Source organism: Xiphophorus couchianus, chromosome 2, assembly GCF_001444195.1.
Source record: "Xiphophorus couchianus chromosome 2, X_couchianus-1.0, whole genome shotgun sequence".
Lineage (NCBI taxonomy): Eukaryota > Metazoa > Chordata > Actinopteri > Cyprinodontiformes > Poeciliidae > Xiphophorus > Xiphophorus couchianus.
This window is the reverse complement of record NC_040229.1, coordinates 11,231,190-11,505,490: the sequence shown is the minus strand read 5'-3', so window position 1 is coordinate 11,505,490 and position 274,301 is coordinate 11,231,190. Positions and strand designations below refer to the sequence as shown.

Here is a 274,301-nt window from a genome sequence, read left to right as displayed (position 1 = left end):
TTCAATTTTCTTTTACACTGCATTTCAAATCTAGGATTGTATATAAATGTGAGTCTAGGGGTTCTTGACAAACATTCAAAATTTGGCTGATTTTAAAATTATGACAGGATTAACTCTAAACTTGTCATGATCATAAGGATGTTAAGATTTACCTCCAGAGTTGTGTCTCTGTTTTTATATTTAACTCTGGGGGAAACTCAGACATGATATGTGCATGTAATGAAAAGATCTTCATTATTGGACCTATTTTTGTAACTTGTATAGCACTGCACTTGAAGCACAGATTTGCACATCAATAACCATTTGCACACAAGAGGTTTTAACGTTTTATTGAATATTTTAGCATGTAGCTTTTTGTTCCAGGCTCTGCACAGCTGTTCTTCATTGAGAAGTGAGGTGGTTGCCTGTGAGGGGAGGATAATTGCTACACAGAGCAAAGACGGGCTGCTGGTCGGTAAAACTTAAGCAAATGTTTGTGTAGAATCTGTTAAGTGTGATTGCAAAAGTGATGTGGAGGTGCTAAGATAAAATGACTCACCTGTTTTTTTTCTGCATCTGCCAAGGGGTTCAGACAATTTTCATGTCTTCTTCTTCCTGTTGATTTTTAATGGCAGGTGACACCTAATGTTAAGATGCATTATCGCCATCTACTGAACTGGAGTGTGGACCAGAGTATTTGCCCCATCTTTTCTTTCTCTCTAATCCTAAACTAAATTCTTATATGCAATCCTTTTTCTTTCAAAAATACTATAAGTGCTTTGTTTATTTTATTATGTTTAACTAAAATCTTATTCATTCTTAATGTCTCCACATCATATTTCCTACTTTTATGTTTCAACTTTTCTCTACTTACCCTTTACTTTTCACAATAAATTATTACATGTTCTACTGTCTCCATGTCCAGACCACACTCACAACTACCTGTTGGATGTTTACCTAGCAAATATAAAGTTTAGTTTAATCCTCTATGTCTGAGCCGTAACATTGTCATTACTACTTGTTCATTTCCTCCAATTATTTCCATATTACCTACTTTCTTCTGGATATGAAATACCATTTTTAGGTTCTGGCATAAGTCGTGGAAAAGTGGGGGAGAAATGTTTGCAGTGTTTCATAATGGTGCTTATAGTGTAGGGATAAAACAAAATGTTTATCAAAAGTAATGTGTGTTTGTATTTGGTAAAAATACATTTTACTTATATAGGTGTAAATTGTAAATTGGTGACGTCCCCTATGAACTAAAGTTGCGTTTTGGGCAGCTGAGACTATTTAATGCTGCAGTCGTATCTTTGCTGTTCTAGAGGTGAAGAAATCTTAGCTGCTTCCTCACTCTGCCTTCATCTACACTGCAAATCCAGCCGCAAAAGGCTGCCTTGTTACAATGCACAACAAGAATAGAAAAGGCAAAGCATAAAACCTCTTAGTACTTTATTCTACATAACTGTGGAAAAATGTTTCTCAAATTGGCAGTAAATGAAAGGATTATTCATATTTAAATAATACCCCACTTGTTTGTATAGCGCAAGCAAATATACTTTGTAATTACACAGAAATGTAATATTAAAAAAAGAATTAAACAGACATAAGTAGAAATGAGCCTTTTTATGCCTTTATAACTTCCGTTTGATTTTGATATCTGAGTCTGATCTTTTGTGTGAGCCTTTACTTCCTTACTTAATATTTCCCCCATCAGCTGTTTGCATATTAAACAGGATGTCATCTTTGGAGGCAACACTTTCCCAGAAAAACACGTCAAACCCCACACTGGTTTTTGGTTACTGTCACTCTGTCACTGCATGTGTTTTCTTTGCATAAACGCAAACAGAAACCTACAGACTGACGCACAGCAAACACTAAGTCTAGTTGGCACAGAAATGTGAAGTTGATGTGTATTTCTTAGTGTGTGTTTGTGTGAGAAGAGGGTGGAAAATTTAAACAGTAAAGTAAAGAAGTGAATACTGCTTCCTTAGTAATGACGGAAAGAAAAACGATAACTGAGTTCAAAGCTATCAAGGCAATGACAGAGACTGATCCTGGTCATGGTGATACTTTTCCATGTCTGATATTTTAGCTCCTTGTGTCAAACTAGGTTTTTTTTTGTTGTTTTCTTTTACTTTTTCCTTATAGATCTGTTCAAGTTTACATATAAAAAGTATGGAAGCAGGTGTATAAATCTGTAGGCTATTTTTTTATTATCTTGCTTTTCTTATATTTCCTTTCTTTTTTAATATTTCATCAAGGATTTTTGATTGTTCTTTGCATCTTTATTTTATCCCCCCCCCCTTTTATTTAATACTATGTGTACCTGAATGTGTTCGTTTTGACTGTGACTTAAAATAAATATCTTCCTTATAAAGTATTTAAAAAATAAAATATATATATATATATATATATATATATATATTATTCTATTCTGTTCTACTGAAAGTCAGAGGCTTGAAGTAAAAAAAATATATATATATATGTATTTTTTTTTGTTTTTATATATATTTATATATATAAATATATAAAAATATTATGTATTAGATATTTATATATATATATATAGATATATATATATCTATCTATCTATATATATATATATATATATATATATAAAAATATTATATATATATATATATATATATATATATATATATATATATATATATATATATATATAATTCTATTCTATTCTGTTCTACTGGAAGTCAGAGGCTTGAAGTAAAAAATAAAATAAAATAAAAATGTACATGTATATGTGTGTGTATAGACAACATTTCTAACCATCTCACCTCTCTCCTCCCTGTGAAAATCACACATTTTGAATAGAAACAATTATTGGGACACCCCGGTTATCTCATGAACCAGAAATAAGAGTTTTTATTTTTATTTTTTTACATTTCAGTGAAGCTTCTGTTGCTAAGTCGGCCTCTGCAACTTAGTTTATTTTGTCAGAGGTGGTGGAAGGTAAATAGCTTGTATCAACACAGATAGATCACAAACCGTGCTGCTTTCTGTCTCATCTGTTTAAATTTAATTTAACAAACCCAGGTGTCCTCCTTGAATAAACACAGAATGTGTTCTTACTGAGAAAAGGACTGTCCTTCTTTGCCATCCACCTGGGAGTGATCCAAAGATAAATTTACCTTTGGAGGTTCTCTGGAACATGCAAGAAACTTGTAGTTTTACTTTTGCTGCCAAAACTTCCCATATCAATGATTAGATAAACAGTCCTTAGAAGATCAAATTTCAAGCTTTTACAATGTGAGGTTATGGGGATGAGGTAACTCCATGATCTAATAAAATGCTGCTTAAAATAATTAATAGCTCTGTTTACAAATCCAGCTTGTGCACTAAAGTTATTTTGTTTCACTCTCTTGTGGTAGGTATTTTGTGTTATAAACAACAAAAATATTGAAACTTTTTGATCCAGCAGAATATCTTATAGGATTCAGGGCAATAATGTGATAATCAGTTTTTTTTTTGTGTGTGTATAGAATTTTATTTTATAGACATTCAGTGAAAATTACAGTAAACTGTTTGTCTCTCAACGTAGTAACACTCACATCTGCACAAATTGTTTCTTTCACCTTAGCTCTATCAATAATACACATCTTAAAAATGCCTTATATTTTGATATGAAACAGCAGCTATAAACAAATGTTCTAGCACTGAGTGAGGAGGCCATGAATAATACCATCAGTGGATTAAAGCCCCACGAACACCATTTATTTTTGGATACCTGGATCATAGATGAGTCTTATATGAGATATTTGAAATCAAAACTAAAGATGCACGTCTTTATATGAACTCCAATTTACCTCAAAGACTGAAAAAATACTATAAGAGCTCACATAATGATGTGGTGTTACACAATCTGTGCTTCTTGCAAGGAAGTACAAGCTGATACTAAATCTAAAAGCAAACCAGACCGAGTAGGAGCTTGAGCTGGTTGGTTCTGGTTTGTAATCCTGCTCTTTGATTATTGCTTAACAATCATCTGCTGGTATTTGTCAGTGGGACTAAAAAGAGTTTAGATACACACATGATAAATGCCCAGGCTTAATTGTGAACACAACAATTATCTTTTACTGCTGGCTCAGAAAAAATGGTGTTATGAAAGGGATGAATTTGTTATATTAATTGCTGAATTATTTAAGAAGTAATTTCTGCATCATGATATATGGTAAATTGTGCATCTGCTGGACAGTATTTTCAAGTTTGAGTAACAATTTTGTGGAATTATTGACATTCTTTGTTTGCTGAATTATTATTTTTTTATTTCACTTAGAGCTTCTTAGAAAATTTGAACAGGAAAACGTGTTTGTCCACGTGTTAGTTTAATTTATCAGACGGCAGGCTTACCAGCTACCACGTGATCTAAAGGCAAACACACTGGATTGTCTGGGAATGCTGACAAGGAGTAAGGATGCTGTTCCCGTCACGTAACGCTTTAATGCTCCCATGACATCCCGTCTGCGCAGACATGATTTGGTGGCTTTTGTTTTACCTTTTTTTCCACAGTAAAACGGATACGAAGACTCCACATAACTATCTATAACGAAAGCCTATCCTGGAAAAGAGGCAAGAGGATTCTCTTCATTTACATTGATTTTTTTTTGTTGTTTTTTTTTATTTTGACAATAAAAATTCAGGTGGCATTTTATGAGTGTTAATATTCTTGTCAAATCAGCTCTGTCATCTGACTCTAATTTAATTTTCACAAATATCTAAAAGTGTCAAAATTCTGAGGTTCAAATATCAAAGAAAAGTTAGTAAATAATCTCATTTTTGCAGAGCCAGGGAAACTTTATTCCACACTGCATGCAGCTTCTTGCCATCCACCTCTTGAAATATCTTTACACGCTGTATGATCATGTTTGTTATTTGGTCTTAAGAATTTGCTGTGTCGCACGAGAGACAAATAGTCACAGTCATAATTTACAATCACTTATTTTATCACTTAGTGCTATTCTGTCATGTCAATTAAAAGAACTGAAAACATATTCTGTATACTAATTCACCCAATATCTGGCAAAATATCTTACTTGTTCATTAAAAACAATGTAATTCAAATGAAAATGAAAAGAAAATGTTTACAATTCTCATATAGAAATGACTAAAACTGAGTGAAGTGCAATAAATACTTTCTAGTTATCCCAGTTAAAGTTTTTTATGTGTTTATCCATCTTTTATCTGGACCTGCTTGCAGGTGTCGTCATATTTTCAGATTTTATGGGAAGATACCAGGTACTTTGTGAGAATTCACACATGCACAAGTAGAACATGCAAACTCCATGCAGAAAAATCCCAGGGAAGGATTTCAACCAAGGACCTTCTTGCTGCAAGGCTGTGCTACTAACTGTACAGCTATCTCTATTAGTTAGTAGTTAGTAAAATAGTGTTGACAGATGGGATTCTATATAATTTTACATGGTTTAGAGAATTATGCCAAAGGTTTTCTTAAAGCTTTTAGTTAGACAATGTAAAAGCTGCCATGAACACATTTTTAGTCTGCTGATTGCACCATATAAATGTATGTGTATACTTGTTTTTGATCTGTGTCTTTTACTATGGAAAATAAAAAAAATTAAAAATGGACAAAAATTGCATTGTATTGTATTGTAAATTTTATTCTATTTTTCCAAAAATAGTAATTGTCATACGAAACTTGCTCCTATAAAGAATTTGAGAAATACATTCTGGCTAAAATACGAAGAAAAGTCTTGTACAAAGTGAAAAGAAAGTTAGTTGTTTATCTAACCACACACCACTAGATGGCAGTATATTGCATCACTTTAGGTCAGACAACTGCACACCTCATCCAGAGGTCATGCAGCTCATGGGGTTTTTTTTGTCACTCAAAAACCGCCCAGTTAACAGCGATTTATATATAAATAACTTAGATTTCTAAATGTTCTCATCAGTTAATTAAACGTTTCCAAATTTCTTTGAAAATTCTGAACTTTCCTGCAGCTGGAGTGTTTAAAATGGCTATACAAAAAGTGTTGATGAAATTGCTTAGTCTTCCTTTCCACTGCGTATTTAAATTATGTTTCCCAACCCATGGTTTTAAATTTAGACAAAAAGGGTTGGACTTGATAAGACAGTCTCTGACTTTATGATGTAAAATAATGACAGTTCCACCTGGATTCAGGCAGCCTATTCTAGTAAAATCATTTTCCACAATTCTATCCATTGTGTTCCTATAATAATCCTTTAATCATTTTAATTTACATGTAAAACTTCAACATTGACTGTCCACAGTTTTCAAATTGAACTTGCATGTCTTAAATTCTTCACCATAAATACCACCACTGTGCTTATTTCAAATCTTCACATAATTTCTACCATGATTTTATTTGATGCCAAGTGAAATTAAACTACAAAGATAACAAAGACATGAACTGAGTTGCATATTTTTATTTGATTAGTTGATAAATATTCCACTTCAGTGGTAAATTACTTTCTAACATTGCTAGAGCGGTGCAAGAAAAAACACTTCTAACATTCAGTATAGTTATGAAAGACGACTGTCTCAGAGCAGCGTGGAACTTCGTTTTCTGCGAGCAGACAGCCCTGCAGTTGTGCACTCTGTCTGGCCGCAGCTGCACTCCTCCACATAAATGTAGGTGTAGGTGAGCTTGTCTCCATTCAAGCACAGCAAATCAACGGTGCGATTGGAGGAGCGCGTTTCCTTGCAGCAGGAGCAAGAATGTTCCATAGCAGCTGCCGCTTCAGAGTACCTGAAATGAGACAATAAGAAATCTAGCTCTATATCTGCTTTCTGCATTGTTTAAGCAAATAAAAAAATAAATCTGTATCATTCTTACTTAGTGAATGTGTTGCAAGATCCCTCACAGTACGGTATTTCCACTTCGTGTTCAGACTGACAGCCATGGTGAAAAACTCGAGTTTTCATGCTCACCAGTTTGCAGGCTTTGTTTATCTCCACACCTTTTTAAAAAATAAAAAAGACTCCTGATGAGTTGGTTTTAATTTCGTGGTGTTTATACAGTTGAAATTAAAATGTCATACTCACAGGTTTTACAGCACCCATTTGCAGCTGTTTGAATTGTGCCCTGAGGATGAAGATGTACATTAACAAACACTTCAACTTCTACATGCTTTGAAAACAATTATTCCAGATTTTAAAGTTGGTAATAATACATACAGGCTGGCAGTTACTCTCTTGGAAAACTGGGCAAATGATGTGTGAACTTAGGGCTGTTAGTGTGTCCCCACTCCTCATACAGGTGTAGTGTTCACACAAGTTTTCAGGCGGTGACCAGGTTTCTCCTTCCTGCAGATCAGCAGACACAGACATTAAAACAATGTGCTGCTTTGTGCTAATAAAGAACCAAAAGAGATGATCCAACTCACATTCAAGAGATGCATGGTACCATCTAAATTCAGGACACATTGTTTCTGTACACACTTCCCACAGCAGTCATAATCGTTAGTTTCCACATATTCATATCCCTTAAACCAAAGAGAAAGTTAAGCTCAGCCTTGAAGTAAGCACATTGTATTGTGCAGACTGCGTGTGAATTATTTTATTTTATTTTTTTCTTACCGGCTCACAGGTTTCTTTACATTGTTGAAACACACACACTATTTTAAACAGACCGGATTTTGGGTCGACCTCATTGCTGCAGGTACAGTCCTGGCATGCAGTCACAGGAACTGAGGAACCAGGCTGACCAAGAGAAGGATTGTGGTTTAATACATCAGAGAATTTATTAAAGCTGGGTCATATGAGACATTCAAATGACGGGTCTGGTTCTTATTTACCTGGTATTCAACATTCTTGTGGACACAAACTCGCTTAGGTTCTAAAAAGAGATTGGCAAAAATAAAGGTAAATTATGAGAAGTTGAAATTATGAGAATAAAGTTATATGTCAGGATTAAAGTGTAACTATTAAAGTAAACCAATACTGGTGACTGTTGTAGGGTCGACCTGCAATAGTCAGGCTTTGTGTAAATAAGCAAGTAACTTTATACTCCAAGAGTGGGAATTTATTAACAAATTATATCTCTTTCAGCATATAAAAGTAGTGTGGATGCACACTCTTTTAGTGTTAAGTTTAGTCAGCACTCAGCACTATCAAAAATCCTAATGCTGCAGTAGTTTCAGCTTTTCAATTTAGTTTTAAAATATTTCTGACTTGTTCTCAATATTATTTTAACAAAACAGAGTTTAAACTTTTTTGCTTAACATTTAACGTTTTTTGTACAATTTCTGTTTTTCCTTAAGAATTTTAATTTTATTCTTGATATCAAATGTCAACATTATACAACATATTTTAACTTTATTTTGCAACAGAAACAAAAACAAATTTAATCCACCGGAAAAAAATAAATAATTTCTGTGGATTTTTTCCACATTTTTGGATTTTTTTTTCTTCTCAGAAATGTAGACCATCCCTCCAGGTGATCCTCCACTATCGGACCCTTCAAACAGTCAACCAGCATAGAACCTGAACTCCTTTCCTTCTCTCCCTGTTTCCACATTTATATCACAATAAGATGTTAAATCTTGACAACTGTACAGATCGATAGCCCTCTGTTTTCTTAAATCCCACATTTTCCATATTTGGTGTGAATCTGTTTGTTTTATTTAATTTAATCCCAAATTCTTATAGTCTACTTGTTGTCTTTTTTTAATGGTTTGATTGAATAAACGTTCAAACTGAACTCACCACATGTATGTTCTGGACAGCATTTTCCCTCTGGAACACTGATGACTGGTTTGTATCCAACTGGACAGTTCATGCTGTTTCCTGGGCATCTGTTCATGTCGCATTCTATGTAAGACGAAAAAAAGTACAGCATTCTGTGATAAATAATAGTTCAACAAATTAGTCAAAAATGTGAATTGATGACAGGCGTCTTACGACAAATGTAAGCATAGCAACAGGGGTCCGCAGGATTGGTTTGGTTCACAACAACAAACCCTGGATCAGTGCAGTTAGCAGTAGGTGGTGCTGGGCAAGTCTTTGGTTTGCAAATCACAGTTTTGGTAGACTCTTCACAAATGCAGTCCTGGCATTTGTACTCAAACCTCTCATCAAACTGAAAGAGTAAACCAAAGTTGCTCGGTAAGGAGGCAGTAGCATTTAAGATTTTACAGACAGTAAGCATAAGTAGTCATTTTGTCTCACCTCTCGAGGAATGCCTTCAGGATCGAGACATCCTATTGACAAATACAGAGCAATCCAGTATTTATTTGTATTTGACTGACTGAGCAAATTCAATCCAGTTGTAGAATTCTGGGAGATAACTGCTACTTACCACACTTTTCAACACATATTCCTGAGTCTTTGTTGAAGAGTTTCATTCCATCAGGACAGAAGCAGCCCTCAGTAATAAACTTTGTGGTTGATTCATCGGCACTGAAAAAATGAAATTACAATGTTCAGATAAGAATATTATTTTACTGGCTAAACAAGCTTTAATGCCACTTTTTGTTATCAGGAAGTGTTTGGAAACATGCAAACATCACAATCAAAGCAAATGTAAATCTGTGTGACAACATACTTGTCTTCACAGGTGGGCTGTTCTGCAGGGCCACAAGGTTTATAAACTTTGTCTGATGGACAGTCAGTAGCTGATGGAAACAAAACGACCCCCAAACTTAAAAAAAAATTGGTAACACAGTGTACAATATGTTTTGTTGTCCTGTATGTTGAGTGCTAAGTAATGCAAATATAAAAATACTCTCCCAATTCAATCTGCATTCTCAGTAGAAATAATATGACGAAGGCTGTCTTACCACATATTTTGGTGTGGTTTCTCCAGCGGATGCAAATTCCAGCCTGAGCACAGGCAGCAGCATAAGTTTGCAAACTTGTGCACTCTACTGCAGGATTCGAAACATGGCAACTATCATAAACACAACCTCTGTAGAAATTGTCAGGGGAAACCAATGGATGACATTCTGCAAAAACACTGAAAAATAAAAATAAAAGCAAAATTAAGTCATTTAGTCTTATTTAAGAAATAATTTCCTGGAGGGCTAAGAAATAATCAATGCGTCATGACATGCCTACCTGCTCTTCAGCAGATCACAAATGGACTCTGGCTTGCATGGAGTTGGTTCTAGGGGTGGTTCAGGAACTTGAGTGGGTACTACAGGTGGTGTTGGGCAGTTAGGTTGATAAATGTCATTTGCTGGCCAATAGTCTGCCATCACTGCACAATTTTCCAGCAGTTCGCCTGTCGGCAACTTGCAGTCATCAGCCTGATTGTTGGTGCATGTCCCTAACAAAGATTTTAAACAGTTACAGTTAATGTCAAGCCTAAAGACTGACCAAAGTACAGATTTGAGAGAGATTTCTTACCACAATGACCCTCTGTGTTGCTTCCAAAGTACTGATATGGCAGGTTGACACTAAAGCCAGTCATTCCAAATGTAACTACCACATTTAGCACAGGGATCTCATAAACCAAGTTAATACCAGAACTCATAATCTTAATACCTTGTTGTGCATAGGGTAGCTTCAATTTTTCACCACTTTTCATTACCTGAAAGTATACAATAAGGAAAGACAAAAAAACTATAATGCATTCAGGCGAAAATTATATATTGGCAATATTCTGATGACACTTGTCAAAGATATCATGTCAAACGAGTTAGAGACAACTGAGTGTTGTCTTCTACAAGAGTTACCTCTAATTGTGGAGCTCCGACAAGGTTATGATTGATGAGTGTGACAACTTGAAATCCATATGCTATAATTATCGATCTTGGACAAGAAACGTCTTCAGTGGGATCACAAAATACATTGTCAACATAGATCTTCAAATGATATTTTGCTTTGATCTCCTCCATCAAAACGTAAGTACAATTTCCTTGATAACTGTAGTATAACCCATCAAATGTGATGTAATGAGGATCTCCCCAGCCTTCGCATACACCTAGAAAGCAAAAGTATACAACATCAAATTCCAATACACTTTATTGATCCCAAAGGGAACTTAAATGGTTTTGTAGCTCATTTAATTAAAGAGTTATTGTAGATGGTGAAGGGTGTGGGCAAGGACTATCTCTGTAGTGGTTTTTATTACAATTAATTTGAACATATTGGATTAAAAAAGACACTTAAATCCATCAGTGCATATAGAATAACTTACAGTCACAAACATATTGTTGGCAGCAGTGGTACTCATCATACGCAAGAACTGGTTTCTTTTCATTGGCACAAGTTATGTTCTGGAGGGGTGGACACTCATATGGAATTATTTCAATTGTGTTGTTCTCAATGCATCTGGCCATAGTGCAGTTGCACAAGAAGAAGGTCTCATTTTGCTGTAGACAAAAATAAGTGTTAAAAACAACTAGCTATACATATTTGGGTATTCAGAAAAACAAATATAAAAAGGTCAGTGCAAATAACTAGAAAAAAATATGCTTCAGAAAAATCTGAAATCCAATACTAATTTGAGCATGAATTAGATGTAAAATGTCTTACAACAACACCCCAATCCTCACACGTGGGGGGTGTGGGAGTGGGAGTGGGTGTCAAGGTTGAGGTAGTTGAGGGAGTTGAGGTACTCCCACACATTTCAGTGTTGTTATGAATTTCACAAACATCAGAACAAATCATTGTGAGACAAATGCCTGATCCAATGGGGTACATTACAAATATTTCATCCCCTGAAACAGTGGTAAAAAAAAAAGACAGTTAGAGTTCTAATTATAATATAAAGAATAAACAGAAGAAAAAGCTAAAATTATTCATTACCTGGCTGATAAACTGAGCCATTAAAAACACAGGAGCACTCTGTAGTTGTTTTTGTTGTAGTTGTCTCTGGAGTTGTCGTAGGGAGAGTTGTAGTTGTGGTTGTGGGAGGCTCTGTAGTTGTCGTAGTGGGAGGTGCAGTTGTAGTTTTTGTGGTTGTAGTTGGCTCTGTAGTTGTCGTAGGAGGAGTTGTAGTTGTGGTTGTGGGATACTCTGTAGTTGTTGTAGGGGGAGATGTAGTTGTGGTTGTAGTTGTCTCTGGAGTTGTTGTAGGGGGAGTTGTAGTTGTGGTTGTAGTTGGCCCTGTAGTTGTCGTAGGAGGAGTTGTAGTTGTGGTTGTTGGCTCTGTAGTTGTCGTAGGGGGAGTTGTAGTTGTGGTTGTAGTTGTCTCTGGAGTTGTTGTAGGGGGAGTTGTAGTTGTGGTTGTGGGAGGCTTTGGAGTTGTTGTAGTGGGAGTTGTGGTTGTGGGAGGCTTTGGAGTTGTCGTAGTCGGAGTTGTAGTTGTGGTTGTGGGATACTCTGTAGTTGTTGTAGGGGGAGATGTAGTTGTGGTTGTAGTTGTCTCTGGAGTTGTTGTAGTGGGAGGTGCAGTTGTAGTTTTTGTGGTTGTTGTTGGCTCTGTAGTTGTCGTAGGGGGAGTTGTAGTTGTGGTTGTAGGAGGCTTTGGAGTTGTCGTAGTGGGAGTTGTAGTTGTGGGAGGCTCTGGAGTTGTCGTAGTGGGAGGTGCAGTTGTAGTTTTTGTGGTTGTTGTTGGCTCTGTAGTTGTCGTAGGGGGAGTTGTAGTTGTGGTTGTAGTTGTCTCTGTAGTTGTTGTAGGGGGAGTTGTAGTTGTGGTTGTGGGAGGCTTTGGAGTTGTCGTAGTCGGAGTTGTAGTTGTGGTTGTGGGATACTCTGTAGTTGTTGTAGGGGGAGATGTAGTTGTGGTTGTAGTTGTCTCTGGAGTTGTTGTAGGGGGAGTTGTAGTTGTGGTTGTGGGATACTCTGTAGTTGTTGTAGGGGGAGATGTAGTTGTGGTTGTAGTTGTCTCTGTAGTTGTTGTAGGGGGAGTGGTAGTTGTGGTTGTAGTTGTCTCTGGAGTTGTCGTTGGAGGAGTTGTAGTTGTGGTTGTGGGAAGCTCTGTAGTTGTTGTAGGGGGTGTTGTAGTTGTAGTTTTTGTGGTTGTCGTAGGCATCGTTGTTGTGAATGTTGTTGTTGTTGTTTGACATACTGGACAGCATAATCTGAGTTTGTAGTTAAAACACTTTCCTGGGCGCTTTGGCTGATCTTCTTTTTTACAGATTAATCCAAAGTCTTTATGACAATCTACGACCTGCTGAGTTTCATTCAAATACTCCTCAAAGTCCATGTCTGGTAAAACTACTGACCTACATTCAATATAAAATGGATCTTTACATACAGTTTGACCACTGTTTGTGATGTTTTCATAGGTTTCCCAGTCATTTTTGTCTGTGATTGGGTCATGCACATTATACCAGTCAGACCACTCACAATTTGTTGGAAGGCATGGAGTTATGACAGAAGTTGTGGTAGAGGGAGGTGCAGTTGTAGTTGTTGTAGGGGGAGTTGTGGTTGTGGTTGTGGGAGGCTCTGAAGTTGTCGTAGTGGGAGTTGTAGTTGTGGTTGTGGGAGGCTTTGGAGTTGTTGTAGTGGGAGTTGTAGTTGTGGTTGTGGGATACTCTGTAGTTGTTGTAGGGGGAGTTGTAGTTGTGGTTGTGGGAGGCTTTGGAGTTGTTGTAGTGGGAGTTGTAGTTGTGGGAGGCTCTGGAGTTGTTGTAGTGGGAGGTGCAGTTGTAGTTTTTGTGGTTGTTGTTGGCTCTGTAGTTGTCGTAGGGGGAGTTGTAGTTGTAGTTGTGGGAGGCTCTGGAGTTGTCGTAGTGGGAGGTGCAGTTGTAGTTTTTGTGGTTGTTGTTGGCTCTGTAGTTGTCGTAGGGGGAGTTGTAGTTGTGGTTGTAGTTGTCTCTGTAGTTGTTGTAGGGGGAGTTGTAGTTGTGGTTGTGGGAGGCTTTGGAGTTGTCGTAGTCGGAGTTGTAGTTGTGGTTGTGGGATACTCTGTAGTTGTTGTAGGGGGAGATGTAGTTGTGGTTGTAGTTGTCTCTGGAGTTGTTGTAGGGGGAGTTGTAGTTGTGGTTGTGGGATACTCTGTAGTTGTTGTAGGGGGAGATGTAGTTGTGGTTGTAGTTGTCTCTGTAGTTGTTGTAGGGGGAGTGGTAGTTGTGGTTGTAGTTGTCTCTGGAGTTGTCGTTGGAGGAGTTGTAGTTGTGGTTGTGGGAAGCTCTGTAGTTGTTGTAGGGGGTGTTGTAGTTGTAGTTTTTGTGGTTGTCGTAGGCATCGTTGTTGTGAATGTTGTTGTTGTTGTTTGACATACTGGACAGCATAATCTGAGTTTGTAGTTAAAACACTTTCCTGGGCGCTTTGGCTGATCTTCTTTTTTACAGATTAATCCAAAGTCTTTATGACAATCTACGACCTGCTGAGTTTCATTCAAATACTCCTCAAAGTCCATGTCTGGTAAAACTACTGACCTACATTCAATATAAAATGGATCTTTACATACAGTTTGACCACTGTTTGTGATGTTTTCATAGGTTTCCCAGTCATTTTTGTCTGTGATTGGGTCATGCACATTATACCAGTCAGACCACTCACAATTTGTTGGAAGGCATGGAGTTATGACAGAAGTTGTGGTAGAGGGAGGTGCAGTTGTAGTTGTTGTAGGGGGAGCTGTGGTTGTGGTTGTGGGATACTCTGTAGTTGTTGTAGGGGGAGTTGTAGTTGTGGTTGTGGGAGGCTTTGGAGTTGTCGTAGTGGGAGTTGTAGTTGTGGGAGGCTCTGGAGTTGTTGTAGTGGGAGGTGCAGTTGTAGTTTTTGTGGTTGTTGTTGGCTCTGTAGTTGTCGTAGGGGGAGTTGTAGTTGTGGTTGTAGGAGGCTTTGGAGTTGTCGTAGTGGGAGTTGTAGTTGTGGGAGGCTCTGGAGTTGTCGTAGTGGGAGGTGCAGTTGTAGTTTTTGTGGTTGTTGTTGGCTCTGCAGTTGTCGTAGGGGCAGTTGTAGTTGTGGTTGTAGGAGGCTTTGGAGTTGTCGTAGTGGGAGTTGTAGTTGTGGGAGGCTCTGGAGTTGTCGTAGTGGGAGGTGCAGTTGTAGTTTTTGTGGTTGTTGTTGGCTCTGCAGTTGTCGTAGGGGCAGTTGTAGTTGTGGTTGTAGGAGGCTTTGGAGTTGTCGTAGTGGGAGTTGTAGTTGTGGGAGGCTCTGGAGTTGTCGTAGTGGGAGGTGCAGTTGTAGTTTTTGTGCTTGTTGTTGGCTCTGTAGTTGTTGTAGGGGGAGATGTAGTTGTGGTTGTAGTTGTCTCTGTAGTTGTTGTAGGGGGAGTGGTAGTTGTGGTTGTAGTTGTCTCTGGAGTTGTCGTAGGAGGAGTTGTAGTTGTGGTTGTGGGAAGCTCTGTAGTTGTTGTAGGGGGAGTTGTAGTTGTAGTTTTTGTGGTTGTCGTAGGCATCGTTGTTGTGAATGTTGTTGTTGTTTCACATACTGGACAGCATAATCTGAATTTGTAGTTAAAACACTTTCCTGGGCGCTTTGGCTGGTCTTCTTTTTTACAGATTAATCCAAAGTCTTTATGACAATCTACGACCTGCAGAGTTTCATTCAAATACTCCTCAAAGTCCATGTCTGGTACATCTACTGACCTACAATCAATATAAAATGGATCTTTACATACAGTTTGACCACTGTTTGTGATGTTTTCATAGGTCTCCCAGTCATTTTTGTCTGTGATTGGGTCATGCACATTATACCAGTCAGACCACTCACAATTTGTTGGAAGGCATGGAGTTATGACAGAAGTTGTGGTAGAGGGAGGTGCAGTTGTAGTTGTTGTGGTTGTTGTTGGCTCTGTAGTTGTTGTAGGGGGAGTTGTGGTTGTGGGAGGCTCTGAAGTTGTCGTAGTGGGAGTTGTAGTTGTGGTTGTGGGATACTCTGTAGTTGTCGTAGGGGGAGTTGTAGTTGTGGTGCTTGGCTCTGGAGTTGCTGAAGGGGTTGTTGTAGGGGGAGTAGTAACCTTTGTTGTTGTTGGTGACTCTAAAGTTGTAGTTTCCATTGGAGAAGTTGTTGTTGGGCTTGTTACACATGGTTCACTTGTGCGTATCACAGTTGTATTAATGCAGATTGCATAGTAGCACATTCCCATGTTGTCAGTGACATTGTATATCACATCATTATCTTCATATATTGTCCCATTGTACAAGCAATAGGCACATTCTTCCACACAGGTCTGATTCTTCTCATCAAAAATTGGCTTATCTTCTGGGCATACTGGATAACAACCTGTAAAAAGCACATGAAATATGTTGTACACTACATAGACACAATGCTAAAATAAAAATTGGATCTTGAATGGTATTCTTACCCTCCAGATTAGGTATCGGGTTGTTACAAATTCCTTGTGGGTTCAAACAGGTCTTGTAACAAGGTGTGTGGCAAGGGCTGTAGTGCCATGTACAATCATCTGGGTTGTTATAGTAATCACAAAAAACAGCTAAAAATGAAAGCATAGCAGATGTCAGTAACATTCGGAAATGTTAAAAACAATGTGATACATTTCTTAAAATTACCTGGATAAAGACAATATAATTTTATTGTGGAAGATAAAATTCACAAATCATTGAAGAATATTTGATCTTGTCTGATTTGAATAAGATTTTTAATTAAACCAATTTTGAACTGAAATATATATATTTTTAAAGTGTTTACAACCTTTATAGAAACTTTAATTTTTGTTTTCCGTATTGTTTGATGGAATTATCATGTTTTAGTCAGATGTTAAGTATTGATTTAATATTCCTGAGAGACTGAGATTAATCATCCAGTATGTGTCTCTGAAGCAGAAGCAATAGAACGTACAGTAGTACCAAGATCTCAACTAAGAACCTATACCAATAATTCAATTATGATTCTAGATTTATTTTTCCCACAGTCCTAGTTTGTCACTCAGGAAGAGTGAGGCAGGTATCACAGTTGGACAATGGAGAAGAAATGGGGATTGTAAAAACATACTGTGGCCCCGATGGGACAGCACATAGGGTAAAAATCTCATGCAGGGTCCACCTGACCCCTCTTAGGGCTGTTGGAGGGTTAATCAACAACAGGTGGCTTTCTTTATTTCACAAACACATAGTTGATTAAAAACACATTTGAAAGCTTGTTCACTTTCTTGTCTGCACAAAAAGCAACTTTAATGTGTGTACAAAACAAGAATTAGGTGTTCTTAATTCTTCCATCAACAGGTTCAAATCGCAGACACAGCCTCAAATACATACTTACAAACCAATTTCATTAACATTTGTGAAGAAAATGTGCATTTTTTATAGTCATCATTGTGCTTTTGGGATGATTCAAATGCGATACTTTTTATTAAAAGAACTGTACTCTTCCATTAGTAGGTTTCTTGACACTTTTCCAATGCATATACACAGATCTGTGCACCCAAATTAACTAATTTAAAAAATTGGTACTATTTCTGACAGCAAACATATATCAGGAATTATTTCAGAAGACTATTGATCGCTACAAGTAGAGTGACGTCTCTCTGCAACTGGACAGAGAAGGTTCAACAAAGTATTAAGAGATTCCAAGTGGACCTTCCATTTTGAAGCACAGCACTGGAAATCCAGTGATGCTGAAATTTCCCATTGCTGTGTGGATTGTGCCCAGTGGAAAATCCTCTAGGATTGACAACAAACCTTGATGTATTTCCTGAAGCTAAAATTGAATTGTGTTTGTTCTTTCACAAAATAAATTGTATAAAACTGTGTTCAATGTCATTATTTATTGTTTCATCATTATTTCATCCTACAACAATGAAATAATTGAAATCAATACCCATTAATTATCAAAATTATGGGTACTTAGCATGTTTTAACAAGAAATAGGTAGAGGCATTGGAACTAAGTCTTAATTTATTAAGAGGTGGGTTGTAACTAGTTACATTTACTGAGGTACATTTACAAGATAAAATTTACTGTAGCTATTGGAGCAAAATTAATGTATACAAAGCTTTCACTGTATATGAAATGAAATGATGTATGTCTTAAAAAACAGAATAATTTAAATCTAAATGTTTTGAACCAAACTCCAAATTTTCACTTTTGAGTACACTTTGTAAGGGAACACAATTTACATTACACGTAAGTATAAGAGTCATTCGTTAAAATTCAAGGACTTCTTCAAAATTCAACAGTCTTGTGATAGATATATTCTTTAGAGATAAAGTTTTGAGTAAGAGCCTAAGGACGTTCATGCTGAAATTATTACATTTTCAAAAATAAACCTTGTTTTTTGAAATAAGGTTTCAAAAATAATGCAAGCATTTCATAAGTGAGTAGCTAAGGAAGAAATGCTTTGTTTATGGTGATGACAAGCAATTTTAAAGCCATTTCGACCAAAGTCTCTGCAGAGATGAACATGGTGCCACAAAGACAAAAGCATCATTTTAATCAAAGAGTGTTATATTTTACTCACGGCAAATGTCTGGGGTTCTCCAGCTAACACAAACTCCAGCCTCATTGCAAGCCTGAGCGTAGGCTGCGACAGCTGAGCAGAAACACTCACAGTCTCCTCCAGTGTCGCAGGCACACGAGTCTTTCACACAGTTATCATAGAAAGGCCGGGGATCAACCTGTTTGTTTACAAAATAAAACAAACCAATATAAGAAAATGGAGCATGTTTAATTTTTTTATTGCAAAAAACAGAACTAAATTATTCAGACCTTATAGTGGCAGTCTTTGAATGTCTCCCCTGTTACGATGCTGCACATCATTTTTGCCCATTGATGTCTCATCGGTGCAGCTACACAAGAATCCACAATCTCTTCCTTATCTGGGCAAGTGCTCTGAACTTTCCAGCTGTTTGCAAACTCTAGAGGGTTGCTCACTACCAGCTGACCCTGGGTGGTGAAGTCGTTCGGTCCATTTCCATCAAAATTTCCACACAAGCCACACACTGAACCCTGTGCAAAACAGTCACACCAGGCAAGTCATTTGTCACAAAATACATTTTTAAAGAAAATGTGATATCCATTTGTAAAAGATTCCTGTCATTCTTAATAAATATTGACTGTTACTCACGCTGTGCTGGGGCTCCAGAAGGATGCGAACAGCTGTTTTTCGATCCCATATCACCGCCAGACCAATTTTTGATTCTACTACCAGGTACAAGCCGACCCTCCTTATTCTGTACTGAATCAGGACGCCATGTCCCAGATCTTCCTCTACGTATTTACCCTTCATTAGTTTGATTTCTGTTCGCTAGAACCCAAAAGAGATTTCTGTTTCAGTAGCTATTATTAACATAACATAACCTCTTTCTTGCAAATAGCTCTGAAATGTAATATTCCACTGCTTTAGGCTCAGAAATATTCTGTCTGGACTTACCCCAAGTTGAATTCTGACAGTTTTGGAGCAGGTGGTTCCTGAAGAGCCACAGGGTACATTTTCTGTAATAACTCCAAAGTTGTTCTCAGCTGTTTTGTTGCCACATTTATTCTTAAAAAGAAAAACTTACGTTAAGCATTCAGTGTGTGTGTGTGTGTGTGTGAGTAATAATCTCCAACAGTCATTAATTTTATTTACCGCGACAGCGATGTAACCACATTCACCCTGAAATCCATATGGCCTTTGATCAAATGTGTTGTAGTGCCCACTTCCATAAATAATGCAGGAAGCTGGGCATTTTTTCTCAGTGCACTGCCATTTTCCACTTTTACAATTGCTAGATTGCAAAGAAATTGTGATAAATTGTTGAATAGTTTCTAAATAAACTGCAAAGTAACATTGTAACAACTTGACATTGAAACAAGGTATACATTATACAAATTATAATTGTATTTCAAATATGGGCTTACCAGGTATTGCACAGGTTAGGAATCACTGCTCCGGGAGCAAAAATATGTCCGTTATGCTTACATGGACAGTCAGCCTCTTTCACACAGTTCCCTTTGCCGTCTTCAAGAAGGCCTTCGGGACACCGACAGCCAGACTCACACTCTGTAAAAACCTAGGAGGGGAGAAAGATTGTAAGAATTTGAAACAAAAAACCTTTGCCATTTTTGTTAAATTTGTTTTCATACTATAAAAACACTTGGAATTTACAATTTAAAAAAGACAATCCACAGATATCTCAGAAATAATTATTGGATAAACTCACTGAGGCTCAGTGGCTTTAATAACATCTACTCACACATTCATCACTTTCCAGATTCGAACAAGCTTTAGCACACTTTAGTCCAAGTTCTCCTGCGGTCGCAGAGGAACAGTTGAAAAAAACCTTTGGATAAGGACACACTATAACAAAAAAAAGAATCATTTTACTTTATAGTCAATCAACCGAATAAGGGAGAGGAGAGTAGAAACAAACTAACATGACACGCGGCTTCTCCAAGAACGACAATGAAGTATTCCATTATTGCACACACTAGAAGAAGACATTAAAAATCCTGTAAGGTACATGAAGGATATTATGATAAAAACTGACAGATACCACAAATTTAGTTTTCATTTAATCACCAGTGCTCATCTCTGATGTTGATGGATGTCCCTGGATTAATGTAATTGTCATTATAGAAGCAGGAACATTTTTCCACTGGAACACAAAGGCCATTTTCATTCAAGTAGAGACCCTCAGCACAGGAGCAGCCGTCCACAGGCAAGAAGTCCGAGGTGCAGCTCTGCTGCTCCGAGCTCAAAGACCTGCATGTCAGCTGGCATCTCTGATGTGTGTAAGAGAAGGTCTGAGATGCTGGGCAGCTCTTTGTGTCTGTATCTGTTTTGTGGATTACAAGAAGATAATTGCTTAGAATTTTCATGTCTTACAAATGAGGGCGATAACACTTTAATAATCATTATTCACAACATATAAAATGATGCTCTTACCACACACATTCTCTCTCCAGTTTGTCAGGAAAACTCCCTTTTCTGCACAAGCTCGAGCATAAGAAGAGAAGACGGCACACAAACACGCCTCGCTCTTCTCACAACTACAGGTGGAGTAGATACATCGCTGCAGGAGACAGAAAACACACTCAGAAAAATGATTGTTCCACCAAATATAATAAGTGGTGATTACTGAAAATGAGCATTATGGCTCTTTGTCCAGGTTGCACAGCATTTGGGGCGCCTCAATTAAGTTTTCTATCAATTATTTGTATGTCAAATCAATCCTTTAATGTTTATTGTCAATCAAAACCTAAAACAAGGTAAGTGCCTTAAGAAAATATGAGTGGTTGAAGTCATTATATGCTCCTTTTGATAGAGCACTTCAGTGAAGGGTTACCTTACTTTTAGTGAGGAATCAGGACTGTGTCTGGTTCTCTTTAGATCAAAATCTAAAATCCCCAGGCATGTCAAATCTGAACTGGATATTTCTACGTATAATGTACAGATCATCCTTAAAACACAGGTAGACATGAAAAAACCTTTATTTGTTAAAAAAAATAGCAGTTTTAATGTTTACTCTGAACTATCTTAGCTTGTTGTTGGGTTGCAGAAGATCAAGAGCAGCTGCTAAACGTGATAGAATTTTTAAAATATTTTTTTATACCTTGTGAAACATCTCGGGATCCACCACCGATCGGCACTGGGCAAAAGCACTGTCTGGACTCACAAGTAAGGCGCACCAGTGTTTGGCATACATCTCTAAAGGGAAGAGGGGGGAGAACAATAGTTTTAATTTCAATCTCTACAGCTGAACTGTTATTTAAAACATAAGACTTGGCAACTAAGAGCAGACCATAACTTTCAAAGGAATAAAAAATCCACAATTGTTAGTTACCATTTTCCAAACTGAGGGAACATGGATCATCAAGTCTTTCCTCAGTGTCTGAGCACATGAGGTTAGCCTTCCAAGAGTTGCTGAAGGTCGCTGCAGTTCCCTCCACGATCCCCTGAGGAGTCTTCATTTCATCACTCAAGATCATGTTGAAGTTCCCACATAAACCTGAAGACATCAATTATTTTAACTTTTTGAAAAGAAAACTGAAGAAAAGATGTAGAAAAGATATTTTTTAGTGTTTCTCAGGGGAGATAATGTTGACATAATCAAAAATATCGGTGTCTTATATTAGACTCTAATTTCTGTTTAGCAAATGCACAGTTGTAATCTTTTTGTAGTCAGCTCCAAGCTGTTATTTTAGACACTGACTAGTGATGGAAGTTGCAAACAATGTTTTACCACCAGCATATAAACTTTTGTTGTTGAGACAAATGAGCATGCTGATGCTCAAAACTCACCACGTGTCTTTGATCTGTAGCTTTGCTCCAGACTGATGTAGACTTGCATGAGAGGGACATGCTGGATCTGAATCTGCAACCCAAATCTGGTCTGCAGCATGATGTGAAAGGATGAGGCGTGGAAAATGTCGATGTCTCCTAAAATAAACAGATTAATATAATCTCAGACTTATATTTAAATGGAACCTGGAAGAATACTGTTTAATTCAGACTTTTTGATGGTCTGACCTACCTGATTGGTACGGCAAAGTGACAGTCTGCATGTTCTGTTGAACTACACCATCAGAGGTGAATGATAGCACCTGAGGAAACAAAAATGAGTCAAATAAGTTTTCACAGTTTAATCTTATTAAATGGTTATGTTATTTTACTCACGCTATTTCTGTCATTGTTTAGCAGGATTTTAAGAGACTTCAGACATGTGTCAAACTGTTGGTGAGCACAAGGCACCAGCTGGGCCAGGAGGGTAAAGTTTGGGCTCGCTCCGTCCTAAAATATACATTGAAATCACAATTGAATAAAAAAAAGAAAAAAAAAAAAAAAAGTCTTATCTTGCTGCACTAAGCATGTTATTGAATTGCTCATTTACCTTGCTTTCCACCTTTGCCAGAGTGTAGTAACAATCCCCATGGAAAGTGTAAGTTTTCCCATCAAAAGTAGTGAAATATGAACCTTGTTCAACTGCGCACGTAGCCGGTGTTTCTAGAGTGATGCAATCCCACATTCCCTCAAAGCATGTGCTGAAATAAAATATATATTTATAGTTAACATAAAAGACTTTAATTTACACATTCTGTATACATGACTAAGCATCTGACATACCATTCCTCTTGATCTTGTCGGTAAACCTCTCCAGGGCTGTAGATTTTGTCATGCTTGCACTGACATTCAGACTGAGGAATACAGCCTCTCTCAGAAATATCATCAAACACCGTTCCTGAGGAAAGGCATTTTTTATTTCAGTGGAATTTTATTTAAAAAATCTAGACCGATCAATTAATCTAAAATGTTATATGAACTAACCAGAAGGACAGAAGCAGCCGTCCATTTTGTGGTCCTCACAGAGTGAACTTGTGTCCTGATGTGTGCAAGTATCCATGCAAGGGGAACCGCTTTCTTCATACACCATGTTGTAAGGGCATTCTTTGGCTGTGACAATGAGTTGTGAGAATTAAGATAGGCGAAGAAGGGTTTTAATTTATGTGTTTTTATGGAAAAAGTGAATTTAAAGCTTTTCTTATTTTTGTAACATTAGGCACTATAAATGAATTAATGGCAATGTAATGCAAAAAATGTCTCTACAACATTTTGATTGACCTGACTGAATATGACATTTTTCAGAAAACATGTTTTTGTTTCACAAAGTTTTTAACTGAAATTTTACATTTATTTCTTACTCTGATAATTCCAGTTAACAGAATCTCGCCACATCATATCCAAAAGCTACAAAAAGACTGACACTCTTACCACAGAACTGAGTTGTCCTCCAGTTGGGAGGCTGTCCTCCTGCATGGGAACACTGTCGAGAAAACTCAGACAGCGTGCTGCAGGCACAGAAGTCATTGGTATTGTTCTTGCAGCCACACATGTCCTTTACACAGGCCTGGATGTAAACTTCAGGGTTAATCAGTTTAGTGCATGAGCTCCAGGACTCTGACAAAAACATGTTTTCACAGACAGTTAGCTGTAGAGAAAAAGAAAAAAGAAAAACAGGAGTGAAGTTAGCTTGTGGGTACTTATTAAAATGTTATAAATGTGCAGGTATTAATTGAATAACAAACTCACAAATTCCTTGCAGGAATCTGAGACAGTCACATCCTCCAGTAATTCCTCCTCATAAGGGTCCTCGCACTCATCGTTTGGGTGGTGGGCTTTGTATTTGTTGCCAAACTCAATGGGGCTGATTTTACGATCTGTGAGCGATCAGATCAGATCAGACTGTCATAATACAGAATCTAAAAGAATCAACTCAGACTAAATCACCATATACATACCATGAAGAATGAACTCATTGTATACTGGGACACCATTGAAGTCTCCACAAAGTCCACAAGTTCGGTTTGCAAAGTCAGCATCAATTTCCACCTAAAACATGTACAAAAAAAAAGGTCTAAAACTAAATCTTTTAGTTCTAGTTTAAAACTAAAACTCTCTACAAAAAAAGAGTTCTAAAACTAAATCTTTTAGTTTTAGTTTTAATAAACTAAAACTAAAACTTTATTAATACCAGAAATACCATTGCAAAAAAAAAAAAAAGACAATAGATCATCAATGTGCTAAAAAATGACCAATAGAATGTAAAATATTCAGATTAACTGAACCTAATAAGTTGCCTTTCAAAGGAAACACCAACTATCATTGGAAAATAGTACATTTGATTATAAATCTTCATTTGTTTGAAAGGTAGGTTTTTACCATCACAGCATCTTCTCCATTCCACATGACAGTGAACCCAAGTTTGCTCTGAAACTTGATGTAAGCAGCATTATTTTTCACTTGCACTCCTGCCTTGTAATAAGGTAGAGGGACTCTGGTAAAAGAAAACATTTAATAGACATTTGATTTTGTTTTTTACTGTGAGACCAACATATCTGTGGCTTTTTCAGCTTTAGCTCTTCATTTTACTCACTTCTCATAGTTGACAGTGACCCAGCTCTTGCTGATGTGAAACAAAAGTTCATTGATGGTGATTGCCAAGTAGCTGATGGTCGGGTTTCCGTCCTTTTCTGCTTTCTTTATGTGCACTGAGAAGAGCTGATAGGAGTCGTGGCAGTTGGAGATCAGGTTGTATTCACACATGCCGGGAAACTGGTACACATCACCATCAAAGGTCTTGAAGTGATCTCTGCCCCATGTGCTGCAGATGCTGCTGACATGGTTGGAAACTAAAAGAGGATTTCTAATTAAATCTTGAAACTCTACACTCAGTTGAAAGTAGAAACAAAGAAACCAATAAGACATCCATGAAAATCTTCACTGTGTTTTTCTTCATCAGAAAATCATTCCTTTGTGTGTAAAGTTGGAATCTTACCCAGTGTGGTTTGGACCTCAGAGAAAGTGGTGACAGATAGCACAAGGAAACTCCACAACGCAGATCTCCACCTCATGATTGCCACTGTGGGCTCGCTGTCATCAGCACTAGAAATGGTCAATCGTACCTGGCTGCCATTTAAATAGACAGCAAAATTTCTTTGTTCACACCCTCTGTCCAAATGGGACATGAAGTTTTACTGCCAGGTCATGGCAAACATTTGCATGACTGTCTGACGCCTTTCAAAAGTCCAATATAAATTATTCTTATATACTCCTCATCTCTTTATTGAACAAATATAATTGCCCTTTATGTAGGAATATTTTTGAAACGGAGATGGAGTCCAATAAATCTCTTTGACTGTTTCTGTTTCTTTTCTAAATGCACCTTACATTGCAAGGTTAATAATATCACAGGGAAATTACAACAGAAATACAACTTAGAAAAATGCTAAACTGGGTACATTCAAAGGTTATTAACACTAAAATAAGTTATTTAATTAACTTTTAGTATGAAAAACGTTGAGGCCGGAACAGAAATTTAACCTGTTGACTCGTAAAAAGGATATATCATGACCCCTGATCATAAAAGATACCTAAGTGACCTCATGATGATAGATGTTGTTGTCATGTTCAATTATGTAGCCACATTTCTTTATGATAAACAATGCGTAGGTTATAGAAAATTATTTAACATTTTTTAAATTTTGAAAGTATGTATATACTCAAATGTGCAGACTTTCAAAGAGATTTATCAGACTCCATGCCTGTTTTGAAGTAAGATTCAATGAAACAGTGAAGGAGAGAATTGAGCAGCACCCATCATATTTCATTAGACAACTAAATTTATGGAGAACATAATTCAGAGTTCTCAGAAGATAATAATTGTTTATGATTATTTTCTACATTTCTGAAAGCTTTATGCAATTCAAAACAGCATATGTTAATGGTTTAGGCCCATGGTTATAAAATAGTTTGTTTACTTGGATAGACAGGAAGTGAAAAGGGATGGAATAAAAAATTGTGATACAAAACCTGACCTGAACCAATTCTGTTTAGTCTCACATCCTTCTTCTTTGTTAAACCCCCAAAATCGTGTTTTTTTTTGTTTGTTTTTTTGACAAAAGTCACAAAAGTCTGTCTCAGTGCATTCAATGAAAGAATGGATGGTTGAATAACACAGAAGTACGTCACCAGAAGTTAATATTTGCTCTCTTCTAGTTATAGTACCCATTTCATTATCTTAATTGTGTTGAACTATGAATGGACCAGGATGCACTTCTGAAATGACAGAGCTGCATCCTTGATTGTCATTCCTGCAGTCACGTTTACATGAATGAGATCTGGCATTGATCTTATTCCAATGTAATCACTGCACTTTACTGACCTTGTCTTTCCTCGTTTACCTCCTCGTGCTTTCCAAAGTTTTCTTTCATCTTACTGCATGTTTCTGTGTGTTGTATTGAAATTTATTTCAGTCATTTTTAACCTTTCCATTCTTTCAGGTGAAAAACACACAATGCTTAAGAAAAACCAAAAGAAAACAAATACCAACAGAAAACAGCACAAAACCAAAAACTAAAACTAATACAGAAACATATTATAAACAATATTTATTTAAATTCCTGTCAAAAGTAAGAGCACAAAATGACTGAAAAAATAGAAATGGAAGAATAAACTTTTCATATCTACACATTTTGATTTGTAAAGCATTATCAAAATAAATCAAAATAGCAGAATATTGGGACCATGCTTATAGAGTGACAGCCTTGAGCTATAATAGGAGTAAGTTGGAAGTTCTCTGTAAAATTTTCCTACTTTTCAATTTAAAGTAAAGTTATTTTCACGTTGGAAGGCTATATGTTTAAAAGCAAATACAAAACTAGCTGGTATGTTCTCAAATATCATCAGGTTTAAGCTCCTCCAAGTGCAAACAGGGCTTTGAACCACTCCCACACCAGGACAGCTGTGAAATGAGAAAGCTCTGTAGTTATTACTCTGCTGTTGATTGAAGGAGGATGTTGCCCACTCTGAATTATCTCAAGACAGCGTGGATTACACGCAGTACTTCAACATTTGTGTAATGATTGTTGACAATACTGTTTAACCTCCAGGACTTGTCATCGTTTCCCATAAAACAACATGCGTCAAAATGCAGCCTGGCCTGAGATGCCCGGAAAATTCAATACAGTGGACATCTGCTGCAGTGGTTTAATTTCAGCTGGTGGAAAATATTTGATCTTATTAGTGTCTATCAAGATGAGCAATGATAAATTAAAGAACAAAAGTTAAACTGTGAACTTGCGAAAGTTCACAGTTTCACAGTAACTGACTGTATGGTGCTACAGTCAGTTAATGTCTAATGTCTAAATCAACTAAATACAGGTACTTCAGTCAAAACATTGACTGAAGTACAGTGTGGCTTATTTTCTTCAATAATTGCATAAAGTAGGTCAAAATTTGACACATTTTAGTGGAGTTAACTGCAAGCGCTGAATGTAAGGTTGTGTTATCCAAGCTTAATCAGTGTTTCATCTGAATAATCCTAAAACAACTCAGGTAACACTTACTTAATACCTAAACTATAAGTTTTGCTACTGCAGAGCTCACACAGTCTGCTTAACCCTTATTCAACGTGTGAACTTCCACTTTGTGTCCAGAAGTGAACACAGGCTGCAGCTCACAATACTTAATCTAAAGATCAATTTCACATTGGGTCAACTAAACATGTTCAACAAAAACACAAAGAGTGACACTGAAGGATGAGGTGAGAACATCTTGCATTATCAAATTTATTCTGAACGTCTTATAAACTTTCTACTACCATGTAAATGCTGTTTTTGTTGTCAATCACTAAACAGAGTGAGTTAGTAAAAAGAGATATTCACGTCCACAGACTGAATGGACAATACATTTCTATTAAAAGAGGTTGGAAACATAAACTATGTCTGAACTCCTATAGTTGCTATCAAACAAACTGAACAGTTTGTGTCATGATACTTATGTTTGGACTTTTAACTTCAGTTATGGTAGTTTCTTATATCTTGCTATTTTATGTAATTCCTTTTCATTATTCAGAGGTCAGCAGTTCTTTTTAAACAATGAGAAAGAAGACTTGAGTAAGCCCTGAGGAGGACCTGACACTTCCGCTTTCTACCTACAGGGGGCGATATCTGTTTCGCATTCAAGTTCTCAACCACAACAAGATTAGACGCGCATGCGCAGCCAATGTGACCATCTTACATGGAGACTGTTTGAAATTGAGCGGTGCTGCAATTTAAAATCTTCTAAAACTTTAATGTAACGTTAAATAACCAGATCTCTTTGCTCAGAACGGTCCCCATGGGTAAGTTTAAACATATCATGTTTATATTTGACACTTAATGTTAAACTACTGCCTGTAGGAGCGACTTACGACGGCAACTAGCTTAAATATGTCTAGTTACCAAATGTGAATAGTTTCTGAGGCTTAAGTAGCTAAAATCACGTGGTTTATAGGCGTCTAACGTTGGATTATTCTAATCGACGACATATTTATGGGTTTAACAATATACTTTTCTAACAAAACTAACAGGAAAAGAGCTCTGAAACTGATACAATAACTTTCATTGAGGTAATATTTATTGCAGGAATACTTCGGTGGATCTGTTTTACTATTTAACACGTAAACGTTTTAGAAACTAATTTATTTGTATTTTAGCATTAAAATAATAGCTTAATACTGAAGGAAAGTCTATATAATATTCCTTAAACATTCGTGCTTCTCTGCTACGGCAATGATCTTTTAAGTCCGCACTAACAAGATTCATTCATATTGAAAGGCTCTGTGATTTATATTAAGCGTCTCTGTTTATTTTAAGACAGCGGTGCTGATGGTGCTGAGCCGGAAGAAAATGAGAGATCGTCACCTCCAGCCGGACTCCAGTCTCCTCATATGGATCGCAACCCGTCGCCACCCCCGGACCAAGCTGATGGAGACCAGGGAGAAGATCTGGATGCCATTGGAGACACCGTTTACAGCAAGCACTGGCTTTTCAGCACGCTGACTCGACTCATTCAGGTAGGTGGACTGCCTTGCTAAATCATGTTTCTTAATCACTAACTTTTAGTGTGTCTTAAGTTTAGGACTAGCAGATAGAAGGCCAACATAATCTAAGCTAAAGTTGCATTTGGAACATACAAAATAGGATTTTTCTTTTTTTAGCAACAAAACTTCATCCCGGGCCAAAAATCTCTTGAGTTCCCTTTTTTTGCACACACTTTGAAGTTATTTGGAGCATCCTTTCTTTTTATGCACTGCCCCTAATATGTAAATCTCTGTAAACTCACACTGTTTTACAGATGGTTACAGAGCATTCAGAAGAGAACTCAGAAGATCAGATGCAGCTCTCTGACGATGAGGAAGAAGATCTTTGCAAAGTTTGGGATATGGCCATGGATAAGGTGCAGTATCTACCTTACTTGAATAGCCATATTCTGCTGCACATTAAACTTAAAAAATGCTTAAATGCATTTATGAACTTAATTGTAAACATCTCAATTCATTTGTGCCTAAAATGTAGATCTGTTGTAAAGATTGTGGATATTAAAATTAAAGAAGATTTACATCAGGAAACGTGGAATTAAACTGGAGTTTGCAGATCTGCTCTCACAGTGCATTTAGCTGTTGAATTTATAGGCATGATGTAACAATAATCCAGCTTTAATATTTGCTGCTTATGACCCTAATGCATGCAGGACGTGGCGGGTTTCCTACAAGAATTCAAAGCTGCTGATATCCTTCTTGGAGTCATAGCCAAATCTCGCTGCCCACGTCTTACAGTGAGTGAAATACTTTTCATTTATGCCAGATTTCAATCTTAAATGATCAATAAATGTTCCTGTAATACCAGTACTATGAGTAATGTTTTTATTTCAACTTTCTTACATAATTAGAACAATTATGTCTATAATTTTTTCTTTCTCCAGGAAATTTGTGTAGGAATCCTTGGGAATATTGCTTGTTTTCCGGACACATGTGCGACTCTCAGCCAAAACGAGGATTTGGGGTGAGTGGTAACTAAGATCTCAAATTGCTTAATAAACGCAAATGCTCCTGCTATGTTTCTGATATCTAATGCAATTCCCTGGTGTGACCACAGTGCTGTGCTGTTGCTTCTTCTGGGAGATGCTGATCCCCCAACCCTTCTAGAAACCAGCAGGTATGATTTTAATCTTCCCTAACTAATGAAAATCAGGAACTAAGAGAGTGACATTAATTCCTCTCGTTTTGTTTGCAGACTGCTATTGACCTGTTTGTCTCAAAAAGACTTCTGTTCCCTGTGGCTTCAGCGAATACAACAGCAGACATCTGTGTGCTCCAGCCTCTGTTTCATCATGAGCAGTTCTATTAACAGTACTCTACTTTCATCTTATGCTTTCTATTTATTTGCTGATTACTTGTATTTGTTAAAAAAAACTTGCATTTTCTTGCAGCACTGTGATTTTGATGTTTTTTTCTTTGACTTTACTGTACATATCTGTTGCCTGCTTTCTAATTTATGTTTATATGCATTATCCAGCTGATCTGCTGGAGAAGGTGGGAGAGCTGATCGACAAACTGTTTGACCTTGATGAAGAATTAATGAAGTGCTGGATCACATCTCAGCCGAGTGGTGAGAAGGAGCGAGATGGGGATATCAATCTGGATTTGAGCTTGTGTCTCCTTGAGGCAGCAAAGCAACTCAGGTAGGAAAGGAGTGGTATCCAAGTTTTGCACCCGTTCCTGACAGATCTGATGCCTTTCATTGTGTTGCTAACATTTCCATTTCTGTATTTGGACATAGAAAGGTTCCACAGAAAAATATTGACTTTACCTTTTAAATATATAGCAAAAATAAAGAGGAGAGAAGCAGTGGCTAAGAAAATGCTGGCATGTAATGCCTTTAGGGCAGGAAAAGACCTAAAGATTTGGCTCGTACTCCCTTCCTTGTCAACTTCCAGCCAACTCACCAGCTGTTGGGAAGAGCTGTAAAAATTACAAACAGGATCTGGTCACTACCTGACTTCAGTTGAACCTTGTAGTATTTGGACCACAGTGATTGATACACACACAGTGCTGTTCAGACATTTGCATGCTCTGGTTATGGTCATGGATATATTAATAATTTGGCTCTTTTGAAGACATTGAGATGGGTTTTAACACTGGCTGGATATTTCACCTCTTATTAACATTAACAGGCTGCATTTAAAAGTTTTCTTTTACTCAGCTGTATTTTTCCTCAGTTCTTAAATATAAAAATCAACAGGAACATTGTTCATATGGCCATAGATAAGGTGCAGTATCCATCAGGATCAACTGTTGATCAGGTTGGGTCAACAGATATTTACAGAAATGTTAATTGTTGTGCATTGTCCTTGCCAAATAAATTAATAAATAAATAAACCATCTAAAATGTTAATGAATGTGGATGAAGAGGAGTATGTCAAACATGCTCTTATCTCTACGATCTTTGGAAAGTGGCATTGCAGGAGAATAAATCATTTCCTAGCGCAGCGAGACATGTTCAGTTAGCATCAGGTTTGTTTAGTTGTTTTTTTTCTCTTTGAATCAATTAAACCATCATTTTAAAATTGTGTTTTGTATTTACTAACTTTATCTTTATTTGAAGTTGTGTTTTCAACCTGAACCAGACTGGTTCAAACACATATTAAAATCCCTTAATTTGACAATATGAGCTTCACTGCATGTCTTTCCCTTCTCTTTTTATCCTTCTTCACAACCAACTACTAATGAATAAATCCCACTAGTGTTACAAAAGCTGTATTTTTTTTTTAAAAAGCTGATTTTTATTTGTAGCATGTTAATGATTTCACTATGCAGTAACAGACCTGTCTTTTGGCAACAGCTTCAAAAAGCCACATTTATCCATCCATCCATCCATCCATCCATCTTCTTCCGCTTATCCGAGGTCGGGTCGCGGGGGTAGCAGCTTCAGAAGGGAGGCCCAGACTTCCCTCTCCCCAGCCACTTCTTCCAGCTCCTCCGGGGGAATCCCGAGGCGTTCCCAGGCCAGCCGAGAGACATAGTCCCTCCAGCGTGTCCTGGGTCTTCCCCGGGGCCTCCTCCCGGTGGGACGTGCCCGGAACACCTCACCAGGGAGGCGTCCAGGAGGCATCCTGACCAGATGCCCAAGCCACCTCAACTGGCTCCTCTCGATGTGAAGGAGCAGCGGCTCTACTCTGAGTCCCTCCCGGATGACTGAGCTTCTCACCCTATCTCTAAGGGAGAGCCCAGCCACCCTACGGAGAAAACCCATTTCGGCCGCTTGTATCCGCAATCTCGTTCTTTCGGTCATGACCCAAAGCTCATGACCATAGATGAGGGTGGGAACGTAGATCGACCGGTAAATCGAGAGCTTCGCTTTTTGGCTCAGCTCTCTCTTCACCACGACGGACCGGTACAGCGCCCGCTTGACAGCAGACGCTGCGCCAATCCGCCTGTCGATCTCCCGCTCCCTTCTTCCCCCATTCGTGAACAAGATCCCGAGATACTTAAACTCCTCCACTTGGGGCAGGACACCCCCCCTGACCCGGAGAAGGCACTCTACCCTTTTCCGGCTCAAGACCATGGCCTCGGATTTGGAGGCACTGATCCCCATCCCGGCCGCTTCACACTCGGCTGCGAACCGATCCAGCGAGAGCTGCAGATCACGATCTGATGAAGCCAAAAGGACCACATCGTCTGCGAAAAGCAGAGATGAGATCCTGAGGCCACCAAATCGGATCCCCTCAACACCTTGGCTGCGCCTAGAAATTCTGTCCATGAAAGTGATGAACAGAATCGGTGACAAAGGGCAGCCCTGACGGAGTCCAACTCTCACCGGAAACGAGCCCGACTTACTGCCGGCAATGCGGACCAGACTCTGACACCGGTCATACAGGGACCTGACAGCCCGTATCAAAGGGCCCGGTACCCCATACTCCCGGAGAACCCCCCGCAGGGCTCCCCGAGGGACACGGTCGAACGCCTTCTCCAAGTCCACAAAACACATGTAGACTGGTTGGGCGAACTCCCATGCACCCTCCAGGACCCTGCTGAGGGTGTAGAGCTGGTCCAGTGTTCCACGACCAGGACGAAAACCACACTGCTCTTCCTGAATCCGAGGTTCGACTATCCGACGGACCCTCCTCTCCAGGACCCCTGAATAGACCTTGCCAGGGAGGCTTAAGAGTGTGACCCTTCTATAATTGGAGCACACCCTCCGGTCCCCCTTTTTGAACAGGGGGACCACCACATTTATGTGAAGTTCCATTATATTGATCTCTATATTTTCACAGGTCTGAGAGTCCCAATGGTCTGGAGGTTTATCTTCACATCTTCCAACTTCTCACCACTGTAGAGGAGGGCATTCAGGTTTTTGGTAATGTTTCTTTCATCAGATTTCAGTCTCAAGAGGTTCAAGGTTTAAACGTCAAGTTAAAAAAAACTAAAAAAAAACATTACGTCATTGTTTTCCCAGCGGCACCTGATGGACCTGGCAAATCACTGTGGGAGTTTGTTAGTGACGTTGTGTGCGAGGACCTCTGTCAGCCAAATGATCTTCCGGTTGTCCTGCATGAGCAGAAAAGCATTTTAATTCAGGCGTTGTCTGTGCTGCAGGCTCTTTATAGATGCCAGAATCTGTGGTGCAGCAGAAACGACACCAGTAAGTTTCCAAACATTTCCACCTGCTTCAACACTTTTAAGTCTTTTTGGACTGATATCCCAGATCGACTTTTACTCTTCATATAATTTTAACTTGTTTGTTTTTTTCCCCCCATCCAGGCCTGTCTCTGATTGGGTCAGTCTTTCGGGTGTGCCAGCATCAAAGCGAGTCCAAAAGGGAAGATTCCAACAAAGACGAAGCAAATGATGACCAGCTGCAGACTCTTGCAGAGATTACCTCAGAGTTTCTAGCTGACATTTGCCTTAATATTACAAAGGTAATCTCACAGACCAATTAAACATTGCCATTTTTTCTATTATCATAGACGTATAGCTGTATAACTGTAAATGATCTCGTGTTTCTGTACTGTTTCACTGTAGGACACGGTGGCAGATTTAATAAAGAATGACGACCTGACACAGAAAACCTGTCAAGCAGCTGCAGCCTGTTTGCTTCCCAATTTTAAGACTTCTGTAAGTTCTCTCTTCAGACATATTACTATTTGAACTTTTCTTTTTTTTATGAATTGATCTTATTTCATTTCTTTGCTATAATGTCTGCAATCAGCTACTGTTACAAGCACAGATTGATATATCATTCTCAATGCGCAACAATATTATCAAACTGACCAAAAAGGAGTGTTTAAAGTTTGATGTTAATAAAAGCCAGATGTAATGTAAACGAGTGTCAGATGACACTGAAAGTCACTTTAATGTATTTGAGTGAAAACAGTACAGGTAAGTGTAAAATTAAAATTTCAGTTTAGGCTTATTTCTAACAATTACACAGGTTGGAGAAAGATGTCACACAGGCTTTTCACGTATCTTACCTTAAGCATTTCTTGGAATAAACTTTTGTCCCACAAGATCTGTTTTCAAATTAATGGAAAATTGTGCAAAAATAGATTTTAAATTCTCCTGTACAAATAACATTAGTATGATGTAAGTAAAAGCCTCTCCTGTTTTTGCTATTTATATTGAGAGGTTTTCTTTTAGACCTGCTGTCTAATTAGTCTGACAGTCTGTCCCACCACACCACCTCCTGTGGAAAATAAACATGTTATTTCCACCCTTCCCCTTTTCTTTTCTTGTACAGTTTCAGCACCTGCAGGCTGCGTTGTCAGAGGCTGATCCTCAACTGGCAGACATGATGAGGACACAGTTTCCTGTCTGAGGCTCCTGCTGATCAGTGTTAGCTCTCACTCAGTCTCCTGCTGCTTTTTATAGCAGCTAGTCTTTCCTCTCCAAATATTTGTATTTCCATGCGATAGACATTATCATTAATGGTAAACTTTATCATTTCTTTTGATAACTTGATCTATGATTTGCTTATCTTGGCAAAATTAAAGATCCGTACATGCTTTACAGTTTTTAATTATTTTTTTTATTAAGATTATATGTGCCCTGTATTGAATCATTGATGTAATGATGTGATAAAATTTTTAAAGCAAACAGTAGGCCAATATGATTTCAGTCAAAAGTACAGGACACCAAACACACATCCTTGTTTTTTGGGGGGTTTTTTTGCTTAGTTGAGGATTTATAATGGCGACTGACACTTTTATTGACACCCTTTGTTTAAAATGTTTTTGCTGGAGCATAAACTTGCATTGAAAATATTGGAAAAATCCAAACTTTTTTTGGAGCATAACTACAGAGAAGTGGGGGAAAATAAATCCAACATCTAATAATTCTTCTTTTAACTCAATCGATGTAACACATTTGGTGGTTTCTCTAACAATTCCTAAAAATATAGATGTATACCATTAACTGTTTTTATGCTTTTTAAAATTGGATCTTAAAAGACTAACTTTTTTCAAGGTTATTTCTTTTCACCTATTTTTACAAAGAAACGTCCATGTCTCCAAGCAGCAGTCATAACTGAGAAATGATGTTGTTGCTTTTATTGCAGTAAAATAACATTTATTTTACATGACCAAACAAAGATCATCTAAGATGACATTAATAATTGGTAGAAATGTTCTTCTCCACCTTTTAATTTGTGTGTCACAAAACCTAAAAATAAATGTTTTTTTATAGCCCGGTGCTCATTATTTACATTCATGTTTCAAACAATAAATGTTTGCCAGGTGCATTTTAGAAGTGTACATTTCCACATAAGACAAAACTGCGTTGAGTCACCTTTTTTAAGCGTATGAGTAATGATGCTGATGACGAGATCAAGTGTTTACCAAAGGGTGACAGTCACTTGGTAAGAATAAAAAACAAAAACAACAGATGAAAGGCTTTGAGCCTGCAAACAATAAACTCATCTGGTTTCCAAATGAAGCGTTTCGCTCACTCATGGAGAACAGCCCAGCAGCCTGCGTACTTCCAGCAGGCTCGCCAAGCCCCCTTGAATATAGCAGCTCTTTAATTAAAGCTGGGATTGATATGTAGAACACTCTTTCTAATGGAAATCCCTGGGTGGTAATGTTGGATGTGAGAACGGAGGATCATCCTGTTTTTTGAGGGGTGGGTGGTGCAACATCTCTCTGAACACCTCTGCTCTGACCTGTGCTGCATGCAGGTCACGACTGTCGTCATAAGGAAAAAATACCAAGTTAGAGCTAATCATGCTTGGTCTTTCACGACGGCTTGTGCCCAGTGACGGATACTCTCCTGTCTGCAGGCCTTGCTGCCAGGCAACTCATGTCACAGAAAATCACAGTTGAAGCCCAGATGTTTCCCACTGCCCTGCCAAACTTCGTTGTCTGCCTGCCAGTCTTCTCAGCAGCATGATGTAATCTGACTTCATGAAGGTAGCTATGTGTCCTGTGCATATATCTTACACGTCACTAGCACTGAAATGACTTGGATGTATTTGATGCTAATGTGAAGTGTCATGTATGAAGTTTCCTTTTACCTCACACCCAAAGGATTCACTGTTTTTTGAACAAACAAGAATTTTCTGTTGAATTTGATGAAAATTTAAACCCTGTTAGAATACAAAGTGTCTTGCCAAAACTATTCATACCTTTGAACTTCACAGCCACAAACTTAATTGTGTTTTAGGGACTGAGAATTGTTTTTTCTTCGTTCTTCCATGCAAAAAAAAAAAAAAGCTTTTTGTTCATTAACATTTTAGACCAAACATCTGAAACCTTCACACAACATCTGGATTTATACATTGATAAATTACACAATTAATGAATTGAATTATTAAATATATCAAAGCAATTAGTTTCAGGTAATTTTATTTTAGGATTACTAAAGTGCGATGAATATGCCATGATTTAAGGTTTTTGTTTATGCAATTTTATTATTTTTTAAATTCTTTAAAATCCATGTCTCCTTTGTGTTTATAAAATAATAATATGTGATAATAAAATAAAAGTAAATCTTATTTACATAGCACCTTTCTCAGACAGGAGTCGCAAAGCACTTCACAGTAAAAATATAATGAAATAAACATCTAAGAAATACATCATAACACATAAGTGTCATAGCAAACCAGGGACCAGTGAGGCTAAAATGTTTAAAATGATTAAGCTGCTATGCACAGTAACATTGCACTGCATGTCACATACTTTGTATATATTTAGATAATTAAATTCTAACTTTCTGGCTTTTGAATATATTGAATACAAACAAATAAAACAAAAAACTAAATAAATCTGTTTTAAAACAATTTCCCATAAGATCCAGCCTGTCCTGAATGGAGAAAAGTTTTTATAAATGTCCTATTCTTCGCATGTCCTCCCCTGATCCTGTGGTGTCAGTTGTCACACGTCTCACAGGGAGGACAGGGAATACGTGTGGACTTTCACGTAGCCTCTCCTTTGATTCGGAGGACTCTCCCATTCACAAGCACCTGCATGGAGAAGGCGTGTTAACAAAGACACATGATGCTAGTGGGTGCAACCAAAGCCCAGTTCGGCTCATTTCCTGAGTTCCCCGCCCTCCGTCTCTTGTCAACAGGCTCACAATGAAACATTCATTTTACGTAATCTCCCAAACATCACATGCTCAGACCCTTACCACTTGTAAACACAATGCTAATATTTGAATTTGTCTTAACAGCATGCTCTACTTTTTTTCTGCTGGCTTATCGGTTGGAAAATTATAATAATAAAGTGCACACCAATTAATCTGTACAAATTGTGATCTATGACTCAGCAGTATTTTTTTTTACAGTTATCAGCATGTTTTAATGTGTGCCAAGCTAAAAAAATGGTTAACTTTGAAAGAGTCAGCATCCTTTCTAAGCTGAACATCATTAAAAGTCTTTGAAAGTGACACTTATAAAATTATTATTAAGGGTCCTGCTTAAAAAAAAACTGACTAAGAGTTACTTCCAGAACAGTTATCACCAAGATGTAGGCACCTATAAGTATCCTTTTAGGCGTGGTGTTTTTGGGTGAAGTAAAGAATCATTTCTCTTTCAAACATGGTGTCTGCCCGTGACATCTGCTGCGCTCCTCCTGAGCGTCGCACTAAGACGTTAGCAAGGTTGAGCAATCTCCAACATGCTTTTCTTAACTGTGATTGGTTTGTAGTAAAATTATGTTCTTTCTGCTTCTGGATATTGGCTACAGTGTCACTCACTGGAATATTCAGAATTTAGAAACCGGTTTGTGCAGAACAATCTAAATCTAAATACTGGCAGTTTTTAGCTGATTTCTTGACTTTCTATGCCATTCTGCATTTCCTGTTCTTTGTGTGTTAAATGCCTGTACCCTGTTCCACGTCCTTACATAAAGCTAAGCAATAATTTGCTTTGATGTGTTTGAGTGTGTGTATTACTTTGGTTGCTATATCTGGTGTGAATTTTCTAGAAATACTTTATATTTACAGTAAAAAACATTTACATTGTAAATGTTTGTGTTACCAGCTAATAACACAAAAGAAAAAATACTGCTTTGTAAAAATATTTTCTTTTTATTACATTTATAATTTCTTGAACTGAAGTATGTGCAATAAACAAAACACACTATAAAAATACTGGCATAGACAAATATTTCTTATGTTAATAGCTCATTAAAATATGTTTCAGTGAGCATTAGGTAGCACTTAGAGGAGTTTTTTAAGTACCTGGATGTTTTTAAATCTAGGAACATCTTTTTATACTATCTAAGGATTATTTTGAATGTTGCAGGTGTTTATAAGGCGCGGTTCACCCCCTGTCCTTGTGTACACTGATGCCTTTCACCAATAGCCAGTAGCAGATGCTGCTGTTTGCTCTGCATTGACAGACTAGGGGCTAATTACAGGGGAGCATTCCAGTCACAGGAAGTGTGCACAAGCTGACTATTCACTCTTCTGATTAGTTAGTTATGTAATCAGGTGAAGGACTGGAAAACTATTGATGTGGAAGAAACCTTAGATATTTGGAAACTTAAATAATTGTGATGGGACAACAAGATCAGATGCCCTGAAGAAGAAGAACCGTGGCATACTGCTTTTGAAACAGCCAGTTACAAAATGCTTAGATTATTTCAAAGCTAAATGCATGAGTATTATTACCCCATAACTAAAACTTTATAATGCTATTTTTTTTAACAAAGCAGTATGATAAAGCTGGACATCTCCATTAGGTTAGAATTTGTGTAACTGTTAACCTTGAGTATCTTTTTCTCTTGTGTCCTGATAAATTAACATTTGTTTAATTACAGCTGTGTTAATGCCACCAGTAAGTCTCAGTTAAATATCTTTAGTCATAAGTTGTAATTTCTGACTCCCTGTAGCGTGTTTGAAAAGAGGAAACTGTTTTTTTAAATTATCATCTTTTATTACACATCTTCCAAATGCTCAGTGAGAAGCAGCTCACTTTTTGGCTTTATTAACTCTAGTGCTTACTACCATGGCAGAGATTAGACAGGGAATTGTCGAGCGGTCTGATGATCAGACACTGTGAGTAAATCTGTCTGATTGGAGTGAACAGAACTGGGACAGATCGGCCAGCCTGAAGCTTTAACACACAGAGACACACATGTGAGGCTTGGTCTGTCCCAAACCTCACACATGAGCCTTGTTTTAATGATGCTGAATTTTAAAATGCCTTATTTTGTCTACAGAGCTTTTTAAAATCAACGTTTGGCTTGAGGGCTAGGTTGTATTGCAGCAGTGACATGAAGGCAGGATTACTGATATGGTCTGATGCCATAGTCCCAGCAGGAGATGAATGAAGTGTGTATTACATCTGTATTTAATTTCAGTAATAATCCCTGTTACAATCTTTATTGCAATATCAATGTCTACTAAATTACAATTTCAAAAATCTGCTTGGAGTCAATATTTGGTCAGACTTTGTGATTCCATGAGTGTTGATTGTGGAAAACAAGAGTAGTGAGGAAAATGTCATATTGCAATATTGCTAAAGTCATGCTTTATAATCCTAATTGCAATGTGGAGAACAATAACAGTTACTGTCTATTTATTTGGTATTTTTTCAATGCACTCTACAAGTCAATTAATACATTTATTTTGCTAAATATTTTGTACCATGGAGTGGATAGGTGTTCTTTGAATAATCCAAAATTACACAGTTAAAGTATCACTAATGACTGTATCCTTATCTCAAGTGGACACCATTGCTTTTCACCTTTTCAATTACTGTCAGCATCCCCACATCCTGATGCTGCCACCACTATGTTTCATGGTTGGGATACCGTTTATGGTTGATATGCAGTGTTTTCTGTCACAAATAGCATTTTGAATATAGGTCCAAAAGTTACATTTTGGTTTCATATGGCCACATGATCTTTTCCCACATGTTCGCTGTACACTGAACACTGATTGTAGTAAGCTGCAAATGAGATTTATTTTGGTTTTATTTCAGTAATGGTTTTCTTCTTGGCACGCTTCCCTAAAGGCCAGAATTGTAGTTATCATGTCAACAGACTCTCATCATCACGATATTTCATCCATCCATTGTTTTCTCCCACTTACAATCCAAATCACGTCATCGAGGTTACAGGTCCAGGAGGGAAACCTGACATCCATCTCCCCCATCTCTGCGGGCTCACAAGGCATTCCTAGGATGGGCTATTATAGTTTGTCCATTAAGTACTGGGTCTTGTCCAGTTTGTTCTTCAAATAGAATGTGCTTGGCAATTCTCCAAAGGAAGCCACCCAAGAGGCATCCTGATCAACTTCCACTGACTCCTTTTGATGTGGAAAAGCAGTGACTTTACTCCTCACCACTCGCCGCCCTGCAGACATGCAGCACTCATTCTGCCTGCTTATATCCGGGATCCATATCTCATGACAAAAGGTGAGGGTCAGAAGAAATTGGTACTTACTTTATGTCTCACCTCTTTCTTCCTCATACAGACTGGGGAATGCTATAATCACAATATCACATGACAATAAGCATAATGCAATGTCATAACAGCTCCAGCTGCAAATAAGTAAAACATAAATCAATGTACATATTTGAAAACATTATGCTCTATGTTTATTTAATCAATTTAAAGTATATTTTGCATAACAAAATGCATTAGGGTAAAGATGGAAAGCTTTTCCTAATAATTATCCTAAGGTATTTTTTGAAAAACGACTGCTAAAGGCTAAAATGTTGCAACAAGTGTACCACCTTAAACCTTCACTTTTTCTGTTGTCTTGAGGCATAAGAATTACCCTATTAGTGAACAGATAGCTTACACTTTTAATACTGTTCAGACACATTGAGAAAAAAAAACACTTGCTGTAGCCATACTTCTGTACTGTGTATTTTAAGCTGAATGAGCCATGACATACAGGACATCTTGGGCTGAGATCTGATCCAGACTCTTGAACAATCAGAGAAGATCAAAGACATGACCAGAGCATCTGCATCAGAGACGTCACATCTGTGAAAATGTAGCAATAAGTGAGTTTGATAGAGCTTTACCCTGTGACTAAGGTTAATGAAAACCACGGCACATTAGTGCATCCTGAACCCAATCAGCTCTCACTGGGCTTTGTCCTCACAAGATTTCTAATAACTACTATTAGAAAGATATAGTCCATCATTTAGTTTTGTATTTGTATAACTGGACTTGTGAAGTGTATAATATTTGCAAGTTTCTGTAATATGTTAGATTGATCCTCAACATCTCTTGATAAAAGTCCAATGGAGAGCCACTAATGGGATAATTAAGTTTGGACATGTTTCTTATTAAAACGCAGCAGTCTTAATTCATTCAAAATTTACAAAAGATCAACATTATTATTGTTACGAACGCCATAGACATTTCACAGAACATTGGTCAGTCTATCCAAATACAGCACAAAGGCTCTGTAATCAAATAAAACCAAAGTTGAGCTTTTTGACCTACATGTGAAAATGAAGTGTGGATAAAAAAATAATGATGAGCATTATCCCAAATACAATGAAACATGGTGCAATGCTTTTCTTAAGTCAGAGACAGGGAAGTTGATCAGATCTGATTCAGAGATGGATGGAGAGAAATACAGAGCAATACTGGAAGAAAGACTGACACAGGCTGCAAAAGACATTGAACTGAGGAAGAGGTTCAACCTGCAGCACAACAACATACAGCCTGAGCTTCAGTGGACTGGTTTTATTGTGTTGTAACGGCTCAGTCAAGTAATCGGTTTACTCACACTTCTATATGGTCTAAAACATGATGTCAACATCACAATAAATTATGTAATAGGTGTTGACACGCTTATGAGGAGAACAGAATTAATTTCTCTTGTGGGTTCAGTTCTAGGGGAAGTACCCTTGACTGCCTCCTGGGTTGTGTAAAGCATCAGCTCATATCACGAGTGACACGGAGCAGACCCACCTGATACAAAACAGCATGTAAATCAGCCATATGTATCAGTACATGAGAGCTGTGACCCAGCGAGAAGCTAAAAGTGCCTTTGTCCTGTGTGTAAGGCGACTAAAGCTTAGAGTACAAGAATTGTTATCTGTTTAAAGTAATTAGATCTTATACGCTCAATGCTCCGTCATCTCGATCCTGCCGGCCAAAGCCACTGAGACCCTTTTCACTAATTGTGTTGACCTCATTATAAAAGGGTGTTAAAGAGAAGAAAACAGGCAGATTATGTTTAGAGGCCAGGAGAGCTTACAGAGCAGTGGAGGAGATTTTTAAAAGAGGGGGCTGTTTGCATCACTTGAAGAAAATCAGGTGGGCTACACTTAAATCCTCTTACAACCTGATGTTTTCTAAGGGATCAACAAACGACATTTTAAATCCTTTTGTGAAAATGAAGCAGTTTGAGCACAAACATAAATTACAGATACAATTTGTCGTGTTTCATGTTCAATATTAGTGTAAGCCAAACTCCAATGAATTCAGAAAAATATGAAAATTGCTTCCTTATCTCACAATAACATTGTACTTTCATGTCCACTGCAAGACAATTGAAACACAAACTTTAACTTTTATCCTTTCATTTCATCCTTGAGGTAAAATTTATATTCATGACTGATCTTTCTGATGTCGTTTCAGACCTTTGGATGGAAAAAAAAAGACATTTTTCCCCCCAATGACGTGGGAGGCGCTGCTCTTTTTCCATTTGCTGCCGTGGGGCAGATTATTGCCCCCACCTGTGTCTCTGTGTGGTTAAATAGCAAAGTCCGCTGCTTCTCGGGGTTAAAGAACCTCCCCTCCCCCCATTAAAAAAAAGAAGGCGTAGGCTAATTTAGGTAATTTACTTGAGTAAAAACTAGATAAAACCCCTTAATAAACCGGAGCACTTTAACATGTACTCGAATAAGGTGGAAGGGCCACGCAGAGGACGATCGTTTGACTCTATGAACATTGGCTTTGAGGAAAAGCTACTCAACAATGAGGTAAGAAAAGTGGTATGCAATTAAATTACACAATTTTAAAATGTTGCAGTGTTGATTCTTTGACATGTTTTCCGGTGAGACATTGATGCACGGACCAAAACCATAAGACTTTTTTATTTTATTTTATTTTTTATTTATTTTATTTTTATAACTTTTACTTTAAGGAATCAACTTTTGGACAGTCGATTCGTTTTAATCTTTTACTTTGCGCAGATCAATTTAAGCCGTTTTGTATTGAAATTTCCGTCAAGGTTTAAGCGGGTTAAATGCATTTAATAGGTTAATAGAAAAGCAGAGAAATGTGCCGCTATTTACCTTAAGTATTCAATGTCCGCACGTGGAAAAGACACGTTTCACATTAAGAGATGTATTGTGACACGCATGTGCGCATGTGTAGCAGCCGTGTCTTATAAATCCAAGCATACAAAGTTTGTATTTTTATTTTCTTTATAGAAATGTATTCCAATACTCTTCTTTCTGAATGGTGTCAAAAAACGTGATGAAAACACATTTAAAGCACAAGTAATGTAATTCATCTTTATTAACGTTTCAGCAACTTGAACTTGAAGTCTTGATAAGCAAAAATGTTAACAAAAAGTTTATGTTTAAGCTGTGATATATACATTTTCCCTTAGCAGTTTCATCTCACTTCCCAGTTTTCAAACGGGCGATTAAAAAAGCGTTTGATGAGCTTTCAGCACGCAGGGTGCTAATAATAGGCTTCCCCGCTCTCTAAATGAGATTGCTGTAAGGCGATTCTTTGAGACAGAGACAAGTTCATCCTCGTTAAACCGAGACGCAAAGAGTTGACCCCTGTCCAGCGTCCTGATCCAGTCTCCCATGCACTAATGCTTTGTGGGACGATAAGGACCAGGGTGAGCGGAAAACTGCTCTGCCGCGCCTTTTACACCATGAACGAGGGAAGAAACATGGTAGGAAGAGATTAAGTGAGGTCGTTTTTACTTTTTCTTGCAGCTGATCTCCACCTGTAATCCTAATGCAAAAATCCGCGTGAGAAATATAGAATTTCTTGCAAATAATTTTGGTTCTGAATCGCATCGTAACTGCCTTTGAATGTCAATTAAAAAACGCTCCAGTCAATTAAATTAGATTAGTTTTGCGCTGCCGTCTCGGAACAATCTGACAGGATTAGGTGAATTTTCCCCTGGCGTGTGCAGCCATGCGTCAACGTGAGAGCGCTGTCCAACGTGCTGAAATGGACAGTGGCGCCGCTCAGCCCAAACTTAATCCTGTCGACATTTGCGGCTAACTTCGGTGTGAATTTCTAAGAAGAGCATATTATTACTTCAAAGTATTTACCCTTCAATGCCTCCAGCTTCGACAGTCTTTGACTCTTACTTCTTCTGGTGCGAGTGACTCACGCACATGAGACAAGATGTTCGAAGGATTTTTCGGATCGCTCGATGCTCTTAAGTGATTAGAAGTTGTGCATTCACGTCATTACACGCGCTAAAGCTTTGGTTCGAGCGTAACATGCGTTTTCGGGAACACAGATTCAAGAGCTTACCCATCTTTGGTTTCGATCCACAGATAAACAAGTCAACCTTCACAAAAATCGAAGAAAACACAGAGAAGAATTCATCCGAGAAAGGGAGAGCAACGATCATCTTCTCCCTGAAAAATGAAGTTGGAGGACTTGTGAAGGCTCTCAAACTCTTCCAAGTATGAGCGATTTTTTAACAATATTTCCCTTTTTTCAATTTAGATTACCTTTTGAACAGTGAGTGAGACATCAATTGGTTTTGTGACGTTGATGCAAAAATGAATCAGCATGATATGCTTTTTTTTTTTTTACTGTTTCTTGCAGGAAAACCATGTCAACCTCATACACATTGAATCCAGAAAATCCAAAAGGCGCAACTCTGAGTTTGAAATTTTTGTGGACTGCGACAGCAACCACGAACAACTGAACGAAATCATCCATCTGCTCCGGAAGCATGTGAATGTGGTGGACATGGACCCTCCAGATAACTCCTGTCTGCTTGAAGAAGGTAAAGACAGAGGAGCAAACGTCTAAAGTGTGGCAAGGTTTTTTTAAAATCTGTTTCAAGTGCATTAGAAATTAATTCTTTGACATCCTCCCAAATTCTTTTCAGATATGTACGATGTACCTTGGTTCCCAAAGAAAATATCCGACTTGGACAAGTGTGCTAATCGTGTCCTGATGTATGGATCTGAGCTGGATGCCGACCATCCGGTACAGTATCAGACTACTGAATGGTTTTCAGAAGGTAAACCCTCCGAATTAAGGCACAATCTTATAAAGCTATGCTTCTCATTTCCAGGGTTTTAAGGACAATGTCTACCGCAAAAGACGAAAGTATTTTGCTGATCTTGCCATGGCCTACAGACAGTGAGTTTCTATATATTCAAACAACTATTTTAAATATATGTAGCTTTCCTAGAACTTTGAGGGTAGTTACTTAGCAGGTTTACCGAATAGGTACTTTCATTAAACTTTCCAACTACTTTCACAGAACTAAGAGGTTGGTTTCCAAAACTTACAAAGTACTTTCATTAGATTTTAAGTGAAGATGTTGGCTATTTTACATGACTTTATCAGGTTCTTTCAAATAACTAAGACAAGGTGCTTCCCTGGTACTCTCATTGAATTTATTGTTTAATTTCCTGGAATTTAATGGACAATTTCAAGTAATTTGGAGCTTATTTACAATTTCCATTAAATTACACTTCTTATGAAATTAAATGGAAGTTCCTTGCACTTTCATGAAGCTTTGTATTTACTTTCCAGAACAAGCCAGGGACTTTCCCAGACGTTAGCAGATACTTTGATGAAACCTAAAGGTTTCTTTACAAAATTTCTGGAAAGCATTTGGTGGGTTGAGTAAAGCAAACAGTAAAAATTAACCAGTAAATTCCCTAAAAGCATCACCAAAGCTCATGGCACAGACTGGTGGGTGTGTGGGAAGTTTTTGGAAAGCCGCATCAAAGTTCAGAGAAATCATGCGCAACATTAGGCAGCCTGTTGTTCTTTTTCGTTTAATACTTACAGAATTTTGTGTTTTTCTCCAGTGGGGATCCCATCCCTCATATTGAGTTCACAGAGGAGGAAGTGAAGACTTGGGGTGTTGTGTACAGGGAGCTGAACAAGTTGTACCCCACCCACGCCTGCCGGGAATACTTGAAGAATCTGCCACTGCTGTCCAAATACTGTGAATGTCGGGAGGATAACATCCCTCAGCTGGAGGATGTCTCCCGCTTCCTCAAAGGTAATTTTCATTTAAACCATCTTCAATCAAACCTTAACGCGTCATTATTTACAGATGTAGTCAGAAGCATTTTATTAAACCATCTTTTTCAGAACGAACTGGATTCACCATCAGACCTGTGGCAGGTTACCTGTCCCCACGGGACTTCCTTGCTGGTTTGGCCTTCCGGGTTTTCCACTGTACCCAGTATGTGCGGCACAGCTCTGACCCCCTGTACACGCCAGAACCGTGAGTAGACTTATCTGTTTTGTTTGAAAATAAATTGCTATTGCAGTAGGGATAAATATTCTGTTATTTTTCATCATACAGGGACACATGCCATGAACTGCTGGGACACGTTCCGCTGCTAGCAGAACCCAGCTTCGCCCAGTTCTCTCAGGAGATTGGTCTTGCTTCACTCGGGGCCTCGGATGATTCTGTTCAGAAACTGGCCACAGTGAGTTTCTCGTTTTCAGCCAAACCTTATTAAATGTTCATTGTTAAATTTTGCTGTTGTAACTTCTTATATTTTTCTATGTTTCAGTGCTACTTCTTCACAGTGGAGTTTGGCCTATGCAAACAAGAAGGGAAGCTGCGAGCATATGGAGCGGGCCTGCTGTCATCAATCAGTGAGCTTAAGGTAGGAAACATTACGTCAAGATCATAAAGAGTGCAACCTAATTCAAAATCTTATTTCTGACATCATTTGGTTGGAAAAGGTTTCAAATTTAACATAATTACAACATACAGTATTGTCCATTTGACTATCTACATTTGATTAACACAATTAAAAGACATTTTTATTGAACATAATGGTCCAAATGCAAGCATTAACGTAGTTCCAAGCATTTTCATCACATTCTTCTTTTTCTTATAGCATGCGCTGTCTGGAAATGCAAGGATAATGCCTTTTGACCCCAAAGTAACAAGCAAGCAGGAATGCATCATCACAACATTTCAGGATGTTTATTTTGTGTCAGACAGTTTTGAGGAAGCCAAAGTCAAGATGAGGTTTGTTCATTTGTTCTTGTTTTATAATATTGCATCATACTGAGGATAAAAATTATCTTGGCATCTTTGCATATATCCAAGCATGCAATTTTTTTTTCAGGGAGTTTGCCAAGACCATCAAGCGTCCCTTCACAGTTCGATATAACCCCTATACTCAGAGCGTAGACGTGCTGAAAGACACTCCCAGCATCAACAGTGTGGTTGAAGAGCTCCGGCACGAGCTTGATATCGTGGGTGACGCTCTCAGCAGGCTCAACAAGCACCTGGGCGTCTGACTGAATGCTGTTCAACTGAAGTTAGCCGTCTCCGGCTCATCCACACTCACCATGTGACACCCAGCGCTGCTGTAGAGATGTCTGCTTGTGTTTTTGTGACTAAAATGAATGTGCATCACTTTATGGATAAATTCTCTGTTGTTCTCGCTGCATGGTGTATTGCTAAAACTATTTACAGGCGAATTAGATAGTCGTGTTTAACTTTTAACCAGTAAGTTCCACAAACCCAAAGAGCTGCTTTATCTGACGCACCAGTTTTGCTTCCATTGTGTTGAAATCTGTATCGCAAACACTCTATGTACTTTCAATTTTTTTTTTTTCAACATTTCCTGTTGTTAAAAAAACACTTAAACGGATTCTTCCTTTTCAATTTACTCTGGTGTGTAATTGCCCATTTTTTGTAATTTATTTGTTTTTTCTAGAGAGATCATATATCTTGCTTTTGTTATTTTGCTCTCTGTGTCCTCTGTTCTGTGTGCTGTTTGAAGGAAATTATGAAAGATAAAACTTTAACTCACCAGTGTTATAAGAATGCTTTCATGATTGATTATAACAGATTGACCTGCGTACACAGCTTGTTTTACAGTAATGCTTTTGAATACTTCTTCCAAATGTGACTACAGTTGTAATAGTCTGGAAATCCAAACATTATTTTTCTACTGTAAAGAATTATAGTGAATAGGTGTAGGCTGTGTATAAAACTGAAAAAACCCTCAATAAAAAGTTGGATTGTGTCTTAAAATGTGTGTGTTTTTTAATTGAAATCCAGTGCTGTAGACATATTTATTCTTTAAACAGCATTAAAGTTAAATAAAGCAAAACCTAATCTAATCTATTGTTTCCTCACCCATCCTCATGATCAGTTTTCAAGAGATCTCCAAGGAATAAAGTCAAATAATTATGAGACAGTTTTATTTCTCAGTTTTTTGTAAGATTTTCTCTCCATTTCGAGGTGTCCAATAATACCTCGACTATCAAAATCATTCTTAAATCCTATCAGATTATTTAACTGATAAAAATTTGGAGATTATTCTCATAATCTACAAACACAAGCAATAATAGGTCCCCATATTAGTATTGTTGAATTAACAATGTAGCTTCAACAAATTTACAGCTCACATTTCAATAATAAGCGTCTCTAAACATAAATACAGAAATAGATAAACTCTTAATCATAGATAAAGGGAACATTTGAACTCATTATTTGTATATTCGCCGGCTGAAGTTCACAATTAACTGATTTGTTCAGAGCGTGCCTGGAAATTGCGACAGTGCCGTAAACCATGTCTGGTTTCCAGCTGGGTGTTCCATGGAAACACATTCACGTCTTACGTTTTGTTTATATGCCTGGGTAAGTTTGTTCTCCTTAGAAATAAACGGTGTGACTTGTGTTTGTCAGATCGTGTGCTTATGTTAAATAAAGTACTCACTTCCGCCGAGTGACGTGACACCTTAACGATTATATTTTTAAAACTTTTACTAAGGTTAGCCTAACTAGCTCACAGTTTACTTGCAACAACCACCCAAACAGATGCCGTGTATGGATAATTGGAGAATATTTGACGACACGAATTGTTTGTCTTCTCTGTTTAATGTGTTTTATATATGCGTTGTTGGCTTCAGGGAGCCAACAGCTACGGTCAGCTGGGACAGAGCCATGTGGAGGACCAGTGCGTACCGCGGCTCTCCTTCCTGCCCTGCTCGGCTCTGCAGGGCAGGACGGTCCGTGTTGTGGACGGAGGAGGAGGTCATTCTGTGGTTCTCACCGGTGAGATTCTGTTTGTTTTCACAGAACTCATTTAAATCACTGACAGTACCGAGTTGTGTGAGGAAAACTTTATGAGGTTAAATGGACCCCTCTGCTGGATGAATAATTGAACTGCAGTTTTTTTTCCTTTTCTTTTTAAAGCTGATAAAACAAATAATGCCACAATAAAGGGGAGGAAAAAGTTGCTTACTCTTTATGACGTCTTTATATTACACTCTCCAAAACTGCTATGCTCTTATTTAGCAGTTCAATTAAAGCATAATACATCTCACAGCTTTCTGTTTACAAGCCTTGAATGTTTTACACTGTTTCTGTATGATTAAATCACATCATAACTCAAAATTATGTCCATTTAATTACTTTTTTTATTGGACTTGATCCAACCACAAAAGACATGGAACTCATGTCAGACTTGTAACCAGCAATTTAAAATTTTGTTTGACTTGAGAAGGTTTGAGATAGTGAACAAAATAAAAAGTACCTTTTTAAGACGTGACTTTTACACACCCTCTGAAACATTAACTTTATTAATTTACTGCTTGATAATGCTAATGACCCATTATCTCAGCTCTAATGAAACAAGGTATTATCTCAGTAGGAAACTGATAAGATGGTACTGCAAAAAAGGGCAAACACTACTAAGTTAATGTTTACTGTAAAATGCAACGTCAGCATTTACTGCTAATAGCACTGGCTGCCTGTTCTAATGACATAATAAATCCACCTTCTAAGAAACATACATATATTTTGGAAATTATTTACTGTTGCTCTGATGGTAAATTACATATTCAATCATAGCTCCTCTGTTTTTACTTCAGATTTCACATGAGATGAAGGACTTAAGACTTAATACTAACCTGATTCCACCTCAGTGATAACTTTAAACAAGGATTCACATTTTGAACAACAAATTAAACAATGTGTGGGTTATTCTCCCTAAGAGTTTTGTTGCTTTGTTCTTTTTTTTGTTAAGCAGAGAGTGGAGAGGTGTTTGTTTGTGGACAGAATGACAGAGGCCAGCTGGGACTTGGTCATAGTACTAACGTCTTAACTCTTCAGCTCTGCCCCGTCTTGAATCACAGAGTCGCAAATGTAGCCTGCGGCTGGGATTTTACACTTCTTCTCACCGGTGAGCAGAAAACGCTACTCAGAAGCCGCATCTCAACAGCAAATGGTTCTTTTAATATTTGATGATAGATCTGTTTACTCATGTAACTGCATGAATATTCTTGCCAAATTCACAGAGAATCAGTTGATATAGTATTATATAGTATTGATAAATGTTGTCTGTTCATTTTAACTATCTCATCTCTTAAAATAAAGACAAATTCATGAAACTTGGCTACTCTGTCTGCAGGTTGAAACTGAAGCAGAGCAAAAAACACTGGGTGTTAAATCAGCATTTCCATATTTCAGTGATATTTCACCTGAATTAGCTACTAGTTCTGCATTTTACGTTTTTGTTTTAATATTTGACTCTTCCTTGTAACATTTTGTCTGCTAAATAGAAATTATTGATGTTTTTTGTCATTGCACTGGTTACTGGACTAGACTTGTCATGACTTTTATTCCTCCAAGCTAAGCAAAATGCTGCAGGCAGACCACTTACATAATTTAATAAGCTAGCTCATGATGCTCATATTTTATACCGGGTATTTTGGCTACGAGTATATTTTAAGATATGTTTAAAGAAATTTCCATTGTAATTGCGACTCTTTGATTCTTTTAGCAACCAGATAAAACCTTTTTTGCTTATTCAGAATGTCTATATTTTATTGATTGGGACTTTCATTCTGTCTCTGCAGAGATTTGTGACTGTATGTCTGTCAAAACATACATCTGTTTTACTTGCCTGCCTACTTTTTTTTATTTTTCCATTGTTTTTTTTTTCTCTCCAGATTCTGGTCAACTATTTGCATGTGGTTCTAATGCATTTGGACAGTTGGGTGTTGGACAGACAGTCACACACTCTTCTGAGCTTCTAGCTGTTGAGGTGAGTACATGTTACCAGTGTGTTGTATTTTTACGTGTATCTAATTAAGTTAGAAGATAAGTAAAAATAACATGTATTTCTGTGTGTAATAAAGGTATAAAATTATGACATGCTATGTATACTTCACATGAGATGTACATATACATAATTTCTGCCTGTTTTAGAGTTTTATAAACGGCACTTCCTCTTTTTCTGATCTAATTATTATTGTGATGTTTGTTGTCAGGTTCTTAAAGAGCCAGTAGTGAGTGTAGCAGCAGGACTGAGACATTCACTCGCCGTTAGTGGTAAGGTATCCCCACATGCTGTCTGTCTTGTTTTTCTGTGTTGTAATTTAATTTAACAGTAAAGCCAAGGATCCTGTTTTTTTGTTTAACCGTCAGCCTCGGGCTCCGTGTATCAGTGGGGAACCGGTCTTTTTAATCATGCTAAGAGAGCGCTCAGTCCCCACCCTGTTCCGTCACATCTGAACTCCAAACTTCCCTGTCCGGTACCAGGTAACATGCACTAAGCTGCAATGGTGGAATGAATCATTTTCATGTGACACGTGTTTGTACCCAACACTGCAGGTCTCGGCCAGAGGAAAGCACAGCTTGTAACAGCAGGTTCAGCACACTGTGTGTGTTTAACAGGTAGGGAACAAGAAATCTGTGCTAATTAGCTTAAACTAACAAGCAGAAACTAAAAAAATATTAAGGTTTTGTGTTGTTAAGTACTCTAGTGTTTGTTTGAACATGGAAATATGGTTTATAGCTCTTAAAACACAAAATCTCTGCCGCTCTCAGATCCCCAGGAAAGTCACGTCACACATTTTTTGTTCGTGCTTAAAATTAATAAAATACCTAGATATGCCAATCTGGGGTTCTGAAAGTCAAAAGTAGTTATAAAAAGCATGAGAGTGACTTTTTATAACACCGCAAACGACTTTTAAAATCAATCCAAAAAGTCACTGGGAGTCAGTTTGAAAGTGGAATGAGAGTTTTGTTAGCTGTGAGTTTTGAATAAATTGCAGTGATGCACCATGTTTTATTTTCCTTTTAAAGACTAGAAGAAAGAGTTTTACAATATTTTTTTTGCAGGTCATAAAAATCACTGCATTGGATTGGGAGAGGGACATTTTATTAACGTTCTTTATGTAAAGGAATTCTGTCTTAGCGTCAGTTCTGAGGTTTGAATCATACATAGCACCATAGTTTAGCAAAACTCTCGGTAAGTGCAATGCCAGTTCACTTGATTTGGTATAAAGTTTGTCTCTGTGTGTCCCCGTCTGATAATCAATCATTCATGATAGGATGTGTGTGACTTTGTTTTTATATGCTGAGCCTGACCTCGCATCTGTCCTGGAGTTAGTTGACAAATGATTCAGTTGCTGCTCTGCCTTTGTTTTTTTTTGTGGGGGGGGGTTGCAGAAGAAGGTGAATTATTCCTGTGGGGACGCAATAAACATGGCCAGCTGGCTACAGCGGAGCCCTTTCTGCCCTCTCCCACTCTGCTGAATCGATCTCTGCTGAAGGGAGAGAAGGTTATGGGTGTGTGCAGCGGCTGGACGCACGTTGTTGCTCAAACAGGTACAAAAGGGGTAGAAGCTCAGCTTGTGACTGAGATACTCACCAGGAACAGGATAGCTTGGAGACCTGCTATGTTTTAGCTACAGTCATGTGAAAAAAAATAGGACGGTCCATTAAATATTCACTTCACATATCAAAGTCTTATCTCATTTCTCATTAAAAAAAGGGATTTAATTATAGATAAACGCCAAAAATCAACCTTGTTTTAATCAGTAGACAAAAGATATGAACAATAAAGTGTTTTCGAGCCGAGGAAATTATTAGGACATCCTACTTCCTGATAGCTAGTGCTTGAAGTTTGATAAATTTTGAGATGTTAGCAGGGTTCCTTGGATGGTCAGAACATTTCAAGTCACCCCTTAGCATCTCAAAAGGATACAAATCTGAGCTTTTCATTGCATTTCAGATAAAAGATAAGTAAAATATTAATTTATTTCACAGAGAGAGGCAGAGTATTCACATGGGGGAGAGGCGATTATGGACAGCTTGGTCGATCAGCCTCAGTCAGTGAGAACGAAGAGATGTTGATGGGAATCAGGAAGGATTGCATCCCTCTTGAAGTTACATCCCTCTATGGAGCAACTCAGGTGAGATACTGTCTGCAGCATCTAATTGTCTTTGTATCTGCCTAAATGACCTAAATTTAAGACTTCACTGTTGAGAGTCTTAGTTTTGTATTGTATTCTACAAATTAGATTTGAAATGTCAACAGCAGTCCAGCAGGGGGCACCAGCCAATCAAAGAGAAAACAGTTGCTGTTGTTAATGTCAAGGGAAAATTATAGTGATTTTGTGCATAGAAAAGACGGAGGTCATTATTTATGCATCGGGGGGAGGACAACTGCTTAATGAAGGGTAAACATCTCCTCTCCCATAAGAGTAATTGATAGTGAGGATCAGGGCCTCAGCAGTTAACCTACGGTCTGAATGGCGAAGGCTTTGTCAATAAAGTTGATGTCAGGGACGGGCAAGGGTAAGTGCTTGATCCTTCCTCCACTGAGTACAGATCGTTGCAGCTGCACTGACCCGTGCCAAACAGGGATTACCTTTTGTGTGTCTCTGTTTATACGCATAGTGAAAAGCGAGATAAAATAGCTGAATGACCCATAAATCTTTTAGCCTCGCCTCCCCATTTTAAGCCCTTTAAATTCTGACGAGCTGAATTATGAGACACAAAAACATACGAGGAGGAGCAAATTGCTCAGGAATCAATATTTGTTTTTATGTGTTGCCTAAGGTGTAGATTTTATCCAAAACAGAGCCCTCTCAATGCAGTTCAGCCTCTGCTACAAACACAGGACTGTTTCAGCAGCGCAGCATTAGGTAATTACCATATAAATATTTACACATTTCAACACCAGTCAGTGCTGTGAACAGGGAGGAGAGAAAAAAGGTGTTAGATCTGCATCTTTGGATTCAGCAGTATAGCTATGAAATGACAGCATTAACTCCTTATTTTACTTGTGTGATGAAGGTTATTAGGCTAATCTTTCCATTACATTTTTTTATACTATAAAGTGCAAAACTATAAATTCAACATATCTAAAAAAAAAACTATTAACTTTATCGTTTTTTGTTGCATCTATTTCCATGCATCCAACTTAGCACAGTGGCTCTCAATATTTCTGTGGTTTCAGTAGAGCTGGGCAATAAATCAATTTTAACAATTTATAAAACTTTGGGCTTTTGAAGATTTAATTTTTGAAAAATCAATTTTTTTCCCCACCAATGCTGCACTTATGTTTTAAATGGTTTGCTTTTATTGTGGATTTCGAAATAGTTGATTTAAGGTAGCACAGATGCCAAAAAAGCAGTGAAATGGCCGTATAGATCGCTCTAATAATAGAAAGCCAGCAAAATGTTCTCTTGCTGCCAAACATTTCCCACTCACTAACAGCTGGCATGAAGAAGAGATAGTCGGTGATATTATCTGTACCTGGTTTTAAAGTTAAACCTGACCTGTGTTTATTTTAACTGTATTTATTTTTTTCTTTACAGATTGTATGTGGATCTGAACACAACCTTGCCATTGTAGGTGAGCATGTTCTCATTCAAACAGTTCAGATGTTTTCAGAAATTTTTGTTCTGTAAAACATTTTTTTTACAACTGTGCTGGAAACTAAAGGAAAGGATGAACTATAGTAGACTGAGAACATTTATGATGATTATGACCATATAAATTACCATTTATGTGGTCATTTATCAAAAGAGGAAATGAGTGTGGATATTTCAGTAAGACGGTAATCCAATATTATAAGATTTATATCTTATAATTTTGGAAAATGTCTTGTATTCCAATATTTCCAATAGTACTTTTTCATCAATATTAAAACAAGCTCATATTTCTTGCTGAAAAGTTACTTGTAAGTTAGTTTGTCCTATTTCAAGTGTACTAAAATATTTGCACTACAAACTTTGACCAAAATTACACTGTAAAATTTTGTGTTTTTGCAGTGTAGAATGGTCTAAACTCTTGACTTGTATACAATTATATTATTATTATTATATTATTATTACCAACAAATGCATTCCATTCTCTATGCCATTCCACAGTATAACACAGAACTTAATTTATGGATTTATTGGTGATTTTTTTACATATGTGGATTCCTTCAGATGTTTGCAACATCTGGTGTGAACATAGAAAGAAAAATATTGACATGTTCAGTTCTCATTTTCCACGTTGTAAATCATCAGGTTACAGACACAGAGCCTCATTCTGTCAAGGATTTGAATGATGACGTGTAGCCCTGCTGTAAATACCATTTTGTGTCTAAATGACTGAAAGCCGGCACTTTAACAGATTCACAAAAGCCATTAAAGTTGCGTATCTCATGTCAGAAAAGAGCTTTATTGGTTTCTGTGGCTGAAACACGAGACGTCTCTGCTGAACCGACATGACTGCATAAAGGATAACGTAGACACAAAGGTGAGCAGAACCTTTTCCAACCCGTTCTTTCTACGGTATTAAAGAATTAGTATGAGACCTACCTAATACATTAGAGTCAAACAGCAGTGTAAAAAAATCATCTTGGTAAAGCAGCAGAGATTTTTTGGGGTCAGTACTTTGCTTCGTGGCCTTTCATCAAGAAGTAATTACAGCATAGATAGATGGATATCATTGACAGAGGCAATTACCCAAACAGGCCTAACAGGAACGATATTAACCACACTCACACACTCACCCCCTCACGCCCACACAAAACCATTTACAGGCAAATGTTATGAGAGCAATTTCCTTCAGTCCACATAAATGAATGTAAACAAAAACAGCCTCTTGTAACCACTAATTAAAAAAAGACACCTTGACGTCTAAATTAATTTTAAAACTTATTTTCATTTGAAATGGGGACTTTTGGACCAGCAATCAGCAGTCTAGTCCCTTTTCTTCAGGTAAGATGCTTCTGACACTATTTTTGGTTCAGGAGTGTCTTAAAAGAAGGAATTTGTAGTTGAGTCCTTACGTCTGTGTGTGCTGTGGCTCCTGAAGCTGTGATGCCAGCTGCAGACCACGCCTTGTAAATCTGCCCCAAACTCTTGAATGGGCTGTGTTACAATCCTCTTATGGCTGCGGTTTTCTCTGTCGCTTGTTCTCATTTCTCTACCACAATCTTTCCTTCCACCAAACCATTAACAGGAGCTTCTTTAGGAATGAACTTTTGTGGCTTACCCTACTTTTTAATGGAAATAACATTCATTCCCGTGACAAAAATCCACGTTTTATTTTGATTTTTTCTCATAAACTGAATCTTGGGTTTAACATTAAACTGGAAGCTGCAATCATCAACATTAGCAAAAAAACAATCTGTGTAATGAATCTTCACATTTTTAATTGAATCACTTGCATAAATTAACTTTTTAAAGACACTTTGATGCCTCTGTATTGTACATGCTTCACAAACCTCCCCTACTTTGCCATAGTTTCAGCAAGCAATAAGAAACATTTTGGCTGTAAAATCCTTCACATTAAATTTTTAACACTGACCCAGTTTTTTACATCAGCATGAATAAAAATACCACAGAACAACTCAGAAATGGAACTACAAGATTCCGTTAGAAAGGTGACTTGAATGTTGCCGGTGTTGCTGCAAACATCCACGCGACCAGCCGTCAGCTTTCTCACCAAATGTAAAAATAACAAGCATGGGCGAGGTTTAGCACATTGTTACGGCTGTCCACAGTAATCATTGATGTGAGAAAGTTTTGCTCTGTACTTTGTGAAGTTCTTCCAGAGGGATGAGAAAGCATAACATGTAGAAGAAGAACTTGTGTGAACCTCCGACTCTTCGTGATCTCTTTTTTTTTCCTTCTTCTTCTTCCTCCTGTCTTGAGCGTGGTGGCAGGAGAAATTAAATAGCAAAACAGGATTGGAAGCCCAGACCTGAGTGCTGCTATTTCTGGAGCTGAAGTAGGTCAGGCGGAAGAGAATAGAGAGCATTGCACGCTGTTTGTATCTGTTGCCTGCTCAAACCCATGCCCATTTGCACCTGAGCGAGAGGTCTCCAAGTATGAATTTCGTCATCGTTGGTCAGAGGTTGGCGATAGGCCAAAGACTCTGTGGGCACAGCTCGTCCAATCTGAGGAAAAATTTCAGTGATTACCTAAGCTTAACATGACTACTTATAGTATATCTTTACCTCTATGGACTCATGCAGCTTTGGCTAGAAAAGGTGCAGCTGTGGTGCTGTGTCACTGTTAAATTTCTAAACTGCCAAAAATGAAAACCAGTGGCCAGATTTTTTCACTTGGAAGTGGCTCACGGTTTGCGTTTTTTATATATTTTTTTATTCTCATGTTGCGCAGAATACTGTGCAGACACTTTGTTGCCATGGAAACACTGATGTGCTGTCCTCTCGTCAGTGCATCCATGAATTAAGCAGCGAGATGAGGTTTTATTTTCCTCACTGTGACACTTCAACACGTGACGTCCACTAATACATCGTCTTCAGCACCTATAAACTCTAAGACATGCTAAATGCGCTCTACTTATGCATCCATGCACCGTCTTAAAGGCACGACTACAAGTGCTTCTGCAGCCGTATTTGGCAGCGTCACACTGACATAAGCTTCTGGTGAGTTATCCTGCCCTGTTAACTGGTCAAAGCACAATGCGCCTGTTAGGAAAAGCCAAATCGGATTCTTCAGAGACAAAACACAGAAAGACGAAGAGACCAGTCGACGGAACAAATGGAAAACATGGACACACACACAACTGCAGCGAACGGCAAGCGCTCCAAGACGTGCTACCCCTGAGAAAGCAAGCTCGCCTCTGTTGCCACGACAACGGAACCTATTAGGTAACTGTGTTGCCATGGCACGTGTCTCCTCAGTGATGCAGACCTGACCACACCCACTGATGAGCTCTCCAGCTGTGAAGCGCAAGGGAGGCTTTTATTGCAGACCAAGTGTCAGCATTTGGAGATCAGAGAAGCTCTGTACGTGCAGGGGTGTGGGCGTGTGTGTGTGTGTGTGTGTTTCTCTTTGTGTAGCCCGCCTGTTTTCTTTTTTGTTTGTTTTTTTTGTTTGTTTTTTATTCCCTGTTGGTGTCTAATTTTAGCCTTTCCCCTCTGTGTCCTCCTGTCACTGACCAAACGCGGCTCTCTCTCTGTTTTCAGGGGGGTGCCTCCTGTCGTGGGGCTGGAACGAGCACGGGATGTGTGGGGACGGTTCACAGGCTGATGTCTTTCATCCTCGGCTCGTTTCTGATCTCAGGCCTGTTGTCATTGGCTGTGGTGCTGGACACTCAATGGCAGTGTGTGGTGTGACGACGAGTTTAACACAGAATTCTGTCCACACTTGGGAAGAACTGGAGCATAAGCAAAGTTCCCCTTTCACTGAGTAATAGGTTTTGCATTTTAAAAAACTACCTCAGCTACTTGATAAAGTTTTCATGATTGGTGTAGTTGAACACGGTTTTTTAGAGCAGCCTAAGTTAATGAAATAAAACTTTGTCAACCTAAGTCATAAAATGATTTGCACATTAATTAATAAATGCATAAACAAACAACATGTAATTTCATAGTGCATTGCTTTGCATCCAGCAGAAATGGAAGAAATTACCAGATCATCACTATTTATGCATCAAACCATAAGACCATAATCTATTTTTTAACTCCAAAAAGTGTATTAAGAGTCTATGTTGGTGGATTGTATTTACGGATCAAAAAGGATGAAGAGTGTGTTTTTCAATTTGGATACAGTTAATAATTAGGGAAAAATATTATTCAGTATGTAATCTGCCAATCAAGGAGAGGTTACTCAGTTCCAGTCTCTGAATTATTGATTGATTGATGAAATGGTTCTCTGCAATTTTTGCCTCCAAAAATCTACTTGTTACATTTCAGATTTATCATATACATTTTTCTGTTTATCATAGGCTTGATTTATATTGAATCTTTTTTTTTAGTCATCTGTTTGTTGATTTGAATTGGTGTATTAGTGGAAATGTGTATTTTATTTATTTATTTATTTATTTTTACTTCAGATGGCTAAAAAAAATAAAAATAAATCAACACTCACTGAATACTGATTATTTCTGTGTTTTTTATTTATCACTATTTCTGTACAAGTCTGAACTGTATTGGTCAAAAAACACACAAAACAAAAATCTCTAAACAACAAACCAATAAAAACGATAACTGAACACCTCACTGAGATAAGTAGCCACAAAATGCATGGTGTTCAAAAACACACACTCTAAGGTCTCACTAAGTAGCACACATTAGTTGCCATATTTGTCATGTTGGTTCTCTTTATACAATAACCATTGCTTTCTTTACTTTCCTTTTTTCTCTGTTGTTAAACGTTGACCAACATACCGTTCTCCTATTTGTACTCAGCCAGCCTGCAGCTTGCTATTTTTGGCAGATTTAACTGAATTCACTCAGATCTCAAGAGGTTGTTGGCAGTGTGTTTGCAGTTGTTTGGTAAGAAGTTGGTCCCTTTTCACAAACTTTTCCACATAAACATTGAATTGACCCTTTGTGCTCAAATGGTGGTCCTTTGAGGGTTTTTTTTAAGAGGTATACTCATTGCTTTATTGTAGAGGTTGATCCATACAGGGCTCCTTATTGCATCTGTAATTTTGAGCATTAATTTCAATGGCTGGTGACTTTTAAATTAAAATGTGCATTAGGTGGTGATGCACTGTAATTCCCCTAAATGAGAAGAATAATTTGCATATTAGAGGCACTTGTCCAAGTTGATAACAGTTTGGCCTTTGTTGGTATTACATATTACTATCTGTATGCACATATGTGTACAAGAAACAAAAATAATTCTACATGATTGTCAATTAAATCACAGCTGCACTACATAACATTAACATGATGTAATGGCAAAGTCGTACATCCTACAGCGCCGTAAAAAGTGTTTGCACTCCTTAAACGTTTTTATGTCATGTTACAACCACAAACATAAAGGTTTTTTTAATGTAATTGTGCAAATTTATCACCTAATTTTGAAGGGAAAGCAACATATTTTTTAATGTACTTTATAAATAAAAATTTGAAGTTTAGTGGCCCTAAATGAAATTAACTGCATCCAATTGCCTTCAGAAGCAAATAAATTATTTATACATAATTTTATTGTAGTATAAATAGAGCTTTGAAGGCCCCGAAGGGTTTTTAGATAGCATCAGCAAACAAACATTAATATAAAGGCCAAGGAACAAACTAGAGAGTTCAGGGATGACATAGTAAAGGAACTTAAAGCAGAGTTAGGTTATAAAACGCAGAGAGCAAAGTCTAGTCTGTCATCTAAAACAGGAAAAAGTACGCCGCAACTACAAACTGAGCAAGACATGCCTGCCCAGCTAAGCTGACAGGCCAAAAGAGAGAGCATTAATCAAAAAAGCAAGAGGCCTGTGGCATCTCTGGAGGAGCTGCAGAGATCCACATCTCAGCTAAGGAATGTCTCGACAGAACAACTATTAAGTTGGCCTTTATTGAAGATTACCATGACGAAAGGCACTGTTGAAATAAATTAACAAGTTCTGCCTGTAGCTTGCCGTAAACCATGTTGGGGAGTAGATAAGACTATTACGTATCAAACGATACCAGAAAATAAAAATATTATTGTTTTACAGTCAAGATACTTTTTTTGTGTCAAAGAAATTACCTGGGACCAGATTTTTCTCTTACTTTGTGGGACATAAAACGGTGGCCCCACTTGTTGCATTAAGGTAGCACTGTTTTAAAACTGCCGTCTGTCAGCAGGATGGGTAACAGCTTGTTATGCTCCCAGTGATTTTCTGTAAGGAACAGGATGACAAAAAAGTTAAATATTCTGAACACTAAAAACTTTAAAACAGTGACTAAATTTACTAAGGCCTTACACATTTATAATTTTGTTCAGAATTGTTGTCTGTATCAAAATCAAAATAGTTATGGATAAATAAGAGGCTTTATTCCTATTGCAGTAATGATGTTGAATCACTTTTGCAATTTTGAAATTATTTGTTTTTTGTGTCAAATACTAGGCATTTCAATAATAATGTACATTTTTGTGTGATACTGTAAAAGTGTTATATTTTTACTCAAGATTGTGATATTGTGAGAATCTTTTTATGAGCAAATATGCAGAAAAGGGTTCTTTGGTAAGATGAGACCAAAACTGAAGTCCCTGGTTACATTTAAAAAGCTGTTGCTGAAAATTAATACAGGAAAAAGCCATACACACACCTTACCCACCATGAAAGACGGTGGTGGCAGCATTATGTCGTGGGGATACTTTAGTATTTAGCAGGGGCAAAGTGGTCAGAGTTAGTTTGGAAGTGTGGTGGAGGTTCACCTTCCAACAGAATGACGACTTCAAACCTAACAAATGCAATGGAATGGTTTCAATCACAGCGCCTTGAGTTAGAATGGCATAGTCAAAGTCTGGACTGACTTTATGTCTTTCAAAATTCTAATTACTTACACTGTCGTTTCTGGTTGCAACAAGGCAAAATGCGACGTTTATAGGGTATGCATACTTTTTTAAGGCACTTCAAATTGGCTGTCTTTGTCCTTCAAACTAGTACAACTATAATACTTACGGTCTTAAGTACTTTCAATTCCTTACGCCAGAGCTTGCAATCCAAATGCGTCATTTTTATCAAGGTTATAGTGATGCTTTTAGAAAACAACAGTGGTTTCTTGTGAATATTATTTTTTTGATGCCTGAAAATATATCAAAGAAATGTTAAAACTCCACTGGTGCAAAACAGTGCAAAACCCTACAAAGATATGACCGTGACAGTGCAAAGTTCATTATTTCTTTTCAACTGTTAAGACTGGCTGACATGACAATTGATAGGTTTTTTTTTGTTTGTTTGTTTGTTTTTTTCTGACACGGGTGTGACTTAAATCTGGAGCAACATTTTTTTTTTCTTTCCAACAGAAGCAGCACACAAATATTTGATGGTTGCTCAAAAACATTGGAACGCACAAATTCAGCACACACAAAGCATATTTACAGGACTGGCACACAGCGAAAAATAGGCACACAAATTACAACACAGTAACCAGTCACAGATACTGAGCTACATAAGGCTTGACAACAAAACTTCCTCAGTGCTACATCTATGCTGAGTTTGTGATGTACAGGTTGTCACTGTCACACCCATTTAAAAATACTAAGTTATACACACATAAAAAAATGCTACAGCACTATCAAATGGGTGATGGGTCATTATGGGTCATACACATAGTGGTTGGTACACCATGGTTCATAACACAAACTGACTCTGTTGGTTGTCTGCTCCGGTGCTGTCGTTGGTTCTCTATAAACATATAAAAAAACAATAATAAAAATAAATTATTACACAATTCTATGTAAAATGGTGGAAATGATGGCGATGATGGAGGGTAAAGAAAATGTGCTCCGTTAGTTCCTCATGGTAAACAATAGGTTTACCATGCGTTCCCATGCTTCAGCCAAGGCGTCAGACATCAAAACGGACCGTCTGAGTGCATCGGTTGGACTTTGAAGTCGGTTAATAATGAACATGCCCAATCATGCCACTCTCTACAGCTCGATGTAGAGTCGTTTGGTCATTGTCATGCGTTTGGGTATTTTCCATCATGCTCTCACAGTCACCCCATTTTTTTGTCTTTATTTATTCATTTTCAGCTCTCTTTGCACATAGTCAGAACATCGATCCGCAGTTGAAAACCTCAGCGGTAAAGCCAGTGGGAAAGGAAAGATGTACGTATGCATGTGCTGCTGCTGAAAAAAAAAAACAAAGTCTGAATGCTTGTTGTGTATAAAATTTATTTCATGCAATGACTTGTATTTACATATTTTATTTGAATGCTTTTTTTTTTTGCATAAATGTAAAATACATGCATTTACCTTTCCCCAAATAGACCCACATCATGTTTCCCCCTACCCTGCATTTGAATTGCATGACCATAAAATTCACCTGCATCTCTTCACATCAAATCTACACAAATATTTTTTTTAAGCATAGAACGTTCATCAATTACCACAAGAGACATGACTCGAAATGTGAAACAATGCTCAATTCAGAATAGAAACAAAAGTTGGATGACTTCTTACAATTACCTTAGCTTCTTTTTTCTTACAGAAATAAACATTACTGATTGCTCTACATAGAATTTAATAAAGTGCCCTGAAAAGACTTGTGCATAAATGTTGGGACGGTATCAATACATGTAGGAGTATTGATCAGTAGACAAACACACAGCAGGATTCCTTGTGATATCTGATTGTAACTTGAGACATTTTGGCTCTGTAGAGTTGCTTGGTCCCCTTTTATTTTTGTGCTTTAATATACAACAAGATATGAGAAGTATAAAATCATTTTTTCCTTCATCTCTTTTTCCAGCTTATCTTCTTTTGCTTGGTGCTGAATGTTAAATTGTAATATCACTGGTGTGTAACAACAATAACCAAAGAGGACATTAATTTGATTAAGAGTATCGGGGTGGAGCTAAAAGTGCCTATTTAGGAAATAAAGTGGCATAATGATGCTACACTGGGAACATTTGTTTAATAAGATGTCAATTTTTACTGACTTTCTCTCTGCTTTACTTGATATGAAAACACCATTGTTTTACAGGCACATCTTAATAAATACTTCTAAGAAATTTAATTAAAAAGTGAAATATACAGTATGTATATATTAATTACACACAGAACTATATCTTTAAAAGCATTTATTTAATGTCCTTTTAATGAAATACAATTTATATCTATTAAAAAAACTAAGCTTAAGTTTGTTAGAAAATCTGAATATCAAAAAAGACCAATAAAAAAAATTATTTTTATAACTGTCTAGTGAAAATACTCACTTAACACTTTGGTTCCTTTTGCAGGAACGTTTGCATCAACGCATTGGGGCATGGAGGCGACCCACTGCTGAGGTAATAAGGAAACCAGGATGGCTTTAGTAGCATATTGGGCCAGGTGTCTCTCACCAATACACTGTAGGTTCTTATTGGTATTATTCACCACTATAACTAACCCCAACAGCCTTCACTCAAAAACCGTCCATGTATTTTACCAAATACAAAAGTAGTGACCCATATCATGCTCTGATTGTTAAGAATAGACGAAAATATTTTTATTACACCACAAATTGTGACATTGAATGACTTTGTTTTGTGACAAAAATGTGCAAGATCCTTATGTTTTAGGATTGCAATGCTTAACAGATCACTTTCTATAAAATTCAAACTAATTTGTTCATTAAATTAGGATATCGAATGTTTAATTTATTGCCGAGCAGGTAAATATAACCCAATATTTAATTTAGGCCGGAATTGCAAAAGATTTGCTTTGTGAGATTTAGATCTAGTGAATTTTCTGACAGATCCAGCACCACAGGTGCCACGTCCTGCCGGAAAATTTAATCTGCACTTCTTTAAAGCTTGTCAGCTGAAGGTAGCATGAGGCTCTAAAAGTTCCTGGTAGAAAAATACTCTCACTTTGGACTCTATAAAAGCCAGCAGATGACATGGCTCCCAAATCATCCCTGTCTGTTGAAACTTTACGTCCCTGTCATCCCTGTCTGTTGAAACTTCACGTCCCTGTCATCCCTGTCTGTTGTAAATATCCCTTTTAAATGGGTATTTAAGAAAACAGATTTTCTTTTCTTTCAACTTTTCTAATACACAACCTTCTGTGAAGATCCAGTTTTTTTGTTAGACCTCTGTCGGCTTATTTGCCCGACATGTCTGTCTACTGGACAACTGTCTTGTAAGCAGTCCTTATAATTATGAAGGACAAAACATGGCTCATTCTTCACATTTTCTTTTTTATTGGTCTTTTTTCCAGAAATAAATGCTTGAAATATATGCATCTGGATGCAATTAGTCTATATAATATGAGTTTCACTTTTTGGCTTCAGTTAATAAAATAAATAACTATTTAATTTATTGAGGTGCGCCCGTTTATCTCATGAGTCCTGCATCAGGTCAAGCAGCACAGCAGTAGCAGAAGTTGCTAAAGAGTATTTACAGAGTTTAAAAACCCTAAACTACCAGTAAACACTGTCATATAAAATAGCATTTGTTGGCTTTGTGACAAATTTGTTCAAGTTAGACAACTCTGTGTTAGCTAGAGACCCCGGTCAAATGAGAAGGAAAATAAATGTATAAAGTTGGGGAAAGGCAAAGAATGGTGGCTACATAAAAATCTCTGCTATGACTGAGTCTCTTGTAAAGCTGTCTTGAAATGCATAAGAATGACGAAGCTTAGGAAGCTTTTAAATTCTTTTTTTTTCTTACAGTTACTGCATTACAATTAGCTTCTGGTTGAACATGATTTATCATGCAGTCCATGCAAATTAACAGTTTCAGTTCTGTTGAAATTAAATGTATCCATCACTGGCATCAAAGGAATTGTCATAATCTCCATATTGCATTGGACATTGTGAACATTGCGTTCAAATATGTATATTTTTAATGGCCACTCAGTTAACATGGAGTCTTGTCTGGATTGCACTTCTGCATGAAAACGTCTCTACTTTGCAACACACAAAGCACTTGACAGTTGCCTTAACAGCTTTTGGATATGTTTCAAAGCAATGAGTTAATTTCCAGCACACTATCAACAGAGGTTACATCTCATGAAAAAAATATATATATTTTTACAAAATTCAACAACAACAAAAAAAAGCAAATGAGATCAAACTTATTAGCAGAAGAGTATGAGAGATCAAAAGCAACAGAGCAACAGGCAATGATGTCAACACAGGAAAAAAAAGAGGAGTTAGCCTGCAGTAGAACAGTGCTTCGTCTGCAGCTCAGGTGACCCATGCAGAGTGGCATGTGCCAATGTTGACTACTTTAGGATATGATGACACACCCAAGTGTATCACTTGGGAAGTTTAAGTTTAAGCACAGTTAAGATACATTGTTCCAGGGAAAAGAAAAACCAAAACAAACAAAAATGAGAAGAAAACAAAATCAGGAGCGAAGGCAAAAAGTGTCAAAGCAAAGTCTGACAGGAGAGATAAGAAGGAGAATTGTGGACTGGCCTTCCAATGGCATTGTGTCTGCTACGCAACCATGCTACATAATGGATGGGATGGGAGAATGTGAGTGCTGCATTAGACAGGGTGGGCTGCAGGGCAGGGCGGACACTGAGGACACTCCAGAGGCATCCCCGCTCATGCCAGACATGCTGTTAAGGCTCCAAGGCTTTTCATAACCTTCAGTTGGAAAACAGAGAACGTTCTGAGTACACTGCAGCACTGGATCCATGACAGAAGGTTTTCTTTTTTTACTTTTTTTTTGGTATTCATCACTTCTTACACTACACCTGTTGCTTTCTTGTTTTTGTCTCCAAAGAAACAGGTCAACACAGACTTGAGACAGATTATTATTCTCCATGCATTGAGTGCATCAGGAGTACAACAGCATGCACCGGGTGGTACTGGAATGGTTTGGAGTAGAACACTGTAACAAGACAGAACAATAGGCACCGTGGGCAGGAGGTCTACACTTGGCTACAAGCAGAATTTCATTCTGTGTGCCAGTTACTGCACACAAACTTACATCACCTTCGAGAGGACTGTTTTGAACTTTTTGTCATTTAAAATATAATTTTAAATTGTCTTAAGCTGTAATAATGATAATATTAATAATAATAATTCACTTTTTGTGTTGTGCTCCTTCACCATGCTGATAGCACCCATCAGCAAGACACTTCATGCACCGTAATGGTCAAGAGGAATGTTCTTGTAAGTCAGAATCCCACACATTACTTATCATTAAAACACATAAACGTACATGATACACATGTAGCACGAAAAATACTCTCCTAGCCATATAAGACGACACATCCTAGATCATATAAATCTCAAAAATAGCTTTCTTACTAGTAAATAAATAGGGGTATTACATTATGCATGGTATAAAAAAATATATCTTATGTAGATGTGGATTATCCTTGACGTTTGTGGGGATTGTGCCTGTGTGTGGGTTGGAATTGTGTACAATCTCCAGCAGGATGATTGAGAAAAAGTGAGTGGTGATGTTTGCTGTGTGTGTGTGTGTGTGTTTTGGATGTGCATGGAAAAAGCTGATGCGACAAAGGAGCATGTCATGTCTATTGCCTACAGGGTGTCAGTGTCTTGGGGGGGCCTGTGATTGGCTGTTACTGTACGTACCCCTCCTCACTCTGCCCCCCGTGTGGTTGGGGTGTTCAGCCGTGGTGACCAAGAAGCAGGGCCGCTCTCGCTCGCTGGGGCTGAAGATCTCCTCCGGAGAAATGGCCTGGTCTATGTGCGGGCAGTCTTCGTTGGCCAGTGCTGCGTTAGCCGCTTCGCCGTTCAGCTTGGAATCTTAAAATAATGAACAAAATTTTTTAAAATGAGAAGATGATGATGTTAAGGGCAACATTGTTTTAGCTATGACCTATTCAGGGTCCAAATAGGAATTACCCTGCAACATAATGGTGTTAGTATACAGTCCCTTCCAAAGGGGTTTTTACCTTTTGAACGTTTTGTCATTTTGACCAATTGAAAACTTTTGTAATGTTTAGAAGTATTTTTAATAATAACCCAACACAAAGTAGCACATCATTATGATGAAAGAAAATCTTTTTTTTTTTCAATTTATTTTAAGATTTTAAATATAGAAAGTGTAACATGCACTGGATTACTGTAACACATGAAGACATCTGACCCTAAAACATTTCATTGTAACGTGTCTTTGACTTGTCCATTGGGGACAAATAAAATGTTATTAAATTGAATTGAATTGAATCATCCTGCTTGAAGGTGAAACTCTGCCCCAGTCTCAAGCATTTTGCAGCTGTTAATAGACTTTCATCCAGGATTGCCATGTTTTTAACTCACTCTTCTGCTTATCAACTTTGACCAACTTCCCAGTCCCTGAAAAAAAGCATTGCGGAAGCATGATGCTTCCATCACCGCATTTCAACATGTGAACACTGTTTATAGAATGTGTCAAGTGATCGTTTTCCCCTCAAAGTAATAAAAAAAGAAATTTTGGCAAATTAAAAACTCAACTTTGGTCTTATTTCATTCACACATTTGCTGTGTCCCTTTTACAAACTACAAAGAGGACTTCTTACAGCTTTCTTTCAACAAACATCTTTTTGCTCTTCCATTAAGTCTCAGATGTGTGCCTTTCAGCAAGAGTGCATGCTCATATCCTGGTAGGTTTGCAGTTGTTCTGTACTCTTCAATACTTTTTAGAAGGAAAAAATATTCCACCGCTTTGGTTACTTCTTATTACCTAAACCAGCTTCAAACTTTTTCATCTGTCTGCTGTGTTGCTTGGTGTTTGGGACACTAGTTGCTCACAAAATAGTTGTATTTATACTTAAATTATACAAAAATGTACTCACTGAGATGATTGGTTTATTTTGCAGTTTCAGAAAAAAAGGGACTGAATATGTTTTTACAAGAAACTTTTCCTCTTTTTATTTGTAAATATTAGAACCCATAACTTTCTTCCACTTTGCAGTAAATTTGTGTTTTTCTATCACATAAGAAACAAACAAAATACCTTAAAGCTTGTTGTGGTGACACCGGTTTTAAGACGCCTTGAACAAAAGTTCAAGGTGTCTTAAAACTTTTGTAAACAGCAGCTGCTGTCTGGTGTTTACCTTGAACTGCTGATGTAATTCATCTCTGGCAAAGACCAATATATCTCAGCGCTGACATCACCAGAGGGGCATTAAGTTGTTCCAGCATCTACTAATGGTTGTACTTAACATTACAACTACATCCTCTCAGTCTTAAGAGACATAGAGTATGAGTCACTGCATTAGGAAGTGCAAAATCAATAGCAAGAATACTCAGGGTCTCTTTTATTCTTTTATCAAAAGTCAAATGGGCTTTTTATTTCATACTGCATTCCATTGATTGTTTTCAGAATTGTGTTTTTTGCTTAGTCTCATGTCTGAGTCAGCAGCTGACTGAAGTACATGATCAGACAGCAAAACTGCTAACTAGTGAAATGGCTATTTCTACAGGAGCAATCAGCTTCAACAACAGTACATGAGAGGTTGTGTTTTGCTTCTTACTTACCTTGAAATTTGATCTCAAACACATCATCGTGGGGTATAGGGCTTGGATGCTGGGAGCTGATGCTGGACTTACAATAGTTAGGGGAGCCTGGTTGGGGCGCTCTGGGGATATGCCTGTTTTTTTTCTTTGGTAGTTTCTGTTTAGCCATTGCCAGGGAGTAGTACATTCCAAAGTTGTTGACAATTACTGGTACTGGCATGGCGATGGTCAGCACACCTGCCAGGGCACACAGGGCTCCAACCAGCATGCCAAAGGTCGTCTGAGGGTACATGTCTCCGTAGCCGAGGGTCGTCATCGTCACCACCGCCCACCAGAATCCAATTGGGATGTTCTTGAACTGTGTATGCTCACTGGCTCTCGGGTCGTTGGGGTCGGCTCCAATGCGTTCTGCGTAGTAGATCATTGTGGCAAAGATGAGGACGCCAAGAGCAAGGAAAATAATGAGGAGGAGGAACTCGTTGGTGCTGGCCCTCAGAGTGTGACCCAGAACTCGCAGCCCCACGAAGTGACGGGTTAGCTTGAAGATACGCAGGATCCGCACAAAGCGGACAACTCTCAGGAATCCCAGCACGTCTTTCGCTGCCTTGGAGGACAGCCCGCTGAGGCTTACCTCCAGGTAGAAGGGCAGGATGGCCACAAAGTCGATGATGTTGAGCGCGTTCCGAATGAAGTCAAATTTGTTAGGACAGAAAGTTATTCGCATCAGAAACTCAAAAGTGAACCACACAACGCAGACACCCTCGATGTAGGTGAGGTAGGCCGCCGTCTCTGTCTCCTGGTATGTGCTCACCACCGTTTCATTGTCCAGCACTTCTGTCTCGGTGCGGTTCACAATCGGGTTGAAGGCTTCGTGGGTCTCCAGGCAGAAGGTGGTGATAGACACCAGAATGAAGAAAAGCGAGGCCAGAGCGATCCACTGAGAGGGGGAAAAAGATAAAAGGGATGAGAGGACGATGAGCACAGTATCACAGGCAATGTAATCAACCTTGATGGGTTAGCAACTATTTTCAGCAGGATACAATGCAACTCAATCTATCATCTATGAAATAACATCTCTTTTGACTATGACCAGATGTCAGTTGATGTTATCTCTGTTTTTCCTCTTTAAGGGGATGATCTGGATAAACTTCCTGTTCCTCCTCTTGCTTATGCTGAGGCTCAAGGTCATGGCGTTTTTATGAGTGACCTATATATTGAATTATAAAGAACCTGCAGCAGCTGGAACAGTAGTAACAAACGGGATATTTTTGTTAACCCTCAATCTTTAGCCTGGGCTTCTCCCTTCAACACAACCACTACTGTAGGTCTTGCCTGCACAAGGTCACACTGTCCTGAGGACCAGCTCCTGAGAGTCACCGAGAGCTGGGAGAAACCCATAATTCACCTAATGGGTAAAGAGTACTTCAACCTTCATTATGTATTGATTAGATTCTCAGATTTCATCACATTTAGGTTGTCAGAGATCTGGTGCATACAACATGAGCGTAACAGCCGCTCTCTCTGGGGTACATAGTGGAGGTCTTTCGTCATGGTGTTTTCCTCATGTTATCTCCATCCTATCATGCTGTGCTGGTTTACAGCAGGTGTTGGTCAATTCACCTCTTTATCAATTTATACTTTTTAATTTTTAGTTGTTTCGTACCCAACTGTTTTGCATAAAAAATGGATCTATCTGTTGCAAGACATGCATCAGATCAGGCCTCCTTTGGGGATATTTTGTACCTGCTTTGGCTGTCCATGACTTCAAGTATTTTTTTATATTGTCCTGACAGTCTACTGTAAGGAATTACTTTAGAAATAAACAGATACATAATGGTTTACATACAGGATTAGGAAGAAGCTAAGTGGCAAAATAAGGGTTTGTCCTACTCCACATGGTGTACCGTTATCTTAAAGCGGGAATAAGCATCCTCATCTTAAGTGAGGTGACTGGACAGGAAGTGTAAATAGGAAGAGAGGCATTACTATTCCATGAGTTGCAAAAGTGGGATCAATAGTTGCTTGTTTGCTTGTAAAAATGCATCAAAGTCAAGCTTTGTAGTACCTCTCAAACTAATGCATGGGATTGTTAAGTAGAGTGAAGAAATAATGAATGACTTTAGGGAAGGTGTAAGTTGAATAAAAAGGGAGCAGGTCTGGGCATGCATCCTGTTGAGCAAAACAAACACTGCTCTCCCTGGCAGTAGCATCCATTCACAGAGAGGCCGCCGCGCAGCACAAGATGGAAAACAGGCTCTCATTATAACATCCTCATCACCAACGAATCATTGCACTGAGCTGAGGAAATCACTGCTGCTTATGAAAGTCTGCTTCCCTTCCAAATACTAGGATAGTGGCTTAGGGGGACTCTAGGTGCTGACTTCAGATTTAGGTTGTGTCAACAGCAGGACAGTGCACATAGAAAAGCCAACTTTGAAAATATTTGTAGAATATTGCATAATTTGTTCAGTTGAGTTCAAGTCGTCTTTTTGTAGCTTCAATTCAGAACAAATGTAATCTCAACGAACTTTGCGAGACAAATGCTTCAGTCCAAATCCATGTAAATATAAATATAAACATATAGAGAGATTCAAGTTCAGTCATATACATTCCAATAAAATTCAGTAAAATTCAGTTTATATGCTCATTGTTTAAGAAAAGCTCAGTGCAGTCATGGACTTCACAGTTTTTTCTTGATGTTATTAAAATTTTGTGTCAGAGCTCTGAAGCGATAAAAAGTGTTAGTGTTTTCTCTGATTGCATAATGCTGTTTTGTCCACCCCCTCTACACTGTGTTCCATAATAAGTCAGATTTAACATCCCTGCCTTCTCCTTTAAAGTAGCCTGTTGTTTTTCATTTGAATCTCTTCAGATGCCCAAAATTTTCATAATAGTAAACTTTTTTGCAGCTCAAATTGGGTAGACAATATCAGTCAACAAGCTTTAGTGTGATGAAGCTTTTTTTTCTGATAAGCTTCTTTTATTTAATTTGCGAATGCCTCCAAACATTCAGTTTGCTGAATATCCCACCTTCCAAACAAAGAAACAAGCGTTGCATCTTAGTGGGCCGCCCCCTGAATTATGCGTCTCTGACAGTAAGGAAGGAGCGCAGTCAGTGAAAAGACAAAAGACATTTTCTTTATTAATAATTCTCCCTGTCTCGGAAAAACCACAAGCCTACTATGCAGAGACAGGAGCTTAGATCCACTGTGTATAGAGTCTGTAATTAACTCTGAAGCTCACATCTAATTAATCTTGTTGCCAGTTTTGGTGGCGCTCTGTCAATCTTTGATCTGTTTTTGTCAGACCTATTGTTAAATGTAGGACAGTTTTAGGATTTTTTGAAATTCAGGAATTTTTTTCCCCCTTCATTAAATGATTATGTTGTAAATGGCACACAGTTAGGTTACACTGCTGTGCCCAAAGCCTAAGGGGTTAGAACTTGTCAATATAGACTTCCTTTAAAGCAGCTTGACTGTTTACACCAATCAGGTTGGTACAGCTGTTCAAACAGCATGCAGCACAGCGGTCCTTTGTAGGGGCTCTGTGGCCTTTCTGAAGCATCTGAAAAGCTGGTTGTTATTTCATTTTCACCAACGTGGGGCATTGTGCCCAGATGGAAAAGTGCCCATAACAAAGACTAATAATGACACCTGAAAGAGCAACCTCATTTTTGTTTGGAGGTCTGCCACAAACAATTGGTTGGTGCCAAAGAGCTGGTGTCCTTATGTGGAGCTGACCTATATAACTGGGGATCCTTCTGTCCTGGAAATAACAATCTAAAGACCTGTTGGAGGCTCAGCGAGGTTCTGCATCTCTCTGCTGGAGGAGTTTGGAAGCTATGATTTGCATCCAAATCAGTTTTCTGCAGAAGATATTTTTGTTTTCTCTCTCTGCTCTGTCTTTGTCATCGGCCTGCTATGGAAACCCCAAGGATTACAAAGCAAGGTCATAAAAAGCCTCCTGAACTCATCAATTTCTGTTGTGCCATCACAACAGCAAAGGCAAATTAACAAGTGTTGTTTGTACGGTTCTGACTGGTTCTGTCAAGAACAGAGGCACATCCACAGAGTTACGTGGCAAGACGATTGATCATCTTTCAATAAATCACTAAAACTAAATTATAACAGAATTTTAATTTGGGTTTTATAAGTTTTATTATTCTGTTGTCACATACAGGGAAATGTGGAGTAATTGATTGAGAAGTGGCATGCTTTTTAATAGAAGTGGAATATTATCAAGGTAAAAATAAAATAAGCTTGAAAAAAATAAATGAACAAATAATGTAGGTTAGTTGATTGATTGGTTTCCCTCTGTTTTTAAGTCCATAATTGAAAAATAAGAACAGATAGCTTTTCAGACACATTAACACTGAATAGCACAGGAAATATTGATTAACAATGAATTAATTCATAAAGTGCCATTGAAGATATAGAAGGTTATAAATTAACCATATAAAGTGCAATAATTAAATGTGGTAACTCACTCCCTGCCTTTTTTTAAATGATAAAACAAATGAAATAAGTGTTTGATAAATTAATAAACAAACTTGAAAACTTGTAACTCAACTTGATGAAAACTTACTGGTGAAACAGAGGCACTAATAATCTTGTGGTGGACACATCAAAACTGTAAGCTTTAAATTTTAATTTTATTATGCTAGTAGCATAATAAGATTTGGAAGATTTGGTTACTTGAGAATTTAAAACTGATATAATATTTATTTTAATTAAAGGAATGAAAGAAATGTAAACAACCCTTTCTGCCCCGGGGGTCTGGATGCCCTTTATCCCTTTTACCCTCCTATATCTTCGTCACGCTGATTCTGATTTCTACAATCAGAAATCAAGACAGATTTCTGATTGTAGAGAATTAGGCTTTATTTACCCAGGACCGCTTCAAGAAGGTGACCAGTTGGGGGCCACTGATAATCTTGGGATGGCACAACAAAGCCAAAAGCCAGAACAGAATTTCAGGAGTTTTGTTTTACTAATAGAATATGTAATGGATGAGAAGCCGGACCATAAAAAATAATAGATATTTAAAAGAGCCTGTGGGAGTCACAGTAATAATTTCAGCTTAAATAAACAAATAAATTTAGCAGCTCATTGAAACATGAATGGTCTTATCTGAAAGTCATTAATTATGCATGCAGACTGTCTGGCTTATTACACTGCAACCCAATTCAGATGAAACTAGAACAACAATAACATGGTAAAAAAAAAAAAAAAAAGAGAAGGAAAAAAAACACTCACCCTGGCATATTTTGAAGAGTATGGATCCTCGAACAGAGCCCAGACCCGTTTCTGCCAGCGGCTCCACAGGCTGCCACTCCTCACATCAGGTGAATCCCCCTGCGCCAGCCTCCTCGTCATCTCATCATCATCCTCATGCTCCGGCTCTGGCTCCGGATCCTCGCTCCCCAGGTCTAACAGACCCCCTCCGCCGAAACTATCAAGGGCCTCCTCTGCCTCCCGGTGCTGTCGATAGGTCATCCAGCAGCATGGCTCCACGTCTGTCTCATCGATGCCCCAGAAGGCCAGCTCCTCCTCATACAGCGGCCCGCAGACGTCGGCTGGGCAGTGCAGTTTACCCGTCCTGTAGTAATTAAGGATGTGTGCAAAAACGCCCGGGTGGCGGTCGAAGAAGAACTCCTCGATCTTGGCGTCATAGTCGAAGTGGTTGGGCGCATCAGGCTCGGCCAGCCAGGACAAGCGGGTTCCAGGTAGGGTGCGCAGGGTACTGCGGTATGTCTGATGTCTGATCCCTCCTACGTTTATCACAATGCGATCCTTGTCGTCGCTCAGGCCCATCTCGTCCCTTAGGCATTTCTCCACTAAGTTCCCCTCATTGCAAAGGTCAGTCTAGATGTACCTTTATAACGGCGCACAGCAATTACGCACAAAGCAACCAGTCGCCAGTTGGGAGGAAATCAGGGTTGTTTGACATGTATTCCCTCTATTACCGTGTATTCCTTACCAGCACCTGACATGCACCTGGCTGATTTTAAACTGTTAACATTGCCAGGCTCTGCTGAAGGTATAGAATCGACATACAGAATGAGTGCAGCCAATGGAATCACATTAGGAATGGACGTCAGATTGCTCCCAGATCAGAGATGTGCACGTATAAAAAAACAAAACACAAACAACAACAGTTTCCAGATCGGGTCATTGAATCCAGCAGGTCGCCTGTTGTTCGTGACTTTCACAGCAAGGTGACTGCGGTGGTGCTGAGCGGACAGCGTCTGATGGAGACGCGGAGCTGCCTCCAGACTCACCTCCTTCACGCTCAGCTCAGCCCGCTCCCTCTCCGCGCTCTTTGGGCGACGCCACCGCTACACACCGCCGCTCTTTGTCTCAGCAGATAAGATCAGAGCGCAGATCTTCACCGCTGTCATTCATGCATGATCAGGATGAAAAATATCCCAGTCAGATCAAAGGGAGAACGGTCCTCTTCTCAGATCTGTACACCAGACCAAATAAGGAGAATCGAGGATGAAGAGGGCGATGAGCCTCCTCAAAAAAACGCCCAAACTGCCTGTTATTCACACCGAGCCTCTCTGCTCCTGTTTCAAACCAGATTGAGCATGCCCAGTGGAGGAGCTTACACTTACAGCCTATGAAAGCTGTCAAGTCTCCTCTCAATTAAAGATATTGAAGTAGTCTTATAGCTGCTCACTTTTTCTAATTTGTCTCACTTATCCTTGTGGTCGGAGAGCAGCTCCCACAGCCCGTAGGGAAGCGCCGTACATCCTGCTGCGCAGCTGTCTGCAGAAGGTGTGACCCTGGAGCCACAAACGCGCAGATGCGCCTCTAACACCACAGATCACAGATCACTTACCTTCTGTGGGATTTAAATAGAAACATATATTAGGCTTCAGACTGCAGATCTACATCAAGATCACGAACCTCACTAAGAGCAGACGGTCCATGCAAAGACTGAAAATAATTATGTTTAATATTTGAATATAAAAATATGCGTTGCATTTATTCTGAATAATTACAAGCCTTCTGCTTGAGATTTATTTGACAGCAGAGGGCGCTATATTTGCATTTGCAAAGCATCTTCACTAGTATCAACAGAATCCTTTCTTTCTTTCTTTCTTTCTTTCTTTCGACTTATTTTCATTGTCCTGTAGGAATTAACAATTTTGAAAATGGCGGAAACTGTAAACACTGTCTTCCAGTTCTCTTGTGGTTTCACATATTAGTCCTTAACAGAGGATCTAGATGTTGGGAAACAAAGAGTTTTGTTGTTGCTATTTTTAGAACACATTGCGTTATATTTGGATTTTATGTGATAGACCAGAGTAGAGAAAATACAAATTAAGGGAAAATTATGCATGGTTTTAAAAACATTTTCAGAAAAAAGTCAGAAAAGTGTGTCATACGTATGTATTTAAGACCTTTAATTTATAGGAAGGTGAATGGCTCTGGAAGGAAAAGATGGAGAAGGATTAAATAAAAAATACATTGTAGAGAGTGGCAGAGGTTCACCTTAATGTTGGACAATGAATGGATCAGATCCAAGCGATTCCGTGTGTTCAAATGGCCCAGTGGTCAAGTTCCAGTGGTCAAGTTCCAAACTTGACCACTGGGTCACAATGGATAATTTGTGACAGGCATTTGAGAATTGCCAGTCTGACCTGAGTTGAATCAAGTCAAGTCAGACTGGACTTGACTTGAAGAAGAATGAACAAATATTTCAGTCTTTGCATGAGAAAGTTTTGTAGAAGAAAACACCAAAATACTTGGAACTGTACTTGCACCAAAAGGTTATACTTAAAAGTAACCACTTTAAAAAAATAAATTTAATAAAAGCTATACACCTCTCATTCTACCCATAACTGTGCTCTGCTTTGTGGTGATCCACGTAAAACCCTAATAAAATACAAATTTATGGTTGAGGCGAAATGTAAAAACATTCCAGATGTTTTTGCAAGCCACTCGATATGTGACACTTTTAACTGGATAAATCTGGATGAATCTAACTTGCATCTGGAATCCTAACCCTGCTGAAAGGAAATGGGGCTCCCTCCCTCCACACTCTGTTTTCCTCTCTGCCTTGTCCTGTCTGCTGCACTTGGTGGGCAGATCCCCGTCTCAGTTTTCACTCTTCGTTATGAAGGAGGAGTTTTCTGTTTTAGCTGGCTCGAATAAAATCTGAGTGATCCCTGAAAGTAGACTTTGATTTGAGCAGAAGGACAAGCAGAAAAGAAGTGGCAACAATGGCTGTGGCGGGCTGTACGAAATGCATAAAATATATGTTATTCTTCTTTAATTTTATTTTCTGGGTGAGTCAATCTTACTTTACTTTTTTTTTTTTTACATTTTTGATGTTTGAGTTGTTTAGTTTCTCTTGCTTTTTTTAAACAGAATGTTTTCTTACGATTAAATTTTAATTCCTTGATATTTGTATTTAAACAGATGAGAGCTTTAAACTTTGAGAACTACTGTACATCCTGTGCTCACAAAGAGCACAGGATGTAGTGAGAAAGAAAAATTTATTCATACCTTGATCAGACAGAAGATGGAAAAGCTCTAATTTCTTTTGTCAACAGTTACTTTCAGAAGTAGAGGAAGTTCATTAGAAAGAAGTTTGTTGATGACTCAAAGGCAGGACTACCAAAAGCTGGGAGGGAATCATTCAGGACTTCTCAGTGGGATGAGATTCTTATCATCTCTCTTTCTTATAAACTCTCCTTAAAATCCGTCATTGTTGTTTCTTTAGGTCAAGATCAGGAAGAACACAATAGATACAGAGCTTCATTTCGAAAATTAAACAACAGATTTGCCCTTAGTACGATATAATAACACTGAAAAACACTTAAAACTGACCAATTGATCTGATTTTTGGAGAGAGTTTTGCTTCAAACCTCAAAAATGTCCAAGATCTCACCATTTCTGGTGATTTCAACTAATTTTTCTATGGGAACTTACTCTTAAAATATGTTCAAATACATATGGGTTACAAAAGAAAACATAGCTTTATTATTTATCTGCCAAATTATCCTACACTGATATTCACCTATAGGTCCTATATTGAAGTTTCCATTTGGAGCATACAGCAGCAGTGCATTGTTTAGATGAGCAAGGAGTCACCACATCCTGGACAGGCCGCACTTGATTGGCTGTTTCCTCTGTTGGTTTTGCCGCTGTGCCCGTCTATGTGAAAGCTCTTGAGCCCCGTCTTCCTTGTTTGGCAATTTTTCACATTGTGACTTGAGTTTCCTGTTTCTCTGGGAACAATGGTGACCAGTCAGGTGGGAAAAAAGAGAGAGATAAGAATGGGGGATAGATTTCTTGATATAGCTTGAATATTGGCACAGACATGCAAACAATCCCAATCCACCAGTTGGCTTTTAGGATAAAATGTTGATAGATTTTTTTTTGGTTACAGAACGGCAAACAAGGCAAATTTAAAAAGATAAAAAAAATACTTATTTGCTTATTTGGCTGCAAACAATGCTGTGAGGGCACATTCTGTGCCACAGGTCACTGAGGTGTCAGGATGTCCTTTCTTCTTTCAGACCTCAGCTCCACAGGGGAGTTCAGCACAAAGGGAGAAAGAAGTTAGAAGACAATTTTGAACGTTTGCTTAATTCAAGCAAATGTCATTGTTTGTATTTTTCTGTATGTTCATACGTGGCTCTGATCTTCCCTCAGGGTGTCGTTACAGTAGGCAGATAAAATGTGAGACTGAATAATTAAAGCCTGTTTCCTTTTGCGCCAGCTGGCCGGAGGTGTGATCTTAGGAGTGGCCCTGTGGTTACGCCATGACAGTCAAACCAGCAACCTCCTCATACTTCAGTTTGAAGGCCAGCAGGCGCCGAGCACCTTTTACATCAGTGAGTATCCACCACAGTAAAACTGCAACTAATTTATGTTCTAGACCAACACAAACAGGCACGTATTCTTTTTAAATAAACATCTTAAAAGTCCAGCAAGCCTTCACAGTTAGACCCATGTACTCCAAAACCCCTAAAGGAAATCTGTTCACAGCACTTATCAGATATGTAAAGTAAAGTAAATTGTGAATAAGACATACTCAAAGTGCTTGCAACAAGTCATAGGCATTTATTTTGTGCAGTGTTGCATACATTTTTCACCAAGACCTTGTATTGATGAAGGGAAAGCTCTGTGCAAAGCCTTCTCTAGAACATCACAAAGATCCCCAGTAGGGTTAGGGTGTGAACTCTGTGGTGGCCGATCCATGTGTTCTTCTCACTGAACCACACGTTGATAATTTTAGCACAATGAAGCTTGGAATTATCATCTTAAAATATTCTCGTGTCAACAGGGAAGAAACAATCCCCGGATGGGATTAGACCTCGTAATGTTGCTGAACTTTGACCTGACTAACTGCAGTAACCCCATATGACAGCATTGCCCCCACAGGCTGCAACAATAGACACCAGTAATGATGACTGCATCACTTAATCTGCCTCTTTTCTTATCCTGATGATGAGCCCATCACTCTGGAAGAGGGTAAATCTGGACTCATCTGGTCACATGACCTTCTTGCGTCGCTCCAGAGTCCAGTCGTTGTGCTCCCCAGCAGATTTCCTCCAGTTAGCCTCAATGTTTAGTGATGTTCTTATGGCAACAGAGAGTGCCCTTCACATTCTGGGTGTGAAAATGCTCTTACTTTCGTAGCTCTGAGTTCTACTTTTGTTTCCACCAAATGTTGATCACAATCATTCAGGAGTTTTTCTTCATCGCAGAAGAAGGTTCCCCACTGTCCTTCCAGTTTTTAGCAATGTATTGTGCAGTTCTCAACCAAATTTTAGTCGCACCTACAATCTCCTTAGATGTATTCTCTGCTTGGTGCCAATGATTTGACTCGTCTTAAACGAGCTAAAATCTTTTCCATGACTACAGGATGCATCTTTCCACACTGTTAAAGAAATGAAAAGTAACTCACTGTATTAGCCGGGGTTAATTAACTTGTTACCAGCTGGAAGACAGTTTTCCATGCAGCAACTATTTGCTCATTTAAATTCAGGTGGAGACTTTTTTGTTGCTGTTTTGGCCAGCGAGTGCCAAAATTATTTCCTGCATAATTGGTGAAGTTATCTGCTTGACAGGAATGCTTTTCATAAATTATAGGTTGTGCTCTTTTCATTTTCACACCAACGCTGTTCTTATTTTTTGTGTCTGGAAACCTTTCCTTAAGGCTGAATTTGTCTTAGCTGTAAGCTAAAGGATGAGATGATCAGCAGGGGGCAGAAATACGTGGGGGAGGGGCCAAGGCCTTTTTCTGGCATCTTATGAAAATGAGTTTAAGTGCTTAGATGGCACCAGTAAATATTCCAATATATTATGTTTAATATGATTGTTAATTATTCCTAAAACATAAAACAAATGGTTGAAGTAAAATATTCATTAATTAAAATGTAACATCACATCAACAATTTTTATGTGTAGTTTGATGAGCTTCTCAGATTGGCATCCCATTGGAATAGAGGGAAGGAGAAATGAATGTAAGCCTTGGAATCATTACTACAAAATCACTTATGCAGTGGTTACATAAAAAAGTTTATTACTATTCATTTTGAAATGTTTTACTGGAGGCTAAAACACCCCTCATCATTTAGTTGATCTAAAAAAGTTTACATCTAATAATTATGTCTTTATTTTAAATTGTTAACAGAGAGAAAGAGCTGTCTTACTACAGCCACCTAAAATATATAATTAGAAACGTGTGGGCTGACTCGACCTCTCACAATAGGAAACAGGACTTGCGTATTTCCGCGTCTTGCCTTAAGAGTGGTTACAACCAGCTTACACTCAATCCCATGACCTCACCGTAGGTGATCATTTCTGAATTAAAAACTTTTTATATACATGTTTAGGTTCTGAGTCTCCTTCAGTCTCTTTGGGTGATCATTTGATAGCAGCCAGATGCTTCAGACAGATGTTGCAACAGATGTGGAGTCTAGAAACACTGCCTTTGAGAGTGGTGCAGAGATATAAACATGAACTGTGCCTTCTGTTGCTCACTTTTTCTCTGTATCTTATATTTCATCTTGTGGCAAATGCTCTTCAGTTTTCTTCAGATCATACAGTGTGTATCTTGTTGCCATCGTTCACTGGTCTCAGCTCCCTAAAGAGTAAAACATGACATGATGTAAGTATTTCAAAGCCCCATGATCTTGGTTTTGCTGCGGCGGTGAACTCCAGTAAAACCATTAATTTACATCTGGGCTCCTGCTGTTCTGCCATACTTACCCCCTCCGTAAGTATATGGGACAAAGTCAAACTCAAGCTTTTTATAGTGGAGAGGAGGCACTCTCATGATTTTAAAGCAGTGGCGGCAAGGAAGGCCCACCCAGGCAAGATCAAGGGAATATTTCATTTCTTTAGCCCTCCCTTCAACATACGCCCTAGCATAATTCAAATAATCTCATACATGTGCACATTATCCCTCAAATTAGAGTTTGAAGTGGGTGTTTTTTTAGCTTCCTAGCACACCAAAGTGGTATTTATGTAAGACTGGAAATACACACGCTCCCACCTCTGCTGCAGCACTTGAGAACCTTACTGGTGGCAGTTGTCTGGTTTGTGCCACAGCCTCCGACTCCTTCATAGTTGAACTTTTGAGCTTAGCTTGCTGTGAGGAAAATGAGAAAAATCCTCATAATGCTCATGTTTGTATTATACACATAAACTCAGAGCCAGGGAATGAGAAGCTCTGCATAGACACTAAGAACAAGATATTCATCATTAAACTGCTCTTCTGAATATCAGAGATCCATTTGCAAGCAATAAAACGCAAATTAATGCAACAGACTTCTTGTGAAACTTTGGTTTATTCAGTCAATCAATCAAATATTGTATTTATTAAGCATGTTTTGAAAACATCTAGATTAAAGTTGATTAAAATAAGATAAAACAGTTAAAAAAAACACCAACAATGAACAAACTAAGAAAAGTGAAACTGTAGAGCTAAACGAGATGCACTGATGTTCATTGTGTTGTGTGGACACATTAAATTTAATTCAAAATCAGTTCAAAAATACTTTATAATTTCAAAATGAAAATAATTCTTGGTGCAATTCATACTATAAAATGTTTCCTCAAAGAGTTCTTGTAGGTTCTGATGGGTGTGGCCAGGAAGGATCTCCTGTAGCAGTCTGTCTTACAGCATATATGGAGAAGTGTCTGACTGAAAACACTTTTTTACTGCATGACAGCCTTACAAAGAGGGTGCTCAGGATTGTCTATAATTGTGATTCCCCTACATCCTGCAGAAGAGGCTCAATTAGTCAACAAAGTCCACCAGTGTGTAACTTCTCTAACAGGAGAGTTTAGAGCCTACAGTTCAGTGAAAATAGTGTTGGCTGCGTAATGCTTTGGGGATGCTGTTTCTCACCATGGACTGGAAAGCAGGTCAGAGTTCATGGAAAGATGAACAGAGAAATGGAAGTCCTGGATGAAACTTTTCAGATTTTAATTTATTAAAAACATTTTGAAAACCAGCTGCTTTTTGCTTCCACTCTACAGTTGTGTTCAGTCATGTGAATATTGCATGCAAACTTAACCAAATATTTTGGTTAAGTTTCTAGTTGTAATGTGACAAAATGTAAAAAAAAAAAAAAAAGAGAGAGAGAAAAAGTTTGAGGGTTATGATGTTTTCTGGTTCTTGGCCAAAAACAAAAATAAGCATAGAAGTAGAGCATCCCCTTTAAACTGCTGGCATATCTTTGAGGATAGTAAATCATTTTTAGGTTACTGCACTGCCCTGTATTACATAATGAGGGAGTCAAAGATACACTGCATATTTTCTCCGTCTGCTTTTGGCTTTTTTAAAATAATTGTTTTTAAATTATAGGCAAGATTTATAGCCATATCTTTTTATCTTGAGTTTATTTCAGCTTATTGGTATCCTTCTCAGATGGTGTGAAAATCACTTCTTCCTTTTTTGTTCTATTCAAGTACTAAACGAGGCGGACAAGTGAAGCTTCTGGAGATTATACTGAGAGACAAGAAATAAATGGACTTCTCCGGGGGTCTAAAAGTGCATGTCTCCTTTAAAGACTCAATAGATGCCGAACCTCAAAGGGTGTTGTCATAGTAATGGAGGGCAGTGGAAATAATGGCTCCTTTGCTGCATTGCAGATTTACTGGCCCTGGTAACCTTCCCTTGGTACCAAAAAAAAGTCCTGAAAGCAAAGAGAAGCGGGTGGGGGGAGGGTGGGTTATGCGTGATAAATGAGATACAGTGCTAGGTGGACTGTGTCACCGTTGGTTCATTACTGTGAGCACTGCCAGGCTTTGTTAGCGGGTCAGTGAGTTGGTTTCTCTGCAAATCAGAATAGAGGTCTCTGAAACGGCTGAACTACTCTTTTAAAAAATATATTTCATGGTTTACACCCATCTGTTTTTTTTATTGTGTCCAAACAAGCTCGAGTTTGACTTTGTTCATGAAATGGTAAAAAAGTGAAAGTGAGTCATCTCAATACACAGAATCCCAGCAACAGATTATGTCTTTTCTTAGGTATTTTATTTAATCACTTGAACAATTTATGTTAATCATTTCCTGTTTAAATCGATGTAATCAGTATCTAAGCTGTGCAGCACAAATGCTTCCTGTGAATCTGCTTATGGAAACAAAAATGACTCCCGGCATTAAAGTGGTACCGAGCAAAAACGTTTTCTCACCCAAACCTGATACATGGCTATTTCTTGGTTTAGACAATTTAGTCTGATCCTCAAGCGGCAAAGCAGCCCCAAAATGTCATCAGAGGATTTCTAACAACATGATGTTATTTTTCTGAAATGTTGTGTTAGTTCAAATCCAGATGTCACGGGACAGGCGTCTTCCAAAAATCTCCACGTTTGTCTCATCAGGCAGAAAAACAAACTCGGGAAGGGGATTTTTCTTTTTTTTTTTCTTGGCAGTCATGTTGGCCTTGCAGCTTAAAAATGTGTTCTTTTTCTATAGTCTTTCCTTTGCTAAATTGTAAAAATATTGACCTTTTTTATGGAGTTTTGTGACTGTGAATGAGCAGTTGATTAGCTCTTGTGGGTTGGTTTGAATAGATTTTCCTTAATAAATGAAATCATTAATTACATTTTTTTTCTATTTATTTATGCAGAGAAATCTCTTTGAGATGCAAGGACTTATTTCAAGAGCGACCTATTTTAAAAATAAATATAAAACTAAAATTGAAAACTGTCTGATATTAAATATGTTTTTATGAGCTGAGACATCTAAGTGTGACAACAAAATAAAAACAGAATGAGTCTGAAATTTATATATTTTTAGATCATTGTAAATTCATATTAGCTGAAGCTAACGGTTTGTAAGAGACGGCCAAAGACTGAATCTGTCTTCTACCATATTTTTAAAAAAGCTCCAATCTCAAAAACATCAAAGAAGTTTATGTGAATGACGTTGTAAAATCTGTTAAACTACCTTCATGTTTGACGTTTATTTACACAAAAAGCTGATGAGTGTTTAGAGAGGAAATGAAGGATGAAGGCATTGCGGCACCAATGATGTTTTTGTCTGGAACACATACCGCGAAACTAATGGACTGATATGAAATTAAAAGCAGTGTAAAGTTCATTACACAAAACATTACAGTCATTTACATGAAAACTATTTCATTGATTTTCCTTAATATGTTCTGTTCTCCTTTTTCACAGGAAACTTATTGTCACACATTTCCGCACGACCCGTTACTGTGTAAATAATCATTGTCTTCTGAGTAAATGACCCCCAAATTCACCATGAAGACGGTTTAGAAGACCAGAACATTTCAATAGCTTTGAGATTGAGCTTGTTTATTTATTTGACCTTTGTAGGACTAGCGGTTAGCTTCAGCCTCTATGACCAAATGGTGAGGATATATACTTTAGAAAAACACCAAGAGAGTAAGGACAGCAAAGAACATTTTCTTAAAATAGTGGACTTTAGAGCATGCATTACTAATATGTGATTCTTTTAGTTATATGTGCTGTAGTGTGTACTAAAAGTACAAATGATCTCAGATTGTACAGTTATTGGAGTAAGCATGCTGTAGTGCAAATCATGATCTATGCCTCCTTTGTTTCTTTAATTATTTTGTTCATTCATGCTTTTATTCTGCATTGAACCCAGTTTCATTTTTCAGGTTTGATGGCAACACAATGACCTTTACTCTCTTTTTTAAACATGCCTAATTGCTTGAACGTGTGTTTGCGCATCCATGTGTGCCTACATGGTCGCTATGTTTCCCAAGAAATGCTGTGGGTCAGGGGTCAGTGACTCACAGCTCACAGACAGGGTTTTTGTGTGGAAGTCCAGGGTGTCATGGAGGGATTTCCTCGTCAGGGTGGCTGCTTTTAGTGCTGCTTTTAGGCACTTCCATCCCTCTCTCTCAGGAAGTGGGAGATATTTGTCTTTCGAATGCAAATAATAGTATGTCACTCTACAGAGAAAACAGACAAAACATCCAGGAAGTCCCAAACCAAACAGCATTTGGCTCACTTTCATGTGCATCGGGGGTTTTCTCCCTCTTAGCTTTGACACTTCTGCCCCCTAGTGGTGGCTAAGACGCTGTGACATCGTGATAATTGACTTTCTGTTTACAGGCGTCTACATACTGATCGCTGTCGGAGCTGTCATGATGCTTGTGGGATTCTTGGGATGTTACGGTGCCATTCAGGAATCTCAGTGTCTGCTAGGAACGGTTAGCATTCCAGCTCCACCAATCAGACAACTTGTTTATGTAAACAACAACTACATTAAATAAAATAAATGAGATAAGTCTGACTACATATATGCTCTAACTTCTTCTTTGCAGTTTTTCTTCTTTTTGGTGATCCTCTTTGCCTGTGAAGTGGCTGCAGCAATCTGGGGCTTCATGAACAGGGACAGTGTATGTACAATCAAATGCAAATGTCTTAAAATCATCTTCAATTGTCATCCAGCTTCATGTTTTCTGATTGTCCACAGATGTCCAAAGAGCTGATTAATTTCTATGACGCTGCGTACATCAAGGCTGTGGATGTCACTGGGTCCCCAAGTAAAGACGCAGCCATCGGTGTGCTGGGTGCTTTCCACACTACGGTATGTTTTATATTGAGTCCAATTTTTTATGTTTGTGTAAAAACACAACAGTATGCCTTGTAATTACAAGTGCCTTTGCTCTGGTTTTCATCTTCAGCTAAACTGCTGTGGGAAAGGCGATGACACTCTTCTATTCATGCAAGTCCGCTCCACCTTGTGTCCCTCAGGAATACTTTCTGCGCCAAAACCCAAGGTACACACAAAGTTTACTATCAAACCCTTCCTACAGGCCGTGTTTTATCATTTTAACAACTTTTCCTTGTAAGTTGCATCTATTTTTTCAGAAACCAATTTCACATGATCAGACTGTTTTTTTACTGGTAAGCATTTAATTGCACCACAGCAGGGGTGTCAAACTCCAGTCCTCAAGGGCCACTGACCTGCAGTTTTTAGATGTGCCACAGGTACAAAACACCAGAATCAAATGGCTTAATTGCCTCCTTCTTGTGTAGATACTGTAAGTTCTCCAGGGGTGTCAAACTTCCAGGACTGGAGTTTGACGCCCCTGCACAACACTAAACTCAAATTCTATTAATCCATCAAACATTGGTTTAATTGCAAAATGTCACTTGGACCCAAAAGGTAATTTCTGCAGAGACAAGACAATGTCAAACAATTTGTTATTCGTTTAACTTGAACACTATTTAAAGAAAGTACTTGCTGCTACAGATAAGAATCATGGCTAAACAGGAAGAAGGACATTTTTAATTTACTCATTGATGCTTAATACTGACAAATTACACATAAAAAAGTAAACCAGGAGAAAACAATGCATTTTCTTGCCTGATAAACTTTAATATAAGTCAAATTTGTGTTGTTATTTCATATTCCTGGGGCAAAAATGGTTTTATATGGAGAAAAGGTTTTTTTTGTTGTTTGTTTTTTCGGTGTGTGCGCGGAAATCTGTTCCATTTTATGATGCTCAACCAGATTTTCAGCAGAGGGGAATTGTGGAGAATTGATAATTCCTCATAAAAGGGGGGATCATTAACTGCAGCATTGATATTTGCACAATTTTGTTGAACTCATTAAATCGATATATCTTCGTTATACTTTAAATAACAAGTAAGAGGATAAGCAAGAAGAAATCTAACTGAAAGGGGAAACTTTTATAGGAAATTAAATTGGATGTTGATTGATTAAAGATGAACCTTTCCTTCAACTGACAGCACAAATAAGTCGGGAGAAAGTGATGTAATCAGGCACTGAGGAGTCAAGATGTCCTTTCTTAATCAGCATCTATAATGTTGTCTTATTTTTAACGCTCACTCCATCATTTTACACATTGTCACATCAATTTAGCACATATTACCAATAAATGGATGTACTAAAACTGAAAATTTGGGCCAATATTAATATCCAATATTCATCTTGGTGTTATGGTTGATAACCAATATTTACTGATATAATATATATTTCACTACCCTTTATACACTAATTACTGCTGACTTCACTGCAGCGTCAGTTAAATTCCCCGCAATCCTGCGCTGCATCACTGTCACATGACCAAACAAATACCACATGACCCACCTCCCCTGCTCCTCCAGAAAAAAGATTAAAGTAAATATTGGTTGTTAATATTGGCCCAATTTTATTTATCAGACTGATACTGATACATTAAAAATGACTAATATAAGCCGATAGCAATGTTACGGCCAATATTTAGCATCCCTAATTAAAACAATTATTTTTGCCCTCCCCAAAAAGCACTTTTTGTTTTCAATGGACAACCACGGTGCTTTTACACCTCCTACATCCTCATTCATGTATGGTGATGATGATGATGATGATGCCTTTTTTGAGAGATGTGCTCCAAAGTCTCATTTTGAGTTAAAAAGACGACAACAAGTTTATTTGTGTTTCATACTTTAAAGTTTCAAGATCAATTTGCCGTTTGAACCGACTTGCTTAATATAGCATTAATGCTAAATGTTTATCCAGTAAGAATAAAGAACAATAACGTTCATCATTTGAAACTTGCATGCAGCTTGAGCTTCAACTTGCAGCCCTGAAAAAGTTCCTGATGTGTTTAATCAGATTGTGCTGATTTAGTGATGCATATTATAGATTTATTAAGTTTACAGGAGTGAAGCAGACACATTGACATTAGCCAAACCTCTTTAATAAATGACAGCAGCAGGCACACCTGCCCACTGTCAGTGTTTACATTGTGATTTGATGGTATTTTATGTGAACAGGCCTATATGCCCAGCAGATATCCAGCACCTTGTTTTGACAGCCGACTTGGTTCAGTTACATGTGAACCATGACAGACTTTATGCACTGAGAGCGGAACAAACCTTTTAATCGATTGCAGCATCCTGATCCAGCCTTTCTTTGTCTCTTGTCAGAGCTGCCACAGCGAACTCGTCGCTCTGTTCTCCGAGAAGCTCCACCTCATCGGCCTGGCCGCCTTGGTGGTTGCCGTCATCATGGTGAGCGACGGATTGAAAATGCACAGATCTCGATTTCGTTATTAATAAATATTGCCTGTTGTCAGCACTGATAGCATTGCAGACTCTAAGAGACAGACATATTGAATTAAATCATATCACTTTCTGCATTTAGATCTTTGAGATGATCTTCACCATGGTACTCTGCTGTGGGATTCGCAACAGCCCGGGAGTTTACTAAGCGTTTAAAGGCCAGGAGCAAACCGCAGCAGCTGATACCAGAGGAATCTGTTTCTGTGCTACTGAAAGCATTTCATGTATATTATTCTCTTTACTATAGATTAGATTTTGTTTATATATTACTCATCTGTCATTACTTTCATTTTGACAGTAACTGACCTGTCATTGTTTTCTTTTATCCTTTCAGTTTGTTGGAAAATGTTTCTCTAGAAGGGTTACTGAGTGTGTAATATGTATATAAACTTATTGTTTATTAGAAAGGAGACAGCGTGTGTATGCGTGTGTGGGGGTGTGTGTGCGGGGGTGTGTGTGCTAACTGGGTAGTTGTTTGTGTTGTATCTAGCTGCAGGGTGACTGTTATTTATTCTGCAGTGTTTCTGGGATTAGCAAGGAGGCTTTTACTGGAGCGTGTGTGTCTTCTAACCTAAAGAAAAAATCATACTCTCACATTTGTTAACTTGTGAATCTTCCCATATTAAATAGAGGCAAAACTTTTCTATTTTCTGCTTATTCTGAGAATCCTAATAAATTAAACCAACTGTCATACTGTATATAAGTGTTTAACAGTGATTTTTCTAATTTTTATTTTCTGAAGGAGCTTAACTTTATTTGGGAATTTGTGTCTGTCTTATTTTCCAGCCAACATATACTAATATGAGCTGTATAAAAAGATTGCATAGCTGGTTTTCTCAATACCCAGCTAAGATTCTACACAGCTGGCTGTGTAACTAATTTTGGCAATATGGGTCATATTTAATCAGGCCAAAAGGTCCCATTCACATATCTGTTCAAAATATCTGAATATTGTGAATACTAAATAGTCAAACTTTTTCTTCTTCAGAACATAATTTTAAAGATGTTTGAGCTGCAACATGGCAATATGTCCTGTGTTATTTAATTATCCAAATTACTTCTGAATTACACTTCTGTGTAATAAAGCATTTGCTAAGACTCGAGCCCCAGTGTTTCAGGATCTTAGCAGAAACTTTCTGTTACTTTTAACCCTCAGTAGTGCTGTATTTGCTGCGTTTCGCCACGAGGGGGTGCAATCAAATTAACGCATGTTCGCTCTGCAGCGTCTCTCCCTTTGGCAACAACTTATTTGCATAAAAAACTAAACTGACTCGTACTTCTGGCACAGAGACAGCGGCCACACCCAAAACACATATTTGTTCTGCCAACAGGTTCACTTTCTCACCAAAGGAAGCAGCTTTGATCTCAGCTGTGACAAAGACAGGCCCCAAGCTCTGTTACTCTCAGGAAGAATCTCTTGAATACGGTTTCTTTTCCTAAAGATCTTTTACTGAACACACTTTGTTTCTAGTTTAATGATCTTCTCACATCTGCCACCTTTCTCCAACTTGAACTTTGTCTCTTGGCTCCAGATTAAAGATGTCTAAAGCTAAGGTAGACGGTGATATTTAGACAACAGGGTGTTATGATCGTCAGCATGAGGGCAAGTGTTTGCAAAAGCCGCCTTTCCTGTTTCTGGAGGACAATGATGCCATGTGATTTTAAAACAAGCCTCATCCAGTCAGCACTTATGAATCATGAAACGAACTTTCAAGTGTCTGAATAAGAGCAGCGACCAGCAGGTTCCAGGTTTTTTTTAGTGTGCAAAGTTGTGAAATCCTCTGTTTTGGGTGGATTGATTCCACCCAGATGATGATTTGGGCGTTATCAAAAGCAATAATTACTCACCTGGGCCTATATGTGACACTACCAAGTGATGAAGGGTACAGGATTAAATCAGAAATGTGATTTTTATATTCTTAGAAAAAATGTTAAACATTAATTTATTAGATCAACACAGACTGTTTTTTTTTAACTGGACCTCTATTTCAGAAGTTCAAAGTTCAAGTAGCTCATATTTTTAGCTTAGCAGTGGTACAGAGGATTTTTTTACTTTTTCACCCTTTGTGAATGTAGACAAACTCTTTTTTTTATTATTGTTATTTGAAAGTCTAGATTTTCGCTGACAAATGAAAATCTTTTATAAATATAACACCACAATGTATTAGTTCTTACTTCTTATGTTTATCTTAAGGAGCAGAAACCTCCAGCAACTTCTACTCAAAAGCAAATCATTGTTTATTCAACCTGACTAAATAAACCCACAACCTATTTTTAGTGCTCAGAATCAATTTATAAAATCTTCTGGGCCAAGAAAATAGAAAATGACACTTATGAAATATAATGGAATCGTTTCAAAAATCAGTCTACTTTACTAAATATTATATGTTTAGTTCATTGCAGAGCAGGTGAAAAAAAAAAGAATCACAATAAATAGTTCTGGGATTTTTTTAAAATTCAAAAATAATTTTGCATCCGTTGAGTACTTTTTGGTCTGAAACAACACAGAATAGAGTAAAAGTCTAAAGTGATAGGAAAGTGAAATATGGTTTACAAATGTTTTGTGAAAAAAAATCTTTGTATTTGTAAACACACCCATTTACTCTGACATCCCAAAGTAATTGTATGAAGTAGTTACATAATGACTAACCAGAGTCCACCTGTATGTCATTTAATCTCACTATAAACACAAATATCTTGTAAAAACCTCTGAAATCAGAAAGGGCAACAATCCAACGCTTGGCTGACCTTAATGCTTACAGCTTGCTCTGTACGCTGAATACAGAGTAGTGCTAGAAGAAAGCCTGTTAGTGGCTGTAAAAGTTTTAAAACCGGAGTGGAGAGCAAAATGACTCGAAACATTCAGCCATGTCTACGCTGAAATGGTTTAGACATAAACCATTATAAATGGTCTAGTGAAAGTCCAGAGCTGCAGTCCTCTCCAACCTAGTCTGTGTGAGCTTGAGCTATTTTGCAAAGAATGTATAAAGATTTCTAACTGACTCAGGGGAACATGCCTCACTTTTCAGCTGTTGCTTTGAAAAATATGTTTAAAAAAACACATCTTTTATTTTCATTTTATGATTATCTACCTTGTTTTGGTAAGTCACTTAAAGTCCCAGCAAAAAAAGCCTTGAAGTCTGTGTTTGAAACACAGACTTCGTTTGTCAGACATTGTACATGGTCTATTCATTTAATGACAGTCTCATGTATTACAAAGCGAAGGTTTGTCACGTTTTTTAAAATATGATTTAAAAAAAAAAAGCATGAGGAAGGAAAAAAAAACGTTACAGCAAATAAAAAAAAGGCTTGTTTGTTATTCTATCAGATTAAGTTCCAATTAGTCAAAAAGCAGTTGATAGGTTCACAATAGACAGCTTACTCTTACTTCTGTGTTCAGAGATTATTGTATTAGGTTTGTAATCTTGCCATCTGCTGACGAACTATTCATGTCGGTTCTTGAATTACAGAATGTCTGATCAGTCCAGGTGCTCTGAGTAAAGACTCCTGGCTGCCGCGCTGCAGTCTGATCTTGGACCCTGTAGTAAAATTACAAGTAGCTGCATGAAAACTGATTGTGATTGTGTGCAAAGCTAAGTGTGGAACTGTCTAAATGGTCTCTAAAGTCTACAACTGAATGTGACACATTTTGTCATCTCTAAGCCTTTATAACAGATACCGTCAGATAAATGATGCCTTCTGGGTAATTGGTTCTCTCAGTATCTGTATGTCTTTGTAGCTCTCTGATAGCTTCAGCTTTGTTTTATGTGAAAGGAAAGCTGCTGATACTTCACACAGCAAACAGAAGAGGATTTTCTCATTGCGTTACCCTCCTGATTCTGACAAATGCAGCTGGTTTGAGTCACATTTCTACTCTAATCCCAAATCGTCACGGTTTGATATTCAGTAGAACTTCTGCTCTGAGTATTTGCCGCCCTGACTGAGTCACCACCATAGCGGAAATAAGTAATCGTGAAAAATCTGCTTCCCTACCAAAAAACAAAACAACTGATAAGTTCTGTTCTGAATATGACGATATCTCTATCATATTCCTGTTTAATAGAGATTGATGTTATGAGATCAAGCGAGCAGCCTAAGTGAAAGAGCGTTATCTGTCTTCGTGTTTCTCTGCTCATTATCATCATCATCGCTCAGACGGCGTGGCTCGCTCCTCTTCTTTTTCCAACACACCCCATGGTGTCATACCTGTCTGTGACTCATCTTTTGTGCTTCTGGTTAGGATAGTTAATTAAAATGAGGGCGTTTACTCATTTACTGTTACTTTTAATACTCTGACACCCACAAAATCAGATCAGTCCAGGTGAAAGTCAGAGGAGAACGTCTCACTCACAGGTCATGGTAAGTCTAAACTTTCACAGTTGTTAGCTTCAAACTTGTTAGTTTGAAGCTAACAAGTTTTTCCCTCCTTGCAGTTTTGGACCCGAGGCCTAGGATTGACTTTTATGCATTTGCTTCTTATTGTTGAGCCTTAACCTGCTTTTTGCAAATTGTTTGTGCATATATAGTTATGTTCATTGAATTAGAATGTTACTGATAACTTCATTTATTTCAGTATTTTATTGGGTGAACTACATTATGTGGATTTATTGTGCACTGATTGATGTTTTCAGGAGTCATGAGGACATGTGAGCATGTTGATAATTTTCCACTTGCTACTAAAGGAAAGTGAGAATATTACATCAGACTAATAAATGCATTTCACATAAATATTGGGAAATTGATATGATTGAGAAGGACCGTGAGAAAATTTGCTCACTCAGGTCAGACTTAGATCAGTTCAGTTGATGGGCGCTTTGAAAAAACAACTGAAAGCAGAACAACATCTTGGTTGGTTGGAGTTCCTGCTTTAAATTTATTTATTTATTTGTCCAAGAGTATATATATTAAAGAAATACCTCAAGTTACAATGGAAACAAATCAGTTAGAATCAATAAGATGTATTAATCAGAAAAAAAGTATTTGCTTTTACTCAATTTTGTATTTTTAATGCCTGTAACTCAAAAATTGCCATTCACACAACACAGACATACAGAATCCAACAACATGCGAGTGGTACATGTTGTTCTACTCACATTGTTGCATTAGAGGCAATACCTCCTGTTGCTATGTTCAAATTAAACAAAACAAATAAATCGAAGGTGCGGCTTGGGCTTAATAACAGAGTGCCACAGTGCCACACCTTGTAACAGCCTTTCAGCAAAAACTGAGGATTGACAGTTTGCAAAAAAGAAAAGTGGGGGAGGGAAAGAAAATAAAATGAAAGGAAAACAATTGTTTTACTAAACTTTGTTTTCAGGTAAAATTTTATTACTGCAGCACAATACAAACTAGTAATATGTTAATGGAACATTGAAAATCTATAAATCTGGGGGGAAAAGCGAATAAAAAACCTAGAGCAGATCAGCTTACCATTCCCCGTAGAATAAAACTCGCCCGTCGCTGTTAACATGGCGTCTGTTCTTCACAGTTTTATTTGATTTCCTCCTGATTTAGTATTTTTAAAAACCCTTTCATGTGGAACTTCAAAAAAGCTCTCGGTGCAGAATTATTGTGAAACAAGGCTGTGACAATATTCACACACACAAATATTGCAACACAGAAGGAAGTCATTTTGCTGCATTCACAAAGTGCACCCATACAATTAGCACCAGTTTGGATTTAACTCTTGAATGGATAGTTCTCCTCGTGCTGTGAGGTAACCTTAACCTAAGTGGAAATGAACAAGACCTGTTTATCTTGTAAAGTGGTTGAGAGGACCATTGTGGTGAACTGGTGCAATGTAAATAAACTACATACAATTGAATTGAATGGATCAAATACGACAGACCGAAACTTTCACTGAGAACACATATTGTTCAAGTTTGCTGCTTTTAGGATGAGTGAAGGCTAATTTTTAAATTGTTAAAATGAAATCACTGCGGAGATAAAAAAAAAAAAAAAGAATTTTGGAAAACAAATTTGAATCAAAATCTATAAAATGATTTAGCCGTCTCAAGGCCCCTTGCAGGACAAACAGGGAAAATCTCCAGACAAAGGAACATCATAAGATCAAATCATACAGACAGATTTGAATTTAATACTGATCCAAGTTTTTATATTCTGTCAAATTCAGTTTATAATACCAATTGGTGAATCAGTTTCTCTCTTTACTGTGTATATTTGCAATAGAAAATATAATAAAGTTTTGTTAACTTTGAATTAAATCCCCAATTATATTTCACAATTACTCAATCTATAACACAAAATCTATAATAGCTGGAGTAGATGCAAACTCTCCTTTTTTACTTACCTTTGAGAGCAAGAAATGCTTTCTGACAAAATGCCTTACCTATCATTATGTAGAGTAGCTTGTTTTATTACTCATTTTTAATCAAAAGCATTGGCTTCTTTGACACGCCTTTGTCTTTGTTTACCTTTGAAAGGTTTTTAGCAAAAGCTCTTTTAGCTCACATCACACAAGTTTAATGTAAACTTGTCTTTAATTGTTCTTAATATTATTAAGTAGCTTGTTTTCTGTCCTGTTACAAGTCAGTTTCTTACAGGAGGATGTGAACTACGACGTGAATCTACACTTTGAAGTTTTTAGCCAAACTTCTGCTTTGAGGCAAAATCTCACAGAAAACATCAAACAGTTTTAAAGAAAAATCTGTTGTTCTTATTCTTAGCCTTATTTTTAACATAAATTGGCAGGTCTAAAAATAAATAACCAAAACACATAAAAGTGCTGTAAGGTAGATAATTTGATGTTCACCTAAGCAAAATGTGGAAGATGGGAAGGTTTCCTTAAAGCTAGAAATAAATATCATACATGATATTATTCTTTATATGCTGCTTAACAATAACAATCCATAAATCCTTGTCAGTATATAATTCCTGCTTTGATTCAGGATTATTAAAATAAAGTCACTCATTTAGTAATTAGAAAATTAAGGTTTGTTTTTTTTAGACTCTTGCTTATGAGATTCAAACATGGCACACTGTAAAGGACAAAACTTACACTTAATAACTTAATAACTTATTAGTAAACAAACTTATCTTAATTAATTTAAACTTTTTTAGCAAACAATTTTTATTACATGAATTAATAGAATAGTAAAGCTGCTGAAATTCTGCTATTGCTTATTATGATACTTATATTTGCCTTTTGTTAGTTTCCTTCGATCACAATAACTGGAACATGTTAATATGTTCCAGTTCATAACATATTTTTTGTAATGTTTATTGCTTGTTACATAATTAGTTACTGTTTTCTTTTTTTATGGGGTGAAGCACTTTGAACTGCTGACATGTGCAATTAAACTTCATTTAACACGACCATCTTTCTACAACTTTCTGAAACTTTATGCAGGTTTTCCTCTCAGAAAGTTATAAAATGTTGAGTAACAATTATAATAAAGACTAAATAATAATATTCCTGGCAGATTTAGATTTAAAGTTATTTTCAAGAAGTTGGTTTCTTGAGACAGATATATTTTTAAAAATATTAGAAACAATGTAATATAAAACTGTACTCAAGAAAGAGTAAGATTACTTCAACATACTGTTAATTAAGTAAAAGTAAAACGTAGCAATGGAAGAAGTTGCTAAAGTAACAGTACTTGATGAAAATAGAGAAACTGATCATAACATCTGATTTATTTCAAAATTATGCAATCAGACAAAAAGATACAGCTATGTGCTAATTCTAGTATTTTAAGCACCAAAATGCAAATGCAAATTCAGGAAGAATAAAAATTCTTAAAACATATTTTCAATAGAATACCTATTAAACTAAAACTTAACAATAGAAACAGTAGAAAATGTATATGTTAGAACGCTGTTGCAGTGACAATATGGTGTCTTCACTTTATCTCCTAATGGTTTAAATAACATTAGAATAGCAAAACTTGTGTACGAAAATGTACGTGTGTTTCTCTCATGCCTTATTCGTTAAAATAGTTACTCGCAGTGAGTCCAGAAAGTTTACAGAAGTGAGAGTAGTGATACTTCATAATGTTTTGTTTCGGTGAAAGTAAAAAGCACGTTGTAGAAAAACGAAGAGAAAATGAAGGGGAAAATATGGTTATGCGTTTTTGTCTGAGAAGTGTTTTGTTAGGGGGGGTTGAGTCAGCTGCTTATCTAGACGCGGTCCCGAGCTCACCTTTGAGTCAGGTGTCTGGTTTCTGCGTAGCTCCGCCCCCCGCAACTAAGCGGGCCATTGAGTCTGTCTGCCTCCACAAGCGCAGCTGGTTAGGCCGTGGACCGAGCGGACAGTTTTTGTCCTCAGCAGGGAGCTTCACAGGCGCTTTTTCGTTCTGGACTCCAACACTCTCTCTCTTGACTCTGCCGCCATGAGTATGTTGACATCGGAGAACGCTTTTCTTTCTACTTTACAGCCACACACCTTATCTACCACTTATGCTCTCCCGTCGGACAACCAACTCGGGAATGGGAGCGCCATGTCAGACGACGCTGTGCGAGCGCGGCGGGTCCAGGAGCAGATAAAGATGAAACTGGCCGAAAAGGGCACACTTCCGCGTCAGAATGGAAAGGCCTTCCAATACGCAATGTCAGGTAAAAACATTAATGAGTTTGAGAGGAAGTACCACTTTCAAAGAAATAAGTAAAACACAGTTGGAGGACATATTTTCAGAGCTGGCAGGTGTTGGACTTAAACATAAAAGTCACAGACGCAAGCACAGATGTTGGAATCGCTATCTGACCACAGACGTGAATTTATGACCAATAGGTGTTGTCTGTCTGCGTCGTTGAACTTTGAGCTCCCATAAGACAATATAAAAAGGACAAAAAGAAGACATTAGTCATATATCTATACATTAGTCATAAAAGTTGTTCAGGAAGGATACATGATATTGCAAAAGTTGGACAATGGTTTGCTTTGTTTAGGTAAAACACCTCTGCCTCCCCATAGCTGTGTTCTTTGTCACTGAAGGAGTTTATTCAAGAGGCTCTAGGCGAGATCATTACATCACATCAGACATAAAATATACACAGCTGATAGGAATCACATTGCAATGAATTTTAATAAATAACCACAAGTTTCTATGGAAGATCAAAACTGCCAAAAATAATTAAAACTGATTCAATATGATTGTAAGTAGTTAAGTATCCAGTAGTGATCAATATGTCACAAAAGGAATCAATAATTGAACCCACAACTTTCTAGTTACTCCACCCACTGTTGCGCAGTCAATCCTAGAGAAATGCAGCATTTTTAGTACCAAAACTCAGATCTTAATTCTGGGAATGATGTCAGACCTGAGTTGAGTGTGTTCTAGTTGTGAGTTAGGTAACCAGTGGGATTGTAAAACTGTTGTGGTCACTAACTATTATCAGAAAGACAAGCCACTAATGTACTTTTCAAACAAACACTAAAAGAAATGATTGAGATTTTACATGATGTTTGGTGTCACTGGTTTTAATCAGGCAAATAAATAGTTGGGCATTAAATGCAGCTTTCACTGAAGCTTTGTGTGTCAGCCATATTGGATTTTAAAGTAAGACCGTGGAGACTTTCAACTTTCACATGGTGATGTATTTCGATTCAAAATTACTTTATTTATCCTAACGGGAAATTAAATTTTGTTGTAACTCATGTTATACAAGGAAATTTCAAAGAGTTGTTATGGATGGTGATGCTTCAGGCAGGAAGGGTCTCCCATAACAGATGAATCTGAAGAGGCTGACTCTGTCCTGTTTGACAGTCTCTTGACTGTTATGACATTCTAATAGTTAAATTTTTGGACAGCAGAGACAATATTTCGCAACATCACCTGGATGACACCATCAGCTTTTGGCAAGCACTGCTAATCCACCTCATTTGCCTTTGCCCCTCCTCTTTAAAGCTCTGTCTGGCCGTATGGTTAGAAAGCTGGGCAGAGAGACGTTGCAGCTGGGGATACGATGCTCTAAGCTTCCTATTCAACTCCTTTGAAATTTGGGTTATAATGATTTCCTAAACATGCAACTATATTCAGTTAATAATACCTGGAACATCATTAAGTGAAACACGTTCTTCTCTTTTTTGTTGCTCTTTTCATGTTTTTCTTAGGAACGCACCCATCCACGAATTTCACTTCTGATACCGATGCTGGAAAAAACTAAAAAAACTTTTCAGTGAGATTTAGCACATCCACCTCTATAACTACAAATATGGTGTGCATCGCTGATAGACAAGGCACGAAAGCATGGCAATTAACATGATCAGCATAGCTAAATTAATTTATTTTATTGATCTTTATACTCTGACATCTTCTTATGATCGTAAAACATCCCTTTGTACAGATCTGTAAGGTACAGGTTTGTGTATAAAAACTAACAATAAAAAAGTACCAGACGGCTGACTGCTTGGGGATCAAAATTCCTACCACAAATAAACAGGCCTCTTTTGCTAATGATGCATCTGTGACACTCTCTAAAAGTATGTTGTCGTTAGTTGCATGATGTGTCAGGCATGTACAAACAAATGAATGTACAAACAAATGTTTGTACATTACAGGAAATCTAAAGCAAAAATCCAGAACGATTGACGCAACTTCACCAACTCCCGAAGTGCAAGGAGGGTCAAAATGTGGCGAGGGAAAGACTTCAGTAAGACTTGAAGTGCTAAGAATCAACTTTATTAGAGTCGTCCAATGACCCTGAGGTCAAGACAAAATCTATTGGCCTACTAATTTGACCCTCTCAACATGCATGTATTTATTTAAATGTTCATCTTAACAAAAACATGTAGTGATTCACTTTAAAATGATATTGAATCATGGGATTAGATTTAGAGAAAGTCACCATTGAGAGACAATATTTAAATGTATTTAGATGTACTTTTTTATTTTGGCTATTTACGTCAGTCTGGGAATTTTCTGCAAAACCAAATTACTCTTTGATTGTTGCAAAGGAATTTAACACATTAAAGAAGCAGCCATGTGTTTGTTTTTTATTTGTGGGTTTGACTTTAAACCTTTCAGCCTGCAGTTGTTGAAAAATAATAATTATGGATCTAAATCATGGATTTAAATCTGATAAATCTCTTGTGATTCATAAATACACTTAAAAATGACTAAAGTTGGTAAATATCGCAAAAGAGTGAGTGAGAGAGTGTCTGCTGTGCCAACAAAGCTTTGTTTGTTTTTCCAGTTGGTCAGTGTGGCATTACAGATGATTTATATGATTTTTCTGGTTTTTGGAAGTTTTAATACTCTGCATATTTTATGTTTAAGAAGATATTCTGCCGTTGTTAATAATAAAACTAACAAAATTAAACTGTTTAGGAGGCTGCAGGGACTTTTTCATATCTGGTTACTCATAGGTTTAGAATTTAAATCTTATTCCTTTCTCTTTTGATTCAGGAAAGCCCATTATATAATTCATACTGTAAAGACAGATTGAAAATGGCTGCCTGCTTTGTGTGGGAGGAGCTTTTGATTGTTTTTTTTGTTCTGCAGCATAGCTGTTCCTGTTTGATTCAAGTTTGTTTTGCATCAGCCCTATGGGGGAATTTCTTAATTTGTCTTGAAGCAACAGCAGCAGTTTTACAGTGTGTCCTGTTTCTGCACTTTTACAAGTGGTTAATGAGTAACAGGCCTCAACAAGAACTGCTTTCATAAAGTTTCCTGATAGCAGTGTGAATGTGAGAAAGGGCATCAGCTTAGAGTTGACTTCAGGAGATGAGTGTTGTTAGAAACGTATGTTGTCAAAATATATGACTCGGTTATATCTAAGCGTTATTGCGAAATATTCTACACCAGTGTGGGACTGGTTTCCACGTGGTTGTGAAAATCTCCAGAAGTGGGTTGAAAGGTTTCCTGAATGCTTGGAGCTACCGTAGTTGGTGGTTGCACCACATTTGTTAATGTAATGCATTTATTGAACTGAAAGTGTGTCAGGAAGTAGGATCGTCTGCCATCTGAACCTGCGTACCTGCCTGTTGCTGCCTGTTGTGTCGAGACATTCCTTCACGTCTTGTGCGTCACTGTTCTCAGCCAACAAGCAGAGAACAAGCAGAGCACCTTGACATTAGGTTTGCGTCGTTGTGACCTCCAAACTTCAGGTTATTTGGATCCAGAAAGAGGCTTTTACTCACTCTACTGGTTTAAGCTTTTCCCAGAGGCGTCGCCTGTACCTGCCTCAACAGGCGAATATGCTGCTCCTGCTGTTTCTTAAAAACTGAGCTGAAACAGAGATATGACACGTCTCCCTAAATATTGTGGTGCTCTGTTTTTCTTAGCTAAAATATACCTCTTAACGATTGCCAGTGTAAATCTTCCCCGACTTTTGCCTGGAGGCAAACATACAGTCAATATTTTATCAGCTGTCGGCTGAAACCTCACCGAGCAGAATAGTGTCATTTCAGTGGTTTGTGGCTTTAGAGAACTTGATAATGAATGCATAAGTGTTTGCAGATGGGAAAAACAAAAACACACAGAGGAATCTGGAAGGATTCACACAGCTGTGCATGTATGTCAGCAGACGTGTCTCAGCAGTGTTGCATTCAGAATCCTATCAAGTGATAGAAAGAAAAAGAGTAGGCACTGAAGGTGATTCATGATGTGTTTTAGTGGGCTTGTAAAACGCTGACGCTATCAGGTGTGCTGGGCGTTGTTGGGGTTGGGCTCAGGTCACGTCAGAGAACATGTCAGTCATCTCTACGGCAACTGTTTTCTTTAAGCAGTTTGCCTGGGGCCATGTCGGAGGCTCTCACTAAGGCACATGAGAAGTGGAAAAACAACAGCTTCTCAGACAAGAACTGAGCATGCAGGCCTGGTACAGTAACAACACAAGTGTTGTTTTTTTAGGATAGGTGCACCTTAATGAACAAACTGGTTTGAGAGTTCCAACTTAAAAGTTATTGTTCCACCAATCTGAATTTTGTTTGGTTTTTGATTTTCTGTTTGCTTTTAAGCCAATTTTGGCTAAATCAATTCACATTTTTCTCAGGGGCAGTATTATGTTAAATCAACTTTTTTGAGCTTTGTGTCATGTTAAAATGTTAATCCCTCACCAAAAACATACCTGGAGTGCCTGGGAGGACAGAGCGCTGCCATTGAGGCAGTTTCCAAATGTCCAAGCTTCCAACACCGCAACTCCCATACTCAGTTCCTATAGACTAGCCAGCAGTAATTAGCAAACTCCTGGTGGAACTGTGCGTCTGCTGATCTCATTGTGTGAGCTACTTCTCAGTGCAAAGCTGGTAAAAATGTTGTTATAGGGTTAGTAGAGGAGCGATGTTGTGAATTCATGAAGGTAGAGTTTCAGAAAGAGCAAGAGTTTTTAAAAAACACAGGCCCAATTTCAAGGTGTTAAATTTCATATTTAGTATATATAGCATTTTTATAACTGATGTTAACATAGTTACTTTATTGTGTTATATAATGGCCTGGAAAATACATGATGTTGCCACTTTTAAGAACTGTTTAAATATTCAATGTTTTTAATTATATTTATTAAAACTGATTTTAGTATCTTACATAGGCAAATAGAATTGTTATTAAGGCTAGCTTTGATAAAACCATGGTCTCCACATGTGTACCTTCTAAAAAGAGTAGATTTTTATCTTAACTATGAGATTTCCAAAATGCTGCCAACATTTCCAAATAAATCATGTTCCATGACAAGCAGAGACTGAAAGCTACAAGGAGATAAAACTGTAAAAATGTAATGTACTCTCTGCTTTACGTCATGCTCTCTCAATTTCTTAACATGTAGTCTTACATTTTACGAAAATGGAGTTCACTTTTTTTTAAACATTTCTGTTTACTTTGACGTCATTTTAAACACCTCACTGATATTGAAAATGGTTAGCTTTAAATCTTCTTCCTTTAGTAACAACTTCCACAATCAAAAGCCATTGTTGTGAGTGCAACCTGGCAGTACTTGCATTTAGCATATCAGAAAATGTATTGAGTATTGTAACTCCAAAGTGGCATCACTGGCACAGCTTCTTTTAGACGGACTCTTTATTAAACGCAGTGAAAACTATAAAAATAAAACACAAAGCTTTAGATACAGATACATTTACAGACTGACAGGTAACATGTGCTTTCACAAAAGCTACCTCGTGGCCACCTGCCACTTCGGAGGTCTTTAACAGATTAATTCTTCGTCGTCCAAATTAAAACACCATAACTGATCAATTTACAAACATAATTACAAATATCTTGACAGCTACAGGAGACACGAGGCTGCTACACGTAGCTCGCTTCCAGGATTCTGTTCGTTCTGTTTATTGAAGTCTCGCAGCCTTTCACATGCATGCAAATCTCGCAATAACTTGCAACAAAAAATAGTTTGAGACAAACTAAAATACATTAATTTCATTCAAAACTCAAAAAGTGAACCAAACAGCTTAGATTACATTATCCTAATTCTTAGAAATAAACATACATTTCTTCAAGAAATAAATTATTTTAGTGACACAAGTATTTTTAATTTTCCTGACAACTTTCACTCTGAGAGACTCTTCAGAGCTAACTCCCCCCCAAAACAGTATATCTTTCATCCGCGACAAAACTAAATCTAGATACTTTAAAAACAAAGCATTTTATAGCATGTCATAGTGCTGTTGTGACATGCACACAGTGAAAACAACTGATTTACAGTTGTTTTGCAAACTTGTAGGTATGCTTGGCATGCAGGGATCTGGTAATGGAGAAAAAAAATATGTGCATATTCTCAGCTCTTAGTGAAGCAAATGAGCAGTATTACAGTCATTTAATGCATCATTTTACCTGAAAACAGAGATTTTCTTGGAGGACCAGACTGAAATATTTTGAAAACTACCAACCATCACAAATGTCTGTGTTAATATTCATGTTCCCATAAAACTCATGGACACCGATTCCTCTTTAAAAGCCTTTAGGTTTCTTTATGTCTTTGTGATAGACCTTAGAACCTGTGTGAAAGAGGTCCAGTGAACATGATACAGACATTTAATATCCCTTCTGGGAGAAATTACAGATTTGTGTCCTGAATTGTCCTCCCTTTGCTCTTACTTTAGCATTATTCTCATCAAAATAAATGAAAGGGTGCAAAATTCACTCTGGCATATGACCAAAAGTGACACCAACCTTTTCTCTTTTTTTTCTAGCCAGAGTAAACAAATGATAAAAACAGGGTTCTGAAAGTGACACAATGTTTTTAGGTCATCAGTTATTTCTTTAGCTACACCAACTGTTCTTTTAGCCTCTTTCTGTTGGGAATATGTAGCAACATACCTACTATTTTTTACAGTCTAATGTTGAAATGGGAGTTAAAAATTCAATCAGTCTGTGCACTCAAGCATGCTGTGATCTTTGTGCATCAGATGGAGGATTGTTCCCAAAGTGAGGAGTAACTGGAGATGTTAAACTTGGCCAGGTCCTGCATGGATGGAGAATATGTCCACTTCAATCCCTTGAGCACAAAAGTGCTGTTTTGAAGATTTTAAAAGATGGAATCATAAGGTATTTGTTGACATTATTTATTACATTTTTTCTCTTCATTTTTTTAGACTACGGCGGTTCATCAACAATGAAATACAGCAAATACAGCCCAAGTTACAGTCCTAAGTCTTCGTACATGTACTCAGGCTCAAAAACCCTGGTGAGTTCAGCAGCATTTTCACAAAATGATCAGCACACATTGTGTTGAAATGTTTGGAGGATCGTCTAATGCACCATCAAACTGGATGTATGAGAGAAATAAACTTGTGTTGGTAAGCTGGGTCAAGAAGGATTCAGCATGTGTGATATTTCACAGTAAACCGTGATTACCTCTGAGTTTTCAAGTCTGCCCTCTAAATTCTTCTGTTTTGGTGGTCCAACAGTGATATACTGATGTTGTGAGACTGATGTTTGAGCTGTGAGTGTGACAGTCCTGATGTGGCATTTTAAACATCTGAATGAGATCTGGAATTGAAGACAACATGCTCAGAGGGCAGGAATGTTGTTTCCAGTTGAAACACATTCCTGCAGTCAAGTTTGGAAACCATTTTATTAAATAAATTTACTCAGAACCAATTAACTCATGCACACACTCCTCCAGAAACTACAGATTAACTCTGTAACCATATCGAACTGTGGTAACATTCTCTCTTTTCCTTATGCTCAGGGTCCTCGTGTGTCCACCAGGGCAGAATTCAGCAGCCGATCCGCAGCCCCAGACATGATCCAGTTTCAACGGATGAGTGTGGGTGGAGGTGGAGGTGGAGGTGGAGGTTTTTACCGGGAAGAAATGTACAGTGGTGGTTTCCAAGGTTCCATCAAACAGAACCAAATGGATCGAGATGACATATCTGTGCATTCACTGCGAAACATGCAGACAGTGAATCCGTGGCTGATAGACAACAGCGATGCTGGAAGCCTGATCTCCGAGCGAGATGGCCCCTTTGACCAGCAGTATTCCCAGAGTGCAATGAACGGCTACGGCACCCAAATAAGACAAGGAGGAGGCACCATTACTTATCAGACTGGGTTTCAGACCCAGGAGCCAGTACTAACCACCTCGCGTCGAAGTATAAGTGGCACTCTATCCCGTGGGGGCGGTCTGGGAGGAGGAGGGACAGAGATTATCCAACAGCAGTCCTTTAAAGGCCCAGCCCACCGCACTATCAACAGGATTGCAAACCGTAACCGGATGAGTGTGAGCTCCACGTCTGGGTCCCGGATGACCTCAAGTTCCGGCAACATTGGAGCAGGAGGAGACAGAATGGATGGTGGGTTTTTAATGTCCGTGAGATCTGGTTCCCAAGGGAACATCTATCAGCAGCGCCAAGGTGGCATGATGCGATCCACGTCTATGAGAAGTGTTCAAAGCGTGGGCGGGGGCATGGATATCTATGGCCAGGCAGATTTGGAAGACATGCCCCACCTGCAAGGGTAAGAATCCTTGGAAAGTATCCATTATTGTATTATCAAAACCCCTGTGCATATCAGTTGTTTCTATCATGCTTTGAAATTGAACTGTAAATACCAGCTCATGTCTGAAAAATTTCTTATTGCCAAAACTCATTAACTTCAATGACCCAACCAGTCTGACCACAGTTGTATAGGAAAAGTCTCAGAAACCATGTAAAAAAAAATATTCCAATTTAAAGAAAACAAGAAGTAACTCAGTCTCTTTACATTCACCAGGCAAAACAAATAAAAACAGACAAACTATACTTTTGGTAATTATCTTGCAATAAATTCTTAGCAATTAACTAAATTTACAAGTCATAAATGTAACCAGTTCAATGTGGAGATTTTCAAGAATGAAAATTTTCCCAGGAACTTTTTAGAAGCCAAGACATTGGTGGAAACCAAATGGCAGGGTGGGGTCTTTCATTCATTCAGATGACTCTTATTTGATGATCACTTCTGTATTACTGATAGTGATGTACAAATACGGTGTTGTAACATGCAGCACATTAACAGGAGTGTGTGTTTCCTAAGAGCTGTGGTTAGGGAGGCGGCTCCATAGTGGCAAGACGGGTTTGGGTTTGGGTTTAGGGTGTGGCTGCTTGGTTCAGAATCAGAACTCGCATTTCACACATCCCCGTAACGAGTGGTTGGGCGAGGGGATTTGCAGAACATTGTGTGATTTTTCTTTTTTTTTTAAGAAATTTGTCCCAACTGAAATTTTTGTCCAAATCATCTTTCCAAAACTTCTGTTTTGTTCTAGCAAGAGTTGAATACAGGGTGAAATTTTCTCTGTTTCAGTTCATTTGTTTGTACATTTTGCAGGATCAACAGCTTGGATACACCCACTGCAGTTTCATACCTGGAAGAGGACGACACGGCGTTGCAGGTCTTGGGTTCAGCATACATTCAGCATATTTGCTACAATGAGGAGACAGCAAAAGACAAGGTATTTTGCAAATACAGCACTTGTGTTTAGAATGCGCTTTCTTCTCTGCATTCCTCCTACTGAAAAACGTGGTCATGAAAATTGTTTTTCTCGCAGCGATGACAACCCTTAATGGATAGTTTCCCCATTTGAGGTTGCTGTAAAGATCCACATTACTGCTCTACAGTTTCCCTCTAATTGTTTGTGTTGCATAGTTGATCAGCATTTAAAAGGCCTGAACCCCACTGAATATAAAACAAATAATTTGACCTCTGCCATAAGGAGATTGCTTCTAAATTTTCTGAACTGGCTGTAATACCTGATTAGTAGGCAGTGCAATACTTCCCTCACTGTTCTGCCTTATCAAACTATACCAGCACCTAAGCAGTCAATGTTGATTAAACCTTTTGAAGCCAAACAGAGACATGAGCTAACCCAGAGCATCCAGGCAGAAAGTGACAAAGAGTGTAAGCATAAAAAATATTATCAAGAAATTTTAGGAATTAAACCCTTTCTTAAAATTTGAAACACATTTCAAACAAACCCTGTAGATACTCTTGCTTTGGAAAAAAGTTATTGTTTTCATGAGATCAGCAACTCTCACCTGGAATTTATCTGCTTGTCAGCTTTAGATGTTGGTCTATAACTCTAAACCGTCCTGTCTAAATGTGACAACAGCAAATTAGGATTAAAATTATGTTGGTTTTCATGCACAACCCCAAGATTTTAAATCCCTTCAGCTGGTGACCCCTTTGAACTTTTTCTGGGGCATTTGGCCAACACATTTAGAAGTTTATTTTGACCCTAATAGATGATTTTGTTTGTTTTTCAACTTATTACAGTCCTCTTATGAGTTGCTTTTGTGTGGATAGAATATGGTCGTTTTCTGGACAATCTTATTGTGGTTTTGTATTGGAAAAGATTCGTGACTGAAATATTTACCAACGCAGGGAGATTTTTTTCTTTTCTTTGTAAAAAACTAATCCTACTGCTTGAATTGTGCAACTCGGTGAACAGAGATTTAAAAAAGGCTTAATTTGAAATCATCTACAGTAATAAAAACAAAACGATCTACAGAGCTATTTGAATTGCTGAAACATTCTCTGTATTTGTTCCAGGTGAGAGATTTGGGTGCCACTAAGGTTCTGGTGAAGCTGTTCAACAGTGATGATCCTGAAGTTCGCCGTTATTCCACTGGCGCCATACGCAATATGATCTATCAACATGTTGCAAATAAGCAGGACCTTATTGATAACAATGGCATCAAGGCGCTTGATGAGGCGCTTGAAATGGAAGACGATGAGCTTCGCAAAAACATCACAGGTAAAATAATGAAGACTATGATCATCATCAGGACAAAAAAAATTGGATCTACACCAACAGAGAGTTTGATAACATGATTTCCGGTAGATGTTCATAATTTTACTGACAATCAGAAAAAAAAACTTGACATAAAGTTCTGCATGTGTCAAAATGGCGAGCTCATGAAGTAAATGATGGAAATTATTTGTTTCATTAGAATAAGTCAAGAGTATAGCTGTATTTTAGAAAAAATATTTTTTACTTCAACAAATGCAATAATTAGTTTCACAGATACACTTCTTTCAGATGATGCATTACATTAACAAGTGCTGCACTCCTTGATGAAATAGGGAAATAGGAGATTGTAAGGTCTTGGGTTCAATTCAGTAATTGGTTTCTCTAAATTCTCCCTAGGTGTGTGTGTGCATGGTTGCAATTTTTTAAATTTAAATCAGCCGTCGGCCTCAGTGTGGAAGCCGCCACAGCGACGCATTTTATAACCACGGCTCAGTTCTTGAGCAACACGTTCAGCTTGGTCCGTCTTTGTTCAATAACACAAACCCAACCAGACACCCTAATTAAGTTCCTGCATAGTTAAGTAGCCATCCTGCTTTCAGATGTCTGTCTTACTGGCCAAACAAAGTACAATAGTAGTGTGAATAACCATTCAAAGCCCGGTGTGTTAATGAGCTGAGACTTCCCGCTGCTCAACCTCTAAACAAGTGGAATTTAAACTTCTGAAATTGCTATTTAAAGCATGAGATGGTTTCCACATGACTTACACTTCTAAATTTACCCCCCAAAAGAGTGAAAATCACAATTTTCTCAGAAATTTGTGGTTTTTATCTTTTTTCGCCATTTCTCCTCTGCCGACTTGTCCCTACATTTTTTGTGACACATCACTCTGTATGTCCTTAAATTGAACTAACTGCAATCTTGTTTACAGACTAGTTGCAGTTTTTAATTAAAAAAACTATCTCACATCTGAGTCTCAAAACAGATTGGCTGCAAATTAGTTTTCAGGCTGCAGCCCCACCTTGTGTATCCTTTGCTTTAGCCTGTGAAACTAATAATATGGAGAGGAGAAACGGAGGAAAGTGTGAAGGTGTAGGTCTTTTGGCGTGTCTAATGTATGGGACGGTGGAGGTGAAGGTAAAGGTGGAGGTGGTGTCATATCTATGGGCTTTGTGTATTTGAGAACAGGGGAGTGTGTGTGTGTGTGTGTGTGTGTGTGTGTGTGTGTGTGTGTGTGTGTGTGTGTGTGTGTGTGTGTGAGAGCCGCCCAGGCCTGTTGGTTCCTCATGAACAGGCCTGGGCGACTCCCTTTCTATGAATGACGGCCTTGTTACTTTTTTCTTTTATCAGTTACAGTCCAGAGTTCACTTTGAAGCTTTGGGAAAGTGATAAAGCAACTGTACATGCTCACCTTATATTTAACTAGTTTACCAGAACTGTGCAACTATAACCCAAAGCAAGCTTTTTAACATTTTTAATCAGAAAGCATAATATTTACTCTATATGGCTAGTTCAGAATACCTGTTGATCGTGAGGAACGTTCTCACTGCAGAATATGAAGCATCTAAATGTTAGCAGCCGTGAAGGACAGGGATGAACTAAAATGTACCGTTTGAGGCGAGACAAAGTTCATTAAGCTTATCTTATGCGTACATTTACTACCTTGTATGAAAAGGTGATTGACTATTGCTATTTTTTTCCTGCAGGTATTCTGTGGAATCTTTCAGCCAAAGATCCGCTTAAGGAGAAGCTGAAGACAATACTTCCTCGCCTCACCGAGAAAGTTCTTATCCCTGTCAGTACAAGTGAGAGTACAAAAGCAGAAATGATTAAAGAAGACAAAGGTATCCCCTCAAATTCTCCCTCGGAGACAGAAATATTGCACAACACGTTGGGATGCTTGAGGTGAGAAAAGTTGATCAGAACCTGAAAATGGGTTCTTCTCACAAAGTTGTGAAATAGTTCATGAAATGTTACTTTGTCATCTGAAGTTTATTGAAGTTTTTTGTCAATTATTTCTACTTGCTTTCAGAGGAGCATTTGAATGTTTTCCGTAAGTACAGCCCGGGTTTAGTCGTAGAGCCTAATCGGTTTAAAAAGATTAGTTTTTAAATTGTACCTTGAGGGAAATGGCTAGGCATTTTCAGATCTTCTTTTGTGTTCTTTTTTGTCTGCTAAATAAAGAAAAGTATTGTTGTGCTTGGCAGGTTGGCTTAATCTTGACATAATTTACACAGGGCCTGCCTGCCTGTCATGTTTGCATATTTCATCTATTATTATTTTCCTGTCCGATAACTTTAAGAAGTCTTTAAAAAGGAATTGAATTTAGTGATGTGATGCTCATAAATAATTTGTTTTCCTGTAATGAATATATATATATATATGTATGTTTCATGTTTCTGTGCTGAAGCACATCACACATTAATTTAAAATGTCAACTTCAGCCATCAGACTCTGTTTTGAGGAGCTTCTATAGAGACTCTGACATCTGATCCGTTGCTTCAAACAGCAGGTCAAGACAAACTTCCAACTTTCCTTTGACTCTGAGTCAATATTTTCACTGGAAATGTGGAAAAAACTACAATAAATTGTCTTAATTTATTTACTACCGTGGCTGGATGAGCAACTCCAGCCTCTATAACCAGTTTTGTCTGAAATATCTCTAAAAAGTTCACAAAATAGTGAACTTGCATGGAGGAAGTTGTCACAGACTTCAGACAGGATCACTTTCTTGTGAAAAAAAAACTAAACAAACAAAAACCAACCATTATGGCCTAAGCTGTGTTGCATCAACAGGATTTTGGTTTTTAAATCTGTTTGGCTCTCGCCAGTTTTTTGCTCTCTGTCTTCATGCAGTCATCTCTGTGTCGGCTGTTGGACGTTTTAGAAGCTCTGTGTAATTGATTGTTGCTTAACCGACTAGGGCGTCCATCCAGTCTCTAGTTATCTTGATCTGTGTGAATTTTGAAAATTTGAACTGCACTTTTTAAAGTGATGCCATAGGTGATTTTAAAATGATACATCCCTTGACGTTAATCGCTTTGTTCTTTCAGGAATCTGAGCTCTGGCTCAGAAAAGGTCCGTAAAGAGGTGCGAGAAACAAAAGGGCTGGTGGAGTCTTTAGTGAATTTTCTTCGTAGCACCCTTGACACTGGAAAAGTACAAGAAAAGGTGGGAGTGGAAACAATTTTTCCTGTATGAGCAAAATCCATCTTTGTGCCCATATTCACTTGTTTGTGTTTGTGATAAAGGGTGCTGAGAACGCAACGTGCATCTTAAGGAACCTCTCCTACCAACTGTATGATGAAATGCCACCTTCTATGAAATCAAATTTGTCTTATGAAGGTACGAATACCTCGTCGAACACCGTCGGCTGCTTTTCACCGAATAGCCGCAAAATCAAACAGGTAAGCAGTCATCAGCTTTGAGGACTGAGTGTGTATTATGGACAAGACATTTTGTTGTACGCCTGACATGTTGTGTCCTTTTTTCTGATTACCAGAAAACGTCCGCCCAGAGATCCTTTTCACCTGCTGAGCTTTCAAAAATGCCAAAAGGCCTGGAGTGGCTGTGGCACCCTAAAATAGTGCATTTGTACAATAGCGTGATAAAATCATGCGAAATTAATGCCACCACACGTGAAGCGGCCATTGGAGCTCTGCAGAATATCACCGCTGGACAGGAGCCGGTGGGCGACAAATTTAGCAGAACTCTGTAAAAAGTAAAACCATTTTTCGCGTGTCATAATAAAACTTTATGTCTGTAACCTGCAGTGGGCTGAAAGGATGTCCCGCTATATGGTGAACGACTACAAGATGCTGCCAAACCTGATGGATCTCTTGCGCTCAGAAAGGAGCTCTGAGCTACGTTCTCTCAGTGGCTTGTTCAGGAGCCTGTCTTCCCATGCTGACAGTCAGTCCAGTTTTTATTTTAATTTTTTTTGTTGTTGTAAAACATTAAATGCCAAGAATTACAGGTTACCAATTCTTATTTAATTAGTGTTTTTACAAGGTCTTCTGGGTGAGAATTAGTTCAATGTGTAAACTCAAAGAAAGTGGGTTCTGTTTATTAAAATAATTTTTGACTCAGATTTCCCTCTCTTCAGATTTAAAACTGTCAATTTTTTATAACAATTTTAACCTGGATATTTTAAGTTATCAAAAGGTTTGTTCCTCTTGAGACTGTAAGCAACAAACGCAATCTCTTGTACAAATTAATCAAAATGTTTTAATGGAATATTAAGTTTATGTTTTAAAAATGATTGCTTAGTTAATGCAACATTGGTTGTGAAAAAACAACATTTTCCACCAACATTGAATTTTTAATCTATACCTCCTATTTTAATTCAGCTGTACAAGCAATAGATGTCGTGGTGAGGAAGTTACCAGAGGATGTTGACAAAGACATGCCTGGTAGTGAGGTGCTGGTCAACCTCTGTGGTGTTCTCAATAATATGGTGGCGCGCAATTTTGAAGCTGCCAAGAGAATCACTGAAAATTCTGGCTTGGCCAGACTGATGAACATGAAGAGAATGGCGGAGAACGAGTACGTGACATGTTATCTTACCCTACAAATACAATTTAAATTCATCCTATCTGAATTAGATGTTTACGCAGAATACTGCATCTGCGTAAACATCTTTCATTCATGTAATATGTTAACACTTGATGAAATGTTTTCCAGACCAGCCATGGCTGATGTGAGCAGAAGTGCATCCATAGTACTTCGCAACATTTATAATTACAGAAAACTGCACAAGACTTTGAGACAGGTAAGAGACTTCAAAAATAACAAAAAATGTTCAAGCTCTGCATGACTGATGACTTATTTGTGATCACTTGTTGCTGCCAATGAGCTTAGGATGTTTGAAAGCAATGATCTAACCTTCACAGCACAATGTTTCAGTTGTTAAAAAATTGAAGGTGTTTAAGGTAAAAATTTATTACAGTTTTATGAAAAAAATTGTTTCAAGAGACTATAGCATTACCAAAAAAAAAAGGCAACTAATACATAAATCACTTCTGAGCTGCTTCTGGTCAGGTTTTATGAAAAATCAGGTACACTTGTTTTTTTTTATTATGTTCACTCTTAATTTACCTTTTAACTCCATACTCAACAAGTCCAAGCAGGTGTTTTCTGCAATAATCTCAAACTTCTATGAATGACTTCATCGTGTTATTTGGTAAACATATTTTAGCAGCTTTTTGCCAAACGTCTCCTGTCCTTGAGCAAGGGCAGGAACAAAAAGTCAAAGTGCCACACCCTCATTCTTCCACCTGTGTGGCTCCATCCCTGCTGCTTCCACATTAGTTGGATGGCACATGCCCAAAAGCCATATAACTTGAGGCAGCTCACACATTCACATGCTTATGCAAACACCCAGTCGAGCAGGACCTTGCGCTGGGCTGAACCCTGCGAATTTACTGCCTTCTGCAGGTCGCAGATTGACACTCCCAAAGGGTGTGGCCTTCAGCCTCTTGCCTAATTAACAAGTCCAAACAAAACAAAAATGTGTTCATATTTGTTACTTTTTTTTTTTTATTTCCAGCACTGTGATCTGCGTTTAAAACATATGAACAAAAGCAAACCATTTTAATGTATGCCAAGTGTCCGGGACAAACTTAAGAAATCAAGTGCTCTGTCTATTTTTGGAATAAATTACTGTTCTGTTGTCCACATTTAGAAAATGTCACTAATGTAATTTCTGTCTTTGTGTTACAGAAAGGTTATAAGAAAGAGGACTTATGTTCTGAATTCTGAGATGCAGGACCTGACCCATGGGAAAAACTGCTGTGTATTTTTACAAAACAGTCCATCAGAACAGCACGAGAACCGCGGATGCAGCAGGATTATGATTGAACAGATATTGCCTGTACTCTAATTTGTGTGAACACTGTTTGTATAGACTCTAAGGGATTTTATTCCAGTCATAGCAATATGCATTTAAACACAATGGCTTAAAAGCAAAAAAACACTGTTGATGGGAGAACCTCTCACTATAACAAGTTAGCTTTGTAAATAGTGCTTTTAATTTGAAAAAGATATTAAGATTGAATATTTCTTTTGTTTATACAAGTCAGCATCTAATCTTGTTTTATTTGAATGGAAATTAGAGACAAAAAAATGGATGTAAATATCTTTCATCTTTGGGGATCATGCTTATGGATTTGCATGCTTTCTTACACTAAAAATGAAAATCTATAAAAAATGTGTAATCAATTGGTGGAGTAGAAAATTGTGCAAAGTTTATGTATATTTTCAGTTGAGATTTTTAAATGAGATGAATGTTGCATATGAGCACCTTTGAGACTCGTTTCTTAATAGACACAAAAACTTAAATTTTGTATATAGAATCTATTTTGGGGGAATAAACATGATTTTTAAAGATTAATGTTCAGTGTAGTTGGTGTCAAATATGTGGGTTTTGTACTTTTGTGTGCTTTATACCATCACATGTATCATCCAATTTTAACTAATAAAAAGACACTGGGAGAAAAAGTTAAGTGAGAATTTCTTATTCATATATGCAGTTTGTTGAAACAAGCACTGAAGTGCTTAAGCGCTGGCCACACCCTGTTTACATATTTGCTCCTGCTAGGACAGGAACAAAATGAAATGTTCTGTGCTGCACCCATATTTAGTCTGTTTTTTCCACTGCAGGTAATTTGCTTTCCATGAGGACAGAAAGGTACCTTAATTCTGTAATTGAAGATGATCTTTCCGGTGTTTTGTTTCACATATTTTTGATTCATTCATTTGAAATGATGACAGTATTTAAATAGCAAAGTCTTTATATCTTTACTTTCTCCTGTAGACACTAAAAGAAAATAAATATTTACAAAATTCAACCAAAATTTTCTTTTAGTGTTTCTCATCTTCACAATGTCACAAAACTGAAAAACATAAAAAGCTCAATCTGTGATAATTAACAAATTGGCATTTTGATTAATCTATAGCAAAAGGGAAAAAAAACAGCTACAAGAAGCATAAATACATAGTAATGAATTTTAAATATAAGCAGGAATTAAATGTCCTCGGTGACCAGGCAGTAGAAATCTGAACGTGCTTCATAGCTGCGAGTTCCCAGATCTGAGACGTCGATATCGGAGGCTCTTACTTGAGTTTCCTCGACAGGAGCAGCAGGAAGGACGGGAGCTTTACAGGCCAGAGCCCTGTGCATCGGAAGACGAAGACCTGCAGCAAATCACAAATTACAAAGTGGAAACCATGTAAAAAACACATCCACATGCCTCATCTGCTTTCAAATAAAACTGGGTCTTGTTAGCAAGTAGTGAATGTTGAGATTAAAGCAAACCCACTCACAGTCGACTTAACTTTTTAAACTATGCTTAATACTTAGCTACTTCTCATATCTGTCATATTTCTTCCCACATCTATTTAAATATTGTTCTTTTGCCACTATTAGTTTTCATAGTTCAGTGTGTTTTGCTGCACTTAAGCATATTGGCTAAATACACTCAACATATTCACTGTCATTCCTATAGGCGATAGTTTTTTGGGGGTTTTTTTCGATGTGCATTTTTTCTATAAGTTTTCTGTCAGGACAATTTGACATTTCTCTTTCACAAGCTTCCAATAGTGTTTGGCTTTCCTCATTGTATTGTTTCCACTGGGACCATGTTTGCTGTCAATAATGCGCAACAATTTCTTAAAGTTGCAGGACTACCTGAAAAAGCAGTTTATAGAGTTTGCAAAAAATAATAATAATAATTGTGAAATTAAATAAATAGGTGATTCCATATTATTTAGCCTACATGGTCTGAAAAAAAATGTGTGCTGAAAATGACATTACATTCATTTTAGGCATGTCTTACAAATCTGGAAATGGTGCTATGTAATTTTTATTTTTAGCTACAAAGTTGAGAAGGTGTATGCTGTTCTCCTCATTGAAGCTGCACCTCCAACACTGGAACATTAAAGTTATAATTACATTACTTGGCTCGCACCAGAATGACCTAGATAAAGTATATGCCAACTCACTGATCTTTTTATCATCAAGTTAGATAATTTCCCTTGCTTGGGTTTGCTTAATCAAGCTAAACTAGCAAATTCTAGAACATAGTTGAAATCAGTTTGAGATTTGTGCACAAGTTGAAATTATTCATTAGTCTCTTGTTATTCCTTGAGAATAAAATGCCAAAAATCTGTCACAGTTTAAAGAGACTAAGATCAGCACCAGAGTTTATATGAAGGCTTCAGGATTTTCCCTTTTCTGGCACCAATATGTACCAATGCAAAGTGCAGATGTGCATCCTGCATTAAAAAGATTTGGGGGTTTAATTTTATAGGAATATTTAACATATAGCAGTGAAAATGACCTAAAATGTTGCACAGAAACTTATGGTTGCTTCAAAAATCGAACACAAAAACCTATATGGGAAGTTTGTTTTTTATTTCTGACTTACTTAAAAACATATATTAGCATTTTTTTAAACATGCTAACATATAATCTTAAACAAACTCAGATGGTTTGGTTTAACGGCTTAAACCCAATGTGAGACCTCCATGTCCGTACCTCTAAACTTTCACAGAAATCCTCTCCACAGGGCTGGAGCATTACAATTTATAAACACGCAATAAAGTGATCATATTGCACTTGACAACAGGTTGTAGTAGGTACGTTCACCTCACATTTCAACCTTGTTTAAATTAAAAGTAGACTTTTTTTTCTGAAATGACCAGGTTGAGATCATGCTGTTTCAATAATAGATGGATTATTGAATCCATCTTTACCAGGAGGAACAAGAAATAAGTGATGGGAAAGTGTGTGAATCAATCAAATATACATGTGCCACTTATACAATGAGTACTGGTTTTACCCAAATCTCCAGCAGGGTCGGTGTCCGAGCGACAGTCCAAGTAGTCGGGGTCAAGGGTCAGCATGGGGTCCTTATCATCCTGCAGTACAGTCTGGGGGTCGCCTGCAGAATCCTTGTGGAAAATGACTCTGCGAGGCATTGCTAACGCTAGCTCCTTCCAGAATGCTGATGAAGGAGTCTGACAAAGAAATATCCACAAATAAACAAATACAACACATATTAAGAATAGAATAGAAACAGAAACGTCCTTTATTGCCCCACAATGGAGACATTTCTGTGTTTGTAACATCAAAGTTAGTAAGCTTTCTGCAATAAAAAAAAAGATTTTGGAAGAAAATACTTTTTTTTACTGGTGTTGGGGGTTCACATCTGAGGAGGATGGTGGAATGGTTTATATCAAAACATATTCATATTTTAGAATGTCCCAGTCAATTTACAGGCCTAAGTCCAATGGAAATTCTGTAGCAAGACGTGAAATGTGTGGTTCACAGGTACTCTACTTCATCTTGCAAAGAAGAATGAGTGAAATTTTACTTTTCTGGATGTGCATCCCAGAAAAGACTTGCAGCTGTAACTGCAGAGAGGACTTCTTCTAAAAAACATTAAAAGTATGTCACACTAGAAAAAATATGTATATATTTTTTTTCTTTCACTTTACAATTATCTGTCCATCCCATAAATTTCCCCCCAAAAATAAATTAAGATTAGAATTTATAAAATAGCAAACAGAAAAAAATCATTTTAAAATACTGATTTCTGCCATCTTTATGTTGCTGCTTTTCAATAAATAAAGCTGCCAATTTGGGGCTCAACAACCCAGAAAACAAAGTTAGAACAAACTGACTCCTTTAATTTCCTTCAGCATATGTTTCCACTTTGAAATTATGTTTACTTTTACATTTAGGCTCTAATTAAATTGAAAGATTTAGCCCCCAAAATAAGCCACACAAAGGGAAGCATTTGGAATTGGTTTGATCATTTCTCCAACAGTCTGCGTCGTTTCGCCTGAGGTTCTGTCACTGCTTTTTAAGTGGGCGTGACATACTTAAAGAAACCAATCACAATCAGGCAACATTTAAACCTAAAGTTCAACAGTTAAATCAGACAAAACCTCATGCCACTTTTATGCAATCTGGCAAAACAGCAACACATTTAAAAAACCTCAATACAAAGCAAAGACTTAGTTCATCTCTAAAACTGCGAGTGTTACCACAAACAAACTAATCACTTCTTTGTAGCTTGTTTTGTTGTAATAATGCTTATGTTTCTGAATCATTTTTGACTTAATAATAAGGTAGTATTCATGAGTTGTTGTCTTTAGAAACAACTATATCTTTATGGACATTGCAGCTCTTATGGAGGTTTAAAATCCAAAACGCAGAAGCCTTCTCTTAAATCTTACCACAGAGTTGTGCCTCCAGGTGAGTAAGGTGAGGCGGTGCTCGTTCTCACTGAGCTGCTGCTTTATCTCAGGACTCATGCGTTTGAACTGACCCTCCAACGTGATCAGGATGGGCTGCTGACATAACTCCAGCAAGTGAAGAAGGCCCTGTCTGAAAAAACACACAAACTCAACCCTTCAGACTCAAAACACAGACTCAACACCGACCTCTAGTGGTACATTTACATAACTGCTCAACACTTTCACTAACTTTTATTGTTCCTTTATGACAAAATAGATTTATGTTGTTTGAGACTGACCTGAAATTATTTGTGCACCAGTCCTGCTCAAGATAAGCGTTAGAGAGAAGCACTATCAGGCGGCGCGAGCGGCTTATGTTCATTAGGAGCTCTGCTGAAGGCTCTGTTTAATAAAGAAGGCCGATTTATAATCATTACACTACATTTATGTGTTTATGAAAGGCAGTATGTTTACATAAAACAAGCAGTAGTAACATATTGATTGTATTTGTCCTAATTAATCTTTTGTTACCAGTGTTAGGCAGGATATCGTTGTCATTGAGGTGCACCTTGTACCCATTTCTATTCTCCAGATGAGGTTTGAGGATAAAGTTGATGAACTTCCTGTCATAATCATTGTTGACATAAGAGATATAGGCGTCGTATAATTTTCCATCTGCGGACACAACAGACACAAACACACAGACAAAAAGCAGAAGCTAAGACTGATACTTCTACACGAGAACAACCTCACATCGCTTCGACAAGCCTCACCATTGAGTTCATAGTCTCCATAGGAGTTCTTGTACCAGAGCTTGAAATTCAGGTGGCACCTGGAGTAAACCACGGCTGCTATCCCCAGCAGGAGGAGGAGGAAGATGGCTGCAATCACTGCAGCTGTGTGGCTGGGACTGTCTGAGAACACACACACATAATAATGAGACGAGACAATTTACTTATTTATATCTAGATAACTGGGCATTTTATAATGCTATATTATCAGATTATATATTTATTAAGACTAGTAAATGACAAATATCAGCTGATGGACAAATGACACCAAATAAACAAAAAAATTGTGATAAATTTCATGTAGAGTGATTTAAATTCAACTGTTTATTTTTGTTTCAGCTTACAGCTAATGGCAATTATATTTACGTTTCTGAGAAAATTTTAATATTACAGATTAATTAATTTTATGCAGAAATTTCTACACTACATACTATATAAACCCTATGAGGTACAGGGATAACATGGTCTGTGTTTTTTTTTTATTTTTGGTGGTCTGAGCAGAAGTCAGATCTTGCTGCAAAATGAAATCAGCATCCCATAATGCTTTTCAGCAGATGGAAACATGGAGCGCTCTAAAACTTCCTGCTGGACATCTGGGCCAAGTTTGCACTTGATAAAACTAATTTCACCAGTTAATGACATGGCTCCTCGAATCATCGTTAACAGAAATTACACGTTGGACCTCAGGCAGCTTGGATTATGCTTATCTTCACCATTCCTCCCGACTCTGAGACCTTCCTTTTCAAATGAATACAACATTTTATTTGACGTGAAAATAGGAGTTTGGATCCCTTAGCAACAGTCCAGCCCATTTTCTCGTTAGACCAGGAGTGGCGTAACAAGGAATGTGTCAGTTGTAGTTCACGTTGTGAACACGCCTGATAGCTGTGCCTCCTGAAGTATTGACTCGCACTGCAGTCAATACCTCGGGAATCTGCCCAAAAACTCCTTTATAGACTTTGTTTCGTAATAATCTAGTACTCCATCTAGGGTGTGGCCCTTTTTCTGCCATAACTTTTCTTTCCTTTCAGCTTTCCACTAATATGTTTGGATACAGCAAAACCTGCTTATTCAGCTGTATTCTTTAGTGGCTTACCCCTCCTGTGAAAGGGAAAGCCTCCACAAGAGGCGAGTTTCTGCAGGACAAGACTGTGTGGGCCGAACATACGCAATACTAAAGGGGCAGTGTTATGTATTTTCCAGGCACATTGTGCTATAAAAAAATACTATCAATGACGTAAAACAAATTTAACACCTTGAAATTGGGCCTCCGTCTTCTTAAAAACTCCTGCTCTGTTTGAAACTCCACCTTCAGCAAGTCATCACGCTCCCCTGTAAACTCAAACACTTTTTCCAGCATTTCACTGAGAAGTAGCTGATGTAATGAGCTCAGCTGATGCACAGTTTCACCAGGTGTTTGTTACTTGCTGCTGGATAGTCTGAAGGAGCTGAGAAGGGGCGTGGCAGGGGAGGGGTGCTCTGCGAGGAGGAGGAGCTACGCCCCAAAGGCTGCACTCGATCCACTCAGGCGTTTGGCACAGCTGAATGGTTGTCATGGGAGATTCATGGATTTCTCAAGCATGCATGGAAGGATCAAGGCAACATTCCAGGTAAGTTTTTAATGAGGGAAAACATTATAACGTAATCTAAAGCTCAAAAGTGTCAATTTGACATAATACTGCCCCTTTAAATAACTGACTGATGTTTTTCTACTGAAATATCTTTCTGGAGTAATTTCTAAAATAATAAGGTATATAATTTATCCAGGAAAAAAAAAATCTAATGAGGAAAGACCTGTATGCAAAAAAAAAAAAATCCAGGTTTAATTCTCTAAAAATGAAAAGCCCAAAATGTTTCGCAACTTGTCTTACTTGAATTTTGCACGCTGAAGTCAGCAGAAATGTTCCTCACGGTGCAGCTGTAAAGTCCAAAATCCTCTGCCTCTCTAAGGGTGAACTCCAAGAGATTGCTGACAACCAGATGGCCTGCATCGGGGAACCTGATAAATAAGAGAGAAAAGATACTCTTACCTTCCTCTACAAACATCAACTCAGGTACAAAATGAACTGAAGTAAGTAGCTTCAAAAGACCATGATGTTGTGTTGTGCAGGTAGAGAGTGTGGTTGGTGAGTGGCTGGCCATCTTTGCTCCACTGTAGTGTGGTTTCACACTGCTCCTCTGATGGGTCCCAGTAGAGCAGAGCAGTGCAGTTCAGTTTCACAACAGAGCCCACACTCCTCCAGAGTTTGGTTGGGTCGCCGTTTGGTTTAAAATCTGGAGCTTTTACACACTGAGACTCTGCAAATACACATCACAGGTATCAGTGTGAGAACTGCCCACAGTAAATGCTTGACGTAAAGGCAGCTATTGGACGGTAAATACACACCATTAAAGCTATCGGGTTTGAGATAAATATAAACTATATGCTCACCCTTTACTACGAGGCGCACAGTGAATGATGGAGTACTGTTTCCATGCTGAGTACAAGTGTAGTTTCCTTGGTCCTCTAAACGGATGCTGGAGAACTTCAGGAAGGCGTTCCCTTCCTGATTCTGGAGCGGCTGACAGTCCTTCTGCCAGGTCCACAGGGATCGGGGGAGACTCTGAGGCTGAAGTGTCTGCAGAGGACACTGCAGTACATATGAAGGCCCTAAATAAGCCACCTGCTCCTTAAACCTGCTCTCATCCACACAGGTCTGACCTACAAAAAGAAACAGAGTTACACACTTCTAATAAAGATCAAGTCTCTAGATTATAAACACTTTATTATTTTGACCATGAATGCTGAACAGACTGCCAATATAAAGATTTTGTGTTTTTACTTATATATATTTTTTCCCAACTCTCCCTCTGAAAAAATTAAAACAAAAGCTACTTTGAGAGATTAACAACTCTCATTTTGGCCTTCATGTTATAGCCTAAGCCTAACACATGCACCACCAGGTGGAGGAGTAGCTCTTAAACCTAAGAATACTCAACCCAACATGTCTAGGATGGTAGTGGCATTATCATGCTGAGGGTCTATTTTGTTTTCAGTAGCATTGGTGCATTCAGTACTTCAACTTTGTCTTAAACCAGCTGCTAAATCTCCTGTTGCAACTTTCTGTTTTCCCATAGGGACTGTCATCCCAAACAAGGGAAGCATTAAACTAAAAGGATGGCCTTCAAAAAGTTTGAACACCTCAGAAAATGTGTGAAATGTGCTTAATTAGAGCTTGTTATGTATATTTTATTGACTTAGTGTAAATTTGAGTAAATTACCCTTAATACTCAAACTATAATGTACCCAAATCTTGCTTTCTGAATACTTTAAAAGTAAAAAATTAATATGGAATTTAGAGTTATGATGAATGTGTAATATTTGGTCACATGTGGGCTTATTGTGACTTTAAAATAAATAACTAACCTTCCCTGATGAAAATCCCCTGACCGGTTCTTTTACTATGTCCAAATGTCACTAGATCATCCGGGTTCAAAGTCCAGATTTAACCCTGTTGCCAGGCAACAACATGTGACTCCGTGACAAATATGACCACATATTTGACCACATGTACACTGACCCTGTACTACAAGCATCACGTAAATCTAAATACATAGGTTATTATTAATAATCAATTTAAGAAAGCTGATTAAAGGTTTAATGGTCACTAAAGTAAACACGTTTGTCCATCCTTACCGATGACGATGGCCTTGTTCGATATTCCGCAGACTATTAATAAAGCAGCTAAAAGCAGAGCCATGAGCCAAACTTTCCCCCTCCTCCTCTCTCAAGCCGGAAAATAGCCTTCCGCCGTCGCTTTCTCTGCACACGTCGTTCCCAATAACAGTCGAAAATGTTACTTTATTACCATTTAGTTTGTCAGAGGTATGCAACTGGCTACGCAGACGTCAGCTTGCTGTTTCATCAACTGCACCTGGAAGTACCTGAAGCGCCACTCGTGATTGGCTAACTCCGGACCACGTGATGCGCACACCGCTTACCTGTGGTCACAATGCAAATAACCTGCAGTGGCAGAACAGCAGAAAGTCACAGAACTGCCCTTTCTGCTTCCAGTGGGTAAAACTGTGATAACAAAACATTCAAATAGACATTTTAACGGCGCGCAGGTGTATTTCCGGTCTCACATCAGCCTACCTGCTGGTTGGACTGTCCCCAAAATTATTACCACTGTCAGCAACGTTAATTACATTTTTATTTGATCTTTTCAGAAAGTTAAAAGGGATTCACCTGATTTCTTTTGGGGCATCCGGTAATTTAGGACAGAATAAGAAAGAAGCATTTCATCAAGTGAAAATTATTTACCAAAGCTAGGATGCCGAAACCTGCGACAGACTGGCGACCTGTCCAGGGTGTACCCCGCCTCTCGCCCGGAACGTAGCTGGAGATGGGCACCAGCACCTCCCGACCCCATTAGGGACAAGGGTGCACAGAAAATGGATGGATGGATGGATGGATGCCGAAACGTTGTCATCTTTTCTTAGTTAATGTGAACCTTTTATTTGCAGATATTTATGTACAGCTCAAGACCTCTAATACATTACCCTCGAGAGCATCACCAAAGTCACAGGACATAACTAAAAATACATCACACATTAGGGGGTGATTTAAGTCTCTATGGACAAGAGGCAGGCAACCTGACTAAGATGTACAACATGGCAACAAATACAAAAGAAATTACCACACACCAACATTCAGACCTAAGGGAAATCTGGAGGGACCTTTAAAGTGTCCAATAAGCCTAATTGTCATGTTATTATCTAAGAAAGCCTGACGAGATTTAAAACTGTTGTGATTTAACAAAAAAAAGTACACAATGTTTATTAAATCACCATATGTGCGAATATTGAACTCATATTCACAGTTTTGACTCTGTGTGGATTAAAAAATCTAAACAATAGATTAAATCTTGTTCACCCAATTCATGGTTTTGAAACATTGACCTTGTAACACAAAAACAGTTTAAGAGGTCTGAATATCCCCTATGTGAGTGTTTTTATGCTTCTGTAAATAGACATGAGTCCCAATATCAGAAAACTGTCTTTAAAGTTTTTTTAGCAAACAGGAAGTAAGGAGCACTTAATATGTGAAAATACCTGAGAAGTGTGGCAGAGTCTTTATCTGGGAGTCCAAATTTCAAAACACTTCCAGAAACAATTGTTTTAAATTGACAGAAAATCCATTAAAGATGAAAAAATTGTAGATATTTTTACATGTCAAGTGCAATCCTGCTTGGTTGTGATTTTTAAAACCGTCATACTTTTTGAAATTCCCCCTATTCCCCCTATTCACCCCCCCCCCTTTTAATCCTTTGATATCTTTCTCCACATACAGGGAAGCTGCTGGCACAAGCCAGGCTGCAAAGGATTTACACCAGACAAGAATATGGTGCAAGGAAGGTTCATGAAATTAGGAATTAAATCTTTTATCCTCTACAAGCGTGCAGCACATTTTTTATTTTCGAAGCATGACATTTAACCTAGACACCAGCACCTATGTAGGATTTCTCTTTTAGAGGTTTGCAGCCAAGAGGAGCTTGCTCTGTGATGTAATTTCTCCTTGGCATCAGAAAAACTGGCCGCTCAAATACTTCTGAGGCAGATAAAATAAAATATCCAAATGTGGAATCAATGCTGAGCAGCCTAAACATTTTCAGGCAAATTCAACAATATTTGTTTTTTGATTTTAAGTTAACAAATGCAGCAGATTTTAATCATGTGTGACATACATATTATAATTTTCTTTGCACCCTGACAAACCTTGGCATATGAGCATTTTTGTGTTGTTTTTGAATTTGGATTTTGTTCTCTTACATCAGTGTTGTTCTTCCCTCCTGATTTGTTGTTACTTTGAGTATTAGTTAGGTTTACTAAAGTGTTTGTTTATCTGACCCCAGCCTACTAGTTTTATTTCATACCACAGCTATCTTCAATTACCTGATTTCTCACCTGGATCCAATGACTTTCTCCACACCTTCAGTTGTTTATATAGCTCACTGGTTTCATTGTTTATGACCGGATCCTCCTGTTTTCATTTGTGTTTCCTATCATCCTGCATGTTCCTGTTCTCCTCCTGCAGCATCTGTTTTTGATCATACCAAACTCCTGTCTGCGTTTTGGTCTTGCTTTAAACTTAAACATGACAAAAACAAAAATTTTTGATCACTGAATATCTTCATTAAAGTAAAAGGTTACAGGTAGAGTAGATTTAAACATCATGGTTTTAGTGCCTCATGTAACTTACTTACCTTAGTTATTCAGTTATTTATCAAGTCAATCATCAGTTTATGACCACATGCTATTTAGAAATATTATTTCAAAACAAAAATACAGACATAAACAATGCCTCATATACATTCAAATCTCTTATTTTATTCAATTATATAAAATATAATAATGGAAAACATTATTCTTTACATAAACAAACCATCTGAAAAAAGCAACAAGCATTTTTTTTTGTTTTGTTTTACAGCTTAAGGCATCATGATAACACAATCAGCAGTCTATGTGCAGTTTAGTACTTTCAGTAAAACACTCATATACTGTATGGCTCAAAATCACAGATCCAACACTAAGCTCTCAGCCAAAACCTAGTATATAATACCAACAATGTTATAAAAGGCAAGGTCAGTGACATCAGTTACAGTATACACACACTTCTGTTCAGGGGTTTACATCCATTCAACGTGGGCATAATTGTTAGCATTTTGGTACTTTTAGTGATTTAAAAAATAAACATGCTTTTTATTTAATAAAATAAAATATGAAATGATTACACAACATACAACTGCAAAGATGAGACACATTAAAATTCTAAGCGAATATCTATATATTAACCCAGTGTCGATCCTTGGTTTTAACTGTCCCTGAAATTGTATGTTATCATCATTCAAAACAGATATATCAAATAATCAAAACTCCAAAATTAGTATGAGAACCATGCAAATATCATGTATAAATTTCTGACCTTATCGATATGGACCCAACAATAAGAAAGCCGTCTTTCTGTAAAGCTTTTCAGGACATGGATAAAAACGATGTGTGCAATCCAGGTAGCACTTACAGTGTCAATTCAATTCACTATGGATCTCTTCAGGATACTTATAAAATGTTTCAAACTGTTCCAGTTTGACACATAGATGCACAAGGCCACACTGGGGTTGTGTTTTCACAGTAAAATATGTCCCATCAAGGCGTGCAAACAGAGTCAGGCTTGAAATACCTGCAGGAAATGACATATGAAGTCATTAGATTTCAATTGAACACTCTGAACCAGAATAATATATTTCATATTTTAATCTGCTTAAACATCTTCAGCACAGACAATAATGAAAAATGCAATACAACAGAAAAAAGTGTCACTGCTAAAAGAAATGCTCTTCCTTTGCTGCCGAATAACAATATGAGTGATAAAAGATATTTTATGGGTACATTTTGAAAGGCAAATTAATACAATGTAAGAAATATTGACATTAGTTATCACAGCTAGGCATCAAACATTGTGTTCACAAATTTAAATTTCCACAGAATGTATTAATCTAACTGTTTAAATTGAATTTGCACCTGATATTCACTACAAGAGAACATAAATCAGAGAATAACTCTGGAGGAGCTTCAGACATGCGGTACTCAGGTGGGAGGATCTGCTGACTGGCTGAACTTTAGTCGTTAACTAAAAAACTAAAAGAAATCTATCTACAGTCTGCCTCAAGCCATATTGGGTATGACATGATAGAGACATGAACAAGCTGCTCTGCACCACACTTTTCAGATTTCTATTTGTAAAATAATTTTAAAAGCAGGTATTAATCTGCTTGCCATGTATTTGGGCGTGTTTTGTTTTTATTAATATTACCCTGAAGTAATGAGAATGAGTTTGGCTCGCCTGACTTACTGTACGGTACTCTTATCCATGGAGAACCAACAAGAATCCAGAGAAGCCTGCTAGTTTATATGGACTACTTGTTCTTATTCCTATTAAACATGGGGAACCAATATGCAGTTTTATACATTTACCTATTAGTCTTTCTTTTGGTTTCATTGTTTTGTTTGTATTTCCTTCGAAAGCACTTCTTGCTGTTGCTGAAAATGTGCTATACAAATAAAATGACCTTACCTTACTTCAGAAACATGATAATGTTACACTTTTATTTTGAGGTTGACAAGATTTTTCATAAGGAGTATAACTTTTATGAAAAAATAACTCTTAAACACTTGACAGTAATTCTGTTTGGTAAAGACAGAAGTCTGAGTCTGTGAAATGTCGTTATATTTTTATGTTGCTTGGTTTTAGTGAGGTCTGAATAATGAATTATTGTACATGTATGTAGTTAATTACAATACTGAGATTAGGTCTTCTGAAGTGAAACTAAACAGAAACAGAGACTCACTTTAGGTCCTCTTGAAGTCTTCTGAATTTGTCCATGAGTCCATCATTTTTCACATTCATCGGCGAAGGCGGAATGAACCACGATGCAATGAACTTACATATGACAAGAACATGCTGCAAGGAGAGTAGCTAAAGTTAGGAATGCAATATCTTTCTCCATCTGTAACCATGCAGAATGAGCTTTGTTCCCCAGCTTGTCATTCAGCTTTAAAAAAAACATTAAAACAATGTCTGGTTTTGCTATTGCTTTCAAAGAAATATTTTAAGCTCAGCCAGGATGTAAATGAAAGGTTTTTGTTGTTGACAAGACTCACCTCAAACAGGATAACAAAAGCAAAGCGCACAGCTAAAATCAGCCAAAACTGATGGGTAATATTAAAGTCAGTGTCTCTGTAATCTTTGTAGCTGTGAAAAGAAGCACAATGGAAAATATGTGTGTTGAAAGAATAATTTTTATTTATTTAAAAAAACCAAAACTTTTAAAAACAATTTGAAAGAAAAACAAACCTGCATGAAGTAGCAAGGATTCCATCTGTGACCATTTGGTCTAGGTCAAACTTTACTCTGCTATCAGCCATTGATGCAACGGAGAGGGTGTTGTTGATGTAACCAGACATGCAGCTGAGGCACAAGTATCAAGATGAAACAAATGTTTTATGGCGACATATAACCATTTTAAAGAAAAGGAAAAGATCTCACTCTTTCACCCCTGCTGTGCCGTTGACACATGGGCCATAGACGTAACGATACACAAGTCGAGGGATAAAATCAGATGAAACCCCAATTACCAGCCCATTTACAATGACAGCTAAAACACCGATAGCCTCCAGTATGTCTATCCAGACGCCTGAGGAAAAAGGAAAGAACTGTCAACATGCATGAATCCAAAATAAACTAATATCCACAGATCAAAGTTACCGATGGTATTGGTCTTCTTGGGGACCATTCTGCGCTCCAGTGTGACCATCTTAATGGCATCCAAGCGAATCTCAATCACGTTATTGAGGAGAGCAAACAGAGGAGCAAGTGGAAATGCTGCCACAAATATGGTGGTAAAGCTAAACTGGATCACTACAGTGAGAGTGCAGAAAAACAAAGTTAACCAAGACAAGTTCAGTGTTTGTGTTTAATAATCACGCAGTTCATACCCATCTCTAAGAACTCATTGAAGAGGCTGAAAGAATCCACATCGGTGAGTTCATAGTTCGTGTGCCAGTCCCTGAGTTTGCAGTTTTCGCACAGCTCTTGTCCCTCTTTGAGCGGATAGTCATCTTTCAGGTAGCAGGTGGCGCATTTCCTCTGCAGCTTATGTTGCCTTTTCCTCTTCTCCAAGAACTTCTTGAACAAGCTAATGCAAACAGACAGCTTTTAATTAGCCTAAACCAACGTTTTACACATCATACGATACGATCCATTTAGAAAGTACATGATACAACATGAGATAAGTCAGTATGATACCTTATTGGGTTCAGGGTTCAGGGAGGAGAATAATAGAAATAGGGTGAGGGTGAGGGATGATCCACTTTCAAGAGCGATCAGCAAAAAGATTAAGATAAAACCATCCAGTGCCATATGACATGAGTTGATGTGATATGATATGTTATATTGCAATATGATGCTAAATGTAACAACACAGTACGATATAATGTGCTATGATATAGTATTATACAGTATAATGAAATTGAGTGAAATTCCTCTCTCTGGGTAGAGCATCCAAAGATCTAATTCAACTAAGAGTTAAACTACTCCAAAATTTCAGTTTATTTATTTATCCCTTCACAGACTTGTAAATGTAACTACATAAATATAAATAGTTACTACCAACCTCTCTCTGGTTAGCAATATAAAATAAAATATGACACAACATAAGAAAGCATGACATAAAAAAACCCCAAAACAATATGATGGAAAGTAATTAAAGTGAATATTACTTACGGACCAAAGTACTCAAACATATTACTGATGATTTGCTTCAGCACCATTATAATTGCCATTTGAATGAACAAGTCTGTGAGACATCCACTCGGGTGACACTAAAAGAAAGTGTAGGAACAATGCAGTCACTTCATTCACATAAGAAGTACAACAGCATTCCTTTAGCTGTTTCATGATAAATGAGATATGAAACTGTAATCACTCACTTCTTCCAGTCTCCATTGCCCTGCAAGCCGTACATATTCACCTGGATGGCCATTAATCCTGTTATCAGTGCAAGAAAACATTCAGTGACTTGTCCTGTAAGCCTAAACCAATTAGTGAAGAACAGTAGGCTTCAGAAATCAGAGCATAAATCCCAAGTTTTACCTGCCAAGAAAAAATGCCACATAGAAGAGGGAACAGAAGTAGGTGAAGAACTGGAAGGTGAACATCTTGACTGTGAAACTTTTCTCCGTGTCAGCAAATGTCCTTGTCTCTTCTGTTAAACAGAACAATGTTTAGCATGTTTCAAAGCTCTGCTAGGTTTACACAGGCCCAAAATATGAACAATATTCAGAGGATTTGAGATACAGCATATCCATTAATGCAGTCTCCAATATTTTCATGTTTTTTTCTTTGTTTCCCTCCCCTCAGTATAGCCCTACTCATCCAAAATCTAAGTACAGAAAGCATATGTAAAAAATATTTGAGTTGCTTGGAAACTTTTCTTTAATCTTGTTTTGATTTTTTATGTCATTGTGTCCTAACCAATAAAATCTGTGGGTAGCTTTTAAAGTGTTTAAAGCCATTAAGAGAATGTGCTTTACAGGTTTTAGTTTTGCTATGAGACAGTTCTAAGCTCTGCCCTAAATTTTCAAGCCAAAGACGCTTTTTAGTGATTAATCACAACAGACAATTTTTTCCCGTGTGTATGCTTATTTTTTATATTCCCAACTTCCTGCTTTAGTTTAAAGTAGATAAATTTAGACAAATATAAATTTGTGACACCAGGAACAAGTAGAGCCAAAATACCTATCTTACAGAGCTTCAAAGCAACAATCCTGTTAACCTGCAAAAAAAAAAAATCACGATATCAGGATCACAGAGAATACTGCAACAATAACAATGAAATATACATTTAGAAGTCTTTGTACCTTAGTCATAACGGTGATGATGATGAAGTGGAGCACAGCGCCTGCCAACATAGAGCCGAGGTTGCTTTTGAAATCTTTAGCCAGAAGCCCTGCTACAAGCACCCTGAATACCACCAAGAAATGTGTCAAGCCAATAATCACCAGCATCTGAGAAAACAGAAAAAAAAATTTGTTACCTGCCAATAAATATATGGGTCTCCATAATTTATTGAAAACCACAATATATTCGCACATTTCTGACACCTAGAACAGATTCGGCCCTCTTATTTTGACCAAATAATGCATTTTGATGAGGTCAGAAAAATGACATATCTCACCATAACTATGACACAGATCAAAACCAGAGCGGTGCGCAAGTAAGAATGCTTGTACATCTTCGGGCGACAGTCGGCATTGTTCACGAGTTCCAGGATCAGTTCCTCCTGCAATTAAATTAAAGCAATAAATTAGACCAAAGGGCAATTCGATGAGCTCTGTTGCTGCCTGAGAGAAATACAATATTCCAAACTGACTGTACCTCTGATTCAGACCAGTCAGTCACTCTCCATTCGCACACATAACTGGCCAGATGTCTCTTCCAGAACTCCATAAACAGTGTTGCTGTGGAAGATAGTGTTCTCTGTAAATATTTGATCATTACACAGAATTACTTTTATGTGTTTTCGACATTTACGTTATTGAAATTTGCTTGTATTTGCAGTTTATTGTCCAACAAACGAACAGAAACTTTTAACCAAATTTTAACCAAATTGGAACTGAATTTAAAAAATTGTTTCATTCCAGGTTTAAATCTTACTTTTAAGTCCAAAATTTGTGGGAGTTTGCAGACAAAATTGAAAATAAATTCAAACATGCAAAAATTTGCAATATGTTTAAACTCATACATTATATGTGACTCATATTCATGTTGATAAAATTTTTTGCCAGACATTCTCATAATACCAAAGTGATCAGAAGATTGCCCAAATTTATTCCTAAGTTTGCACTTTTAAAAATGCATTTGAACTGTTCATTTTTTATGATAGATCAAAGACGCTTCACACATCTTTAATGATTTGTTTGAACAAAAATTGATTCCACAAGATTTTAATTATTGAGGATTTTTTCCAATCCACAGTCAAATGACCCGAAACTCACATGTGGACAAAACAGGTTACAGCAAGGTTTTAAAACTGAACTGTCCTCAAACACAAAAAAGTTTATTTTTAAAGCACTGTGCTTGGAAACTGGGTCTGTGTCAGAAATCCAGCAATTTCAACTTAATTCTACAAATTCTGCCAAAACCAATACTCAAATATCAAATGAGAAGCTAAAAAAAGAGCATACAGTTTAGGCACAAAATTCTTAATACTTATTGACTCTCAAAAGTGTGCACATCACTCATTTCCCATCTTGACAAAATGACAAGTTTGCTTCTGTAGGTGTGGTGTATTTTTAGTGATGCTGTTGTTTTTATACCAAACGTGTTTTTGGAAGCCCTAAAGTTCCAGTTTAGTTTCACCAGACCATAACATGTGATCCCACAAGGCCTGGGGAGATTTTAGCAAGAACAGAGTATTTCCTTTGAAAGAAGATGGTTTTATCTTTCAGCTCTGTATGTCTTGCTTTGCAAACATGAAGAATACAAGGGATTGTTGCCACATGTAGAAAACAACCAATACTTTTGAGAAACTCTTGTTGGCCGCCTCCATGACCATTTTCAGACTCTTCTTTTTTTTATCAGTTACCGAGAAATGTTTTTGTGTTTTCCCTGTCGTCCAATAATTTCTTATGGTTATCTGTTTACTTCCTTCAATCTGAAAAAAGTGTGTGGTAAAATTTATTTGTTCACTTCTCCTGACTGATTCATTTGCAAAATGAGACCTTGTTGATCCTTTGTAGCATCTCAATAACTCTAACTAAAGGATGCAAAAGAGCAAATGTCAAGGTTCTGCTACTGGGACAGCTGAATTTGAACTCTGGTTCATCACATTCTCTACAATTGTTGACAGGTGTGAAATTAACACCAAATCTGATTCAAAAGAAGCTCCAGCAAAGTCTCAGTTGAAGAGTGCATCACTGATGCAACCAAGTTACTCTATGTTTACTATTTCTTATATTTATTTACTTGTACTAAATATATCTCATATTATATGTGGAAGAAGTTTGGAAAATATGTATTTAAGTTCCATTTGTACATTGTAATAACTCTGGCACTGTGTATATTTGAACCCGTATGTATAATTTTGACTGAGTCACAATAAAATCAACCTTGTGCATTCAATTCTTATACTTAAAGTCTATTGGATTTCATATGATGTATGAAATCAGGGTTAAAATAATTTTTTAGGACCCCTAAATCAGCATTACATTCATGCCCATGATGAATGTGTGCAAACATCCAACCCGCAGTAAAGTTATGGTCTTGAACATCTCACTTTGTCTCACTGTCAAGTCATTTCTTAGCCTTTTTAGAAGCAGGGTTATATATTACTTCAGATTACATAAATTGCTGCATGCTTAACCACTCCCACAGACAGATGGCGCCTGTTTCAGAGGTAAGTAGCCAAGAGAAGTAGGTTTGATATTTTCTTGGCAGTGAACTTCTCGTTATCATAAAAAACTGGCAGCTAAATGAAATAATTCTGCGACAGAAGAACAAGCAATCGTGCAAGGTACAGCCAAAATGTTTCAGCAAATACACAATAGCATTATAACAGAAATCTACAGCTGAATTTAAGTTAATAAATGTGTCTCACTGTGAAGTATGGGTTTTATTATTTTGAATGCGCGTGTTTTCATGTGCTCACAAACTCACTCCATATTGCCATGAACATGGCGAAGAACACCGTGCCGTTATTGTCGAACAGCAGGCTCAGCTGTGAACAGAGAAGACCAGCAGTGAGAACCAGCCAGCAGTTATTAACCACAGAGCTACTTAGTAGTTAAACAGACAAACCTTGGCATATGAGCATGTGTCTGAAAGCTTCCACACTTTGCAACCATTGTCACAAAGTGGACACATGACTGTGTTAGACTCACAAACCTCTTGTCTACAAGACAGTAAGGTCAGTCATTATGGAGGGGTAATTACAGAGGAAAATGTTCTGTCATATCACTTAAGAGAAAGAAAATATTGGAAAGCTTACACAAGGGGTGAAGAGTTGAAGTAGCTGAGGCCATAGAGAAAGACTAAAATGCCAATAACGGCCGGCAGGATGAGGAGAAACGTGTACCATCCCAACCACAGGAAGTACAAGGCCACCTTCTCTCCAAAGTAGTCCCTGAAAAACACACAAACAGTGCAGACAAGGAGAAAAACCCAAGTGAGTGAAGAAACAAACTGGATGCAAATACATCACTGTAAAAAAGCATCTGCCTCTTTTCATTATTTTTAACACTTTAATGTGTGAAGTCAAACTAAATTTTAATATCAGACAAAGATGGTCAAAGTCAACATAAAACGTTTTTGAATCATGGTTTTATCAGGTATAGCTAAAGCTAGAAAATCCCTCACACTCTGTTAGTTCATGGATTTATTTTGAACAACTATTTCCAAAAGTTTTGGAAAGAAACTCAAATTTACTGCTGGAGTTTTATGATTATCCCCCATTAACTAAATTAAATGTGCTTTATCACATTTCATTGGAAAGTTGTGCAAGATTTTATTAGCCACACTGACAGATGTAGACTGCTAAACCTGTAGATACAAGAGATTTAAACAGAACCTTTCTGATAACAAGAAGCGGGCTACAATATCTAAAAAAAATCATCCCAGATTGCCTTAAGACATTCAAACACAGATGAGGAAGAAAGTTACTGATTTGTCTGGAAACAATTACAAAGCCATTTCTAAGGTTTTGTAATGGAACAGTGAACCTTCAACAGCTGTGTGAAAAATTTAGCTAGTCTGCCTTCTCCCAGTGCTAACTAGAAACAACCAATTAGAGCCCAGAGGAGTGTCTTAGCGCTGTCAATCACCCTCTGTGTGCTCACCATCCCTCCATTCTCTCTGCTATGCTGCAGCTACATCCTGTGAGCAAAGTCTGTTGTGAATGTTCAGTCTAGTTAGCATGGTTTTCCTGTAATGCAAAGTTGTTTATCCTCCATTAGCATATTTCACAGCATATACATGAGGATGATTGGCAGCACTAAGGTAATCCTCCTGCCTCTGATTGGTTGTTTTTGGTCGGGAGCAAGGCATTTCTTCAGAAGGCAACAGTAGCACTGTGGGAAGGTCAATCTTTTCACGACATGGTGACAATTTTAACAAATATGTAAAAAATAAGAATTTTTTATATATATATAAGTTACATACTGCAGCTTTATTCAATAAAATCATTTGAAAGTTGGTTCTCAGTTTATGATATTTAGTTTAAATAAATTAATTTGAGGATCTGATACATTTAAGGGGTTTTGTTAATTATCTGGCACTAATGTATAGAATGATACATTGGGTCTTAAAACAGTTAGCTTGATTTACCAAAAAGTAAAATTAACATGCATAATCTTTTTTATACTGCTTTTTTATGTTTTTATGGTGTAAAGCACTTTGAACTGCCCTGTTGCTGAAAAGCGCTGTAAAAATAGACTCTTTTGATTGGCTGGTAATAAACATTGCATGTCGATGAAATAATCACGTTTGCCTAGAAAGTTTACAAAAACACAGAAGACTAAAAATATTCATATATGAAGTCAGGTGTGATAAAATGTTTGTTCTCAATATAAGTGAAAACTAAGTTTTGATTTCCACTGGTGGCACACGATCCATGTGGGCTGTAAAGTGACTCTTGGGTTGTTGCTCATGATTGATGGCAGGGTGGAGCGAGATAGAGGGATTAGGGCTCAGGCAATTTGTCACCTCTGACCTATGGACATGAAATATTGATCTTAACAGAAAGAATGAGATCTTGGCTACAAGCTGCTTTTGCAATGTGGCTCAGATCAAAAGTGGATCTCCTTTTTTGTTTGAGGAGAGTTTATGATACAGTTCCAGTTTTAACAGTAACACATTTTTTGACTGACAGTCTGTTTATGTTTTTTTTTTGTACTTACGAGTTGATTACAATGTTAAGGCTTCTGTTTGTTTGCCTACTTTTTTAAAGTTAAAATTCTCACTAAGGTTAAAATGTTGGGGTTTCTGACAACAAATCCAAAATTTGAATCTTGTGTTGTTATCAAGAGTCATTATCACTTTTGCTACTTGTTTCTTGTTGCAAGATATTTATTTCCCACTCTTTATTAATGGCAATTCCTTTGGGGCACTAGTATGCAAGCTAACTCCCTTTAATTAGAAGAAACCCTAAATCTTCTGGTTGGCTTAACCAGCAAAGTTCCGCTTTTCTTCTTCTCAAACTAAAGGGGGCAGCACCATACATTTTAGATTTATATTTGCACAGAAAATATAAATTAATGTCTTATTATTTTTGTACTTCAAAAATATATGCTACCTTATGTTGGTCTATCAAACAAAGTCCCAACAGAAAGACAAAGAAAGGAAATTTGTAGTTGTAAAATGCAAAAAAATATGCTTTTCCAAGGCACGGTAGCCATGATTGGGACTAATAATGTCTGTTTTGTCAAAGTTAATATGCTGAGAGAATTATCTACTGCACGTAAGATAATGACTGTTTATAACCTCTCAGCAAAATCCAATTTCAGAAATTCTTTTAACTACAAACATCTTGCAGAAGCTTCGAAATTTACAGAAGATGCATAAGCTGAAATATACAAAAATGATGGTGTTTAAAAATATGAATGAATAAAGGACAACAAATTATAAAGGTTTTGTGTTGCAAGTCAAACAGAGTAGTGTCAGTACTGTTAAAATACTACGGTCATGCAGAGGGATGAATCATGTGTTGCATTTTCCTATAAACAAATGTCTATAATTATGTTGAAAAAAAAAATCCTTGCCAATCATTTCTTTTTCTTCTGGTAGTATGACTGATATTAACATTTTTTCTGCTTGCATGTGAAATTCCACAGGCAGACCTCTATTAGCACATGATGTTGGAGGGATCTTGGCTGTTTTCTTGTTTCTATAACAACCCTGCAGCCATTTAATCAACTGCATAAAAAGCAGAATAATGAAGAGGCTGTTGTGTTGCAGTCCAAACCTGACTTTAGTTACGGGTTGCCCTTTGAAACAGGCCGTCCATCGTGCCCATTCCTCCTTCAGCTCTTTCTGTTTCCTTTTCTGTAAGCGGGGGCGCAAAAATCAAAGGAAATCATTAATATGAAAAAGAGCTTTGAACAAACTGCTACCATACTGCATACAGTTGCACTAAAAGATGAATCCTGCAATGTGAGAATGTGATGTGGTGCCATTTTCAAAACATTTTAACAGGTTTTGCCATGTTTCAATTAACATTGTTGTTGCTGCACATCTGAACAATCATGCTAAGCACACAGGAAATTAATTTATCTTATCCTGCCTGTGTTTGTCCAGAAAACAGAAGGGCAAACATACTAATGTTTTCCCAGTCGCATAACAACACTGCATGCTCACGCACAAGCCTGCGTACTCCCAGTGCTGGATGACTCATTTCACTAACATGAATTGCATTGCATTTCTGTGAGCAAATATCTTTTGGCAACAATGTTTTGTTAAGAAAGCCACAATCAAGTTTCACCTCATTATCTTCGAAGAATCTAAAAAAAAGAAAAACATTTAACCAAGAACAAAACCTGTTTAGTGTAATTCATCATAGCTGATAAAATGTCCCTGACTTTTCTAAGCTTTGGTATTAAATGTAATTACTATTTTGTAATTACATTTTACATTTGAAATGAATGCTCTTGGTGTTGAACAATAATGTAAAGTTGGAATTTTACCTCATGTAAACAGAACCTCGTCTCAAAAACCTTAGCCTTCATGAGATCCCGCAAGTTCTCTGAAAAGTTTCCAGCAAAGGAGAACAATGAGAAAAATGAAGAGCTGATTAAAATCACTTTTTAAGAGCCCAGATTATCAACTGCTCTGACTCACCTTTAGTGCCGATTTGTGTGTGATTTATTATGAAGTGGACGATCCTTATCCTGCAATAATGGGACAAGTATCACTTGTATAGTCAGTGATGCAGCAAATGAGAAGAATAATGTCATTTATTCAGCTGACCCATATATAAATTTACTTTTAAATAATAATTGAAATGATCTAGTTAACACAAGAGAATAAAGTGTGATCTAAAAATGAAATGTTGATAAAAAAAAAAAACTGTCATCGTTTTGGTCTGAAGTTGATATACATGTTGACATAAATTACTTTTGTGGGAACGTTCATGATTTTTCAGCAAGGAAAAATCTGACAAATTTTTTCCTTTTTTTTTCAAAACAAGAGTTGAGGTTTTCTTTTAGTATATTTTTCAAATAAATTAATGGTCAAAATACTACAAACAAGCTCAAATGTATACAAACATCCCCACTAACGTTCACATAAATGTCCCGTAGCAATTTATAGAGACACCAATGCTTTTTGCAACTTTCAGGAAGCTTCCTATGGTGAAATGAGATAAAGCTTAAACTAATAAGTCACAATGACAGAATATATGTTTGAAGAAATCAAAATGAGGGTTTAATTTGCTTCAAGTGGTACAAGTGCAGTTCATAATGTGGATTGAATAACAAAGAAGCAGAACTACTGGCAAAATCTTTGTTAAAATTTGGTGCTCAAACAAGATTACGATCAAAACCTGTTTTAGGAGGGATAAAGCAGGATAACCTTGAGCTTCTAGACTTAAACTGACTTAAACTATTCAAAGTTCAAGTGTAATGCTTTAGGCTAGAGTCTGTCAGGAAAAAAAAATCAAAATAAACTCACTCACTCCAGCAAGAATTATGCCAGTTGTTTCTTGTGTTTGTTGATGGCTACACAAAACGTTTAGTATCCCTGCAAATTGCTAAGTAGTGTTTAATCACATATGAGTTGGGGTGCGTGCATATTCGATTTCAAACTTGTTTACCCTGGTCTTGCTTTTAAATGAACTGGATTTGAGTGTTGTATATGAAAATAGATCATCATTACAGCCAATTGAAATGATTTTCCTCAAAAAAATAACAGCTCATAAAATCATTTAAAGCTGGAAATTAATAATACGTTCACACCGATGAGTAAGGTGTGTAAACCTTAGATGTAAATTGCAACACGTAGCATCTTTAGAGGTAATTTGTATGAAAACACTCATATGATAATAATAAAAAGGAACAATGTTTAAAATAGCATCAGGGGTTGTTTTGAATGCCAAACATAGCTGGAGTTGCTGGTCTTACCTTGTGCTAAGAGAGATATTGCTGTCTGTTGAGCTCCCACTGCAGGCATCGGATATTTTGAGCAGATATCTGTATTTCTGAAATATTTCTTTTGGTGCCTGGATCCCATAGAAGACGAGATTATCATTGATAATTTTCTAATAAGAAGAAATTGTGACAAATTAATAAGGAACTTTACAACAAAGAAAGTGCATATGCTTTTGTTTATTATGCAAGACCCACTGTCACTTTGAAGTTCTTATTCTGCAGCTGCTCTATGTATTCCTTTTGTTTCCTGGCGTGTCTCTCCCCCTCATTCATCAATTTGGCGACCAGGACGTAGTCGTATGACAGTGGAGTGAACTGTGTGCGCAAAAATGATGCAGGTCAGATTTATCGGTGAATGATCATAATAATTCTGGGTATTCTTAGAATTGGCCCATCAGTTCAACTCACCACAGGAGGAGGTTCGTTGCCATTCTCTTTCACCACTCCTATAAATTCCAGTAATTCGATACTGGGCTTTATCACAAAATAACAACAAAAAATAAAAAGCTGAACTTAAGTTGCACAGTTATAAACCATACACAAGTAGGAACTGCATAAAACCTTCATGGAAGTGTTAGACATAATAAATTCATATCAGCAAACAACAAGTTCCCTGAGTCTGATTGTGCTAGATTCAAATCTTACACAAACCACCTGCTACAGAAATCCAGTCTAACTATAACCTGAGGCGTGTCCAGGAATGCCAGTTTAGGGAGAAACCATGAACCTGACTTACCACCGAGAACTGCCGCTGCACAATCTAACTCTAACCCGAATGAACGGTAGGTCATTGGGCTATATCTCAATCAGCAGAGCAATCATATCCATACAGCTAAGCCTGAATGTAGTTCCAATCAGAAAGGGAGCGGCTAATCTAGTGGCACAATATGAGTTCAATCACTAACTGACTGTGCAAATGCAAACAGGCTTTAGATGAACATTGTAAAAAGGTAATCAGGGTTTTTTTTATGGGTTTGTGTCATTTAGAGGGGCTTCACAGCGCATGTGTGGACTCTATGTTAAAGAACGGAATAAGAATTGCTTTCAAGGAGCGAGCTTTCTACAACACAACTAATATCTGTTCCTTGAGCAGCTGCATTATGTATCAGTATGATTATTAACGCAACCACCTACCTGCCTCCTGTGCCCCGGCATGATGGGGGAAACCAGCGGCGACCTCCTGGACAACAACAACCTTTCTCTCTCCTGAGTCCTCCAATCTCACTCAGCTCTTTGTTATATCCAACTGATAATAAAAAATAAAAAATAAAAACATGCAGTCTTCAACAAACAGCCGGTAACTTCCGGATTACACCTGGAGGAAATGTGCCGTCTAACAAGCAAAGGTATGTCAGAAGCGACTCAACCTGTTGCTGCTGTCACAGCATTTATCTTGACTGACGCCACCTTATATGTTCGCGTCAGCTCAGTCCGTCCGAACAAAAGCGAGTCAAAATTACTAGGAAACCACCGTCCACACTGTTGCACTATTGGCAAAGCCAAAATGAGACTCTGGATGTGATTTGTCAGGTGAGAGAATGGAATGACATCTATTTCTTCGTTGCCTCCCCTCCTCTGGACTGTGAAGTTCCGCTTGTCCGCCGCTAGATGGCAGCAAACATGATGACGTTTAACCGTCTGCCAGGCCTCTGACGGGGTTGTGATTGAATCATCCGGCACTCGTCAGTCGCTCCGACATTTTTCAAGAGACAACAATTCATTTGCACTAATGGAGAGCGGACAAAATCCTTCCTTTTATTAGCTGCATGAATGCTAAATTCAATCCAAAGATACCTTTATCTAAAAAAAACTTAAATATTCTGTCATCCAAGTATTTTCAGAGTCGTTGTGAACTAATCATTGTGTTAGTGAATGTAAATCTATAAAGTTGAAACTTTCATTTTTGCTAAATACCATAATAATTCTTTCTTCGATTTTTAAACTTTATATAAATATGTAAAAACAGTGTAGCTCGACTTCAACATCTTTGAAAAATACATACACAAGCTTCTCACGTTGATTTGCTGAAATTGTGGTGCATTGCCTGGACAGACATGTTGACACTGAGTCAGTTTTGTAGGTCTTAATCACACATTTTTTTTGCCCTTTAATGACTTTCTGTGTGATGACCACCTAGAACTGTAACTAATTTAGCTTTATGATTAGGGTCATTGTGAATTTTGTACACCAATATATGTCCAAATTTTAACTCCCTGTTTGATATCTTGAGATGTTGCATCAATATTTCTATATAATGTTCTTTACTCGAGTTACTCTCTGCTATATAAAGAGCGCCAGTCCCTCCAGTAACCAAACCCACCAGATATGATGCTGCAAAGACAGAGTACTGTGATTTTTATGTATGTAAATCTAACTTCAAGGAAAATACAAAAATGTTATCTGAAACAAATCTTTTTCTTTTACTCTGGCATTTAGCAGATAAAAGTAATTCTGGTAATCTTGACCGGCCTAAAACAGGGAACATGTGGTCTGATTTATTCCCAAACAATGAGGTAAATAAATAATGTCTCTCTCTCCATAGATACCCTATATTGATATCTTGTTTAAAATTGTAATGAAAATGTTATTAACACTTAGCAAAGACACCAAAATTACCTAAGTGTTGTATATAATTTTAGTTTTGGAAGTTGCAAGCCAAACATTTCTTGAGTCCTACAATGTAAAGACTGAGCTGGTCTATGTGCTTAAAAATGGAGTCAATCAAGAGAGTTTGAACAAATGTGTCTTTTGGATCTGTCAATATGGCAGTAAGACTTATAAATAGATGAATAAATGCAGAAAATTAACTCACCATATCAAACTCTCCTTCCTCACAGCCTTCAAAACAGCCTGTGCCAAACTGCTTTCAAGAAAAAGTCTTGAAAACAGTCTGTCACCGCAGTTTTCCTTCCTCTTCTTCTCTTGTCTACATTTATGGGAAATGCCGCAAGAATTAGTCATTTAAGTAGTTTAATTCCAACTAAGAAAATAAGAGAAACAAATGAAAGATCAAGCTGCTCAAGAAGTTTTTCTTAATGTATTCGCTTCCAATTGTTCATATTTTCACATTACAGTCACAACCTTCAATGCAATTTTTGGGGGACTTTATGCGATTATGCCAACACAAACTATGACATAAAGTAGAAAGAAAATGCTGATATCATCATCAAACTGAAATTTTGTCTTAAAGTGTGAGTTGACAAATTAATCAAAAGTAATTACTTTTAGTGTACAATATGTAAGTTTAGCTTTTTTTTGTTGTTGTTTCAGATTTCGGTAAGCTTCCTGTTTTATTTTGTTAAGCCATTTCCTTTTTATATTTATGCCTTAGGTTGTCTTGGAGTTGTGTTTGTCAGTATTCAAAATGTCTGTGTATGATCCTTGTTAACTACTTTTCTGTATCATGATCATAGGCTAGTGTTGATTATTGCTTTGACACACATTTTCATTTCATGCTAGTGTTTATTTTCAAGGTTCTCTGCTCAGCTCTGATTTTAATCTGTACCAGGTCTGTCAGATCCATCACCTCAATGAAAGGACGATACAACAAACTGTTTGAGAACATGCCTCTGAGGAAATTAAATGCTTCAATTGCCTGTCTCATAAGTTTAAGTATTAAGACAAGCATTAAATCTAGCTAAAACATTTTGAAATTTGTAACATTGTCACTCAGTTCCTCCGTTTTCATACACTGCGTCTGCTTCCCAACCATCTCATTTGGGTGTGAAAAAAAAGCAAAGCAACATGAACGGGTGGTCCTCTGTGCCTTGTAATTAAAGATGATTTTACCATTAGCTTCTGAAACCTCGGAGGGCAGTGCTCACCCAAGCAGGCCCACATCCCACAGAGGAGAAGCGACATGAGGCTGGCGAAAAAAACGCATGGCGGTGGAATAAATAAGCGGTTATATTTCTGCAGGCCAGCCACACCCAACACACGAAGATCACATAATTACACCCGCACAGGACTGTGTGAACCACTTGAAGGTTGACAGAGAGGGACCACTGCTGCTAAATTTGACCAGAGTGGAAGTTCAGAGCTGGGAGGAGTCTGGGAGGTACAACGGTGAACTGTGAGCGAGCAATTCCTCATCTTCATGTCAGAGAGGAACAAAGACTCAGTAGCGTGGTTACTTAAAAAGGGACACCACACATTGTCCTGCTCTAAACAAACCACTAAACTAAGCATCCTGCCTCCTGTATGAGGCTTGTGTCTAATCAAAGGCTTACTCGTATTTTTTATTTTTTTTAACAGCTCACACACATCCACACATTTCTTCTTGACTGCTCTAGAGCAGATGTTGCATGCTCCCAATGGTAGGTAACATTTGTGAGAATGTTGATATGAAAATGTTTGGCTTGGCACAGGTTAATTTTGTTCCTGTTTAGTTCTAGGAAATTGCCCTGTGGACATTTTTTGTTAAACAAATTAAACAAATGAAATATCTAGCTCTTGCTAATCAAAAGGAGTAGCAGAAAAACTCTTTACTTTTGTGTTCAAACATAAGGTGCATGTGGACATACTTTGTTTAACATTGGCTGCCCTTTGGTAAATAATTATACTGGCTAAACATATTAACACGTCATACTTTCTATTGATTATGTGATACATTTCTGAGAACCCTGTACTACATTTAATTAAAAATGTCAATTTTTGTTGTGAAATTGTATGTGAATTGTACATACAATATTGTAAAGAAACCAAGTTATCTGAACTTTGTAGAAAAGTGATGCTTATATCATTGTAGATCAAAAACACAAAAATCCTGTTAAATATTTGTCTGATTAAAAAGAAAGGTGTTTAATTTCCTAACATTAACACACTATCTGACTGCATCCAGATCTATCTCAAAAAATAAATTTTGTTTGCTTGGGTTGGTTCCCCTCTCACATTACAGACCAGTCTTCATCTGGACTGGAGTCTGATGGTAAGCTGGCAGATCTTTGTGCCAACTTACCCTGCAGGTTGAGAACAACTATTGCAGACTTTACCTGACAGCGAATCTGGGGTAAAATCAAGCAAAAAGAAAAAAAAGAGAGATATAATGTGTCCACTGTAAGATCCTTATGACTAAAACATGTTGTGTGTTGGTGCTCTATTTGCAATTAAATTAAAATGAAAGCAAAACAATGTTAAACTTAAATATTTTGTGCTGCTGTACCAAATACTTTCCAGTTTAAGAAGATTTTGTAAACCTTATTTGAATGCCTGTGCATCATTGAAAAGTAATTTCTAAAATATTTAACAGAATCCATCCATCAACCAATTTGCCATTCTCCACAAAATAATTCTGAGTACGCCAAATGGCCCTTGCACCACCGATTGGACATCCTTGTGGTTGTAAAATGACAAAATGTGCAAAAATAATTGCAGGGGCATCAAAACATTTCCGAGACACTGTAGTTTGCTTATGCCTAAGGCCGGCCTGCATTTTGTACATCAGAACCTTTCTTAAGTAATTGTCCAAACACTTAAGTAAACAACTTCGTGGTAGCTACCCTTGGGAGGTCTAACTCCAAGCATGTGAATTAAACCCGGTTATATTCTTGCTACTTTCAAAGATGCAGATGTTTTAATGAACTAGAAAGTGATACTTATCAAATATTTCCTTCTTTTTAAAATCCAATTGATTAAGTTTAATTGCGCAGTTCGCTTCCACGTGCTGCCACCGTGTTTTCGGAGCATCTGAATGTGAGGCTATTGGTCCGTGGGGTGGGGTCCGGCCCCTTGCGGAGCTCCCAGTGGGCCGGGCGGGGAGATGCAGCAGTGAGCGGTCAGTCGGTGAGGGAGGGCAGCTGCACCCTGTCGAGTCAGCTACTTGGGCAACTGGGGAAGGGACGGCCAGCAACTCGGACCGAACCACAGAAACAACCCGGAGCGGGACACTGTAACTCCGACAAAATCTCAAAATGCGCCGAATAACTGGGAAAGGAGGAAGGGACAGTTTAATTGAGATGAGCCCGACTGAATCTCTCAGCGGTAAGTACAAAAGAGCCACAACCAGACTCACTTTTTAACTGCGGATTCTTAAAGTGATGTTTGAAATGGAACAACTGAACGTCTTGAACTGCGTCAGTTCTTTAGATCTGAACTCCTTTTAGACAAAGAAAGAGACTCGATATGATATAAAATTATTAAATAAGAGAGATTTAAAGTTGTAGTATTATTATTGTACTTTTAAAAAATCTTGTACACAAAATGTACGATATTTTTCTTATTTATGAGTAGAAATGAATCATATTTTACAAGAGTCTTTATCATTTCAACGTTTATTGCTAAATTTGGAAGTAAGATTATCCCAAGTAAAATCAAAAACTTTCCCCACCCTGGTTCGCCTCCGCCTCGGCCAGCTCATGGTTTTGCTTTCCTCTCTTGGAGGCAGCAGTGAGTGATTTACATGGAGCCAGGCTTTAGCAGCTGGCCCGTCTGGTGGAAACACACAGTCACCTTCAGACAGGCACTTTATACACCAGGAGCAAAACCCCACATCCCTTTCTGTTCCCAACTGAATGTAGGTTTTAAACAAGCTGGTCGTGTTGGGTTTTCTTTTTCGCCATTTATGGCTAAAAACAATGTGTTGTGCTGAATGAAAGCTGAGTCACTCCATGAACTCTCTATCTAGGAATCTGGTGCTCAAGATACCTTGAATATACAATCTGAGCAAAAAACTGAATATTTACAACTTTTTTCTGTCTCAGTTTAAGCTGCGTTGCAAAGAATTGGCATATATTTCAATGTCTAGGTGTGCAAAGCTGGTTTAAAAAATAATCCAAAAGGCTCTAATTAGACCTAGTAGACTAATTGGAGTTTTATCTAGAGCATGGGGAGCTTCACAGCATTACGTTGTGGTGAAAAATGTTAAAAATCTGTGGTTTCTTCACAGTTGGGAGATAAACCTCTCACCTTGTAGTGTGTTCATGGGTCGATGTTGTCGAAGTAAATTATTAATGACTATTATTTCATAAAGGTTTTGAATACTTTTGAATACTTTTATTATCAATTACTTTTATTATTTGAGTTTATTGATTACCTTACTATTGATTGCTTTATTACTTTACTCATCTTATTACTCATTTTATTCCTTATTCATTTTATTATATGTTTAAATGTATTAAAGGTCACAGTTTCTGATACCTACTGCAGTTTAAGTGTGACAAATTGTCTGTTTTCCGGAGACTTGTTTTAACAGGGAACTTCCTGACCACAATTGAGTTCGCTCAAAGGCCCACCGTTAATTGGGGCCCCTGAGCTGCACCAGTGCAAGACTTGTGAGTTGAACAAAATTACAATAGATAGGTTTTTTCCCACTTAACTATCTAAGAATAAACTTGTTGATTCTGCAGTAAAACACGTACAACAAAAGGTCAATAAAAGTGTTATATGCAGAGGCGTTTGTGGTTAAGGTGTCAACGTTTCGAGATTGCAGATGTTCCAACGATGACCTGTTTGTCACCTATGCCCTATTTGTCAAGAAACTGTCTGTACTTATTGTTTTATTGTTTCTTTTCCTTTCTTTGTGTGGTTAATGATCTTTCCATTGGCTACGTGTTCGAGTCTGTATAAAAGGAGGCCCCTGAGCGACGGACTCAGAGAGACTCCTTTGGCACTCATGTGTGTTGATGACCACTGTGTGTTAAATGACCTTTCTCCAATTGCAATTGTTTTAATAAACTTGTACTTTTATTCTGATATCTGCCTCCTAGATTGATGTTGCTTTAACAATGTTAAGAAAACAGTGAAAAGCTGCACAGTTAAAAGCAACCTGCGCAACCTGGGTGTTTTCATGGATGGAGCGATGTCTATGGAGCGGCACATAAATCAGCTTGTTAGGAACTGCTTTTTCCAAATTCGGAACATTTCTAAACTTCGTAAGATGGTGACTTATGGTGAGCTTGAGATGATTGTTCATGCTTTTGTCTCATCGAGATTGGATTATTGTAACAGTCTGTTCACATGTCTTAACAAGAGGGAGTTTGCGCGTCTGCAGGTTGTACAAAACTCTGCTGCACGCCTGCTCACTCGCACTCACAGGAGGGAACATATTACACCCATCCTCAAAAGTTTGCACTGGCTGCCTGTATCTTACAGGATGCACTACAAAATCCTGGTACTGACTTTTAGAGCTCTTCATGGACAGGCGCCAGACTATATTAAGAACCTCATCCAGCCTTATGTTTTGACTAGGAGCCTCAGGTCGTCCAATCTGAACTTGCTGATGGTTCCTCGGACCCTTTTTAAGACTCGAGGAGACAGATCTTTTAAAGCTGTGGCGCCTCGCCTCTGGAATGAGCTACCTTGTACCATTCGATCTTTGGATTGTATAGACACTTTTAGGAAACAACTTAAGACCCACTTTTTTAAACTTGCTTTTTAGCTTAATACTGTGTTTTATTGTTTTGTATGTTGCTTTTAATTTATTTTATTTTTTACACTTTGTGCAGCACTTTGTGACCCTGGTCTGTGAAAAGCGCTATAGAAATAAAGTTTACTTACTTACTTACTAGGCCTCTCAAAAAGGGTAATGGTTTAGGTAGCCAGTTAGAGGTAGTCTTGTTGGTGTGCTTTGGATCGTCGCCTTTCTTTTTATTGCAGGTGGGTTTTAGCTTGAGATCACAAGCTGATGGATGTACCTTAAGGCTGCATAATATTTTCAGTATCAGGATGTATAATGTTCATGTTGCAAATGAGTGTTTGGAGTGTAATAGTGCCAGGTTAATAGATTGAAAATGTTATGAACTTGCCTTTTTCATGCTGGTGTAATATCTACCCAGTTGGACTGAGTCCCACAGCAGCAGATGCTCACACAGGCACAAGTGGAATTGGCCAAAATGCTAAAGGTCACAGAGTGATTATTGTTTCTATTTCTTGTTTGGTGACCTTGAGCACTTTGAAATGCCCCTTCAAAGTTCTGTTTCCTTAAAAATGTCCTTTCCAAACTGATTGACTTTGTTACCCATCTGTTTTTCAGTCTGTTTAAATCAGGGCGTGATGTGTTGCTTTTTGAGATCTTTTTAATCTTGTCAGACAGTTTGTATTTATGCCATTTACAGATTCTGAACTTATGATAGTGATAAAACCTGGATGTGGCTAATGAAATCAAGCTTTCAAACAATTGTGATTAATTGCAGTTAATTCATTTGAGGAAGGGAATTTTTTTGCACAGGGACGAGTTGGATTGGGTCCCTTAATGATTGGAATCATGATTTGAATTTTTTGGTTTGTTTTTACTCATGTTATCTTTGTCTGTGATTAAAATGTGTTTATTGATTCTTAGATAAGTGTAGTGTAGTAGTGAACTCTCTACTGTAGCTAACCTGTATTATTGGGTTCAGGTTAGCTGCTGCTTGCAGCTTCTCAGAATCTCACCATAATACTTCTCTAATTTTCACACTATGTTGGGTTTTTTGAGACTTTAAATTGGATCCAAATATACTGTATGTGTTGGAGCCAGCTGACTGGCAGTGCTAAGCAAATTGCAAGGGAGTGGCAGTGTTACATTACTCCCACTGTAATGGCACTGTTTAGGATCTTAAACCCAATATTATGTCAGTTTCTCCATTTTTCAATCTCTAAGTTTTTAACCTTGATCAACTTAAAAAATAAAACATAAACTGTTTTTTTTCTCTTAGTGCAATGCTACATAATCTTATACTGAATATGCCTTTACAATTATATTTAAATTTGTATTGCCTTCATGCAAAGTAGAAAATGTTGCATGCGTTTGTCCTAGTCCCATGCAGTGGGTTAAGACTTAAACAACCAGTAATTTGAGGCTTCATAATAAAATCAGTTTGTTTTGTATTAACTAGGCCATGTGCTGCTAACCATAATTTTGTACATGATAGACAAAAGCTTTGAATCCTTTTTTTTCCACTGTAATTTGATACTTTTATATGTTGAATCAAGACTAAATATAACATCAGAAACCAATAATAGGATTTTTGTTTCTGTAGAACAGAGGCTCAAACCTTTCTGCCTTATTTTTACTGGCTTCTGTCTTTGTCACTCTTCTGTCTGCCCCCTCATTTGTTAACGTAAATCCGTTTGCAGAATCTGCCCTGCATAGTCGGACTGTCATTTGGAGGAGAGGCTAAAAGGGGAACGCAGTTGGAGTAATTACCCAGTTTCATCACGTGAGCTGTTCCTATTTTTAACCGCGTTCAAGGGGATTTACCAAATGTCTCATTCTTGTTTCCTGAAGTCACTCCTGTAGTCGCTGAATCATGCCGGCATGCTGCTTCTTTCAGGGCAATCCAGTTAAGCCACCCTGTGCTCCCTGAGAGAGCGCTGCCACAACATGTTATACAAATACAGACCACAATGCTGACTGTTTATCATGCTGTCCTCTTCACCTCAGGCAGCTGTTCACATGGTTGAAACCCAGCCGTCACCGGCTGACTGTGGTAACCAAGCCTCATATTGTTTTGGTTTAATTTTGTCTTGCAGATGATGGAAATGGCTATCGCCAACATGCCTCGTCCAGCACAGGATCCCTCCAGCAGGGGCAGTCAGAGGTAAACACCAACTCTCTGCTAAGCTGAATGACTCATTCATTTCTGCTGACAGCCTTTTGGGGGATTTTTTTTTTCACTATCAGCTTATAATATTAAACCTAGTGGGTTTGAGTTGATGTAGTTTTATGTAAGTGTACAAAAACTTCTCGAAGATTTTCACAGTCCTTTGGAAAAAAAATATTTAAACCCAAGGGCTCGGGGATTTATGGCTTATTTACAAAATATCACATTTAATCTTTTTATTTTTCTCACTTTCTTTTCTAAAACAAAATTACAAATGACAGAAAATACTTTTAAAAAGTGGCTTTCATTTCATCCCTTTTGCCAACTGTACGACAAAGCAATTACAAGAATATAGTCATAATATTAGCAGCTTGCATATTACATTTTTTTTTATTTTTTGTGTTGGACGTCTCATAAAATTACTACTTCATTCTCCTAATATTGTTTTCTTTATTCTGTTAATATCAAGACTTTTTTCTCTGTATTACAGTTTTGCTGTCATATGAATATAGACTTACATTACTACAACTGTTTTCTTGTAACATTATGACCTTATTTTTGTCTAAAAATAAAAGACTTGGCCTGACCCTTATATTTTGTGGTAGAGTAGACCTGAATTCAAAGTCCAAATAAATAGAAGTTGTAAAAAAAAAAAAACCTTATCAGACAAGATGGCAGCCTTACTTGTGCTGACATCACTTTGACCTATGGAAACTCAAAGAGTGCATTAGTGAAAAAAAAATCATTAAAATCTACTAACATTTGTGGTTGTAATGTCAAAAAGTGTAAGTTCAAAGAATGCAAATTCTTTTGCTTGATGGTTTTAAAGTTGGTGCATTTGAAATCTCTTTGGTATCATCACCTGCTGCTTTCCTCTTGTGAGATAGCTGTAAGAATTCATGGTAAACATTTTAGCATTCCTTCCTTTCTTTTCAGTACTTTGTGTGCTCACCGCCTACCAAAAATGTTCTACTTTGTTTGCTAAAGTAACACTTTGAATTTATACAAAGCTGATGCTACATTCTCATTACCAAAACAAAATTGGACGAAGCTCTAATGCTCCTGTTTTTTCCCTCTTTCGCGTGATACATTAGTCTCCTTTAACGCCTGGTGTGTGTGTAGAGACGTGCGAGTCTCTCAACACCAGCCTGGCCTCCTTGGTTCCGTCCGACTGCAGTGACAATTCATGGGTCAGGAGTCCCAGCTTAGAGCAAATCAATTCTTTCACTGGGGTAAGATACCAGTCAGGCATGCAAATTCGAGTTTTCAGTGAGTTTTGTGCATCTTCTTACATCAACCCTGAGCTTTTTGCTTAATCTGTAGGATAGTTGAATGCTTCGCAGCTCTGGTGTGTTGGATTTATTGACCAGTTAATCACATCAGTAAAAATTGTTGCTACAGCTGTAGTGGTTTGAGGATAATTTTTTTCCCCACTTCATGTTGCAAGGCGCCCTCTCACTGTCTGCTCGGTTCCTCCACAGCTTCGGAGAAAACGGGCGCTATTCCTGAAGTATCGTTCCAGGGTAAAACAGGCTCTGTGTCTGCCTGCGTGTTTGCTGGTCTGTCTTTTGCTACAGGCATTTGCTGCACAAAAAATACTGCTAGGTGGAAGGATGCTTTATTGATCCAGAGAGGGAAATTATATTGCTCTGACATCAAGGGAAGTCAATAATTTTTTTCTTAGTAGAGAGCAGAGTCTGGCTTGTAGCAAACATTTTGTTTCTGAGAGCAATGAAAACATGCACTAATGGTACCATCAGCTCAGTGAGAATGGAAAATTGCTTTTGATTTATTATTTTTTTTCTCACCTGTAATAGTTTTTGCTTCACTGCGGAGAAAGCAACACCATGATAGTGTTGAAGCTTAATTAGAAGGCACAGTTTTGTAGATAAACATGTAGATCATTACATGTGTGTGCATGTCGGTGTGTGTGTGTACACGGTACAGTACATGGTATAATCTAGGCCCTACCCTGTGCTCATGACAGGAGGAAAATGTAGCTAAACATATACTGCTCCGCTGGCTTATTTTAAGTAGCTTAAATGTGGTTTTGTTTAAGAAGCATGTTCGCATCTTAATGAGCAGTGTCTTTTTTTAACATAAAGGCTTTTCTAGGCTCCCTTCAACTGAAGACAACTATTTATCTAAGCTTTTAATCTATGCTGTGTTTTAAATAAGCTTCTGTATCTTGTCATCTTTTCTCTACTAATTTTTATCTAGTCTGTCATATTTTGTGGGTGTTTTCTATGTTTAGACCACATTTTAGGACTGAATATTGTATAACACCTTACATAGCCATGTTTACTTGCATATCAGAAACCTAAAGTAATTGATGCATAAATACAGTAATAAATACAGTTCTTGTTATATTATTGATTATAAATTAGCATTTTATATGCTAATATTACATATTTAAGAGTATAAAAGTGCACTTTATGGCGTCCTGTCATTTGGAAGTGGCGAGTAAATGTATAGCAATCTGGTTAAGTTTCACTGAGCAGAGGTGGCCCCCTGCAGATGTCCTGATTCCATATGGCTGATGTGTAATTATAGTAAATTAAAGAGTTTCTACAATATATTTCCAGTTAAAGAAAGTCCCCACCCTGCTGCCATGGTCAGCCTGGTCCAAGATGCTGCAGGAGGAAATGACATGTGGTTGTAATGTATATGTAATTTGGAACTGGAAAGCTCTACTAAGGTTGAGGCCTTGGGTGATTGCTAGCTAGACATGGGCTGGTTGCTGATATGTAGCAACCAGCCCATGTAGCAACCATAGGCTGGTTGCTACATGGGCTGGTTTAAAAGTCCTACCAAACATTTCTTGTCACCAATTCTCGCAGGGCTTCCCCATTCCCACCTGTTTCTGTACTCTGCTACACGTAAACCAGCCCGTATAGGGTCATTATTCATGTTTTTGTCCATATCTCCCAGCTCTAGCTAGCCGTAAACTCCACATATACAGTTGGAGGAAAGAGAGGAACACTATGAAGCTTGAAAACACAATCTTGACTTTGAAATGAGGTTGGCAGCATTATGTTGTTGGGGGTGTTTGCTACTGAAGGGTGTACATCACAAAATAAAATGTAACATGAGGAAATATTTAACCATCATTCAAGATGTCAATCAGGAAGTTAAAGCTTGGACACCAACGGTTGTTTTTAAAGACTCTCAGCATACCACCAAAGTCATTACAAAGTGGCTTCAAGTCAATATATTTGGATCTATCACAGAGCACTGGTATTAATTTCATAGAAAATCTGTGGGAAGAAATGAAAAGGTCTTTATCTGTACAGAGCCCTGCAAATCTGACCCAGATTTCCCAGGGAATTATGGAAATAGACCATAATTCCAGTAAACTATTGTGAGAAGCTAGAATGCATGTAACCTTCTGAAGTGAGGCCACTGCACAGGCCTAAAAAAACATAACAATATAATAGTTAATGTCTGGATTAGCATATGACTGAAAATAAATGGAAAAAGCATGGCTCCCATTCATAGTCCAGTACTGCGTACCCTCACCCTCCACTTGTCCCTTTCCTGATGCAGAGCTCTCATTTAATTAGCTAGCTTGCAGCTGCACTTCGACATCTCTCCCTACCCCACCTTCTCTCTTCGCTCAGCCTTTTCTGGATGACCGTGCCAGTGAGGGGTTGTCCCGGGAAGAAGGCTGGTGGGCTGGTCGGCTCTGATCAGGACGGAGATCAGTGCAGCCAGACAGAGACAGGCAGTGCTTTCAGGGCCGGGCTCTTTTCCCCGGGGGAGAGGCAGTTTTCTCTGAGAGGCAGGCATCCTGTTACGTTTTTCTTTTCTTTTTTTTTCTCACTGATGCTTTACAAGCAGAAAACAAGAAGGCCATGGAGGTAAAGTGCTCTCCCTTTTCCTCCCTTCTTTCCTTCAGCACTAGCCCAGTAGATTGAACAAACTCACATCAGGATTAGAGTAGAGAAAGCCAGGACTGAGTGGGTTGTGGTAGCTGTGGTTGTGCCAGATGGGTTCTGTGTACTGCATGCACTCGTGTAGGTAGCTGCAGCAGTGGGGTTGAGGAAGAAACGATGTGTGCAGTTATTTTTAGCTTTCTGGACAGCTGAAAAAGCACAGACAGTAAGACCTGTCCTCCCTTACAGCTTTACGGTTCAGTCAATATTTCTTGTTCCCCAGCCTGTTGGCCTCTGCAGGGCTAGCACTGGCTTATGCTCACTGTTTAAAATTAACAATATCAGTCGATATCAAAGCTAGTATTTAAAAACAAAAGAGAAATCTGACTGTTCCCCCTGGCTTTCCTGATTTCCTCCAAAGCATTTTCTTATCAATTTCTGCAAAAAAAAGTTGAATTAAAGCAAGCAAAGCAGGAAGTATCCATCTTAGAATCCCTCCGTCAGCATGCCGTTTGTGTTTGCTGTGAAATTTAATTTATCAATTATCTTCCATGGTGCATTCATCCAAAGGCCTGAGACTGCAACTCTACCTATGTTCTGTTGTTAAGTGTCTGCATTTCTGTGTTATCTCGTTGTAGATTGGAAAACAGAAGCTCAGCAAAGACTCTGTGTTCTTCCGAGATGGGATGAGGAGAATAGATTTTGTCCTCTCGTATGTTGACGATAAAGACTGTGAAAAAAAACAGGTAAGAACTAAGTTACAGTTAAGTTATCTGCATTTTTTCCATTGTTTTTCTTCACAGCGCACAGAACAAAGGATAAGCTTTTCACAAAAATTAAAAGATGATGTTATTTCCTGGTCTTGGAAAGAATCACTTCGTGCAGGATATCCTTGAAGTTGTGTGCCGAGCCTAAATACCACAGAGCTGTTTGCTGTTTTTGTCATCTTGCTGTGGCAGTTGCAAGATCATTTTGGAGTGTTTTTACGGCCATTTTGGCCACACGGCCCCCAGACTGTGCAGTAGTTTTATCACTATCACTCCGGAGCGCTGACAGAGTCTGTCTGTTTCCTAGGGAGCCGTTAGCCTTCACAGCACTGTGTCACCAGCTCACACTTTGCCCACACTCTCAGTCAGTGAGTCAACAGTGTGACTGCTTGCCGTGACAAGAACTGGATCGTTTTTACCACAGAGTGAGGAAGGGCCAACAGGAGGCCACTTCCTGTGGCCTCCTGTTGGCCACAGGAAGTAGCCAGAATTGTTGTATAATATGGCACTAAATCTCATCCCTAACAAGAAGGTTTTATTTCCTTTTTAGGCCGATGTATTCACAAAAACAAAAGGCTACATGGCAGCTTTCATTTACTTTTAAATCCCTTTTCTGCTGCCATGACTTACTTTCAACTCTACTAGATCAGCAGTTTTTGTTCATAAAACACTTGTTTTTTGTTTTTTTATACCAGTTATGTATCCTTGGACTCCATGGTCATCTTGTTCTTTCACACGATGAACAGTGTGCTGCCAGATATGCATATTTCACATAAATTAAATAAATAATCTTGCATTGTTGAGTTTTTGAGCAGATTTTAAATTAAAAGTATCTATTTTCAAACTGGCCTTTTTGTCATGATTACATGTCATTTAAGATTTTAGCTATTTTTTGCCTGTGCTTTTCATAACATCCAGATTCCTATTTGTGTTTTGTGTTTCATCTGCTCAAGGAGAGAAGGAGAACTTATGAAGCCAACCTCAAAGAAGCCGGCCTGGAGTTGGAAACAGAAGATAAGTCGGTATGATGCCCTTCATGTGGACAATATAGGACAGAATTAGCTGTAACTGGGGAACTGTTGATGTTTCTTTTCCATGTTATGCATAAGTACATGATTTCATACAGAATAGAACTTATAATTTTGCTTCCATCACGTACTTCATATTGCTAAACAAGTAGAGTAGCATCATATCCAGTAAATTAGAATATGTGCTCAGATTAATAACATGTTTTGAAAATAACCTCCTAAGCACACTTTAACATTTTTATGCTAAAATGTTTATTGGTCTGATGTAATACTCTAATCTTAAGTTGTCAGGTTTATATAAGCTGTAAACAGGAAATCATCATAATTAACAGAACCTCTTAAGACTGTGTGTGATTAAATGCCATCATCAAATCATGAAGCAAATATACATCAAATATATTGATCAGTGTTCCAGTTACTAGGAATCACAGGCAACTCTATGATTCCATGATTTAGAAGAACTCGGTGTTTCAGCATTTTTGCGGTTTTCTGGAAGTTTGTTCCAGATTTGTGGTGCATAAACACTGAATGCTGTTTCTCCATAATGTTTTTAGAAAAGAAAACAAACTGCAGATGGATCCATTTAAAGTTATTTTATATGTTTAACAGGATTGCCAATAAGTGTGCACTTATTATCTGTATTTTTGTATTTTCATGATCAGGAGTCTGAGGATGGTAAGACGTACTTTGTGAAGATCCACGCACCGTGGGAGGTGTTGGCCACCTATGCAGATGTGCTGAAGATCAAGGTTCCATTCAAAGAGAGCGACATACCGGACGATGGGGACATGCCCATGAACTGGCTCTCCACTCCTTTTCGACTGCCCAAGGCAATCATGAATCCCGAGCCAGACTATTTCACAACTCCTTTTAGCAAGAGCAAGCCTGGCCTTTTCCTTATCAACAACCAAGACACGTTCTTCCCTCCCTCCACTCGCAACAGGATAGTAAGCATGGCCATCCTTATCTTGTTTGTGACCTTCAGTCTTTTAGGTGTCACTTAAAACTTTATCAGCTACAGTCCAGCAACATTTTGAAGGTTGTTGCAATTTGCTTGATGAAAAACAAGTTTTCATTTTGCCTAATACAGCGGTCACATTTTTCCCATCCCTCCAGGTCTACTATATCCTGTCCCGCTGTTTGTATGTCAGTGAAGAATGTGGAGACAAAAAGGGAATCAAGAGGTTGTTGAACAACGGCTCCTACACTTCTGCCTTCCCTCTTCATGATGTGAGTTTTTTAACCTGAAGTACTTTCTTAAAGTAAACACAACAACAAAAAAAGACGCATTTGGATTTCGAAATGAACTCTTTCTGCAATCACTTTAATAAAAAAAACAAAATGATGGACTGTTTTCTTTATGCCTGCAGTCCAGATACTGGATAAAATCCAAAGATGTCAACTGTGAAAGTGAAAGATACGACCTCTACAAATACTGGGCGAGATTCTTCTGCTTTTTCAAGGAGCAACCCATTAACCGCATCAGGTAAAACCCTTAAAATGAGGTCAGCTGCCAAGCAGGTGTCAGAAATGAAAGCATAACTGATACTCCTTTTATTTTCTGTTAAAGAAAATATTATGGCGAGAAGATTGGCATTTATTTTGCTTGGCTTGGTTTCTACACTGAGATGCTGCTGTTTGCTGCAGTCGTTGGAACGATTTGTTTCACTTACGGGTTCCTCACCTACGGTGACAATGAGTGGAGGTAAGACTCACAGAGAACATCGTCCCGGTTCCTGGTGGTTCAGATGCTACTGTATTGATTTTAATGTTTTCTCATGTTTTCCTTAATAGTAAAGAAATCTGCAGTGATGAAATTGGAGGGAAAATTGTCATGTGTCCCCTTTGTGACAAGAAGTGTAGTTACTGGAAACTCAACACAACATGCAACTCCTCGTGGGTGAGAATTGTTGACCCATCGTGACTCATCTGCTCCCCGCAATACGTGGGATTTAAAGAATAATTATGGCTAATCACAAAACAAATCAGTTTGTTGTTTATTAATTGTTTTATAAACATGTTTTTCTTGCAGCAATCACACCTGTTTGACAATGTGGCCACTGTGTTTTTTGCCATTTTCATGGGAATTTGGGGTATGTAAACAAATCTGTGCTCAACATATTCTAATTTTAAACACAGTGTGCCACCTAGTGGATTGTCTAGCTACTTTCTATTTACTAGTATAAATATGTTCCTTTTAAAAAAAAAGCTAAGCTATTGTTAGCTTCTTGTTTTTCTTTCAGTCTCTTTGTCATCTAGAGAATAAGACATTGTGTAGCAAGTCACTCTAAGCTGAAACTTTACACTCTGTGATCAGAGAAATGATTCTGACCTAATTTCCATGGTTGTGATGCACCGTTTGCCCCTGCAGTGACACTGTTCCTGGAGTTCTGGAAAAGGCGCCAGGCCCGTCTGGAGTATGAGTGGGATCTGGTGGACTTTGAGGAGGAGCAGCAGCAGCTGCAGCTCCGGCCAGAATATGAAACCAAATGTACAAAGAGCAAGGAGAACCCCGTCACTAAGGTGTTTGAGCAGTAATGAAGCACTAATCTACTGTTCTTACCAGTAACAAAGTCATCATTTTGTCAAAGTCAAGATTAACTGACTGGTTTGATGTGGTCACATTACCTGGTGTACTTCCTGGTGTTCATGTGGTGTTTTCAGCATTCACAAAAAAAGTCTGAAATTTGGTTTAAATATCTCGAGATCTGGTTAAAATGTGGAAAAAAACCCTATCTATTAATCTATTTATACATCATACTATTTGTTCATATCATTTATTTACAGTTTAAGAAAAGAACATGTCAGATGTTGATATAAACAACATTTTTAATGAAAAGGAGTAAGAAAAGAGGAAGAAAAAAGCCTTATACAGTCTTTCCCTTCTTTCAAACTTTATACCATTGGCAACAAAGCATCGCTCAATCATCCAAATACTAAACAGTCAATGTGTATAGATATATGAAAAAACAATAAAGAAAAAAATTCATTAATCTGTCCATCATTTCAGTTCTTTATTCATCAAAACTGGGCTTAAAGAGGCCAAAAGTTTGATTCTGGAAGTATTTTTGGTCTAGTTTCTTGAAATAAGACACAACTAACTTACAGCAAGATCTAGAAACTTTTCTTAAGTGAAAAATTGATTAATATAGTTTTTTTTTAAAGCCCTAGTTCCACAGGGCAGATTATTTCACTTATAACAAGACATTTTTCCTATTTTATTAGACCAGAAAAAGTGTTTTTGCAGTGTAAAATTTTCACAAAACTGCATTCACCCTGACGTAAAGTATGAATACTATAGCACAAAATAAATAAAAGAGATAAGATTGCCACCTTTCATTACTGCATCTTCAGGAACAAGAGGGTCTTCTTGACATAACTGCTACATATCGAGCAGGGAAGTTTTTTCTGTGCTGGGCTTCTGTGATCCTTTGGGTAAGGGTGTCGCATCGCTCAGGACTTCCTGTTTGGTGAGGAGGAGGTGGTGCGGTGTAGCGTTGAGAAATGACAACTATTCCTGGAAAGACTCCAAGGCCCGAGTTTCCTTATTCCATTTTCAGTGTCTAGCTTAGTGAGTTTCTTGAACACAAATGCTCAAAAAGAAACTTCAAAAATAGTTCTGATTGAGTAACACGTTTCTGCCTCAGATGTGAACCTGTAACAGCTTAAGGAGCTTGGCCTTTCAGAGTTTTCTTTTCAGGATTTAACCAACATGCCTGACCCCAATGCTTTGCTTGCTTCTGATTTAGGAAATGGAGCCTTACTTACCCATAACAAGCAAGTGTGCACGCTCATGTCTGTCTGGAGCTACCGTCCTGTTGTGGGTGAGCATTTCATCTTCTGATCAGATTTAAAACGCCGTTTCCATCTGCCGTCCTCCTCCTCTTATCTGTCTCAGTTGTCTTTCACTTCATGCTGTTTCTCCAGGACGGCTATGTATAAAACAAAAAGGAAGCTTTGAAATATACTTTGTCAAATGTCTGGTACTGCTTTTCTAAAAGAAACTGAACAACATTTTGGTATTTGTATGATTGTGACAGTTTAAACTGAATAGTTTCAAGCATGCTGATACAAAATGTCTGATTCTTATTTCCTCATGTTTCTAAACTGGTATGACCAAACAAATAGACTCAGTTTTATCTGTTAAGCAATGGGAGGCACTCTATTTTTCATACCTTTACTTTAGTGCCAGACATAACTTTTCTTATGAAATAACTTTAATGAGGCAACAAGGGAAATATCCCAGAATCTCCTTTTTGCAAAGCATACTTGTCCTGACAAAACAAAGTGATGAGATTCTTTACACTTTATGCCTGATAGAAACTTTATTTTTCTGATCAGTGAGCGCATGATTAAGGCTAGTTGTACTAACAAGTCTTGATAGCGTAATTTAGAAAATAAGACTCAAAACGTATAATTTTGGGCACCTGTGAGGTGTTTAAAATTCAAAGGAAAAACAGATGTCAAACATTTCTAGAAAGGGAAGTATTTTTGATGCAACAAGTCAAGACATGTCTGTGGGCCATTCAGTCTGCAATAAGAGCAAGATTTTCAGGAATGCTGAATGAAGTACAGCAAACATCTTGCGATTTCTACCTCTGTTATGAAACAAGCTCTGGAGAAGTCGGCAACTTTTTGGAGATCTAATGGGTAAAAATCCACCTCCTGTGGGGAATAAACACACCAATTTGGTTTAGGTAATGCTAGCCATGCTGATTGTCAACATAGGATGATAAAGACAAGAAATGTCAACGTCATAATTTATAAAAAAAAAAAATTTTATTACTATTGAAAATAGTAAATCTTTTCTCTCGCATGCAGTTCAATGTTGACTTTGCTCCGAAAATTTATTTAATATTTATCTCATGTGGTGGAAAGGAAATTAAATACATGATGCTGGTATTTTATCTTCTAATATATTGGAGAAAAATTTAAAACATAAATCAGCGGGTCAGGAAATCTGAACGTGTGTGTGTGTGTGTGTGTGTCTACTATATTGCATTCTTCTCCTTCCTAACATCTGTGTTGTTGATTAAACCTAACATTCCTCCTTACATAGATTTGTGTTTGCACTTTAGTGTCGCATTGTGATGTTTCCTCTGTTTCTGTTCAGTTTGGTCTTTCATTTTGTCACTGTGTTTTCTGTCCTGAAGATTTCATTGATCATTGCCTGCATCATTGGGGTCATAGCGTACCGCCTGGCGGTGTACGCGGCCTTCGCTAGCATCATGAAGGACAGCCCCACCAATCACCTGGAGGTGGTCGGCCCCTACATCACGCCCCAGCTGGCCACCTCCGTCACAGCCTCTTGCATCAACTTTGTCATCATCATGATCCTCAATCTCATGTATGAGAAAGTGGCTATTTGGATTACTGACATGGGTGAGGGCCAGAGCTCCATAACTTACTCAACTTTCATGGCATAAAAATCTCTGTAAATCCCATATTTTGGTTTCCATCCAGAAATCCCAAAGACCCACCTGGAGTATGAGAACAAGTTGACGGTGAAGATGTTCCTCTTCCAGTTTGTCAACTACTACTCCTCGTGTTTCTACGTGGCGTTTTTTAAAGGGAAGTTTGTGGGCTACCCTGGAAAATACGCTTACATGTTTGGGAGCACGCTGAGAAACGAAGAGGTAATGTTTACACTTGATTTACGTTCAGTCTGTATCTTTATTAAAGTCTGTTTACCTCCCATATTTTCTCTTTTTCTATCTGTGTGTGTGTGCAGTGTGACCCTGGCGGCTGTCTGATTGAGTTAACGACACAGCTGGTAATAGTGATGACTGGGAAACAGGTGTGGGGCAACATTCAGGAAGCTCTGCTGCCGTAAGTACAGAAACATTATGCTGTAGCTGCTCATATTGAGTAAATACAAAGTGATTTAACAGTCTTTAAAAGACAAACTTGTAGCATAACCGAACAATTTAATACAGTAACTATAATAACAAAATTCCTGCATTATTGGTTAAACGGTTTCTTATAGGGTTGCAACTAATGATTATTTTAGTAATCAAGTATCCTGATGATTAATCGATTAGAAACCTTGGCATAGTCTGCAGGTTTTTCATTTAACCACTTTAGCCTTTTTTATACAATATTAGAAACACATTAAAAGATGCAAGTAAACAAATAATATCAGCTTTCCTTTAATGTACACTTGATCATCAACATGTGAAAAGCTCAACTTACAGCAACACAGTGTAGGGCTGATCTGTTGATTAAATTTTCAATTAACCGTTTAATAATTGGACAGCAAAAAGTGCTTAATAGGATATTTTTTATTTTTACAGAACTTAAACCAGGTATAGTTAAAACTACTTGAGGAGTTCTGGGTAGAACATATTTTCTGATGAAGGACTGTTTTCTTTTCTATTTTAAATGCAAAATGTATATATATTTTTTAGGATTTTTGGCTCTGAGGGTGTCATTCTTTCATCAAATAGCCTTAATTTGAGTCTATATACTCCGGTTAACAATTAATTAACTACTAAAATAGTTAACCAATATTTCAATAATTGATTATCACCCCTAATTCTGATTGATTGTTTCAGTCCTAATGTGTATTATTGTTTCTCCGTTTAAGTGCGTCTCCCTTAATCTTGTCAGAGGTTTTCTGAAGGCTCTCTGCCGCCCTCTTGTGTTTGTTTTTAGCTGGGTGATGAACTGGTGGGGCAGCAGGAAGGCACGGAACCATCCAGAGAGCCTGTACAGTCGCTGGGAGCAGGATCATGACCTGCAGAGCTTTGGTCAGCTGGGGCTCTTCTATGAGTACCTGGAAATGGGTAGGAATCCATCCAACACACACAGATCCACAGTTTGGACACAACAGGACAGTGTTGCTGTAGATTTATTTAAAAATATGCTTATCTTTCTGGTAGTGATAGTCTCTAATTATACCCTTGGTTTTAACGGAAAAGATTTTAGGGAGAAAAATTAGCACATAAGGGGACTTATTATGGCAAATTCACATTTTGAACATTTTTATTCTTCCGTTTGGGTCTCAACTGCTTCTATAAACAAGTCAAGCGCTTAAAAAAAACACCCAGCTGTTGTTTGGCAAAAAGTTAATGCTTTTTGATGTCTGGAAAATGAGTTGTATGAAAAACCTCCCAATTTTTAAGTCGCAACCAACAAGCACTGTGCTGTTACCTAGCAACCCAAGCTAAGCTCCATGAGGTTTGGCGAGCTGGTTCTATCACTGTGTGAGCTCTCCAATGGCTGCTGGAAAAGACAAGTGTTTTGTTTCTGACTTACCACTTAGAAACCACTTGCTGCATCCTCGTTGGTTGTGCAGGAGGCATTACTAATGCTTTTCAAAGATATACAGTTGTATAATTGCACATCTGTTTACAACCATTTTATCTGCAAGTGTAAATGTTGAGTTTTAGCGGGGTAGCCAGCAGCAACTTGCATAGATTTAAAGTGACAAGAGGCTCTAAAACAGCTCATTCTGAAAGGAGCTCAAAATAAGAGAACACTAAGAATGATTTTGTGAAAAAATGTGATGAACGTGTCTCATAAAGCCCATAGATCTATCCTAACCTTTCCAATAATTTTCATAGAAGCATAATGGGTCATGTTTAAATACATGGATCCTCTAGATGGTGCTGTTTCATTGTTCTGTCTGTCCTCTCCCTCACAGTGATCCAGTTCGGTTTCATCACACTCTTCGTGGCTTCCTTCCCCTTGGCGCCGCTCTTGGCTCTTTTCAACAACATAATTGAAATCCGAGTGGACGCCTGGAAGCTCACCACTCAGTTCAGACGTCCTGTGGCAGCCAAAGCCCACAGCATCGGGGCCTGGGAGGAAATTCTCAACGGGATGGCCGTACTGTCTGTCGTTACAAATGTGAGCGCGTAGCAGAATCTGCTGTCAGACCCGTTGGGCTGATTTTTCACTAAACCAACGAATGCAAAATGTTTTCCTGCTTCCAGGCATTCATCGTGGCCTTCACCTCTGACATGATGCCTCGGCTGGTGTACATGTACGCCTACCAGCCACAGGGACAGATGAATATGAAAGGTTACATAAACAACAGCCTGTCCGTGTTTAACGTCTATGAGTTTCAAAACTCCAGCAGGCCTGAGGAGGCTGAGAACCCGATGTGGCTCAACATCACAACCTGCAGGTAAGAAGCAAACGGAAACTCCAGAGAGAGAACAGAGCATGTTCTGTCCTTCAGTGTTAATCAGGCAGGATCAAACAATCTGGCATTGGCATTCTTTAGCGATCTTTTAGGTCAGGGGTGTTCAAAGTTTGTGGCCCGGGAGCCATTTGTGGCTCCTGGACTAATGCTTTTTTTTTTTTTGTGGCCTCCAACTGCAGTTCAACAATGATGTGAAATTCAGGGTGAAACTATTATTGACGTCATTTTCTTACAATAGAAAATGTAAATTAAAACGCATAATATTCATCTTTTTACAACCAAACTTTTAAAATAAATACAACCATGTCTATCCTGATACTTTTACTGAAAAGCCCACTTTGTTGCAGCCGAATCAGCTTTTATTCCATTGCTTTTATTAAGTGTTTTGAAAGAATAAATTTGTTCTACTGACCCTAAAGTAATTTTAAACTAGATGCCTTTGTTTTAGCAAATGCAGCAAATGTGCATTTTTAAGTTTTAGATCTGCAGTGAATAAGATCCCTTTCCTAAGCCAAAATGGCTACTTAATTTGCTTTATTTTATTTATTTATTGTTTGTCCACCCTGCTTTATGTTGTCAGTAATGGACAGTTGTCAACTCAATTTCAGTAATTTTTTTTTTCAATTTCCTTAAATGTTTTCTGTGCTTGATGCCAATGACTTTACCGATCTTGAACAGAATTTTCCACCACCACAATGTCTTTAAGGTCTTTAAGAAATGAGATGCTGCTCATTGCATCAGCTGGGCTTTAATAACTCGTTGCCAGCTGGAAGGCAGTCGGTCATGCAGTAATTATCACATAAGGCTTTAAAACATTTGTGTAATAAATTTACGTAATATGTTTCACTTGGTTAAGTGATTGGAAAAAAAACAAAGTTTTCTATAATATTCTAATCTATTGGATGAGTCTGTATACAAGGTTACATGTGATAGAAAAATAACACCACACACGCCCCTGTACACACATTCTCTACTATGAAACATGGGGGTTGTAGCATCATGCTGTGGTATTCCAACTTTGTTAAATTTAGCATATAAGTACTGATGATTAATGTAAATTTTTGTAAGCAGGACTTTATTACATCTTTAATTAATCCTAACATGTTTTGCTTAAAGATAATGTTATGTGTGCATCTAATTTAACAATAAAATTGGTATTTTCAGTCAGTGTCATATTGGGTGCTAACATTGCTACTAAACAGCGTAGTTTCAATCTTGTTTTTGGATTTCAATCAAAGCATTAAAGTTAATCAGGATAAAGTTCTAACGTCTGATTTTCATATGTTTTCCTTTGCAGGTATCGTGATTATCGCTACCCCCCCGGGCACGAGAAGCAATACTTCCACACGATGCAGTTTTGGCATATTTTAGCTGCCAAGCTAGCTTTCATCATTATTATGGAGGTAAAGAAAACAAGCCTCACTTTCTCCACCGTTCAGTTCGAGACATTTTAAATTAGCAACCATTCAAACTTGTTCTTTCCAGCTACAGTAAATATCTATACATACATGAATAAACTGAACATTAGTCGAGGAATCTGAACACTTAGAATCTAAAAAACCTTTGTAATCTAGATTTATGTAGGAACCATATCTTATGTTCTTTATTGCTCAATTTAGTGGCTTTTGTGCAATATTCTGGTTAGACTTTTAGATGTTAACCTTTAAATTGAATGAGATAAAGAAATCTATTTAAAAGAACATGACAAAATGATAACATTGCATGAAAAGTGCATCCTTCCCTCCTTTTATCGTTATCTTAACCCTCATTCCTGCATAGACGTCATTCTTCTCTCTTACCTTCCTAATGTCTTTTATTTCTCTCTCTCTTCCATCCTTGTTTTCTTCCATCTGTCCATCCCTGTATCTTTTATTTCTTTCTTCCTCACTCCTAATTTTCATTCTTTCCTGCCCTTCCTTCTTGTATCCTCCCTTCCATGTGTTGTTTACTTTTTCCTTTTGCATCCCCTTTTCTTTCAGCCTGTCCTCTTACTTTTGTCTTTCATTTATTATATCCAACTCGTCCTTCTTTCCTGTGTTCTGTCTTTTCTTTCTGTCACATCTCCCTTGTGTCCTTCTATCCTTCCTTTTTCATATCTATTTTCTTCCTTCTTTCCTCATTTTCTTTCTCCTGCTTGTCTTTCCTCTAATCTGTCCTTTTTTAATATCTATGTTGTTTCCTTGTGTCCTTTCTTTGCTTGTTTCCAAGTTATCCTTTCCTCTGCATTAAATTTGTAGTACATGTTTCCATCTTCTATTTTAAAATGTCAGTGAAGGAATGAGAACTTTGCAAAAATCTGGGATTTTCACATGAAATTTATTTAAGAATACAAGTATGTTAACACTGTAAGGATTTCTTTGCTCAAGGACAGCAAATCAAAGTCTGCAAACTATGCAATACATTTTTTTTATTCAGAAATGTTCCTTCTTTAATGCTGCATCTAGAAAATGTGAATAGTTCTGTGCATGTGCATAAAGTACCGTAGTTTTAATAAGTTTCTTCTTCTTCCTCCACAGCATGTTGTTTTCCTGGTTAAATATTTTGTGGCCTGGCTAATTCCAGACGTTCCCTCTGACGTGAGGGCTCGGGTAAAGAGGGAGCGCTTCCTCGTCCATGAGTATCTTCACAATTATGAAGTTAATGAGCTGAAACGACAGCTCGGCCAACAAGGCGACAAGGAGTGCACCTGTACGCCGATGATCTACCCGACTTTACCCAAACATGAGGTGCTGTCGGAGGTCCTCTAGCGCAGGGAGCGGCTGGTCAGTCTGAACTCACCTGCTGACTGTGGATTCACTGGCTTTGAAGACCAAAACTCTGTGCATGCTGACAATTTGACACGCTTGAATTTAGACATCGCTCTCGTTTATGTCTTCTTGTGAAGTTAAGATTTCCAAACTTTACTGTATTCAAACAATAAGCCGCACTGTGTCTTTAAGAGACAGCTCACTATTGTTTTAATGTAAGGTTATTTAAAGTGCCACCAAAGAATCGCCTTAATACTCTTTTTCTTTTTCTCTTTTTGATGAGGATTTCTGCAGTTCTCTGATCAGTTCATCATCGTTGAGGTCACTGCGCTGATAATTTTAGCAAATTATGTAAAATCCATCAGGCTAATGTCGATTGTTGCTCTTAATTTCACCTCATTATGTTCCCCAGGCCATAACCTGAGATGTGAAGCAGCTTTTTGTCCTGAAGGGAAATCAGTGCTGCTGTTTTGACTGTGACTAAGGACAGATTTGATCCTGCAGAGGCCAGTTTTTGAGCTGTGGTAGCAGCAGCTGTTTAGCGCTGAATGTGTACACAGCGATGAAAGGATAAGAGCGCTCTCTTTTTAAATTTTAAAAAATATTTTTTTGTGTGTTTACCACACACCAGTGAATGGAAGCCTGTGTTTAAGCCCGACAAAGCCCGTCAGCCAGCGCCTGCGTCCATCCCTGCATTTCAGCTTTTCTCTGAATAAAAGACACATTTTCCTTTTATTTTGCACAAAGCACTTAAAATAATGCAACTACCAATACATGAAGATGTATAACTTATCATTATCACAACACTAAGACTTTGTGATCAGTGTTTTAGGAAGCAGTTATCTACCTTTCAGAACTTTGATATTTATATATATATGTTTTTTTATTATTATTTAAGGGTGCAGATTTGGGTTAGAACCTATATGAAGGACATTTCACATCATTTGTTGTTGCCTAAATAAAATTATGCAGAACATTTTTGTTTATTGAAGGACTTAAATCAGATGTAAAGTTATTGAATCTGTAGGTCTGTCTGAGATGTAATCGTGTGTAAGTTCGCCTCTCTCTTCCAGTTTGCCTTATCTACGCCATGGGCTCTGCTGACCACTATGCCTTAAAACATCTCATCCATTTTTTTCTGTGGTTTTACTTTTCTACCTAATTTTTTCCCCAAGTTTTCTGCCATTATATTTGAGTCAGGATATGTTTCTGATCATTCTTCAGGCAAAAATAAACTTGTTTACTGTATTTTTAATGATAAGTGTTCATTTTTTATGAGTGTCCTGTATCCAATTATATGAGACAACAAAAATAAATCTCCAAGCTCAGACGGTGTTGTCGTTTATTGCTCAAACAAATTCTTGACTTGTTTGGACTGGACAAAATAAGCTGAATTATTATGTTACCTGTTTATGTAAATAGCTTTTTCTCCTGTTGCAGTCACAACATAATATGATTTCAACAATTATTGTACAGATTTTTCAAATGATTCATGGAGAACTTCAAACTCTCCAACAGGGAACCCACTCTGTGTTTGGAAACCACAGCTACAGACCCCAGAACAGATGGCCAGATTAAAAAAAACCACAGAACTATTCAGTGTTTGTTCACACTTTGAAGGGGAGTTGGGGGTGGGGGGGTTTACACCTCAAAATGCTGGCAAGGCTGGTTGGGTTGGCATCAGAGGTCAACAGGACAAAGACGAGGGGAGAACTCCAGCCAGGCAAATTGTGAGCAATTGCCTAGTTATAGATTTATGGACAATAGTGTAATAGATAATAATAATCAATTAGCTTGATCTGTATTATAAATGATGTGTAATATCAGTTAAATTACTGCGGTAAATAGTTTGGATCTGGTTTCAACCTTTTTTCCCCATAAAAAAACACATGTAATGGTCTCCATGTGGTTCTTCTTTTAGATATACTCATTTTTCTGAGGGCGCTTCACAGGCCGAGCCAGACTGAGGCATAAGCGAACTTAGCCACTGACCCCAGCAGAGGGCCACCAAGAGTCTTTGGATTCTCAGGCGGCATTGATTTATTAAGAACTTCTAAAATTAATCCTTCATTTCCAAAATAGTACAATTCAGCAAAAAAAAATTTAACTTTGTCAACTTGTGAATGAATTTAATATGTAAATAAACTGACGAGCGTACCATGTGAAGAATCCAAAGTTAAATTGAATGTATTGTTGTCAAAAAGTCACAGAGAATACATCTCTGATTGTAGTTTGCAGGAAAAAAACTGTTCTTTTTGCTTACGTATGAAATATGTCCTCAGTGCATCAGTGGCTCTTTGTTGTTTTCTATTTTTGTTTTCACAAACAGAATAAAGGTTTCATAAATCTTAAATTGTGTTGAACAGCCAAAGAAGGAGGGAAGGAAAATGGTGCTAAACAGATCACAGGAAACGCCCTGGGGAATCTGTACAGGTATAAAGAAGTGATTTTATTTTATTTCATATTAATTCCTATTGTCTTGGAAAAAAAGAGAGAAAAAACATTATGCCAACAAATGTCCTTATTTTTCTTAAATCTTCATGAAATGGATCGTCTAAATATTTAAGGTTCAGATTATTTCCCGGGAGAACGGTTCCCTTCCACCAGCAGCTGGGGACGGTTTTAATAATTAATGAAGCAGAACATGTAATACTGTAATACCAACAGATCCGACTGTAATAATCCAGATTGATGAACTTCATATCAGTTGATTTACAACCACAGAGGGAAACATTCTCCTCTAGCGCATGTAGCTGGTCAGCTTGTTAAAGTCACCAAAACAGAGTCTAGTACTGAATGTTACTTTGCTGAATTACTTCTGTTATTTAATTACAATGACAATTTATTATTTATATTGTCATTGGGCTATAGAGTAATGCCATAATTGCTTAATAATGGTAGTTCCTATTTATTCTTTCATATTTTACTGCTTCAAATTAGTTAAAAATGCTCTTGGATTGCTTTACATTTTAGTTTATTGACAATGTTCATTTGGAGGTGATACCACATATTTTTGTTTTGGCAGTTTTGCTTTTGTAAGCAAGTCAAGGAGAGCATGGCTGCCATTTTTTTCTATAAGTAAGGGGACAGGTGTAGAGAGCCTATAATCAGTGGAAAGCAGCAGAGAACGGATCTTTGTTGCTTCCCAAAACAGAGGAATAAACTACATGTTGTTGAGAAGCAGAATCAAGAGTTTCACTCAAGCGAAGTTGATAAATCTTTTGTTGCATTGGTTGGTTTGAGTCTGAAGAAACAAACATTCAGCAGCCTGATTCCTCTTTCATCCTCTTTGATCATCTGCTTGGTCACACACTGATGTGGGATGACGCCCCATTTTTCATCTGGCATTTGTTCAAAGTCAGACAGTTTGGTTGTGTTGGTTATTCTGTCAAGAGCAAATTTCCACAAGTGCTTGTTTTCGCTAACCAATTTTTGATGTTTGATGTTGGTTTGCCCAGGGCGCCAAACAGGCTGGGTCCACCTCTGGGTGCTTTGTGTAAAATTTATAAGTCCAATGCTCCCCCTCCTTACATATAACCGTATATAGGTGCTCCAAGAAACAATGGCAATTAGTTATTTTAAAATAAACAACAAATCAACCAAGCTCTTGTTTATTTCTGTTTTAAAGTTTACCGGATGTGAATTATCGCCACATGCAGGTCAAATGTTTTCGAGCTGACTTGCAGCAAGTGAACTGATTTAGATCTCATCTTGTAAAAAAAATAAATAAATAAAAATAAAAATCACTTCCAGCTCAGTTAGACACGAGAAAAGGACGACGGTCGATTGTTCCCGCTGACAGGTTTTGAGTTTCTATAATTGAATTAGAGGCGCGGAGCGGAGGGAGGGAGGGAGGGAGGAGCTGCTGACAGGTAGACGCGCTTCGTGCTCCTTCGTGATGCTCCATCCTCCTCCGGCTGCTGCCACACCGGAGATCCTCACCTCAGATAGGACCGGAAATCCTCCCCTCATCACATCTCAAATAATAATCTTGCTTTTTTTTTCTCCATCCCCTCTGCGTTGCTGTTTTCGAGAAGATCTTTAAAAAAATGGCACCTCACGGATTAAAATCGCGCAAATCACCATCGGACTTATCTGACTGCAGTTTGGTGACTGTGAATCCCTCTCTTTCTGGCTGAGCGTTGTTCCTCCTTGTTTCTCCATTTTTTTTCTCTCCCCCTCTCACAGCTCCTCTTTTCAGGACATCGAGGCGTTTTCTAACGCGAAGAAAGACGCGCAATATTTGGAATAACATCGTAACAATATGTTTTTTTATGCTGCACTCCCCTTTATCATAGTATCTTAGGGTTTAATTTTGAGAAGACAACTTGGAAATGGAGCCAGGGAAGGAGAAGGCATTCCCCATCAAAGAGGGGGTTAAACAGATCGCAGGAAAGGCCTTGGGGAAACTGTACAGGTAAGAGAAAGAAGTGATTTGATTTAATTTCATTGTTTCTTATTTTAAAAAAAAAAAAACCTTCCAAAACTGATGCTCCCTCTCGTTCTTAAATCTTCTCACTCTTAGAATATAATGACAGCAGAATCGTGTGGCCCGAATATTTAAGGGTCAGATTATTTCCCAGGAGGACGGTCTCCCTTCCACCAGCAACTGGGGGTGTTTTTAATAATTAATGAAAGAGAACGAGTCGTGACACAAAGTCCTGGAGATATCTGTAATACCCACGAATAATTTCGGATCGATGAACTTCATCCAATCATAAGAGAAAGCGTTTCAGGTTCTTGCATATTTACAAAGCTCTACTTTTTTTTGTCTTTTAAAAACGGAGCGAAATGATGGAGTATTTAAAAACAGAGCCAAAAAAAAGGAAGCAGTTTTGCTGAATTAATCTGTTTTATTTCGCAGTTTTAATGTAACCCTTTGTCCCTGCGCAGGTATCATTCCTTCGTGTTTCATGTCGGAATTGTTGCATTTAAAGCTGCAGCGCGGAAACGTGACTCGTTCCCGAGAAAAGGGCCCAAATGAGGCCTTCACATCCAACCGGGTCGTAGGAAATTAGACCTCAGGTTTTCTGTGGAGAAATTCATCGTGAGTAAAAAGCAAAGGCTAATTAAAAAATAAAATAAAATACAAGATAGAAAATGAAAATGAAAACGGTTGAAATTATCTTCAAACGAAGGATATTGATGATGATGATGATGATGATGCTGCATTGCGGTTTGAAGGTCGGGATTTTTTCCCCTTACAGCAAGAAAACGAAAACAATGTTTCGATTTTATGGAATCAATTTAAGGGAAAATGCGTATTTTTTCAGAGAAAAACGATACAAATCATAGGTTTGTCCCCTTTTGAAGCCTTAAGGATGGATAGAGAACATATCCTTGAGAAAGAAAAAGGTTTTAATTTTCCTTTTTTCCTCAATAAGTCAGCAAGAAAAATAGTTTTTTAAATACCAAATCAAATTCTGATCGTTTTGTAATAATAATAATAAATTTCAGTATTAGTCCTGTTCTTGATTTAACGCCTGTATCCATAAGAAAAGCATATGTAACCTAAAAAAAACAAAAAACGAGCTCATGGTGTTATATAATCGCCTTGTGGTGCAGGAGGCTGGAGAAGCGGCAGCAGACAGGTGAGGCCATCGAGCTGACGGAGGATGGGCGACCCAGGGAGGACCAGGAGCGCAAGGCTCCGCTGTGTGACTGCACCTGCTTCGGGCTTCCGCGCAGATACATCATCGCCATGCTGAGCGGGCTCGGCTTCTGCATCTCCTTCGGTATCCGCTGTAACCTGGGTGTGGCCATCGTCAGCATGGTGAACAACAGCACGATTCATCAGAACGGCAAGATCATCGTCAAAGAGGTGCTAACTCCGCCCTCCTCCACATCAGGGAGCCCCTTCCTGTCCGATAGGTGATGGTGGGGCCGGAGCCTGTAGACCGTTCATTTTATTTTATTTATCTAGTTGTTTTTTTTCTTACTTACAGTTCTTACACATGAAGAAAATAGAGAAATGTTTGTTCTCTTCTATTTCTCTCTCACAAATAAAGCAAATGAAGTATTTCTCCGCTTTTTTATACTTACATGAAATGTAGAAAACAAATGGTATTTTTTTTATTTATTTTTTGTCTTTGTTTTTTAAGAAAGCACAATTCAACTGGGACCCGGAGACCGTGGGATTGATCCATGGCTCTTTCTTCTGGGGCTACATAATAACTCAGATTCCAGGAGGCTATATTTCCTCCAGACTGGCTGCGAACAGGTAAAAACACCGACAATTTCTACCATCAGGCTTCAGTTTCTGACCAATTGCAGCCTTAATTTTAAAAGCAAAAAAAAATGTTTGCATGTAATCAATAAAATTTGTAGTGTCGAGTTGCATAACGTTTTGTGGGGGATTTGGTATTTTACTTAATAATTCTGAGTAAAATAAATGCAAATTTATTACAGAAATCTGATCTAACTCAGAACTTCTTCATTTTTACTAAGTTGACATTCAGTTATAATACAAATCATAGACTTACTGTTGAACAAGCAAAAATAAAGGTTGGTTAAAGCAACAACTTCAGTTATTTTTTTTAAATGCATAAGAATTGTTACCAAATTATGTGGTTATAGTGGTAGAGTTCATTTTAACCATTGCAAAACATTAAAAAACAAAAAATGTGAAGATTGTAATGGATAATAATTTATAAATCCATTTTATAGTGTGCTACAAACAAAGATATGAATGTTGGGTTTGGAGCAAACCAGCTGATGAACTGGGGATTTGGTTCATGGCCGCCAGGCGTGCCTCCTCATGTTAATGAGCTCCCACGGGACGGCCGTGTCTAATCCTTTATGTTGGGACGCATGGCAACCGCACCAGCCAAAGCCTTGTGTGAAATCTGTTTCTAGGTAATGATCGTAGTACAATCTCAGTGGCTGCGGAGCCGACATTATTGTTTCGCTGATTGCTGGTTAGCCAGCTGTTAGCTGAAGGAATCGAACAAATCTGCAACAGTGATATATGATGAAAAAGATGAGAACATTTTTTAAAAATTATATATAACAATTAAATGCAAAATTACATTTTTAGGAGAGTATGGTGTCTTTATTTGTTAATTTGACTTTGTATGGCTTATTGAAATAAAATAAAAATTTTTAATGATCCTACGATGCTATCTGAGCTCTGTGATGCCTTTTGTTGTGGTGGCAACAGAGAACAACGTCATTGTTTTCGTTGTTTTTCAACTGACACACGTTCAAACGGTGTGATGGTTTTATTTTTGTTTTTTAACCAGCTACAATGTTTTTGTCCAGGGTTTTCGGTGCTGCCATTGTCCTGACATCCATCCTGAACATGTTCATCCCCTCTGCCGCCCGTACGCACTACGGATGCGTAATTTGCTTAAGGATACTGCAAGGTTTGGTGGAGGTATTGACGCACAGCTTGTTTGTACATCTTTTTCTGACCTTTAAAGCTCTTTGAATTGTTGCCTCATTATCAGGATGGGAGCTTTATCTGAACCTCATAGTAAACCACGGAAACCTTCTGCTTTCTGTTTGAATTTGACTGTGGAATGAGTCCTATTATGATCCATTCAGGCCACTGTACACAGATTGATCAGCAAACAGCATTGAAGCTATGAATAGCAGGACTCGTGTCTAATGGTTTTCCATGCTGAAACAGCTGGAAACATGCTGAACAAAAGAGATAACATAAAAACCACTTGATGCAGCCGCCTCTCTCGGCTCGAGAAGAGGCTTCATTTCAGGAGAGTGAGATGTGCTATTATCAGATTGAAGGTCAGCCTCTTTTGTCATGTCGAGCTGCACACTGTCATTTCAATAGCTGCTCATGAGCATGGAGGGAGAGCGAACTGCCTGTGTTCAACGCCACAACTTATTACCACAGATTAAGCATTAGCATTTCAGGCTGTCTCCCACTGCAAGCCCCAGCAATTTGTATCTATCAATAGTTGATTGTATGCCACTTAGTGTTTAATGAAGATTTAATGGGAACAATTCAGTTTATTTATTTATTTGTTTTGTGAAATGGAGAGTCGACTTGAATTTGCACTGGATTATTAGTCCTGATTAGAAAGGTCGGCTCAAATGCATGTCAGTGTGTTTGTTATTAGCTTCAGTTTGCTCTGGAAGGCTTTCACCAACTAGAAAGAGACAGAGTCACGCAGGGAGTACCGTAATTGAGCGAAGGTGTAAAAATAGTCTAGCCTTGCTAAAATATTTGTACCACTTGAAATTTTTAACCTATTGTCAAGTTCCAACTACAAGGCTTAATGTGTTTTGTTTGGATTTTTGTGATAGTACAAAACAAAGGAGCACATCATGTTGAAGTGGAAGAAAATTGAGGTTTTTATTCACAAATAGAATAATTTTCCTTCATAATGCTCTGCATCACGTTGGACTACCAAATCCTGATCAAATCCACTGACGTTGTGGTGAAAACTTAAAATATGAAAAAGGTTCAAGAGGTGTGAATACTTTTGCTATACGCTGTAATAAAAAAAAACATGAAAGCAATGATCCGACTTCTGTTTTGTCACTTTGCAGGGCGTGACTTACCCAGCCTGCCATGGCATATGGAGTAAATGGGCCCCACCGCTGGAAAGAAGTCGTCTGGCAACTCTCTCCTTTTGCGGTACAAAGCATTAACACTTATTGATTTATTAATTGCAACTAAATCTGGATCGTTGGTTTCACACTGATTTCATCAACACGTCAACTCTGAGATGCAAATACTGGTTTAGAATTACACGACGTTGTTCCAGAAGACGTTTAGCTTGTTGTGTGTACAACCAACAGAGGCAGGATCAAATTCTGCTTATTCATGACGTTGTGTCTTGTTCAGGATCGTACGCTGGTGCAGTGGTGGCCATGCCTTTGGCTGGGATCCTGGTGCAGTACACAGGATGGTCTTCAGTCTTCTACGTGTACGGTGAGCATCACTCTCACTGCAAACTTTTACCAAAACATTCAGGGAAAAGACATAGGTTTCCTTAAATAAAGTGAGTTGCTGAATCATTACACCACTCATTTTTGAGTTCTGATGCAATAATTTCACAGTGGCGTTGTTAATAAACCGTGATGCGGTGACAATTTATGGGTTTAATATTTCTTGACTTGCAATGCCTGAAAACATTGTGTGCCATTACATTTGGTTATCTGTCAGTCCTCCTGCGTTTGCAGTAATCTTCTCGTGTTCTGGTCAGGAACCTTTGGAATATTCTGGTACATGTTCTGGATTCTGGTGTCGTACGAGAGCCCGGCGGAGCACCCCACCATCACCGAAGAGGAGCGCCGCTACATTGAGGAGAGCATCGGTGAAAGTGCCCAGCTCATGGGCGCTGCAGAAGTGAGTTCTGACCTATTTGGAGTCACCATTTCTGTGTGGGCCATTTTCAGCTGAACGTGTGTTTGTTCTGATTCTACAGAAATTCAAGACCCCCTGGAGGAAGTTCTTCTCCTCCATGCCTGTCTATGCAATCATTGTGGCCAATTTCTGCAGGAGCTGGACTTTTTACCTGCTCCTCATCAGTCAGCCTGCATACTTTGAAGAAGTTTTTGGTTTTGAGATCAGCAAGGTAAACAACAACTCATTTTTATATCAAAAGCCCTGAAAAATCATTAACACACATTTATTCTGTCAAATATACCTCAAACTAAGACAAGTATAGTCAAATTAGGAATTTACTCTTGATGACTGCCCTCATATCTCTGTAAGCTACTGGTATTGTTGTAATTTTAAAAATATCTAATATATATACGTATATATAAAAAACATTAATTGGTAATAAAGCCAAAAACACATATGCAGCATGACAATAAAAATAACTTACATACAGCTTGTAAACTGTGAATGAGCTATTTTCATCTACCTACTAATGTGCAGACATTTTGGCAATTTACACCAAATTCCATCCTGAGACAAAAAAAGTTGATCATGTCCAGTGAAAAAGATTTAATTCCTATTAAATGCTAGTTTATGATATATACTAGTTGAAAAGTTAAATGGACAAAACTGCAGCCTCATTCTAGTTCTGTATTCAGTTTTCAAGAGAACTCAGATAGATGATTAGAGTGGAAAAGAAAATCTGCTGTAAAAAAAAAATGAACCATTGGAACCAGACTGAGGGAGCTGAGCCCATCTGCCTCGACCGGCTGGACCGTAAGAGGACAGAACAGACTCCATCTCATGACAGAATGTGTAACCATTCCTTTCAAGTGCAAACAAGTGCAGAATCTCAACAAAGAATCAAAAAACTGGACACCGACTACATTCATTACTTATTTTCATACTGAACTCTAGTCTAACGTTTAGATTGCAAAATATCCTGAGGCTGTAGATCTAAAAGCAGACTGACGGTGTGCTTGACGTTGCCAAAGACATTGCCAGAAAATCTTACATTTTATTTTATCATGTTGTTAATTTAGTAAACTATGAGTGCATGCAGAGTTGTGTCCAAGCCTCCTGGTCTGATTAGGAGCCAAATGAGTGTGCAGTGTGATTGAAAAGAAGATTTTCTTTCAAATTCATCTTCATTAGTTTTGGTTGTTGTCTATTTATATCATCGCTGTTGCAGTATAATGTAAAATGGGTTTGGGGTTCACAAACTTTATAAGGAGGTAATAAATATGATCTGATCTCAAGTAGCTTCTATGATTGTTCAAACTTCAGCTGGAGTGTGCACAAACACAGCAGATTGCATATTATTTATTGAACAAGGATGAAGCCAAAATGGAAAGACGCATATGCACTCAAATGCCTCACTAGAATATTGTATGACTTTCACAAACTGTTAGTGAGAAATAGATTTTTAGGCATTTTGCCTGGCAGGACAGGCCTGATTCTCAGCATTCTCCTTTAATTTATCCTCTTGCATCAAATTGTGCTTTTTCATGCTGTTTTAGATTGTGTTTTATTGAACAGGTATTTATTCAAATCAACATTAAATGTGCAGAAGGTCAATATGGTGCACATGTATGTCACCTGGATTGTTGTAGTTTCTTTTATTTTGTGTCTTTCCTTCTTACTGATTTGTTTGTTTTTCAGTTGTGTTGTATGTCACACAAAAGGTGAAAAAGACAGTAATGTATTAAGAGAGGGGGCACTTGGACTTGAATGTCTTCTGTATATGAATATATATGTCAGGGGTGCGCAAAGTCAGTCCTCGAGGGCCGGCATGTTTTAGTTCTCTCCCTGGTGGTAGTAACAACCTTTTCAGCATGTCGATGTTCTTCTTAGGCCTCTAATGAGCCACCATTTGATCCAGGTGCGTTAAACCAGGGAGAGAACTAAAACACGCAGGATGCCGGCCCTCGAGGACCAACTTTGGACACCCCTGATATATATATTTAAATTTTTAGCTTTATTTTATTTGTTGTCTCATTTTGTAAATGGACACTAAAATGTTTGTCTGAAGGTATTTCAGTTTTAGGAGAACACGTGAAAGCAAGCAGCAGCAAAAAGTCATTTAAATTGGCTGTTTTATAATGACTTCCTCTAAAATATGGTTGCAGTTTGTGATTTGTTTCATTCCTTAATGAAAAACAGAAACAATCCAGACGGCAGAATCCAAGTAATCTCAAACCATCCTGACCTCTGCCCTGCATTGGGGGTGTAAATCATAACTCATGTTACTATGTCAGGTGTAATTCAGGATCACAATGAGAATCCACCATTACCCCGGTGAGTTATTGCGTCAGAGAGTCAGAGATCGAAATGCAGAAACATATTTGTTCGGACATAGTTGTGATGTTTCATTCTGGCTGTACCGGCTGCCTCAGAGAATCGTCTGATGTGTTTCCAGGTTGGAGCGCTGTCAGCTCTCCCTCACCTGGTCATGACCATCATTGTGCCTTTAGGAGGCCAGTTAGCAGACTACCTACGAACCCACAACATCATGTCCACCACTAACGTCCGTAAAATCATGAACTGTGGCGGTGAGGCTTCACTCTGACTCGTCTTTCTCCATTTTAATGTCTGAGTCTTTCTACTGAGTTGTCCTGCGTCTTTCAGGGTTTGGTATGGAAGCAACGCTCCTACTAGTGGTCGGATACTCTCACAGTAAAGGTGTGGCCATCTCCTTCCTGGTGCTGGCAGTGGGCTTTAGCGGATTTGCAATATCAGGTAAGTTTTTTAAAGAACAGATTATTTTCCATATTGTTTCTCACAGCGCTCAACACCGTTTCTGTCTCTGCTGCAGGGTTTAATGTGAACCATCTAGACATCGCTCCCCGCTATGCCAGCATCCTCATGGGCATTTCTAATGGTGTGGGAACTCTGTCAGGCATGGTCTGCCCACTCATTGTGGGAGCAATGACAAAGCACAAGGTGAGTCTTTATCATGGGATGGTTATGTAACAAACTGATGTTTCATGCCTCTGAAGGAACAAAATGGTGATTTATTTTTAGCTCTAAAGATTGATTACTTATTATTTTGAAGGGCTATGAAATGTACAAACAGGAAAAGAGGAAAAGAAGGGTCATTGGGTTCACCAAAGCAAACAAAAATAACATTTTCCCTTTTAAAATAGCCTGCTATTTGCGGTACTGCTGCATTAACTTTAATAATACTCTTGAATGATTTCAGGATTTTGTGATTAAATAAATGATATATTGATAATGTGATGCTTTGTACTAAATGAACTAAAACTTTATTGAAGTACCTATTGATTCAGTTTCAGCATTAATTTTTTTCTTTTTTACACTGAACATAACTCAGTGAATCTGATCAACATGACATAAAGTTCAGTTTTTCTAACTTTACTAATTTCTTCCAGGGATGTTATAAAGATTTTACTGTACAGTAGCATCACTTAGGAAAGGGTATTAAAAAGCTCTACAGTATTATACTGATGCCACTGCATAGTGAAAACAATAACAAATATATCCAGAAACTACGTCAGAACTGAGTCAGTAAAAAACTAGATGATCCTGGGAGGGATCCTGCGAAGAAGCAAACAGCAACACTGAAGAACCTGGAAGAATTTCCAACCAGTTCTGTTTCTGTTGGGGTAATCTCATGCATTGCACATGAAGCTGGAATAAAACTAAGTTCTTTTCTTCCTAAGAAAACTATCGAGCTTGGCCAAAATCTCAAAGAAAACGTATGTAGAGTCTGAATAAACCACCCGTAAACTTTTGGGCTATAGTTTCATAAACTATATTGGGTACAAAATAATATTGAGTGGTGAAAAATTATAGTGGCAACATAATGCTTTGGGTTTCCTTTCTTCACATAATAGACAGCTAAGGTGGGTGAAGTTAGAAATAGTTCCAAATATACAATATTCTATATCAGTTTTGACCAAAAACCTGATAGAAAGCTAAAAAAGGAGATTTTTCCCCTTTTTTTTACCAACAATGAGAGTCCAAATATACATATAAATGAAGAGTAGAATGACTTTATATTGCTTTACAGTTGTTGATGGGAAGAAAATAAAAGTTTTAAAATGGCCTAGCGAGAGTCCAGAACCAAATTTAGCAGAAGCTCTTTGGGTTCAGCTACGGAGGGCTGCAGGTAAAAGATGTCGTCACAATTTGACAGATTTAGAGAACTTTTGCAACTTTTACTGACTGAGCACTTAATACCAACTTAAGATATCCCATTTCACTCTGAAATGTAATCAGAATTTCACACTGAATGCTGAAATTTAATCAAAAGTTGATACAACAAAGTATTAATTTAAAGGTGCGCACACTTATGAACCTCAGGTTATTGCATTTGTTTCCCTTTCCTAGCAGATTTGTTTATCAACAAAACAGTATTGCAGAAATGTGGTATTATAATGTGGAAAAGCTTTGAAATGAATGCCACATTTTTCATTCTGTGCATATCTTACCTTTTTCTGGTTCTAGACCCGCGAGGAGTGGCAGTATGTCTTCCTCATTGCCTCCCTTGTGCATTACGGAGGTGTGGTGTTCTATGGCATCTTTGCCTCTGGGGAGAAGCAGCCATGGGCCGACCCTGAGGAAACCAGTGAGGAGAAATGTGGCTTCATAGACGAGGACGAGCTGGCCGAGGAGACGGGCGACATTACGCAGAGCTACGGCGCCATGGGTGGCCCGGCCAAAAGCTACGGGGCGACGGCGCAGCTCAACGGAGGCTGGGTGCAAGATTGGGACAAGACGGAGGAATACGTCCAGGAGCCGGCAGGAAAGATGTACACTCAGCGTGGCTACTCTTAAACCATACAGCTATGGTGAGCCTGCCTAAAAAATAAATAAAAAAACAGGCACGCCATCGGCAATTGCACAAATGAGCATTGTATCAGATATCTAAACCCATTCTGTGTGTTCAAGTAGTTTCACATGAAATGTAAAGAAATAGTTTGCTCCAAGCGAGAAATATCCTCATTAGATAATTGTTTTTCATGTGTGCATATCGTAGGGCTTCACAGAACATACGGAGAGCAGTTGCAAAGCAAACTGCAGGCGTATGCTAGGCACCCAAACCTCATTGATCTACTTGAACAACATGAGCCAGATGACACTGCAGACGACCATCGCGTAGGGTCTTTCTCTTAGATACTACTCTGATTGCACTGAAACTATAAGTGTTCTAAAAAGAAAACTCTACTACGTTTCAAATGTGTTTTATGTACTGTATAGATATTTACCTGTATACTGTTTCTGTGAGACTATCGTGGATTTTGGGTCATTGATCTGTGTAGACATTAAGTATATAAAAAGGCCATATTTTTCATGGACAGTACCTCCTCAGGGAGACGTCTGCTTGCAAAAAAGGTCTTCATCTTCTCCAGTGAGGCCTACAATACATTTACAAGACAAAAATAAGCGTGAGTGAAGCTGAATCGTAGAGTTTTAGTGTGTTTGTTGCATGAATTTGCTCAGATCAATGTTTCAGATGCTTCACAGTCACAAATAGTTCTCATTTAGCCAACTGCTTAGCTCTTAGGTGGGTGTCTGCTGCCGTTATGGATAATACGACGAGTTCTCATGATCAGGCTGTGGTGAGAGACAAATCAAAAGGCGACTGCTCAGAAAAAAAAAAGTTTCTTGATGTTTGGTGTGCACTGCAATAAATTCTCTGTACCAGCCATCACATTCTGTTCTGTAAAGTAACACAAGCTTGCCGTATGTAACTGTACTTCTTTTGAGTCACGTGAAGATCAACATGAAGGTGTGTGTTTTAACAATTTGTCACTGTCTGGAGAAGCCAGCTTTATCGCTCTTTATGCAGATGATGTTGTTCCATTTTGATGGCGAGGAATGCAGTGCTGTATGCAAACAGCGGAGTTGTTTGTGATCGCTTGATGTTCCTTGGTTGTTGTCATGGCCACCACGCGTACTTCTTGTGACACATTGATATTGTGACATTTGGGTGGACTACATGAACTATTAGATGGCTCTTCCACTTGACTTCATTCGCTGTTTAGACACTTTTCTTTGTTTTGCTTTATGAAACCTGCAAGGATGTATAAAAATATATGAATATTTAAGAATGTTTTAAGACGACCAAAAGATGCTATTATGGCTTTGTGCCTGGAGTTTATGTAAACAGATAAATGTGATTTTATGGCTTCTATTATTGTGTTTAATGAAGATGTATGTTGGAGTCTAAAAGTGTTATAAAAATACTCATATTTTATAAAAAAAAATAACGTAAAAGTCATATTTGGTTGTGTGTTTTGGTGATTTACTGTATCCTGCACAGACTGAAGACAATCTGTTTCACTAGTTAACCTTGTGCAAGCATCTCCTGCTCTTTCTATGTTTCTCATTAGTAAATCAATATAAGACATCTCTGGAGAGTAGGACAGATTACTGGACTCAGTAGCCTTACAGGAGCAGTAATTTTTTAACCAAGCAGGCTTACCATCTGTGGAACAAGGAGCATCGTCTCTGCACTGGATTCTGGTTTGGATGTCCAGAGAAAAGCAGCTCCAGAGGCGTCATGTTGGTGTGCTAAACTGTGATCCTCAGCCACACCTCAAATTCTCTTGTGCTGGAAAAAGATCAAACTTTGAAATAAACATTCTTAAAAATAGAAAGAGAATAGTATATTGCTCTGGTTTTCCTACCAGCACATAAACTCAACATTAACTGTTAAATTTAATACAACTATTGATTTACTTTTATATAAAGCGCAACAGCTGGATGATCAATACTCTTTAAAGTAGAATCCGTTAGCATTATGTACATAAAGCTAAAGCTTCATCTGCAAATTAGAAATTGAAAACCGTTGAGAAAAAATACAGCTCTGGAAAATATTAAGAGAATATGTTTGAGTAAAATGAACATTGTTCTTTTATTCTATGACATGTCACTGATATTGCAAGCACAAATTTAGTATTTATTTGCAGAAAATGAGAAATGGTCAAACTAACGAAAAAAGATTCAACGCTTTCAGACCTCAAATAATGCAAAGAAAACATGTTTATATTCATTTAGAAACAACAATACTTTTGTTTTTACCTCAGGAAGAGTTCAGAAATCAATATTTGGTGGAATAATCAGGAGGTGTTTCAGTGCAGTGGGCTCTTAATTTTTTCCAGATGTGTATGGATGCTGTATAAAAATTCATGGACATTCAATCTGATTGGTCTTTCCTCTTTTTTTTGGAAAATTCCATAATGCTTTTTGATAATGTATTTTGTTAAAAGTCTGATGAATTTTTAGCAAAGTCAGAAGAAAGCAAAGGAACATCATCCCATGTCTAAAGTACGGCGGGCGTAGCAGCATCATGAGGAAAGAACAACCAGGTTGTTTTGAATCATTTTCTTCATTTATGAGTAAAATGGTAATTTAAATATTTACTCAAGTTATACTTGTCTGATATAGTACTCTTATTATTGCTATTATTTAACATTAAAGTGTGACAAAAGGCATAAACAGAATAAATCTGCAAGTGAGTGAATAGCTTCTCTTATGCAACTCTGTCACCAACATCAACTGGACTCACTTCATAAAAATGGGAAGTCAAAATGAAAAGCGGAAGACATAACATGCAGATTTTCAGTCTAGCAAATTAATCTGGTAATTGACTTGATGAGAGAGTAAATCATGTTGAAAAATTAAGGTTGTTTTACAGATTTCTCTTTAATCTCTATCTTAAGTACATCATGTTGTAATAAAACGTAAGGATCTTGCTGTGCATTTTCTCCCTGTGGGCGGAGATGAGTCATGTGAATCTGATCCTAGATAAAAGACTTATTTTTGATTCCAGGCCTTTATGAAATGTGTTATCAGTGCAACTCACGGGCTTTTCGTTGTCTGTTGTTAGCAGTGCATAAGCAAACTGAAAACAACTGCAGCCTCTTGCATAAATATTCAGCATAAAACAGACAGCTCTCTTATGTTGGACTGTGTGGATGGGAGCTTCAGCAGTCGACTGGTTTCCTGCATATGAAGGACAGTCTGAGCGTGGAAACTTGACTGATAGCTCGATCACAGGAAGCAGCTCCATGTCTAAATCCTCTCCCAGCTGACGCCCCGGCAGCAATTACAACAAATCCCAGTTTCTCTTCTGATGATCCGCCAGGGCGAGGAGGGAGGCCATTAACGCTTGCCGTTGCACTGCGCGCTTTTCAATGCACGCTAATTTGACGGAAAACACAATTGTGTCGCCGCTCATGTGGAACATGTTTTCTCATGCCTAACCAGGCTGCGAGGTCATGGCTGTTACACCTGTGACGGGCCTGTTGTGGGCGCGCGCAGAAACCTGTCAGCATTTCAAGGTGAAACTCTCTCAGCAGTTCTCCCGCCTGCATCTCTGATGCTTTATTTTTGTTGCATCCCAAAGCTCAGTCACTCTCGTCCCTGCCTGGTTGTGTAATCTGTGGGTGAGAGCTGTGGAGCTGTGGGTCGCTGGGGCAGGTGCAGCGTCGCTCCTTGGGGACTGTAATGGGATGAGGCCTTGGCCAGAATGAGTGTTTGATGACAGAGGTTGCACCCTTCCCCTGAGAGTCTGTCTGCATGCAATTATCCTCCTGATCCCTCCTCCAAATGTCCTCGACATTCCCTCCTCGCCGCTTCAATAGCCCTTAATTTCCCATGGAAAATTCAGCTCCATCGCACGCTGAAAGATCAAGTAATTACAGCTTCACATTTCAACGCAGCATTGGAGTAATTACTGTTTTATGACAACCCTCCCTGCTGCACAGTCCCCCACCTAGGGGCAAATAAATTCACATCAATAAATTCTCTTGTTAATTGCTTTATTAGTGGAGAGTCAGACAGCCGAGACTGGCTTTACAGAAAAAAAGAACATGTTATAAATGAGTGTTCTCCACCCACCATCACATAATTATATTTTGCAACATATATACATGTATATATGAGCAAACACATTTGCTCTTGGTTATCATCCTTTGGCATGAGACGCAGCCAGCATGGTCAAACAAAAAAATAATGATTGAAACAGCAGAAAATTACATATTTTGAATTATGTTTGAAATCTGGTGTCTTCTAAAACAGTCTGATTATTTTTTCCTTTTTTTAAAAACAGAAACATTTCATTTCAATTCACAATCAGGTTTCTTGAGTTATTATTATTATTAGTTTTTATTTTTTTATCTGATTTCTCGGGACCAAAACTGAAAGGCAAATGACTTTTCACATTTTAAGCCTCTTAAATCAGATATGATGGTTAATTTTCTAATATTGGATATATAATGAGCTGACTTTTGCCTAAATAGCTATAAAAACCTGCTTAATTTTGTTTTGCATTTCCGTTTCTTCATATTTCAGCAGATTACTGGCCAAAAAAAACCCTTCCCTTTTTTAAAAATGCAAATTAGTTACTGTATCAACAGCTCCTCTGGCAGCCTTATTTAACTGTTCTAATGCAGAACAGAGTCCACATCTTCCTCAGAATTATTTTTCTCGTGGTGTCCATCATGTTCTGAGTGGGACACAGGTGTGACCAGGGGTCCCCCTCCTCTCATAGGCGCGTGCCGAGGGAGGGCTCTACCCTTTCAGCAACCCACCCCCTCCAAGAAATCCCTATTCACTCCACCAGATGGTGGCTGGGTCTGAGTTTTAATGAATGTTATCCTCCGTGACCCTGTGGGCGCCGCAGAACAGCAGTGCCCCCCTCTCAGCACGTCTCACTGCAGTTTGCCACCCCACGCTGACAGAGAACAATATCAGAAAGCAAAACGGAAGGAGGGATGCTGGAGGAAATGCAAAAAAATACCCTGCTTCCCTGCAAGAATAGGCAGATTTGTCTCTAAAATGACAAATTGAAGGTTTTTACTTCTTTTCTTTCATACAAACTGATATTTCATTTCAATAAAACAAAAAGGAAATCTGGTTCCAGCTTTGACATTTGTAGGCAGAGCATTTTCAAACCTTGTCATCTTGCAGTAAGTCAGTCAGTAACACATGTGAGTCATCGCCATGACTGCTCACACCTCCTGCCAGTTATGTGTGAGGCTGAGAGTAAAAGTGAGAACCACAATCTCCTCAGTTGCAAGACTATATTAAAAACGCATTGGTTTGTTAAACTAAATTCTTCTTCTTTGTGTTTGTTCCCAATAGATCAGTCAGATTCCTCAGTCGTTGGTGGATTTCCTCCAGCCTGACGCATATGTTTTCATTGCCTGGAAATAAATTGGTTGTGTAGGAGCTGCCCTTGCCCACTGACCCTTGTCTGTCTCTACGTGAATTGCCTTCGCGGCGTGTTAAACGAGCCGTGGCTGTGTTGGTGTTTCCTCCTCTGCTCTAATCCACCGTCTGACAGAGACCTGTCACACACCAGCTGACTGAGGGAGAGGCCAGAGTCTCACTAATTGATCCCTCGTCCACAGAGGTGCTTCGACATGAAGGTGAAGTCTGAGATGTGCAAATTACCAGTCCAGTCACATGACTGGCACGAAGCCAATCAAAATGTATTGGTTTGGAGCGAGCAGCGCTGGAGGGGATGTTGACAGAAAGGGAGTGAGAGAAAGGGAAAAATTATTTCTGGAGAATGTAGTTAGGAAACAGTTGAATTAATTCAGTGTTTGGCTGCTTTGCTGATTGTGTTTTATTACTTTATAGCCCTTTAAAGTCATTACTTATTAAACAAATCTATATCTGAAGATTTTAGCTTAGAAATAATCTATTAAAAAAAATAAATCTTTGCATATATTCTATTAGATTTAGGTCAAGGCTATTCTAACATAAAAATGATTTGATCTAAATTCTAAAAAACTCAATCAGCTTTTCGATTTTTTTCATGTGTCTCAACACCTGACAAAAAAAAACCTTTGTTCATATTTAAGCAAACAGCAAGAAGCAATATTCCATAATGCAGCATATACTGTGGATCATAATGATTAGTCATTCTGCAATACTACAGATAAAGTGATGAGTTTTGAAAGTCTATGAAACTTGTTTTACAGTTTTTCTTGACTGCTTTGACCTGCTTAAAGTAACTGGATTAACTCAGTCACTGTCACTATCTCAGCAGAGCAGAGCACGTTTCTTGTAAGTGTATGAACTATTTCTTATTGGTTTGACACGTTTTCCTGACTCTTTCGCAGAACAGTTAACACAGACGACAATCCAAACTCCATTGTTGTAGCTATGGTAACTAAACAGAAATCCCTTGTTCCTAACTATCTGATTCTGCCTACATCTGTATGAATCTACTGAAGCTTTGCTTCACAAAGAGTATTGCTAGTGAAAATTTATTTTACTCTAGCATGTTCAATTTTTTTTAATTTCCTATTCTCTGATTATATTTTGGTTTACATTTAAAGTATTTTCTGTAATATTTACAGTGTTTCAGTTTTAAGTCAGTCATGGTATAAAATATATGCAATCAAAATTTGCATCAAAGCCTTTTTTTTTTATATTTTGGCATGGTTAGAACTAGTCCTAACCATGCCAAAGTTCTGATATTATACCTGCTGATACAAAACATAAAAATATACATGAATACATAACCTAAAAAAATGTATTTATTGCCTTATTGTTCAATTCCACTTCATAAAAAACATTCTTGAATAATGCTCAACAATAGGAAACCACAGTATAATAAATATAAATAACCATAAAAGCAGTACTGAACAGGTGCACTGCATCCTTCAGATGATCAGATATCTTTTTATTTGTCTTATTTTATTTAGTATTAACAGGCATCAGGCCGACAGATTACCATGTAAACTTGGTGATATCTTCTAGTTCTAAAGAAACCAGAGGTCTGAGTGTCACTTTCTCAATGCCAACAGGATGTCCCCCCACACACTCAGACCTCTGACATCAAAGTCTCCATCAGCAATCCTCTGTGCATTTAGCTCATCCTCTATTTCCGTCCTCAAAGAGGGACAGGCTTCAAACAGAGTCAAATAATGCTCTGTCATTTTCTGGAAGGACACCGCAGAGTTTGTAGCAGCGTGAACCCATTCGCCTTCAGTTACCCTGTACTCCATCTCCGAGGCCCACTTCTTCAGCAACTTGCAGAACGCATCTCTAAATTTCTGGTGTCTTTCTGCCAAGTCTGCAAGAACCTTGGAAGGCAGCGCAGTGCACACATGCTGCAGCACGCCGAGCCGACTCTGCAGCCAGTCCAGAAGAAAATCCTGAGAGGCGGTTTGTACAGCCGAGTCTGTTGTCAGCAGAGCTGCAGCGATGACTGGACACAAATGCTCCGCTGCAACCTCAAATTTCTGAAGGACGGAGCTCAGGAAGTCCTCCGCCCGGCGGGTATCGCTGCTCTGGCTCAGCGCGGACCCCAACCTTTCCATCAGCATCTCTCCCTGAACCTCAGCACCAACAGAGGGGCCGCCCAGGAGGGGACGCAGCACCGTACAGGCAGATTTACACTGAATGATCTGGTTGCAGAGGCCTCTGACGTCTTCATAGTCGCTGCTTGTAGAATCAGCAGAGGCCTTGGTTTCAAAGAGCATCTTCATGATGGAGATCGGCAATGCAGAGTTGTTCAACAGCCAGAGAAGCAGCAGGTCCTGGCAGCGGCCCAGATCCAAAATCGACACTGCGTTGTATTCGGGAAAAGCTTCCTTCAAACTGTGATTGGTGAGCTGCAGCTGCTTCTCCAGGACTCCTCTGATGACGGGGTTACCGTGGAACCTGCTGTAAATATGCTCACAGTACCTGGCCCAGTGAAAAGCCCTGGTCACGGTCTGCTCATTCCACTCATTCACCACGCCGCTGTGGGCAGCCACTGCCAGCAGCTCCACGGTGCAGCCCACGTTTTTCAGCACAGCCTCCATGTGGCGCTGTCCGCATTCACAGCCCATACAGTGAGCTCCCGGTGTTTGGCACTGATGGGGACAAAACACGACTTAAGCACTGAACCCTAAATGCCCCCTTAACTCCTAGACACTCGTTTCAGTTCAAGAAAGTTAGCAAGCTAGCTAAAAGTTCCCCAGAAGTAGCATTAGAAACGGTTTTTCGCGAGAACAAAAATAAACCATGTTTTAGGTCACGTTGCTCTAACGGCTAAAGCCCTACTATAAAAGAAGAATAAGACAATAAACATCATTGTTTTGCTGTTATCAACTTACTCGTCTTTACTTTCCAATGCCCGGGTCTTCCGTTTGTATTCTACTTGTGCGCATGCGTGCTGGACTCCTAACTTTTAGCCCTTCAAAATAAAAGACACTCGCGCTCGACAAAATAAGATTCGTATCCGGAGTGATAGTGCTGTCTTTGAACTCAGAATCAGACTCATCATCAAAATAATAACAACAACAACAATAATAAAAATAATAATAATAATAATAATAATAATAATAAAAGAAGTGAAAGAAAAAAGACTGTTTTCTCTCTGTCCTTTCCTTCTTCCTTAGTTTCTTTCTTCCTGTCTTTTCTTCTATCTATCTATCTATCTATCTATCTATCTATCTATCTATCTATCTATCTATCTATCTATCTATCTATCTATCTATCTATCTATCTATCTATCTATCTATCTATCTATGTCTGTCTGTATGTCTGTCTGTCTGTCTGTCTGTCTGTCTATCTATCTATCTATCTATCTATCTATCTATCTATCTATCTATCTATCTAATAACAATAATAATAATAATCTGAAACTATTCACACATGAGAACAAACAGATCTTTGATGTTGATTCCAGCCCGTTTCTACCCAGACGAATCAGACATTACTTTAGTCTCACTCTTTAGCATGAAGGCAACAGGAGGAGGGAGACTCGACCAGCTGGATTAAACTTCCCTCCCATCATCATCATCAGTAGCAGCAGGAGCAGCAGCAGCAACAAGAGCAGCGTGCTGTGAGTATTTGTGTTTGTCTGTCAGATCTCCGTGCAGTGCGCTCCGAGGCAGACCTCCCTGCTTCACATTGCTTCAGTGTTTTGGAGAGTAACCTGTCCGTCGGAGAAGCATGAAAACTGGGATTCAGCAGCTCACAGGACGAGTGAGCTGAAGGGTGAGCCTTTGACTATTCAAGTCTCATGTCAGATCAATTCTTCTTTTGAATTTGTTTTTAATTATTACCAAACTTGTTGTGAACTATAAAAGAAAAATCTAGCCAAAATCTGGATGCTGGTTAAGTATTTCCTGAAGAGAAGATTTCTTTTATTTTGCTTTATTTCTCTAATGCAATGAGAGGCATCTTGAATTACTCAGATAATGACATTTTGTTCATTCAGCGGCAGCCTTTTAATTAGAGCGTTCTGCTGAATTTCAGACATAAGTCATTAGGCGTTCACCCTTGATCTTATTTCCAGACTGGCAAACTGACTCTTGTGGCTCTTTTTATTTGTGACGGTTGTAAAGACGGAGACAACTTAAAAAAAAAGTTATTGCAATTGAATCTTTAAAATAAGTTTCAGAGAGTGCTAAGAGGCCAGAAGCAACATCAAAGTTTTCACTTGCAATTGCACATGTGGTTGCATTTTTAATGCATTTTGCTTATTGGATGATTTAGAAAACATACAATGAGGAATAAACTGATTAATGAGTTTGGAAAAGATAATTAGCAGCAAAATTGTTCAATCTGCAAGAAATTATTGCATCTTAACAAAGAACTCTGTATAAAATAAATAGGAACTGTGTTTATCTTGTGCATGTTCATATAATTCACTGTTTTTGTTCATATTTTATGCAGAAGAGTTTGTCCTGCAATGAGTTGCTGCAACAGCTGCTATAATCTGGTTTGTGCAAGCAAAGCTTATCTCCCATGGAAACTTTGCAGAATCCCCTAGTTTAGTTGAGTGATTCCACCTCTGGATAAGTTGGCTGTTGTAGAGGATGAAGAAGTGGAGGCCAGTGTGAGCTAACAGCACAGAGACACTTTTGTGTTTTATAATTGATGCAATACGCAGTCAGGATTCCTATCCATATGCCTTTCCTGGAGCAATCTGCAACAACCGTGACTCTTTTTAATGGCTTTGCGGAAGTTCAGAGATCCTTCCAGAATGTCAAAATGTTCATTTAAATATCTTCTGAAATGCGAAATACAAAATTGACCTGAATTTAGCAAATTCAGCAGATGAAACATGTCTTATAGGAGAGTGGTGTTTTTTGGGGCGGAGGTCAAGCAAGTCAACTAACAGTGTGGTGAGAAGCAGGAAGTATGTCTAACAGTGTTGCATTGAGAATCATGTGTTCTCATATTCGGGTCATAAATATCACAGTACTATACAAAACATGGAGTCTTTGCTCTAAAAATTTACATTTTTTATTCTGCCTTTACAGTGAAATTTTGATATTTCAACCACAAACTTCAATGCACTTTATCTGGGTTTTACATGAGTGACCAGCACAAAGTAGGTATTAAAGGACTAATGTTCCAGAGAGATAAACTCCTCCATGTTCATATTGATTGCTGCAATAGTATCTTCCCGGGTCTGCCTAAAAAGTCAATCAAAGCTGCAGCTGATCCAGAATGCTGCTGCTCACATGTAGAAGCAGCATTCAGCTTTTATGCACCTTAAATCTGGCACAAGCGTCCAGAAAACTGGAGAACAGCCGAAACACTGACTTCCTTTAAATCAAAGCCCACTTGTTTAGAGTTGCCTTTGATTATTTGTAGCTAGATCATTGATCAATATATTTCATGTGTGTTTGCTTGATGATTTCGATGATGTCATTTGAGAAAATGTAATGTTTTATAATGGTGACTATATGATGTTTTAAGGATGTAAAGCATTTTGAACTGCCTTGTTGCTGAAATGTGTTGTACAAATAAACTTGATTTGACCTGACACAGAAAAGCGTAACTGTCAAGTGGAGGGAAAATGATGCATGGTTTCCAAAATCATTCACAAATAAAAACCTGAAAAAGGTTTGTTACAGAACATTATAGAACAAACAGCATCAAGAGGAGCCAGGAGCGGAGCAGACAGATCATGAATGAAGCTGTGGAGAACTTTCAAGCAGGGTTGGATGAATCCAGAGACTTAAAATAACATAGAGAAGTATTAAATCCATCATTTGAAAATGGAACGCGTTTTCCACATCCTACCAAGAAATGGCCGTCCGCTTGACTGATTGCAAGGAGAGTATTAATTACGAGCCAATTTTCTCATCAGAGATCTCCAGCTCAGGCAAGAAAATTTGTTGACAGGGCAACTATAGGTTGTACACCTCACAAAATCTATCCGTTATCGAAAAGTTTTCAGTTTAGAATTCCAGCGTTTCCTACATGTCTTCTAGATGAGACCAAAATGTTACTGCTTTTGCCTGCTTTTGAAGTCCAATGTTGTTTTGGAAACACTATCTGCACCATGAGACATGGTGGTGGCAGCATCATGCTGTGAAGAGTCTTTTTATCGACAAGGACAGGGAATCATCAGAGGCAGCAAAACTGGGACGAAGGTTTGGTTTTCAGCTGCATGCTGACTCTAAACACAAAGTTGGAGTTAAAGTGACCAAAGGAGAGTCTTATGGTCATTTCACAATTCTTCAGAAAAATCTAAGAAATGTTTTTTAGCATGAATATTTCTCATGCTAGAACATTATAGTTTAAAATGTGGCTAAAATAATGCATGCAGTTGCTCTGGTGATCTTGCTGCGTCAGCCGTCCACGCATCTCACATGGGAATGTCGCACCTGCGTGAAAGTGCTGAGCTCCAGCGTTCGGTCTGTGTACGCTGCTAGAATCTGTCATCCTTGTTGAGATGAGATGACCTTGCTCAGACTCCAAGGTTTTTGATGTCTGTATTTGTCACAGTAGTGTGATTTTGCTGCTATGCGCTGACAAGGAACCTTGAAATGTTTCACAACTTTTTGTCGTGTTTCTCTCTCTCTCTCTCTCTCTCTCTTTCCAGTGAGCAGGAATCCTCTGCCATCCTGAACAATTTGTTTATGGCATTTATGTTTCCTTGTACGAAAGACATGTTTTTTTGTAATTTGCATCATACACTTCTGCTTTTTGCGTGCCATGCAGTCATGTGAGATATTCCAGTGTGGATCGAAACCTTTGAAATTCACCTGTTTGTTTTCATGATAAAAATAAAGCCTTTATTCCAGCTCCCTTTAACTAAATCAGCAGAGTAAGAAAAAAATGAGAGTGAAAACCTTGTGGTGCAGGTATTAATAGAGTGTGAGGTTGTCTCCTGTCTGTCTGCATCACAATGTTGTTCAGTTTACTTCAGAGAGACAATCACAGCCTGAGCTTTGTGGTTTCTTCCTTTGCTTACATCTGGGGACTATTTGCTTTCTTAAAGGAGACAGCTGACAGAAAACTGAATGATTTTCCCGCAATAGCTCACACAGTGAACTGGGTACTAGAAACAGATGTGAGAAATGTCTTGTTTATCAATGACATCACCGTTAAATGGAATGAAGTCCTTTTTTAAATATCAGCTTTATTACTGACGTCAAAAGTTATTGATCCATACAAACTGAGGCGTTGACTATTGGATTGAGACAGGCGGTGTAATAGACTCCATTACTGGTGGCAGGGAATACTCAAAGAGCTCTTTGTTTAATAAAACTGCTATTGTATGAGTCAAGCCCGTATGAAAGTGTCCGTTGTCCGATGAAGGAGGGAGGAGGAATGTTGCTGTCTAACGCATTCAGGTCGGTGTAATCCATACTGGGATTCAACCTTGAGGATAAAAGCAAAAAAATTTGAAGTATACATTTACAAACGGTTCAGTCACTATAAGACTAGGAATGCTTAGGCTGGGATTGTTGCAGTTTTCTCTTTTTTTGGATTATACTACTGCAATAGATGATGTATTTATTGTATGTACCTTTGCACACCTTACCAGAGGTTCCCATAAGTCTGGATGATGCTGTGCAGATTCAGTAAAAATCACAAAAAAGTTTAATAAGCCAAATTAGAACTCAAATTTCATTAAACTAACACTTCAAAATAATGTCTCCTACAGATATTTTTGGTTCAGTTTTGACTTATTGTCTTGATGTAACTTTTGATTTAATCATCTTTGGTCCTCACTGTGTGCTCCAGGCCATCAGCAGGCGACCATGTGCAGCTCGGTGAGCCCAAAGCAGCTCTGCGGTCCGGGGCTGACAGACATGCAGCAGTACCACCAGTGGCTCTCCAGTCGACATGAAGCCAGCCTGCTGCCCATGAAGGAAGACCTTGCCCTGTGGCTCAGCAACATTCTTGGTAAAACATTATCTTCACACTTTAACGTTTTGCATAATTATGAGTTTATTTAGACACAAACTTTTATTCTCTTTCCACATATTTAGCTGTTTTGCTAATTCATTTGAAACACTGGCCTCTGAATGCGACCATGCTGCAAAAAAAGAAAAAAACTCTGCAAGGCTCCTTGTCTTGTCTTGTCTTTAACATAATTTAAGTAGTAATGCTGATGTAAACACTTCTGCAGGTAGCTGGAATCAATCTAATTCTCATTACAAACCCATTTTCAAGTCAACAAACTCTGACCCTGAGTCGGTGTTTGAAACATCACCTTAAAAGAATAATGGACATCATTAGCTTTTCTTAAATAATGCAGAGCCACTGGTAAAGAATAAGCAGTGTGGAGGTTTTTTTGTGCTGCTGTTTAGTTTTTAATCACTGCAATTAGAAGTGAATACATACAGCTCCCCAATCTAATCTGAATGAGATTAAATTAGGGAGCATAACCCAATGCAGTTTTGTATTTCATGTCTCTATGAGTTTTAGAGACATTAAAATGATAGTTTAGTTAGCTTTTTGGCTTTGTTTACTTCATATGTATATGCCTCCAGTTTATAACACTTAAAAGTACTTTATAAAACAAGCAGGTCTAATGCTGGTTTCCAGTTCCGATTAACAGAAATAAAGTTGAGATTCCAGCATGGCTATGCCCAAGTAGCCATTGATTATAGGACTTCTTATAAACATTGTTTTAAGATTTACTTTCCACATACACACACTTTTAATTTGTCCAGTTTAGAGTTGCAGTCACCACATGTATATGTATATAGCGATAATTTTAGTGTGTCTTGTAAAATAAACATTAGCTTTCAATTCACTGTTGTTGATGAAAGGAGCGGCCATTATGGTTCTAAAATCCAACTTCATGGTGTGTTCCAGTTGACTTTCGCAACTCAAAGTTGGGAAAATTACGAGTTTTGATTACAAATCCAACGTATCTTAAGTCACATCTGGCTTTTACTGAATCCAATTCACTGAATCCAAAAAGTGTTCCACATTACACAACCAAGAAATGCTAACCGAAACATGCCATCAAATCAGCGAGTGTAGCATCTCGTGAAAGACAAAACAGATTTGCATTTTCTTGTCTTTAAGTCTTATAAATCTGAAAGAGGAAAAAAAAGAGGATCTTACAAAGACTGATTAAAAAAAACCTGAACTGACTGAACTTTAAATTTTATGTCTGTGAAGGGAATTCAAGTGAATGTAGGTTGAAAGGGATCTGTAATTCACTGTATTCTGTTTTTATAACAGAATATTAGCAGAAATATTTATAAATATTTTTATAAATATTTTCAGTTATTCCAGCTTCGTTGGAATTGGGTTGTAAAAATGTCTCAACTTCACTTGAAATCAGCAGCTTGTTGGCTGAAACTTGGACACTGCTGGGTGCTTAAGCAGGACATTTATACCTAAAAACACATCAGAAATCTCAACCCTAAAGAAGTCATGTGCTTAAAAGTTGAATACATGCCAGGAAACCAATAAATTGATGTCTATCAATCAATTCTGATTAAAAAAGAGGCGTCAAATATCCAGCCAGGGTTGTAACAGGTGCTTAATCAGGGCTAGAGAATATGGGATTGAGCTGTAACTTATTGAGGGATGTTTAAATGAATATTAGTGGAGGTGCATGTAAATATTTTAACCTGTGTTTATCATCAAATATGACAAACTTAGACAATTTACTGTAAAGTTGTTTGGTGTTTAATCATCTCATCCTGTAAAAAGAACAGTTTAAACGCATCATTAAAATCCTCTACATTAATATGACATTCGTTCCCATAATGAGTGGAAATAAACTTCTAACCGGATCCGTAGATAATATTCAGAGATACTGAAGCAATGTTTGTCTACGTGTAGCTATGTTTAATAACTGGGTGTTTCCCCAGGGGACGTACTCTGAAGTTATTTCTTACTTTTACTGCAAGCAGGATGAGTTCCTGTAACAGACTCTGGCTTATGGGAAGCTATGTAGGAATAATCTTTCCTGTTATCTCTGGCTGTCTGTTTGCTCTAGAACCAGCTGAACCAGAGACCTGGAGGTGGGAAACCCAACACACATCTCGGGTTTTAAAGCAAATGTGCTTTCGCAGAATGTATTGAGCTACTTTTAAAAAGAAATGTTTGCAGTTTCAGGTTGAGAGAGTTTTGGACAAACCTAAGGGATGATTTATTTACTTGAGTTGAAATATTTGTCTCAGGGCTCTGTGGCTGTATGTGTTGCTCACACAGTAAGGGGTTGAGGGTCAAGCATAAGACAGAAACTTGCAGAAAATTTCTCAAGATTTCAATAGCTCTTTTTTGGGCTCAGCTGCAACATTTGGAACTCATTAAACATGGAGCCCCAAACCCCTCCTCTTATAAGAAACAGAAATGGGATTAAAAAAGAAATCTCTCCAGTTTCTTTCCACAGACAAATCCCCCACCCCCTGCCACTACCTCCTATTTCCCGATGACCTAACCGCCAAAGTATGGTCCTCTGGAAGTCAGTCAAGTGGACGCCACATGTTGATCACCAATATGTATGTGCAACTCTGCAGCATAATAAGGCTTTATTTTGGGTAAACGTAGTCTTCCTCTGTGCCATTGGACTACCAGGAAATCCCCCCAAATTCTTCCTGATCTATATTTTACACTTTGGCCTCCTGAGAGGTTTTACAAACCCAGCAGGAACAGCGAGGCTTGATCATTAAAGCAGTTCTGGAGAGTTGAAAGCATTACATCAGGCTTAGGAATGAACAGGAGATTGAATTTTATTTCTTTTACTCACGTATATTTTAAATGAGCACACTTTTGATGGATTTACGGCATTGGACTGTCTGCCTGTCTTTATGTGTCCCCTGCTCAGGTCTGGAAATCACCGCTGAGAGCTTCATGGATCGGTTAGACAATGGCTTCCTGTTGTGCCAGCTGGCTGAGACGCTGCAGGAGAAGTTCAGGCAGAGTAATAGAGACCTGCATGAGCCTGGCAACAGCAAGGTAGAGAGAAATCAGAGGATCGCAGTGCGATGGTGTGAGACAGATTATGGTGAAAATACTCATTTGGAAGTTAAATTGTGGCTGAAAAAAGTGTTCCCAGACTTACTTTCATTGTGAATGATTTTGCAGAGCAGTGCTCCAGAGTGAAAAAAAATAAAGTGTTCACTGATTTGATCAGATGGAACAAAGGTCACTTTGGTCTTGAGTCTTTTAGCAGCTCCTCTAAAACTGTTGATTAATATTTTGTAAGGGTTATGCTGCTGCAGTTAGTTCTCAAAGGTCACTTTCTGCTATTTGAAAAACAACGAAATTCATTACAGGCAACATCAAACTGAAATAAGTATTATAGGGCATTAAGACAATCAAAGACTAATTTCTCCTGCAGATCTGTTCTTCAGTTTTTCACAGTTGGTCCCGTTGCAACCACAAGTATGTGCCTTATTATCATTTTATTTTAACTACCACAAATTAGAGCATAAATGTGAAATAGAAAGAAAATGATCACTTTTTTAAACTTTTTTTTCTTTTTACAAATAAATGTTTTAGAAGTGTGCCGTACATATGTATTCCTACCTCTTTACTCTGTTACCCCCCTAAAAAATCTTACACAACCAATTGCCTTCTAAATGTTCCCAATTCCAAAAATATTCACTTGCGTTAAAGTTTACATCTTAAAAAAGCCTTTTTTCTCTCTCTCTTTTCATCATCAATAACAACAATAACACAATAGCACTTTGGGGCAGCTATAACCTGTTTTTAAAAGTGCTATTTAAATAAATTTGACATTGACTTTAACACTGAGGGACGCTGCAGAGAAACACAGCTCAGGTAGAAGAAATTGATGCAATCAGACATTTACAAAACAAATCTAGCTGTTTTGGAAGAATAGCAAAACCAAAGTACAAACTTTGGTTTTGCAAAGCAACAAACTGGCAACGTCGTGCTGTGGGGATGCATTCCTGGGTCATGGGTTCAAACACGAACAAGAAAACAACCGTAAATATACAGTCAGATGTGTAAGGGAATTATTTAGATCAATGCAGAGTGTTGGAATGGTCCTGTCAAAGCCCAGACCGTTGAGATTCCGTGGCAAGACTTAGAAACTCATATGCTCTCTATCTAACTGAGCTTGAGCTGTTTTGCAAAGACAAATGAGCAGAAATCTCAGTTTTTTAGATGTGGAAAGCTAGTGGATACCTACCCCTAAATACTCAGCACTGTAATTTGTAGCAAAAGCTGGCTTGACTGAATACAAATGGCCTTTCTTTCAGGCTTAGGCAGAAAAAAAGAAAATCATATGTCTAACTTAGGCACTATTTTGTGTCGATCTGTTGCATAAAATCCTAATTAAATACATTCAGATTTATGATTGTATGACAGTAAAATGTAAAAAATAAAAAAAAGAAGTTCAAGAACTGAAAAAGTTTGGCTAGGTGCTGTAATTCAGTGAGATCAACGTGACCGATGAATACAAACTTTGCCAAGAGCTCCACAATTTAAAAAAATATACAGAAAGTAAAGGTGGGGGATGGGGTTTTGCTGTCTCCAATAGGGTGAAATGAAGGGGGAAAAAATAAGCAGTAGGGGCTTGTTAACTAGCAGGGCCCCACAGACCCTGGGAGAATTGAAAGAACTTTTTTGAGCCTTCAGTGAGGGTTTCATGAACCTTGGAAGTAGATATCCGTAAATTAGCCCAACTTTTTGCTGCTTATGTCAATGTCATCAGAGTAATTTCAGTTTCTCTTATGACAGCATATGTTTTTATGAAGTAAATGAATGGGTTTTTTTTTACTCAAAAATATGAAAAATACAGATATAAAATCCGGATTTTAGTATAATAACTATAGCTTTACTTAATTCTATCAGTTCAGAGGGAAATGAAGGCAAAGGATCTTTTGTGGCTTCTTCTGTGAGAGTTGTTGATGTTTGCACTGGGGCATTGCTGCTCTGATGACGAAGGATCTCCTGATCTCAGTGTGAGCGCAGCAGCAGCAGCAGCAGCAGCACAGATATGAGGAAATACTTGAGGTCAATGATCGTGGGACAGCAGAGACACTACTGAACATAAAGGAGCACATTGATTGTTGAGAGCAAAAGAAAAACAGCAGAGCTGTTTCAGGTTTTCAGATCGTTTGCGATGAACATATGTTGCTCTTTATCCACAATTAAAAGATACATCAGCGTAAATGTCAGAATCTAACAACAGAACAGCATGCTTTCCACATTTCTTGCTCCATAAAGTTTTGTTTAATGCCACTTGAAGCTTTCCAAGTCACTTAAAGAGCTGGAGTTTTTACCCTTAGGTGTGTATAAGTGAATTCCAGTAGAAGTCAAGTCTTATCAGCTCATGTGACCTGACTGAGCTGCAGGAACAAATAAATTAGATATTGTAGATACAACAAAAAAAACAAAGATTTCTTACTCTCCATGCTAAATTCTATTTCAAAAACATAATACAGACATTATAGATTAGCGCTATGTGTGATTGAAAGCAGGATGCAACATTAAGCTTTGAAAACTTTGTGAAATCTCCAGACTCCATGAAGTTTGAGGCTTCACTTTTGCAATAGTTCAGAGAAAGGCCAATGAAGACTGGTTTAACTCTGTAATACTAAGCAGCTGGCGAGACCTCTCACTGCTAATTAGCCTAATTGCCAACAGATTAGTTGCATGATGAGCCAGAAAAAATAAACACAAAGTGGTAGAGGCTTCTACAAATGGAAAAATGAGGGCAGAATGTTTAAGCAGCTCAGTATTTAGCTTTCTTGCTTGTGCGTTCCTAAATAAAAGCTAAACGCAGCAGCATCATCCCAGTTAAGCTGATTCAAGCTCACAAAACTGAAACCGAATTCATTCAAACTTAAAGTCCACTAAAGGTTTTAAACTACATTCAAACTCAAAATGTGAACCAGTTTGCCTGGACTTTTATTTTTGTAAGGTTTTGGTTTTTGACATTTTGTTAATTTTAAAACCAACTACTTCCTCTCTGCATTTGGTTCTTGCTCTACTGTAACATTAGCTGAAGTCCTCCAAACATATCTTGTCCCTGTGGCCAAACAACTGAATCTTTTTCTTGTCTGTTCATAAAACTTTCCTCTAAAACAAAGTTGGCTTGTTCATCTTGGCTGATTCAATTTTCTGTCAGTATTGAGGTTGTTGGTTTTGGAGCAGTACTTTTTCTTGGTTAGCACTCTCTCATCCTTGGCAAGTGTAAAACTTGTCTCAATTTGGTCAATTTGAAGATGTTTTATATTTTCTACGAAACTTGCAACCTGGATTATTCCTGAACATCACAGAATGTATAGCAGATGGGTGAAACGTGGACTCAGTTGAGTGTTGCAACAGGACAATGATCCCAAATGTAAATCAAAACTGCTGTTTGAATGGAAGAACCCTGGGGAAAAAAAGCTTTAGCTTTAGAGAATGTGGACTTTGTTTGAAAATGTTATCAGGAACCTAATCCATTTGCATGAACTTGTGGCCTGTAGATGACCACAAAATATGTGGTTGAGAACATTTTTAAAAATATCAATAAACATGCTTGCTTTTATTTGAACCTGCTTGTAATGATTCTGAACTAGTGCAGCTAGTTCTTGCTTTTATTTACATTTTTTATTGGATTCATTAATTGTTGGGAAGCCTCATTAAAAACTTAAAATAATATTTTTCTTACCACAACTGTACATCCCTGTGGTTTTGAAACATGATGCTGGTGATAAAATAGAACTGTTGCCCCGTTATAGCTGATCCACTTATGATTGTGCTAGAACATAAAATGTGCTGAACATAGACTTTAAATTTGTTAAATCTGTTATAGAAAACACTATATTTGGTAAATAGGAAACACATTTTGAAGATAGTATGCATACAGTGGAGCATTTATCCATTTGGGGAAGAAAGCCGCACAGATTTCAAGGTGAGAAAACTTCAGATAGTTCTTCAAATGTTTTGATTAGGCCGCATTTTAATCACTCAGTAACTGGCCACTGGATGTTGGGCACACAGATAAGAAAGATAATAACACAAGTATGAGTCAACATATTCACTAAATGTGAACAGATGTATAAAAATTTGCCTTAAACCTCCCATGCTCTATTCAAGTATGTTTTTATTCTTTATGTTCCCATTTGTTCAGAAATAATGTTTTCATGAAGCTCTTTACCTTATGTGCAATCAAACACACAAAGGTGCCAATAATAACATAACAAGCCACAGCAGAAATACATTTCATTTTGATTGGCATATTAAATGCCATTGGCAAGCGTTTTTTCCACAGCTATGTTCAGTAATAGAGGAACATAAATGAGTGAAAAAAAGAGAGCTTGGAATGAAATGAAAAATACCCACAAAAGCTCGCATATTTCCTGCATGAGCTCACTGCACCTTTCTCGAAGCGCAGACACACATATCCTTCATAAAACCGCAGCAAGGCGCATAAATCTCTGTGAACGGACCGCGTGGGGGCTGAAACCCATAAGTATGTCATTTGATCCTAAATCACGGAGAGTCTGGTAAAGTAGCTCCAGTTTTCGGAGCCTTCATCTCCCATATTGATCCGTAAAGAAAAGGCTCTCAGATACCAAGATGAAACTAGAGCGGATGAAGTAGACACTGCTGTCTACTTCATCTCAATCAAAACACTGGACTGGGCCACACATGGGCAAAATACACCTCAATTGCTTTTTTTTTGCCTCAATCAACTACAAATAGATCTGTGAAAATACTGTTTAAATGGAATATCTTGGACCTTTGGGTTTGCAGTGAGACGGTCCTGGGCTCAGGTCCCAGTCTGGGGTCTGTCTGCATGGAGTTTGCATCCCTCCCTCTGCATGTGGTTCTTGTCCCAATCATGTTTTTTACTTCAATCATTCTGCTGAGATGAGAGGGGATAATAAAGTCTTTAAAAACTGATTTGCTTCACTATGAATTTTTGATCTGAACATTTTGAATTCTGGTTTACATGTTTCACAGGCCAATGGTGTATCTCCATTTTTAAGGAAATCAGCTAGTCATTTCATCATTCAAAGAGGTTTTACAGTTTTACAAATCATTGACAACACAATGATAAAAATTTGGTTTTTACTATCTATATGGCCATTTTCATACAATGACTCATACATAATACACAAACCTTTCTCTGCTTTTGAGATAGTAGGAATGTCAAGGATGTGCAACTAAAAAAGTCATTTTTTTATTACACTTTGAAAGTATTTCCATAAAATCAACAGACTATACAAGGAATATGATGGGGAAGGACAGCTAAAAGGATAACAATAAGACAAAAAATTCTGGTCACATTGATATTATAGAAAGTGCAAGAAAAAAAAAATCTAATCTTAAATAATGTAGAGAATTACTATTTTAATTCTTTATCTGTGTGTTTTCTCTTCTTTGTCCTTTCAGAAAAAAATCCCTAATCGGAGGATACCATGCCGACAGAGCGCTCCCTCCGGTTCTTTCTTTGCTCGGGACAACACAGCCAACTTCCTGGCCTGGTGCCGTGAGGTCGGAGTGGGTGAAACATGTCTCTTTGAGTCTGAGGGCTTAGGTGAGTTGAAATGGGTTTTTCCCATTTGTATCAGACCGCCACCAAATCCGAATGTAGGACAATCTGGCTGTGCTAACAAAGAACCCGACTCTGGTGCTGCCAGGACACCGGACTCAGGTTTCTGGCTCCTTTCAGAGCATTAATTGTGCAGTTACAATAGTGAGCGGAATGGACTGTTTACCTCTGAGGTTCATAGTCCTCGCTTCCACTATGGAGGGAGTAACTCTGCATGACAAAAATATCTGAATTAAAACACAGAAATTCAACAAAAGGACATAAATGTGTGAGTAAGTGAAAAACTAGGCCAACACTGTCTGACTTTTTCTCCCACTGTAAATATTTTTCTCTTCATTGTCTCAAGCCTTTTTCCCTTGCATGTTGTTTTACTCCAAATAAATGTCCTCAAGATAAGGTGCAGAATGTTACAGGGTCATTTGCCACATTTTCTTTTCATTTTGATCCTGAAGGTTTATCATTGTCAAGTATGCAGATAATTTAATTTCTAGAGGTCAGGCAGCATACCGAGTAAGAGGTTAACACTGAATTACAATCCCCTTCTAGCCTTGCAGATATGCAACTGTGATTAAAATCTGTGGAAATATTTCCAGAAACAGTAGCTGATGGATTTCTTTCTCTTTCTGTCCTTCTTTCTTTGGATAAACTTTTGAGTTCAGCAGTAGAGGTGTCAACACCCAGGTTTGCTCTCATACAGTGGATCTCCTTTCTGCATCGCATGGTTGGATGTGTGACATCTATCGTGTCTTTTTGTCTGCGCACTTCCTGCTTGGTTTGCCATTGGTGGAGGTTAAAGCAAACATCTCAAACTTAGGCAGATTCACTCACTTTCATGTAATTTGTAGGACAGAGAATGAAGGAGTTGAGTGACCTTTGAATGCATGGAGTTCATCAGCTTGTTTTTATGTGTTATTCACCATCACCAAGCCACTCATCTTCACTCATTGCCTTGTTTTTTTTTTTTTTTGATGCATTATCATATCTCATTATAAAACTGAGTGCTAATCTTTGGTCTTTTCCTGTAGTTCTGCATAAGCAGCCGCGAGAGGTGTGCCTCTGTCTACTAGAGTTGGGTCGGATAGCATCACGGTTTGTTCCAGTTTTGCTATGTTTTCATTTTTTGTTGTTTTTAGGCCCTCGATGTGATTCATCTGATTGTTTAGTTGTTTTTTTCACATTTAGCCACAATGTGGAGCCTCCAGGCCTTATAAAACTGGAGAAAGAGATTGAACAAGAAGAAAGGGCACCTCTACCTCCCCCATCACCCATATCCCCGGCTCCGCCTGTCCCCTTGTCCCCTTCTTCATCCCCCTCCCCGTCTTCTTCACCGACACCAATTTCAACTCCAACTGCGACCAAAGTCACTTCGTCCAAGAAGAGCGCAGGCAAGCTCCTGGATGATGCCGTAAGTCACACACGGGTCACTTTTGCATTTCAGATCAGACCAGAAAAATTTTCAAACATGTTTTATGTGTTACAGGTGAGACATATCGCTAACGAGCCACCCTGCAGGTGCGCAAATAAGTTCTGTGTGGAAAGACATTCGCAGGGTCGATACCGTGTTGGAGAGAAGATGCTCTTTATACGGGTAAGTTTAGCAAATGCCTGAATAAAACAAATCGAGTTTAAATGTCACCAGAATACAAAACATATTCCATAAATCAGGGGTCTTTGAATCCAGGCCTCTAGGACTAGGGTCCTGTAACTTCAACACACCTGATTCTAATAACGAAGTCATTAGCAGGACTCTGCACAGCGAGGAAGTAATTCAACCATTTGATTTAGGTGCGTTAGAACCTGGGACACATCTAAAAGTCGCAGGAAATCAGCCTTCAAGATAAGATAAGATAAGATTTATTTGTCATTGTCATCAACAGATTACAACGAGATTGAGATTTGCTCGACTCGAGTTAAGATGCAGGCTATGTGTATATACGTAATATACCAAGATAAAGAAATGAATAGTACAAAATGAGAAATAAACTTAGACATCAGACAAGACCTGGATTTGAAGACCTTTGCCATAAATATTACACTGTAAGCTGTAAAATTTCAGAAAATTAATATTTATTAAAATTGTGTATTTTTCTTCTTTTTCTTTTGATTACTCGCTTAACAAAATTGACACTGGATCTTCTATCTCTATAAATGGCTTCAGTGTTTATTTTTCACTGGACCTTATTGTCATCCAGCTGAAGATTAATACATTTGAAGTTTAATATATCCAAATACATTAAGCTCATTTTATTGTATTTATTTATTTATTTCAAACATGATAGAAATATAAAATCACACACATGAACAAGGAATGCAAAAGACACATTTTTGTACAATGATCTTAACATGCTTGAAAATGTTAGGAGTTAGGAAAATGTCATGTATTTGGAGTTAGTCATCCATTTTTATTGTTCCATCGTCTTGCTGCAAGACTCTGTAATCACCATGGGTGCCAGCTTGTGCTATAAATTAGGGACATTTTTTTAAATTTTGATTTTGAAAAACAAATGGTCCCCAATCGAATCAGATCAAATGAAAAAACATTCTCTGTTTGATATTTACATATGATGATTGTCATGAACCTCTTGTCCAAAAGCCAAAACACAACATCAGTGTTTCTACCTCTTAATAAAGCAGAGGTTACTCAGCATAGTACTTCTGTGGCTTTGCAAGTCTGTGCTATAGATAAATGGTATTTTTTAAAGCATACTTTGGGTTTAGAACAAGATTTTGTTTGGCAGTCGCTAGCTTGTAGTTTCTACCAGTGGGCCAGTGAATGTGTTTCAGATTGCCTGACTAAAAAAAAAAATAAAAAAAAATCACATCTGGTATTTCAGATGGTTGAAAGTCGGACAGAGTTGTTCCAACTGGTTAACGAACAACAAACCCATAAAAACTGGTGAATTAAGCTTAGAAGCAAAGAAATCAAATATTTAAATTAACCTCCATTATACTCAGAAAGTACAACAGAACAGATGCAACATTAGGAATCTAAAATAAAGGAGAAATTATTTACTTGGCACTACATTTTTAAGTTATGTGCCTATGACATAATAATTCAGTTTACATGTTTTCTCTCGACTCATTCCAATCAAGTTGAAACTTATCTGCCACAGAATAAATATCTTCTGCCTTTCACTGGAGAAACAGAATATTTCTGTACTGTCGGCCTGATAAATTGCTCCTACCTGGTGTAATACCAGCTCAGCAGCATTTCTGAATGTACTGCACAAAAGTGGTCCTCTAATGTGCTCCAGGTGGTTGTGCTTATTACAACAGCACAATGGTTTCTCATGCAGCGCAGCTTGAGGCCTGACCATCAGGTGCGTCCAACGGTGATTTCTGGCTTGGCTCTTTAGATGTAGGGATTTTCCTGAAGTTTCAAAATCTTTTCTCAATATCGTGCGCTGAAAATGCTTTTGATTTGTTTATATATAAAGTGTGTGTGTTACAAATGGTTCAAACATAAGCAAACTCTTTTTATCTGGATAAAAATCCTCCTTTTTGTCTGAGCCAACCATCGTTGTAAGCTCTCTTAATCAGAGATAATGCCACATTCTTGCTGTGTGGAAAAATAAACATCCACCTATAACCACATATTCTAATTGCCAGGCTGTTACTTTAATTGCTAAAAACCAAAAAAAACTTCTATTTGATCTGAGGAAAACAATTAGCTGTGAGCACAGTAAATGTTTCTCAGCTGTCCATGAGCAGAGGGATGCCTGGTATTTGAGGAGGATAAATTGAGGCTAACCGATCTGAGAACGAGAATCTGTCCTCCTGGGATCTGGTTACTTGGCAACCCACATCCAGGATTCACACATCCCACTATGTGATTCATGCCAGTGGTATGTTTGAGATCTGCAGGCGCGCAAACGAGAGTTTACTCTTGGATGTCCTCTGCTGCCGGCCCAATAAACTGCAGCACAATTGAAATCTAAATATGCCACCCAATCATCTCTAATTTTCTGCAAGGTTTTGGTGAAATAATCTACAGTTAGGACAATCGGAGCGTAATTGCTAAGATGAAAGAATTCCTGCCACAATAACATGGTGTGAATGTAAATCATTAATGCCTCTAAAACCCATTGGTTTAGTCTCCAATGTGTTGCTAAGCAACCAAGGACAAATAACAAGAGGCGAAAAGTGTTGGTCCAGATCAATCTGGTACACAGCATACACTCTCCAAAGTCAGGTCTGCTTTTTATCTCTACGACTGGCAGCATAAATGAGCAGAAAAGGCTTGAAATCGTCTGTTTTTCCAAACAAAATCCCGAACAATAACTAGAGACCTCGTAACAGAGAGAACTGGCGTTTTTATAATGCCAAGTAAAACGAGCATTAAACGACTGTCGCTCTGTTTCTAAGCCAGCTCTCTTTATGGTGATAATGCTTTAATTAACATTCCTCACATGGTCTCCCTGCTAGCAGCTGCTACAGTAAGACCAGTCAGCGTCTGTAGGCAGCTGGGGTATGGCAAGCTGTTTGTGTAAATATTCCATCCTGGATTGCAGCCATCATTTGTGGCCATCAGCTGCAAAAAAATCTTTTTACAAGTAATTTTTTATGCCAACTTAGTCAGTTTTGTCCACCTGAGTAAAGTTGGCACCCGATCGCCTAAGAATTAAACAAATCCGATGTTAAGCGTTTGTGCACCAAATTTATTTTACAACAAATGACCCCTGCGTAAATGAGCAAATATTTCCATAGATCATCAAAGGTCAAAGTCAAATGAAATATGGTGTCAATCAGCTGTGCTACGTTTGTGCAGCAAAATGGTTTGCTTGTGCCATTATCATTTTAAAGATATTAATGAATATTTCCAGTGGTCATCAAAGGTCAATGAACCAGTCTACATTTACAAAATCAAATGAAATTTTTGCCAGTCAACTGGCTTACGTTTGCGCTGGTTTGTGTAGCAAAAATTTTTGTTTGTGCCGTCATAATTTTTACAATTTTAAAACACCAAAATCAAACAAAATTGGTATAAATGAATCGTACTACGTTTGTGCTGGTTTGTGGGGCTAAAACCTGTTTGACACCAATTTAGTTTAATTTGTAGAAGGTTTTGGTGGAGGCCACTTCACTCAGGTCTTTTGTCCATCTAGTAGAATCAGAAGACCTAAGAAAAATGCATATCAGTCAACTACTGGCAGTCAACATGTTGACGAGACAACTGACCTTCCCCACTGTAGGAATAAATGAGCTGCTTGTTGTTTCAGCGTGAGACGGTGGAGAAACCTCAGAGTGTTTCTGGACGGCGCTGTCCCCGCTCGGCCCCAGGCCTCCGCTGTCCTCTGGGTTCCTGATCAAGGACTCATCTCAGGCAGGAGTCATGTCTCAGAGCAGCATGATTGAAACCTTGCTGCTTCACACAGATCCATTAAGTGCACTGTAACAAAGCCCCGGGCCCAGTGCAGCTGATTGGAAGTGCTGCCCCACTGCTGCCCCCTAGATTGATTCTTGTAAGAGGCTTATAAATGTTGTATGTTATGCTGCTGGAGGGCAAGAAGCCTCATATCTGACCACACTGAAGTGACAAGGTCCTAGGTAGTTTATCCTTTTTATCAAACTGTATATTTTAGTCAGTGTTAGAATCTCTAAAGACTAATAAGGCATTATGATTTTTTTATGTACCCTCCTACAGTAAACAAGCTTGTTTCTGCTGAGGTGTAATGAAGTGGTAATGAGGAAAAGTGGCAGTAAGCCTTCGCTCTGTAGCAGACGTGTTTTATGAGCACAGCCTCTTGGGAATGCGAGCGTTTGATCATCTAATACAGCAGCGTGTTTTATTTCTTCTTTTTACTATAATGGGTGATGTTGCCATGGTAGCGAACCTCGGGAATGTGCCCTGATGTGACAGGTGTCATCATGCTAAGGAAAAATTGCTGCAAAAAATACAAGAAATCACTTTATAGAATTGTGAGGCAAACAGCACAGATTTAGACAGATTTAAACCAGCTGGATATTTTACAGCAGAACTGATTGTGTTGATAGCTGCTGTTTCACTAAGGTTAAAACTGAAACAGGCTGTTTAACATCCTAAAAGTTAGATCCTCTAGAGTCTAGTTCGAAGTGATCTTTAATCATCACAAAAAGATCAAAAGTGCATAGTGCATTAAGAACCATTTTTGATCTTGTGTTTTGAGAAAATGGCAACATGAAGCATCAGCTAACAATATTTATACAGATACCAATTTAGATAAATTGGGACATATTAAAATAAATGAAATATATTGGTTTGTTATAATATCTTTATTAAATTATATCAATTTAGGGATATCATTTGATGCCAATAAAGAGACTATTTCAGGCGATTGTTTTAAGTCTGTACTCTTTATGCATTGATACTCAATAGCTTTTTTTTACACACCTTGAAAAAGTATTCATATCCCTTAAACCAGGGTGTCAAACTCAGTTTAATTTTGATCCATATTACAAATGTCCTCAAAGGGTTGGGCGTGGCAGAATACACTGATAAACTTACATACTAACAGATTTAAAATAATAATAAATAGCTCTACATTTGAGAAGTACTTCTCAAACTTAAATAACGTTGAGCATCCTTTCATAATGATGTAATTTGGCAGTATTAAGATAAAAACTGATTTGATTTTGATTAATGAAAAGGTGTTTTAGCACCGAACTGTTTCTGTAAAGTCGTATTTATGTGGCTCTCCAGAGTTTAGAAGGCCACATAAAATGACATGGCGGGCCGGATTTGGCCCCCTTGCCTTTAGTTTGACACATCACATTTTGTCACATTACAACTACAGGGAGACCAACACAATTTGTCTTTTGATTTTACTAGTTAGGTAACTTCTTAATGTTGTTCTGGATTTTATTTAGGTGAGTCAGGACAAAGGGGATTGAAAAATCTATGCTATTTTTTTTGTTATTTTTGTCAAGAATTTTGGAAATAATTTGTTTCTTTTTAACCCAACTCAATCAAATAAAGTCCCAATAAAATACTTTCAAATCTGTGGCTGCAGTGTGACAAAATGTAAAAGTTCTATGGCTATTAATTAATTTCCCATTTACTGTAGACTTTCTCCTACAAAGCCTTTAGCATTTTTTAAGAAGTTTATTACAGAGATTTCCATGAAGATTGTAAGTAAACCTGTTACATAAATGTTTGTTTCTGAATGATTTCTTAAACCAGCTTCGCCCTGATTCAATTTCCTGTTGCAGATGCTGCACAACAAGCATGTGATGGTGCGGGTCGGCGGAGGCTGGGAGACGTTCGAGAGCTACCTGCTGAAACACGACCCCTGCCGCATGCTGCAGATTTCCAGAGTGGAGGGAAAGATATCCCCCATCAGCACCAAGTCCCCCAACATCAAAGACCTCGCCCCGGACAGCTACCTGGTGGTGGCGGCCCACTACCGCAGCAAGAAGTGAAGCCCTACAGCAGAGTGGTTCTGGTCACAAATAGACATGGTGTATGTGTGACTTTAAGTCCACACAAATAACGGGGCTTTGCTATGCAAAGACGTGGAGAAAACACAGAGAGAACCGACTTGTAAAATAATGATTTGTTATTTGGGGGGGCAAAAGAAATAGAAATCATGGGTCGTATAGTTTTCAATTTAATTTTGTGCTTTATCTCATTTTCTTTAGCTTAGGAAATCCTCATACTTTATTTTGTTCACAATTACAGTGTAGTGGGTCAAACAGGAGTTTAGCAGGGAAGTTGTAGATGTTTGTGACATTTCGTTTTAATCATTAGTTATACTTGAAGCAAGAGTAGGTTCTTTTCAGTGAGTATTCAGAGGCATCCTTTGTAAATCTGACAGTCTACATGCAGAAGTATGTCCTTTTCATGTAAACTAGAGATGGATTCATCAGCACCTTTGTGAAACTAACATCTTCTCATGTAATGCCATTTTAACACAGTAGGCAGGAGATATTCCACAAGTATCAATATTTTGATGTTTCAAACTAATTTTCCATCCATCCATCCATTTTCTGTTCACCCTTGTCCCTAATGGGGTCGGGAGGGTTGCTGGTGCCCATCTCCAGCTACGTTCCGGGCGAGAGGCGGGGTACACCCTGGACAGGTCGCCAGTCTGTCGCAGGGCCAAACTAATTTTAACAAACATATTAGAATAACAAAACTTTGTACTATCCACAGCTTTAGATTGTGTGTCTTTGCATCATAGAAAACATTTCTCTAAAATCCAATACTTAAAAGCTCAAGTATGCCTTTTAATGGATTTCTGATTAGGTTAAACGTAAGCAGAGCTTGCACTACACGCAACATTCCCACTTTAAGTTGATTTAATGTCTAAATTGTGCCATAATCTTTATTTCAACAGTACAATCTCACGCAGAACAGAACCAGAGGGGTTTTTTGACTTATGAAGCTACTTATGTTTTTCTTTTTGCGTAGAGTTACTGACCTCTAGAGGTAGAACAGAGATCAGGATGAAGACAATCTTTGACTTTTGGTTTGGAGTCTCACAATAACAGACACAATACCTGTATCAAAGCTGAGCTAATTGATATGTGTGACTTTTTATGGAATATTATGTTGGTTTTGTACTAAGAATAATGATTAAAAACCACCAAGTTTCTTAGAAGTGAAAATCCAATTTTTTAAGTAAACTGTAAATAAAGTCTCATTGTTTGTGACAACCTTCTCTTATTTCCAAATATCAAAATCCTTGAATGAGCTTCGTAATTAAAACATCTGTAAATGTTCATCTGATGCCCTGCGGACACAAACTCAGAAGTTGTCGTTATGTGTTGTGAAGTAAAACCAAAAATCCAAACATACATAACAGAAATGTGCTTTATTAACTGTAGCAATACCATTGGCTATACATTGTCCTACAAAATGGCAAGAGCACCAGAAGCTTTTGAGGATCAGGCAGCTTTAAGAAAAGATCTTAGTTAATTTAAGCACTTTGAAGAATATTCACTACATTGTCATCCAGCACCGTATGTGAGAGTACAAAGGCAAAGCTGCAGTCTCCAAAAAACTGTGACAGACAGGAAAGAAAATAAATTACTAATGAATTATGAGTTGTGGCATATCCATTCAACAAACAGTAATACTAGTTTTTAAATCAAACCAAATCATATTAGTGCTTTATAGTTAAATTCAAATGAAGAAATTCAACCAGTGCAATAGAGCAGGATTATGACTGGTTGATAAAGTGCCGTCGGTCACATGCACAAGGGTGATGAGGGCAAGTCTGGTCTGGAAAATATTTCGGCCTGTTTATCATTGATGCATATTATCAGATAGAGGCTGAGAGTGTGGTCAGCAGAATAACCGAAGTGGCAACTAAATCATGTCATCAGCAGAGCAGAGTTGAAAACATGTTTGTCCCCCACCACCTTAAACAATCCAGTACAAAAAGTTTTTAAAGTCCATCACATCGTTAATTGTGTTCCTTAAAAGAAAGGTGATGTTTGCCAGTGGCCACTGTGAAGGTCATCAACATACCCAAGTCACCAAGCACACATAGTTCAGCTTTTAAACTGTCACGTTTGCATAAGTTACTATGTTACCAAGAAGCTCTGACCTAAATCTGCTTCAGTACTGAGGGGAAAAAACATATTAATTACAGAAGAAAATTACAAAAAATAAACGGCTACGACTTCTAAAACTGATGACTCATTTTCTTTAAAAGACATTTTTCAAATAATGAGCCCTGTTTAATCACATATATTGTTATATTGCTAATATAGTCATGTTTAATCAGAGGTTTGAACATAATGTGTCATCCTCAACCTGTTCAAATGTCCTAACCTGTTATTTATAACTTGGCAAATATGGTTTCATTTTCTGCCTGATGTGATGACAATCAAATGTTTGTAACATAAAATCAAGCACAAAAAAAAAATTTCAATCGGGCAGCAGTTCCAACTTTTTCAAGTAATCCAGCAGACAGACTTCATGTGGATTTGGACATTTTAAGTCCAACTTCTCCATCAGGAACTTCATCCAACCTGCCACTGAAGACAAAAGAAAGATCAAACAACAGAGCTGGTTACACATCTAACATGAAACCTCTGCATATGTAAACTGCTGTAAATGTTATCAAGATCAAAGTTCATTTAGATATACATGCCAGAGATAACAATAATTATAGCCCTTTTTATGGCAAGGATTACTGTAATGTAATGTGTAAGCATCCTACAGCTTTACCGAAAGATACAATTGAAGTGTAAAATTAAAATGCATAGAAAGAAGCATGAAGCCAAAGCTAAACGTACCTTCAGTCCACCGCCACCAGACACAGATGGGGTCATCGCCTGCTTCTCAATTTCTTCCTGTTTCTTTCTTTTCCTTTCAACTGCTTCTGGATTTTTGACACCCCTGTACGCCGTCTGGAAGTCAGAGAGGAAGTGGAGAGAAAAAAATGAAAACCCAGCAGGAAACGGCAACGCTCATTTCTGATTTCATTGAATGTTACAAATACTGTGTAAACAGGCATGCATCTGTGTTTTTAACAACATACTCCATTTCAGCTGCAACCTTTCAGAATAAAAGGCATGATCTAGTGTGCACGCATTCAACCGCCAAATAAGGCATCTCAGTAAAAAGACACAGCACTCTTCTTTCACTCTTGGTGTGCTGCCTACTCTATCGGTGGGTTAGAGCTTTGTGCTTTTGCTTGCAGCAGCCTGAACTGTAAAGGTTAACACATAACAGTGACTGAGAGCAGAGAAATGTGGCAGTAAAAATATTAGCCAACTTCAGAGGTTGGCTTTTGTTTCGATCTGAATTGACTTACCTCGATTTAACTTTAGCATGGCTCTCCCTGGTTTGCAAGTGTCTTTTCTGCACAATAAAAAAATGCTCACCACACTGCACAGCAGTTCTTAAATACAAGTCACCAAATGTTCAGATGTTTATAATCAAGAAATGGCTTTTTGAGTACATGAAAGCATGGCTGAAAAATGATATAGAGAGGAAGCATTTCCTTTTTTTTCTTTATGACATACTGGTGGGACTGTTTTTATACCGTGACCTTTTTTTAATGAAGGTGAATGTGTTTATCATCAATATATTTTAGATAAAGATACTTTTGGAAACTGTGAAAACTGTGTACTTATGTCTGTGTCCACAGGCTTATTTTATGTGATCGGTCAACACAAATTAGAACATATTTTTGAAGCAAAATGAAAAGGAAGGTGTAATCAAGATTTTTGTGTTACAAACAAAAGTCTGAAAAGTATGATGTGCATTTTTATTCAACCTTCCTTGATCTAACGATCATAAATAAAACCTTCCAAAAGTCACTTATTAAACAGAGTGTGTCTTTGTGTAGTTTAATCTTAGTATTGTTCAGCTGTCATGTGCAGGCCACACAGAAACATCCAGAGGACGGAACACTACTGACTGCAAGTTTAAAGGTCGAGTTGGTTATGAAAAAAAAATATCTACAGTAATCCACTTTTCAATCCATAAACGAAAAACTGTTTTAACACGAGGGGAAAATTTACATTTTTAGCCCACAAGCAAAATGTTGCCTGAACATATAATCCCACTGTGAGATGGTGGTGGCAGCATCATGCTGTATGGATGGGAGGCTTTGGATTAACAGGGATGAGACAGTTGGTTAGAGTTGATGAGGCTTTAAAAAAAAGTCGTTTTATGAGGTTTATTGAGGCTGGAGTTTACTATTGAGAAAGACAACAACCCTAAATGAGCAGTCAGGGCTGAATGTCTAAGAATGACCCAGTCAAAGTCCACACTTAAATCAAACCCAGAAAACCTAAAACTACAGAAAAATGTTGCTCTAAAAACTTTGGAGTACAACAGTTGTTAAAAAAAAAAAGCAAACCAACACGTACCTTACTATGCACCGCTTTGTGTTGGTCTAACAAGGCTTGTTGTTTGCATGTTGGGTGTGACTCTGGGCCACTAAGTTAATAAAACCAGCTTAGCTAAATAGTAAGTGTCTGACTCAAAATCTGCAACGGGAACCACTACTGACCTCTTTTTGTCTCTTCTCAGCGGCTTCAGCCAATTGTTGTCTCCTCGTCTCCTGTTTAGGACAGAAAACTTTATGAAATGACACTCATGTGAAGCCCTGATAATATGTCGCTGTTTACTGTAAACCCCTTTAATAAGGGCCTTTTCAGTACAAAGAGTAATAAAAAATACATTCTTCTTGGCTTTGTTACTCTGTATGTCATGCTGGCATATCTAGCTACATATCTTAACAGGAAATGTAATTAATTACATTAACTTACAGGATCCGGGGTGACAACAACGTCGTCGGCAGCTCCACCAAGGCACTGTAAGCACATTCCCATTCTGGAATAATTGTATTATTCCACCAGTGTGTCAGTAAAAGAATGGCGTAGAAAATTAGTTTTCAGTTTTTCAAATTAATTAAACCAGAACCCTAATAGGATATTTGGCCATTCACAACTTGTATGCGTAGTAAATAAGGCGAAAGAAGCGGCAGCTTCTACTCCAGCTGGCAGCCGCTGGCTCAGCGGACATACCGTTTCCGTTAGCTAACAGCGGCTCCTGCTATTAGCCCGGGGTGGACATTAGCATTCTAGCTACCGACTAGTTTAAGCTACCGCTACAAGCCAAGCTGCTTCTCTGAGTCACATAATAAACCGTTTCCCTCCGCACCTTTTATTAAATCGGCGCCGCATTTGGAAAATAAATCGCCCCACAGTCAGATACCTAGAGTTCAACACGCCTCTTTGCCCGTTTGTTTGCGTAGCTTCACCGATGAAGCCAAAAAGTTACGTCGGTTACGTTCAATAACGGTACGTTAATAAGCGCTGATGACGTCACATGCATTTAGTTTTAACATGGTCAAAATATGACATATGATACAAAAGAAAGAAAGACAAAAGTCGTCTTTTTTTATAGTTGACAAAATGTGAAATATTGTTTTTATTTTATTAATTTTATTTTGTCTCTACTGTATGGAGAGCCATTTCTGCCTAAATTAAATAAATAAATATAAAGGGAAAATAAATAAATAAATAAATGACTAAAATAAATAAATGGGTAAAATACTGAGCCTAGTTCAACTATGTATACAGCAAACAGTTGTGACTGGAAATACCCTGTGATGATTTACCTTTGTTGACAGGGGGGAAAAAAGAAAAATGTTTCTTGTGCCTAGATTTATTTCTAAATTATGTTACCATAATCCATCCATCCATCCATCCATTTTCTGTTCACCCTTTGTCCCTAATGGGGTCGGGAGGGGTGCTGGTGCCTATCTCCAGCTACGTTCCAGGCGAGAGGCGGGGTTCACCCTGGACAGGTCGCCAGTCTGTCGCAGGGCAACACAAAGACATACAGGACAAACAACCATCCACACCTAGGTCGAATTTAGAGAAACCAATTAACCTGACAGTCATGTTTTTGGACTGTGGGAGGAAGCCGGAGAACCCGGAGAGAACCCACGCATGCACAGGGAGAACATGCAAACCCCATGCAGAAAGACCCCGGCCGGGAATCGAACCCAGGACCGTCTTGCTGCAAGGCAACAGCTCTACCAACTGCACCGCTGTGCAGCCCTGTTACCATAATTTATAATGATATCTAATTTTTAAAACATGTATTCTCTAATTTAGTCGTTAAACACATAAATTTGCACATAACTATTATTTATTGGATGGCTTTGTTTATCTTTTACTTATGTAACAATATGAAGTAGTGCTGGTCTACTTGAGTGCAATTTTTTAAACTCACAAAAAGACTCAAAATTCTCAAAATTTTGATAAGTAGAAATAAAAAAAAATAGAGTTTTAATTTGATAGTAATTAATTTATTTGAGGAAATTAATTGTGAGTCAAGTTTTATGCATATTATTGTGTTTATGTATGTCTATAAGAAACCATTCTTCATATTGATGGATGAAAACATAGAACGTCCCAGATATATGCAGTTTTTAAATAAAGTTAGTATATATATTTAATCACTCCTTTGACTAGATCAAATAATTGTTTGGGAGTGGCATTAATCCCAAACAATTTTTGTCATTCTGAAGCATGACAAAAAGATATAGATTTTTTTCAAATTCTTGTCAAAACATTAACAAGAATGTAGTATGTACAGTACATCACTGTACAGTAGATGTGCATGATACAGTGATCCGCTTTAATCCGCTCCTACAGCACCACCTTGTGGCCAAAATGAATATGTCAATGATTTTGCTCATCAGCTTTGACACATAGGTACCTCACACCGCTGGTTAAAAATGATGCTCACATTTAACTTCACTTCAGATCCCAGACTTAATCATATGTTGACAGATGCTTCTCACACACAGATTGCTTTAATTTTTGTGATACGTTTTGAATGTTTTTGTCCATGTGATATGGCTCTCCCTTTAAAGCGAGTGGAGGATATCCTCTGTTGTTACCCTTGTTGTCAGCAAATTAGTAAAATTGAAACCCTGTGTGAAGTGAGTGATGTTCTGTAGGGCAGGAGCTCCGTCCAATCAATGCTCCCCGATCAATAGTCGGAGAGTTTAATGTTGTACTCCTCTTTACTGTCAACAACTCCACCTATTCATCTTCACTGCAGAGCCTGCATGGGCTGTTTCACAGCTCCCTGTGTTGCGCTGCGGGAATGACAGGTTCATGAGACTGGACAGCCTTTGGGAGTGCAGAATTTATTGTTTTGAAGCATTTCAGAAAGGAAATATATAGGGAAGTTGTAGAATACAATGGAGTACATGGAATCAGATGTTGCTGGTACTTCTTCAGGTAGGTTGACCTCACCACTGAGTTTAGAGATGGAGTAAAGCTGCAGCAGGTTAAATAAGTAATTATTGCAACTTGGTTTGTTATCTGACCCTTTTTTTTTTGGTCGATTGATCTAATGCATTCTGTTCATCTACTTGCACAGAAAACATGAACAAAGTATTTAAACTCACAATTTTGTGGAAGAATATCTTCCATTTATAAGTGGTGTCTTTGTTTTATTCTTCAGCATGTTGCTAGTTGTTTCGAATCTCCATATGTTGGGATTTCATTTGCAGAACTTTTGAAATCCATTTTTAACTTTTCAGCGTAATGTACCAGATAACCACAGTGCATGAGAAACCTGCCATTAATGAGTATGAAAACTGATCCTCTGGGCTTCACTTATTCATGAAGTTTGCAGTTGGATAAATGGATGAATGGATAAACATAAACAGTGTTAGAGTTTCAAAGAATGGAACACAGCAGTGCTCCTTGCACATTTTCTTTACAAACAGACAAACCCAAGTGGTTTCGACATCATACTGTAGAACTCATGAGTCTCTCAGGTATATTTGATGATTAAATTAAAATATTACACTAGAACCATTATCTGCAGTAACAAATAGAAGGATATAGTCAAACAGAAATCCTACAATCATGTTAGGTATAATTGGTTTCACTTTAAACTTCACTACGTGCAACCAAAACCAATTTGTTACAGTCTGGAATTGCCTTCTAAGCAAGTCTTTTGATTTCTCTTTGTTTATATAACAATTTTAGTGTTTCTAAATTAAAATAAATTCAAATCAAAGCTGCAACTATTCTAGTAAATACTTATGTAGCTAGTGAGTGAATACTGTGAACATTTAGCTGCATGATCGGCAGGAGCCTATGTCAGCACAGACTCACTCTGCTGCTCACAAATCAATATAAGCATGTAGTTAGAATAGGTCGGTTATTTTATTTAAGATTAATAATATTATTCTTTTTTTTTTCGCATGTAGAAGATTGATCCTATTTATGCTTTTTACCCCCTGAACTGAATTAGTTACATTTTCAGCATACCCTTTAAAAGGGGGAAGCGTGAGTGAAACACCCATGCAGCCTTAAGTGATCACTACTTACTAATGTAAGCTGTTTAAGTGCTGTAAAGAACACACACAGGCTTTGAGTAGTTAGGATGGATGCTGCAGGATGAATCCCAAACATCCACTTTAGCTTACATGTATTATTACTGTTAAACCGCCACCTGCTTGCATTCAGACTAAAATATTTTTACGATTTTGGACTGGAGATATTTATGACTTGAAAGCAGAAACCAAATTTGAAATTTCTTCAACTTGTTAAAAAAAATGCATAGTGTAGTTGCAAAGTAACACATTTTTCAAAAGTTTGTCAAGTTCAAAGATTTATATACTTTATTCCTGTTATGAGATTCATTTTGCTTGTCATTCATCACAGTTTTTTTTTACTTCCTGATGAAAAAATTCCGTAACTTGGGGATTTTAAATGTGTGTCCAAACAAATAATCAATGCCTTAGGAAGTGCAGGAAGTACCTGCTCATCAATCGATCTTTGTAATGTTTCTCTGCTTTCGATATGATAAGGACAGTTTACCATTGCACTTAGGCTGCTGAGCTGTAATGGACAGAAGTGGATTTTAGTGATGTATTTTTTCTTTCAGAGAAGCCTAAAGTTTGGCAACCTGGATATAGATTTATTTATATAAAATCAAGATATCTCTCAAAATATTTATGCTTATGTTATGTTTCAAACACATGTTATATAGTTTATGTTAAACCTGAAGTATTTTCAAATCAAGATACTAGTCACAATAGATATAAATTTGTCAATTAGAGTATACCCAATGATGACTGGTGTCTACTTTATTGAATGATGTTTCAAAATGTTATTATTTTAATCTTGGTGATGGATGTTATCAATAATTTTTTTATTTCTAAGCATGTCAAACTAAAGAGGGACTGATTACTTCATATTAACACACCCAGGTTATAACATCAGGTTTTTGGTCATGTATAAAATTAGACTCCAAATCAATAAATAATTTCCAATTTTCCAACTTCAGTGTGAGAAGTAGAATATGACAGAAAAACAAATTAATTTTCTAGAGGGAAACATTAAAAAATGTCCAGAAAAAGCTACAAAAATCTGGTTACACACATGCAAAACTAAATCTTTATTGAACTACTTTTTGATTCAGTTTCAGCATTAGCAGTCAGACTATGACGACAGGGAGAAACTGTAGGTAGCAGAGAGCAAGGGGGATGGTGTCAGTGGCGTGAACATGAGCATGATTGACAGCCTTTAGACCCTCCTCCTGGCTCTGATTGGTTGTTTCTGAGTGAACTGTGTATTTATTTAGTTAGCACTGGGAGAACTGGGAGAAGGCAGTTTCATACTATACTGTTACAACATAGTGACATTTTTAACAAACATAAAAGTTGGTAAAAGTAACATACCCCAGTTTAGAGAATATTCAGACTTTTTTAGGCCATTTAAATTTCTTTCAATATACTGTAAGGACACATTTAAACTCAGCTTTTTATTTTGTAGTGGATGATAAATCACCACCTAGAGTTTTGATAAGCTTAGCCAGAAGGTACTTAAACAATCAGAGGTACCACATGGCATCACTGAATAAAATGCCTTCTGGCACCATCAGTCAGCAGCTAAACTGCACTACTGGGAACAAATTTTGTTAAATGTTAATTTTAAAGATCAGAACAAACATTGTAAGGAAAGAAATGTATCACACAGTCAGTGTGTTGACACCGGTGTTAACGGCTGCTAACTAGGGTTTGGAAACCCAGAGGCTTTATTGTGCCCCGTTAGTGTCAAGTGTCACAGAAGAAAAAGGTTTTTTTTATAGATGTGTTAAAAATGTATGAGTGGAGTAATATGAGAGGCAGCTGAGAGCTGCTGCTGTGATCAGCTTCATAATCTTCTGATCTAAATCAAAAGATAAATATGTACATTTCCCACAGATAACTTCCACAGATAGAGCGTAGCTTTATGACAGAAAGAAGGAGTTAATAGCGTATTTTTCATAGCTGTTTATGTTAATTATTTTGCAGGATCATGTCATCAAGACAACTATATGTTCCGCCCCCTGCTGGAGCATCAGTGCTCCAGGTCCTCAGACAGTCAGACTCCTTACAACCCAGCCATCAGCCGTTCAGCTTCCTGGAGCTCCTCGCTTGGCGACGGTCCCGCCTCTGGAGATTCGGAGACAGAATCAGAGCAGCAGTCCAGTGAGTTTGCCAGCAGTTTTTCCTTCTCAGTAACCAGTCCTGGCACTCTTTATGGGCACACGTCCACCTACTTATCTGTTTTCCACACACTATTGATCAGGGTTGAGTCACGGGGTGAGAGGCAGAGGACACTCAGGACAGGTCAAGAGTCCAACCCAAGACCAGTACAGACACACACAGACCAGACACCAGGCACAGGGAATTTAGTAGGTCTTATTACATAAATTCAGTGTATTAATGATTATTGAACTCTTTTGGAAATAATATGTTTATGTGTGGTTCAAATTAATAGGCAACAGGTAAACATAACACTGACAGCATTGATAAAGACTCCGATGACTGAAGGACACATCACGTATTCTATGCTGGGAGTGAAATAATGAAGCCAAATGATGAATCGGTTTGACATCTTATAACATTTCATTTTGTTTAGTTTTCTCTGTATAATGCAAATAACAAACATGATTAAGCAATCTATATTTTTTAATATGACAGCTTTGTGGCATCACTGAGTGTTGGAATTTAGAGACATGCACAGTGTCTTACAATTAACACTCCTTAAACTTTTATTTTATTTTATTACGTTACAACTTCAATTTCAATGTAGTTTATGGGATTTTATGTGATAGACCAACACAAAGTTGTGCATACTTATGGAAAGGAAGAAAATGGTAAATTGTTTTCATGTTTTAATTTTAGGGGGGAAAAAACCAACCTGTAAATGTGGCATGCATTTTTTTTATTCACGTCTAATTACTCCTACCTGCCGATCACCTACTTACTAAACTTACTAAATAGAGTTTAAGTTAGTGCAATCTGAGAAATACAGCTGTTCTGTGCAGGTCTCAGAGGATTGTTAGAAGCAAGCAGCATCTTAAAAATTAAAGAAACTCATCAGACATTTGAGACAAGGAAAGAATATGTAACCTGACACAGCATGGCCGCCTACCTAAAGACAAAACCCAGGCAAGGAAATCATTATTCAGTGAAGTGGCCAAGCAGTCCATGGTAAATCTGCAGAGATTCACAGCTCAGGTGGGGGAAGCTGTCAATGACAACCCTTAGTCTTGTTTTCATATCTTTATAGAGGAGTATTGATAAGAAAAATACTGTTAAAAGAAAGCTATAGGAAGTTATGCATAAGGAAAAAGGTGTTTTGGTCATAGACAAAATGCTTTTACATTGCAGACATTTCTGAACACACCATCCTCATGGTGAAACCTGTGTGGTAGCAGCATCATCCTATGGGACTGCTTTGGTTCTTCAAGGGAAGGTAGGACAGAGTTCATGAGAGAATGGATGGAGCTAAATGCAGGTCTATCCTGACAAATAAAACAAATTCAATCTAATGAGTTTGATCTGTTTTTGTTGTTGTATTTTACAGCATAAATATGAAAAACTGTTTGGTAGATACTCCAAAAGACAGCTATATATAGCTGCAGGAAATGTGGTACACTTTTCAGATTTTTATCAGTACAAAACATGAAAATCATGTTTATTTTCCTTCACAGTTATGCACTACTATATACTGGCCTGTCATAAAAATCAAAAACATATAAAGCAATTTTCAAGGCACTGTACATTAATATTAATGTAGTTCAGCAGTTCCCTTTATCCAGCAGCTTGGGTAGCCATTTTCTTCCACAGGGTGGCAGTATTTTATTTCTTTAAAACCTCCTTGTCTTTGCAGTGCAACCATCTGACCTACATCTCCCAACTAAAAGCCATGAAGGGAAATGGTACCATTTAAACAGTACTATGTGGAAACGCTACTGATTTATTTATTGAGCACCCCAGTGGAGCCCCCAAATGCATTTAGCTGGTTGTTTGATATTTGACTACGGGTTGCATGCACAGCCCTTATACCGGCCCCCTATAAACATCAGAACAGTGGGAGGTGTAGAGGCATGCTGGGCTGCAAGAAAGCAGATGGCATTTGGATCCATGACAGATGCCAGACTTACTCCTGTGAATCCACCCATGGAAAGACATTGAGAAACAAAAGTTCTTCCACAGATTGAACTGTGAACAGTCACTATGGCAAAGACAGGACTGATTATACAGAAACAATGTGAAGAGTGCAACCTTTATGGGTCTCAGATCAGGAGCTGCAACTCCCTCTGCAGCTGATTCTGAAATAAAACCTTGTGGCTTTGCAGATTGGATGTGGTGGGCTGAATTATTTCTACTATATTGTCTGTTGGTTGATAAATAAATGGAATGCAGCCAATCTCATATTCTTTAGTGTGCAGCATAAAAGATATAAAGTGTCAAAAAGGGAAGTAAATTGTCAAATTGATGACATATGATATCCTGACAAATAAATAACACCACAAAATAAACCAATGAAATAAACCATCAATTTCAACCAGACCTGTGAAATACAATCACAAAGCTGAGCAATAAATCACTACAACTTAATCAAATAAACGATGCTCAGTGTGTTTGCTCTGAGTTTAACTGGCTCACAACAAGTTTGACAATTAGCAGCTTGCAGGTTTTAATGTGGGAAAATGAAACTTTATTTCAACCATATAAACCAAAAGCTGTCGTGCTCAGCTTCTGTTTTCGGGGCTCATACACTATTTATCATCAAACAAGGGAACCCCTGCCTCTGCAGCAATGTGCAGCGGGTGTCAGCAGCTGAGCTGTGTGAATCCTGCAGCTGAAGCAGTGATTTTTATTATTGATTGCTCTGAGTTTTCCTTGCAACCCTACCTTAAATGCCTGCCGAGGTGAATATAGATCCTCTTTGGGGGGGAAAAAGTCCACTATTTGACTTCTTCTTATTATTTTCTTAAATTTTGTGATCACTAGCTGCAATACCATTGTCCTAAAAATTGCACAAATTGGAAATATGAAAATAAATTTTTTTAAAACTCATGTTTTTTTAATATATATATATATATATATATTTTTTTTTTTGCTTAAGGTAGGTAGGTTTTTTAGCTGTATCAAAATGTGTGTATTTTTGCGAAACTGCAGTAGCACTTTTTCTGCATCACACGAGTCATGTGATCAACAACCGGATGTTACTACTGGCGGAAAAGACAAAGAAGACGACAGAAAGTGGTGGGAAAATGATGGCTTGACTTATTTTTTAATTACTTATTACATATTGCATATGATATTTTATTTTATTTTATTTCTAATTTTATAGAAAACCATAATTGCAAAATTGTGTTTTTACAACATTCACGGAATGCCAACTAAGTTTTGTACGCATTTGTAATGGAAATGCAGATACTGTGGCTGCAGGTTATGAGGAACCTTTTCAGATTAAAGCTGTTAGATTATTCTGTAGTCCGTCAAACTTGCTGTAGATGTAGTTTGTCAGCTATAAAGCAATGCGTCATGGTCAGTTTTACTATTTGTTAGCAGTTTTGTAAATTATTATACATTGAGATACAATCTACCCTCCCGAAATAAAGCTTCTTGTGAACTCAACTGATCAGGGTCAGTTTGAGTTCATCCATTTGTATTTTTCTTCTGGCTTAAATCCTTTTTAGTCGAAGTCATCCATTAAAGGTTTTTACTAATGTTCTGCATGGCTGCAGTAAAATGTTTGGAACTGTATTTGCAAACACTGCATGGATTTCAGGAAAATCTGTTAGCAATTAACACATGGACGCAGTTTGGTTAGGGGTACCAGACTAAAATAGTCAGATTTCTATTTAAAAAGCTCCTTGGTGATCATTTCCATCCAAGTCATATTATAAACCGTATGATTTGCTTGATGCATTCCAGTAAGATGTTTTTCTTTTCAAGTTCTAACAATGTTTCCTGCTGAAAATAATCACCAGGATGACAAATTTGTAATAATCCTACCAGATTTTCTCTCTCCTTTAGCGATATAGATCTGGAGCTCAGCCTATAATACGGGTTCACAACCTGCTGCTCTGGAGCTACTTGTGGATCTGCAGGCCAGCTAAAGTAGACCTGAACTCTGTTTGTATATGTAAAGATGCTTTCTTGCAATATTTCTAAAGTTTCACAACCCATTCACAATAACAGCACGCGGACTCATCAATTTTTGCTTTGCCATATTTTGTGTTTTGCTTCCTCATGTTTTATAAGTAAAGTTCTATTCAACAAAATGTTTTATTTTTTTCTCTGCAAGTTCATTGTTGTTGTTCTAAACCATTAAACCTCTAGCCAAACCTATTTTATATGGTGGATGTTTATTTTTTAGGAGTTAGGTTTTATAGCAGTACACAAATTTATTTAGCAGGAGAAATTGCAAAAGCATCTCTTTGGATTGTAAAGGTTTCTGCCTACACAATCAACATAAATCCAGTCTGCACTCGGGAGAAGTAAGAAAATAATCCCCTCACTTGGCAGCAACAAAAAGGGTTGTTTGGGTGATATAATGTAGTATAAATTCAAACTGCATTCAGTGTCTCTGAACAAGCTTGTAAATGTTTAAGGTGATTCAAGTGGCGAAAACGGCGTTTGCTGATTTAAGATTTGCATCAATTCAAACTCGAGCAACAATCGTTACTGTCATTGTGATGCTATCCAACATCACAGTGCAACATAACATAAATCACAGCGTTAGTCACTGGAGTCAGACTCCAATGCTTCAGAATATGTGTCAAAGTCTGACAGAAACTGTTTGGCGGCCATACTTTTTCGTCATCAGCACAATTAATGTGCCATCTTGTGAAATTATCAACTCAAATAGAAAGCAGAATATCTTGATTCTTTCATCAGCGCTTTTTGAATAGCTTTTGTATTTTGAGGAGTTCTGCACTATAAATACTTTGTTTAGCCTATAAAAACCATCCTGTTATTCTATGCTTTGCTTCATGAAGAGTGTCTGGACCTTTGGCTATCGAAAAACGGTTGTTGCAGGAGGCATGGACTCTTTTGAAGTTTTAAATTTTACCCAATCAGTAAAGTTTGGCCGTGAGGGATGTAAGGCACCAGTTTGATGCCACGAAGCTTATCAGAAATTGCTTGCGCTGTAATCAACTGCCCTCCACTGCAAATGGAAAAATGCAGACCTGAGATGGCTGTTAATTTTTATTCAATATTTGGAAGAGAGGCCAATACCAACTGGCTTCATTCACTTCCTCTGTTGCCATTGCTAAGACTACATGCAGACAAGGCTATCAGTCAAGACTATTAAATTTATTTGTGTAGTAAATTTGAGCAACAAGTCAGTTGATAGTGTTTTACATTATAAAAAACATAGAATCTTCAAATAAACATCATACAGTCACCAATTGTGAAACCAGTAACCACATTTCTAAAAGTACTGAAAACGTCATCGTTCACAACTCCTCCTACTTTTAGCTGATTAGCCCGGTTGAAATTCAACCAGAGAAATTGAGCCCAATCAGAGAAATCCGCGACGGAGAACTGAAAAGAGATGAGAATCAAGCGGAATTGCGTAGCAAAGCAATGGAAAGGCTGTACTTTATTAAACATCCAGCCCAGGCTCCAGCTCCAGCTGACGCTGTGGGCGGGCAGTGCCCCCCAATGCCCGCCCATGCCGCCGGGCCTATTGTCAGTTTTTTAATCTTTTAAGTGAAAAAATAAACTAGTGGATGATCACACTGTGCGCGAGGGAAATCTAAGGAAAAAATAAAATCTTCTATGACTTCTTTTTAGATTGCTTGATCTTTCTACGGCAATTATTAGAAACGCAGCAGATGCTTAAAGAAGTAGACCTTATTATTATTATTATTATTATTATTATTATTATAACCCTGTGGATGTCTGACATCCAGTAGGACACAGACGTTGACTGACGAGTCAATCAATTAACATACCCTTGTTTTTATGCGTAAGACGCGCTGCCCCGGTCATTTCCCGCAGTTTAGCGTCTGGAGTCCGTAAATCAGGACGCAGGAGGACGCGTCCATCTCAGGACCTCCCCTGCCGGCCGTCGCCATGACAACAGCCGTGAATGGTGGCGGTCGGAGGAGAGGAGGAGAAAGTGGGCAGGGAGGGAGGAGGGAGCAGCAGCGTGCGGAGCGGAGACAGGTGTTGCTGGTGTTTGCGCATCGTTCGTGAGATCGTTCCAGCAGGATGGGAGACGAGCTGACACCTCCACGGGTTCCCTCCGCAGTTTCCCATGCGTTCTGCAGTTTAGCTCTTCCGAACGGGGAATTTGATTAAATACGCTGGAGACCAACCGAGAGCCGCCATGGTGCACCACTCGGGCTCAATCCAGTCCTTCAAACAGCAGAAAGGTTGGCCGCTTCTGTCGTGGTTTATTTTTGTGGGGGATATGTAGTTCTTCTGTTTAAAACTGGGGGCTGACTTTTCTCTCCGTGATGAACAGTTTTCGAGCTGATGGTGTCTGTACTTGGTGAGAGTGTGACGCAGAGTTGGACGCTTCTCAAGGACCTTCTCCTGGGATGAAGCCTGTTTCTGTGCGCTCTGAATTATCCACCAGTTAATGCTACACTGATCAGATTTTAATGAAGTCAATATTATTAGAATTAAAGTGATTTTTGTGCCACTTTCTACATAATACATTTGCTGAGATTATGTTATATGATAGAAAATTTCACGGTCTATATGATGCACTTTTATAAGTAACGCCAATGATTTAGAAATATTTAATTAAGTGCAGAGTTTGAACATTGGAGAGTTTTGTTTCAACCCACTGAGTTGCATGAGTAGTTTGTGTTTTAAATAAAGTAGCTTTCTTTTGCACCCTGCAAAGGCAAAGCAAAAGATTTCCGTTCTGACAGAAATTTTACTGATTTTATTATAAACTCATTGTTTCATTTTGCACAGCCAAAAGAAAAATATATATTTGCTCAGCTCCTTTTTTATAAAAAAAAAAAGAGAAAGAAAAGGCAGCACAACCAACCAGACAACACATTTTCCTTGAACAGCTCAAATTGGAGATCACCAGGTAAAATACTGAAAAGCTACAATTTGATGCACTTTTCTTATTCAATCAAATTCAGCTAAAAACTTGAAAAATGTGAATTTCCTTCTTGAATGCTGTGGAAATGCTTTAAGCTGAAAGGATGAGGATAAATTATCTGAGAGATCTGAAGTGAAGTAAAAATCCTGAGAACTTCACCAACCCTGAGACACTTGGTTCCTCAAGTGTTGCAGGAACACAGACAGTGTGAGAAATGAGAAACATTGCAATAACTTCTTGGAAAATCTATGATTTTTAGATGGCTCGCTATTAAAAATATTTTATTTTCAAATTCTTTATTGTATTTGTAAAAGTAACACAGTAGGAAGCATTTATTTGCACATATATTGTTGCAGAATTGGTAATGTACTCAGCTTAATGGAGTAGAAAATCAGTACTTGATTAAAACCCCTTATGTAAGTTAAACTGTAATTTTATTTTTAAAAAGGCAGTAATAAATATTCTAAATATCAAAACATATTTTAAAGACTATAAAAGTTATAAATAGCAGAATAAATTGTTGAAATAGAAAAATTAAAAGTCCATAAAATGCACAAAAGACAAGAGTGTGAATGCTTTTTAGCATAGCATAACATTGCCCTTGCTTTGTCTTCTGTTAAAATCAAAACTATCACCTCGGTCTCTTTAATGCGTTGTAGTTCAATGAAAAAAGCAACAAAAAAAAAATTATTCAAAACCAGAAGGTGAAAGACATCCAAGACAACTGAAAATCAGTATCAGCAAGGAGAAAAGAAGATATTATTGTATTTAAAAATCTTAACATGACAAAACATGTACAATTTTTCTTCATGTTAAGTTTCAGTGTAAACCTGATCCAATCTGTTAGTAAAAACCCATCCGAACCGTCTCCATCGCAGCTCGATTACACGCAGGGCCAGTATCGATTTTTAAACCAGAAATACAATTCCTCGGAGAGAATTAGTCCTACTTGAGTCCTTTCTGTTCCTGGCTGTCTAAAATTAGAGGATAGTTGAGAAAAGGTCTGTGTTTTTAATGATGACTCAAGCTGATAAACAGGGAGCGTTTATGCATGCGGTCGAGGTGTTAGAAAGACTTCAGGCTTCCCATGGGAAGAAGCTGATCTGCTCGTGACTGAGCCTGCTGAGGGTGTTAGCGCTTCTTCTTTTGCTCACTTTTCTCGCTGCTTTCTTTTTTTAATCAAACTCTTGGTGACCCACATGCGCATAGAAGCACACAAGAAGTGATTTAATTTGGTTTGAATCAACAATCTGATGCTTCTCTTTATTCAGATTTTAAATGTACTTTTGTCCAGCACTGTTTTTTCTATCTTGTTGACGTTCCAGAGGATAACCCAACTTATTAATTTTATAGCTCAGACTAAGTCCCTTCCTGTCTTTAGTCCAGCCCACAGGAAACATGTTGCAGCAGATGAGATCAGATTAATGTGAAAGTCTTACAACGGGGCAGGAGGGATGCTCAATAATTTCATAATTGCTGAGTGCCCTGTTAAAGGGAAAGGGAAAGGAATGAGCTTTTGGCAGCAAAAATCCTCTTACAGCGAAATTCTAAGTTGATTCTGCACTTCCTTAAAGTCAATTAGGGACAATGTATAAAAAGGGGCTATATCTGAAAATGTGTTGATGTGAAAAACTTTCAGAAATTAAAACAATTTGTGAATTGATAAGTATAAAACGGGAGGCAAGTCTTTAAAAATGTGATCACTGAGCTACAGGTCTCTGTAAACTCAAATACGTCAATTTATTGTGTTATTTTTCATTTCAAACCTAGATGTTTTAATAATGCTAAATGCCAGGCTTGCATTAGTAGGGATAATAGGGATTAAAGCCATAAAACTTGTTTTAAAGTTGGAATTTGTGGAGCACTTAGTATCTTACCATCACACGTCAGCGGTCAGTTCAATCACACTTTGAGAAATCAGGGAAAACTTCTCAGTAGAAATGCAGTGAGAAATCAGCTGGTGACTCGATTCAGAAGATTTCCAAACATTACAAACTTTCATATCTTTAAAACTGTGAATAGATAATATTGAAGTGCTAGCAGGCAGCATAAACAACACTCATCAGTGTGGGAGTTGTTACTGTGGGTAGAAGACTCAGCATCAGCTATTTTCAGTAAGAGGAAGGATTTTCAAGAGGAAGCAAAGTGACCCAAGAAACTATTTAAAAAGACAAATTATTTGTATGGCACAAACAATTATGCTATTCAAAGGGTTCAATAGGGAAACAACACAGGGGTAGAATCAGTGATATACTGCAATTTGCTTTGGAGACATTTCATTGATGCAGCAGGGTTGCAGTATCTTATCTTTTTGGGTTGTTCTGGAATATATTGAGTTATAAAATTTTGTTTTTAACAGAAGGATCTAGATACTCTGGATAATACACAGACTGATGTTAATTAATAACGCCAACGGTAGTTACAAATGTGAACTATAATAATTATGCCTTTGTTTGGGAATAAAATTAAAAACAATTTTAGCATCTGGTCTCTGGGACACAAGGATGGATTTTGTCTGCTTCTCATAGAAACTAACACAGACTGCTAAGAGGAGGAAGGCTAGAAATTAATACTTTGAAAGATGCTAATTATAGTTCTTAAAGAAGAATCTGAATCAGATCAAATCAGACAGATCTTTTTAAAACATTTTTATTCGATTTAGGTCTAGACTCTTCACCACTGAATCTAAACTGACTGTAGAAAAGGGTTGGAAATAATTGCTCACAGCTTCCTGTGTGTCTCTGTTAATTGCCTGCATCCTCACAGGGTAATACAGCGCTGCCATCCCCATGAGCTACCAAATAGATGGTTGGGATTTCTGTGTTCAATACTGTTTGTTAGAAACTTTATCCAAATGGTTCAAGAGGACTCTGAGACTTTGCTTCATGTGATAGAAGGCTGCTATATGTTTTTAAGTCAGAAGTTGTTTTATCTGTGCTATTTTTGTAGTGCTGCAATGAAACTGTCATTTTCAAGCCTCCGTTTGATCCTTGATCACTCAGTTTGACCAGGCAGCTGGAGGAAGTCTCTCCTAGATTGCCAGTTTCATCCCCATCATTCAAGATGGGTTGATATACAGTACAGTTTGTTGCTACAGAAAGTTTTCTTTGCTTTTTCATCTGATGGACCGACTTACAGAGACTGAAAAATCTATCTGCAGTGAAAATTTATTATATTCAACCTAAGGTTTGTTCATTCTCCCACACAGATTGTTCTGCTCTTAAAAGAGATTAAATGTTATAGTTTGTTAATTTTATTTGTTCTTTTGTAAAACTTGTTATACTGACATTGGCCTGTTGCGATTTTGGACAGTAAATGTTTGTTCTCAGAGTTTGTGTGTGAATAAACCTTGCATAGTCCAGTTCAGACCACCTGACCTCGTCTGCAATCAGGCAGTTGGTTTTATGGATACTGATGTTACGTTCATGATATTGTTGATATTAGCCAGTCACCAGTTTGAACCGTGTAAAACGGGAATATGATGAGGAATATGATGTTCATCCAAAAACAAAAGTATTAAAAAAGAACAAACAATGGAGCTTTTCTTTTTCCAGTGTGTGTGCAGCTACCAGTTCTTACACTTTTAAGAGCTGATAGCAGTCACAGACTCTCAAAAAGTCTGGGATTGTTTTGTTGCTAGGATATAAGAAAACGACAGACTCAGCACAGATATTTTTCTAGTTGATTGCATCACTGGACCAAAACAATCCCTTTTGAACTTTGCGGTTCACATAGTTTATGAAGAGCTCAGTATACAGACTCCAGAGGGGCTTTGTTAGCCATCTGTGGCCAGGAGCAGCGATGGGAGGTGGTATTGTGGTAATAGAGGGGGGGACTTGCAGATGGGAAAGGGAAATGAAGATGTTTAATCTCCTCAAATGATGCAACCCAGTGGTTGTGCCAGGATTGCATAATCTGATCCTAAATCATGGGTAAAACGTGCCATCTGCTCTGAGGTGTGTTTACGGCCAGGCTGTCTGGTGACAGTGAGCCAAGAACAGCGCTGCATTTGGGATTATGGGCTATTTTTAACTTTATGAAGTCACTCTGCTGTTGATTGAAGTACTTAATTGTAGCTACAGTGACTGAATATGGTAGTTTAAAAAAATTTTTGCTTTTCATGCTATGAAGTTTTGTTGCTCTCATTAAATGATTTATGTTAGTCTTAAGTCAAACTCACACAAATCTAGTTTCTCGTCCAATCATTCAATTCAGTGCAGCAATAAATATACAGGTTTATAACTTACAGCTAATGAAAATAAAAAAGCTGAATATTAAGTAGGATCAAATATCAATCATAAAATTATTGGCATACTAAAAAGTAGATGTACTATAAATTACATCTACTTAGTACTTGATAGGGGCTCCTTTTTCACAAAACACAACACCCATGCTGTGTGTGGTTCCAGCTATAGTCCACATCCTGGGAATCTCCTCCAAGCTGTTAAATGAGCTTTGATTTACAATACTCTCAAGCCTACTGATATCCATGTGACTTCTGCACATTTTTTCCTTCCACTCAACTTTCTATCCATATGGTTTGGCATCTTTGTTAGCAATTACCTTTTGTCATTTATCCTTCTTATAGTTGATGTGAGGGACAGTCTGCTGGAAAATTGTAAATTCTGTTCTCTTTCTTATGACATGTAGGACGTGATGAAACATTTCTGTAAAGCTGAAATCAAAAAAGATCAGATTTTGAAATAAAAACTTCAGTTTACTTCAGTTAGTTTAAAATAATTCAAACATGGGACAGTTTGTGAAAGTCAGGATTTATTTTCAAATTGCCTTGAGCAACTTAAATGTTGTAAATGATCAAATACTTTGAAAAAGTTTATTCCGTTGTTGTTTGTGGTCTCTCTCTGTGGGTCAGCTCAGGTCACTCTGGGTTTGTTTTTCTTGGTTATAAATGGAAAATCTAATAATCCCTTCTCCTCCCCAGAAAATCCGACTTTAGGTGAATTATAAGCCGACCCACGATCATTATTTCTGCAGCCAAAATGTTTTGGAGGCGTTTTCCACAAATGATTTCTTTTTCCAATCAATTGTGTGCATTATTAACACCAGATTGCTTGTTAGATTGGACAAGATGAGCACAATTAGGACAGGATTTTAAATAACTAATCTTTCCATTTTTCCACTGAGCATCAATATTCATTTGTTTCCGGTTCAACTTGAGAACTAATTGTGTAGGAAAAAGCAGCGGTTGAATATTCAGCGGATGATAAATGTCGCTCTTAGCACTTGATGTGAACCGAGCTCTTTGGTCTTTGATGTGCTGCCAGGTGGAGGATAAAAACCCTCCAACTGCTCACACAATGCGTCTGCAGGCGAGGCAGCTGGCCTAATAAAGGAACTGGAATGACAGTCAAGATTTTCATCACTCTGAAACTGTAAATCAGAATTGTCTGGCCTAATGCTGAAGCTTTTTGTTAAGGAGTCTGACAAAGTATGCTTGGCTTGAAAAGCGCTGATTCTTTGTAAGCAGGAGAGATGGAGATGGGCTAAAATCACAGTCATTCTCAAAATGGCACATCTGTCCCAAGCAACAAAGTCGATTAAATCCCCTTTTTTTGTCTTTCCTGATGCTCAGTTTGAACTCTAGCAAGTCATTATCACCATCATCAACTTTATTTATGAAGCGCTTTCACATCAGGCATTTCTGAAGCAAAATGTAAAGATAAAGTGACAGAGCTAATAATAATAATAATAATAATAATAATAATAATAATAACAATAATAATAATAATGAAACAAAAACTCAATTCAAAACACAATAAAAACCACTGAAAGTTAAGTGAAGTAAAGTCTCGTTTTTTTTAAGACCAATGAGTAGAAATATGTTTTCAAACAGGTTTTAAAAATCTTTCAGACACATCAGGATGTCTACAAGAATTAAGCTGCTGCCGTGCAACTGACTATTGGACAGGTTTCCCTGATAAAAAGCCTTTTTATATATGTACAGCTCTGGAAAAAATTAAAAGATGACTTAAAATTATCTGTTTCTCGGATTTTACATTTTATAGCTATATGTTTGAGTAAAATGTACATTGTTATTTTATTCTATGAACTGCTGACAACATGTCTCTGAAATCCCCAGCAAAAATTTAGTACTTATTCACAGAAAATGAGAAATGGTCAAAATAACAAAAAAGATCAATCTGTATTTGGTAGAATAATCATGAGATTTTTAATAGGGTTCAGTGCAGTGGGCTCTTCATTTTTTCCAGAGCTGTATGTACCTTGTAGCATCCAGCATCATAAGAGTCAAGCATTCATTTGTTCGCTGTTTCTGTGTAGCTGCATTACCCCATCAGGGTCGAAGGAGGGCTGGAACCGTCCCAGCTGTCGCAGACGGGAAGCCAGGGAACAATCTGGACACGTCGCCATCCATCACTGGACTCTATTCACTTAATGCAACACATGAGATATAGCCTCACACGTTTCCAGAGTCGAGTGTTCTGCATCTCTCTGTTCAGGTCAAATGGCAGAGTTTGGAGGCCATGAATACAATGAACTTGTGGAGAAAATGGGTCAGATCTCCTTATAGATCTGTGCAAAACCTGTCACTTCTAAGAAATCAGAAGCTAAATTTTTAATATAAAGTGTCCAGATTTCTTTAAAAAGGGAGAAACTTGGATAAATTGCGCTATATAACATTTAATTTCTATTTGGGGTTACTAAAATATCTTTGAATTGAAAAGTATAAAATTTGCTTTGACCTTTTTTCAGGTCTTGATAAGTTTGGAATAAAGACAAGAACATATATGGAAGCTGATACTTTGATTTTATGTTGGGTTTCTAACAACATAGGAGCAAATAAAAAGAAATTAGAATCACACTGGAACCATGTTTTAGTTTCTGCTCCTTTTGGGAGGAACAGTTTCTTATTTTACTTCTTTTAAACAAGAAACCTTTCAAAAAGATGAGGACAGTAATAGATATATTTTTAAAAAACAAAGTGCACATGGTGATTGCTTTTTAGTTTAAAACCGTGTCTCTTGAAGTCCTACAAGCTGAACAAAGATGAATAATTGAAGATTTTGGGTGAGAGAACATACAAGGCATGATGGGAAACAACCCAGTGACCTGAATTCGTTGTGTGCGACTTCTTTGCCTAAGTTCTTACGTTGATTGAGATTTTTGAATTGTTTTAGGATTGTTTTTCCGATTCTGGCAGTATTTTAAAAGCTTTTGAATAAAATTAAAGTTTTCTGTATATTAAATAAATGTGTGTTCTTCCACCAGGTTGGTGGTACGCACCAGGCAGATAAGAACAAAGGAATCATCAGGGATACACCAAAAGCATCAAGCAGAAATGCTCAAGAGAAGCCGAATAAACAGACTCTGTTGCTATTTTTACATTTGTCATGACAACTAAATCAAGCCAGGAGTTTCACATATGCTAGTGAAAGTATGAGAAATACAACATAATTTGTAAGGAACAACAGAATGTATTTTATCTTATTATAACAGGAGAATAACTGGGAAATCAATCACAACTTTCCCTGAAGCTCATCCAACTCCTCGTATCAGGAGGTGTTATGAACTCCAGTCAACATATTGCTGCTGCAACCTTATTTCATAATAAGACACTTATGAAGATGTATCACAAACAAACTTTTACTTTGGTGTAAGTATAAAGACATGCAGCACATTTTGTGTATCATTCTAACATATGTGTATGAGTTGTGTATGACATGCTGGCATTTTGTAAAGTACTTTTATGTCGTCAGAAAATAGGAAGTTACTTTTGCTGTGACAATTCTGGGTCATTCTATTTTGTTACTAAATATTTATTAATTACCTAAAATGTCGTAGCTCTATGTACAGCTAGTAAATGTTCCCAAGTGGTAAAATAAATATTTTCAGAATAATTCAAGCATTCAGCATGCTGAGGTGACCAAATAAAACCTTTTAGAATTTAAAATCTGTTTTAAAAACATTTACATTGTCATATATGCGTACACTAAAATTTGGATTATGTATAACAGAGTGCTTTTGTTAGATTTCTAGATTGAGTTTTGGACATTTATAAACTTAGACATTGTTTTATTCTCATTGCTGTACATGTGACAGATGTAACTGATGGAAATATTTGCTCTGTTTCTCTTGTGGGTCAGGGAAATCCCATGAACCCTGCAGCATCTGCAGATATACAACACATTTAGAATTTATCTTGTGTTAATGTAAGGAACGTTACAAATTTTTTTAACCCTCATGTCGGACACTTTTGACAGTCATTGAATCCCATACAAAGTCCTGCTTGTAGATGCAGGCCACGCTCACACAGACTATTACTATTCCCTGCATAAACTTGTTTTAGTCACAGCACTGACAGATTAAATACTGGACTAATGAACCCTTTAATGCACCGTTCTAAGAAGATTGCTGCTCTGGTAGAAGAGTTCAGGGAGCCCACATGAAGAAATGAGGCTAAAGAGACAGAGCTCTCATTATTAGGTGGCTATTATCATATAATAGCCACTGATCCTGTGAGCTGTAACAAGACCAACACCATCCTGTTTCCACTGGGACCAACAAACTGCACCAAAGTCCCGTTAGCTCGCTCAGTCCTCGTGTCATCTCTCGACATGTCGAGCTTTGCCTACGTCTGCTGGGATTATCTGAACCGTTAAATGTGTGCGTTTTATGACACCTATGTAGCTCCCACTTAAGAGCATAGTGGAGATAAACTAGACTTCCAGAAACAAACCTTTTAGAAAGTAATCCACAGAGAGCTTCAGCTGAGTTTCTGTTATTTACTGCTTTGTGAGATAGTGAGACAGTTTTCTGTTGACACAGAGAGTCGCAAACATGACCCTGAAGTCTTCACGTTCTATAATCTCGCTGCTTATGCTCAGTAATTAGTATGTTGCTTTTTTTAAATTGCTACTTAAGAGGCTACTGCTCAGTATTGACTTGAAAATATTGGACCTAATTAAATTTTCTGAAATAATACAACTGAATGTACTTAACGCCCAAATGTTTCTAATGCAGTCAGCACTGGGGATGTTCTTTGATTGGCTGCTTTTCTGAGCTATTTAATTATCTTTTTAAACTTCTGTTCTCACACATACACAACGAACTAAACTATATCTCAAAAATCTTAGCTACACCTGCCATACTTTATGCTGTGTATCAGTGTTTTGACATGGTCTCTTTTTGCCTGACCCATTTTCTATGTGCTGTGTGTTACTTTATATTCTTCAAAACGCTACTCTTCACAGTTCAGGTAATTGCATTACAGGACACTACTGCATAGTTGTAGCAGTTCTGCTGCAGCTGTCAGATGAAAGTTGTGTTTACTGCAGTGGCGATTCTTTTTGTACACTATGTGAATGCACTAGAAAATTACAGCTGCCTTGTATGTAGCTATGTGAAAATAAAGTTTAGCTTTAGATTTAGTTTGAGTCAACATTTTTAAGTAACACTTTATTTGAAGTTGTGTGCGTAAGACTGACATAACACTGTCATAAACATCACATAAAACCTGTTATGAACGTGAAGGAGTCTTCATGAATGGTTATGAATGTTGTCATAAAGTGTTATTCGGAAAATAATGACATTTTTAAATCAAAGTTGACATTTTTAGTGGACTATTAATGCAAATTTTAGTACAACTTTGCATTAAGTGTCATTATTTACCGAGTACCCCTTTATGACAACATTCATAACCATTCATGAAGACTCCTTCATGTTTATAACAGGTGTTATGTCATGTTTATGACAGTGTCATGCCAGTCTTATGCACACCCCTTCAAATAAATTGTCATTATTTACCGAGTATTTCAATCGTGGCTTATTACAGAAAACTTATGAATATTATAAATGTAGAAAGTGAGAGTTTTCACTTTGATAATCTACATTTTAAAGAAAACTTTCATATTTTGTTTGACTTCTAAAAATTTGTCATGTACAAAGGCAGTAGCAAACCAGTTCAACTCAGAAATCAGTGACTGTGACGCTTTCCAGCTCTCTCCAGAACATCCTCTCATTGTCTCTTACTCAGTTCACCATGCTGATGATGGAGGATAAGATACTTTTTGAACTGGGCTGCAACTAATTCTTGCATTGGATAGCATGTTTCAAGCAAAACTGGCATGATCGAATGGGAGCCAAAGATAATCAGTTATTATTTCTTTACTCCTGTTGTTTCTGTTATGCTAAATAAGATTTTTGAATTTCATTTCCTCATCAGAATTTTTTATTTATACAAATGGATTGTAGCTCTAAGCTTACATTAATGGTCCACCTCATTTCTTTTGACTTTCTCAATGTGAGCTATATCTCACAGCTTTCATTAGTTTAATATCTGTGAGGCCGCTCAGGAAATATATGGCAGAGTCTCTGGCTCCGCTGGGCCTTCAGGCTCATCTTTAACCGGCTCCTTTCTCCTCCAGCAGCTTGGGGAAACCCCATGTAGGCGACTGTCATGAAAATGAGTTATTGTGCAGCTAGCAGCTCCGGCACGTTGGGGCATTAGGAGTGAATTATAAATGCATGTTTCAGTGGACTGTTTCTAAAAAGCTGCGGAGGGAATTGGGATGAAAATAAGTCAAGTTCCCTTTAGAAAGAGGAGGGAGGGTTAATTTTATGAATATGTATTATGAACTTCAGCACTGAAGCTACAGCTTTACTTGAAGGTCAAGATCAATGAAACGGAAGATGCTTATCGTAGTAATTAGCCTCTGGATTGTTCCAATATCTACTAGACCCAATATCATTCTGTTGCTCTCTCACTGCTAACCACCTTTAAAATAACCTTAAATTGCATTAATAAAACAAGGACTGTGTAATTCAGTAGCTTAAATATAAATGCATCTTATCTGATCTGCAGGACAACTGTATGTGAAGACATGATGAGTTGAAAGACCAAATAAATGTATTTTTAAATTGTAGTTATGCCATATTTCCTACTTTTCTCAGTATGCAAAGATGTCCTACCAAATAATACCTTCTCTGTCAAAAGTTAAACTGATGTAGGACCCAAAAGCAGGCAGGAGGGAAGCAGATTTTGGTAAATAGTGTAATTTGAATAAACCAACATGCATGGTGCAGAACTCAAAAACAGAACCCAAACTTTCTAGATTATGACTTAAAAGGCTAAATTAGCATGTATAGACTTGGTTTAATGTATCTGATGCTACATTTCATCATGTTTCCATGCCATGAATTAGTAAGTATATGCAGTGATGCATCTTTATGTTGCTTATCTGAAGGATGTGGCTTGATGGAGCGGATGTGCTGACGGTGTTAATGCATTGTTCTATGAAGGACGGACATTAACGCCACTGAGCTCATAAAAAGTCTGGACTGCTGGGTGTCTGAAGGGGCTTCATACTTTTCTTTTTCACTCACTTTCTTATATTTTTTTTATTATTAATTTGCTTATGCTTGTTTGGAAAACATGATAACATGTAATTGTTATATTGGCAATAAGCAACAAAACTGTCAAAATAAAATAAAACTGAATTTTTTATGGATTTATTCTAGTAGCTTCAGCAAAACTGAACAGAGAAACTAATTACTGCGGTGAGGCAGCGCAGTGTGTGGAGTTCTTACTTCAGTGATTTTAATTCATTGCAAAAATGTGCACTCCTAAACACATTGTAATAACTGCAAAGTGAATACATAAACATGGTATGTTTCATCAAATTGCTGAATTTGCACTTGCATTTGCGTAGTGGCAGCAGCTGCTTGATTCAAGGAACAATCTAGTTATAAAGTTTTACTTTTTCATAAAACTGACTAATATTAAATACTCAAACACTCAGTTTCAGCACTCAGCTGAGTGGATTAGAGGCTGAAGAGGTTTCGAGTGTTTTTCAAATGTTTTTCTGACTGCAGATGTGTTCAGAATAATTCTGATGATTCATCTGATTGGCTTTCAATTAGTCAGTGTAGCTTTTTTTTGCAGTTTGTTTTTTTAGCATTTTATTGACCTTTACTACTTTACTGTGGGTGCAGTTTTTGGAATACCTAATAAATTTTTTCCAATTATGAACACACTCATAAAGCAGAAGACAAAGAGGTGGAGACTTGAGAGAAAAAAATAAATATTTTAAGACAAAAAATAAACCATTGTTGCAAAAATAATCTGGACATGTTTTGGTTAAGTAAAAAAAAACTGATGAAAACATAAATGCAGAAATTTATCATAACATAATTAAAAAACAAAACACAGAGAAAAGAATATTTCCACCTGCATGTTGAAACAGTTTACAGCTCTGAAAAACATGAAGAGCCCACTGCACTGAACCCCATTGAAAACCTCATGGTTATTCCACCAAATACTGATTTCTGAGTTAAAACATTAGTATTGCTGCTTCAAAATGAATATGAACTTGTTTTCTTTGCATTATTTGAGGTCTGAAAGCACTGCATCTTTTTTGTTATTTTGACCATTTCTCATTTTCTGCGAATAAATACAAAATATTTGCTTGGAATTGCGGAGACATGTTGTCAGTAGTTCATAGAACGAAAGAACAATGTTCATTTTACTCAGACATGTACCTCTAAAAAGTAAAATCAGAGAAACTGATCATTTGAAGTGCTCTCTTAATATTTTCCAGAGCTGTATATCTAGAGAACCAAAGACTGAAAAGTGAAGGGGAGGTAGGATTACTGTGTTACTTATTACTTGTGAAAATACTTCGAAACCTTTTACCTGGAAATTATTTAAAGAAGAATAATAACAGAACATGTGGCTGAAAATGGATTTGGACATTTACACATTTTAAAAACAGTTTTCACAACTTTTATTGTCTCCTAATATATACTGTATATACATATATATGTTAATCAAAGTTGACATTTTCTTTCACTTTATCTCTTCTTGATGCAAAAATTCCTCTATCATAGCCTACAGTTAAGCTAACCTGGTTGGTGGTCTCTGTTCATATCATCACTGTGGTTATATAATCCCTCAAGTGTCTGACCAAACATGTCCTACTTATTAGAGCATCCAGTTAGAAAATCTGGAGCATGGCGTCTAACGCTTAAAGCTTGGTATCTAACAAGTCGTAGCCATTGAGAACATTTTATTACTATTTACTTTAATTTACATGTTCCTTTTAATATCTATGTTTATGTTTTGGTTTTTAACACATTGTTTTGCTGTAAAGTCACAGAGAAGTATCAGTTCTGTGTCAGATTTATAGTTTTTTTTTTATTTTTCTTTAATGTATATATTATAGGTGTGGTTTATCTGCTGTATGTAGCTTTTTTCAGGCCTAGCATTTATTTTGTCCTCTTTTTTTATTTGCTCAAATAGAAGGACTGAGAAACACAAGACTTATTTTAGCTTCCTTTCTGCACCTCTCTTCCCTCCTCAGGCATGCACACCAGCATCAGCGAGATCCTGAAGGAGAAGAGCCTGAAGCCGTCTCGCCGCAGTCTGCCCTGCCTGGCTCAGAGTCAGACACATCCCATCAACCTCAACCACTTCCTGTCTGTGCCTCTGAGCCCAGATCCCAAACCAGACCTCGACGATCTGAGTCAGAGCATCAGCACGTCCTGCAGCCTTCTGCCACCACAGACAGGCAGGTCTAAAGTTTGGATAGAGATGCGGCTTGCATTGATTGCGCTTCGCATTAAAGTTTACCAGTGTTGTCGTTTCCAGTGACGAATCACAATTACTTATGTCTGGACTTTAACTCGCCTGGTTTTATTGTTTGAATCCCTCCTGTCATGCAAGGCCTGCTGTAAATGTTATATTTTATGGTCTGTAAAGAACATCTGTTGCACCTTGTTTTACACACCGATAAATTCAAACACAGTCTGAGTGCTCTCATCTAACTTTGTTCTTGATACTGCACTGAACTGGAACAAAGCTGCACAGATTTTCCTGATTGTAGTAACATTCGAAGCGCACTTGCTGATTGTCGTAATCCTGCAGGGCATCTGTGAAACATTCTGCAAAGTCACAGCTGTCTGATGGAATAATGAGGCAAAATCCGTTCAAAGGAAAATTATACAATCTTTTTTATAATAAATATAAAAATTATAAAAGTTGCATGGAGCCGCCTATATTCAAGGAGAATTATTCACTTGTCTGGTGTCTTGGGGAATATTCAGAAATAAGTGAGAGTGAGAGGTCTATTTTAAGCAGGGGCACAATTTTATTTTAGTAAGATTTAAAAAGCTTCTGTGCTAACGTTTGATGTGAAACTGGAAATACCTTCAGGACAAATCAAGCGGTTGTCATTTCTCTTAAAATTTTGACAAGCTGTGACATTGAGGAGAGACAAGATGTCAGAGACAAGCATCAGATTTTTTTTTTACCTCAATCTGAACAGAAAATAGACAGATAGGTTAAAAAAAAGAAAAAAAGACAGCACCTGGCAGGACAAGGACATGATTTGACTGCTGGACCTCGTATAATATTACATCCTCTTATGTTTTATTGACATTACTATAAGTTTAGCTGACAGTTTTATCTTAACGCTCATCAAGCTCACCAGCTGCACAAAATAGGTTTGTTATTTAATCTCAGTATGATCCATCTGCAAGTGGCTCCAATAACAGATGGATTGTATCTGTGGTTAAGGTGTTTCGTTAATCAAAAAATACATCCATCTGTAAAGTTGTTGTCACGATAAGATAACTCGATTTTTCTGCACTCTTCTTTTTTGATAGAAACCTGAACTTATACGAGTTTGGATCTTTTTCCTCAGGTCAGGTTTTCCGCTCATTGCCTCCCATTTTTCCATCACATTTTATCCAAACAGAAGCATGTGGTGCAACCGCATTAACCATCCCCCGTGAAACATTTGGTCACATGGGAGAAAAAAGAAGCAGTCGAACTGTGTGAAGTTATATGAAATGAAGGAAGAATCAAGGCAAGAGATTTTGCATCTGGGACTTTTTAAACCTGAAATACACAATCCATTCCAGGAATATTTGTTATAAAAGGCTGTTGATGGAAAAGCATTTAAGACATTTTTATGGGCTCACTCTGAAGCTTCTCGTTTATCTCCAGACATTTTTATTATTTTGTAGAACTGCAAAGCATATTGTCTTTTTGCAAATAAAGCCTCACCTTCATTTAATCAAATAAATGATGTCAGTTCTTTAACTGGCCTTTTTGATATCAGTTTTATACTATGAAACTTCATTTTTAAGATAAGAATAAAGTTATTGCTCATATTTTCTGAAGTGATGTTCTCTGAAGGTATCAGCTCTCTTTCCTGTAGTAGAAAGATGTTGCTACATTGAATTTGTGGGAAAAACAAAGACATTTTCCAGCTAACCGAGTACAAGTCTGCTCCTTGATGAGAGGAAAGAAATTACTTTATTTATTAGCTAGAGGCAAGAATAATTACTAAATGAATGAGATGATATTGCGGCATGTTTTTGTAGAAATACTGGAAAAAATAATGTCATTTGTGTAGTTACTGGTCTCCATTCACTTTAATGTGTCCCAAAAATACACAATTAGAGTTTAATATCTGGTTGCAGAAACACAAAGTGTTTTTTGTTTTTGTTTTGCAAGGCCAGTTAAGAACTGATTCTAGAACCAGATCTAATTAAGCACTGAAACCACTTTTAAATATTAAAACCTGTTATGTGGATCTAAATATGTGAAGATTTAAAGGAACGACTTTGTTTGTCTCTAGTTTTATGCAAGTAAAGGATGTAAAATTTAAAGGTGGTCTTCTTCTTCAGGTTACTTTTAACCTTACGCCACTTTCTTCTTTTATTTTTTTTTTCATATTTTAGAATGAACCGGCCTCTCAGTTCTTCTCTCAGATATATTTATATGTCCCTGTAACATCTGTGGGAATCAGTCTTTGATCAATCTGTAATAAAGGGATAAATGAGTGTTATTTTTCTATGGCAGATCTGTAAATTTGTGACGCAGGTTTAGCAGTGGTTTCTTGTTCAAATGTGGTTGGTTAATGATAAATTGTTGATGAACTTGACATGAAGAGTGTTGGATGTGACAGAATGTGAGGATCTTGGAGGGCTTCACTCATTTTTCTTTAAAAAGAAAAAGAAAATGTTTAACTTTAGAGAGTTTTTTTAAAAACCCTTTGATACCTAAAAGAGTGCAGTGTTAATCAGCTTTGCTTTGAGGAGCAGATCTGTGTCGTAGCGTTTGTTGCTAACTGGATGAAACAGTTTAATACTCCATGTCTTGGTTTTTACTCTGCAGGCGTAATAGATATTCCCTCATAAACTGAGATTACTGTGTCGGTGGAAGGTGGGAAACAGCAGTTTCAATTTTTTACAGGTCCAAGATCAACGCAGCCGTTACAAAGTGCAGGGAGGGTGAAAATAGAAGAAACGTCTTGAAGCTCACATAGCATCATTTCTTCCCTTGCCATTTCCACAGATGGTTTAACCACAGCAGCATTGTGAGTCACAGCCAGATGAACTGACAGCTGCAAATATATATTTGATTGAATCAATTAGGAGGCTGTCAAACATGAAATGAAGGAGAGATCATTTGTGCTCCACTGTAATAAACTATATCTCCCATGTTAAAGCCATTAGGCTGGCGGCTCCTGTCTTGTTTGAGCCTGACAGATTGTTTAGCACATTCAATTTTACTTTTGAAAAACCAAATTCCTCTAAATAGCACTAATCAGAAATGCTTCCCCATGTTTTGTAGTCATATATTGACTTTCTCGTTTGAGGAATCTTGGACAATTATTTAGTGCGGCTGCAGCTCCTGTTGGTCTTTCTTGGCAATGTTCACTTTAAATGTTTTATCTTCTGTGGTCATGAGAAGAGAAGAGATGAAAAAAAACTTTTATGCGTTTTCTCACAGGTTGACAACCTTAGGGGATCCTAATGAAATATGCATGATGTCTAAACACTGCAGTAATACAGTACAACTGCTGCATTTCTAAAATTGTCTTCACAGATCTTTTTTCTTGCAGCTGAATTTAGGTGCAGCAAATCACTCAAATTAACTACTCCCATTTTTTTCTGCAGTGCTTGCATATTGTGAGATTTTAAACACACATTTTGCATTTAAATAACCTTTAATGCAGCTGTGGGTGTCTGTCTGTTCGCACTTTTCAGAGTACAATTAATTAGCTTTAATAAATGTACTTTTTAATAAAGATACCTGATGCCGTTATTCTATCATGTTTAATTTAAGGTAGCTTTTGCTTGATGTGTATTTATTGAACTTGGAAATGTATTCATTCTTGTTGATCATTTTTGACATTATTTTGTTATGGCCTCAAACTTCAACACATTTTATGGATATTTAATGTGACAGACCAACACAAGCCTGCTTAAAAATATAGGTGGAAGAGAAATATGAATTACTTTCCAAATAAATATATGAAATGTTTGGCATGCATCAGCATTCAGACATCTTTACTCTTTCATAAGAGAAAAGAAAGGACTTGTAAGAGGCTGCAAAAGACTGTCATGTTTTAGGTGAGGAATGACTGAGAATAGGAGGCTTAAATACTAAAAATATGTGATGTTTTCCTTCCATTTCACAGCTACACACTACTTTTTGTTGGTCTGTAGCATAAAATCCATGTGACACAATTGTGGTTGTAATGTGACTGAATGCAAAGAAGTCTAAACTGTACTAATACTTTTAAGCAGCACTGTGGTTCAGTATAAATGTAAGCTCCTTTCTTTGAGTTTTTTATTCTTTATATTTGGTCACTTCGGTAACCAAAATATAAAGTGTTACATACAGAGTAAGACTGTTTTATAGAACAGTTCCCCTTTAAGATCCAGAAAGGCAGAAAAGGGGATTAACGATTTAATTCGGATCAAGAAAACAATGTTTTCTTTCACACAGATCTAATTTCAGTGTTTGTGGAGAGATTAACCAAAGCAGTAAACAAATGCTTATAGCAGAAAGGATTGTTTGAATGCTTTCGCTTTGGTTCAATAAGAGTCTCTGACTGATTTTGTTGTATCTTTGTGCAGCAGAGGATGTCAAAGACAGCTACATTGAGGAGACCGAAGTGAGCACATGTGAAACAAGAGCAAATCCGACAATTCTTCTGCAAAAACCTGTCAGCCGGGTTAAATTAGGGACCCGCGCAGACTCTCTTCAGGTACCACATTTACTGCACATCTAAATGCATTGACATGAAATCTACAGCTCCTTCATCCATTCCTCCAGAAGTTTTTATGGCAAAGTGAGATTTATGTGATGCATTGCTTCTGAAGGGAAAAAAACAGTCAGACACATCTGGACTGCTTTTTCGAGATGGAAAAAAGAGAATCGATTACATCTTGGTTTACAAGAAGTCCAGCCCACAGGTGGAGAAAAGATGCACGTTTGAGAAGAATTTACGAGCCGAGGGCCTCATGCTAGAGAAAGAGGTAAACATCTCTGGTTTGGTCTTCATGGACTTTCATTTTTTAACTTCTAAGTTGCCAAACTTTGATGTTATTTTACTAATTTTTCAAAGCCCTCTTTGACGAACAACGACATCATGTTTGTGAAGGTCCACGCTACCTGGGATACCCTCTGCAAATATGCAGAGCAGATGAACATCCGCATGCCTTTCAGGTACATGGAAATAATCTCTGCAAACTTTCAGGTTTTAAAGCAGGTGGTAACATTCTATTGTAATTGTTTATTTCAGGAAAAAGTGCTACTTCACTGACTGGAGGAGCAAAACCCTTGGCAGGTGAGAAAATATTTACATATTTGGGATGTTTTGGTTTGGATTTAAATGTTTTTTACAGAAAGTGTTGAAAGATTTGGAAAGTCTGATTAAGTGTTCAGAAATGAAAACTGATTATGGACTAAAGTTTGAGTTTCCAAACTTTATCTTATTTCACTATTGAAAAGATTAAAGTCTGAGTTTGGGGGAAATTTTAGATAACTATTCTGGTTTGGCACATAAAACTCTTTAACAAAAAGTTACATTTAAACTGGATGCGAGGTTTTTGAATTGGGTTTTGTTTGGGGTTTATTTCACATTAAAGATTCTACTGAACCAAGCTTGTATAGATATCCAAAAATAACTAAGTAGTCCTTTAAAATATTGACTGATCAGATGCCTGTTACAGCCTTGTGTTGTTTCACGGCTTTTGAAATGACAGAAATACAAATACAAATCCTCAACTAGGTGAATATTTCATACTAATATGGGTAATGTGATAGCAATCTTGAAATGGAAACATCCTAAATGTACCTCTTGCAATAAGATTCAGAGGTTCACAAAAGCTCCTGGTGTCCTAATGAACTCACTCAGTCGAGCTTTTACAAAGCATTTCTGTGCCTATAGTGTCATTTTGCAATATTTATATCTTTTGAAATATTTGGTGAATAGAATATCAGCTTCCATTTAGCTCACAGATGATGAGAAACATTGGAGATTATTTTAAAAAAGATATTTGAAAGAAATCCAACAAATCAGCAGGTGTGCTATTTTAATTTTGTCAGTGTTTTCAAACGACATGCACCCTTGAGTTGATAAAGCAAACCTGGTAGATTTGAATAAAAGCACATAAATCTCCGCTGTAACGGTTGAATAGAGTGGCTCACCTACTTTTGGCTGCGCTTTTCAATAACATACTTTCCAGTGAATATAGATGGAGCCGCAGCAGCTCATTTGCATACTATTTTTAGATAGATGCACTTAGCTTTGATGTGATATTCGAACTTGGAGTAGAAATTAAAATTTCCATTGTTTCTTCTCACTGAGATGCAGATTTTTTTTTTAAAAAACAGTCTAACTAGCAGACTGAATGTATTGCATTCCTAACAATGAAAACAAACGAAATACACAGAAGATTCTGCTCTGTAATATTATTGTGCGGAAATTGTTTCCCCTAATTATGTTGTTAATTAACACATCAACAAAGAGAGGCAGTGCAAGCAAACAACTCTTTCATAAAAGACCATTTCTACAATTTAAATTATTGCAAATTATGTTTAAATGTTGCTCATATGGTCTATATTATCAAAATAATGCAATATGTCTCCTTATAACACCTTCAAAGTACAAAGTATTTGTTGTTTTGGTTTCTTTCTGAAGAAAAACATAGTTTCATTATATTATATGAATCTAATAGCCTGGATTTGAGGAAAGCTTGGCTGCACTGTGCGGACCAGGATGAGATTTATCATCAAATACAGAATCCGGCCAACTGTGATTAAATTAGGCTCTGATTTGGGTACCTGCTGGCGCTGAGCAGAGTGAAATGTCAGCTATGATTGGATGTTACTGGAATCAGAACTGGCGTTGTTTCATCTGCACCATCTTTGGCAGTTCATCACTCGAGTAGTCTCCTGCCAGTTCATCAAGTTAAACACATAAATTAATCAGTTTTCATTTTATTCTTTTACCTGCCTGTGGTTTCTTGAGAAAAGTCACAAACAAATCACTGAGTCTGTTATTTTTGTAATTACAGTTTATTTGAATCTTATTTTGTAAAATAAATTTTATACAATGAATGAAATTTCTTTTTCATAAAGAATAAAATTGTTAAAATGCAGAAAAGACAGAAAACACCAAAAAGAAAAATAATTTTATTATCTTTGTGCATCTGTAGGTTCTTTATAATTCATATAGCTGAATATTATTGAAAAGTTAATTTATTTCAGTAATTTAACTCACTAGGTGAAACACATTGTGTCTATTGTTGATGTTTTTAAGCCTTTATATCTGTTAATTAGCATGATTTTCTGTTCACAGCTAACGAAAAATAGCAACATTTAAGATTTGAATATTGCCTCAGACCAATAAAAAGTCTGAAATATTGTCATTTTTAATCCCATAGAGCAGCTTTAGTATTCATCAAATGATAAAGATACAGTAAATTTCACCCAGAAATGATTTCTGAATCAATTTTCTGTCTCTGTGATCAAATATTTGTTCACACTGAAAAACTAAAAACAGGTACAGTTATTTATGATTCCCTCGGCGCGAATCCTTCTGACACTGGCGTTTAAATCAAGTTAAGGGTTTTCTTCAGCCACCGTGTTATAAATTTACCTCTGGGAGTTTTACAGCACAAAACATTTTCTTTGCTTTTTGTTTTTGCTCTTTACCCAGAACTTTCTACAGCTGGTACACAAATTATTTATTTGTTCTCGCATTTATGGTCCTCGGGAGATGAGGGATAGTGATTCATCAATATGACCCAGTAGCAGCTAAAACATGATGAAAGGTAGTGCAGATAATAAAAACCTTTGTTTTTATTATACAATTTTGTAGGAGGAGGAGAAAAATGGGAGATTGCTTTTGGATTTTGCTTACCAATAAAATGTGAAAAGTGTGGATTCAAACTGTGGAGGAGTTTGAATCCACACTTTGAGCCTGGGTTCAGTTCTAGAACAATTCACCACCCTGAAAATCTCACAGATCACCAATCAATCCATGATTTTAAAATGGAGAGAGTATAAAGTTACCAAGAACATGGCCTTACACTGGAAGGCTCGATGAGGAGAGCAGTAACCATAAAGGAGATTTATGGGAATGCTGGAGGAGTAGCTGTTGATCTGCAGAGTTATGGCCTCTTAAGATATGACCGTTCTGAAAGAGCGGAAAGAAAAAAGATATTAGAAAGTACAGTTTGAATTGTGCCACAAAGTCAGTAGGAAATACAGCAAATGTTTGGAAGCAGGTGATCTGGTCAGGTGAGATGAAAATTAAACACAATTTATGATAGAAAATAACAATTATTGAGGATTTTTCCTATTATTAATAACCAGAATGAGAAAATGAAACAAATGCATTCAACAGTTTGGAGAGCTTTGTGCAACAGTAGAGTTGGTAAGTAGAATAAAACTGTCACTTAGAGACATTTTTATAATATAGTTTGTTATTTTTAGTTAGGTTTACTTAAGTATAGCAGTTAAGAGTGTATATTTTCCTAAATTTCACTCACTCTTTCTCTTAGGAAATACAATATATGGAAGTTTTGCCAGTTTGTTCTGCTTATCCACCTGCATATCACCACAGTTTGCACTCTTCTTAATTCAACTAGCTTGGTAAAAGTCAACTCCTCTTATAAAGGCAAACCTGCTCAACTAAAAGTGACATAATAGTGTTTTTACTATTTTTATAACAGTAAAAACACCCCACCGGTTTTAGCTGTTACTGTATAAACACACAAAAGCCAAGATGTTGAATAGTGACAAACTATGTACATAAATAAGAGCCCGCTTTCAGAGTCTGAATCAATGTTTGTGATGCTGAAAAGAAAAACTGAGGTTAATCCTCCAAACTGTATTTAGCCCAGCTTACGTGTTCCCGTAGAAAGGTGTAAATAGTAAATGAATAATAAATAAGCAGCATGGATGACACCACACATGTGCTTTAAAACGTGTTTTCTGGTGGGGTGGGGCTACCAAGGTTGTGCGGCGAACAAGGTTAGCCGCCATCATCTCATAGTGAAGTAAACAATCTGCTTGATAATCTGCCCCATTAATCCTGTTTGTGTCGATGCGCCTGTGCAGCAGGTTTCATCTGAGGTGTCAGCAGATAAAAAGCTGGCTTCCCAAAAATCCCATGAAGCTGGACAAAGAGGCGCTGCCCGACCTGGAGGAGACGGACTGCTACACGGCGCCCTTCAGCAGAGCGCGCATGCATCAGTAAGAGCGCTCCTGATTAAAAACTCACAAGCATGATCACCATGGATACAGTAGTGTTGGATTTTTCGCTATAGTTTAGTTCTATTTTGTTGTGACTTTTTAATTCAGTTTGTTTTAATTAGTTACTAGAGTGTGTTTGGTAGTTTTTATTAGTCAATTATTGTTTAGTTTTTGTTAATTGTAGTTTTAGTTTTTTCATACTTTGGTTCATTTTTCACCCGCTTCGGATGTTATCATCCCATAGAATGGCGATTATCATTTTTAGGTGCAGAATTCAAAACGGTCAAAGGATTGTATTGTAATTATATATACTACTCAACAGAACATACAATTTTAAAAAAACCATCTGACTCTGGCATTTTATTCCAACTTTTGCGTTCAGTCGTAGTGCCAGGAGGATTATGAAATGCTGCAGTTTACCCACAACTTTTGTCAACTGCTTGTGTGGGAAAAACATAATAATTTCACATCAGTTCAAAAGGCTAATAAATAGATTCATAAACACAAAAACAAAGGATATCATATCTATATTTTCAGTATGTTTTAGTTCCTCTTTATCAACACACCATATAGTTCCCATTAGTTATGGTTTCCCCCCATTAATTATTGTTTTTATTTATCCCAACGAAAATGTTCTCGCAATGTCAGTTTTTTTTATTTAGGTTTAGTTAACTATAATAACCTTGGTGATCACGGTGTCAAATAATAGAAGTGTATTAGAGATATAAAACATTCCCAGTGACCCATTAGATCCTCTACTGCCTCTGTCTGAATTTTGAAATAAAAATCTGTGCTTGTATTTTTTTTATAAGTGTCACAGAAATCAGAGCAAAACTAGTTCATCCTAAATAAAACATCAAAAACAGCAGCAGTTGTACATTAAATTATTTCTTCCTTATTTGTTTAGTATTTTATGCTGAAAGCTTCTTTCTGAAGAAAGCCATCATGGCATCATCTAATCTCATTTCTCAGGAAAAGCAATTCCAACTTTCCATTCTTCCTATGTCTGCTTGTGCGTATTGCTGAGTGGAATATTGATGCGGCAACGAGCACAAACTTGACAACATGAATTGTGTCTAAACGAACTAATCGCCCTCCCGTCGTTATTGACTCATCTCACATTACGGGCTTTGACGGGACGATGCCCCGCTGCATTATGGGAAACTAAAGTAGCGGGATGTTGTTTCTTTTCAGTTTCACTATCAACAACAGAGAGACGTTCTTCTCAAATTCCACCAGGAGCAGGATTGTCCATCACGTCCTGCAGCGCACCAAGTATGAAGAAGGAAAAGCAAAGATGGGTAAAAAGATACTCCACTCTCATTTGCTTCCACACATGCTAAACAATAATCCCAACTTTATGTGCAACCATCTACACGCATATCAAACATACCAAACTTTAGATTTTAAAAAGTATACAATCTTTCTTTGAATTTGACTTTAGGATTATTTGTAGAGTAATCCTACTTTTTTACTTTCACATTACAACCACAATCACTGATGTATTTTTGAGGAATGTATGAAACCAACACAAAATATTACATAGTTGTGAAGTGGTTTTTTTTATTTTATAAGAACAGAAATCTGGATTTATATTCAGTCCCCTGAATCAACTAGTCGAACTGAAACTGTTCTGAAACTGAAACTTTTGCCCCTTATTTTTTGCATAAACAGCTCTAGCTCTGCTAAATCAGGTGAACTGTGTTCATGGGGTTTGAATGCATTTCTGCAAGCTGTTGGCATCATCCAGTCTTATCACAAATCTGTACCCAGTTTTGTTTCCGAATTGTTTCTTCACTCCCACTTGTCTGGCTTCTGCCAGCCTGATTTGCTGATTAAATTTTGGCCTCGAAGCACTGGAACGGATTTAGAGTTAATATTTTAAATCGAGTGATGACTTTATTCCCCCCAAAAACATGATATCAGCTTGGCTTCAAGAGTGGAAAATCCTTTTTATCTTTCCTCCTATGATTCTCGTTATCAGCTGTTCGTGTGTGAAAGAACAGCAACAAAAATAAAAATAACTGCACTCGAGTCTTGAGTTGGGAACTTTTTGTTTTACTGAGTACAGAAACTGCAGACAGAGTTGTGAATTTATTGAAACTTTAAAACAAAACTTTGCAACCGCTTCAGTACACTTAGGCATATAAAGAGAACTCATCACTTTAAACTAGCCCTAATTTAAAAAGACTGTGGTAAATTGTTGTTTTATGAAAACATTTGCTTTCAGTGAGTCTAAAGCTGGTCTGTTTGCATCAATGACTGCTGCTGAATTTTTAATGTGCTGTTGTTCAGGGTGTGCTTGAGATCATTTGCTTTACTTTACTGCAGGCATCAACCGCTTACTGGGCAACAACACATACGAGGCGGCGTTTCCTCCACATGAGGTGGGCCGATTCTAATTTGAAATGAAAATGTTATGTATTCAAGAATCAGGAGAATAATTGAAGACTGTTCACATAAAGAAATGTACAATATTTAAAGAAATTAACATCTAAAAGCTGAGCAGGAGATAAAAGATAATAATTATTACCTGTGAAATGGCCTTTTTTGTCTCCTCAGGGTGGCTACAAGAGCAGACATCCAATTAAAACGCACGGAGCCCAGAACCAAAGGCATCTTCTGTACGAGCGCTGGGCCCGCTGGGGGATCTGGTACAAATACCAGCCTCTGGACCTCATCAGGTAATTAGCTTCGAAGCACAGCACCAGGAGATATTTTTGGATTTATCCCCTTTTTTTTTGTTTTGTTTTCTTTTTGGTCCTGGGCTTCTTTGAGCTTCAAGTGAACAAGCTGAGTTGTTTAAACACAACACAAAGTAATCCAAGCAATTTATTTTGCTGAAGACGTAATATCACAGCTGGCCTCTGTTGTGTGTTGTTATGTAACGTCACATTTCTGAACTTTTAAGCTATTAGACTGTAACAGCTGAGGCTTCTGGTTTGTTTGGCTTTTATTTTACCCCCTTAAACTAACAGTTTAAGATTTGTTAGAAGAATGGAGAAAGTCAGAGTAGACCCTGGACAGGTCACTAGTCCATCACAGCTTTAATTTTCTAATTAAAAACAATGTGTGTCTTTAAAGGGATCCAAGATTAGTTGAACATGTTGGCCTAAATATGTCGTCATTTTCCTATTAACTAAAAATTGCTGTTTGTGATACACCAAAACTCATAATTACTTCAAAAAATTTACATCTTTTGTTATGTTTTTCACCATTGGAGGTCGCCGTTTTTTCACCTTATGGGATGATGACGCGTTTTGGTCCACTCTGTACTGGAATCTACAGAGTAAACACAGGAAGGCTAACTTTACCCGAGTAGTTATTAATCATATTGCGTTTAACTGGTGTAATTTTAGATAATGCCACATTGTGTCACTGTTGGCCATAATTTAAAAAAAAAAAACAGTGAGGTGAATCTGGACACTTCCCACACGAAAAAAAAGAAGAGCGCAGTGGAGGAGAGCTGGAGCCGAATACAACTTCCAAAGGACTGAATCTGTGGTCTCAACATTTCTCTCCAGAAGACTTTGAGTCATTTGTACGAGCAAAACTGACAAAGGCTCTAGCAGGTTATCGTTACTTTAAAAAGCTAAAAACAAATGCAATGCCCACAGTTTTTATCCACAAAGCGCCTAAACCCCGCTGCTGCCTGAGCGACAAACACAGGGAGAAACATCAGACAGATGGCACTCTGTCTGTCTTAAAAGAAGCTCTTTTAAAAGCTAACGGAGCTCTGCGGCAGAAGTCCCAGCGGCACTACTGCTGCCCCCGGGCGAAGACCGGACTGGACACAGAGCTAGCTATAGAAGTACTTACCGGATCACACGTTCGACCAGAGATGTGCATCATTGTTTCATTTAGGAAGCTGAAGGCAGCAGCAAAACACCAGCTTCTACGGCCATCTCTGCCCTCCTCCACTGTCTGTTTCCTCTTATCTGCATTACTCTGTGTGATTTCTATATTCCGACCAATTTCAACACCGTCCGGTTTAATTTGAAAAGGCTTAAAGACATTACTCATCACTGTTAGCTCAGTTGGACCATTATAAATCCTTTACCCAGAATGCATTGCAGCATGAACAACATGGAGACGTTAGAATGACAATATTTTATTAAAATATATAAAAACTGAACATCCTATAGCATTATTACTGTATTGTTTTTACATCTAAAATACATATTTTTCAAATTAAGCTATTGTAGAATTTGTGCTTTATTCCTTTCTTCCAACGTCCCAAAACATGAGCAATCAAAAATTTGATAACCAGTCACTATTAACTGTTGTGTTTTCTCTTTGCTCTAACAGTGAATGGCCCCGCAAGATTTATTCAACACCTTTTCATTAATTTCGCTCCATGTTTTCTCTTAATCCTGCTGTCCTAATTGCTGACAACATATTCTGTTTCAACTTGTCTGTCAGCAGAAATTGTTTTGAAAATGCGTCAGACTTGGTAAATATTAATTTTGACGTTTTTGTGCTGATGATGCAGGAACGTTTTCAGTCCAGTACCCCAAAACTCTAGCAATTCTTCTCAAGTTTTTTACTGGCTGAATTTTTTTCATTAGTTATTTTTTTCTGGGTCAACTTGAAACTATCTCAAACCATCAGCACTCAGCTTGACCTCCTTCCAACCGCAGCATTTTTTCCACAGTACTGGCAACATTTTCCTGCGTTTTTGCAACTAGTTGTTTATCATTATGTAGCGTCAGTCAAATGCTTAGAGCAATGTTTCCTAATTTTTCTGCTTCTGATCTCAAAATACCAGTGGAATAAACTTCTGAAGTTTATTTCAGATGAGTTGGAAGCATCGCCAGTGAGTTAGCTACTAAATTGGCTATTTCAACTACTTTTAAATTTGTAATAGTAAAATGTCTTGCTTGCGTTGATGGAATGGCATTTTCACAAAATTATTTATTTTCTCTTTTGGGATGTCAGATTGAAATACTCTATGCATTTTTAAGAATTTGTTTTAAAAAAAATAAAAATAATTTTTTCACTTTACAATTATTCACGGTCGTAATGTGTAAAGGCTAATCCATATGATTACTGCTGTCAGACATAATATATATAGACTTACTCTATTTCTGTCAGTAAATTAGAATATTTTTGAAAAAATCATTTATTTCAGGAATAACATTTTACACAAGTTAATGACACACAGATCCATTTATTTCTGTTAATTATAATATTATGCCTACACCTAATTAAAACATGATATTCAAAAGAAGAATATAACATTAGACCAATAAAAAAAAACTAGTTTTCAAAACATACATGTGGAATTAATGAAATGTATGTTTAATACCTACTAAAAGGTTGTTAATTTTATATTTAAATATGACAAATGATACTCATTGGGACATACTGTATATTCTAATTTATTGAATATGACTTTATATTAGATACTTTTTATTGCTTATATTTATTAGCACTTATTCAGGTTTACATAGCAAATCTATATTGTTTGGATGTTAGTGTAGGAATACTGAGAAACCGACAAAAGATTCGACATCTATTCTGACCCCACAGTGATGTGTGAGCGCTGTCCTCTAACTACTAATTGCTCCTGAGATTATTTGCTTTTTTTCTGTGAGACACGTGTCATCCTAACTGAGACTGTGACCATTGCGGTTTGGAGATCAGTCACGGTTATCGATTTGTTTCGCATCGCAGTGACCTTTCAGTCCGACAGCTCCTTTTATTCATTAAACTGCCACCTCAGAGCCAGCCGGATGCTCCCTGTAGGCTGCGCTGGAAGTACACTGCCAAGTTCAATTAAAGCTCAGCGTAGAGTATTAGGAAATTTTAATCAATGTCTGCCTTTGTGTTGCTCCCAGGCGGTATTTTGGGGAGAAGATTGGCCTGTACTTTGCGTGGTTGGGCTGGTATACAGGCATGTTAATCCCTGCAGCCCTCGTTGGTGTTTTTGTCTTCCTGTATGGACTCTTTACTATGGACTCAAGTCAAGTGAGGTCAGTTCACACACTAAGCTGATCATACTCAGTACGATCCAGACATATCTGGTGGTAATTGTTGGCTAACTTTCCAAACGCATTGTCCCATCAGTAAGGAGATTTGTGAAGCCAACACAACCATCATGTGTCCTATGTGTGAGGAAAGCTGCAAGCCATGGACGCTGAGTGACAGCTGCGTCTTTGCAAAGGCAAGTACATTTACTTCAGCTTCTATTGGCCCTTTGCACGTGACGTCACTCTGTCCAGAACTCCGACGACTCTGTCATGATGGACTTCAACGCGGCCAATTCTGCTTTACAGCTAGTCAAAATACAGACATCTATAGTCTAATATCGCTTTTTTTAAAGTAGATTTCAAGTTAAAATTAGTCATTGGATGCTGCACAAACCTATAAGGATAGAAACCAAACTTGTCATTTTATTGTGTAACTTTTAATGGACCTTACCAAGCTCCGCCCACAACCGACCCACGTGACCGCAAGTCTCACAAGCAAAGCCTCGCAGCGCGTTGTTTCTATGTAAACATGACTCCATTAGTGCATCATTTCTACCAGATTTTCACAATATATCAGCTACTAAATGGACAGAGGAACTAACAAGTTCATGTCATCATCTGGGAGGAGGTTACTGGTTTCTCAGTCACAAGCTGGTTGCAAACCTGAGGCCAGCAGGTGTCAGTCAGTTATGGTAGATCTGAAATTTGGTTTTAATGACGTCAATATGAGAATCTACAGACTGATAGGAGGAACCAAAGAGCTCTGTAAAGGTAAAGGCAAATCTTCTGAAGTTGGGATATAATTCATTTAATTTCATATAATTACCACGGTAGAAGCCGTTTGTTTGTTAAAATTTTATGAAATATATTTGTTCTATTTGATGCTTGTTGTGAATGACGTAAACTCACAAACAAACGAGCTAATTAGTCCAACGTTTAGAAACTACAGCGGCTGTAATGCGCCACAGCAAAGGTAAACAAAGGTAAAATAACCCTAACAGGTGATCAACTCAAAACCACTCGTACCTTTTTACTCTCTCTCTCTTTGTAGTTTAAGCACACCTGTTACCGTGGCAACCGCCTGCTCCCCGCAAGACGAGCAAAGATTGTTAAAAACTTAACATTCAGTCCGTTACAATATCAGGTTTCCAGGCTTGATATTTATTTCTCGGTTATTAATCAGCGCTTCCCTGAACACAGCGATGGTTGATTGACTAGCTGTACTTGGTGCTAGAGTGGCTAACATGAGTAACAGTTTAGTCCAAAGCCTTTTCTGCTAAAATAAAATCTTTAGTGTATGTCAGATACAGACACATTGCATATTGAACTGTTTAGCTAACGTAAGACTGTGTAACAGACAAGCGTCAAGGTGTAGAAGTTGTATCAGTTCTGCCATTATGCTGTACTTAGCTAACGGGAAGCGTCTGTTTGTGAGACGGCCACGCACGTGACCACGTAGAATGGGCATCAGCCAATGAAAAGCGGCCCCTGTGGTAAGGTCCATGAAGAAAGATGCCGCGATAGCAGCTGTCAATCATAATGACTGGCAGCCCTCTATGTAATCGCGGATTTGCAGCGGACACTTTTCACAAGGTAGGATTAACGGTCATATACTTTATAAGTAAGTATGTTTCGAAAGATGATATCAAACATTGAGAAACCAGGCGTGTAACCACTGGTAACCATGGAGACGGTGCCAGCAGGGCCGCACCGACATGTAGCCTAGCATGTGTGGGGAAAAAATGGTTAGCATCTCGTCTTTTGTACGTTTTTAAAGCCAACCAGGTGCGTTACGTTCGCAAATAAATTAGCTTGACTCAAAGAAGCCACGAATAAACTGGCAAAAACAACTTGGGAAAACAATTTCAGCTGCTTTGCTCGATACTCCCGTCCCTCGGACGTCCATCTCTGAGCCTGGAATATTTAGTGACATAGTTGCAAAGGGTCAATTGGACATAGATGTTTAAGTTTCTCCTGTTACAAGTCTAAATAAGGTGCTAATAATTCGGAATTTACATAAGTTTTATAGAATCTTGCAAACTAGAGAATATATAATTGTTAAAATACATTTCAGTTTTATAATTTTATATTTTTTGTAACAAATACACAATTAGAACATTTATATCCAATGATTTGGTTGCACATTTTCATCAATATAACTTTCAGTGAGGGAGAAAAACATTTCAGCAAATCATTTTTACTTTCTGTAAATACATACAGTTTTGCAGTCAAAGTTGGTGGTTTTTGGGCCATTAGGTAAAATTTCTGCTTCATTAAGTTTTTTTTGTTCTTATTAGAAACAAATTATATATGAAATATTAACATATTATTGCAGCATCATAGTCTCACACTAACCTGACCTTTAATTTGAGGACCATTGTACAGTAAACTAAAAAAGGTGTGTGTAGAAAAACTTTTTAAACCACAGGTAACATAGTTAACAATTCCTTTAAAATAAATGAACCTGAAGCTGTTTCTTTAATGACACAATGAGCAGGATGGTAAAAGAGGTTAAAAGATCCCCAAAGTTAAACTGCATCTATTATATGCTACCTACATGTCAACCAGTTTGGGAGTAGTGCCAGAAAACAGGAATCAAAACATCAAAAATGTTTGCAAATTTGAAACTTGGAGCAGAGCAGCATGGTTTGGTCTGATAAAACTAAGACTGAGCAGTATATAGGTATAGAATAAAAATCTTATTGTTTATACATGCAGTGGTGGACTACATTATGGACTGGTTTCCAGTTGATCACAGGGCAAACAAGAAACAATAACCATGCACACACACACACACACACACATGCCGACCTGAGAACAATTAAAGAGATCAATTATTCCCAGAGAGACATTCAAACTCCATGGGAAAAAAAACATGACCTTCTTGCTGCTGTGCAACGGTGCAAACAACGGCTTCTATCTGAAGCCTGGAAAAAAAACAATGTGGAAAATGTTTGTATCTCCGAACTTTGTTTCCTACTTCATTGTTTAAAAGCTGCATAAGTGCAAACAACTTATTTGTTTATCCATCCATCCCTAAAGTCTCAATTTTTCCAGTTTCCATTTTAAGGCCTCACCTCTGTAAAATATCCTGCCATATATTAATAACTGTTAATAAAATCATCTGATACAGACTAAGAGCTGGAAATTTTAACATGAAAAAACAAGAAACTCTGACTTGAAAATGTGCAGAGACCCTGGTCCCATGTAGGTTAGGTATAGTGTGGGATCTGTTATGGGAGTTTTATATCTAAATTTTTATTTTTTTTATTTTTACTGTCTTGTTGACAGTGACCTAATGATGGGTCACCAGTGGGTTTTCCGGCGGACAGACAAACACAGAAACATTTCCCCAGAAGATCCAGGTCTACACAGACTGTGCAAACATAAATGCTCCAACATCCCCCTCTCTGTGCCCCAAACTGGTGAAATATTAAAGCAGTAGGCTAAGTGCTATCCTCTTGGGAAGGGAGGGGTTGTACAAGGCATTGATAGCAGCTCTAAGAATAACTGTGCTACAAGTTATTTTGTTAAAAACAATCATTTTTATAAATGTGGGGGTTTTTTCCCACCTTGTAACATAACTTAACAGTAATTAATCTGCTTATCTGACTCCTGATGAGCAGATAATTATTTTTAACAAAAGGTTAGCTAGACACCAGAATGGCAAAGGGTTTGGTGAATTGCAGATAAAGCTAAAGCTGCTCAAGTTTACATTGTCCAAAAGTCACAGTTCTCTCTTGCATGTTTTGTATTTTCAGGTAACTCGTCTGTTTGACAACGGCGGCACTGTGTTCTTTGCTATCTTCATGGCTATTTGGGGTAAGTTTGTTTTTCTACAACGGCTTCTGGAATTCACCTCTATTTACGCAGCACTCATGTTTCAGATTTCCTCTCAAACACATTAAGTTCTTCAGCTGGGAATTTCAGCACAGTAAACACTCTTCGGTGGAAATACAGAAGAGCTTCTCTGTAATGTGTCTGTATGAGGATAACTCACAGTCATCCCTCTCTGACTGGCTGCCTGCTCTGCCCTGATGTAATTAGTTGGATAATTAGCCGTATCCTCAGAGGGAGGTTATCGTTTGCCTCTGCAGGGTTGCAGAACTGCATGGCGATACCGGTTGGCTGCAGCTGCTTTCCCACAGCTGTATCATCTTTGCAGCACAGTGTGTAAGCATCAGTGTGCAGAATCTCATCTCTCCACCAACATTGTAAATAGTCACCTGCGCCAGAGGGAACAACCTGACATACTTAGTTCTGTTTTTGGGCTAAATGGAGGAGAGGAAGGTTCCTCTCTGATTCCTACTCAAACCCTCTTTGCCATGTGGAGCAAAGTAGCAGAGCTGGATAAATGCACTTCAGAACTATGTGGATTTCTGAGATCAACATGAAAAATTTGGTTAGCCTTGGGGACTGAGTGCAGGCTTCTAAAAATGGCTGCTTCTCTATCTTTATAAACAAAACTAGGTCAAGCTATATTAAACTTCAGCGTCTTTAGTCTAACAGCAAAGTTTTCCTGACAAAGGACTGAAATTCAGCAGCTATTTAAGGCCATGGCAGTGGCGCCTCCAAGAGGTGGCCTTGCGGGGCCATGGCCCCCCTGAAAAAATCCCGGCAACCTCACTGGGACATACAGACATCTTGCCACTCTAAGCGTTTTATTGGCCCCACCTGGCCACTCCTATGAACATTTTCTGGGGTCACCGCTGGGTCACGGTTCAGTTTTTTTCAATGATATGCTCTAAATGAATGACTTTATAGATGACATTTATTTTCTTTTAGTAATAGTGATTATCACTAAACAGTGTATTCTTCTCTTTGTTGTTCATTTAGTTCAAATAGAGACAGAAAATACATAGATATATATTTTTTATACTTACACGTGTAAGATCTTAAAATATTCATTTGTCTTTACAAAGTATAGCAAAAAATTAAACTAAGATTGCATAGAAGTAGTGCAATTGTTCACCTTAATTTATCGTGCGATTAATTGATTAATTGCGTATTGCCACAGGCTCAGCCAGCATCATGCTGTGGATATTACTCTTATTCAGCAGGGAGATGGAAGCTAATAATTTACAAACAAATATTTACATTGTTGGGTGACTGTAGTGTGTGCCACCCAGCTTTTAAGAAAACCTTTTTCCTGTATGTGACAAACCAGTAGACATTAATCAGCCTGACAGTCAAAGAGTGTTGTTTCTGTTGTGTGCAGCTCCAGCGACAACAGGGACCAACACAAAGAAACAGAAAGCCTCCAATCTGAAGGTTTTACTTTCAAAGTTTTACACCAGAAAATAAGTGAATGCTTTTGTTGACCACTGTGCAAGAAACGTTTTTATACTGCTGCTATGTTTCTTAACTACTTCCTCACAGGGTCAATGCAGCATTATGGCTGTAATCTGTTTCCATAATGGACATTGCACATCTCTGCAGTCTGTGTTTCACTCAGGATGTCTGACCATGATATGCTGTTTGCCTCTCCAATGTATTCCCTTATGCACATACTGCTGTTACCCGATTCATATCAGAGTAGATCAATAGCTTGATAAATTCCCGATTGCCTCTGCAGCAACCGTATTCCTGGAGTTTTGGAAAAGAAGGAGAGCAGAACTGACGTACGACTGGGATCTCATCGACTGGGAGGAGGAGGAGGTACCTCAGATAGAGATCTAGTGTTGTTGTATTACCTCAAAATTTTCTTTTACGCCAATGTTATCATGTAAATCAAGTTAATTATGTGATGTTTTGTTAATCAGGAGGAACTGAGGCCTCAGTTTGAAGCCAAGTACTCCAGAGTGGAGAGAGTTAACCCCATTTCTGGAAAGCCTGAGCCCTTCCAGCCCTTCTCAGACAAACTCAGCCGCCTGATGGTGTCTGTGTCTGGAATATTCTTCATGGTAAGCCTTTTGATCTGAGTGGAATTGGCCTGTTAGGGATCTGGGTTCACATTTTGATCAGCGTGACATCAGCAGCAGTGTTCTGTCGCCCCCTGCTGGCCAAAGAATATGAATCAAGTAAATGGACGTGGACTTTACTTGCATCATGTTTTATTATATAAAACATTAGAAATAATATAGTTATTTTTCATTTCTATTTTACGTTTTCCCTCCTGCCATAGTATTTTTTTCAGTTTGTTACCCAGTTTTTCATTGTCTCTCAGTCTTTAAACTCTGTAATCTCACCATCTCGCCGCCTCAGATTTCCCTCGTTCTGACGGCCGTGTTTGCTGTCGTGGTTTTCCGTCTCATTGCGATGGAGAAGTTTGCCTCCTTCAACTGGGACTTTGTCCAGAAAAACTGGCAGTTCGCCACGTCTGGCACTGGCGTCTGCATCAACTTTATGATGATCATGTCACTCAATGTGGTGGGTGTCTGGACAAGCGCGGCTGTTTTTGCATTCTGTCCAACAAAATGTTTCATAATAGGAAAAAAAAAATTTTTTAGTCATTCCTCATGAATTGTTTCCATTTTATCAGGTTTATGAAAAGGTGGCCTACCTGTTGACTAATTTAGGTTAGTTTTTTTACTCTCATATCTTCATTATGCATTTATTTTCATATTTGGCTGCAGAGTTTTTTTCCCCTTTTCGTCCTTTTTAACCCCACACTCTTGCTCCTGTTGTCTAGAGCACCCACGCACCGAGTCTGAGTGGGAGAACAGCTTTGCTCTGAAGATGTTTCTCTTCCAGTTTGTGAATTTGAACAGCTCCACGTTTTACATCGCTTTCTTTCTCGGAAGGTAACAGCTGTGAACTTTGTCCTTGTCCTGACATTTTCTGACTCGTTGTATGAGAGTTCAGACTCTGTGTTTTAGCTCTGCTTAAGCTCCTTCCAGTCTGAGAAAGTGAACAAAATGTTGTTTTTCTGGGATAATTATCAGCCTTACGTGTTATTTTATTTCCACCATGAGTTCATTAGTATTTCACTGATTTAATTCAACAGCCTAATTATGCGCTCCTCAATATCTCCAGGTTTGCTGGCAGGCCTGGAAGCTACAATAAGCTCTTTAATCGATGGAGGCTGGAAGAGGTGAGAGCATTTGTGATTATTTCAGACAAGACGGAGTTGATTATCACTCTCTACGTTTGGATATATTTAGAACTCCCAAACGATTCATCTTTCTAATGATCCGCCCACTTCTTTCTGTGGAGAACCATTCATCCTGCCCCACAATTACTCGGATTTTCAACTCTGATGCTAAAAAAAAAACCCACAATGGGAGCCGGCGTGTCAAAAGATTCGCTCATAAATCTGAATTACAAGGCGTGAAATATGGATGCAGCAGCTGTTTATCATTTCAATGTTGTTTCTTTCTAAAGTGTCACCCCAGCGGCTGTTTGATTGATCTGTGTCTGCAAATGGGAGTCATCATGTTCTTCAAACAAATCTGGAACAACTTCATGGAGCTTGGATATCCGTAAGTAATACATCATGACCACTTCACACTTTGTTTGCAATGAAAACACACTGATGCTTAATGATTTCAACGGCCTGCTCCCTTTATTTGTTAACTCCTTTTGTCTTTTTACCCTTTAGCATATGAAAAAACGTAAACATAATTTCTGTCCTTTAAAGCCTCCGTTGCACTGTCAGAAATAATTGCTTTGAGATGATACACTGCTTCCTGCGTCCCTAGCTTGCTGCAGAACTGGTGGTCTCGCAGGAAGATGAAGAAAGGAGGTGGAGGTGGTGGTGGAGGCCAGAATGTGGAGAACAAAGCCCAGCTGCCACAGTGGGACAAGGACTGGAACCTGCAGCCGATGAACGCACATGGACTGGTGGATGAATACCTGGAAATGGGTAAAATGTTGAACTCTTGTACTTTCTGTGAAAGAAATGATCCAATAATTGTTGAGCTTGTTGGTGTTTCTAATTGCATTTGTAAAAGGATCCAATTAAATTGTTATTTTTTGGTTGGTTTATCAGAATACTTTAATAAGAAATTAATAAAGGTGATCAAATGTTTATTGTTTTTTGTTTTTCCAATCACAACTTGAGTTTGAGATTTTAACCATCCTCATCCTTGGTTGACATAGCCTGCAGAAAAATTCACATTTTGTTCAATAGTCCAAAAAAAAGTTGCCATTTTTCTTCTACAGCTCTGGAAAAAAAATAAGAGTCCACTTAAAATGATCAGTTTCTTAGATTTTACTTTTCATAGTTATATGTTTAAGTAAAATGAACATTGTTCTTTTATTCTATGAACTACTGACTGCATGTTTCTTAAATTTATTTATTTGCAGAAAATGAGAAATGATCAATCTAACGAAAAAGGTGCAGCGCTTTCAGACCTCAAATAATGCAAAGAAAACAAGTTCAGATTCATTTAGAAACAACAATATTAATGTTTTAACTCAGGAAGAGATCAGGAATCAATATGTGATGGAGTAGCCTTGAGGTTTTCAGTGGGTTCAGTGCAGTGGGCTCTTCATTTTTTCCAGAGCTGTGTATTTGGGTTTTCATCTTTTTAAAAAATGAAATAAATAGTATGAAAAGTCACAAACTCTGAGGTAAATAGTCTTTTGTAACTTAAGAAGGCAGAGAATTACAAATGTTTGAATGAACAAACACAATCAAATAGCCTTTGATTGTGTTTTTTATATCAGCGGTCCCCAACCTTGTTAGTCACGCGGACCGGTCAGCCCTTCGCAATTTTTCCGCGGACCGGGGGAGGGAGGGCGCCGCAGTACTCCGATGTTGTTTTATTACTCATTCTGCTGCAAGTTGGCTCAATTTTGATGCGCAAGACGTAACCGGTAAAATACGGTTTAGGATTTTCAAAATAAAAGATCCAGAAGTAGTTCATTATTTCTTGCGCGGCCCGGTACCAATTGGTGGTGGTTGGGGACCACTGTTTTATATCATATGGAAAACAAAAATTACTTCTACAGAAGAATGTTAAGGGAAATGTTTTTTGCTCAAATATTCTGGATGTTTTAAAAACTGAAAAGCCAAATATCTAAAACCTGTTCTTCATATTAAAGTGCAAACTTTTCTTTTCTTTTGTAGTTCTCCAGTTTGGCTTCACCACCATTTTCGTAGCAGCTTTCCCTCTGGCTCCTCTCCTGGCTCTGCTTAACAACATCATCGAAATTCGTTTGGATGCCTACAAGTTTGTCACTCAGTGGAGGAGGCCCATGCCAGCGCGGGCAACAGATATAGGTTGTTGTCTCGCTCTGTTACTCTCAGACTCTGAGCTATTTTGGGATCAGAGACACAACCCCATTTTTCTCATCCCCTAATATCTATATTTTATCTAAATTCCTCTCCTCTTTTCCTCAGTTTCTTCCACATGTGATGCAACTGAACAACATGGGAAAGAATTTTACTTTCCTTTATAAATAATGTGCTGGAAAAAGCTTTCACCCCCTCTTAAAACCTGCACAGCTGCTTTTTATACGGTGCATGAAAAGTATTCATACCCAGTATTTTCCTTTATGTTTTTTTGCATATGTAAATTACAACTACATATTTTTTATTGTTTCTGTTTGTAATAAAACCACACAAACACATAATTGTAATGTACATAATACATGGTTTTTAAGTTTTTTAGAAAAACATGAAAGTGACTTGTGTAAATGTATTGAACCCCTCTCTATTACCTTAAACACATTTGAAACCCTTTAATAAAATCAGTTTTCACTATTTACAGTGATGAAATCATAAGAAGTTAGTCCAGCTCAGTTTATTTATATAGCGCCAGTTTACAACAAATGTCATCTCAAGGTACTTTACAAAAAACAACAAAATGTCAGTTCAGTTAAATGTGTTTTCCAGGCCCACAGTAACATTTTGTAGCATAATCAAATAACTATGTTACCTTCAGTTGTTATAAAAAGGCTCCATATATCAAATATGACTTAAAATAAATTTTATATCCTAATTTAAAACCTTGAAATTGGGCCTCTGTCTCTTTAAACACTCCTGCTCTTTCTGAAACTCCGCCTTCAGGAAGTCATCACAACATTGCTCCTCTATTAACCTTTTAGCAACGTTTTTACCAGCGTTGAACTCAGATGTAGCTCATGTAATGAACTCAGCAGATGCACAGTTCCACCAGGTGTTTGCCAGTTGCTGCTGGCTAGTCTGAAGGAGCTGAGAGAGGGAGTCGTGGAGGAGGGTTGCTCTGTGAGGCGCAAGCTCAAAAGCCTGGAAACTGCAGCTCAAAGGAGGAGCTTCGTCTGAAAGCGGAGCTAGGTCCAACCAGGTGTGTTCCACAGCTGAATGGTTGCCATGGAGATTAAGGGATTACTCAAACATGCGGGAAAGAATCAAAGCAACACTCCAGATATATTTTTGGGGATAATATTATATACATAATACTGCCCCTTTAATAAGTTTTCTGTCTAAGTAAGCCTACCAGGTCAAGTCTCTGACTTGCAGAAATTGAGAAATTTCTGTATCAGACAAAAGGACAGAGACTTGCCAGAAACAGTCCATCCTATGGAGATGGACACATCTACATCCTGTCCCACTGTGTAGCCATATGCTACGCCTTCCGCTCCATCAGCTCACTCCCCCATAAGATAAACAAACTCCACCTTTTCTGTGCTCCACTGAGCCCTTTGTGTGTCACATTCCCCTGTTAATAAAAAACAAACCCTGAGAGCTTTACGAATAGAACCTGTTTTATATTTACCCCGACATTTACTGATAGTTCAAACCCTAATTCAACACAAACGTGCTTGTTTTCCCTGTTCAGTGTTTTCGGTAAATAATAGTTGATGCAGGTTTTTGTGCAGAAAAAAGATGAAGTGCGTGCTTAGAGCACATTAGCTCAAAAGCAGACAAAGCAGCACAGTCAAAGATCAGCCAAGTCGTGTTTATGTTTTTCTACCCCCTAGCTAAAACTAATTACTGTTGCACTAATAAAAATGTCACAGACAGTTGAAAGCGTATGATTTACTCCCCCTCATTAAGACTTGAGGGTTTTTCTTAACCTTTGCTGCCCCTCATTATGATTAATAAAGCACTGAACGATGTTTATCTACCGCAGGTATCTGGCATGGGATTCTGGAAGGTATCGGCGTTCTGGCAGTCATCACCAATGCCTTCGTCATCGCTATAACCTCGGACTACATTCCCCGCTTTGTTTACGCCTTCAAATACGGCCCCTGTGTGGATAAGGGGCCCCATCATACAGATGAGTAAGCAGTTTTTTTCTTTTTTCTTTTTTTAAAAAAAGCTGCTTGCAGATCAAATATATCTGGAGGTGCAGAACTTGTTGTGGTGTGATAGTTTATTTTCTCTTCAATCGGCTCAGGTGCCTGCGAGGTTATATGAACAGCAGCTTGTCTGTGTTTGACATGTGGGAGCTGAAGAACAGCAGTGAGTTCAGATACTGCAGGTACAGAGACTACAGAGCCCCGCCCTGGAGCACAGCACCCTACGAGTTCACCCTGCAGTTCTGGCATGTGTTGGCTGCCAGGCTGGCATTCATCATCGTCTTTGAGGTCTGTCACTGCGCTCTTGTATGCATGAGTCTGTATAAACGAGGCAGGCGGCTAAAGCTAAATCACTTCCCACTGTCTGACTTTAATATTTTTAGCAGCTTTAGATGTATTTTTATACACTGTTATTAAAAGAAAATCTTCAAGACCTGCTTTAAGTTATTTTAACAAAGTTATACTCCAAAGTAAAGTGATCAATGTCTAACACTTCTAGACCACACAAAATATATCCAGTGTGTGCTGCAAGTGATTTATATTTACGTGGTTCTTGAATTTTATCACATTTTGTTACATTGCACATAGTTTTCTTTACTTGCAAAGAAAAACATGTGGCTATACATTTGTATTCCACTCAGTTCAATCAGTAGTTTGCAGACTTGCTACAGTTAACTCTGCATGTGCTTTGGGTTATTTTTTGAACAGCTTTGCACAGCTAGAGACTGAAAGATTTGGTCATAATATTCTACAACATTGCAGAAACTCAGTCAGATTGGATGGACAATAAATTAATAACAATATATATTGCCATAGACACATGATCAAAATCAATAGATCATATATATATATATATATATATATATATTCAATAATTTCTGGGAGAAGTAGGTAGAGGAAACACTTTAGCTTCTCAACTTCTCAGCCAACTAAGAAATGTTGGTGGCATCAACTAACTCACTCACTCTGTGGTTACCTAGCAACTCGTTCATTCTTTGGTTGCCTAGCAACAACCTATTGAATAACGTGCAGAAGTTTTTCCACGGAGCTTCTGAACTGCTTAAAAATGAAAAACGGTGAATGAAATCTGTGGATAAAACAGGAAATGCTACCAGTTGGTAGTATTTCAGATATTTACAACAAAAAAATATATCAATAATTATTCATATCAAATTATATGAAATGCTTATATCATGATATATTTTTTAGCCATCCAGGCCAACAGAGACTTTCTGTTCAATTGGATTTAGGTCTGGACTTTGACTGGGACATTCCCACACAAGCCACCATGTTTCACCATGGTGTTTAGAGTGAAACGCGGTTTCTGTATGTCATATTCTTACCACTACACTACTTTGTGTTAGTCAGTGACATAAAACTACAATAAAATATTGAAGTTTGAGGTTCTAATTTGTCATAGTGTGAAAAAGTTTAGATTTGTGATTTCCTTTGCAAAGCACATTTTAGAGTCTAAAATGTGAGTCAAAACTTTCTGCTGTGTATCAACTAGCTACGTTACCTTTTTCAGCACCTGGTGTTCGGCATCAAGTCCTTCATTGCGTACCTCATTCCGGACATGCCGAAGGATCTGTGCGACCGCATGAGGAGGGAGAAGTACCTGATGCAGGAGATGATGTACGAGGCGGAACTGGAGCATCTGCAGAAAGAGCGAAAGAAAAACGGGAGGCGTTATCACCATGAGTGGCCTTAGCCTCAGCTCCCCCTGACGTGTCCACAGCTCATCACTCAGCCCTTAGCTCACCAACACAGCCCACCCCCCTCTGCTTATTTATGTATGTTAGCTTTGAGAGTCTAGCTTTGTGCTCCTGGTAGAGTCTACACCAAAGACATCCTGTTGAGATCTTCTCCCTGAACTCCTCGTTGTGTTTTCTGCCCCCTCCATCCAGCAGGTTGCCCTTGGATCTGTGCCCTGTCATGGCTTCAGTGGGAAAACCTTTGCAATTGTAATGTTTACTATGCAGATCAAGGGCTGCAGTCGACCCTTGCTCACTCTCAGCCCCGAGCCCTGCAGCCTCTCTCTGTGTGGCAGCTAGCACTTTGCTTCGACTCTGCATGGCAGCGCGTTTCCTTCTCTATATCGTCGCCTTCAGCAGAGATACGTGTGCGTGGCACTAAACGTTTCCTTGTTGCCAAGTGATTCTGGTGATTGTGGCTACCAAATAAAACAGACACTGCTCTTACAAAGTAACTGTATATCGCTGTTAAAGCATGTTCACTGACATTTTGCAGATATTTCATGAACTGAAAAAAGAAAAAAACAGAATTCAGATCACTTGTTGTGAAGGGTGTTGACATCCATTCTGTGCATTTGATGAAGAAACCAATAAAGTGCATGGTAACACTGTTTTGTACCTTTTGATAGACAAACTCCTTGTCCTGATGCCTGGTGGTTCACGTGAGTGCGAGTTGTGAGGTTATCTCTGTGTTTCTGTTGATCTTGACTGTCTTGAGTTGAGGAAATGCAAACTTGGTGAAGTTTGATTGTGCCTGCAGTGTAACAGCATCATCGCTCTCCACAGCTTGGTCAGCGCATGCCTTTTTTTTTTTCTTTTTTTATTTAATAAGAGATGTTTGGTTTGGATGTCGGCTACACCTCAGTACCTTCTCGGGTCTCGGCGACGGGGCGACGGTGTATATATGTCGTAACTGGACTCCCGTCGTGAATAATGCATGTGTTTGCTTTCCAGGATCCGTTCGTCGTCCCGCAGTCTGTTTTTCATTTGCCACTGGAAGTCATGAAATGTGGTTGAAACTCGGATATCTTGGAAATACCTGTGGCTTGGATGTTCGGTTTGCAGACAACGTCCGTATGCTGTTCCTTGCTCGCAGAGCACGAAAAGCACACTTCTGTTCCAGTGTTTCAGAAAGCTTCACAGACAAACCGGGGAAGTTAAATTTCTTTAGACGTGGCCTTTAGATGTGTTCAGTTAAGATGCCGTGGATTTTAACTGCACGTTTCTGTCTAATGAACTTGAGAAGTAAAACATTTCTGCTTTTTTCCTGCTAGATTTGGTCTGGATCCGGATCATTCCTCAGTCAAACACCCCAAAATTATAAGTTCATTAGGCCTTGAAAGCTGTTTACACCTCATAAATCTTTAAGCGTATTGTACTGGGGTTTACATGATAGACCAACACATCATAATAATTGTGACGTGGAAGAAAATGTTTGTTCCTTTTTTTAAATATCTGAAAAGTATGGAATGCATTTGTATTTGGTATCTTAGAATATAATTCTAATTTAAAAAGAAAGTCTTGAAAAGTCGTGTCTGTTTTCTGCCACAGTAAACACAGTAAAAGGGACACAGTAAGCATTTGGGGGAGCGTGCTCTGATCTCATGAGATCACAGTTGAACTTTCCGTGTTCAAAGTCGGAGGAGGTGTACCACAAAAGACTTGCAGGTGCATTTGGATTCTACAAAGTGTTGACTTGGGGACAGCTGATATAAATGCATGCCGCTCTTTTTAGATTTTTTCTTTGTAAAAACAAATGTTGGAAAAAGTTTACTGCTTTTCTTTCACTTTGCTATTGTGTGATTTTTATTTTTGTGTGTGTGCGTGTGTGTGTGTTGGTCTAACAAATAATTTCCATATAAATTACACTTAGGTTGTGGTTGTAATAAGAGGAAAAATGACTAAGTTTAAATAGATTGACTACTTTAGCAAGGCGGTGTATTAATGTGAGGGGGGGAGTGGCTCATACTTTTCTTATTCAGTTATAAATCATAAGAAGTTATTTATTATGTGAAGAGATTACCCAGTATGCATTGCATGACATTTTATAAGACTCAATTGAATTTTGATGTACATCAATTCATGCATTTTATGCTTTTATACCTTTTCTTTTGCACTATCAACCCAAGTTTCCATTTTCTCACACTCTGACAGACAATGTAACGTCCACATTTCTCAGGTGTCCGCTGAATGTTTGCAGATGATCTGATTTCTATCCTACTTTATAAGATGCAATCTTTCTTTTCTTGTTTTTTTTTTTTTTTTAGAAATATGTTGTTGCGCTTCAGTGCTCTTTGCATGACTTATATGCACACTCGGTAGAAAGCTGGTTTTATTTTTTATTTTAACACCTTTTTTCGCTGCTGCCCTTAGCTTTGTGAAGTAGATCAGAAATGTCCTCTTTCTGTGGAAACCCTGCTGTACGAAGCAGGCCGTTAGTCAAAATCTAATGACGCTCTCAGGTCATGCTTAATCCAATATTTCACTGTCTTACTGACATCAACTGGTTTTTAAAGAGTCTCTTCCCTGCGATGTGAACACTAAAAATCTATGCATGTCGTTATCCTCGAGTGCTACTTTCCTTTTCAGCAGAAGCAGATGTAGATGCACTGGTACGTTCGTACTGTAGAGTATGCATGTCTTTAACGGCTGCTTTTAGCAGAGCCAGCGTCTGTAGAGTTGTTACACATATCACCTCTATTTTTTCAGTGTTGTTCATTTTTGGAGTCACGTCCAGATTTTATATTGAAGGAGTATTTTCTAAGTAACAGCTTTGGACTCTGCACTGTTTTAACACCATCTGTCTGGGAATTTCAAGGAGATTTAGATGTAAATCCTCAGAGTTCCTCTGCTTGGACCCTCGTTTGGGAATCACAAAGATGTTTACCCATGAACGGCTCGAGAATTTAACCTAAAGGCAAACGAGGCGGTGTTAGGAATGACCTTGGATGACCCTGTTAGTAATCATTTCTAAATGGCTCTTCATCAGTTCACCTTCTCACAAGTATAAATGCTGCACAGTGGTGGAAAGGTGCTTCTCCAGCCTTCTACCTTTGGCAATAGCACAACATCAGTGTTGTATGATAAGTAATAATGGCGTGACGTTGCACATGTCTGAAAACATAGCAGTGCGGAGGGGTATTAGGCTTCATGTGGTACGCTCTGCCTTCTGATAGGATCATGCTTGAGTAACGATGTAGTTGATGTGGAAGCACAGTAATGTCGGCTCATACATTTAACTAGTAGGATGATATGACTGTATCGATAGCATTGTTTACTTCATTCCTGTTTACATGTACAAACATTGAAATGTATAAAAAACAGTGTAAAATACTTTGGATATCACTCTTTTCTGTAATAAATCATGTATTGTAACTTTTAAATTAAATCTCGTTTCCTTGATTTTTTTATTTCTGTTTTAGTGCATGATGTAGGACTGGACGACTAACCAATAACAATATATTTTCCAATCGACACCCGATCAATATCAAAAAATAATACGAGATTGAATTTTCAATAATTTCACTGAACTCTGAGCCAGAACTGCAGAGCATTCTGGGAGATGTAGGCAGAGAAATAACTTTATCCACCGGTTAAGGACGTTTGGTGGCATCAGCTAACTCTCCCATTCGTTGGTTACCTAGCAACTCTCACTCTTGAGTTACCTAGCAACAACCTGTTGAGTAACTGGCAGAGCATGGTGTTTCATTACTGCTTAAAAAAACAAACAGCTTGGAGTTAAAACTCACTATTTGTCACAAGTTTGGCATTATTTCAGATATTTAAACCAATTATCAACATCAGCTGATATTAAAACTTATGTCTTGGTACATTTTTCAGTCACATCCAGCATGACCATAAGAAATGGCTGTGGGCATTTATTATCCTAAACAGTGTTCAAGCTGAACTAAATCTGCTTATGGAGCAAACTGAAGCCCACCAAAACGCAGACGCCGTTTTCTTCTTCTCCCCTCACTATTATTACAGACCGCAAAACCTCCAGGCCAGAGACCGTTCACATAACATACGGTTAAAGAAGATTGTGTTTCTATAGCAAAATCTCTCTTCCACTATTATTCAACCACATCATTGAGGCTCACGCCGTTGCTGCTTGGCCCTGGATGATGACTGCTTTTCCATCTTGCACAGGCCTTGATTTTTTTTTACAGTGAAATCTAAATGCAGCAAAAGAAACATCAGAGCTCTGATGACAGATGGTTCATGCTTTAATTATGTCCTCTGTCATGTTGCCCACGCCATGATATTTCCTTTCACCTTCACTGACTAACAGACTTTACATAATGGTCCGAGCTGATTTCACATTCTCAAGGCTGGGTCCTACAGAAGAAAGTAAAGATAATATTTCTTTAAAGTGCAGCAATATTGCTTCATGTAAATCCATGCTGATGCTGAAAGCCTCGGGCAGAAATCCAGACATGTTGTGGGTTAACAAAAAGACTAAACAGTAACAGAGAGAGAGAAAGAAAAAAACAACCGTATAATGTGTTTAACTGTGCAACAAATGTAGATTAATGTCTTTTTGCTGCAGGGTTTGAATTAAAATATATACTTACAGCAGTAAACATAACCCAAACAGAGATGTAAAGATTAGACATTTTATGGCTATTTATAATTTCTGGTTTTCTTTGAGGTCTGTTAAGTTTAAATTTCAATTGATTGAATTTTCTTCTTCCAAGGAGCATAACATATAAAGAGAAAAAAGCGTGCTGCAAAGTTTTGGTTTTAAAACCAACAGAATATAAATAATTTACATGGCCACTAATTTATGTATCAAAACAAAAACAATTCTTCTATCTGGTTCTTTTTTATATATATTTTTAATATCATGTAAAGAAAGTGCAAGCACATTCAAAATTCAGTTTTCAACTTATGATTTCTTTCTTTTATTGAAGAAAAAGGCTTCCCAAACAAACCTGGTCATGTGGGAAAAAATAATCAGGCCCTAATCAGTTAAACGTTTACCAGGAGTGTCAAACTCCAGTCCTCAAGGGCCGCTGTCCTGCAGTTTTTAGATGTGCCTCAGGTACAAAACACTGGAATGAAATGGCTTAATTACCTCCTTCTTGTGTAGATCAGTTCTCCAGAGCCTTAATGACCTAATTATTCTATTCAGGTGTGGTGCAGCAGAAGCACATCTAAAAGTTGCAGGGCAGCGGCCCTCGAGGACTGGAGCTTGACATCTGTGGTTTAGGCCGTTCTTTTCTTATTGTTGAATCATAAACACTGATTTTATCAAAGGTAAATAAGAAATGCAGCATTTTTAATGCTGCATTAGTTCTTCCTGGATTAATCATTAATGCATTTTTGGAGCAATTTTTGAGCCTGATGGAAAGTTTCTCCTGCAAAGGTTCAACGCTATTCTTTGTTTCCTAAAGCCTTAGAATTGGCTTTGTGTCCCTTTTCAGACTGATAGATGTCAATGACTGAATTTGTTGGATCAGCGTGCGATTTGTTTCTTTTCTTTTAGCCTACTTCATGTTGTCAGTCAGGTTCTAGATTAGTGATTCGTTAGTAATTTTGATATCCAGTCTGACAGGAATCAATCAGGTTTTGGTGTGATTAGTGAAATAGAAACAGGGGGAAAAGTGTCTCTTTACAATTCA

General features: G+C 37.8%; 15 protein-coding genes and 1 long non-coding RNA gene across 31 annotated transcripts; 10 read left to right on the top strand and 6 right to left on the bottom strand.

Annotated features, from left to right (window-relative positions):
• Positions 1–6,390: 6,390 nt before the first annotated feature.
• On the bottom strand, positions 6,391–25,153 carry LOC114152522 (mucin-2). Its single transcript, XM_028030434.1, has 45 exons — positions 25,032–25,153; positions 24,630–24,885; positions 24,416–24,530; positions 23,995–24,085; positions 23,786–23,913; positions 23,468–23,684; positions 23,024–23,149; positions 22,823–22,937; positions 22,590–22,740; positions 22,376–22,489; positions 22,233–22,302; positions 22,001–22,138; positions 21,543–21,707; positions 21,312–21,406; positions 20,645–20,771; positions 20,279–20,534; positions 20,134–20,186; positions 19,953–20,056; positions 19,618–19,769; positions 19,346–19,484; positions 19,148–19,258; positions 18,842–19,021; positions 18,484–18,723; positions 18,236–18,392; positions 16,125–16,253; positions 15,699–16,042; positions 11,732–12,107; positions 11,459–11,643; positions 11,121–11,295; positions 10,657–10,904; positions 10,328–10,511; positions 10,037–10,247; positions 9,760–9,935; positions 9,525–9,594; positions 9,279–9,379; positions 9,149–9,180; positions 8,882–9,059; positions 8,687–8,791; positions 7,777–7,817; positions 7,559–7,681; positions 7,366–7,464; positions 7,157–7,285; positions 7,025–7,064; positions 6,816–6,939; positions 6,391–6,728 (listed from the first exon to the last, which is right to left on the bottom strand). Exons 1-45 carry the CDS (start codon positions 25,105–25,107, stop codon positions 6,521–6,523), a joined length of 6,654 nt encoding a protein of 2,217 aa, XP_027886235.1. The 5' UTR covers positions 25,108–25,153; the 3' UTR covers positions 6,391–6,520.
• On the top strand, positions 12,235–15,274 carry LOC114133623 (uncharacterized). Of its 2 annotated transcripts, XR_003593220.1 has the most exons (4): positions 12,241–12,313; positions 14,771–14,854; positions 14,909–14,992; positions 15,137–15,274. It is a non-coding gene; the product is annotated as an uncharacterized LOC114133623 (long non-coding RNA). The 2 variants fall into 2 exon arrangements; XR_003593221.1 differs by lacking the exons at positions 14,771–14,854; positions 14,909–14,992; positions 15,137–15,274 and adding exons at positions 14,495–14,578; positions 14,633–14,747 and having other exon boundaries at positions 12,235–12,313.
• Positions 25,154–28,248: 3,095 nt separating the features above from the next.
• Positions 28,249–35,755, top strand: saal1 (serum amyloid A-like 1). The gene is made up of 13 exons (XM_028002662.1): positions 28,249–28,376; positions 28,891–29,090; positions 29,372–29,473; positions 29,768–29,851; positions 29,999–30,078; positions 30,172–30,231; positions 30,310–30,425; positions 30,592–30,757; positions 33,350–33,432; positions 33,532–33,717; positions 33,837–33,994; positions 34,098–34,190; positions 34,813–35,755. The coding sequence occupies exons 1-13, from the start codon at positions 28,373–28,375 to the stop codon at positions 34,888–34,890; spliced, it is 1,410 nt and encodes a 469-aa protein (XP_027858463.1). The 5' UTR covers positions 28,249–28,372; the 3' UTR covers positions 34,891–35,755.
• Positions 35,756–43,273: 7,518 nt separating this feature from the next.
• Positions 43,274–48,725, top strand: tph1a (tryptophan hydroxylase 1 (tryptophan 5-monooxygenase) a). The gene is made up of 11 exons (XM_028027930.1): positions 43,274–43,467; positions 45,019–45,150; positions 45,296–45,479; positions 45,585–45,685; positions 45,774–45,841; positions 46,522–46,718; positions 46,811–46,946; positions 47,028–47,154; positions 47,242–47,337; positions 47,575–47,708; positions 47,809–48,725. Exons 1-11 carry the CDS (start codon positions 43,378–43,380, stop codon positions 47,981–47,983), a joined length of 1,440 nt encoding a protein of 479 aa, XP_027883731.1. The 5' UTR covers positions 43,274–43,377; the 3' UTR covers positions 47,984–48,725.
• Positions 48,726–49,245: 520 nt separating this feature from the next.
• Positions 49,246–66,426, top strand: sergef (secretion regulating guanine nucleotide exchange factor). Of its 4 annotated transcripts, XM_028036003.1 has the most exons (12): positions 49,246–49,334; positions 49,607–49,751; positions 50,728–50,880; positions 51,650–51,744; positions 51,971–52,031; positions 52,128–52,241; positions 52,314–52,376; positions 53,154–53,312; positions 53,754–53,899; positions 55,310–55,346; positions 63,425–63,499; positions 64,633–66,426. In XM_028036003.1, coding segments are annotated over exons 1-12 (1,092 nt in total). In that variant the 5' UTR covers positions 49,246–49,292; the 3' UTR covers positions 64,635–66,426. The 4 variants fall into 4 exon arrangements, with proteins under 4 accessions (XP_027891804.1, XP_027891786.1, XP_027891795.1 ...); XM_028035985.1 differs by lacking the exons at positions 63,425–63,499; positions 64,633–66,426 and adding an exon at positions 58,927–60,005; XM_028035994.1 differs by lacking the exons at positions 52,314–52,376; positions 63,425–63,499; positions 64,633–66,426 and adding an exon at positions 58,927–60,005.
• kcnc1b (potassium voltage-gated channel, Shaw-related subfamily, member 1b) lies at positions 56,129–76,722 on the bottom strand. Of its 4 annotated transcripts, XM_028035959.1 has the most exons (5): positions 75,056–76,715; positions 69,822–70,737; positions 67,932–68,105; positions 63,038–63,074; positions 56,129–57,888 (listed from the first exon to the last, which is right to left on the bottom strand). In XM_028035959.1, exons 1-5 carry the CDS (start codon positions 75,611–75,613, stop codon positions 57,840–57,842), a joined length of 1,734 nt encoding a protein of 577 aa, XP_027891760.1. In that variant the 5' UTR covers positions 75,614–76,715; the 3' UTR covers positions 56,129–57,839. The 4 variants fall into 4 exon arrangements, with proteins under 4 accessions (XP_027891760.1, XP_027891750.1, XP_027891771.1 ...); XM_028035949.1 differs by lacking the exon at positions 56,129–57,888 and having other exon boundaries at positions 59,838–63,074; XM_028035944.1 differs by lacking the exons at positions 56,129–57,888; positions 63,038–63,074 and adding an exon at positions 63,661–66,971.
• Positions 76,723–77,908: 1,186 nt separating this feature from the next.
• Positions 77,909–90,045, top strand: LOC114134523 (CD81 antigen-like). Its single transcript, XM_028001196.1, has 8 exons — positions 77,909–78,096; positions 79,536–79,650; positions 86,384–86,481; positions 86,596–86,670; positions 86,748–86,861; positions 86,959–87,054; positions 89,213–89,296; positions 89,430–90,045. The coding sequence occupies exons 1-8, from the start codon at positions 78,031–78,033 to the stop codon at positions 89,493–89,495; spliced, it is 714 nt and encodes a 237-aa protein (XP_027856997.1). The 5' UTR covers positions 77,909–78,030; the 3' UTR covers positions 89,496–90,045.
• Positions 90,046–93,576: 3,531 nt separating this feature from the next.
• On the top strand, positions 93,577–114,982 carry pkp3a (plakophilin 3a). 2 transcript variants are annotated; one of them, XM_028031579.1, is made up of 14 exons: positions 93,577–93,706; positions 97,744–97,921; positions 104,853–104,944; positions 105,452–106,218; positions 107,065–107,188; positions 108,286–108,490; positions 110,191–110,389; positions 111,538–111,655; positions 111,736–111,891; positions 111,987–112,172; positions 112,258–112,396; positions 112,834–113,029; positions 113,168–113,255; positions 114,206–114,982. In XM_028031579.1, the coding sequence occupies exons 1-14, from the start codon at positions 93,704–93,706 to the stop codon at positions 114,242–114,244; spliced, it is 2,490 nt and encodes an 829-aa protein (XP_027887380.1). In that variant the 5' UTR covers positions 93,577–93,703; the 3' UTR covers positions 114,245–114,982. The 2 variants fall into 2 exon arrangements, with proteins under 2 accessions (XP_027887380.1, XP_027887372.1); XM_028031571.1 differs by lacking the exon at positions 93,577–93,706 and having other exon boundaries at positions 97,579–97,921.
• sigirr (single immunoglobulin and toll-interleukin 1 receptor (TIR) domain) lies at positions 114,738–123,451 on the bottom strand. The gene is made up of 10 exons (XM_028031591.1): positions 123,194–123,451; positions 121,949–122,218; positions 121,608–121,815; positions 121,389–121,516; positions 119,500–119,640; positions 119,258–119,401; positions 119,026–119,128; positions 118,727–118,877; positions 117,325–117,502; positions 114,738–115,678 (listed from the first exon to the last, which is right to left on the bottom strand). Exons 1-10 carry the CDS (start codon positions 123,255–123,257, stop codon positions 115,509–115,511), a joined length of 1,557 nt encoding a protein of 518 aa, XP_027887392.1. The 5' UTR covers positions 123,258–123,451; the 3' UTR covers positions 114,738–115,508.
• Positions 123,452–125,860: 2,409 nt separating this feature from the next.
• Positions 125,861–142,177, bottom strand: LOC114161659 (anoctamin-9). Of its 2 annotated transcripts, none has more exons than XM_028045131.1 (25): positions 142,064–142,177; positions 140,386–140,497; positions 139,660–139,725; positions 139,447–139,566; positions 139,225–139,361; positions 137,945–137,994; positions 137,791–137,849; positions 137,073–137,152; positions 134,103–134,237; positions 133,913–134,006; positions 133,772–133,832; positions 131,492–131,574; positions 131,292–131,396; positions 130,975–131,121; positions 130,853–130,889; positions 130,208–130,319; positions 130,045–130,102; positions 129,839–129,936; positions 129,052–129,251; positions 128,822–128,974; positions 128,603–128,750; positions 128,411–128,524; positions 128,218–128,308; positions 127,905–128,017; positions 125,861–126,736 (listed from the first exon to the last, which is right to left on the bottom strand). In XM_028045131.1, exons 2-25 carry the CDS (start codon positions 140,404–140,406, stop codon positions 126,703–126,705), a joined length of 2,316 nt encoding a protein of 771 aa, XP_027900932.1. In that variant the 5' UTR covers positions 140,407–140,497; positions 142,064–142,177; the 3' UTR covers positions 125,861–126,702. The 2 variants fall into 2 exon arrangements, with proteins under 2 accessions (XP_027900932.1, XP_027900923.1); XM_028045122.1 differs by lacking the exon at positions 142,064–142,177 and adding an exon at positions 140,619–140,794.
• Positions 142,178–145,008: 2,831 nt separating this feature from the next.
• ano5a (anoctamin 5a) lies at positions 145,009–167,664 on the top strand. 4 transcript variants are annotated; one of them, XM_028042672.1, is made up of 22 exons: positions 145,009–145,230; positions 149,698–149,765; positions 150,863–151,000; positions 151,250–151,291; positions 154,282–154,389; positions 155,364–155,432; positions 156,101–156,385; positions 156,555–156,668; positions 156,809–156,924; positions 157,009–157,143; positions 157,233–157,338; positions 157,471–157,531; positions 157,810–157,961; positions 159,188–159,262; positions 160,592–160,820; positions 160,902–161,074; positions 161,170–161,267; positions 162,093–162,223; positions 163,084–163,289; positions 163,376–163,569; positions 164,885–164,990; positions 166,104–167,664. In XM_028042672.1, exons 1-22 carry the CDS (start codon positions 145,161–145,163, stop codon positions 166,332–166,334), a joined length of 2,907 nt encoding a protein of 968 aa, XP_027898473.1. In that variant the 5' UTR covers positions 145,009–145,160; the 3' UTR covers positions 166,335–167,664. The 4 variants fall into 4 exon arrangements, with proteins under 4 accessions (XP_027898473.1, XP_027898466.1, XP_027898482.1 ...); XM_028042665.1 differs by lacking the exon at positions 159,188–159,262 and adding an exon at positions 158,793–158,873; XM_028042681.1 differs by lacking the exons at positions 150,863–151,000; positions 151,250–151,291; positions 159,188–159,262 and adding an exon at positions 158,793–158,873.
• A 2,539-nt stretch (positions 167,665–170,203) lies between these two features.
• slc17a6a (solute carrier family 17 member 6a) lies at positions 170,204–181,933 on the top strand. Its single transcript, XM_028042700.1, has 12 exons — positions 170,204–170,751; positions 171,900–172,155; positions 172,436–172,554; positions 173,595–173,709; positions 174,849–174,936; positions 175,147–175,233; positions 175,508–175,650; positions 175,730–175,879; positions 178,106–178,238; positions 178,315–178,425; positions 178,502–178,629; positions 180,157–181,933. The coding sequence occupies exons 1-12, from the start codon at positions 170,669–170,671 to the stop codon at positions 180,484–180,486; spliced, it is 1,743 nt and encodes a 580-aa protein (XP_027898501.1). The 5' UTR covers positions 170,204–170,668; the 3' UTR covers positions 180,487–181,933.
• Positions 181,934–184,461: 2,528 nt separating this feature from the next.
• Positions 184,462–188,885, bottom strand: fancf (FA complementation group F). Its single transcript, XM_028042712.1, has 2 exons — positions 188,775–188,885; positions 184,462–188,531 (listed from the first exon to the last, which is right to left on the bottom strand). The coding sequence occupies exon 2, from the start codon at positions 188,505–188,507 to the stop codon at positions 187,458–187,460; it is 1,050 nt and encodes a 349-aa protein (XP_027898513.1). The 5' UTR covers positions 188,508–188,531; positions 188,775–188,885; the 3' UTR covers positions 184,462–187,457.
• Positions 188,886–189,390: 505 nt separating this feature from the next.
• On the top strand, positions 189,391–210,345 carry gas2a (growth arrest-specific 2a). Of its 2 annotated transcripts, none has more exons than XM_028042732.1 (8): positions 189,391–189,505; positions 193,654–193,815; positions 196,706–196,836; positions 202,240–202,384; positions 203,425–203,488; positions 203,582–203,804; positions 203,880–203,987; positions 209,588–210,345. In XM_028042732.1, exons 2-8 carry the CDS (start codon positions 193,671–193,673, stop codon positions 209,795–209,797), a joined length of 1,026 nt encoding a protein of 341 aa, XP_027898533.1. In that variant the 5' UTR covers positions 189,391–189,505; positions 193,654–193,670; the 3' UTR covers positions 209,798–210,345. The 2 variants fall into 2 exon arrangements, with proteins under 2 accessions (XP_027898533.1, XP_027898525.1); XM_028042724.1 differs by lacking the exon at positions 189,391–189,505 and adding an exon at positions 189,512–189,660.
• An 827-nt stretch (positions 210,346–211,172) lies between these two features.
• On the bottom strand, positions 211,173–215,142 carry svip (small VCP interacting protein). Of its 2 annotated transcripts, none has more exons than XM_028042745.1 (4): positions 214,610–215,133; positions 214,351–214,401; positions 212,624–212,737; positions 211,173–212,362 (listed from the first exon to the last, which is right to left on the bottom strand). In XM_028042745.1, the coding sequence occupies exons 1-4, from the start codon at positions 214,670–214,672 to the stop codon at positions 212,348–212,350; spliced, it is 243 nt and encodes an 80-aa protein (XP_027898546.1). In that variant the 5' UTR covers positions 214,673–215,133; the 3' UTR covers positions 211,173–212,347. The 2 variants fall into 2 exon arrangements, with proteins under 2 accessions (XP_027898546.1, XP_027898557.1); XM_028042756.1 differs by lacking the exon at positions 211,173–212,362 and adding an exon at positions 213,145–213,191 and having other exon boundaries at positions 214,610–215,142.
• Positions 215,143–226,236: 11,094 nt separating this feature from the next.
• Positions 226,237–272,065, top strand: ano3 (anoctamin 3). 2 transcript variants are annotated; one of them, XM_028042652.1, is made up of 25 exons: positions 226,237–226,553; positions 240,580–240,786; positions 245,153–245,283; positions 245,399–245,554; positions 245,644–245,744; positions 245,821–245,865; positions 249,651–249,782; positions 250,977–251,083; positions 252,114–252,169; positions 252,345–252,466; positions 255,623–255,757; positions 255,852–255,948; positions 259,516–259,576; positions 261,330–261,412; positions 261,517–261,657; positions 261,959–262,123; positions 262,236–262,272; positions 262,386–262,497; positions 262,730–262,787; positions 263,078–263,175; positions 263,395–263,558; positions 264,768–264,920; positions 266,755–266,905; positions 267,022–267,211; positions 268,452–272,065. In XM_028042652.1, exons 1-25 carry the CDS (start codon positions 226,508–226,510, stop codon positions 268,632–268,634), a joined length of 2,931 nt encoding a protein of 976 aa, XP_027898453.1. In that variant the 5' UTR covers positions 226,237–226,507; the 3' UTR covers positions 268,635–272,065. The 2 variants fall into 2 exon arrangements, with proteins under 2 accessions (XP_027898453.1, XP_027898443.1); XM_028042642.1 differs by having other exon boundaries at positions 249,648–249,782.
• The last annotated feature ends 2,236 nt before the right edge of the window (positions 272,066–274,301 follow it).

What these genes read in the sequence shown, in the direction of transcription:
- LOC114152522 (XM_028030434.1), bottom strand. Translation starts at nt 25,107, where the DNA reads ATGAGGTGGAGATCTGCGTTGTGGAGTTTCCTTGTGCTATCTGTCACC. An exon ending in CCTAACCTGTGCAATACCTG is followed by an intron (nt 19,485 to 19,617) that starts GTAAGCCCATAT and finishes TTTGCAATCTAG; the next exon opens with CAATTGTAAAAGTGGAAAAT. An exon ending in TTGCTATGCTTACATTTGTC is followed by an intron (nt 8,792 to 8,881) that starts GTAAGACGCCTG and finishes CGTCTTACATAG; the next exon opens with AATGCGACATGAACAGATGC.
- ano3 (XM_028042642.1), top strand. Translation starts at nt 226,508, where the DNA reads ATGGTGCACCACTCGGGCTCAATCCAGTCCTTCAAACAGCAGAAAG. An exon ending in CCTTCTGCCACCACAGACAG is followed by an intron (nt 240,787 to 245,152) that starts GCAGGTCTAAAG and finishes ATCTTTGTGCAG; the next exon opens with CAGAGGATGTCAAAGACAGC. An exon ending in ATCGATGGAGGCTGGAAGAG is followed by an intron (nt 262,788 to 263,077) that starts GTGAGAGCATTT and finishes TTCTTTCTAAAG; the next exon opens with TGTCACCCCAGCGGCTGTTT.
- slc17a6a (XM_028042700.1), top strand. Translation starts at nt 170,669, where the DNA reads ATGGAGCCAGGGAAGGAGAAGGCATTCCCCATCAAAGAGGGGGTTAAA. An exon ending in TTGGTTTTGAGATCAGCAAG is followed by an intron (nt 175,880 to 178,105) that starts GTAAACAACAAC and finishes ATGTGTTTCCAG; the next exon opens with GTTGGAGCGCTGTCAGCTCT. An exon ending in TAAAATCATGAACTGTGGCG is followed by an intron (nt 178,239 to 178,314) that starts GTGAGGCTTCAC and finishes TGCGTCTTTCAG; the next exon opens with GGTTTGGTATGGAAGCAACG.
- kcnc1b (XM_028035944.1), bottom strand. Translation starts at nt 75,613, where the DNA reads ATGGGCCTGAGCGACGACAAGGATCGCATTGTGATAAACGTAGGAGGG. An exon ending in GTTTGAGATCAAATTTCAAG is followed by an intron (nt 68,106 to 69,821) that starts GTAAGTAAGAAG and finishes CATTATTTTAAG; the next exon opens with ATTCCAAGCTGAACGGCGAA. An exon ending in GGGGGGCAGAGTGAGGAGGG is followed by an intron (nt 66,972 to 67,931) that starts GTACGTACAGTA and finishes TTCCAACTGAAG; the next exon opens with GTTATGAAAAGCCTTGGAGC.
- sigirr (XM_028031591.1), bottom strand. Translation starts at nt 123,257, where the DNA reads ATGGCTCTGCTTTTAGCTGCTTTATTAATAGTCTGCGGAATATCGAAC. An exon ending in CTGCACAACACAACATCATG is followed by an intron (nt 121,517 to 121,607) that starts GTCTTTTGAAGC and finishes CTTATTTATCAG; the next exon opens with GTTCCCCGATGCAGGCCATC. An exon ending in CTTCAGCGTGCAAAATTCAA is followed by an intron (nt 119,641 to 121,388) that starts GTAAGACAAGTT and finishes GTGTGTTCTCAG; the next exon opens with ACAGTCCCAGCCACACAGCT.
- svip (XM_028042756.1), bottom strand. Translation starts at nt 214,672, where the DNA reads ATGGGAATGTGCTTACAGTGCCTTGGTGGAGCTGCCGACGACGTTGTT. An exon ending in CTGAGAAGAGACAAAAAGAG is followed by an intron (nt 213,192 to 214,350) that starts GTCAGTAGTGGT and finishes TTTATTGTGCAG; the next exon opens with AAAAGACACTTGCAAACCAG. An exon ending in CATGCTAAAGTTAAATCGAG is followed by an intron (nt 212,738 to 213,144) that starts GTAAGTCAATTC and finishes TCTGACTTCCAG; the next exon opens with ACGGCGTACAGGGGTGTCAA.
- saal1 (XM_028002662.1), top strand. An exon ending in GGGATATGGCCATGGATAAG is followed by an intron (nt 29,474 to 29,767) that starts GTGCAGTATCTA and finishes TAATGCATGCAG; the next exon opens with GACGTGGCGGGTTTCCTACA. An exon ending in CTCGCTGCCCACGTCTTACA is followed by an intron (nt 29,852 to 29,998) that starts GTGAGTGAAATA and finishes TTCTTTCTCCAG; the next exon opens with GAAATTTGTGTAGGAATCCT.
- LOC114134523 (XM_028001196.1), top strand. Translation starts at nt 78,031, where the DNA reads ATGGCTGTGGCGGGCTGTACGAAATGCATAAAATATATGTTATTCTTC. An exon ending in CTCAGTGTCTGCTAGGAACG is followed by an intron (nt 86,482 to 86,595) that starts GTTAGCATTCCA and finishes TCTTCTTTGCAG; the next exon opens with TTTTTCTTCTTTTTGGTGAT. An exon ending in TTTCTGCGCCAAAACCCAAG is followed by an intron (nt 87,055 to 89,212) that starts GTACACACAAAG and finishes GTCTCTTGTCAG; the next exon opens with AGCTGCCACAGCGAACTCGT.
- gas2a (XM_028042732.1), top strand. Translation starts at nt 193,671, where the DNA reads ATGTGCAGCTCGGTGAGCCCAAAGCAGCTCTGCGGTCCGGGGCTGACA. An exon ending in TTGGGTCGGATAGCATCACG is followed by an intron (nt 203,489 to 203,581) that starts GTTTGTTCCAGT and finishes TTTCACATTTAG; the next exon opens with CCACAATGTGGAGCCTCCAG. An exon ending in AGAAGATGCTCTTTATACGG is followed by an intron (nt 203,988 to 209,587) that starts GTAAGTTTAGCA and finishes TTCCTGTTGCAG; the next exon opens with ATGCTGCACAACAAGCATGT.
- fancf (XM_028042712.1), bottom strand. Translation starts at nt 188,507, where the DNA reads ATGGGCTGTGAATGCGGACAGCGCCACATGGAGGCTGTGCTGAAAAAC.
- sergef (XM_028035985.1), top strand. Translation starts at nt 49,293, where the DNA reads ATGGAAACACATTCACGTCTTACGTTTTGTTTATATGCCTGG. An exon ending in ACATTCACTCGCCGTTAGTG is followed by an intron (nt 52,032 to 52,127) that starts GTAAGGTATCCC and finishes TTTAACCGTCAG; the next exon opens with CCTCGGGCTCCGTGTATCAG. An exon ending in ACTTCCCTGTCCGGTACCAG is followed by an intron (nt 52,242 to 52,313) that starts GTAACATGCACT and finishes CCAACACTGCAG; the next exon opens with GTCTCGGCCAGAGGAAAGCA.
- tph1a (XM_028027930.1), top strand. Translation starts at nt 43,378, where the DNA reads ATGTACTCGAATAAGGTGGAAGGGCCACGCAGAGGACGATCGTTTGAC. An exon ending in AAAAGCTACTCAACAATGAG is followed by an intron (nt 43,468 to 45,018) that starts GTAAGAAAAGTG and finishes TTCGATCCACAG; the next exon opens with ATAAACAAGTCAACCTTCAC. An exon ending in GAAGCCAAAGTCAAGATGAG is followed by an intron (nt 47,709 to 47,808) that starts GTTTGTTCATTT and finishes TTTTTTTTTCAG; the next exon opens with GGAGTTTGCCAAGACCATCA.
- ano5a (XM_028042665.1), top strand. Translation starts at nt 145,161, where the DNA reads ATGCGCCGAATAACTGGGAAAGGAGGAAGGGACAGTTTAATTGAGATG. An exon ending in TGGAAACAGAAGATAAGTCG is followed by an intron (nt 155,433 to 156,100) that starts GTATGATGCCCT and finishes TTTCATGATCAG; the next exon opens with GAGTCTGAGGATGGTAAGAC. An exon ending in CCTCCACTCGCAACAGGATA is followed by an intron (nt 156,386 to 156,554) that starts GTAAGCATGGCC and finishes CCATCCCTCCAG; the next exon opens with GTCTACTATATCCTGTCCCG.
- pkp3a (XM_028031571.1), top strand. Translation starts at nt 97,699, where the DNA reads ATGAGTATGTTGACATCGGAGAACGCTTTTCTTTCTACTTTACAGCCA. An exon ending in CCTGTCTTCCCATGCTGACA is followed by an intron (nt 112,397 to 112,833) that starts GTCAGTCCAGTT and finishes ATTTTAATTCAG; the next exon opens with CTGTACAAGCAATAGATGTC. An exon ending in AAGAGAATGGCGGAGAACGA is followed by an intron (nt 113,030 to 113,167) that starts GTACGTGACATG and finishes AATGTTTTCCAG; the next exon opens with ACCAGCCATGGCTGATGTGA.
- LOC114161659 (XM_028045131.1), bottom strand. Translation starts at nt 140,406, where the DNA reads ATGCCGGGGCACAGGAGGCAG. An exon ending in CAACCCGTAACTAAAGTCAG is followed by an intron (nt 134,238 to 137,072) that starts GTTTGGACTGCA and finishes TGTGTTTTTCAG; the next exon opens with GGACTACTTTGGAGAGAAGG. An exon ending in ATCCTTGCTACTTCATGCAG is followed by an intron (nt 128,309 to 128,410) that starts GTTTGTTTTTCT and finishes TTCTTTTCACAG; the next exon opens with CTACAAAGATTACAGAGACA.